Below are 288358 nucleotides of genomic sequence, written 5' to 3' on the forward strand. Positions count from 1 at the left end.
GTCTATTGCTAGCCCTCGACCTGGGAATCTATGCTATTTAACTTTGTTGTGTTATACAATATAGAAGGTGAGTGGAAAAATAAAAAGGAGCCTCGTGGTAAATGAGATTTGGACTCCCCCAGACATCTTTATCTAGCAGTGCAAACCAACCTGCTAATGGAAACACCCAAAGTCCCGTGCCCGTATCTTAGCTTCCAGATATACTGTGGCTGTGAAGTGGCAGAGGTAGGGAAAAGTACAGTTCATTTATGGAAACCTTTCTTGCTATTTTGATATGTGAAAACTGAAAGCTGAAATTTTAACCACTGGCAATGAGACTGCTGTCATGATGCTAATGTTCCAGCAGGTTCCATTCTATCAGTCATGTTCTCATAGAGCTATACCCCTTCCTCCCCTGAAGACCAGACAAACATAAGATGATGCTATCACTTTCTGGAAAATAACTTCTCCCAGATTGAATACTTAGGTGACAAAGTGATGATATATTCATTCATGGACAAGGTAACCTTGTAGGCCTTTTTGATAACTGAATTGAGAAAGTACATTACTACTCTAATTTGGTTGCTCCTTAAGTAGGTTAATAGTTTACCTTAAGGTTAAAATCAGTTTAAGTAAACATGAGAAAAGTTGCTGAAATGCCTTCCCACTCCTAACAATGACTTAAACTTACTAAGGTAGCTGAGCCCCAGGTGTTTGCACCCTGCCTCATTTTTCTTATCAACCAGCCTACAGGCTTTAAACACATGACAGTTGAAACACTGTAATATTGAGGTCAGAGGAAAACTGGTCCCCAGCTAAAGCTGAGTATCACTGGCCGGCTGCTGATACCATCCTGAGGCACCAACTGACTGACCTCAGCTTTACAAAACACTGAATAATTTTCAGGCCTAAGGACAGGCCACATGGCTTGGGCTTTTGAACTTGATGTTTTTATGTCAAAATTAGCTTTGGGATATGTACGAACTGCCATAACTAATTGTCTTAGATTCTGAAAATGTGGCTTTAAAGCAGGGGAATATCAATTACTAGTTAAGTAAAATTATATCACAAATGCTTTGCATTTACAAAATGCTTTCACATGCACTGTCTTCTCTGATTCTCCTAACAATCCAGCGGGGCAGGCCAAGAAGATATTTTTATTCTGTTTTACAGATAAAAAAAACGGAGAGTTATAAAGGCTGAGCGATTTTCCCAGGGACACTATAGAACTGATATCTGATCTTCTGGCTCCTAGTGCAGTGCCTTTCCATTGTGCTACATGGGCTGTCTGAGAGAGATAGACCTGCATTCAGCCAGCCAGCTGATCAGCTAAAATGGACTGACCATGTACTAGTAATTGTATCCAAGGTATATATAGTTTTTTTCTTTGTAAATCTAAAATGACTAGGTAAATAATTTCACTTATTTGGTATTCATGTTGATTAAAGAGTATGCAATATAGCAAATTCATAAATTATCTCAAAAAATGTGGATAAGAAATCACATTCCATATGTACAGAGGCAATAATTTAAAAGTATCTTTGTTGGGATTTTCACTTTGGTTTCCCTGAAAGTCTATACTCAATATCGTGTGGTCCAGGTTTCTGCATTTATACAAAAAAAGTTTCCATTTAGTGTTCAGAAAGGCAATCCATTTTGGGGGCCCATAGAGTCAAGGAAAGGGAAACATGAACAAACCTAGAAAGATTAAAATCAACAAATTAGTATCTAATCCTATATCATAGAAAAGAAGGAGGAGAAAGGAAGGAGGGAAGGAAGGGAAAGAAAACTGGACAAATAGTAAAAGTCTGAAACAAAAGGTTTTGTCAAATATTATTCTGTAATTTTACATGTCTGCTAACATACAGACATTTTAACTCTGCTATTCCTAGACATCTGAAGCATATTCTAGCTCTGTCTTCTGTGGTTTCTATATTCTGGTGCATTTTTGCTCCCTGAAAGCTTCCCTTTTCTTTTCCATAAACGTGGTTTCACATCTAGTATGGCATTTGCTTTACCCGTGCTTCACTCATCCTACCAGACATTCCACAATATTTATGAATAATCTTAGTCTTACTCTGTCCTCTTGCTTCCTCCGACAAAAACTCTCACTTCAAAAATCAGAGAGCAGAGTCTCAGAGTTGAAAAAGTAAGCACAGACATCCCCTGATTCAGGTGGGTCCAATTAATATATAACTTTCATGCTTATGTCACCAAGATATGAATACTGGAGAATGAACACCCTAAAAATGGCAAATCTTCTGGTGATCATACCCATCTCCCCCACTTCTTTTTTGCCGTCATACCTTTTTGGTGTTCTTAGAAAACTTAAAGAAACACAGAGATCATTTAGCAGGAAAAATCTTAGGAGATTTTACTTAGCACATGGTGTTTACTACACAATGGAGTCAGACACTAACCTAGATTAAACCTGATTCTAAGGCAAATTTTTATATAGATTTGGAATTTATGCTTCCACTGTAGCCAAAGAAGATGTGTGATTGGCACCTCCAACTAAAACTCTGCATGTGGAGATCTGCTGGTATTACTACCACAGTTCAGGGATAGTATCAATTAAGTAGATTTTTGTGGGATGCTACAAGGACCCAACCATCATGTAAAACACCGATACATCACAAAAAGGCAACATTGGCAGCTCCTCATGGACCGCATGCTGACAGAAGGACAGAGACTAAACTGTCGGGGGGGTGAAACACTGTTGTGGTAATGGTCTGGAATTTAAATCAAAGGCCAATCAGAGGGGGAGGAAGTAGAGATGAACATTATGCCTGAATCCTAAATTTCAGAACGCGACAGGGGCTGGGGCAAACTCACTTGGATTCCAGGCCCAGTTGTGGAGTGTTCAAGAAAAATGTGTCTTTTCATGCAAGCAACCTAAGTGCCCACCAACAGAGGGAATGGATAAAGAAGATGTACGTATCTGTACACACACACACACACACACACACACACACACACACACACACACTGGAATATTACTCAACCATAAAAAGGAATGAAATAATGCCATTTGCAGCAACATGGATGGACCCAGAGATTATCACACTAAGTGAAGTAAGTCAGACAGAGAAGGACAAATATTATATGATATCACTTATATGTGGAATCTAAAAAATAATAACAAATGAATTTATTTACAAAACAGAAACAGGCTCAGATATAGAGAACAAACTTATGGTTACCAAAGGAGAAGGGGGGGGGGATAAATTAGGAGTATAGGATTAACAGCTACACACTACTGTATAAAAAGTAGATAAACCACAAGGATTTATTATATAGCACCGGGAACTATATTCAGTATCTTGTAATAACTTATAATGGAAAAGAATCTGAAAAAAAAAACCCAAAACTGAATCACTTTGCTGTACACCAGAAACTAACACAACAATGTAAATCAACTATACTTCAATTAAAATAAAATAAGGGCTTCCCTGGTGGCGCAGTGGTTGAGAGTCCGCCTGCCAATGCAGGAGACCACGGGTTCGTGCCCTGGTCCGGGAGGATCCCACATGCCGCAGAGCGGCTGGGCCCGTGAGCCATGGCCGCTGAGCCTGCGTGTCCGGAGCCTGTGCTCCGCAACGGGAGAGGCCACAACAGTGAGAGACCCCGCGTACCACAATAAATAAATAAATAAATAAATAAATAAAATAAAATAAAACAAAATATAGTCAGGGATAGATCTGACTTGGGGGAAATAGAGAAGCTAGTAAAGGGATACAAACTTGCAGTTATAATATGAATAAGATCTGAGGATCTAATGTGCAACATGGTGAATATACGTTGAATTATACAATTAAAACTTGCTAAGAGAGTAGAACTTAAATGTTCTCACCAAAAAATAAAATAATTGATAAAAAATTGTATCTTTTGTCCATACTTTCAGAAATAACACGACAGGAATTCCGATCAACTGGGCGGAGCACATTGGAGGATACTATGGTTGATTAAAACTCTTCCTCTATTTATTTGCTTGTTTGCTTATTTAAGTTTTGTAGCTTTAGATCATAGGATTCTTGCCTTACTTCCAGGAACATGGAAACTCTGTCTAGAATGAGATTTTGTTAGCCACATGACATTCATCATGTCACGGGATTCAGATAAGGCCCTAGTTCAAGCTAACATAAAACTTTTACAAGTATTTTAAAGGTCTGATATTGTACTCTTATCCAACCTTCTAAGTCTACCCCTCCCCTGCTTATCAGGGTAGCCCATTTAACAAGGGGAACAATTTTGTCCAAGAGCTTTGAATTATTCTTTGTTATTTACAGACTCTCAATGTCATGGGATCCTGAATTATTGGAAGTTTATGTATTGGTTTCATCAGAGACAGCTGGAGCTAGCAGAAATGTTCAAAAGTGACTAGTTGGGGCAAAAGAAACAATCAAAAGAACACAATAAAAGTTACTATCTGTCCATTCTTGGTTCCCTGCCTTGGTGTCACAGAAAACTCCTAGCAGAAAGCTTTCTCTGCATCTATTGAGATGATCATATGGCTTTTCTCTTCAATTTGTTAATATGGTGTATCACGTTGATTGATTTGCATATATTGAAGAATCCTTGCATTCCTGGAATAAACCCCATTTGATCATGGTGTATGATCCTTTTAATGTGCTGTTGGATTCTGTTTGCTAGTATTTTGTTGAGGATTTTTGCATCTATGTTCATCACTGATATTGGCCTGTAGTTTTCTTTCTTTGTCTGGTTTTGGTATCAGGGTGATGGTGGCCTCGTAGAATGAGTTTGGGAGTGTTCCTCCCTCTGCTATCTTTTGGAAGAGTTTGAGAAGGATAGGTGTTAGCTGTTCTCTAAATGTTTGATAGAATTCGCCTGTGAAGCCATCTGGTCCTGGGCTTTTGTTTGTTGGAAGATTTTTAATCACAGTTTCAATTTCAGTGCTTGTGATTGGTCTGTTCATATTTTCTATTTCTTCCTGATTCAGTCTTGGCAGGTTGTGTATTTCTAAGAATTTGTCCATTTCTTCCAAGTTTTCCATTTTATTGGCATAGAGTTGCTTGTAGTAATCTCTCATGATCTTTTGTATTTCTGCAGTGTCAGTTGTTACTTCTCCTTTTTCATTTCTAATTCTATTGATTTGAGTCTTTTCCCTTTTTTTCTTGATGAGTCTGGCTAATGGTTTATCAATTTTGTTTATCTTCTCAAAGAACCAGCTTTTAGTTTTATTGATTTTTGCTATCATTTCCTTCATTTCTTTTTCATTTATTTCTGATCTGATCTTTATGGAGACGCAGACCTATTAGAGAATGGACTTGAGGATGTGGGGAGGGGGAAGGGTAGGCTGTGACAAAGTGAGAGAGTGGAATGGACATATATACACTACCAAACGCAGAATAGATAGCTAGTGGGAAGCAGCCGCATAGCACAGGGAGATCAGCTGGGTGCTTTGTGACCACCTAGAGGGGTGGGATAGGGAGGATGGGAGGGAGGGAGACGCAAGAAGGAAGAGATATGGGAACATGTGTATATGTATAACCGGTTCACTTTGCTATAAAGCAGAAACTCACACACCATTGTAAAGCAATTATACTCCAATAAAGATGTTTAAAAAAAAAGAAAAGAAAAGAAAACTCCTAGCAGAGAATTGGAGGAGCACAGTAGGTTCTATAACACTTTTGAATATTAGAAGTTCAACCTCTGTAAACTCAGATGTATGAAATCTTAATTTAACAGTATCACTCAATACTGAGAAGGTCTTAAATCAATCTATGGGCAGTGAGTCCTGGACAACTGCTCTGAATTTTAGCCTCAAAATATGTGGGTTCAACTCAAGACTCATCTGGAGGTTTGTAGGCAATCATACATGTAATTGCATAGAAATGTATAGTTTTGGGATTGATAAAGTTACAGACATTGCCTAAAAGCTAATGAGAATTCACTTTTCTACAATTACTGAAGTGCATTTGTGGTGGCAGAAAGCAAGAATGTCTGATGGGCCCTGCGAGTCTAAGGAACCCTGCTTGTATCTCACCTCTCAGGGTTATCTGTGTGACCTCTCTGGTTCCTGTCAAGTGAGGAGGTGTATCACTGTTTCCCAGCTTTTTTTTTTGACTCGATCACCTTTCAATGAAATAAATAATCTATCCAAGGTCCCTAGGAGTTAAAAATTATTATTATTATCTGTGTGAAATATAAGTGGTTTGAAAGGCAAGTAAAATTTTCAAATCAGTATGTCTTCAAAGATTACTATACATATTTTTATTCTTTTTCTTAATATTGTTTTATATACATTGAGCATTAGTCACTATATATTTAAATATATCACTCAGATTTAGAAAATACTTAATTTTCTTTTTCTTTTTTAAATTGAGGTATAACTGACATATATTATATTAGTTTCAGATGTACAACATCATGATTTAATATTTGTATATATTGCAAAGTGATCACCACAACAAGAGTAGTTAACATCCATAACCATACACAGTTAACAGAATGTTTTTTCTTGTGATGTGAACTTTTAAGATCAATTCAGCAACTTTCAAATGTGCAATACAGTATTATTAACTATAGTTGCCATGCTCTACATTACATCCCTATGAGTTATTAAGAAAAAGCTTAATTTTCTTTAATTTTCCTGAATTTTATTTTATGAGAAAAAGCATAATTTGTTGATGAATCAATTAAAAATAATATTACATCATGTTTCTTTTGGGATTAAATACGTATTAAAATATATACTAAAATTTAACTGCCTATTATGCATCAAACCTTGAAAAGCCACTTTTGTAGCTATACTTAGAATTTTAACATTTAAAACAATTGTGCTTTAAAAAGGAGTTAGCTTATTTTTATACTTTGTCTTTTGTTTCTAAATTGTAAGATAAAAGAGAAGGCTTCAAGCTGCTATTCCCAAGCACTTATCCACAAATAACACATTGAGAGTTTAGAAGGTTTTTATTCCTAACAAATTATAAGTAAAATTGGAAAAAATCTTATTATATTTTCCCTATTCAACAGTGATTTTTAAAGTACTAGACATACATTGATATACTATATAAAAAATTTTTGAATTTATGAATTCAATGTTGATCATCTTGAAAGAAATGTGCAGAATTGTCATTTTTATGCTTCTTATCAGGATTGTATGTTGCAAACCATAGAACCTATTCTTGAAAACTCAAGCAAAAAGTGAATTGACTGGAAGGCCATGGGTGACTCACACAACACATCAAAGGAAACTGAAGGGCCACGTTAGAAACAGCAAGAACCTGGAAAGCTCTTGGGTGTTGTGAGCAGTAGGTAATTGAATAGTCCTCTTAAAGTGTCATCACAGAGATGAATCAGCTCTGTCATTCTTTCCTGTCCCAGGAAAAGGAATTGGGTTGGCCTGCTCTAGGTCACATGCTCACTGTGTGGCTATGGGAGAGAGGGACATCTTGACTGACAGTTCCACTTATATGGTACTCACCAAGAAAAAGGTGCTGATGCTTTCCCGTAAGAAAATTGTGGCCGTGTCATCAGAAGGTGCTGGATGAACATGAAAAACACATGTCAATATGTCTCCAAACAGTGGTCCCTTATAGGTGTTAAATTATACAATATATAACTAAGAATAAAAATTATTTTAAGCTGAAGAGCAAATAAAACACTAAACTAGTAGTATTAACCTGGATAGTAAACTGACTAAATGATTGTCTTGAGAATATCCCTCTCATCTCCACTGGATGCCATGAATGGTCATTTGATAAATTCTTGGAGGCTCTAAGATGCATCTAATTTAAAGGAAAACATCTGAACAATTATTTTACTTATCAATTTTAAAACACTTCCCCTCCCCTATGCGTAGCAGAAATTTGCTGTTTTAGGCTTCTTGGTATTCATTGCACTTTCCTGTAGCAATAGTATCTTAGTTTTCCATTTTTTTCATGAGTAAACAACTTAATCCTTAGTTCTAGTAATGGGCGCTGATTGACTGAAGCCCAGTTCATTCTCTTGACCACAAGGATTAGGTCCCGTAAACCAACCTGGGCTAAAGAAAAACCAGAATATATTTTCCAGGGATTTCTGGAAAAAGAGAATCCTTGTTTTTCTTCAGTATTTATCTGGAGAGACACTTTCTCTTTCTCTGGATGATATGGGATGCAGATGTGAGGCATGATATTGCTGCAGCCATTTTGCTACGATGAGGAATATCAAAGTCAAAGTTGATATAAGGAAGAGAGCAAAACCAAGAGAATTGTAGAGAAATGGAGTTGGGGCAAACTCCAACAGAAATTGTCATTAGTTGTGGACTGAAAATGAGGGAGCCTAAAATGTATTTGATCATTTATGCTAGTTGGAGTTGGAGTTAACTTTTATTTTCACGTGAAACAATTTAAACTGCTACATTGCCAGAAAACTTCTGTAAGCCCTCAGGTCCATGAATTACTGGTTGCAAAATGCTGGATTACATGATATCTAAAGTCATCTCTAGCAAAGATGTAATTAAAGACAAGTTGGAGAAATGTATGTTAGTTAATTGGACATGCATTCTGCAGTGGATCTCAGCCTTATCGTTGAAGCACATTTACTATCTAGTTAGCTATTTTTAATTCAGAAAGAAGAAATTTCATAATACATTTTTCTTTTTGTGTTCTGTGTGATTGAATAATTGTGGCTCTTACAACTTTTTCTTTTAATGCATCATCTTTCTGCAGTTTCAAATTTTATTAATAATCTCATTTTCAGTCTTTTGTTGGGCAACAGGAAATTCCAAAGCATGGTAGGTATTAAATAATTGCATGTTTAATTAAAGTTATGATTTTATAGATAGTTTATTCCTAAACCAGTGGTTCTTAAACTTCGCTGCACATCAGAGTCACCTGGGTAGTTTTAAAATAGTGGTTCTTAAAGTTCAGTGTACATCAAATCACCTGGTAGGCTTGTTAAAACACAGATTTCTTGTGCTAACCTCAAAAAGTTTCTGATTCAGTAGTTCTAGGGTTGGGGGCGACCCACATTTTGCATTTTTAACTAGTTCTTAGGTAATACTGATGGTCTGGGGACTGATGGTCTGGGGACCACTACTCTAAAAATTATTCATCTTAGGCTATTTAAATCAGAATCTCCTTGGTGGGGGTGATTTTTAAGACTCCCTGTACTATTCTGATGGATAACCAGGTTGACAACCATTGTCCCAAACAGAGGAGGATGGCTGGCTTTTGCCTCCTAGTTAAGCACTTACAGAGTCCTTTTATTATCCCAATAAAAAATTCTCTATCATATGTCAAATGAAATCCTTGATTCACACACAGTATCTCACTAGGAAAAGTTAATAAACTTAGATTAAAAAAAAAAAGACAATCACTAAAGTTGATTACTTAGAAGAATCACAGACCAAGTACAAACTATCTCTTGTCCCAAGAAAAAAAACTGTAGATCAACTGAAAAGAATTACTGCAATAATTTTATCAGTCAGAGTCCAATCAGGAAAACAGAAATCATCATGCATGAGATTAGCAATTGCTGGAGAAACTGAGGGAGGAGGTGATCTTATAGAGCCTAGTGGTTGGGGTTACAGAAAGGAAGCTGGAACCAGGATGGGCTTTTTTAGTGGTAGCTGGGGTCAAAGAGGAGATATATCTGCTGCCAGAAATGATCCCCAAGGCAGAGAGGGAGAAATAACCTCCCTTTTCTCTTCCTTTACCATCCTCTGATCAGCACTTCTCATTGGACATCTCATTGACTACATCCTGCAGAAGAGCCGTTGACAAAGGAGTCTGGGAGAAACAGCCTGTGGGTTATAGCCCCTCTGCACACAGAGCAGAGCAGAAGGGCTGAAGAGGGGAAGGGTGATGGATGAATGTGAGGGCAAACATGCTAAGGACCAACACGCTGTTCTTATTTCTGGGATAATAATCTCTTATTGATGAAATCGATAGAATGTGCATATCGCTTCACTTCTAATAACATTTGGAATCTTTGGCTAATTATATTGGAATTTTAACCTAGCCTTAAAAATGTATTTTTAGCATGGCCTTGAGGATATGGGGAGGGGGAAGGGTGGGCTGTGACGAAGTGGGAGAGTGGCATGGACATGTATACATTACCAAATGTAGGGTGGATAGCTAGTGGGAAGCAGCTGAATGGCACAGGGAAATCAGCTAGGTGGTTTGTGACCACCTAGAGGGCTGGGATAGGGAGGGTGGGAGGGAGATGCAGGAGGGAGGAGATATGGGGATATATGTATATGTATAGCTGGTTCACTTTGTTATAAAGCAGAAACTAACACACCATTGTAAAGCAATTATACTCCAATAAAGATGTTAAAAAATGTGTTTTTATGTATGTGATATATATATTTGTTGTGTATCTGTATAGTCTCCTTTGGCCAACTGGCAACCTACTCCAAACACTATAGTCACCTTTTAAAGTAAAAATCTCAGAAGGATACTCCTAGTGTCTGGTATATCAGTCTTCCTAACCCCTCCCTTTATCATGGAAAGTAAGGAGTTGTCTAGGATTGGGATAATCACTACCATGGGCTTTAGGGTATAAAAAAATTTTTGAATCTTTTTTTTTGAACATGGAGTGAGCCCATGTGCTTCTCTGATGGCCAGGATTTAAACTCTTAAACTTCCCCTAACCAGGACCCTTCCTTCACTTTTTACAAACAAAGCTCTCATTTTGCATAAGAAAGAGCCTCAAGTATGCTAAAATCCAGTTAAAGAAGATCTCTTGAATTCCATTGCATGTGTCCTTAAAAGTTATTGTGAGTTGGCCTGAATCTATCATTTGAATGGTATACAGGGTTAAAATTTCCACTTAATTTGCCTTTCTGCCCTGTCTCCATAATCTCATCAATGGATTTTTCCTGTCCAGATTGTCTGATACTCTTTTGTCCATGAATACTTAATTATCATGTCATTCAATCTCCAGAAAAAGTCATAATATGATACATAGTTATATATAAATGTATAGTTTTATTAGCTATTACTAATCACTGACTTCTCATTAAATGCTAGGCCTTCTGAGAGGATCAGTTTTAGGAGTTCTTCTAATGGAATTAACAACTGTCCTAGCTTTAGTTCAGACCTGAGTGGGTGGCTGATCCCATCCGGGGCCTGTTAGTGAATTAGCAGCTATAGCATTATATATTCCTTGTAAAATTACTGTTCTTTGGCTCACCCAACTCCATTCCAACCTTTGGGTCATGCATTATTGAAAAAAAGAGGCTGGAAAGTCAAATCCTACACTTCCCAGTTTCCCTTATATTTGGGATTTCCCCAGATGTCCATGTGTGACATTTTGGAAGTCAGAAATGAGGTAGCTGTGCTTCGGTTGTTGCTTTGCGCAAGTTTGGCTGTAGAGTGTTTGGTTATGAAGCATTTTTTTTTCTGCAGTAAGTATGCCTGTTCCTAACTTCTTGGACATTGAGAAGTAGGGCATAAAACATCCATTTTGCTGGTGTGGATTGTGGCTAGGATGGTGTATTCCTGGAATGAGCAATTGCATTTTTCCTATTTTCTAAATTTCTGATGGAGAAACAGCAGTTCCCACATAGGTTCATTGTTGTACCTGGGAATCATTCCTGGAAGCTAAGACTAGATCTTGCTCCTTGAACTTTGTGTGTACCCGTTTCTCTGTATTATGTTTCTGACTAGATAAGCTGGAGAGGTCCTGCATCTTCACTAAAATCTAATTAACTACTAAATGTTAAAAATACAAATGGCAATATATCCCCTGATTTCCCGAAACATACTTCATACTAATTAAAAACCCTATGCTAGAAGGTGGTAAGAAAATGAACTAGGTTACAAGATTGACCTGCTAAATTTGCTCATGGGTTTTATGTTATTTTAAGATTTTAATTGTTTATTTTTTATCAGGGTTATACACATATATATGGTTTAAAAAGCCATTTTTTTAAACTAGGTTTATAACACAAAAACAGCTGTTACCTGTGTCTACCCTTCTGCACCCCACATTCTTACTCCTCATAGATATTTTAGCAATTTCTTCTATTTATTTATTTCTAAATAGCATGCCTATGTTGTTATTTCTTGAGATTTTGCACTTTTATTTATTATTTTTGACTTCCTTCTATGAAAGATGAAAATTTATCTCTTCTCCATTCTTCCCTCACTAATAAATACCTTCACACATTTCCTTTCTCATCATTTTCTGATACAGATATTGAAGTTTTAATAAAGGCTTTTGTGTCTATATTATTATGTCTATGTCAACATTATTTACAGCTGAACAATGTAGTATATAAGGCTCATATTTCCTTTCTCATACATTAAAAAAAATTTCCTCCCTGTGATAATTATCTTACTTTTCTTTTTCCTTAGTTTTCTATGCACCTCTTCACTAATTTACCTAAAAATTCTCTGCCAGGGCTTCCCTGGTGGCGCAGTGGTTGAGAGTCCGCCTGCCGATGCAGGGGAGGCAGGTTCGTGCCCCGGTCCGGGAAGATCCCACATGCCACAGAGCGGCTGGGCCCGTGAGCCATGGCCGCTGAGCCTGCGCGTCCGGAGCCTGTGCTCCGCAACCGGAGAGGCCACAGCAGTGAGAGGCCCGTGTACCGCTAAAAAAAAAAAAAAAAAAAAAAAAAAAATCTCTGCCAGAAGCAATGGGAATATAAATTTTCCTCAAGATATTAAAACAGATTACTTTTAAATTTCTTTGTCTCTTTTATTTCCCATCCTTCTCCCCTGAGGCATCCTTTTTTGATCCCACATACCTTGTGCTCCAGTCTAGAACAGGCCTGCTGCACAGCTGTGGAATCTATAGCTCTCATCTATGTTGGATCCTTAGTTTCCCGGATCTTACATTTTCAGTTTTCTTGGTTTCTTTCCCCATTTTGGTGGAACACTTTCTCTAATAGCTTTCTGAGATCAACGTATTTGGGGGTGACCTCACATTTCTTTGCTCTATACTTTCATTTGAGTGATAATTTAGCTGGGTGTCAAACTCTAATTTCACATTTGGTTAATAGATTTTTACTTAATTCCTTGTATTCAGTGTGATATCCTAGTCCTCAGAGGTACCTGGTGTCTCCCCAAAAACTAGAGGTCTTCTGATTATGCTCTCTGGAGAGTAAAACTCTAGTCCTCTTTTGGACTCAGAGAGGGGTGGTTTTGTGGATGCTTGGAGTTGGGGAGAAAATAAGGTATTTATGTAGATTTTCAATCAATTCTTTTTTCAGCCCCACCTATATCCTCTCAGAGAGACCAGGACACAGTTTCTGAGTCCTTCTGGGGTCCTACAATATGTAGCAATATAGCTACATATCTAGCATATATCTAGCATATAGTAGCATATCTAGCAATATGTATTGCCAAATTTTTCTGGCCTCCTAATCAATAACTACTTGTCCATTGCTTCAGCTATTAAAATTTTATTGTTGCGATCCTGCTCTCTTTGTTTTTATGGGTTTATGCCCTTTTAATACCTTCACTTTTATTTTTAGAAATGTTTGGGGAGTGGGAAAGAGGTAAATACATGCATATAACTTGCCATATTTAATTGGAAGTTCTTTGACCATTGGTTTTAACATCCTCTATTTACAATACACCTGGACTGTAAATAATTGACTCCTTCAGACTTAAGGATTTTGGCCCTTTTAGCAAATGGAGAAACATAATAACACAGATGTAAAGACAGACCAGTTTCACAGATTTTAGTTAATTTCAGGAGGATTTTTTTTAAAAAGAGTTGCCTGATCATCCTATAATAATTTGTTCCTCTTAATTTTAATTCAGCTAACTAGTAAAGACTAGCCTATGCTATAATGTGCTTATTTGCCCTCTTCTCTATTTAATATGGGCATTCATAGTTTTTAGATGACTGTTCCGATTTTCTCAGTCTCTCTTGATATTTGTACTTTTAGGTACTTGTTAGTTCAAACAGGCATCACAGGACATTTCTATGCTAGAATTAGTAATACTTTCATTAAACTCTCATCTACGAAACATCTGAACTTGGAAGATGGTTTTCCTCTGGGGCATTATTTCAAAGATGCTGAATGAATCTAAGAAGAAAAATATAACTCCTCATAATGTAATATCATCAAATGCCAGACAAAGGGACACCTGGGTGAGGAGGAGGGACTTAACCAACATTTTAAATCAAGAGGCCAGCATTTATTTTTTTTAAGTGCCTACTTCTTGTGCTTATTGAAGTAACTTGTGATATTTGTAGAAAATTAAATTGAAGAAAAGTATAAAGAACAAAGCAAAATTTATCACTAATTCCACAATCCAGATATATCATCTATTGTTAATCACTATTAATAGTTTTATTTTACTCAGTCTTGTTTCATGTATTAATGTACATTAAAAAACATTTTATTATAGAAAATTTCAAACATACATAAAAGTAGATAGAAGAATTTAATGAATCTCTATGTACCTATTGTTTATCTTCCATAATTTTTAGCATTTTGCCAGTCACGGTTCACTTATTCCTCACTCAGACTATTCCACATTTGTTTTTGCTACAGTATTTTAAAACAAATCTCAAACAACATATAGTTTTACCATAAATATGCTGGTATACACCTTTAAAATATAAAATGTTTCCTTTTGTTTTCAACGCATCACATTGCTATTATAAGCCTTATTAAAATTAAAACAGCAATTCTTTATTACCATCTAGTATTAATCCATATTGAAATATTCCTAATTATTTCAGATTACTTTTATGATGAAGTTTGTTAATCAGGATCCAAGCAAAGTCCATACATTGCAATTAGTTGATATGTCATTTGTCTTTTTATTCCATAATAATTTCCCCCTCCTCTCTTTTAAAAAATGCCATTTGTTTGAGGGAAAACCTGTTATTTGTTTTGTAGACTATTTCACCATCTGAATTTGTCTGATTGTTTCCTTGTGATGTCATTTAACATGTTCCTTTGTCTCCATATTTTCTTATAATTGGTAGTTGGATCTAGATTCTTGACTGGATTTAGGTCTAATTTTGTTCATTGTTATTATTTATTTTTTGTCAGGAATATTATTGTATATTTCATGAGGTACATGTCTGACTGTCCCACTGTTAATGATGCTGGGCTTGATCTGTTGTTTGGTTGTGGTGTTAGCCTGACCCACCCATTTTTAAAGTTCCCTGAAGGGTTTCAACATCCATTCATTATGATCTCTTTTTCTCTTTTCTTTTCTTTGCTTTTTTCTTTCTTTTCCTTTTTCTTTTCTTCTCTTTTCTTTTCTTCCTTCCTTCCCTCCCTCACTTCCTCCCTTCTCTTTGTTTGTTTGTTTCTTTTTTCTTTCTTTCTGTTGCAAAATGGGGATTTTCTGTTTCTAATGTTCCTTTTGCATTTGTTAGCTAGAATTCTTCTACGAAGAACTTTACTTCATCAATATTCAGTTATTGAAAAATACATCTTGTATAGCAAATGCAGGAAAATGGGAAAAATGCATTTTCCTTTACTAATTATCAGACTCATGAACTGGTTAACCAACAACCTCCATACATAACTTTTTTTACACTGTTTTGTGAAAACGTTCTCATTTCACGTAAAATTTCCAGGCAATTATTAAATGTAATTGGTATATAATACTTACTGGTAGGAATATATCACAATACTTAACCATTTCCTTATTTAGGTTGCTGATATATTTTTTGTTACATATAATGCCAAAATGGACAACTTTACATACATTTATGGCCAAATTTCTGATGATGTACTTAGAAGAAATTCTGAAAAGTAGAATTATAAAGTCAATGAACTTTAAGACCTTTGGTATATATTGACAGGGTCAATACTATTATTTAATAAATAATTCTTTAATTATCTTCAGTTTTGAGAGAGAAAACTTATCTAAAGTTAGTGGCCATTTCCCTTTATTTTTCTTTCTGTACTAGAACTATTGCTAACTATATATCTACTCATAATTTGCATGATAAGATCTGGGGGATTGAGAAAGCAGAGATGGCAAGAGGGTCTTGTGATTAGTAAATTTTTGTAGAAAGAAGTAATAACCTACTTATAGTAATTTGGGGTAGAGTATTCTCTGCTAAGCAAGTACTATGAAATAATAGTCAGGAGTCCTGGCTGCCTCATGGTTTACTGGGATTGTCCATCATAACTCTCAAAAGATATGATGTGAGAAAATAAAGTTCTGTGGTATAAGCCACCAGTCTGTGGTATTTGGTTATGGCAGTCCAAGCAGACTAACACACATAGGCACTTGAATATTTTTATTTTTAAAGAAAGCAGATTGTTTATTTAGTTTGATTCTCTTAGGCAGACTATGTATTGAGATGTAATTTACATATCTTAAAACTCATTCATTTTAAGTGTAGCATTCAATGAGTTTTAGTAAGTGTTTACAGCTTTGAAACCATCACCAAAATCCTGTTTTAGAACAAATACATCATTTATCTATTTTTTAAAAAGGAATATAGTAAATATTAATGATGACCTCAGGTTTGATACAGCTGTTAATGAATATTAATGAATATAAATTTTGGGTCTTAAGAAACCAGAGTATGAGGTAACAGTAATTACGGGGGCACACATATTTATTGATGACTCACAGTAATTGCTCACAAACTGACAGTTGTACTATGAAAGTTATGCTAGCATCATAAAATGAAGTGGGTCTAGAGTTTTCTATGATTTGAAACAGCTGACACAGCATGGGGATAGCTTTTTCTTAAAAAAAAAAAAGCAAAACTCAATGGAAAAATCAATTGTACCTCAAGCATTTTCTTTCTTTTCCTTCTAGCTGAGATTACTGCATGAACTTGGGTTGATCTTGGAATTGATATTTTTCAAGAAAATAATTCACTTTGTCAAGATTTTACAAACAGCTAGTACAGAGTTGTACACTGTATACCATAGTTTGAAACTTCTCTATGATTATAATAATATCTCCTTTGCATTCTAATTTTGTCCATTTGTGTACCTCTTTTATTATATTCATGAGAAATTAGTCTATATTGTTTTTCAAAGAATGTTGAATTTATCATTGATTTTTCTTATTTCTATGTTCTAATATCTTGAATTTAATGATATTTTTAATTCTTTTACTAAATAATAAATTACAGTAATATATTTGCCTCTATGTGTCATCTTGAGAAGCATTTTATAAGTTTGAATATGATCTTTTCATTATTTACTAAGTGTCTATTTTTTAAATCATGGGTTATTTCTTGGTTTAATCTTTTTTAATTTTTAAATAAGAGGGCTTTAAAACTTAATCTAAATGGTGATAGTTTAGAAAAAGTAGATTTTATAAAATACATGACATAGTAAATAAAGTCAGAGAAATCCTGAGCGAGATTTTCTGGATTCTCTCACAAATTTTGTCTATGTAGCTTTGTTATGTATTATAAAAAGTTCTGATAAAGCAGAGAATGACTAAGCAAACAAAGAACATTCTGCATAAATACTATTAACACTTAGGGGTACATATGTTAAGATATTTTTCTATGTACTCACATACACATATATATTTTTAAATGAAGGTATGAAATCATATATGTATAATATTTTATGTACATATTTATACTTGAATAAATATAGATTTATATATTCTTTTAAAGAATTTAATATATGAATATATTATAATTTATTTAACTACATCTTTCTTGATGAATATTTAGGTTGACTTAGGTATTTTGGTTTTATAAACAATAATACTAGATCTTTGGATATATATTTGTAACTTGTCCAATATTTTTAGGATAAACACATGGATAATTGGAAGCCAGTACAGTTTCTATTAATAATTATTGATATTTGCTTTTACTTTTATGCAATGGTGATTATAATTATCTCAATAATTCCATTTTTAATTGGTTTTGATGCTCATTGCTACCCCTCACCCTCTGTTTCTTTAATGTGGTTTCTCTATTTTCTTATTTTCCTCAGTATTACTTCAGTCCTTGGCTGATGCAAGCTTTGGTTCTTAAAATTTTAGAAATACCACACTGTTGTCTTAAGATACTTGATATTGCAGAGAACTCTGAAGCCAGAATTCTTTTATTCCACATAAAACTGATTTTTTTTTACATGAATACTTATAGGGATTTATTCATCTTTTTAATAAAAATTTGCTACAATGTGTTTTTTTATGGCTCTCTTTTCATTATTTTTATAGAACAAAGCAAATCCTTTAATTTGAAGACTTAGGTCTTCATTTCAGTCAGTAAAGTTTTCTTCTATTATATTTTCAATTTTAATTTTGCTATTTTGGTTCAGGGTTCTTCAATAATACTAATTTATCTATTTATTAAATCTCTATTCTCTGGACTTTATTATCTTCACTTTTGTAAATTTTTCTTTTCATTTTTGGAGAAGACTTCTAAATTTTGACCTTAGTCACTAATCCAATATTTTTTTGTCTCAGTTTTGCTAATGATTAAGTTTTACTACAGCCTTCTATTTTAATTCAGCCTTTTCATTTCTAATATCATTTAAATTTTACCTGATTCCAATTGTGTTTTTACATTTTTTATTATGTCACCCTTTTTGAATTATTTCTTAATTCAAATGTTTCTTATCTTCTGTTTTCTTACTGAAAACATTGAGAAGTTTTCTCTTTCTTTTATTGTGGTAAGAATTTCCCTTGTGCCAAAGAATTTGTAATAAGCTACTTCCAGTTGGGGAGCAGATTAATGTTCACAAGTCCTAGACTATTTAAATGCTACAGGTTGGTTGGATTGAGATGGATTCTATGCCACTAAAAATATCTGCTGATACTTTGAACCAAGGGAGTAAAATTAAAACTAGAGTCCCCATGGTTAACTAACAGATTGTCCTTATTTTCATTTTTGCTCATAGTATCTTACTTGTTGAATCTATGATTCCAAGCGTGCAGTATATCTATTGTCACCACCACCTCTTCCTCCTCTTCCTACACACACACACACACACACACACACACACACACACACTCCACAATTGCTTTTTGCTTTTTGTGTTTTGGGAGTCTCATTTTTCAAAGAAAGGAAGGTAGTAATGAGGGCCAAATTGGGGTATAGTAAGCTCTCTCCCTCCAAAGGTTATTTTTGTCCTGGAAGGGCTCCCTTGCTTGGTGTTCTGGCTAGTACTGATCTTGCATCTTTGATCTGCATGATATACAGTGAAGGATAAATGAAAGCTCTTTCTTCTTTCATGTTGTCAATTTTCTCTATTTAAAGTGACTGCTATTATAATTTACAATTCACCTCCCTAGTTCCTGCAGTTAATGGAATTTTCTGTTTCTGGTGGTAGGATGATTGTCAGTTTTAGTTTTTGTTGTCATCAATTTTTGTCTTTCCTTTGCCTTCATAGATATTTTTGCAAGCTGTTGGGATCATCTGCAGCTTGGACTGCTAATCACGTGCCAATTTTTGAAATATATTCTTGAACTACAATTTTAAACATTGGTATATAGGTCACATCCTGGCATCTCTTAGTCATTTATCTGAATATCACCCTGATAAACTGAGTTCCTGTCTTAGCAGACAGGAAGACCATATCCTCCTGTATTCTGGTGGCATAGTTTTATTCTTATTTAGGACTAAGAATAAGAACTAACTGAAATTAGTGGCTAATTACTGTCAGAAAGTGCAATTTGATATCAACTGTGACAAAATTGAATCAAGTTTTTTCAATAGCTCTTCTTCAGGATTTAGATTGACCAGACTAATTAACTATTCAACAGGTCAGTTCTTATAGTTATCATATTACAGTTATCAGTTCTTATAGTATATTTGTAACTAATTCATCTTTACTGGGCAGAAAGGATTTAATGTCACTCAAAATTGTATTTGGCTGGAAACAAGGTATTTAATGTTTAGATCAGCTATGTACTTATACCTACCTTGAAATTCTAGTTCTGTATTATCTATACTGTGATATATGATGAGCAGTTGGCCTTAGCCAAGTATTCATGGAGATATTCAACATGATGAGATGCTGCTTCTGTAGAAAAGTTTAGCTCAATAGAGTTCCAGTAGGAAATGGAATAATTGGCATTGTCCCCAAATGAGACTACAAACTGTTCTTCTTTTGGCAGACTCCTTCTCTGAATTTGTATGGAAGAGTTAAGCACATGTAGAAGGAATTTGCTTTATGGGAGAATATCAGTTATTTATTGCTGCATAACAAACTACCCCAACAGTTAGTAGTTTTAAACAACAATGATTTATTGAGCTCATAATTCTATAGGCTAGCAGTCTGGGCTAGGCTCAGCTAGGCAGTTATTTTGATCTCTGTGGCAATTGCTCATTTGTCTGCAGTCAGCTGCTGGCAGGTCAATTGAGAGTTGGCTGGACTAAGACGACTTAACTCACAGGTCCAGCTGATGGTTCACTGTCAGGTTGGACAATGGAGGACACCTGGGTCCATTGTCTCTTGCATCCAGTAGGCTAGACCAGGCTTATTCACATGGAAATACAGAGAGTTCCAGGTGAGAGGAAGAAAGCATGCAAGCTCTCCTGAGACCTAGACTAGGAGTTGACAGAATGTTGCTTCCACAGCATTCTACTGGCCAAAGCAACAGATAGTGTAGAGAAACCAACTATACCTCTTAAAGAGAGCATCTGCTAATTCACATGGCAAAGCGATAGGGATACAGAGAGGAGTGGATATTGTGACTAATTTTGCAAGCTATCAGAGAATTATAATGGAGGTGCCTTGATAAATCAGTAACTGTATTAGTTTCCTAAGGCTGCTATAACATATTACCACAACTCAGTTACTTAAATACGACACACATTTACTCTTGTACAGTTCTGGAAGCCAGATATCTGAAATCAATTTCATTGGCTGAATCAATGTGTCAGCATTCACCTAAAATTATATAAGAAAATGTCATCTTTGTCATGTGCAAATTTGGCACTAACAGAATATGGGTCTTCTTTCAATCTAAGACATGGAACACTTATAGTCCGCACATTCAACATTCACTCATTCATTCCATTCATTTATGAGCACCCAAAGAGCCAGGCATTATTATGCTAATCTAGGTTCTAGAGATATAGCAGTGAACTAGAGTTTACATTTTTTTCTTTTAAAATCTTTTCTTTTTTAAAAAAAAAATTATTTATTTATTTTTGGCTGTGTTGGGTCTTCGTCACTGCACGTGGGCTTTCTCAGGTTGTGGCGAGTGGGGGCTACTCTTTATTGTGGTGCACAGGCTTCTCACTGGGGTGGCTTCTCTTGTTGTGGAGCACTGACTCTAGGCACACGGGCTTCAGTAGTTGTGGTACGTAGGCTCAGTAGTTGTGGTTCGCAGGCTCTAGAGTGCAGGCTCAGGAGTTGTGGTACATGGCCTTAGTTGCTCCACGGCATGTGGGATCTTCCTGGACCAGGGCTTGAAACCGTGTCCCCTGCAATGGCAGGTGTATTCTTAACCTCTGCATCACCAGGGAAGCCTTAGAGTTTACATTTTAAGTTGTACTGTCCAAGATGGTAGCCAACAGACACATGAAGCTATTGAACATCTGAATGTGGCTATTGGGTACCTGAAATGTGGCTCATTTGAATTTCAGTGTGTTGCCAGTATAAAATAAACCCTGGATTTTGAATACTTAGAATGAAAAAAGGAATGTTAAATATCTCATTAAATTTTTAAATTGGTATCTATTGAAAGGGTAATATTTGAGATATATTGAGTTAAATAAAACATATTACTAAAATTAATTTTTAAAATTTCTTTTTACATTTTTTTAGTGAGGCAACTAGACAGTTTAAAATTACAAGTGTGAACTAATAAGAAACTGCTATATGAAAAAATAAATACAGGGGCTTCCCTGGTGGTGCAGTGGTTGAGAATCTGCCTGCTAATGCAGGGGACACGGGTTCGAGCTCTGGTCTGGGAAGATCCCACATGCCGCGGAGTAACTAGGCCCGTGAGCCACAATTACTGAGCCTGCACATCTGGAGCGTGTGCTCCGCAACACGAGAGGCCGCGATAGTGAGAGGCCTGCACACCGCGATGAAGAGTGGCCCCCGCTTGCCACAACTAGAGAAAGCCCTTGCACAGAAACGAAGACCCAACACAGCAAAAATAAATAAAATAAATAAACTCCTACCCCCAACAAAACAAAAAAACACCAAACAACAAAAAAAACCTTGATTCCACACCTCTCCAACTTTGGTATTAAAAAAATAAAAATAAAAAAATAAAAAAATAAATACAATAAAATTCAAAAATTCAAAAAAAAATTACAAGTGTGGCTTGCATTTATGATTCACATTATATTTCTACTAGCACAATTCTAGAGGCTGGGAGAAGAGAATAAATGAAATAACAATAAACAGACTGAAAATAAAATCTAGTGATGCATGAGAGAGTATCTAAGTAGGCTTCTCTAGATTGGGTGGCCAAGGAGGAACTTGTTTGACTCTTCTGCTGAGACGTGAATTATATGAAAACATCAGTCACATAAAGGTTTTTGGGAAACATTCTCTAGGTAGAGGTAATAGAAAAAATATTTTCTAGGTAGAGGGTTTTTTCAAGTGTAGAACCCTAATGTGGCGAACAAGTTTGGTTGGTTAGAGGCATTTTATTTCTTTATGAAAATTCAGTGAGCAAGAAGACTAGTAGAGTAGGATAACATTGGAAAGGTAGGAGTGGCCCAACTCATTTTAAAGTCAATAGAAAGCTCAAACTCAAAAATTTTGTTATTCAGATGCTTTTAAAATTCAGAATGAGATCATTAATATTTGAGAGAGAAAAAATGTAAAGGGAGTGTTACCAATGTAGCTGTGTGAACTGGGCAAGTTATTCACTTCTTTGCCTCAGTTTTCTCATCTGTAAAATGGGAATGGTAATAATTGTACTAACCACATAAAGTTTTTGTGAAGATTAAATGAGACAGTGCATGTACACACATTCTAAGTGATACATGCTGGCTGTGACCAGATTTGATTCCATATCAAGTTAGAGCATCAGAGAGACAGGTATATATTATTTGAATTACTTACAGAAATGCCTTCATAGGAATATAATGAAATACGCTCTCAGTTTCATCAGTGGTAGCTCTATGTATAATATTTCTGTGTTTTCTATTAAACCATCTTTGCCTAATAGTCTATTAAACATTCCTTGTATAAGAGTCCATGTAAAAAATTTCTTCTGATAATTTAGTATAAAGAAAATGTGTCTCCTGATGAATTAGTATATATCATTTTATTAGACATTAAGAAGTAAAAAAGAGGTTAAGAAAGTAAAAAAGAAAAAAAAAATCCTCATTATTTTCTCCCTTTCATATTGTATTGGCTGACAAGATTCTCATAGTTATTTCTACTTGGTTTTGGGTTAGTGTAGGTTTATGAGATTTATGATATAATTACTTTCCATAGGCCAAATATATTGCTATAGACCTTCTTTCATTACTCTAATAGCTTATGACATGTGTATTTTATTATATACTACTTTAAATCATTCTAAAATAATTTAAGTCTAAATTTAATAAAATATATAAAACATTGTTTCTATGAGAAAATGCATTCCAAGTTTCACAGAACCAAGTTATAAAAGAATGTTTGGAACATAGCCCATTTACAAGTTCAGGAGTTCTTCATATATTTGGGGGGTATTCTAAAATATCTTATTAGATGTTTTCTCTAGAAGATGTAGTTCCTAAAAAAAGAAGCAAAATTTAAGATCCTGTTTTTTGGATGATACATGGTAAGCTTCAAAACAAAGAAGCTATGTGAATTTATCTTTGTATAAAAATTATTATTTGTTGAAGATAAACAAAAGCCACATAAGAGTTTTTTAAATCTAAGGACATCTTTCCCAGAATTCATTCATTCATTCATTCATTCATTCAATAGGTGCCTGTCAAAGGCCTATTTTGTACTAGGGTTGTAAATACAGAGATGAACTAATGTGTCTGTGAGATGCCAGATAATGAAGAGCCTTGTATGGCAGACATGTTATAGAGTTAAAATTTCATCCTGGAGGCAATGGGGAGCCATTGAAGCATTTTAGGCACAAAACTGACATGATCAGATTTGGTTTTTAGAATGGCCTTTGACAGCTATTTTAGAGATGAATTAAGTGGTGATGGGGAAATGGGGGCAGGCGAGTAGTTGGATCCTACACAGGTGGACCAAATAAGGAGATTTTTCATAACAACCAGGAGAAATATTTTGAGAGTGGCAGTGAGCATGGGAAAAAAATGGGCCAAACAGAAGAAACATTTAGAAAGCAGAACTGAAAGGATTTGGTAGAATTGTCTGGAATGACTAAAGTTTCCAACTTTGGCAACGGAACAGATATTACTGGTATTCATGGCGACAGGGAGTCAATGATGTGAACCTTGGTGGGATTTAATACGATGCAATTGATTTGGGACATGTTGAAATTGCAGGACTGCTGAAGCATTTGTGGATTTATTGATGGAGACAAAGATTTGGGAGATATTAAATCATTGATAGTCAATGAAGGCACAGGAGTAGATAAGATTTCTTAAAAGAGTGTGTAGATAGAAAAGCTTGTTGACAATGGAACCTTGGGGAATAATAGCATTTAAGAGGGAGTTGTTCTAAGTGAGAACGAGTAAATGGGGAAATCCAGGGAATGTGGCCTTCCAAGGAGAGAATTTTAAGGAAGGAGTTTATAATGTCAAATGCCAGAGAGAGGTCAAGTAAGATAAGGAATAAAAAGAATACTTTTGAAATTGAAATTAGTATATGGTATTGGAAACTGGCAGGAACAAGCTTAGCAGAATAGAGGGCATGAAAACCGAGTCACAGTATGAAAAATGAATGAGGAATGAAGAATTGGAGACAACGAGTATAGACCTTAGGTTCTGAAAGGAAGGAAAGAGAGCAGTAGTTACAGGGCGATACAGGGAGGAGCCAGGATTGTTTTAATATTGGGACTGATGACCGTAATTTTATGTTGAGTAAACATACAAGTGAAGGGGGGGTATTTGATGGCAAAAAGCCCCCGATGTGGGAGGACGGATGGGATTCAGAGTGCAGCTGGAGGAACGGTACTTTTCCATTTTAATTCCATTGAAACTTTATACAGCTCCACAACAATAGGGTAACTTATATGTGTCCTTCATCAATTAGTAATCTTCATTTATAACAAATGGGAACTTCAAGAAATGATTAATTTTCATTACACTCTCAAAAAGAATAATATCTACAGTCACAGCCCTCATAAAGTCTCCAGAGTTCTGTTTTTCCTCTACTCCTTCTTCAGATTTTATGTCTCATTAGGACTTGTTCTCCATTAATTCAACCAAAATTACGTTTGGTGTCAGAAATATGATGAATGAATGCAGTGCTGGCTTTTGAGACCCTCCAGATGCACACAGGTACCAGCTAGGAGTTACTCTCAAGGTGCTTGTGATTGCTGCTGGCAATAGCAACATGATGGTGATATACTGATGATAATGATATGGTCCTTGGTCCATTTGTCCATTTAGTATGATTGTGACAAAATAAAGTGTCCACTTCTACTTTGCACATGCTGTTAGTAGAAGTTCCACAAAATAGTCCTATAGAATTCCTCTTAGGAAGAGAAAATGAAATAGTTCTAATAAAGCACAAATCAAATCTTCACACAAAAATGCTTTCAAGGGCATCAGTTTCTTTCTTTCTTTCTTTTTTTTCACTATAATTGGATATCTTGAGGGTAAGGATGTTGTCTAAGACTTTCCTTTCAAGATATGCTACACTGGGAAATGCAGTGCTTAGGATTCATGGCACCTGGGGTCAACTAGTAATCAGCTGTGCAATTTACTAGCTGAGAGACCTTGAGTACATCATTTAATGGCATCTCAAAAATGAAGATAAGACCTGTCCTGCCTATCTCTTTATGTATGTATGTATGTATGTATGTATGTATGTATGTATGTATGTATGTATCTATCTATCTATCTATCTCTTATCCATCTAACAATCCAATAAATGTGAAGATCCTTTGTAACTTAAAAGTACTGTGCAGATAGTTTGGGAGGGTTCATGCCTAAAGTTTTTCATTTAGGAAAGATAATAACTTCCCAGTTTTGCCTAAACAAATTTGAGTTGGGTTTCTATCCTTTGTAACAGAAAGAATCCAGAATTATGCAGTTGTTTCCTTCAGAATTCAGGCACCTGTATCATCGGACAGTTCATCTGAACCATTGTGCAAGGGGCACAATGAAACCAATGCAAAGAGAACACCTTCTGGGAGCAAGCACAGAGCCAGGTGCTTCCCCCAGGACTGTCTCTCCAAGTGCAAGGGTGGCAGTGTGTACCACACGTGATACTGGCTGTGGAAGCTGAGAAAAAAATTGTAGCCACACCCTGCATGCATATGCTCAAACTGAATCTCTGATCTGATCGGGGAAGGACCAGATCTTCTGCCCCCTGCAGTAACACTGATGTGTTCTTGTTATTGGTAGAAAGAAATGCTCCTCACATTTATAAGGTTCAAGATTATTATTTGAGGAAATAAGTATGTATATTAACTTGTAAAGTCAGGAATTTTGGTTGGTTTGGGGGAGCAGAATAGAAGTCAGAAGGAAATGCAATCAGGTTTCGTTGTAGTAAATTAGCAGTTACAATCTTGTCCATGGTCAGTTGAGAAGGAATCATCCACAAGGGATGGCTCTCTTAAGAAACGAAATACCTTTGCTACTCAAGCCACTCTTTCAGCAGGCATTAATGATTGACAGTACATGTAGAATGATCTGAGTTATACATCCTTCTGTAATTAAAGTTTTCTTTTGCCCTCTCTTGGCTTCTGTGACTTGATACATATTGCTCAACCTTACCTTGTCTGCATTTTTGGGTCCAGGAATTGGGAATAATATCAACAGCTTCTGTATTTTGAAAGAGCCTAGATCCTAGATATTAAGTCATCGGGCATTAACTTTTGTTAAGCACCTGGCAAAACATACCAACATAGATGCTTAACGAACAACAGCATTTGCCCTGAGCTTCTTGATCCCACAGGAAGGCTTTTGGCGTTCATATACACCAAGTAATATGTACTTCAATTGACCTACCCTTACCTATGTTGCTTCCTACTTTGGAAGCTTCATCTCTTTCCATATCACTTAAATAAGAAAATATAAATATTTACAAAGAAAATATAATCTCCTCACAAAAAACGGTTCCTATGGAATTAAACGATGATTATGCATCAATACGTTAGGACTTGGCTGCCTGTCTTTCTTCAGACATGCCTGTTTTTTAATGCCCTGCCTAGTTTCATGGTTCATATAAATATTTACCAAGCAGCTACAGCTCTTAGATGGCTGTGTGCTTTTGTCGTTCTGTCAAAGTCAAGTTCACCTCGGCATGTGTTGTCTTATGTTCAACAGAGAGTGGGGCTGTTTTGATCATCTTATCTCCGTGAGCACGTACAGCAGGGATGGTTAAGAGTGAAGACTCTGGAATCCTACAGAGCAGGATCCAGACACCAGCTCTGCTTTATTCTGACTTTGAACCTGGGCAAGTCGCTTCAACCCTTTTAGCCTCAATTTCTTCATCTGTAAAACACTTGAACCTCTTCACTGTTGTAGGATTAAAGAAATTAATATAGGCAAATAGTTTAGCAGAGTGCCTTCTACGGAGTAATCACAGATAACTACTGCCGGTTATCATTTGTGCTTCAGGGATACAAAACGCTATGGCTTTTTTGGAATATAGTGGGATTTTGTCTCGAAGTTAAATCAATGGTTCTCAACTGGAGGACAATTTTGCCCCCCCAAACCCCATCCCCACCCGGGGACGTTTGGCAATGTCTGCGGACGTTTTTGGTCATCTCACCTCCTGGGGGTGTCGTGGGGAGGCTGCTACTGGTATCCGTGGGTAGACTAGAGGGATGTTTGGTTTCTAAACATTCTTCAGTGCATAGGCAGACCCCGCCCCTCACCCTCCACCTTTCAGCAAGGAATCATCTGGTTCAAAATGTCAACAGTACTGAGGTTGAGAAGCCCTGAAGTAAACGGAAAGGAATCCTTCCATAGGTGAGTCATGAACAAATCCTAATCTCGAAACCAGTCTATCAACAAGTGTTTTTTGCTCTTCTGCTCCAGGTATAATATCATCGCCTTCCAGCAATGGAGATTTTTACAGTTTATGTAACATCTTCACATATATTAATCTACTAATTCTGACAAAAGTCCTAAAAACACCCAAGCAGGACTGGCATTAACCACCCGCGCCCTTATTTATTTATTTATTTTTCTTTTGCAGATGAGGAGTCAGGCTGAGAGGTTGACTTTCTCACCAAAACACAGATGGTAAGTAAACCCAGAGTTTCAAATACAGTGCTTCTGACACTCTCACATGCCCAGCATTGCATTTCGGTGGGGAAGGCAGGAGGCATTTTAGACATGGGTCCTCCCCTAAGATTCTTACTCAATCGTTAAGAGATTTATACCCGTGAACACTTATTTATTTATACCTATTGGGCTATAATAAATGCACGTTCCCACCCCTATCCCCACCCCCTCAGTGTTAGAGAACACTGCAAAGCAGCTAACCTGAAAGCAGTGTTTTCTTCCTCCCGAATCTTAGAGGGTTCTTTTGCAACATAAATGTAGTTACTTGTCTGCAAAATCAGGGTGCTACCCTTCTTTACAATCTGTACTTTTATAGCATATGCCATCATGTTCCTTTTTCCCCAGCAGTCCTCCTACATAGCCCAGATGGTGCCTGGCCTGCTCCTGCAAACTTCTGATTGCCTCTATTTCTTTTTCATGCTCATCCTCTTCTGAGTGTGAGAAGCTGAGGTTTACCCATATGCATCCAACTTGATGCCCAGATGTTAGAATATTCCAAAATGCAACCAGTTTTGACATGTTAACTTTGTTCTTCTCAGCTCAGCGGCTATCAGCATGTCAGCACCTGCAGATTATTTCATGAAGTTTTGGAAAGCACTGATTTTTAATTCAGATTTTATGAAAGTTACAGGGATTTGTTTTTGAAAAATGAGATAGGTAATGCCTAGTCCTTGAATAGCTGCCTGATATCTCTAAAGAACAATGTACCTTCTTCTTTGCACACGTTGGGTTTATGCTGTCTAATTAGCTTCAGATTATTTTGACAAATGAGTAAAATTGATTCTAGCTGACAGTCAGCCACAGAGAAGTTTTAATACCTAAGCTATTAAAAAAAGGAGCTCAAACACCAGGTAATAATCCTTACCACAGAGGGAATAAACAATTCATGATTAATTTAGTGCATATTTACTACCAAAAGTTATCAAAAGATGCTGAGAAAACTTTTTATGAGAAGTTCTTTGATGATGATAATAAAATTTGTCCTTGCATTTCTTATTCAAATATGTGTAGCCATTATCAACCGAACATTAGCAAATATTATATCAGTATATGACACTTCAACAGATAATATAAAGTTCAGAACTACCTGTACTGAAACAGGGAGGTTTTTGTTTGTTTGTTCCTATGTTTATTTTACTTTGGAAAATATACTTTAATGAAAATCATCGAAAGTTCAATGGTGCTTCAGACATATCCAAGATAAGTGACTTGGAAAGATATAGACCCCCCAAGCTGGCTTTCTTCCTGCCTAAGGACATGCAGGGAAGTAAAGTGTAAACACAATCCTCCTTGATTTATTTTTACTTGGGTGGCTTTGGAGGTTACTCAAAACTTATGTGTTCCATAAAAGACAGAACTGAAAGTGTACAAGATGCAACTCAAGTGGAAACTACTGACTAGAAATATTTTCCAGACTCCGCCCCTGACCCTCGTGCTGGGCTGTTAAGTCACTCTTAGAGCTGATCACATAAAGACATGCTAAGTTATGCCAATGCTGGAAGAATGCACATGATACTTTTCTCTGAGCGGTCCTTCCTTATGTCATCCCCTGCTCAGAGCCCTTCCATAGCTTCCCATCGCCTTAAAGGCTTTAAGCCCTAACATGTCATACAGAGCTCTTTCTAGATCTAGTCTCTGAGTAGCTCTCCAGTCTCAGTTGACACCACCAAAACAGGCAGGTGTGTGCAGGAAGCTGCTAGCAGTTGATTTATCAAATATTTGTGAAGTGCCTACTTGGTCCCAGGCATGGGGTTTGTCACAGCTTGCCATCGTTAGAACATGAAGAAGGAAGCAGGGGACGGAGGCAAGCAGCACTGGGCAGGGCTCCAGAGGCCAGTTCTAGAGGCCTTGTGTATCAGGCTAAGGATCTTGAACTTAATTTTATTGGTGATAGGCAGGCCCTAAAACATTTTAAAGTAATTTTATAGAGTGAATTGCTTTGCAAGGAAGTAGCATTAGAGTTTAAAAAAAAAAATGACATGTCTACATAAAGACATCTTCCTTTATGCCCTCTTTTTGGGCACCAATTAATTTACAGAACCAATGTTTATTGAGAATTTACCAAAGGTCATAATACGGTATAGAACTAGACATTTTGATTCCTTTCCCATGGAGGTCAAATAAATAGGCAAATGACAAATTATGGTATGTGTTAAGAAAGACAAAACAAGATGCTCAAATAAGAACTAACAAGGAGGGTTTACACTTGTGATAAATTACTGGGAAAGTCCTGACTGGGGAGATGACATTTAAGCCGAGTCCTGAGAGATAAGCAAGCAACCACTCAAGGAGAGGAAATATGAGCATTCCAGGAAGAGGGAACAGCTAAGGGAGGGTTAGATATGGTTGCAGAGCTGAGAGATCAGTGTGGCTGGATTCTATAGGGTGAGGAGGAGTAAAGCATGAAATGAAATTGCAAAGACAAAAGCCAAAACATGCAGGGAGTTGCAAACTCTGCTAAAATTTTGGATCTTGTTCTCATTTTGTCCTTCGGGACAGGATGCAGTGTCTTTTAAACATGGTTACATAGGCAATTTTACATGAATTATCATATATATATATATTTATATTTCCATGAGTACTAAATCTTAAAAACATTTAAAATAGATTGAGAATGATTGTAATTATTTTTTCTGTGAAAAAGAGTCTAAAATGTTTATAATTTTTCAATGATCTATTTTATCTTTTGGCTCATTGGATAGAAAAGGATAAATAACCACCATTTTAATTGGTCTTCTAGGAAAAACCTATTAACATCTTAATCTTCCAGCTAATCATTTGTTGCTGAGACTATAAAAGGGGATTTTGCCTTCCAGAAGAGAATTTCTGAGAAAGGTTTTTGGTTATGTGATCTGAAGGTTACATCTTTCTCCTGTAAACTACCAATCAATTTCACTCTCCAGTGTATGTCATACTTGACAGAGAAGACAATTCAGTGGAGCTGATTCCTAAGTCAGGGCGGCTGATATCATTTACAACCCAGCCTCTTAGATAAGGTTTCATTCCCTTTGGTGCAGGAAGATGTTATGTCTAATGATGCTGCCTGGACCATTGTGATTTTGACCATGGCAGGGTTCTAAATACAAGTTGTGGGTAGACTGTAGATTTCAAAGTGACTTGAGAAATATCTGTACAAGTCTTATTTCCTTAAATGTCACCCCTCCCCACACACACATTAAAAATTGTGTGTTGGGACTTCCCTGGTGGCACAGTGGTTGAGAGTCTGCCTGCCGATGCAGGGGACACGGGTTCCTGCCCTGGTCCGGGAAGATCCCACATGCCGCGGAGCGGCTGTGCCCATGAGCCGTGGCCGCTGAGCCTGCGCGTCCAGAGCCTGTGCCCCGCAACGGGAGAGGCCGCAACAGTGAGAGGCCCGTGTACCGCAAAAAAAAATAATAATAAAAAAAATTATGTATTGCCTTTTCTATTAACTGGATAACACTTATAATGTAATGATTCTAATATTAAATAGTAACTGGAGCAAATCCTAAGGTTGTTTGAAAGCTAAAAGGCCACTTAGACAAATTAAAAACTCATTAACCTATGTCTGGCATGTATTTAATAGAGAGTGAAGAAAAAAAGACTAATGATTCCAGCTTATCATCTAAGAGCTGAGTAAAAATTACCTGCCATCGCATATAAAGCTGTGTTAGTGTCCAGCTAAATTTATAACCAGGCTATTAAGTCACATGAAAAATGATAACATGTTTGATGCTCTTTTATTCCGAACTTTCTCCCAGGATTCTTTTATTTCTCTTTGTTTCAAAAATGTTCTATCTTACACCGAGAGATCTTTATTCCATTGTAATTTCTCTATTAATGAGATTACAATTTAACAATATAATCAAATTTTAATAAAGAGTTGAGTTATTATAAGCTGTCCTGTATGTGAGTTACATAATATGCTGAGTAGATCCCTACAAAGCCATACTTATCTAATTATAATGAGACCAACTCCTTGAAGAACACATGTTTGTGTCTCATATAACTAATTAATGAAGACTGAAATAATTGATGGTGAATGTAACAGAAGCATACCAGTAGATACTGAAGTTTATCTCCTTTTTCACCATGGTTCTTTATTGGTAGTGCTAATATTAATTAATTTGACAAAACTATAGCTTTGTTTACTTTCTATCCAAGTGGTGCAACATTCCTATAGGACACAATATATAATTAAAATTTTAAAAATAAATTATGAATGGTGGATTACTGTAGAAAATTAACATCAAATAGTCAGTTTTGAATCAGTTTCCTAAATTTCCAGATCATAGTGGTCTGTTTTCATTGGTAAGTAAGTGGTCTAAGATTCCAAGCTCAGTTTATTCATTTTTAAATGATTGGGGCTTTCACTTTCATTAAATATGGCACATAAAGACTGCACTGATTGATCCTTCCAGAAGGCAAACAACCTTCATCTCCATGTTTGAAATCTAAATAGCTTCTAAAACCTCCCTTCTGGAGCAACACAATAGCATCAGTTGGTTAGCCAGGCCTATGGGTACCTTTGTAAATACAATGTTAGATGAATGAATTTTTAATAAAGTTAAGTGTAGGAGATAAAGATAAAAATAAGAAAAAATGATAAAGAATGATATGTTTCATGAGTAATGGACCCACCTATGGTAAATAATAAAGCTGAGTTAGCTGAGAGGCAAAATAGGATGGAGACCTCCATAGCTATATGGAAATTTTATAAGAATGACATTACAGTTTATGTTTTGAAAAGCAGTGAGAGATAAATGATGACAAATACCAGTACCCAGATCCCACATGGAACAGGTCAAGGGTTTTTGAATGAAATGAGCCTTTTTCTCTCTAAATTTTAAATCTTTCCTTTCCCGTTCAGTATTGGGATTCCTTTCCAAATACTTAGCTAATTGAGGTCAAAAACTTTTAGGCAAAACAATTCTGTTACTGGAAAAATCTAAGAACTTGTCCTCAAATAGTTACATATATGTCAAGGTTTTATCTCTTTAAATTATTGTGTTACATTGAGTTTTCCAAATTTGCCCAATTCTTAGAAAAATCTTATTGGATTTATGCAGATATTTTTCCAAAAAAATGATAGTCCACTGTCCTTTTGTAGTGTAGTGTGTTGTTGGAAGTAATAGGAATTTACCTTTTTCTCATTTTGAGCTACTGTGTATTTTTCCTTCTGAGGAAAATGAAACAGGCTATAGATATCAATCTTCTTGGTGTTTTTTTGTCTCTTTTTTGATGGGTGAAGGGAGAGCTATGTGAGTTTCTATATATGTCTTTGGATTACAGTACAAAGATAATCCTTTTCTGAGGGCCTGACTTCCACTTTTCAAAAGTGGCAGCAAAAAGGAGTCAAGGAAGTTTTACATCAGTTATTCATTAAGATACATATGGCTGCATCAATACCTGCTTTACTGAATGGGAGACCTTAATTCATCTCTTAAACTCTTATCAGAATGGCTGTGGCACTGGAGAAGACGATTATTGCCAAATACTCAATGTTTAAACAGAAATACTTTCACAATAATATCAGGTAGAAATGAAAAACTTGAATGGTATATAGTTCTTAAAGGGAAACTAGTTTGTAAGCAATGCAAATTTTTAACTTAAATTTTCAGATTTTAATAAAAAAGTTTAATAGGAAAATTTCAAAGTCACAAGGCATTGCAAATTTTTTTCTCTTATTGACAGGTTAAAAAAATGCAACACCGAAAACCTGACCTATTTACTCTACAATCTGAGAATTAGATAACAAGCTTCATGAACTTTTGATTCTCTGTTCTCAAATAAACTCCAATTTAATTACAAGTGTAATTACAATATTCACACATTCATGCTGAGTATGAATTATATAAGATTTCAAGAACTAAGTAAATGAACACAAGTACTGTGTACGATGTCATGGTAGGTAAACTGCCTGTTAATTTTTTTTTTTTTTCCAGATCCGTTTACATAGGGTAACTATAGCTTTGTTTTATCTACCTTTAAACTCAATTCACCCAACAGTAAAGGATCTGAACTGGTAACACAGTCTAGACAGCAGATAAGATCATGTCACGTGGTACAAATGGAGGCTTCCATTCTCTCTTTTTAAAGAAACCTCTTAGGACAGGCACTTGACTAAAAGACATTTTTGCACACCACAAACCTAAGGCACAGTTTGTGACCCACGGTGACAAAATCAAATTATTTCAGGCTGAGAAACATTTTCTCCTATAGGATAAAGACAATTTTACTTGTGGATAAAATGTCCTGTGGAGGGGATCTTATAATCACATCACCCATTATCACAATCATCAAATGCATGCAACATCTAAGTCCAATTAGTGGAAGATGGGACCATATGGACGTCTGTTACAATGTCGTGGTAAGAAGATAATGCTTTGTGTCTTCAGTTCAAGTGCTTTAGAAGCATTAAGCTTCTCAGTACCTTTGTGAACTAGGTAAGCAATTTTCTATGCTCTCCTTTCCCTTTGTGCCTCAATATATCCAAGGTAAGGCTGCAGCTGCTGATTATCTTTGAATGTGTAATGTTAACTACAAATTTAAAATGTCTACTTAAGTTTCCTCAGGAGGGACCATAGCTAATTCTACGTTTTACATGATGTCTTAATCAGGAAAAGAACCACATCTCCTCATCATATCACTTTCACTGTGTTTGTTAAAATGACCTCATTCATGAAGGAAATGCTCAGGCAAAGACAGCTTTTAGCACAAACATCCATGAGGATGGTTTCTGTGTGCTCTCTGCTGAATGTGGGGGAGGGGAAGCACTTTCAACACAATAGGTCAACTCAGGTGGCTTTGCCCTTGCACTTTCTTTACAGCTGCCTGTCTGAGGTTACTGCCTAGGGAGGAGCTGGGAGCTGGCAAGAACCAGTGGACATGTAGCCATAATGATTTTGTACTCGCATGCTCAGGGGTGCCAGCTATATGAAGGGACGATGTTGTAGGGCAACAAAGGAATGCTTTGTTTAGATGAGTAAATAGCTGAAAAGGTTTGTGACGTCAAAGGGAGGATCTGTGTAATTCTGTGCAGTATCATACAAGTCAAAGAAATGCTGAGCCAATTTGGACAGCAGGCATGATGGAATACTTCCGGATGACTATATTATTTTATGGCTTGACAGCGCTGTTGTGATATTTTTACCTCTTATACATATAGTGTAACTGGTAGCTAAATGAATGTTTGATTCCTATAGAACATCTGTAGGTATTGACTGTGGTAATTTGCAAAAATTATTATTGTTGAATTACGCTCTACTATTGCATTATTGGCTTTCACAGAGGCATGACCCAGAAGTCAGGCACATAATATCACTTCTTTTTTGTTGTTGTGAAAGTGCTATTTAAGACATTATTGATTATGTTTCTTCATAAATTCAATATAATATATTGATTTTAGAGTTTGATGTCAAAAGAAACATTTTTCTCAAAGTCCTGATATAAGAATTATGCAGCCCATCTTATTTGCCTTGTTGCCTTGGTTCTCAGGAAACTCAAAGATAAATAATAATAGTGCTGATACAGTCTTTACATAATGAAGTAATTTGTTTTCTCATTTATATAAAAAGAGTCAAGTCAGGCAGACTAGAAAGACCTACAATTTCTCTTGATTCTAGCAAACTGGCTGGCAAATCTTTTGGCATTAATTTGGTCAACCCCTACTTGAAGAAAAATGTAATGACAAAAATAAAGAAATTATAGTCCCCTTGTTATTAATAGAAGGCAGCAAAGTGTGTTCACTGGTGGAAAGACCCTGAAGTCGGAGTCACACTGAGTTGGATTTGAGTCATAGTTCTACCTTTTATTGGTAGGATTGGGGCATATTGCTATCATTTTTGAGTTTCAGTATTCCATTTGTGGAACATGTGAAGCCCTTAAAACGGTGCCTAGCACATAGTAAATATTCAACGAATATTGACTACTGTTATTTTTAATGATAATTATTGATTAAAGCTTAGATTAGATAATATTGATGAAAACTTGAAAAGACATGTTTCTAGATGATTCTGTAAGAGATGCAAAAGACATATCAATGAACATTTTCTGTTTGAATGTTGAAGTTTCATCAGTACAGCTGTCCCTTGAACAACACAAGTTTGAACTGTGCAGGTCCACTTATATGCCGATGTTTTTCAATAAATGCAGTACTTGGATTTTTATTTTATAGATTTTTTTTTTTTTTTTTTGTACGCGGGCCTCTCACTGTTGTGGCCTCTCCCGTTGCGGAGCACAGGCTCCGGACGCGCAGGCTCAGCGGCCACGGCTCACGGGCCCAGCCGCTCTGTGGCATGTGGGATCCTCCCGGACCGGGGCACGAACCCGTGTCTCCTGCATCGGCCGGCGGACTCTCAACCACTGCGCCACCAGGGAAGCCCTATTTTATAGATCTTTAAATTAACTAAGTGTGAGGAAAAGTTTGTGTTTGATTAGAGATCATAATATGTGGAATCAAAAGAACTGGGGTTTGAGTTCTGACTCTATCCAAACTGTTTCAGCTTCCTGCCCTTGGGTGAGTCATTTATCGGTTCCTCTGTTTTTGAGGCAGAGGTAGCAGTATGCAGATTTTCCACTGGTCTGGTTGGTGCCCCTAACCCCTGTGTTGTTCAAGGGTCAGCTATATTCCATTACATATATTTAAACATTATATTAAAAGACTTAATAATAGTTTTTCTTTTACCTGTACAATATAGTACACAGATTCACAGATATAGAGAACAAAACTAGTGGTTACCAGTGGGGAGGTGAAAGACAGGGGCAGGGGATTAAGAGGTACAAACCACTACATATAAAAATAAGCTCCAAGGAGATATTGTACAGCACAGGGAATATAGCCAGTATTTTATAATAACAATAAATGGAGTATAACCTTTAAAAACTGTGAATCACTATGTTGGACACCTGAAACTTATATAATATTGTAAATCAACTATACCTCAATATAAAAAAAGAGCAAAAAAACCAAATGCTAAAACTATGGTCATTGTTTTAACAGGATGAAATCTCACTAATTAAAATTGATAAAAGTCAAACAATTAATAAGTTATGATTAAAGAATATCCTAAGATTTCATAGTTCCCAAATCCAGAAACTCTAGCACTGATTTTTGGAGTTTACATGTCTATATGTAGCCCTACTCACCAATTTACAAATACGTTATCTTCTAAAAGCTTCCTTGTAACTTGCTAGTTTGAAACTCAGAATGGATTGTCTTCACAGAACATGTATTGTAAATGCTGACTTGTTTTCAGTTTAGTTTTTCTTTCCAAAGCTGTTTTAATCCCGAATAATAAAGCTAAAATTTTGTGTTTTCAATAAAAGGCAGAAAACTCTACTTTGGTCACACCTTCTATTCTAAAGCTAATAAAATATATTTAAGCATATGGAATATTCATAAAGCATTTTAATTAAATATTTTCCAATTATGCAACCTATAATCAAGAAAGACTGAAAAGAAACAATTATGAAATTTATTTGGAATGAGTTTAACTAGATGTAGACAAGAAGGCCAGGAGGAACTTTGGTGTATATCTTAAGGGAGAATTCTGGGCCCTTTCAGTGGTTTTTGAGATTCAATTCAATATGTATATTTTTCAGCTGAACCTGCCCTATTGAGACTGTGCTGCATATTTCAATGAAGGGTGAATAAAACATCATCTCTGTATTTGTACACCACTGAAGATCAAGTCCAGCTGCATATCACAGAAAAATCCAAAATAATCTCAGGTTAAATGAGAGAGCAGTATATTTCCTTCCCATTAATAAAGGAGTTTGGAGTGAGGTAGTCGGGGCTGGTGAAGAACTTCACTTCTTTTCCCTTGCTTTTCTGCTGAATGTGGTTTCTGTTCCCAAGGCCACCTCATGGTCCATGATGGGTTTAGGAATTTAGCCATCCCATCTGTGTTTACAGCAGTAGGAAGGAGGGATGAGGAAGGGACAGGCACAGCCCTCATTAGAAAAAAAAGATTATTAGACTTTTTTTTAAAGAGCAGCTTTAGGTTCACAGCAAAACTGAGTGGAAGGTACAGAGATTTAGCATATATCGCCCGCCCCCCTCCCCTGCAATGCATTACCAACATGCTCCACAGTATCCTCATTTTTAAGGACATTTTCTATAAGTCTCAGTCAACATTTCTGCTTAACTCTCATTTGGCCAGAACTTAGTCATATGGGACATTCATCTATGCACGGGAGACTGGGACATGTAGTCTTTTAGCTTCCTGGTAATGCAACTAGTTAAAATGGAAGGTTCTATCATAAAAGAAGGGGAAAGTAGATAATGAGGCCAACCAGCAAGTCTACAGAGAACTTTCAAGGCAGTTCCAACATACAAGTTGGTTGGTTAATATAAAGAGAATGGTAATAGTGGTCATCAGGAGTGAAGGATGATAAGAGAGGTACACACAAAGGCCAATGGGCTGTCAGAGAGCAAAAGCAGTTGGGAGTCCTGAGATGTTTTCATGCCAGGAACCACATCTGAAGACAGCCCTGTGTGTGGGTAGTAGACCCTGTTGCCTACCTCACTCCCTTGTACTCCCTCATTTCTGGCTGGCAGACCCTGAATCTGAGGTCCCTGCTAACATGAAGCCCCTCTTAACACGCAGCTTTTCCAAAGAACAGGAAAACTATGTCAGTTATTGCTTAAGCCTCACTTGAACTGAGAACTAAACGTAAAATTAAAAAGCTCTTGAAGAGAACCCGAAAGCCTCTTTAAAAAGATTTGAGGGACCCAGGGGATCTTGAACTCGAGGTTGAGAAACACTGATCTAAGCCCCTAAAAAGGAACAAAATATTTTCCTAACTATCAGGGGCAGTATATTATGGTGCTTAAGTACTCAGTCTAAGGCCAAACTGCCTTGGTTTAAATCTTAATTTTGCCCCTTACTGACAGCAGGTTTCTGGGCAAGTAAGTTAACATTTTTATATTTCAGTTTCCTCATCTTTGAAATGAGAAAAATAATCATACCCATTTCATAGGTAACTATAAGGACTGAATGAGCTAATATTTATGAAGTTCATAGAACAGTGTTTGACAGTTGGTGCTATGTTAGTGTTAATTAAATACATTTAAAAAATTGCAAATTGTTTCTCCCTCCACAGAATCAGTAATTCTCAACATTTTGTAAAGTCTGGTCTCTTTAATTCATTTCTCATCCTCTTCTCCCTTTGGGTTTTCTGAGAATAGAAGACGGGACCTCTTGTGGCTCATTTTCCCTTAAGGCCTCCCTTCATTAGTCACACAAATAGAACCTTAGAGACCTCGAGTTTAGCAAAGATTCAACTCAATGCTGAACCACTGTCTCTTGTTCTTCTTAGATTCTATCTTGGGGAAAAGAGGGAGTGGTTCATTCTTTCTTGTTTAAAAGTGAGCAGACCTAGATTTGTATCTGGGCTCTGCACCTTCTACCTGCATGTTCCCTGAAACTTCTAAACTTCAGTTTCTTCATATGTCAAAGGGAATAGCAATAACTCATAGTACTTGTGATGAGAATTAAATTAAATGATGGATATGGAGTGCTTATCATAGTGACCAGCATGAGGTTAAAGGCTCAGTAAATTCCATCCATGGTTATTCTTAGAATTGATAACATCATAGTCTAGGTTCTGTGAGTGAACCCCAAAGGTCAGTCACATGATGAACTGTCATGTCAATTAATTTTTTTTTTTACATTGTAGCAAAGTGGGATTTACTTCAAGTATGCAAAGATGGTTCAACATTCAAACATCAAATAATGTAATCCATCATGTCAATAGGATAAAGAAGAAAAATCATATGATCATATCAATTGATGTAGAAAAGGCATTTGACAAAATGCAACAACCATTTATTACACAAAATGTTAGCAAACTAGGAATAGAGGGTAACTTTCTCAATTTGATATAGAACATCTGCGAACACTGACAACACCAAATGCTGGTGAGGAAGTGAAGCAACGGGAACTCTCATTTATTGCTGGTGGGAATGCAAAACTATTCAGCCACTTTTAAAGACATTTTGATGGCTTTTTAAAAAACTAAACATACTCTTACCATATAATCCAACAATCGTGCTCTGAAGTATTTACTCAAATGAGCTGAAAACATGTCCACACAAAAACCCTCACACAAATGTTCATAGCACCTTTACTCAGAATTGCCAAAAGTTAGAAGAAACTAAGATGTCCTTCAAAGGGTGAATACATAAATAAATTGTGGCACATCCATAGCATGGAATATTAATAGGTACTAAAAAGAAACAAGCTATCAATATACAAAAGACTCGGAGGAACCTTAAAAGCATATTGATTAGTGAAAGAACCCAGTCTGTAAAGGCTACATACTGTATAATTCCATCTATATGACATTCTGAAAAAGACAAAACTATGGAGTCATGTCAGTTAATTTGTCCTTCCAAATGCTAAGCATACAGAATTGGTGGGAGCTGGGAAATCACTGAGATATCAAAGAGAAATCACTGTAGCTGAGGTGATGAGAAGTTAAGGGGAAGTTCTGATGATGGGGAGGTAAGTTCTTGGCCAGAGTCTTTCCTGCAAATTGTACACTCTTAACTTGAATACTAAACATAAAAGAAAACCGTCAATTGCTGTTTGTTTGTTTTTTTTCTGAAGAGAAGTTTTGACATTATGCAAAGATGAAAACTGAGATTTGGGCAAAGTGAATTTCTGATCATTTCACTAAGTGAAACAATTGCCATGATGCATAATATGAAACCTCAATGCAGAAATAATGGACTTTAATAGCATATGCAAGTAACATTTCAACTCATCTTGAAATTTCTGGGCAGAAGTAAGAATATCCTCAAACAACAGCACATGTTAACATGGCCATAATCAATTATTTATGGCAATTAAAAGGGTCCCTTGAGAGCCATTTATCAAAACTGTCCTCTGTATAGCTAAAGAATTCCTATAATGGACTGATAACTCCATAATATGCTTTAGCTTTCTTTCATTGTTTTGGATTCACAGATCCTTGTGATAAACAAGCAGATACCATTCTCCTTAGTTGAAACCAAATATTGGTCTGATATTAGATTCAAGTTTTCTCATAGGATAGGATAATTAAAAGTGACACATTACATCATACTACCTAATTAATATTTTCTTTCTTAAGTTCAGAGGGACTTTTATAGAACCGTATTTTCGGAAATATCTATCGCCGTCATGAAAGGCTGTCACCATGGGATTTCCATCATCCAGGGAAACTGCATACATAGTAGCCTGAGGCAGAGGCCCATTATTTTCTTTTCTGCTTTTTGATCTACACCAGAAATTTCTTGGGGAAGTTTAAATAATATTCAAGTTCATTTTGTTGGCAAAGGCAAGATGTTATTGATTGTCTGACACAGATATGTACTGTATAATTTCTAAATTTTTTTCCATATCTTCTTGAGTTATTTTTGACAAAGTTAAATTAATACAAAAATTTATTCTCTTATTATTTTATAAAGAGGTGACTCCTAAAATATTACATATTTTTGGTACAAAAACCATGCGAATTTGCTCTGAGTAGTACGTCTGAACTTATGATGGCCTTTGGACTACAGAAGACAAAATGCCTAACCTATTCTTGGATCTCTTATTATGCAGTAGACAGGACAATGTTAGTATAAAACACATTGTTAAAACTGGACAGAAACAGTCAGAATAAACAGTTGTAAACCTTCAATGAAGTGAAGAAGTAACAATTTCTACCAAGGGATTGCTCTGTTTGGGGCCAAAATTACCGTTTTGTTAGGGAGAAAAAGTTTACTAGATGGGAGGTTGCTTGAATTCGCAACCATATATATCTTTTTCTTCTGAAAGAAAGGCATTTGTTTCCCGACATGTTATCAGAAAAATTGTTCATTTTTATGCTTCATCTGTCACTCAAAGTTGTCACTACATTTAGTGGCTATTTATTCTGCACATCATTCCTACCTCTAATAGTGCTGTCAGCCTGTTTGGTATTCATATGCCAGTAACACGTTTCTTTTTACTTCAAACACAACTTCTGGGAAGTAACTTCCTCCTTTTGTTATAAATCTCAAACGAGTCACTGCCAGAAGTTCCAGTCTGCTCACCCTCCTTTCTGTTCCTCATTTTTAATGAGAATAGGAACTGGTGACACTTTCATTGATTAGTGGGGCCTTGTTTTAAATTGTTCCTTGAGTTGAAGTGTTTGATTCAAACTGATCTCTCCATGCATTTCCACTGAGCCTTCTTTGGGACAAATGACACAAATTCAAATTTGAATGGTGGAGGGTAAAGGCGCAAATTGATCTCTAAGATTCATATCATAAATATTTAAATAAACCTAGCTCAATAGTAAACATTAAGAAATGGTGATATCAGTTTTAATTACTCATTTCTTTCACATTGCTTGAGAGCTCAGAAGCTCACACCCCTAGGATGGATATAGGCTGAACAACAAACTGGGAATTCCATCTAATGCATAATTTAAAAGCATTTGTTTTACAAAACAAAACCAACAAAACCAAAAAACCAAACCCAAACAAAACAAAAAGCTGAGTACTGGAATCCTTTCTTTACCATTAATATACCGCATGATTATAAATAAGTTAATTAACCTCTCCATTCCAGTCATTTCTTTGGCAATGAACTGAAAACCAAAGTTACCACATAGAACAAAAATACTTAAGATTGTTCTTGAAAGGTTTTCATTAAGATCTTCTCATCTAAGTGCTTATTATAATAATTTATTTACCAAGAAAATGTTAACCAATATCTAACAAAGATAAAGTCTTAACACAAAATTATTTGAAGAACCATGATAATATCCTGAAAAGTATTACCTAAATGAGCTTAAAAGTGAAAAATGCCAGATGGCTTTAGAATTTCCATTTCCAAAATGGAATTTTAGCGTTTGATCTTGCTTCTTCAGAGGACAAGTGTTTCATCATGTATTACTGAAGCAATTATTTTCTACCTTATGATTTAGTGAAACTAGTTAGCACAGTCACTAGGTCTGTCCTTAGAAAGAAATAATCTCCCATAGAAGAATTTACTCCTCATTTACATAGTGGTTGCATTGTGCGACACTGCAAAGAGCACTGGAATACGGGTTAGGAGATTTAGGATCCAGTCCTGCTTCTGTCATTAAAAAGTCCTCAGACCACTTTGGGTCTCAGTTTCTTCACGTGTAAAATGAAAAGTTTGGGTCAGATAATTCCTAAGGTCTCCAAAGATTTTATTTAAGAATTTGGAAACTGATTTATATTGCATACAAAAGTGGAAAAGTTAATAAAAGTAATTTTAAAAAGTTGAGATGGTAACTTTGAACGTAAAGGTGAAACAAGCTGTGTCACAGTGTATTTAGCTAAAATGACTGACATGCAAATGGTGGTATTCTCAATCTTAAAAATAAAATCTATATTCTCTGCATTGGACAATGAACTGCCAAAACAACAAACAAACAAACAAGCCCAGGCAATGCTGACAACCTGACCGCAGAATAACTTACTTTCTGAACCAGGGTTTCTCAACCTCAGTGCTACTGACATTTTGAGATGGGTATTTCCTTGCAGTGGGGGGCCTCCTGCGCAATGTAGGATATTTGGTAGCCTTCCTAGCCTCTATCCACTAGATGCCCGTAACATCCCTGACCCCCAAGTCGTGATAACCAAAAAGGTCTCCAGATATTTGTCCCCAGCTGAGAATCACTGCTATAAAGTGAACCAGCCTTCTCTGGCTTCCTGTCTTGAGCTGTGCCCAAGGTACCAGAGTTGTCAGGATATCTTAACACCTTTTAAATATGTATATATATTTCTATGAACCAAAGCACCAAAAACAAGAATTATTATTAGTATGTGAGTTATAATACATGGATGCTTACTTGTGCCAGGCACCAAATAATCTTCTTTCCTTAAGCCAGTATCCATTCAGTTAACTCCTCTATTCTATGAAAAATAGAATCTTTATCCCCAAAGACCTTGCTTTACGGCTAGAGAGACACACAGCCCATGAATATAAAATGAGCTTCAGACCGTTTACAAAGTAGGGCACTGATGAAGTGAGTATGACTGAAGAGGTTGCTGAGTGAAGGTCTGATAAGAGTGGACAGGGAGAGGGGTGGCAGAGAGGAGTGAAATGGCCCTTACAGGGAGGTACTGCGGGGCAGAGGCAGGAGACAAGCCAAGCGTGTGGGACGGCAGGCCAAGCGCCCCAGGAGCAGTGAGAACTCTGAATTAGAAAGAAAGGCAATGAAGGCTGTGGGAGGAGTTTGTGGAGTCCTGAGGTCCAGCCCAAGGGCTTGGCTTCAATTTCAGCTGTAAGTGACAAGAAAGCTGATCTTGAGAAGGGCAGTGAAGTGAAAGGAGCTTTCTGATGGAAGCAACACCTTTCATTCCTACTACAGGGGCTTTGAAAGAAATTGAAAGACTATTCAAAAATGCCATTTTACTTCCCAGGATGGCAGTCCAAGGATGATTTTGCAGTTTTTTCTTTCCACTCCCACTTCAAAAGGTGATCAGTATGGAAATTTAGAGTCTAGCAAGCCTCACATACAACCATTTTCAGGGCAGCTAAATGATTCTGTGACCAAGATTGTACAGTAGCTATATCTTCATTGTAGGATATTGAAAAGTGCCATCCTCCTTGCCAAATAAATGCCAAAGACAGCAATGCCAGAGTTATTCAGAGCAAGAAACCATGCAGAATACTGACCAGAGGATGAATGTTGCCGTCATATGGGTTTGGTCTTCAGTCCTGAATCCATCATGTACTATTTGTGATCTTCAATTTTCTCTTCTGTTAAATGGAAATAAGAGGTGTATTGAAAGCAATAATGGTATGTTGAAAATATTGGGATAAATAATTATATAATACAGAATATATAATTTAAAATATAAAGCACTTAGCAGAATCTCTGGTGGTTAGTTAGGAATCAATAATATACATTACTGTATACACATTATATACAATAAGCTACATTATTATTCATTTTAAAATGTAAATACTTCTCTTCAAGAGTTTTACAAATGTACCAGAATCCCCTTGAGGCTGCCTTTCACATGTAAATATGTTTTGTGAATCCACAAAATGAGAAATTTTTAAGTAAGATAAACGGTATGAGGAGGAAGGCTTCAACTATGTCTGGAAAATAGAAAGTGCTCAAGAGGACTTTTTGTTTTAACTAAAAGGTTGGTGAAAGAATGAGCATATCAGGTTCAGAGTTCCTGAGAAGGATTATGGAGAGAGCAGAGGCTGAGGCAAAGCTGATGCACTGCGTGTGGCCCCATGGGTGCACGGGGATCTGTGCAATCCTGCCCAGGGCAAGAGGCATCTCTTAGAGGGAGTGTTACTGAATGCAGGTCAGCTGCTCATTGCTTGAAAGCCACTCTAGAGACAAATGTTGGTAGGAAAGGAAAGGTTGCTTTATTCAGGAGGCCAGCAATCTGGGGAGAAGGTGGACTCATGTCCAAGAGTCAACTCCCAACTGCCGATCAGGAGGCAAAAGATTTTAAAGGAGAGTTTCAGGGGTGTACAGGGGGGGCTACGTGCAGAACAGCACAGGCAGCTCCTACAATCATCTTGAAATTGGTCATGTGGTGGTCTGATAAGCCTCATCTTGATTGTTTTAAGTACAGTTAACCTTTAGCTCTAGGGTTGGTTTGTTCCTGTTTCTTTGAGGCCAGTTCTTGGAATTGTGCAAGATGGAGCAGCTTATGTCATGGCTATAGTCTGGTCATCACGTAGTTAACTTCTCCTACCTGGTGGAGGTTTCAGTATCTGTAAAACAGCTCAAAAGATATGACTCAGAATATCATCTATAGCCCTTGAGGAGGAAGTAAAAGTCCTTGGCTTTGTTTAATGGCTAAACTACTATTATTTTTTCTTGCTTGACTATTTTCCTTCATTTCTGCATTTTCTGACTTCTCTGATTAAATTTATTCTTTGGCTAAAGTTTTTCTACAGACAAGAGGCAGGCAGAGGACATGGGGTCTGTCCTGAGAAGGGCCCAGAGGGTCCTGCTCCATTACAGGAGCTTTTAGTGCTTTTGGATGTCCCTGGGTGTACTGTTCTCTTCATATTGTTTCTTGTATCCCCTTCTTCCTCAACTCCAAAGAAAATAGGGTTTTGAGCAGCTCAAACACATCCTGCCACTCTCAACCCTGGGAAGGAATGGAAAGGGGCATCTGTCTTTGTCTGAAATGAGTTGGGGACATATAGGACAGAAAGGATGTCTCTTGCACGAGTGAGGAGGTGGCCTTGCATATAGTAGTTTCAACCAGAAACCAAAGGATCCTATGAAGATTTTGGCTTAAGCCAAAGCTATTAATCAAAAGGGGGTCTGACCTGCTGTGAAACTGGAGAATAGGAGGTAAGGCAGATAAAAGAGAAAGACCCAGTCCCAAAGCCAGATAAGTTACTGGGCCTCAGGGAGTTGAATGAGGTGCTAGTTTACCAAACCCAATGCATTCATCTTAATCTCTTGGTTCTATGTCCAGGATGCCAATCTGTGGATCTTGATTTTTCAGGAGGAGTAAACAATGTCCTTCCATTTGAGGCTGGTCTAATTTCAGTTTAAGACACTCTGTCTCTGAAGCAGTGACCTCTGGTCCTCCCAAGTGTTGACTTCTTTCTGCACTGGTGCCTTCTCCTGACCTGATCTCTCTGGTTTCTGATTCTTTGTCTGACTTCACCTCTCCAGTTCCTTCTATCTTTTGGTTTTTTATCTATCTCTGTCTCCAGGCTATCTGTTCAACGTGTTCTTATAATCGGGTTCTAACTTCTACCTTAGTTCATTTTCTGCTGTAGTTCTCCTGGCTCTGGTTTATAATCCTTCATTTCACAATCTACAGTTGCTCAAGTTTCAGTGTAACAAAGGAGGAGGGTCTATGGAACCTCAGAAGAGACTATTCAGTGCTGTACGAAAGAGGAACAGAGGATGACCATCATGAACATTGAATTTGTTCTATGTGTCCTTACACTGTTAGAACTTAGTTGAGTCCATGAACTGATGGCATGCGCCTACAGTGTGAGAGCTTGTGATGAGGGGAGGCGCTGGAGAAGGAGATCATCAGGAAAGACTTGATGAAATGGAATTGCGTGGTTTTGAATGGAAGAAATCTTCGCTTCTGTCCTTGCCCTCTCTGCCCACGCTGCTTGCACTCTTTGATGGTTATGCCAGAGTCCACTTGAGCTCAACCTGTGTATGAGATGAGCTCCTTATCTGTCTTATTAGCCAGATGTCATTCTGCCATTTAATGTTTATTAAATATGGCATCTTCTTACGATACAGAACACTTTCCAGAGACCAAATGTGACTGCAAAAACTAGTTCAGGTCTCACACTCATCAGTGTTTTGGAAAGAACATAACCTTTTTTCACTGTTTAATTCCTGTCCATTCCTTGGTGTAAGTAAATGCTCTCTGACTCCCTTAAGATGTTTTTAACTTACTTAGAAGTACAATTGCATTGTTATATTATCTTATAGTATATAGAGTTAACATAATTCCATGTTGGCTATCTATTCTGAGCTGTTCCCCTTCATCTCTTTCTCTTCATTATCCAGTCAGTAAAGTTTATGTCATGTTGGTCAAAATGTTAGTTTTAACTAAAACGCATCATTCTCATCATCTAAAGTTCTGCTAAAAGTGAAAAACTGGGAGCAATATAAAGTAGTCATTGGTAAGTGGTGAAATTCAGAGTTATTGTGCATGTATCTTATGTATAACAGGCAGCCGTGAAAAATTATTAAAAAGCATGATTTCAGAAAATGTTGAATAGCATGGAAAATGCTTATTATACAATCTAAGAAAAAAAATGAGATGCAAAGACACATAAATTATATAATTTAAAATAGGTAAAAAACGTGGATCACATATGAAGAAAAACATTGGAAGGAAAACACCAAATGTTACCAGAGTTTATATCTGGTATGAGTTTATGGCTGATTTTATGATATTAAAAAAAAATTTATATGCTTTCCAAGTTGTTTTGTTTTTTAAAAAATTAATTAATTAAATTATTTATTTTTGGCTGTGTTGGGTCTTCGTTTCTGTGTGAGGGCATTCTCTAGTTGTGGGAAGCGGGGGCCACTCTTCATCGCGGTGCGCGGGCCTCTCACTATCTGGGCCTCTCTCGTTGTGGAGCACAGGCTCCAGATGCGCAGGCTCAGTAGTTATTGCTCACAGGACTAGTTGCTCCGCGGCATGTGGGATCTTCCCAGACCAGGGCTCGAACCCGTGTCCCCTGCATCGGCAGGCAGATTCTCAACCACTGCGCCACCAGGGAAGCCCCAGGGAAGCCCCCCTTTTTTTTTAAAGTGCGCATTATATCATAAAAGAATAAACACGATAAAAATTTCCTTAATCATACCTTACTTATAATACCCTTTCAAGGGACAGCTTCTTGTTCTACAATCTTCCCAGAAACCTCCTCTCCTTTATATTAATTGCCTTTTGTATCTTTTAAGTAGCCAAGCATTTATATGTACATCGGAACAACTCTCATCAGTAACATATTTAATGCTACTTCTTTGTGACTTGTGTAAATAGTTTTATTTTTTTGTAGTCATCAGAAGGGGGCTTTTTGTTTGTTTGTTTAATCTTGGTGTCTAAGAAGCAGAACTGCCAAGAAGGTGCAGGCTTTACCGTGAGTTAGCAGTCAGAAATCAAAGTAAAATGCAATGTGGAGAGAGGACGGTTGGTTGTGGGGTGTTCTATGCTAGGCACTTCCACGGTGACCTCATTTCCTCTTTAGACCCCACTCAAGAAGGAGGTGTTCACTCCTCCTCACATATGAAGAACCGGAGGCTCAGTGAAGCTCTAAGACTTACATAGGGCACACAGCTGGTAAGTGCTGCCTCTTCCAGGCCTGTTTCCTCAACTGGACTCTTCTACTTTACCTACACACCTATCTGGCAATGTGTGTACACTGAGAGAGGAACAACATAACTGAAAATGTAAGTTTATGAATGCATGACAGAAAAGTGTGTGTATGTATATGTTTTAATGCTTCTCATTTCACATCACAGCAACTTATTTTGTGTATGTTGTATATAAGTTCCTTGTCAGAGAACAAATGTTTTCATTCCTTTTTAACTTGCTACGGTTCAGTCCAGATTCTCGATGGGTGCTCTTACCTAGCCTTTAAATCTTAGTCTTATATACTACCATGGCACACTGCAATTCTGGATCCAGAGAAGGTTTGGTGCATTTCATTATGTTAGGACTTCTGCAGAAGGATAATAGCTAATGAAACAACAAAGACTTCCAGACAATCAAAACAATTCGTGTGGGAGTTGTAGCTACGATCTCATGCATACCTTCATAAACTTTAGAGAATTAAAACTGGCCAATTTTGTAGCTAATTTTTAGACAAGAATGGTAGAAAATGCAAGTGTTATTAATGCTACTTATATAACTACTTTAGTCTCTTAAGTTAGTGATATTTTCTGAAGTGTTAAAATGTAGCAATAACAATTGAGTTCCAAATATATTGCTGAAATTAGAACATTTTGGTAAGGTTGGTAAGCAAAGTTGTAGTAATTAAATCACCAGTGACTAATGTATCTGATAGTTCTTGGATTCCAATATATTGCTGAATCAGAATATTGAAAAGGTCAATAAGAAAGTGATAATAATTAAAATACCACCAACAGAACCAAAGCTACTTGGCTTTTTCTTCATGCATTTTTACTCATTTTATTTTGCAAAACTTTATATGTATCCTAGAGTTAATTAATTGATTAGTTAACTAACTGAATATCTAATCACATCCTGGGTGTTCTGCCAGATATAACTCGAAATACAAAAATAAGAAAAGACACAGTTCCTGGCATCAAGGATGTTAAAGTCTAGTATGTTATTTGTATTTCAACAAGGACACAAAGAACAGTAAATGAAGATGGGGAGAGGAAAAGAGGCAGTGTGGTCCAAGTAGAGAATGAGTCAATCTAAAGGGGTTTTATCAGTTCATCCAGAGGCAACAAATCCTGCTGGCCAGATGACAGTGAAGGTGGTTTTCATAACATTTCACTGCAAGACATGTAATGTTTATAAAGCCATGAACCATGTAGTTCTGTTCCAGGGCAGTACTGTATGCAAAGGAACTCAGCTACCAAAAGTAATTTCAGAACATCTCAAATACTGCACTCATGTTTCTCAAATACTAGGAAGGGTACACATAGCTCTCAGAAAATTTCCTCTTTTCTCTTTCCCACAAGTTGCCGTCACAACCCATAGCTATTCGCACTCCTAGCCTCTTTTCTGAGCCACTTCCTCCGTCACCAGTTTGGGCTGTTTCTATTTTTCTCTTCCCACCCTCTCTGGCTCTTTATCCTAATTGACTCTGTTACATCTTCCTCGTTTCCTACCATGTCGCAGGCACTGCTCTCTGTTCATTCTCTGACGATTCTCCATTACTAATGCCCAAAGCATTACTTTCTTTTGACATCTCTTCTCTTCTCAGAAGATAAACAAGAGGGGGAAGCAGCACAAAGCCAGAATCTTCTTTAGCAGCCTGGAAAGACTCTTAAATAAGTAGTTTTTGCACTCTTATAGAGGTTCAAAATCTTTCCTAAAACCTACCACATCTGAGGTCCTGCACATTAGTCCTTTAATCTCTTGCCTATAGAATTGCTCTGTCAGAGTGCTGTTGCCTGTGTATTTTCATACCTCTATTGCTGCACATTTCCTCGCAGCTATGATTCACTCAGGAAACAGCCTTCAACTGTAGAAATGTAGGTCAGGATCATACATATGTAGGATGTCATTCATATGGAAGATAAAAGACAAGGATTCCTATTGTAAACTTCCTCTTTCCTTAATTCATTCTAGTATTTTCCAGTATTGTAGGTCTTGGTACTTTGATTTTTCTTGGTTTCATATGGAAAAAAGTGGATCCTTTCATATTAATATTCATAGACATGTGTACATGTGATACAACCCATAAACTATCATTAAATAGATTATTTACCAAAATATATTATTTTCCAAAATCGATCCAATAGTTATGACTATCAGCATGCATATTATAGGAATGAATTTGATAAAGTATTCATGGGTTATGGGCTGAGAGCTAAATTTTTGAGTAGTTAGAAGGCTCTACTACTGTGGTGGTGGACAGATTACTTACATTTATATGTATAATGTATTGTACACACACACAATTATTTTAATAATGACATGAGATATAGAAAAATAATTGCACAAGTATTATAAAAAGTCTCATCCAAGTCCTTTCCCACTAAATTCCTCTCCAAACCCGAAATGCTAAAAGGCTGAAAACTGGTAGATGTGAGCTTTCCCCAGCTATTTGCTTCCTCTCATACTTGCAGGAAGTGTTAATGAACTGAGGGTTTACACAAAATCGAGCACACGGTTGTTACTCAAATTTTTACTGAATGGAAAATGAAACCCCCAAAATCAGAGCACAGAAGGATACAAGGTAGGAAGGAGCTGAGTGCATCCTGTTCATTTATATACTGAGTAACTGTTCCCTGCATAATCACAGAGTGGCTGAAGATGATTCATCTGAAAGACCTATTTAAGGAAGGAAGTGAAAGTCAGAGGCTAAAAAATGACCCATAATCAGGTGCTGACAGTTGTGTGTTGAAAGGTTCTATGTAAAGCCAAACTTTCCAACCACAAAAAGGGACCTGTTTTGTTCAACATTTTGGAGTGAAGAAATTAAGGGGAAAGCTGAGCTAAGATGAAAGGTCTAGAAATAGTTTTAACTTTCATGCTTGACACAGAGAAATAAAAGAAATCTACTGAGTAGATTAAACAAATAAATGTCCAATCATGCGTTTAATCTGAATTCCCATGAACATTTGTAGAATTTGTAAGAAGACTCCAAAGTTTATTTTCATACAAGATAGGCCATCTCATATGCCCCAAATTGAAAAGCCTTATGAAATTGTGTACAGATGACTTGACGATTCAGGGGCAGAATATTCAGATTGTCTGTTGTTGATGTTCCCTGCAGCTCCCTTATAAGTTTACTCACTCATTCATTTATTCCTTTTTAAAAAATTCAACGGATAGGGCTTCCCTGGTGGCGCAGTGGTTGAGAGTCTGCCTGCCGATGCAGGGGACACGGGTTCATGCCCCGGTCTGGGAAGGTCCCACATGCAGCGGAGCGGCTAGGACCGTGAGCCATGGCCGCTGAGCCTGCACATTCAGAGCCTGTGCTCCGCAACGGGAGAGACCACAGCAGTGAGAGGCCTGCGTGCCACAAAAAAAAAAAAAAAAAAAAAAATTCAACGGATAGTTAGTATTGTGCTAGGTTTTGGGGATACAAAAAAATGTGTTTCCTTCTGTTAAGGAACTTACAGTCTGGTTTGTAAGACAAGAAAAGAGACTTTAATGGTACAGCGTTATGAGTGCTGTGACAAAAAATAAGCCCAGAATGCTAATTCAGACTGGGGGATTGAAGAAGCCTTCCAGGAAGTATTAATGCATGAGATGTGCTTTGAATAAAAACGAGTATAACCAGATGAAGGCAAGGCACTAGAGCATGGGTGCTAAATGCATAGATTCTACAGCCAGGCTGTCTGGGATCAAGTCATGGTTTTTGCCAGCGACTATGCATGACTCCAGGCAAATGTCTCTCCCTTTTCTCCATGAGTGGGGATAACAATGGTATCCACCATCTACTTACCCATCCCAGGGTTGTAAGGATGAATATGTGAGTTAATACTTCCAAAGCACTCAGAACAGTGCCTGTCTCACTGAAGTATTATATGTGTGTGATGAATAAAGGGGTTGAGTGTCCTAAGTAGCAGGTAGAGCTGGTGCAGTGGCCTGAAAGGGTATGCATGCTGCATTTAGGAAAGAGTTAAGAATAGAGCGTAGAGTCCATAGTGAAAAGGATTGAAATGATAAGGCCAGAGAAATATGAAGGGTCTGTTAAAGAATGTGGCTATTATCTTAGACACCATGAAGAACCATGAAAATATTTTAAGCAAAGGAGAGATAAGATTAGATTCGTATTTTAAACAGGTCACTGGCAATGCTGTGGAGAGTAGATTATGGGGTGGGTGGCAACTCTGGCATCTGGGAGGAAAAAAAAATATTTTCCCTGATAGCAAGAATCATCTGGGGTGCTTTTTAAACATACATGTTTCCAGGCTCCTTTCTGGGAGATTATGATGCAGAAGATTTGGGGCATGTCTGGTAATCTATGTTTTTAACAAGCATAAAAACATATGCTTCCGGTCTTCAGATGATTTTTGTCTTCAGAGTGATTTTGCAAACACTGAGTTGGGGGGTAGTTGCAGGCATTTAGATAAAGACTAATGAGGACCCAAACAAAAGTGGTAGAAACAACGTGGTTGGAAATAAGGGGGCTGATTTCAAAAGGAAGATGTAACAGGACTTAGCTGACTGATAGGATGGAGCCAAGGATAACACTCAGAGTTCTGACTTGGGTGACTAGGTAGATTGTGGAAGAATCTGGAAGAAAAGTAGGTCTGGCAGTGAGATTAATGAGATCAGACTCGGACAGGTTGAGTTTGGAGTGTCAGTGGGGAGAAAGTCCAGTCAGAGGTTGCATATACATGCCTGAAGTAAGGAAAGGGATTTAGGCTCTGGAGACATAAAATTGGAAATCATCAGTGTACACGTAGTAACCAAAGATTGGCAAACTCTAACATTTAATTGGTGGGTAGGGGAACATAATCCTTTTTTATTTGTTTTTGCATTCATTCACTCATTCAATAATTCATTCAACAAACCATTTAAAATGCTTATTTTATGCTAGGCACCATGCTACACACTTTTTCCATAAAGGAGACTGTGAAGAAATAGCTAAGAGGCCTATAAGGAAAAGAATAGTGTTATCAAAGCCAAGGGAGAAGATTGTATCAAATGATGCCAAGATGCCAAATGAGATGATGAGGGAAATGGATTCCCTGGATTTAGCAAGAAACAAGAAGTTCACTGGTAACTTATGAGAGAATGGATTCTGCTGAGTGATGGTTAAGGAAATTGAACTTGAGGCATGGCTTGAGGTGTGAATGGGTAGTGAGGGAGTGTAGTTAATGAAGGAAGAAGAGAAGTAGATGAGCGAGACTGCAGAAACATGGTTTCAAAATCTTCCCCTACCTGAATGCATGTCCTTTGCAGTGTTTCTTTGTAGTTACTCTCATCAAGAGGTGGAGTCTGTTTCTTCACCCTTTAATCTGAGCTTAGTCATGTGACTTGCTATGGCCAATAAAACATTAGCAAATATGATGTAAACAGAAGCTTGAAAAGTCCTTGAGCATTGGGTCTTGCCTCTCTTGCTGCTCTTGGGAATCCTGTGGCTGCCACCAGGTAAATGTAAACCTGGAGTAATTTGCTGGAGACCTGTGGCCAGTCATCTTCATCACCCCACTGGCAGCCAGCATCAACTGACAGCCAGCACCAGCCACCAGACATTGAGCGAGACATTGAATCAGCCCTTACCCAATCTACCCACTGACTTTAGCCCCAGAGTGAGCCTAGCAAGCCCTAGCAGAATGACCCAGCAAATACCAGCTTAAATCACTGATTCACAGAGAAGTGATATTGTTTAAGCCACTTAGTTTCAGGGATAGTTTCTTACACAGCAAAAACTAATGGAGAGAACAGAATATTGTCTTGAGTGTCGAAGATTTCATATGTCTAAGTTAGCTCGGGGTTCATATCTGAGCTGGACTGGAGGTCGGAAAAGCTCAGGTTGTTCTTAGTCTCTTTTCTCTTCTTAACACATTGTCCCAGCCAGAAACAATAAAAGTAGTATATAGGAGGGACTTCCCTGGTGGCACAGTGGTTAAGAAGCTGCCTGCCAATGCAGGGGACACGGGTTTGATCCCTAGTCTGGAAAGATCCCACATGCTGTGAAGCAACTAAGCCCGTGCACCACAACTACTGAGCCTGTGCTCTAGAGCCCGTGAGCCACAACTACTGAAACCTGTGCACCTAGGGCCCGGGCTCTGCAACAAGAGAAGCCACTGAAACAAGAGAAGCCACAGCAAGAGAAGCACGCGCACAGCAATGAAGAGCAGCCCCCGCCCGCCGCAACTAGAGAAAGCCCACACACAGCAACAAAGACCCAACGCAGCCAAAAATAAATAAATAAATAAGTAGCACATAGGCGTGGAATGGCTAGGTCATGTAGTACTATTGATTGAAAAAAGGCAGACCTCCCCCCACAGTACATACTGTGTAATTCCATTTATATAAAATTCTAGAAAATACAAACTCATCTATAATAACAGAAAGCAGATCAATGGTTGCCTGGGAATGACACGAAGGAGGGAGGGATGGGTTAAAAAGGGTCACAAGGAAACCTTTAGGAATAATGGGTATATTCATTGTATTGACTGTGGTGACAGATTTATGGGTGTATACTGTATACAAATGTCAAAACTCATAAAATTGTACATTTTAAACATGTGCAGTTCAATGTACATCAATTGCACCTCAAAAAGCTGTTAAAGAGAAAAAGAGGAACAAACAAAACCTTCTAACTGTGCTTCCTATTCATAAATGAAGTTGCAGAATAATGTCCTCCAAAGATGTTCCTGGCTTTATCTATGGACCTGGAGATGTGAGCTGTGGAACTGGGTAGGACTGTATATATTTTACCTTACATGGCAAAGGATCTTTGCAGGTATAATCGAAGGTATGGACCCTGAAGTCAGGAGATTATCCTGGGTTAAATGCATGGGCACAATATAATCATGTGAGTCCTAAAAAGGGAAGAAACTTTCCTGGTTGGGTCAGAGAGATGAGACAGAAGAGGAAGGAGGAGAGATTTGAAGAACTCAACTTGCCATTGCTGGCTTTGAAGGTGAGCGAGAGGGCCATGAGCCAAGGAATGTGGCAGCTAAATGAGTAAGAAACAGATTCTCCCTTAAAATCTCCAGAAAGAAATGCAGCCTGCAGATACCTCGTTTGTAGTCCGGTAAGACCCATACTAGATTGCTGACCTACTAAACTATAAGACACTTAATTTGTGTTGTTTTATGCTACTATATTTGTGGTAATTTGTTACAGCAGTAATAAAAACTGAATGCACAAGGTTTTCATGGGCAGAAGGTTGAACTTATCGGCTAAAGTAGCTGTTTGAATGACCTGTATTTCCCAGCCATAAATCACAAATAATCAAGAGTTGATTGTATTTTTGCCTCCATTTGCTTCTATCTTACTAACTTTAGACTTATTCACCTTTTAAAATGCTGCTCTGGACACTAAGGTTTGCTGCCATAGGCTGGTTGTGGGAGCCTAGCTCTCCGAATCCCCTAGTCAGAACCATACCCAGGTGACATTTTCCAACTATAGGTATATCTTCTCATTAAATGCCGGTCCCATCAAACATCACTATTGTAAATTATGGTTTTTGTTTTTGTGTGCAGACTTTGAAAGGCAACAGACTCCAAGGGGAAATATTATAGACTTTTCCAGACACCTATTCTCTCTTCAGGGTTTAAAACCTGAAAACAGATTGCCTGGGTTTAAATACTGGCTCCACTCTACACCTTATGACTTGCTTAGCAGTTGGAGACGGCAGTGGTACACTGAAAGCAAGGCTGAAATGAGCCTATTCATGTAAAACACTTTTAACAATGCCTGGTATGTGTAAGTACTCAGGGAGCGTTGGGTTGCTAATTATGATGATGATGATGACGACGATGTTTTTGCTGCTGATAGGAAAATTTCTATCTCAATAGTGAATTCGTATATCCCAATTTCCTATGTCCTAGCAGAAGAGATCTCCATTTGCCTTTCTTGTCTGCCTGTCCTTCTAAGATGCACATCATTTCCTCTGTCTTTCTTGTCCTAAAATTTCCTGTTTCTTGTTTCTACTGAAGTAGAAGCAGGAAGAGAAAATCACATAGTGACATTTGCTGAGCATGGCAGAATTCTCTCCAATGACTTTTTTTTTTTTTTTTCCCAATTAGAAGGGTGTGTTGCCAGGACAGAGGATTATTTACACTTTCCTTGTCTTTTCAGCCTTTCCAAATGGCTTTGATGTCCATATTGAGACTTTCCTCATCAGCACATGATAATGAGCCAAAAGATTCCTGAAATTCTGTTGTCTCTGAAAACAAAACAGAACATTCTGACCAAACCATTTACAATTTCATTACACATCAGCTTTCCTGTGTGATATTTATTTGAGGAAAGGCCCTCTCTGACGTGAGGGACTTGGTTTTAGATAATTAAATCAGACAGATTAAAATGACGATCTGAGTCAGGAGAAGAAACAGATACACTATGTGATGGAAGCTATTTTTAAGGAACTTATTTTCATGGCACTGAGTACACAGAGGAGAAAACATATGGATGATATTGCTAATTTAGTACCGTGTGTACTTCAGGCTTTATGTGCAGTTTTCTAGATGGGCAGCCAACTTTTTGGTCTTCATTTTTTAATGGAGTGCTGCAAGAGATGCTCCCTGATGTATGGAACAGTCAAGTGAAAATCAAGTAGCAGGGTTAACGTAGGCAGTTTTTTTCATTGTGGTTACAAGATGACAGGGGCTTCCAAATTTGCACATATACATTGAAGTGGAAATGGATGTCAAATCTAAGAGCTCTGTGTGGGCAGCCCGGACTATTTCAATTTGAAAATTTTGTTAGTTGCCATAGTAATTGTCACAGTCATGTGGTTTCTGTGGTCTTTGTGATACTGAACTCCTATTAGAAGCAGCCAGTAAGCAGAAGTGTTTTATTTATTTTTTCCCTTGTGCATACTTATAGGTAAAAATAATGTGTAGTCAGATTTTAAGTTGAATTAAAAATAAAAAAAGATCACTTACATATCTTTATGTAAAACATGTTCATTTCCCAATTATTCTTTTAATTAGTTTTTTTCTTCAACAGAGAAATGATCAGGAAGTGATTTTTCTTTTTTTTTTTCCAAAACAAGGAGTCCCAGAAACCAAGGTTACAAAGCTTCATAAAAAGAACAGGAAACTCCTCTCTTGTTATGAATGTGTTGTGTCAGCACGATGCTGCTCAAATTCAGACTGAAATTTAAGCTGAATTGAAAGTGACTGTGTATGTTACTAATCCCTTTGCAAATGGTGCCCACCATGGCCACGGATTACTTAGTCCCTGGATGCTATTCTCAAAGCCAGGTTTTGCAGGTGGTTTTTGAAACAATGGCAGGCATTATTTGGCTAAACAAATTATTTATATTGCAATAGTTATAAAAATGTGAATGTTTATGGCTAAATATTCACAGCCCTCCTCATCTTTGCCATAGAATTATTATTTTATCTATTTGAATATTGGTTTTGAAGTTAATTTAAGATACAGATATAATAATGATAAAAATAGGAATGTCTTCTTTGGGTTCTTTTATTTTTTTATTTTTTCTTCCAGTTTTGAGATATAACTGACATAGAGCACTGTATAAGTTTAAGGTGTACAGCATAATGATTTGACTGACATACATAATGAAATGATAATCACAATAAGTTTAGTGAACATCCATTATCACATATATCACGTCCATCATCAAAATTAAAGAAATAGAAAATCTTTTTCCTTGCGATGAGAACGCTTAGGATTGACTCTCTTAACAACTTTCATATATGAAGTACAGCAGTGCTAATTACATTTATCATGTTATGCATTACGTCCTAGTACTTATTTATCTTATAACTGGAAGTTTGTATCTTTTGACTGCCTTCATCCACTTCCTTCTCATTCCACCCCCTGCCTCTGGTAACTACAAATCTGATCTCTTTTTCTACGAATTTACTTGTTTTTGAAGCATTGACCTACAACACTATCTTTGTACAGTACAGATGGAAACTAGATTTATCCTGGTGATCATTTTGAAACATATAGAAATATCAAATCACTATTGTTGTGATTTGACCATATTTTCTTATTTTAATCAGAAGGGGATAGGGCTGGTCCCAATCTTTGGTTGAGCTATAGGATGTGGGAACTGAAGTTTCTCCGTTGGCTTGCAGACCTCATGAGAGGAGAAGGTGGCACCAGTGGCTTGTCTGGAGCCAGGATGGCTGTGCATGCTTGGATGGGGCAGTAGGAATTGACCACCTCTTACTATTGCCAATGAAATTCCCTGAACAAATTTGGGGTGAGTGACAAATGTCATTTCTTACATTTAATACACTAGATATATACACTGATTAATTAAAAATTGGTAGCATGTCACAACACGGGAATCTTTGTACAGCTATGGATTTCACTGCCTTTGAAGTTTATTGTCAGTAGATGTGTTCTAAGTGAGCTTTATGTATTATTAAAGATACTTTGATCATAAGAATTCTGCCAACCAGAAAAAGTGACAAGGAAACTACACACTCGGCAAACTACTGGGGATGAAACCATTTGCAGTTGAAAAGTTATCAATTTTATAGCCTGGCTCTTCTATGTCCTTTCCTGCTGGAAATATTTAGGATTATGGAAATGCTAAAGTTTTATTAAAAAGTAAATAGTGTGCAATGAGATTGACTCAACTAATGCCTTCAAAATTTTATTAGATATGATAAATAATGCAAAAAATTAAAAAATGAATTAAATTTAAAAATTAAGAAAATTAGAATTACATTTTTAAAAATTAAGAAAAACACAAGACAGTATTACCTTCATAACAAATTGTTCTTTCTTTTTTTATTTATATCTTTTAAATTTAATTTTGAATACATAAAGCTTTCTTGTTCAAAAAAACATAAGAAGTGAAAAGCGTCTTTTATATCCATGTCTTGCATTTTTCTGTTTGCCCCTAGGTCCAACCCTCTGGATAACAGCTATTATTTTGTTTTATTTATTATTTTTTATTATTTTGTGTCCCTCATGACTTTTAAAGAGGGCTCTTTAAAAAAAATTTTAATTTAATTTAATTTATTTATTTTTGGCTGCGTTGGGTCTTCATTGCTGTGTGCGGGCTTTCTCTAGTTGCGGTGAGGGGCAGCTACTCTTTGTTGCGGTATGCGGGCTTCTCATTGGAGTGGTTTCTCTTGTTGTGGAGCACGGGCTCTAGGCGCGGGGGCTTCAGTAGTTGTGGCACGTGGGCTTAGTTGCTCTGCGGCATGTGGGATCTCCCCGGACCAGGGCTCAAACCCGTGCCCCCTGCATTGGCAGGCAGATTCTTAACCACTGGGCCACCAGGGAAGCCCATAACAGCTATTATTAATCTTGGAGTATTCATTTAGAATTCCTTTATGCATATACAAGAAAATATAGCTACATTATTTTTCTCCTTTTTACCCCAAAGATGACATACTACACACTCTGTTCTCTTTTCACTTAACAAACACTATTCTACTTTTGTGTAATCACACTATTTTCACTTAATATACCTTGGATACCACTTGATATCAGTGCAGGGAGAGTTTCTGCTTTCACTTTTTAACAACTACCTGTAATTCCATTATATGGACATATTACTAATTATTTAGCTAGTTACATATTGATGAAAGTTAGTATATTTTCAAATTTTTTCGTTGCAATGACTAATCTTGTACTAATGTACAGGCAGCATTCCACACATCACTAGTGGATATCTGGGTTTTCCTAGCAGTGGAATTGCTAGGGTAAAGGGTATATACACTTGTAAGATGTATAGATATTAGCACACGGCCAACTTATACTCCCATCAGCAATGCATGAGAAAATGCTATTTTTCCCGCAGAGTCCTATCAACCAAATGTGTTAGCTAACTTTGGATTTTTGCCGACTGAGAGGTAGAAAATGATATCCTGTGTGGTTTCTGTTTATATTTCTTTTTTTATAAGGGAGGTTGATTATCTTGTCATTTACTTAAGAGCAAATTTCATTTCCTTTTTCTGTATTTGAAAATGGTAATGGTCTTACCAATTTATATCAGCATATTAGAGAATCTAGCCCTGTGTGGTGAGTTTTAAAAATTTCTCACAGTTTGTCTTTTTTAAAACTTTGTTCATGACTTTCTTTCTTCAATTAAAAAAAATTCTCCTATGTCCAAATTTACCAATAAAATAATTTATGACTTGGGGATTCTGAGTCATAAAAGTTTAGACAGACCTTCCTAACTCCAAATTTATAAAGTAATTGCTCCAGCTTTCCTTCTTACTGTTTTTTGGTCGTATTTCAAAAAATTTAAATTTTTGGTACCTTTGGAATTTATTTTGGCATATGAAGTAAGATATGGATATTACTTTACTTATCCCTAAAGTATTTATCGACCAGTCCCTTTTCTTCCTAATGACTTGAGATGGCATCTTTTATATACACTCAATTCCTGTATGTATCTGATACACTTACTTCTGGAGTTTCTATTTTGCTAATGGACCACTATGCTACTCTTAATTATTTAAGCTTTTAAAATTGTTTTAATGTCTTTTAGGGCTGGTCCCCTTCTATGTTTATTTTTCTTACTAAGTTTAGCATCTGGTGATATAGCTTAGAACTGTTGGGCTTTCACTGAGATCATGTTAAATTTACAAATTAATTTAGAGAGAATTGACACATATATAACGTTGAGTCTTCCTACCCAATAACATGGACTTTCCATTTGTAGAAAGGCTATTTTGTGGCCATCAGTATTATTTTAAATTTTATTTTTAACAGGTCTCACATTTTTCTTGACATTAAGTTTATGTACTTTATCTTTTCTGTTGCTGTTATATATGAACTCTTTTCTCCTATTAAATCTTCTAACTGGTTGTTTGAATATTTAAAAACAACTGAGTTTTGCACATTGATTTTGTACTTCATTATTAGTGAATTCTCTTATTGTTTGTAGTAGTTTTTAATAAAACCTCTTGAATCTTCTAATTATACTACCATGTTATCTATAATTAGTGGTATTTTTACTCATCTCTTCCAATTTTTATATTTATAATCATTTTCTATTGGGTAATGGTATTGACTAATAGCTCCAGCACAATGTTACATAGTAGTAGTGTTAGTGGATACTAGCCAACACAATGAAGACACTTCCATAAAAGTCAGAAGCATTATAATGGCTTTGTTTTGAATTAGATACATTTTATTGAGACAAGATAGCCTCCTATTTCTATTTCAATGTTTTCTTGGTTGTTTTCTTTGTTTGTTGTATCAGGAAAGGCAGATGAATTTTGTCCAACACTTTTTCAGCATCTATGGAGAGATCCTATACTTTTTTTCTTTAGATTTGTCAATATGATGAACTGCATTAATAGAGTTTCTAGTAGTGGACCATTATGATCTCAGTTGGTAACAATGGTTTTTTTGTCTTGTTTTTGTTTTTTTAAATGAGCTCCTGGATTCTTTTTGTTAATATATTATTTAGAATATTTGCACCATTATTAATAGTGTGATTAATAGTCTCTAGGTAGTGTGATCAAAGAATGTTATTTCTATGGTTCTTTTTTTTAGATTTTGTAAAGTTTTCTATTGGTCATTTTTGGGAAAATAAGTGTATTCTCTCATTTCAGGTTATGGTGTTTATAATATATTAATCATTTGCATTATATCAATTATGATATTTAGGTCATTGTGTATCCTTATTTTTTCCTACCTGATTGATCATGCACTGGAGAGATGAATTGGAGTCTCCCAAGATTAGCATGTTTGTGTTTATTTCTCTTTATGTCTCCTGTAATTTCTGCTCAATGAATGCTGCTATTTGTTGCATAGATAGACTTAATTGTAATATCTTCACTGGGAATTGAACCCTTTGGCATTATTAAGTTCTCTTCTTTGTTTTATTTAAATCTGCTTGTTTTGACTTCTGCCTTGCTTGATATGAAGATTATGACTTCTTTATATTATTTATTTTTGCTTGGTAGACCTTTGATTTCTCTTCTGTTTTAAGATGATCTTAGGTTTTGCCTTGTATTTGGCATGGAGTAGGGTTTTACTTTGTGATTTAATCTGTAAAAATTTTCTTTTGTATACATGAATCAAGACAATTTATTTATTGATTTGACAGAAGTGTTGGGTCTTAGTTATTATTTTATATCATGTTTTTCTTTTATAACTTTAAAAAAAATCTATTACTAGATGGTGTGTTTTCTTTGTCTGCTGATTGTTTTCAGTGTGAAATTTTGCTGAGATTTAAGGAGGTTTTTATTTTATTTTTATTTTAATATTATCGTAATTATATCTTTATGTAATGTCACTGGTCGTAATCTTCTTCAAACAGAATCTATTAGTTTCCTTTTATGATGATAAAAGTAGTTCGTTTACTATTATTTCCTCATTTCTCCCTCTCTTTCACTCTCCAGTTGTAGTCAATTATCTTTCTTAATGTTCTATTTTATAGGGTTATATATGCTTATAAGTCAGTTTTAAATTATAACATTTGACTCTTGACTACTGCAGATGGAATTACTTACTATTCTACTCCATTCTTTCCCTTTTCCCTCCCAGTTAAAAAAATCTGAGCTCTTATTCTATTGTCAGGCATATATAATTTGCACTATGTTCCTTCACCATAAACTGTGGTTTGTGTTAGTCTTAATTGCAGAGTTAAATACATTCAGTGGTCACTACAAGTCCTTTTGCTGTAGTTCTCCAGTTATGTCTTGGTTGACGGACGCTTTTCCTCTAGTAGTTTCCCTGAGAAATGTCCATGAGAACAATATTCCATGAATTTGTGCATATTTAAAACATCTGTAATTTTTATTCTTGAGGGCCAGTTTGGCTGGATATAAAATCTTTGATTCACCCTTTCTTTGTAGAGTATTTTGCAGGCATTGCTCCATTGCTTCTAACACTGGTAATTCATAGGAAGAAATCTGATTCCAATATAATTTCCTTTCTTTATAAATAACTTGATATTTTTGCCTGGATGTCTGATTCTCTCATTTCAAGCATTCAATAATTTTATTACTATAAGACTAGTTATTGACCATTGTGGGTCAATTTTTTCTGTCATGGCACAGTGTGCTTTTGTAATACAGGGATCCAAATCCACATTTAAAGAAAATTTTCTTAAATTGTAACTTTAAATATTTGTTTTGTTAAAAATTTTAATTTTTCTTCTTGGGTATGCCCTCTATGCAAATGTTGGATCTCCTTTGGAAGTTCTTTTTCTCCTGTTTTCTCTCTACTACTTTTCAGTTCTTTAGTTTCATTCATTTTGTTTGCTTTCTTACCTCTATGTCCCTTACTGTGTTTTTTGCTATGTCTGTTCTTTTTGATTATTCTAATTTTATATTAATTTCTAAATTTAAAAATTCTACTTTCCTGACTGGAACGGCATGAATGAGGCTGGTGGGGAAAAAGTCAGACATTTAGTGGTACCAGGGAACAGAGTGGTAGAAGATGAATTTGAAGAATCAGGCAGCAGCCAGATCACGTAAGCCTTCAGCTATGGCAAGGAGTTTAGACTTTATTGCAGGTGTGATGGGAAACTATTGGAGGATTTTAAGCACAAGAGTGACATAATCTGATGTGTGTGTTAATAGGATCACTTGACTTCTGTGAGGAGAATAGATTGTAGGGAGGTGAGAGTAGAAGAAAGGAGAGCAATTATGAGGCTACTAGAATAATCCCAGTGGCTTGGCTAGGGTAGTGTTGGTAGACCTGGTGAGAAGTTGTCAAATAGCAATTTCTCTCTTCTTTTTTACATTATGTAGTTGTTGCAGCAAATTAACTTATGCATATTTAAACATGCATGTGTATTTACAAGAAGCTCTTTAGCTGAAATGTATGTGGCCTGTTTAGGTAGCATTTATTCATTTAGCAAACAAACATTTACTGGTGACTTAGTGCCAGCACAGTTCTAGGAGCTAGCAATGCAGTGATGAAAAAAAAACAGATGCAGTCCCTGACCTCAAGGAACCTGTAGTTTTGCAGGTGAACATAATAATAAAAATTATAGAAATAACTAATATTAAGTGAGCAAGTGCATGTTCTAGGTAATGTTCAGAGCTTTTCTCACATAGTATCTCATTTATTCTTCACAACTCTGTGAGATTGGTATTATTATTACCCTTATCTTATAGGTGAAGATACCAAGGTTAAGAGTGGTTAAGTATGTTGCCTAAGTTCTCACAGCCAGTAAATGGTGGTGCCAATTTTAGCCTAGGTTAAATCAGTGAGCAAATAAATAAGAAATATGAAGAAACATGGTAGGGAAAACCTGGTAAACATGGAAAGCCTCTCTGAAGAGGTGTGTTTGAGCAGGTGAATGTGCAGGAAGCTCACACACAAGAGCCAGAGTAAGAGCATTCCTAGGCAGAGTGAATAGCAAGTACAAAGGTTTGAGACTAGAAAGAGCTTGATATGTGAGGAACAGAAATGAAGTCTGGATGGTTGTAGCATGGGTAAGAGAGAAGAAAATGGTACATGATGAGACTGGAGATCCAGCTATGGATTGTAAGGGCATAGCAAAATGGGAAACACCAGTTAAGAGGTTATTGCAAGAATGCATTTGGGGATTGTGGCCTAGATTAGATAGTGATAGGGGAAGTGGACAGAAGTGGATGGATCTGAGATGTATTCTGGAGGTTGAATTAATAGTCCTGCTAATTAATTTAATAAAGGAAATAATAGAAAAGAAATACTCAAAGATAATTCTTAGTGTAAATGTCTAAGAATATCTGAACATAAATCTACTATATGAATTGAGTCAAAATAATTCAGCCTTAAACATTTGAAATAGTATGGTAGGAATGAAGATGGAGTCAGGTGATGGTTAATGAAGGAAAAAACATTTATTAATTAAATAGGGGATAGACATTTCACATATGTAATCTCTTTTTTTGTATAATATTCATTCATTTATTCAACAAATATTTGAGTGTTGGGCAATGTCTTAGGTATTGAAGGTTATAGCAGTGGGGGAGGGAAATCCCATAAACCTCAGATTATTTGCTCTCTTGAAGTGTACAAACTGGTGGGAACTTACATTCTCTATTACCTGTATTACGTAGATATTATTCTTCCTCATTTTTTAGATGAGGACCCATGGCTTTGAGTACATAAGTGATTCATCCAATGACACTTGAAGTGCTTTAATGTTGTAGGGTCTAGATTTGACTTTGATCTTTATTATTTTTATTTAAAAAAATATTTATTTATTTATTTTTGGCTGCGTTGGGTCTTTGTTGCTGCATGAGGGCTTTCTCTAGTTGCGGCGAGTAGGGGCTACTTTTTGTTGCGGTGCACGGGCTTCTCACTGTGGTGGCTTCTCTTGTTGCGGAGCACTGGCTCTAGGCACGCTGGCTTCAGTAGTTGTGGCTCACAGACTGTAGAGTGCAGGCTTAGTTGCTCCGTGGCATGTGGGATCTTCCTGGACCAGGGCTTGAACCCATGTCCCCTGCACCGGAAGGAGGATTCTTAACCACTGCGCCACCAGGGAAGCCTGACTTTGATCTTTATGATTCTAATGTTCATATTTATTCCTTTACCGCATGTTGAAAATGCAGTATCCACATACGGACCTAGATAACTACCCATGTAAATCAATGCAGGGAATTCCCTGGCTGTCCAGTGGTTAGGACTCGGCGCTCACTGCCAGGGCCCAGGGTTGATCCCTGGTCCGGAACTAAGATCCCGCAAGCAGTGCGGCATGGCCACCAAAAAAAAAAAAAAAACTCAATGCAGATAATCTAGGAAATTGAAGCTTTTCTATAGAGTGTGTTTGTATTTCTCTTTGTTCATTCCTGTTTAATTTAAATTGATGTTTAAATTCAGCATTTGCAATTACAAGATGCTGATAACAACCCTCTCAATTAGGGCTGAAGAAGTGTGTCTAACACTCTGGAAAACACATCTCCCAAACCCCAAAGTGCCTGAGTTTATGTAAAACAGAGAGAGTTTTTTCACTGTCACGTTTCCTGCCTCTCACTTCACTCCCACAGCTGTGTGTTTGAATATTCAGAAGCAAGGCTGGAGGTAGGAGTCAATAACTGGGGGCCGGTTACTGTATCTGAGCTGCTCACCTTTCAGTAGAGGCAAAACACAGTGTAAGTAAAAAGAGAAATTTCTGAAATGTTTGAGTTACTATTCTGAAACTTTGAATTTAAAATATATTTATAATGAATTAAATTTTAAGGGCCCCTAAATAGTATATAAAGTACCAGAAGCAGTCTCTGCAGATAAACATCATCAGTGTGTAAGTAGGAAAACTTCTTTAGCTTCTATCTCCCTCGGGTTTTCTAACAGCTCCGTGGATCCTTTTCTGGCTAATGTGAATGCCCACGTGCTTTCCTTTTTGACTTCCCTAGTGAGCCTCTGGTGTTAAGGGCTGCATTTTGACTTGCCACTCCTGAAACAAACAAAAGTGCTCCATCTTTGCTGACGTGAAACCTTCACTACCATCTATCTGCACATGCTCATTCTGGCAGCTCCTCATGACCCTTCAATTCCCAGGAAATCCTCAGAGGAATGAAAAGGACAGCCCCGCCCCCGCAGCAGAGTGAATTCCCAGCTGAGTCACACCTGCGGGAGGAACGCTGAGCTGATACGTACATTGACAGGCCTGCTTGGGACAGTCCCAAGCGCTGCTGGGACTCAGCACACGGCTGCTTGGAAGGCTGGCACATCCCCACACTGTGGTGGAATGTTGCCTCCCCACCTTGTTCTTCTAGTTGGAGTGGAAACCTCCCTCCATCCAATCAACTTTTCTGGATTAACTGGGGTATGTTGAAGGGGTGGGAGAGAATCCCTTTGGCCCCCCGGATTCTGAGAGAACCGTTACAGGAACCTGGCTGGCCCTGCGGTCTGCTAACTGCTGCCACCCACACCAGTCTTAACGGCCACATCCTGAGGGGCCTAGTCCCAAAGCAGCTCTTTGGACTGCTTGTGTGGTCATAGCAGCCCTCAAGACCGGACAGCCTGCCAAACCCCGGGAAACTTGGAGTTTAGGTCAACTTAATGCTTTCCCATTAGGTGCTGGGAAGAAAGAAAGTGTAGAGTGACATGAATGCATGAAAACCAGTGTAATTCTGCCTCAGACATACTCTGTTTTTGCCAGATTGGTTTCCTGACCAACTGCTTTTTTTTGTTTTTAACTTTAAAAAAAAATAAATTTATTAATTTTATTTATTTATATTTGGCTGCACTGGGTCTTTGTTGTTGTGCGTGGGCTTTCTCTAGTTGCGGCGAGCAGGGGCTACTCTTCGTTGCGGTGCGCGGGCTTCTCTTGTTGCAGAGCATGGGCTCTAGGCACGCAGGCTCAGTAGTTGTGGCTCGCGGGCTCTAGAGCGCAGGCTCAGTAGCTGCGGCGCATGGGCTACAATTTTCTCCTGCCCTCGGACATCTGCACGGGCTTGCTTAGTCGCTCTGTGGCATCTTCCCGGACCAGAGCTTGAACCCGTGTCCCCTGCATTGGCAGGTGGATTCTTTTTTTTTTTTTTTTTTTTTTTGGGGGGGGGGATCAGAAGGGCACAAGCAACTGATGGTTGCAAGGCAAGTTTTGGCAGGTGGATTCTTAATCACTGTGCCACCAGGGAATCCCTGCAATTGCTTTTTATGAAGATTTTTTTTTGGTATTAAATCTTAGTTTTATCTCTATGACAAAATAGGGTATAAATAATAAGTAAATAAAAGAAAGCTCCCAACTGGAGAAAGTCCACAAATTATGTTGTTTACTTAACCAATAACATCAATATCACTTGACTTTCACATACATTTTACAGGTATAGGATGTTGTAAAATAACCAAGCACCTGTTTTCAAGTTGGACATGGGCAGTTAGAGGATGAGGGGTTTGGATGTGGTCTTTAGATGTCAGACAGACCTGTGTGTTTAACACCTGTTCTGCCTCTTTTACCCTGTGATCTTGGACAAGTTACTGTATTTCTCTAGGCCTCAATTTCCTAATCTAAAGAATGGAGATAATTATTATGTAGCACTTTCCACGTTGGATTGTTGAGAGGACTGAGATCATGCAAATAAAATGCTTACTTAGCACGGTGCCAGCCACATAAAAGGCTCTGAGTGTCAGAAGTGATGTTGCTAATGAAGCTGATAACACCACCTGTAATGGGTAATTTTAATGTGTCCACTTGACTAGGCTAAGGAATGCCCAGATAGCTGGTAAAATATTACTACTGGTGTATCTGTGAGGGTGTTTTCAGAAGAGATTAGCATTTGAATTGGTAGGCTGAGTAAAGAAGATTGCTCTCACCAATGTGGGTTGGTATCAGCCAATCTACTGAAGGCCTGAATAGAACAAAAAGGTGAAGGAAGGGAGGATCTGTCCTCTGCTTGAGCTGGGACATCAATTTTCTCCTGCCCTCAGACATCTGCACTCCTGGTTCTTGGACCTTTGAACTTAGACCAAATTACACCACAGGTTTTTCTGAGTCTCTAGCTTGCAGATGGCAGACTGTGGGGCTTCTAAGGCTCCACAACTGCATGAGCCAACTTATATGTGTATGTTTATATCTGTCTATCTATCTATCTATCTATCTATCTATCTATCTATCTATCTATCTATCTATCTATCTATCTATCTCTCCTGTTGGTTCTGTTTCTCTGGAGAACCCTAATACACCACCACCACTACGCTGAGTTTTTCCCTTCTTATATAGATTGATAACCATTGAGAGAGCATAGACTATTCAATGATTGGGAATATGAGATTCTGGTCATTAGACAAATTTAAAAAAAACCCACACAACTAGATCAAGGAATATATAAAGTCCTTCATAGATGCATTTATAATGTAGCAAATGGATTTTACCAAGGGTTTGATTAGTGTGCAGGTATTTATTAGTGAAATACTCAAAGGTATGAAAATTACTTTTTTTGTCAGGATCAACTTAAGATCAATAAATCAAGTGTGTGTGTGTGTGGGGGGGGTGGGCGTGGGTGTGGGTGTGTGTATTTGCTTTACTCATATTGTGAATATGTTTTATTGAAGCTGATTTGAACGAATGACTCTAAAGAAGAGATATGCTGCAAGTAAGAATGTCATTTTCAGCCATGGGTAAAATAGTGTAAGGATATCACATTATTGCAATTTTTAGGATGATTTTAATGTCAACAACAAGGAGTGCTCTCTCATTATTGCCGAAATAAACACTGTTTGGAATTCAAGAGGGATTTATGGAATAATAATTTCTATATTGATCAGGGGAAAATCTACTTAGTGCTTGAAAACTTAAGGTCATTGTAATTTATTGCATCTTGTGATATCAAATCAACTATTTTTTAAAATTGAGGTACTGTTGATGTACAATATTACATAAGTTTTGGGGATAGAACATAGTGATTCACAATTTTTAAAGGTTATACTCTATTTATAGTTATTATAGACTATTGTCTATATTCCGTGTGTTGTATAATGTATCCTTGTAACTTATTATTTTATACATAGTGGTTTGTAGCTCTTAATCTCCTAGCCTTATCTTGCCCCTCCCTCCTTCTCTCTCCCCACTGGTAATCACTAGTTCTCTATATCTGTGAGTCTGCTCCTTTTTTGCTATATTCACTAGTTGGTTGTATTTTTTTTTAGATTCCACATTAGGCGATATCATACAGTATTTGTCTTTCTTTGTCTGACTTATTTCACTCAGCATAATACCCTCTAAGTCCATCCATGTTGTTGCAAATGGCAAAATTTCATTCTTTATTTTATAGGTGAGTGGTATTCCACTGAATATATATACCACGTCTTCTTTATCCATTCATCTGTTGATGGACACTGAGGTTGCTTTCGTAACTTGGCAATTGTAAATAATACTGCTATGAACATTTGGGTCCATTTATATTTTCGAATTAGTGTTTTTATTTTTCAGATATATATATACCCAGGAGTGGAACTGCTAGCTCATATGGTAGTTCTATTGTTAGTTTTTTTTTTTTTTGCGGTACGCGGGCCTCTCACTGCTGCGGCCTCTCCCGCCGTGGAGCACAGGCTCCGGACGCGCAGGCCCAGCGGCCATGGCTCACGGGCCCAGCCGCTCCGCGGCATGTGGGATCCCCCCGGACCGGGGCACAAATCCCGGTCCCCTGCATCGGCAGGCGGACTCCCAACCACCGCGCCACCAGGGAAGCCCTATTGTTAGGTTTTTGAGAAAACTTCATACTGTTTTTCCATAGTGGCTGCACCAATCTACCTTCCCTCAAATTAACTACTTATTAAACTTTTTACTAGACAAAATTCTCCTAGTCTTTTTTTTGGTCCTTGTGTAGATAATATGTTTTTGAATCTTTTGTGTACATTCAGAATTAGGAACTCAGACAAAAGATTCAAAAACTTGCATCTGAAGGAAGGAAAGCTTCTTTGGAAAACGAATGAAATTAAAGTTACCCAGCATCAACCTTGGTACCACAATTTTCAAGAGCTGATAAAATTCTCTTTCCTTTGGTTGAAATTCATCTCTTACTAGGTGTGCAATACCCGATTGGTATCTATGCTCTATACAAAACCCTATCTTACTTCCCAGTGCTTTATTGGTATCAATCCACTCTGACTTTGGCATGTTGCCCCAGAGTTTGACACATGCACAAGTCTGAGTGAAAATACTCCAAGAACATTGGGACATGTTTAAATTGCCTACCATACACCAGTGGATATTTCAGAATGTCTCCCAACTTTTGATTACTCAAGTATTACTGGCCAAGTCAGGATTAATCATCTGTCACTTTTCACATGTTCACTTACAAATTGAGAATTGTCATTTTATGCTAATATATTCCTGGTAAACTTTGCCAATCACTTTTCTCTCTAATAAATCAAAACTACCTTTTCAATTAAATGATTACTTGTAGATGGGAATTACCAATCCACAGGCCCCCCCCCCCAGAGCTAGTGCTTTATCTCTGTCACCGATATTCAGAGCCCCCCCCCCAAAAAAAAGAAACTTGTTGGGGTGTTTGTTGAGAAGGGTGTACCTATGACATTTCTGGCCCAGTCCACAAGTACTAGAGTTCTAGTCAGAATTTCCAGGTTTGGAAAACATTAGCCATCAGGCAACTGGGCAAGGGGACCTTAAAGTGGGAGGGCAGTATTGAGGGTGTAAGAATGATCCAGAGAAAGTTATATTTTATGACTTTCCTTGCTGCCCTGCATTAACTAAAATTTTATACAGATGACATCAGATTAGACTATACCTTAAGGCAGCCTGAAAGGGGGGAGGGGGAATAAATCACATATATGAATGGACGGGATTACTCTATTCTCCATAGTCTCACAACCTTTTAAAAAGCTTATAGCCTACTATAACTCATTTCCCTTTATAATTGGGTATGTCTGCATGCCTAACTCTTCTGTTGGACAGCATTTCAAAATTCAAAAAGGTAGAATGTGGCCTCCTTTGCTTTTGCATTCAGTATATGGTTCAGCACAGTATCTGGTCAATGGTGCTCAGTAGGGGTTTGCTGACTATGTAGGGGATGAGGGGGCAGTACCACCCCTTTGCCCTTTGCCTTGGTCATGGTAGAAGTTAGATGTTCCTTGTCAGAGTCTCTATATAAAAGCCACTACACACATCTATGACATCTCTGTGTTCATCAGATGTCTCTTCTCTCACTACCCTCTCAAAGTTACTGTCAAGCTACCATGCATGTCAGGGCATTTTGAACCATCAGACCAAATGTATTCACCCAAATCTGCCATATTTTAGTGAAGCAGAATCCAAGATTCAGGACAAGGGGGAAACCTACAGCTCGTACAAGGTAAATTGGTAATGACCAATTCAGAAATACAGGGCAAGAGAAGGGAACATTAACTTTGTCAAGGATTGCTTGATGAAGTGATTGAGAGTGGGAAACCAAGTAGAGAGGCACAGAACAGTGAAATCCTGAAACTGAGAGATGTAAAGACAGAAATGGACATTCAAATACACGTACATACGCACCCTAGCATTCTAGTTCCAGGGTTGAATCTGTAAGCCTGTTCCTTGACCTGGCCTCTTCATGTTCTTTCCACCACCCCACACCCCCAGCCTTTAAAAACAGATAACTCACTTATGCTTTCTTTGCAGGAATATTTAAAAAGTTATTTATTAAAACAATAAAACCCCTGTCAAATATGATGAGCTCCTCAGAGAAAAAGAACACCTCTCACCTGTAAGGTGCTTCCTTAAAATTATTTTAAGTGTTAGATAGTGGTAAAGAGATAGATAATCTGGATAGAGTCTGGTCACGAATATGCCAAATAAGCAACCATCAGCGGCCAGATGAACTGCTTTTTAATTTTTTTAAGATCCTCCCCACAGCTGTTTCCTGTGATCCTTTGTCCCTAAAACTTTCTTTATGAAGGAAGTGAGGGTGGGAAGAGACCAGGTCAAGAAAGAAAAAGATTTCTTTTATGATACAGATTTACAAGTAATACATCTTTTGATAAAGCTGTTTAAGGATAAAAAAGTCTATGAACATCTGTGACATGTGCGTCTTACAAAAATGAATAAATAATGACATGGCTGCTCTGACTAGGAAATGAAATGGAAAAAGAAATCCTATTATTTGAAAGTAGATTCTTATATGTGATTTAAAAAAATTTGTTACTAAGTGTTTTTTTTTCATAGGAAGAATATGTTAGGATTCATTTTAGAAATTTTCTTTTGATCAATTTTATAATTGGTTAATTTTGTTATATTTAATGCACATATTTTATTGGAATAAAAAGAAAAGAAGATGTGAGCATATACACATAAAGCAGTAAATTTTGTAATGCAAACAATACTGAAAATATTACCACCTAGTTGTCTTTTTTAGATGATTTCCAAATAATTTTCATCTTAAATGCTTTAAGACTATAATTCTTTCCAAGTAAATGAGACACTCTTTATTCTAATTTTAAGTGATCCTTTTACCCCTATCAGAAGTAAAAAACATCTTCTAAACATCCTCTTCAAACATTTGGTGATGTAATTCAAATGATTTGGGAAGGGGAGAAGCAAGTTGTTAACTTGTGTCATTTAGACATACAGAATCTCAACTGGAATACAGGAACTCACAATTTGTAATTGATTATGATTTTTTTAATGAATGGGAAAAGTCGAATTAGGATTTTACCATCATCAATAGACGTGTGGAACACTTCCTATTTATTTGAAAAGCAATTACGGATATCAGAATATGTTTCCAGAAATTCATTTTCAGCGTGACTTTTGCTATATCAACATTTTTGTTACTAATCCATTAATTCATGATAATGATCCTGGCACAGAGGCACTGAAATGTTCTCAAACACACACACCCTTACACTTACACACACACACACACACACATACACACACACACACACACACACACATGCCAAAAGTCATAGGTTCAAGTATTTCCTAATCCAGCACCCTTCCATTTAGGGTCCAGAATTTCTTATGTTTGAAAATACTGCATTATTCTCAGACTATACTAAATGTATTAAAGAATAGTAGTTCTTATAACTTAGAAAGACTTTACAAACAAGGGTATTTAAATTAAAAAAAATCCAGATATCCCTCAGTCAATCATAAATACACAAATATACCGCGACATACCATTTTGCAAGAATTGAGGTTTTATTTGACTTCAATTCAATCTTCTAGTTTAGTTACAAAATAATACACAGACGTAGTAGCAGTATTGAGAGCTACAACTTTTTGGGTGTCAGGTCCTCCTTGCATGACATCCCATGTAATTTGCACAATAGGTCTGTGAAGTTGGGGGTATTATTCTGATTCTAAAGATGGAGTCAGAGATTCAAGAAGGTGCAAAGCTGAATTTGAACTGAGTTCATTTCACTTTAAGCTTGTGCTTTGTGGTTTCAGAACTGTGGTTCTAAAACATCAGAGGCAGTCATGCCCTATTTACTGGGATATTTGCATTTTAGCCAAGTTTGTTATAAAGTGCATTTTTCTGAAGGAAACTCTACTTTGCCAGTAATTTATATTACACAATTTGAGACTGTTTACCAGTATACAAGTTTTATGAGGGCTGAGACCATGTCTGCCTGTTTTTTTGTCTTGTTTTGTTTTGTTTTTTGTTTTTCTTATTGCAGACACAGTGCCTGGCAGATACGAGGTATTCAATAAATATTTGTTAAATGAATTAACCATGGGAAAAATGTTTCTTATATATAATAAAAACATAGTTATGGATTCAGAAAAAAAATTTAGTGTGCATTTTAGGTTTAAGACATAAATAAAAGGAATGTTACTCAAATATGGTTACATATTCAAAGCAGTAGTAAAATTCTTTGCTATACTTTAAATAATAAAGTATTTCTGATAATCTAATATAATGTATATCGGGAATTTGGATATTATGAATACCTGCTTTATGATTTTCTCTCATCATAACGTAGTCAAGCCTTAGAAATTGAGCAATTTCAGTAAATTTTCAACAGCCTCAAATTTATTTGAACATATATAATTTCAACTTCAGAATAAATTTCTTTACTTTTTTTGCTACCACTGAAACTTGCTGAATTTTTTCTACTCTGATAATATTTTTATAACCTGCTTTAATCTGCCTAGGTAATCAGTGACTTACACTCTGAATTCCATCTCTTTTTATGTTGTGTTTAAGATGTTCTGTAAGCATCTTAAATTTAGGGACACTATAGTGTTCATCATTGGATCTTTAAGATTTAACATGGATCTGGCCTATTGTAGAGACTCAAGAAATTCCTGTGGAAAGGAGAGAAGGAAGGGTGTGAGAGATGGTTGGGGGAGGAGAAGGGAACGGAGAGGAGAGAGAAAGGGAAGGACTGAGGGAAGGAAGGGGGAAAACAGGAGAGAGAGGAGGAAGAAGGAAACTAAATTTGTTCTTGGATTAGAAGAGATGAGGCCAAGAATCAACAATGCTGAATCCTTGCTTAGGGGTGGGATGTGGGGGGGAGTAGTGGGAGGGAGGTCCAAGAGGGAGGGGATATATATATATACATATAGCTGATTCTCTTCATTGTACAGCAGAAACTAGCACAACATTGTAAAGCAACTATACTCCAATAAAAAAAAAACAATAGAAATAGAGATCTACTGCAACATCTGCCAAGATGTTTGCGTGTTAACCACCTAGAGACTAACAAAGTCCATTAATAACTGCCACTTTTGACTAAGACTTGTGTGCTTACAGATACTTCATATCAGATTTTTTATTGAGCCTAAGGAAGTGCTAATCATTGTCTGACATTTCACTACAACCCATGAATTGCAGGATTAGTAAAATCATTCAGATGACTGTTGCCATAGAATACATTTATTAATTAGTAGCTATATCCTCTAGATTCTCCAGGTTCTAGGGGATGTAGTGAATTTCTGACTAGTACTGTTACAATAACTTTGACTCTGTATCATATATTCATACTGCATGCAGTTTGGTAATACCTTTTTTCATGTGCATCTTAAGTACTCTTATCTTTCCAAATCTGAACTTCTGTGTTGCTTACATTGCTGGTACTAGCAAATATAAGGAGGTTTTTCAGAAAAAAAGGTAAGGGAATACAAGCAGAACACAGGTTCTGTGACAACATTCTAAAATTTCTCACTAGTAAGAGAATCTTTCTACTCCTCAAAATCAATCAGGCAATAAGCATTTATTGAAAACCCAAAGAATGAACTGTGTAAGGCCCTTAAATAAGAATAATCTCCAGGACTATGAGTGCCAGCCAAGTACTTATTTTCTATGTCCCTCAGAAAGGGAGCCATATGATGCCTTTCTGAACAGCTGATTAAAACACTTAGCACTGATTCACCTTTTATCTAAAGATAAAATAAACTGAATGGGGAATTACTCAAGAGTTCTCAAATTTAGATTATGCAAATGTCTAGTATTCTTATTCTTACTCTCAGGATGCACACAAACAAACAAGAAATTATTGAAGGCTCTCTTCCTTGAAAAAATACAAGTACTAAGTAAATTATATATCATTTTTGAATTCAAGAGTCATTTATTTAATGCCTATTATGTTGAATAGGAATGTGGGACAGGGACATTGCAAATTTCATAAAAATGTCTGATGCCCCTGTGAGTATGATCATGTTTTTGAATATCTCTGTCGAACAAGGGCTATGGGTCTTCCTAATGGAGTGGAAAACTGCCTTATCTCCTGCTTCTCTCCATGTTTAGTCAGCTAGTTGAACCTATTAACCTATTATTGACCGATCACCAAGAACAAGATGCACGTCTTTCCTGAATCTTTAATCCATTCCAATCAGGGGGCATCTGAAATTCCTAAACTAACCATGAAGTGTGATGTGGTGGGAAAACTATGGTGTTTGGAATCAAAGGGATTGCAGTTTAAATCCCAGCTCTTTTAACTAATTTCTTGGGAAAATTACTTAACTCCTCAAAGGTTTTTCATCTATAAAATAGACCTCTTTTTTTTGGTCACAAAGTTGGCTAGAGAATTAAAATGAAATAATATATGTAAAGTACATAGTGCAATTCCTGCCATGTACTAGTAACTCAACAAATGGCTCTATCTTCCTGGTTTCCCCCTAAACTGGCAAAGGGGAAGTTCTGGAGGAGGGCAAAAGTCAGGTGGAATGAGAGGGAGGGACTTAAATCATTGGATACCTATTACATCCCTGCCCTGGCTTTTGGGGTCACTGCATCCAGGGACTCTGTACTTTATAACGTAGTTAAAGCATTGTTTCCTCGTGAGGTTGATTATTAAAATTCCTTGGAAATGGGCCTGGGCTCATATTCTGATGTAAGATGGGTCTAAAATTCAGAATGTTGTAATGGGAGTCCCCAAATCCATGTTTTTATAACACTATAGATTTTTGATGTCAAGCAAGGCTGAGAACTGCTGAACTAAGAGAGGTGATATCATAGGCCATGATGACAGGGGGGGACTATGAATTTTCAAAGAGCCCATGCTTCTGGGACAAATCCTCGGGACTCAGTGAAGCAGAAGGATATGTGATTTTGTAATTGTGTGGTTAATTGTATGTGTCAACCTGACTGGGACACTGGGCGCTCAGATATTTGGTTAAACGTTATTCTAGGTGTGTCTGTGAGGCTGTTTCTGGATGAAATTAACATTTGAATGGATATACTGAGCAAAGCAGATTGTGTGCTCCTCAGTGTAGATGGGCCTCTTCCAATCCCTCATGGAGGCCTGAGTAGAACAAGAGGCAGGGGATGGGAGAATTCTCTTTCTGCTTTCAAGCTGAAACATTGGTTTTCTCCTTTACTTAGACTGGATCTTACATCATCAGCTCTTCTGGTTCTCAGGTCTTCAGACTTGAATGGAGTTGTGGGAAAGATGGTCATTACCTGGCAGAAGTTAAGACAGCTGAGACTCATCTCAGAAGCTGAAGCTTGCAAGTGCAGGGTTGGGAAATGTGACAGGAGCCTGGAAAATGAGGTTCACTGCCACTTTAAATAAAGAAGCTCCAAATGGCCTGGCATGACTTCATTTTACAGGTAGTGAAGATCCTTGTGGAGGGGAATGAAGTCAGGAAAAACAACGAAAATATTGGTGCATGGCAGAGGGAGAACCAGCAGTTATAGTGAGCACCTCATAATCTGCCATTTAAAGAGATGATGGAGGTCCTGACGGTCCATACCCTGGTGCTACCCACTTAGACTTGCTCATCTAATAAGAGGCTACCTCACTTAATGGCTTCCTTTTCAGTGCCTCTCTGGAGTACCGCTGAGGTCAAACATAGTGGTCCCTATACAATTTTGACAACTCTTTCCCCCTTGCCCTTAAGAATATAATCTCCCAAAGTGTGCTCAGTGGAATAGATGTTCATAGGTGTTGGGTAAAAAGAGGTTCTACCATCAATAAAGTTTGGGAAACAGTGGGTTAACAAAGATCAACAAGTTTCTTTACAGCAGGTTTTCTCAGATCTTTTAATAAATTAGTGTACATTGGGAATGTGCAAGAAAGAGATATAGTTTGAAGCATTCCCCCAAAACTTTTGACCACTGTATTAGTCAGGATTCTCTTGGTTTCTAAGTTACAGAAATCCAGCTTCAATAGGCATAAGCCATACAGGGAACTTGCTGGCTCACAGAAACAAGGTTGAATCACAGGCATGGTTGAATCTGGAGGCGTCAAATGTCACCAGGGTCTGTCTCTTTCCATCTCTTGGCTCAGTTCTCCTCTGAGTTGGCTTTGTTCTAATGAAAGCTTTCTCTATGCAGCTCCAGGCTTACATTATACTTATAGTTACAAGTTTCACTTTGGAAAAATCTCCATAGAGAACAGAACTTATTTAAGTGAATTGTTTTTGAATTTAGAAGTATATACATTATGAGCAATTAAGTTATAATAATGAGATATAAAACGTAATTTCTGAAGACCTTGTTTTTGTATAAAAATCTTATTGATGACAGCCTATGGTACTGGTGTGTGCTGGTTTAAGATACTATGAAAGTGCCTAATGGAAGCTGTCCCTCAGAAGAATTAATGTGCTTGAGAACATTAGAACATTAGAACAAACATTAGAACTCATTTTGCTTCCCATTTCCCTGACATTTCCGCATCCCCCAAATAGTGCTTAATAATTTACACAGTGCTTTCTTACTGCTTCCAACGTCATTAGGACCCACCTTGGTTTAAGGAAGTAGGTTATCAACACATTAAGGTGATCATACAATTTTATAAACTACATACTATAGTATTTATAGTGGAAACTTTGAAAAAAATCTTAAGCTATTACTCTTACAGTATTACCCTACCACCTCTGGACCAGGAGCCTATTTTAATTGTGCTACAATTAAAACTAGATATACCCATTTGAAAACTTTTATTAGTTGTCAAATTTATTGTAAATTTCTGACTAGACCACAGATATATTCGACTGTGAATCACAGGAGTCTTCATTAGTGTCCCAAATTGGCTCTAAATCATCAAGATCACATCTCGACACTGGCAGGAATTGCTGAATAGTCAATATGAAAAAGGCTTCTCTTTAATTGGTCAACTAGTAATCATTTTAATTTTGAAATGCATAATGGTAATGACTCTATTTTTACATATGGGATATTTTGAGGGATTTTGATATTTCTAACCTAAGGAAATTATTCCAGCAAGTTAGAAATTAAATTCCTTGGAGATGCTAATTTCTCTTCCTATATATTTACAGTGTCTTTACGGCTAGCTAAGAAGAGAACTATAATGAAGGCAAATCATCTGGAATTTTTATAACTGGAATCACAACCTCTGGTCAGTCTATTCCATGATACTGTTCGATGTTCACCGATGACAATATCTTGAGAAATTTCAAGATTCTTCAGCAGTTTCAGAATCATCAAGAGATCATATTATGCCTAACAATAAACTAACAACTGAATATTATTTATATTATTGCTTGAAAGCTAGTTATCCACATAGTATACATATGTGTATCTTCTTTGAATTGTTTGATCAAACAGATAACTCTGCAAGATAATAGTTTCCAACAGAATTTTTTGTCTCAAACCTTTTGAATAAAATGCTTAGGTGTTCTCCCACATCAAAAGATCTTTTAGGTAACAGCTAACATTAATTGATAAGTGCTCTATTCATATAATGTCATTTAATCCTCACAAAGACTTTATGAAAGAGGTGGCTTTTTTTTAAACCTAATTTTACGGAGGAGGAAACTGAGGCACGTGGAGGAGGTTGGTTAAGTGCTTAATGTTACACACTTGTCAATGGCAGAGTAGGACTAGGCAATTCAACTCCAGAATCAGTGATAGTGACCATGGTTAATACAACTGTTAATTGTTTTACCTATGAGCAGATTACTTCACAACATGACCCAAGGCCCAACACTGGGAACACTGAGATTTATCTCCAGCGTAGGAGAATCCTACATTAAGCACACCCACACACGTGGTAAGGCCAGCCCGATGGTTCAGCACATTTTGGTTATTGCAATGGCTTTTGTTTTCTTGACTTCAGTTAAAAAGACTTTAACAAAGCTCCCATAAATAAGAGACCAAGTAAATAAAAATCTCATATTTGTACTGTTACACTAATAAGCTTAATAACAATAATCCACAAACATCTGCAATCATAAAATAAAAACTTCATTACCATTTCAGTGCAGTTACTACAAATCCTCAGGTTAGCCAGTACACACCAGCTGTGTCTTGGTGCTTCACAACATAAAACAGCAAATCATTCCAAATTACCACTCTCTGTTAGTGACTCTTGCTCCCTGGCTCCCATCCCAAACACTCCTGCTGTTCAGGTCTATTGTTTCTTCTCACTAGAAGCCTTTTATTTCCTGGGAAAGCTTGAAGGATTGTCTCCATGAAAAATTAGGCTAATCTAACTTCTGATTTCCCACTATATGTCCTTCCAATGTTCTGGGCATACTTAGCCCTCCTTCCCCTCTATCCACTGGCATCTAATACACATTTCTAGGAGATGAATAGAATACATCACCCAAAAAATGAAATTGAAGGAGTTAACATAGTTCATGCTCTTTTGTGGTTTTGTAAAATGAACTAGTCCAAGATTCTGATAATGAGCTTTAGTCTCTCTATAGGAGCTGTGGAGTTGAGAAAACTCCCTCTCCATAATTCCTGCCATGGGCCTCTAAGTCATCAAATTCCATATAAAATTACAGAGGACTTCCCTCTGAGAGTTTATGGCCTCAGAACAGCAGGTTAAAAACCAGATTGGTCGAAAATGAAGGATCATCTTTGAACCACATGTAACACATATGCCAGCTTATAGAAATTTTATACTGCTTACGACATCATACTTAACAGGCACTTTATTTTTATACTGCAAAATACTTATCTATTCTCTTTCATGTGGAGCTTAAACTTTTTTTGCAATCCTGAATACAATTGAAGAGAGGGAATGAGAGGGTATTTGATCTTAGCCTTACTGGTGATATATAAAATTTCAGGAAAACATTGTCTTTTGGATTAACTCTTCCAGTACATAAACATAACTAAGAAATTTGTTTCTTCTAGGATATGGAAACCCAAGTCTATTAACTATTGAAAATAGGGGTCATTTAAATACTTTCTCTTTTATGATTTCTAATCAGATGCTAGAAAACACTGGGAAAATACTTTTTTTGCATTATCTTTTCTTTTGTTGTCATAACCTAGTATCTTGTAGAGATGATCTCACTTTGTTTTTCTAGGGACTTGGGGATCTGTTTACAAGGTCTCTTCAGATCTTCATCTGGGAGCCTTTTATGGGGCAGGTGGATATCCTACTGGAGCCGTGAGCTGCGTTCAGAGACCATCTTCCCCTTGGAATATGGCAGCTGACTGAAAATGAGATTAACCCTAAAGGCATGTACCACAGATATTTTAACTCTTTGGTGATGTGTCTATTTTGACTCCAATAAAAGAGGACTGCTCTGCCTGCTAACACAGAGTGGAACTCTGCTGAGAAGAAATGAGGCAGCCATTCATGACACCACACATCCTTTCCCAAGCAATCTGTTATACAAATGAAACATTGCTTGTACACGGCAAATTCACAAAGGCAGAAGGTAAGAGGTTAGAAGAGTCTGTCTGCATGGTTCCATTGTATGTAATAGGGAGAAAAATTGGTAATAAACATGGTAATGGGCTCATTTTCATAGATGGAGCTCATTAATCTTCTACAGGGCTGCCTTTAAATCTTGACAAGAAATTTGCCACAAAGAAGTAGAGGCATTGTGATATGAAGAATGTAGTAAATGGAACACCCAGAAAAGCTGATCCATTTTAAATGTCAAGCTAAGGGTAAGCTAACCTATTTCTTATTGCTTCTATGTAATCTTCTCTTTGGTAGCTAGCGCACAGTACTTGACATATTTTTCAAGATAGAAAAATAAAGTGATATCTGTTTATAGAGTTCACTGGCAGATCCACACATTGTGGGCTGTTTTGACAATTGGTTTCTAAAAATAGATTTAGGACAAATGTAGACATTCTTTGTCATGGTTAGAGTCATCACAGACACTAGTAGCCTGTGTGAGCTACTCCTGACACCTGAACACCTATTTTTAGGAGGCCTCAGGAGTGAGTTGTAGTCGCTGTGGAGATATCTGTGAGGCTCCCAGTAATTCTTAGATGATGGATTTCCATTCTGAACATGAACTCTCACAAACAAGATTCAACTTAAAGGACTGAAAACATTTATTCTGAAAGCACTACCTTGAACCTTGTTTCACCATTCCAAGATATTGTAATATAACACACCATTGCAAATTTACTAGACTCACAAGTATGGTTTGTACAGACTGGGTTCAAAGTGCACCATTCTTCAAAGGGACTAGGAAAGTTACTGACTTTGAACACTAACAGTCAGGTGGCTGTGCATGTACCAGTGTCAGCATATGATAGGAGAGGTCAGATTCTGGGAGGCAGGACAACTCTGAACAGGGATTCAGTCACAATATTTGATGGCCCCAAATTGTTACAGGGTATGACATTCAGTATCTTGTGTAGACATAGAATAGAGATAGTGGGTAGTTGGATAACTTTTTCTGGGATATTTAGAATACTGAATTAAAAACTGGCAGCCCCTTAAAGGAGACAGAGACCTCAATCAAATTCTTCAACAGGATATATATATATATATATATATATATATATATATACAAATACATATGTATATATACATGTATGTGTGTATATATATATATATACACAGTGTACAATATTTCTGCTTAGAAAACATCTGTGTATTTGAAATACATTAAATATCTTCATGCTCATGGCAATCATCTAGGAATAACACATAAATTAACCTACCAAATAAAATCCATATTATTTAGAAATACACGGTTTAATTCAGAGGACAGGATACTGTTAAACAGAAGGATAGTGTTAAACACTTAAGTAATTGAGGGCTTCCCTGGTGGCACAGTGGTTAAGAATCCACCTGCCAATGCAGGGGACATGGGTTCGAGCCCTGGTCCGGGAAGATCCCACAAGCCACAGAGCAACTAAGCCTGTGCTCCACAACTACTGAGCCCACGCACCTAGAGCCCGTGCTCCACAACAAGAGAAGCCACTGCAATGAGAAGCCCGCACACCGCAATGAAGAGTAGCCTCCGCTCGCCGCAACTAGAGAAAGCCTGTGTGCATCAAGGAAGACCCAACACAGCCAAAAATAAATAAATAAAGGTAAATAAATTTTTAAAAAGTAACTGAGACAACAGAACTCTTTATGAAGAAAATATTGATTAAGCAAATAATGTTAATGTGTTTTCCAAGATAGGATTAGATTCAAATTTCTTGTTTTCGTGGTAGCCTCTAACAAGACTGTCTATAGTTTGATAGTTTCTTTATCATTTCTTTCTATAGTTTGATACTTTCTTTATCCTTCTCTCTCTTCCCATGTTATCTTGACTAATATCCTTGATGTTGGTGATAAATAAAGACCCTTTGAACATTTTCACTCTGTCTTCTCGATCAGTAGATTTCTTTATTGTGATCTCGTTTTCCAAAGGCCTTGTAAGTTGTCCTGTCATTAAAATGCCTTTTGATTTCTACAGATGACTTATTCTAATTTGAAAATCTTTCTCAACTTCTCAGAAATTCAAGGGTAGACTAAATTGGCAGTAATTGAAGAAAGAAAAATGTGTGGATATTAAACTCTGCTAAAGAAAATCTAGGAGTTAGGGGTGAAGGCAGAACTGGAAATGGGGGCAGAGGAAGGGGATAATTAAAACCACTCTGATTAAATTTAGCGTATTGAAACATTTCAACAAAATGAGAATGATCATTCACGCCCTGAGGGAAAATTGCCATTCCATTCTGGATGGAATTCCTATTTTTGAGAACTGCAAATTTGCTAAAGTAGTAGAATCATCCAAAATTAGCTTGTAAAATGCTTGCAGTAAGCAACATCTCCAAATCATGGTCAAATGGCATTTTGTACAGATATTTCATGATAAAATATCTTACATAGGTTAAAGTACAATTATGAAAGTGTCTTCTATTTCTTCAGGGTTTTATTACCATGTTTTGCAAATTTAATATCATATACTGAGCTGATATAAGCTGAAAATAATATATTTCTAGGCCTGGCAAGGATATCCAGCTTCTGTACTTGAGAACCAAGGGAGGCTGCTGTCCTTAAAGATGTGTGAGATTTTTCACCCGGTGAAACATTGCTAATGCCATGGTTGGTCACCAGCCTCATAACTTATCTCAGCAACTCAAATGAGAACTATTTATTAAATGTCAGTAGTGTGCAAAACTCTGTATGATAATGACTGAATGACACAATACTGGTTTAACAAAAAAGAAAACAATCCTAGTACAGTGGTGACAAATAATAAGAGCTCAATAATTATTAACTTTTTTCCTGATTTTTAATGGAGAAGGAGTTTGGGGTAAAGAGAAGTAGGAAGAAGTTAAGTGACATTCAAGAGAAGGCCCCATGGTTTGAGGTGTTCTCAGGGTCAAGAAAGGAGCAACACTGATCTGCACCCTCTCTTTCAGATCCATTGGTGAATCAAGGTACAAGTTTATAACACAGCCAGTTTGGTTTAGAGGTATAGTGAAAGCAAAGCTTGACCTTTCTCATGGGAACTGAATCCACAATCTTGTCCTCTCTAGTCTTATATTCTACTAGAATATAAGTACAATACAAATGAGTGGTGGTTTTAGAAATCATATTCAAATTTAAACCTTTGATAGAGAAATCAGTATAGTCCTCTCCCCTTCAACAGTTATACCTAAGTGGCCCACTATTCTTTCATTTGGCAGAATCTGTTAGAAAATTATTTGGGTTGTTTTGACATTTATACAGTTCAAGGTTAATCCCAAACAGGGTTATAAACCACAGGGATTTTCAAACCTACATAGCCCCCTAATCCTTTAAATAGCCCCAAGGGGCCCTAGGCCCCCTTGAAGTCAGAATCCAACCTGAGTAGTTTGAGAAGTTCTCACTCTGTTCCTGCCTTGAAGAAGATCCAAAAGCAGTGAGTCAGTTCCTCTGGTCTTTGTTGGGATTGAGTCTACTGAGGAACGGTGCTTTATAAACAACAATGGAATTAGAGCTCCAACAATAAAACTTTGGTTTATTTTTGCTCCATGGATATGGTGAATTTGGATACTGTGATGGATCATAGGGAGACAGTCTTTTCCCCCCTCTCCTTGAATTGAGTTGATCCTGATATATTTTGGTATTAGAATGTGGTAGAAGTGATGTTGTGTAATGATACCTCTTGGAATCCTGTAAGAAGCCCAAGCAACGTGGAGAGACCATGTGGAGGAGAACCCAGGTGCTCAGCCAACAGCCCCCAGCTGAGCTTCCAGAAACATGTGAGTGAGCCACCTTGGATTCTAGTCCCGTCTGGCCTCTGGAGGAGTGCAGCCCCAGCTGACAGCATGTGGAGAAGAGGAACTGCCTAGCTGAGCCAGTTAACTCACAGTGTCTTTAGGGATAAAATGATGATTGAGGTTATTCTAAACACTAAATTTTGGAGTGCTTTGTTATGTATCAAAATCCGTACAGACACGAATACTCTCTCCAAGTTTGCTCTGAGTCCAATGGCACTTATTTGTAAGATGGCTAGTTGGGGGATAGCTATATTTTTGAAATAATTTTTTCTTAAATGCAGTTGTTTAGAGTGGATAAAAATCAAAGTTGGGGCCATGGTAGAAAAAACTCCATGCATACTTAAGTCACTGGAAAAGGGGTGAAGCCAATGTTATGAAGACAATGAGTGGTGCTGGGGGAGAGGTGTCTGTGTCGGGGAGAGCTGCATCAGTATCATCTGGTCACTGTAATGGCTGGTACACCATAGGGGATGTTCTTGGACTTCAAAATTCTGCCCAGAGTTTTTGAGTTGCCTGAGTAGGTCTTCATTGTTTTATTATTTTCATATTGAATTAGAAGCTCTGTTATATAAATATAATTTTCTTCAGCATCTGCTGATTTTTTTTGGATCATAAAATTTAGCAGGAAATTAAAAGCATGAAGATTTGCATGGCATAATGCTGAGTTATGCAACTTTGAAATAAAACTTTATCTAATTCTATCACAGAAATCTGTGTTTTAGAAGCATAAGGCCTGACAAACTCACATTACTCACATTCACATTTGTGAATGCCACCTCACTCTCCTCCCAAGATGATTCTGTTGCTTACCAGTTTGATGGGCCAGTAGAAAATGCAGTTGCCAAGAGCCTGGGTTAGGTGCCAGCTGCTTTTGGGCTCCTTTGATTGCCATGTCCCTTCTGGAGAGGACAGGTTGCCAAGGAAGTAGCAGGAGTCAGAATTGAGTCAAGGTCAGGAGACAACAGACATGGCCCTAGTGGAAATTAGCAGAGTTCACCATGGGATGTAAGTATTAGGAACAGGGCCAAGAATTTGACCAGAACCATTCAGTATGGTACTGAATTTTAGGGCCCTGAGTTTTCTATTTATCCTATGATGAAGCAGTTAAATTCTGGGAGAAGAATCAGGCTAGAAAGTTTATGAGGCTATTTTTGTGCCTAGTTAGAAGTAAGAGTAAAAGGCCACATCTCAATTAAGGGTGCTGGCCTTTGGTGCAGGGCATTGAGCCAAGAGTACTGATGCTAAAGTACTAGGTGAATAAAAAAGGTAATAAAGGGAGGTGTGAGGTGTCAGGCCAAAGAAAGCAGGTAGAGAGCAAGAATGCAACCAGCCATGAAGGGATATCAATAGAGAGACAGAGAGTTCAGGTTTGGGAAGCAGAGCTTAGAAAGATTCCTGGATGCAAATTGATACAAATGGTGGGAGATTTTAAAATGTTATCTGTAGTCAAACCATGTGGGAAAGCAGGGAACAACAATAAGCATCAGAAAGATCACTGTATTAAGAATCAAAAGGCCTGTAATGTAAACCTAGTTTAGAAGCTGACAAGCTGAGTGACCTTTAGTAAGTCATTTTGTACCAAGAAATCAATGGCAAAATGAAAAGATTGGTACCATCAAGTAGTTGTAAAACAACTGACTTTGAGTGTCCACTTACTACTAGAATTTGTGCTGTGCTACACAGGGACGAGCTTCTGACATGAGTAGGCTGTAGATTATGTATTAAAATTCTAAAGAGTCCCATCTTTGTTGTCATTGGAATTTTCCTATATCTAAAATCCCATTTAGCTGTGACTCTGTACACTTACTATTTCTAGTCTTGAACTTAGAACTCAGAGTTTATTTTCATGGTTGAATTGGCTCTCAACCTTCAGTCTATAGGAAACTGTTAGGAAACCAGCAATCTGTGGTTACAGACATTAGAAATGTGGGAACAACTCTTGTTCTCCCTCTGGACTAAGATTCTTAAGTCTGGGGAAGAACCTGGGCATAGAGCCCTTGAACCATCCTTTAAGAACCAAAATGAGAGAGGGCTGCCATGAGTGTGGGCCAGAGGTGTGGGGTCTACTGAGACCAGGGGATCAGAGCGTATGGGCCTCAACTCTGTCTCTTGACACTCAGTGAAGGGACTTGTTTGATGGTGAAGGATTGTGGATCTTTTGCTAAAAGGCAAAAACATCTATAGGACAGAGGCCCTGATACTCAGAGTTCTTTAGTAGTTCCCTGAGACAGACAGACAGGTAACACAGGGAGCAACTGCTTTACATAGACTAAGAAATATATTGTCTATGTGTTGGCCATCATTTGTCTTCTGAAAGGCAAAAAGTATTCTACTTTATTCTCCCTACTTCTGCTTGAGGGTGTTCTGGAATGTGTATCATAATAGTGGAGTCCCAGTTTCTTCTTTTTTTTAAATTAAAAAACATTTTATTTAATTAATTAATTTATTTTAGGCTGCGTTGGTGCTTCATTGCTGCGCGTGGGCTTTCTCTAGTTGTGGGGAGCGGGGGCTACTCTTCGTTGAGGTGAGTGGGCCTCTCATTGCGGTGGCTTCTCTTTTTGCAGAGCACGGGCTCTAGGCATGCAGGCTTCAGTAGTTGTGGTGCTCGGGCTTAGCTGCTCCATGGCATGTGGGATCTTCCCCGACCAGGGATCAAACCCGTGTCCCCTGCATTGGCAGATGGATTCTTAACCACTGCGCCACGAGGGAAGCCCCCCAGTTTCCTCTTATCATTCATGGAGAAGATGGAAAAATAGGCCCCGGACACAGACTGAACTTTGCTTTTACAGTTAACAACTATACCATCAGTTTTATCAATATTATACTTCTAACTAAATCACTAAGGATCATCCTAATCATCACCACCATGACTGCAATTCCCATTAAAGGTGCTTACTCCATACCAGGCACTGTACCAAGTACCAGCTAGTGTAACTCATTGAATACTCCCAAGAATGCGATGCAGTTGGTGTTATAGTCCCTATTCCCATATATGAGGATTCTTTCAGCGGACGGGAAAATGCAAAATATTTAACAACCAGTCTCACCAGGTAAGTGACAGATGTGAAGTGGTGCACAGATATCCTAGTGTTAACAGGTTGAAAAGTAGCCCTCATCTTCCTCACTACTCTCTTCCTGGTTAAGATAAAATTCTTTCTTTGAGTCTCAGTTTAAGTATTACTTCTTCAAAAGGTGCCTGCCCACTAAGGGCCTGGCTAGTGTGCTCTCTGCTATGTCCTCATAACACTGTCCCCATGAGTGAAGCCCATCATATCCCTAATAGCTTAGAGTCTCTCATCCTCACCAGAGCAGTGTTCTTCTAATCACATTTCTCATCCTATCTCTCCTTGTAAAAGGGATAAACAGATGTATTCTTGGGGGAACAGGGTCTCTCAGTTATCATCGAGATTAAATTTTGTATTTTTGTTATGATTATAACCATACATACACACATACATACATATATATATTTTTTCAATTATGTTGGCACCAAATAGTGGCTATTGAATTGTCATGGGTTAATGACAGTAGAACAGAAGTGATCCTAACATGTAAATTCCAATATTTGTGCCAAGTAATGATCAAATAGTTTCAGTTATGCCACCTAAACAAAGACTTATAGGTGTTCATATAGAGAACACATGTAGGAAATAGTACACTTTTTTTTTTTTTTTTTTTGTGCGGTACGCAGGCCTCTCACTGTTGTGGCCTCTCCCGTTGCGGAGCACAGGCTCCAGACGCACAGGCTCAGCGGCCATGGCTCACGGGCCCAGCCGTTCCGCGGCATGTGGGATCTTCCCGGACCGGGGCGCAAACCCGTGTCCCCTGCATCGGCAGGCGGACTCTCAACCACTGAGCCACCAGGGAGGCCCGTGAAATAGTACACTTTTTTATGGTACTGGCACACACACTTGAGTCACTAGTGGCTTCAAAAAAAACAACATTTAGGATGCTCTATGATGCTAATTTGAATTTTACTGGTGTTGAAGTTCTGTTTGCAACAATGTTGTGATTTTGCTATATTTTTGTAAATGCATGACCTAAATGCATAATGTATTCATATTTAGTTTTATATTTATATATATTTTTATGTAACATTGTAATATAATTAATTTAAATCAACACTAGGTGTCTGGGAGGATTTGTTTTTGCCCATAAAAAGGAGACCTTTATGTTTTCCAAGTCTGAGAAACACTGGATGAGACAGTAATTTCCATGAAGTCAGGACCTGTGTTTCTCTTGTGCACAGCTTTATTTCTCCATCTAGAGTGTGCCCACTGCTAAAAACATAGTATGTTCTTAATAATTGCTTGGTGAATAAACAGGATGCTAGATATTTCATCTTATTGATGGATTCTTTCTTTTCCTCATCTGTGCTCCTGTATGAGTTCCATTCTCTGGGCTTTACAAGGAATAAGCATTGGCTTATCTGACTTTCTCTTCCTGCTAACTTAATGCTGTGCCCTGTATTTTATGTTTCTGACTGTACCCTTGGTAATCCCACACTGCTGTCAGTCTCGCAGAACCCCTCACAAAAAAGGGACACATTGCTTTATAAAATGAGTGATCATCAGCCTCCTTTTCATATCAAACATGGAAAGTTTCAAGAGAACACCTTTGCATTAACATACTTAGAACATTACAGCTTATGAAAACAAAATGTAATAACACAGGAGATTTCTTTGACACTAAGTCACTGAAACCCCAAAGTAAGAGATAAAATAGGCTTACTGTCTATTAAATGTATTAACAGTGAGACACATATCAAAACTATTTTACCAGGAAACAAAATATTAGTATAGACATAATAAAAAATGTTTTTAAATGAAAAATGTTTTCTTCTCCACTAAATTGCTAAAATAATCTGCATTGAAATAATCAGGTATCTTGTGTCTAGAGATAAAAGAATGTAGAGACAGAAGTTCAGTGAACTTGGATTAAATATTGCTTTACCACTTATTTCTAGAAACTGAGTTTCCCTGAGTCTCTTTAACTTTCACAGGGTTGTTGTGAGATAATTCATACATGGAAGGTTTTTTCCTACTGGAAAAGACTATATTTACTATAAATGTTTTGAAAATTATTGGTTAAAGTCATTTGATTAGCTAGCTGGTAACTAGACCTGCTACTAAGTGGTTTCTTTAAAACTAACCATTTAAATTACTCTCCTACCACCTTCAAATGGATTTAGAAATTATACCCAGCCTGCATGACTGTCACAGAGGTGGCCAGAAGGCGAAGGGCATTATGGTGCCCATTTCATTGGGCTTTATCATTTAGTTGGAGTATGGCATGTACAGTTGTGTCCTTGTCTATTTGGCATCGGTTAAAATTGTTTTGGAGTTAATATTATTGTATGACATTACCTGATTATGAAGATATTAAACATACAGATTAAAGTACCTGTGAAATAATGCAACAGAACATAATATCACATATAAGGATTTTTTTTTCTAAAATGTGTTATTTCTCCTTCTCTATGAATGAAGTCTGTGACAGATGGGAGATAATATGGGTCATCTGGTGGTAGGAGGCTGCCATTATGACAAACACCTGTTCCGGGGTGTTATTCTCTCCCCTCCTCTTCATAGTAGTAGAGAAATCAGTTCAAAGGAAATACTTCAAAAGAAAAAAATAACAAACAACCACTACAAAAGAAATTCAGAAACAATGGAACTCACCATTGCATTGTTATGTGGTTCTTCTTGTACTAACTGAATCACAGCTGTGGGGCAATGAGACCAAGGGGATCATCTGACAAGGGGAGAGTCAAAAGAATTGTGTTCTGGGTCACTGCCATTTACTACTGGAGATCTTAGGTAATCACCTAATTTTTCTATGTCTCAGCGTTCTTACTGTGCTTCAAAGGTTCTCTGAGAAACTGTATATAAATTTTTTAAAGCAATGTACAAAACCATCAAAATTAAAGAATTTTATTGAAGCAGGATTCCCTAGAATGTGTCCTATGCTGGTAATGTGTATTATGAAAATCAAAGAGAACTAGGATTGAGCACTTCTCAAACTTGTTTTTCTAGGGAACTTTTTCATCTATTAAAATTCAGTATAATTGTGTTCATGGGACTTCCCTGGTGGCACAGTGGTTAAGATTCCACCTGCCAATGCAGGGGACACGGGTTTGATTCCTGGTCTGGGAACATCCCACATGCCGCAGAGCAACTAAGCTTGTGCACCACAACTACTGAGCCTGTGCTCTAGAGCCCGCAAGCCACAACTACTGTGCCCACATGCCACAACTACTGAAGCCCGCACGCCCTAGAGCCCATGTGCTGCAATTACTGAAGCCCGCGCCTGGAGCCTATGCTCCACAATAAGAGAAGCCACTGCAATGAGAAGCCCGCACACCACAACGAAGAGTAGCCCCTGCTCGCTACAACTAGAGAAACCTTGTGCAGCAACAAAGACCCAACGCAGCTAAAAATAAATAAAATTAAATAAAAAATTCAGTATACTTGTGTTCAATGAGACCACGTAACAGGATCACCTGAGAGGGCATGGCAGGGCTTATCCGGACCCTTTTCACATCAATTAAGGCAATACAGCTAGTGCAGAGGTTAGAGGAGGCAAGCTTCTTCTCTTTGTTTCTGGTATGTGCCCTAATTATAAACATCTGCTGCAAGCAGAGGGTTGTTTTTCAGAACTTTGGGTAAGAAAGTATTACCCGGGAGTTTGTTAAATACTCAGATGCCTAGATTCCAGCCTCAAAGATTCTCATTAAATAGATCTGAGGTAGGGGTCCAGGAATCTGCATTTTTACAGGGCACTCCAGGTGATTCTGATGCAGAAGTTTTTGGACCAAATACTGAGAAACATGAATCCGTAGTTCTCATCTCTGGTTGCCCAATAGATTCATCCAGTAAGCTTGTACAATCTACTGATACTCCAGCATGACCCACACAGATTCTGATGTGATTGGTCCAGTGTAATGCCTGAGCATCACCAGGTGAATGGACTATTTAGTCAGGCTGAGAACCATGATCCAGGGGTGCTCAAACTGGCAGGATGATATCAGGTTCACCTGGGCAGGCTTGACTAAATTACAGATTGGTAGGGCTGGCTCCTAGAGAGTCTGATTTAGAAGGTCAGGGTTAGGTCCAAGAATTCATGTTTTTAATTAGCCAGTGAGCTGATTCTCATCACTAGGCACATTTTGGATAAAAGTTATTAGATATCATGGCTAAGTTTATCAGATGATTTTCTATCACAGTATAAAGTGGAACAGAGGTTCCTGGGGTGCTAAGACCTGGGTTACAGAAGATTTGATAAGAAAGAAAGGAAGACTAGAGCATTGACAGGGAAGGCAAGCTTGCAAGCCTTGGATGCAGAAAGTGTTTCAGAGGTTGGAAGGTATTAAGAGCCACAAAGGGAAGACAAAACAAGAATTAAGAGAAAGTCCTACACAGATTTTTCTTTTTTTTTTAACATCTTTAAAAAAATTTTTTAATTTTTATTAAAAAAAATTTTTTTTTAAACATCTTTATTGGAGTATAACTGTTTTACAATAGTGTGTTAGTTTCTCCTTTACAACAAAGTGAATCAGTTATACATAACATATACATATGTTCCCATATCTCTTCCCTCTTGCACAGCCTGGGTCCTCAATAATTCTAATGGGAAGAGTTTTGAATAATGTCGAATTTACAAAATAATCAAACAGTTTTTAAAAGTATATATGCTTTTTAAATTTTGAAAAAAATTTAAAATAAAACCGTTTAAAATGCTGAGGTGTTCTGTGCAGTGCCTTTTTCCTGAGAATACTTCTTTTTCTTCAGGTTTTAAATGATTAACATTTATGGAGGCGGGTTTAAGACAGAACTCTGTGGCTCTCTTTACTACCTTTCAAGGTAGTGAGAATTAAAACTTACTTCTGTGTATGTGCATATCACATTGATTCTTTATCCATTTTCCAGGTTTCGTTATAGTTTAAAATTTTTTAGGTTTTTAAACATAAGTTACTATAAATTAGGTCCAATAATCAGAGTGCCACGTGCCTCTGAGTGTGTATAGTTCCAAAACGTTATGGAAATGCCCACAGTTTCCATCTTGGTATATTTAGAATCAAATATCTAATTTTCAGAAACATTTAACAAGATTGAAACTAAACACATTTGCTTAAGGATATTTTAAGTACTCAGCATTCTCAGAGGTATTAATAAAGCTACATTTACTTGATATGGGATTGTTTATAATGAATTTTCAGAGTTTGCCGAGTAACAAAATGGGTGAAAAAGCATCAAATGGTTAAATCAGTGATTCAGTTGTGAAGATGTTTCAAATTTTCACTTTTAGCTTCGAGTGACTCCATTGATCTAGCCATTTAAATCTACTGCAGGAGAGAACCTCCAGTTTAAGCAGCCCTTCCCAGGCTTCTCCTTCCCCTTACTCTTTACCCCCAGACTGCCAACACCTCCTCCCTTTTCCCTCACCTTCCTTTGGCTCCTAGGTTTATTCTCTGATCAGTGAGTGGCTAGAAATGATAAAGAGTGTCGGCAAGAAAATGCTGTGCCAGTTCCATCAGGAGATGTGCCTAATAAACAGAGTTGACGGCTAAGTAACTACTGGATGTTTTAATAAATGCTATGTGTTTCATGTCAAGTATTTACGGAGGATCCGGGGAGAAGAGACCATTGAATTGAGTGTTTTCAGTGGTAGAAGGATTCACCCACAAAAACTGTCTTGTTCCTGACCATGATTTAGTCTTTGGAACTTAGACAGAGGCTTCCTCTTGGGCATTCTCTAGTCCTCGTCCCTTCCCCCGCTTCTAATTCTGCGGCCCCTCCTACCCGGAAAAAGTGTGTTATCCAATCCCTCCAAAAGGGGTTGGAGCAAAATGGGTGAATCTGTGATTCCCTGAAGTCACAGGCTCATTAGGAAAGGATCATCTCACAGATGGCCTCTGCAGGAGCCCTGAGTGCTATTTTCATAAGTTGTTTAGACCTAGTTCTATTTATATCAGTTATGTGGTCTGTGTAGTGTTTGGAAAACATTAGTGGAAACTGCCCGGCCCACCATTATTAGAAATGTGAAGGACTGGAAAAATTAGGCTATTTTTTAAAACTGTTTTTTCATTTCTAAGGATTCCCCATGTGAATATTTTCCAATTTGGGCCTAGAGGAAAAGGAAAAATGTAGAAAGAAATTTTCCTGCCATATTTTTACCCAGTCTTTGGGACACTAATCATAATGTGGATCATGTAGCAGTAACACCCCCCAAAATTTCCAGGGTAAATGTGCTCAGTGTGTTTGCCTTTTTTGTTTAAGGATGGCAATGTTAGCTTAGGTAAGCAGTTTCAGGGCAAAAGCTCTTTTTAGAAAATACCAGATTCAGCCTTTATATTGGTTGATAGGAAATATGCTTGGAGATTCTGTTACTTCTGACAAAACAGCTGGCTACAGCTGTAGGCTAATTTATATAGATATGACAGGTCCAGCTGAGAAACTGCCAAATGTAATAGATTGAGGCTTGTTGAAAAATAAGGCAACAAGACACTGCAGGAAACATTCTCTGTTTGCTGGATGACCTTGTTCAAGTCACTTTTTAGAGGACACAGTGGTTTTCTCTCTGGTTACTGATCTTCCATTGTTATTGATAAATATCAATTAAGGTCCATAAATTCCTTCTTGACCTTTTACGCCACTTTCTAATTTCTCTGTCTTTACTTATTTGTGTTACATCAATTATTTAAAGGCATAAATCCTTAAGACTGAGAGGAGGCTTACAGAATCTCTACTTTAGTACTTGCACTTTAACAGAAGAGAAAACCAGGGCTAAGAATGTTCAGTGACTTGCCCAATGTCACAGAGTTAGTTTGTGGAAGGAGCAGGACTTCTCCCTGAAATGGACCTTTGTCTCATATAGAAAAGCCCTCCGCAAACTGAGACGCTGCCACAGCCCAGCTCTGCACCCTCCAGTTCTGTGCTCACTCATGTCCTGTGCCAGGGAGGCAGGCACCAGAAAGAGCACACAGAGCGAACGTGAAAGGAGGGAGGAAGATAAGGAACAAGGCGATTGCTGTTTACCCAGCAGTAACAAGGGCTACCTTTTCTTATCAGCCTTAAAGAAAGAACAAAGGTTTCTTTCAGTGGAAGTTATTTATGGCGCTCTGAAGGCTTTGCCAGTTAGAAGGGGATTTCAGAATTGAGTCTCCTTCCCCCTCCTCCCCCTCCCCTGAATTCTAAAACTGGGTTCTATGTGCATGATATGTTAATTCATATGGCTCCAATATGGGTGTGGAGCTGATATAAAGGTGGGAATTTCAGGCCACTGAAGCAAAGGTACTAAGAGAAATTTAGATCATACACATAGGGTACACAGCTCTCTCCAGGGAATTTCTGCTAGGATGTAAGGTCCTTGGGAATAGAGACTTTGTTTGCTGCTATATCCCCTGGGCTTAGAATAAGCCCCTGGTACACAGTTAATAAATATTTGTTGAGTGAATGAATTAACGAAATGGCCTAGGGGTAAGGATACTCATATATACATCCCTAAACAAACCGCAAACACACCCAGAACATACACTTCTCCCCCACTGCACTCATTTTCCTCTTTCCCTCAACTACTCAGGCAATAACATGATGACAGCAATGATTAAGAGCATGCATTCTTTGGTCACTGAGATGCCTTCAGTTCTTCTGCAGTCATGCTTCTCTGCTTACATTTTAATTAAAAAAATTATAATTCCTCTACAGTGGAATTGCAGTGACACCAAATGAAGTCCTGCCTTTCATCCATAAGGTCTTACATTCTTTTTTTTTTTTTTGCGGTACGCAGGCCTCTCACTGTTGTGGCCTCTCCCGTTGCGGAGCACAGGCTACGGACGCGCAGGCTCAGCGGCCATGGCTCACGGGCCCAGCCGTTCCGCGGCATGTGGGATCTTTCCGGACCGGGGAACGAACCGGTGTCCCCTGCATCGGCAGGCGGACTCTCAACCACTGCGCCACCAGGGAAGCCCAAGTTCTTATATTCTATCTTCCACTGATGTTCTTTCCTGTGGATCATTGTTCCATGGTTTTTCTAGGAAGCTTATTTTCACTTCTATGTCCAAGAGAAAAATGGAGAAGTGATTGGCTTTCCATTTTAGTTTTGATTAAGAAATGAGTTAATGCTCTGGGGATGTATGATGTGAATATGAAGTGCAAATAGCTCCTGGAGCAATTTTGAAAGTAGCCACCAGAAAACATGTTTGCTTCAGCTGACATTTAACAAAGTTCTAGTAAAATAAGAAAGAAACTTTACTTTCATTACTATCACATCAGCATTTGGGTTATTAATTGTGCATATATAGAGCAACACAAAGGTACTTTTCTATTGTGAATTAGAAATAACTTTAAACCTACAAGGACATAGACATTATAGGAATTGCCAGAAGCTAAGAAAGGGTATAAACACTTCTGATTAGTGAGCAAATGATCTCAGCGATGGGGTGTAGTCCTGGGGTGAGCTGGCAAGCTTAGTTGACTTTCACAGTATCACCTCTGCCTCTTTACCAGCCTTCTTGAAAATGTAGCATTGGTACCCACAAGTATGTTACAGCATAAATCCTCCACTCTCTCTTGTAGGAGAGTCAGAAAAGCTATCTGAAGTGCCCTTTTGCAGAGTGTTCCTGGCACCAAGGCCCATGGAAATGTTTTTAGATACATGAGAAGTTGGGAGTCCTTTTCTAGATCAATAGAAGTAGAAATATAATGTGAGCCAAATATATAATTTAAAATTTTCTAATAGCCACATAAAAAAGTAAAAAGAAACTGGAAATTATTTTAATAATATATTTTATTTAATCTATGATATCCAACATATTCTCATCATAAAAATTATTAATGAGATATTTTGCAATCCTTTTTTCATACTAAGTCTTTGAGATCTGGTGTGCATTTTATGCATACAGCAACTCTTGAGTTTCTGCAAAGAGATGTATCAGTTTGGATGCTTCTTATTGAATGTGTCAGCAGATCTGATTTAAATGGGCTCATGAAATTGAAATGTTCAGAGGCAGACTAGCTTTAGGAAAGGCTTGATCTAGTGGACTATCAAGGTGACCAATGACCCAGCTTCTTTTTGGCTTTCTGTCTTGAGATGACCACCAGCAGCTCCCAAGGCCATTTGCTTTCTTGTTCACATCTGGAGCCTCCATGTCCCAGAATTTCCAATAAAATCTTAAAAGTTCAATGAACCTTCTTTTTGTGCCCATCTCTGAACCCATCATGGTAGCAGGAAGATGCAGTCCTCTGGAACTAGATCTGAGGTCAATCCCACACAATTCATATGGCTGAGAATGGGTGAAACAAGGGATTGATTTCTCAGAGGAAATTTGGAATTCTCTTCCCAGAAGGTAGAAGAATAAAAACCGGGCAACAAACAGCAAGTGTCCACTAATCCAAATGATGTCTTTTTATCACCATCTTACTTTGTCTCTCTACAATGTGTGAGCCCGTCTCCTCTTCTTTGAAAGAATCTCTTTCCTTGATTTAACTACACCCATCATGCCCATTCCTTGCTACCTCTATGACTGTTGTGCTCATTCTTCAGAAGATTATCTTCTGTTTGCCTCTTAAATATTGATATTCCCCCAGGCTCTTTTCTTAGCCTTGCTATCCTACCCTCTCTCTGAGTGGGGAGACCTGACCCAAGACTCAACCATGACTGGTATGGAGATTCTTGATCTGGGCTCTGGAAACTCTTAAAGGATTCAAGTAAGACTTTAGGTTAATTGTATGCACATATTGTGTATACATATATACTGGGAAAAACTGATAGCTTTCATTAGTTTTTCAAAAATGGTTCATGAGCAGAAGTTTAAAAAACACTTTTACTTTTGCCATTATCACTGTAAAGTACTGTCTTGGTCCAGACCTCTCTCCACAGCTCTAACTCTACCTTTCCTACTCTGTATCTCCTCCTTGATGTCCAGCAGGCATCCTAGTTCACATCAACACACATTTTTTATTAAAAATGTTTTAAACGTATGGGCCAGTCACTTACTATTTTAGGTTATTCAGGGCTAAGAAATGGTCCCTGCTGTCCAGTGGTTTTTAGTTTAGCAAATCATATTGATTCACTTTAAACTCAATATTCACTTCCTTAAACTTATTTTCTTGTATTCTCTATATTAAGGACCACAATTGACCTTTCTGCTCAAATCTGGAAACCCAGGAGCCATTTAAGCACACTGACTCTAGTGGGGACAGTGGGAGATTAGTCTCTCTAGGTTATTCTGTAGATTTAATATTTCTATTTTACAATAAAATGTAAATTTATATTTGAAACAATCCTATTGTTTTGTAATACAAACCATATAAATAAAGTTTGACAAAATATTTCCTGGTCAGTAGGAATAAACCAAAGAGAAGTGATTTTTAAGTGCTGGGGGGTGTGTATTCCACTAGAGGGTACATAAGAATTTTGTTGCAGGGGAGACAATATGAGGTTTTTCCATTTATTAAAAAGGGATCATGGATTAAAAATGGAGAAACGCTCCCTTAGAATATCCCTCTACCCCTTAAAGCACATGTGTAATCTAAAACTTGTCCTTCCTACATTCCAGATCTTTCTTGTTCATTGCTGCTGCTTGAGTCCTGGGTCCCTCTGCAGCATCATTTCCCTGGTCTGTTGTGTTATTTGCAAATAGCACCCTACCCTTTTTGTGGCATCCAGTCTAACTCTTTTCCTTCCCCTCTCTTCACCCTACACAGGAATTCAGAAAGATCATTTTTTAAAATTAATTAATTATTTATTTATTTATGGCTGCGTTGGGTCTTCGTTGCTGCCTGCGGGCTTTCTCTAGTTGCGGTAAGCGGGGGCTACTCTTCGTTGCGGTGCGCGGGCTTCTTGTTGCGGTGGCTTCTCTTGTTGCGGAGCACGGGCTCTAGGTGCGCGGGCTCAGTAGTTGTGGCACACGGGCTTAGTTGCTCCGCAGCATATGGGATCTTCCCGGATCAGGGCTAGAACCAGCGTCCCCTGCATGGGCAGGCAGATTCTTAACCACTGTGCCACCGGGGAAGTCCCAGAAAGATCATTTTTAACCAGAAATCTAATTTGATGTTATGCTGGTTACTCCAGAATAAAATCATTTAGTGGCTTCCCATTCTCTAGAGGAAAATATTCACATTCTTTAGCACATTGGATTACTCTATGAACCTCTTGTAATCTGGCCTCTCCTCACCTTTCCAGCTTCATGCTCTCTCCTCTTTCCTTCCCCATTTAACATGTATTCTTGAACTTTTGAGGTGCTCTCTTCAAAGGTAGCCATGGCCTCCAAAACTTGTCTCCATTGTTTTGTCTCTACCTACAACAGCATTTCCTCCTTTTTCACATTATCAGTATGAAAAATCAAACACAACATAGTCCTTGCCAGTGGTGATCTAGCAGCAATACACTCATAGTAGAGAGAATATTATCAATTCCCTCATTCAAAGAGGTCCTCCCTGGGCACTCATCTTCTAACTATACAGATGTTTCCTTACTGTTTCTGATCTGCACAATGAGCACAGGACATAGCATTTTTTTTCTTTCTTTAGAAACAAACTTCTGCATCCCGAAATTTGAAACGGAACTACAGAACATTATCATTTAACTGACATCAGACATTTTTCTCTTCTCATTAATCTTGAACTCTGAAGGATTTACTGAAGTCTCATATCCCTTGATCTGACACTTTAAGAGTTAGGAACAGCCACAAAGACTACAGCTGGGAGATAAGATGTAGATTAAAAGAACCATTAACTCACAATGGCATTAGAAAATTGTAAGTGTTGAATTCAATTTGGACGTGGTTCAAAGCACCCAGTAAAGTGGGCCGTAAAGGCTGTAAATAGCTTTTAGTGCCCTGGAACTCAACTTTTTCCCTTGGAGCAGCAACAGAGGAATCACATTGCTAAAAATTAGGTAATGTGTTAGCCACTCTCTCCTTCTTCATGAACCACATTTCTGCTGCTTTATTCATAAAGGCCATATGTCTAGCAGTTAGGAGTGCATCCTTGGAACTATATTGATAAATTTGAATTCCTGTATCTTCACCTCAGTGTAAGATCTCAGGCAGATCTTGAGCACGGGCTCAAGGCGCGCGGGCTTTAGTAGTTGTGGCATGCAGGCTCAGTAGTTGTGGCGCACGGGCTTAGTTGCTCCGTGGCATGTGGGATCTTCCTGGGCCACGGCTCGAACCCATGTCCCCTGTATTGGCGGGTGGATTCTGAATCATTGCGCCACCAAGGAAGTCCTGCAAAATGTGAATTTAATTGGGGTTGTGAATGATTTTTTCTTATGCTGATCTCAGCTTTTATTAGTACATGCATACCTTGTTCTATTGCACTCCGCTTTATTGCACTTTGCAGATATTGCGTTTTTTTACAAATTGGTTTGTGGCAACCTGCCTCGAGCAAGTCTATCAGTGCCATTTTTCCAACAGCATTTGCCCACTTCATGTCTCTGTATTGCATTTTGGTTATTCTTGCAATATTTCAGATTTTTTCATTATTATGATATTTGTTATGGTGATCTGTGATCAGTGATCTTTGATGTTATTATTGTAATTGTTTTGGGGCACCACGAACTGTGCCCATATACAACGGCAAACTTAATCAATAAATGTGTGTTTCAAGTGCTCCACCAACCAGGCCGTTTCCCATCTCTCTCCCTCTCTTCAGGCATTCCTAATCCCTGAGACAAACCAACAGTGAAATTAGGCCAATTAATAACCCTACAATGGCTTTGAAGTGTTCAAGTGAAAAGAAGAGTTGCACATCTCTCACTTTAAATCAAAAGTTAGAAATGATTAAACTTAGTAAGGATGGTATGTCAAAAGCAAGCTCAGACAGGCTGAAAGCTAGGCCTCTTGTACCCAAGAGTTAGCCAAGTTGTAAATGCAAAGAAAAAGTTCTTGAAGGAAATTAAAAGTGCTACTCCAGTGAACACATGAATGATAAAAAAGCAAAACAGCCTTATTACTGATATGGAGAAAGTTTTAGTGGTCTGGATAGAAGAGCGAACCAGCCACAACATTCCCTTAAGCCAAAGCCTAATCCAGAGCAACGCACTAACTCTCTTCAGTTCTATGGAGGCTGAGAGATGTAACAGGCTGAAGAGGAAAAGTTTGAAGCTAGCAGAGGTTGCTTCAGGAGGTTTAAGGAAAGAAGCCATCTCCATAACATCAAAATGCAAGGTGAAGCAGCAAGTGCTGATGTAGCAGCTGCAGCAAGTTATCCAGAAAATCTAGCTAAGATCATTAATGAAGGTGGCTACACTAAACAGCAGATTTTCAATGTAGACAAAATAACATTCTGTTGATAGAAGATACCATCTAGGACTTTCATAGCTAGACAGGAGAAGTCAATGACTGGCTTCAAAGCTTTAAAGTAAAGACTGACTCTCTTGTTAGGGGCTATTACAGCTGGTGACTTTAGGTTGAAGCCAATGTTCATTTACCATTCCAAAAATCCTAAGGTCCTTAAGAATTATGCTAAATCTACTTTACCTGTATTCTATAAATGGAACACTTGGATGACAACATAGCTGTTTACAACATGGTTGACTGAATATTTTAAGCTCACTGTTGAGATCTACTACTCAGAAAATAAAGATTCCTTTCAAAATATTACTGCTCATTGACCATGCAGTTCATAACCCAAGAGCTCTCACGGAGATGCATAATGAGATTAACATTGTTTTCATGGCTGCTAACACAACATTCATTCTGCAGCTCATAGATCAAGGAGTAATTTTGACTTTCAAGTCTTATTATTTAAGAAATACATTTCATAAGGCTGTGGTTTCCATAGATAATGATTCCTCCAATCGATCTGGGCAAAGTAAGTTGGAAACCTTCTTAAAAGGATTCACTATCTTTTCACCTATCCTATTCTGTTCACCTATTACCAACCTATTATAGATGCCATTAAGAACATTTGTGATTCACAGGAAAAGGCCAAATATCAACATTAACAGGAGTTTAGAAGAAGTTGATTCCAATCCTCATGGGTGACTTTGAGGGATTCAAGACTTCAGTGGAGGAAGGAACTGCAGATGTGGACATAGCAAGAGAACTAGAATTAGAAGGGAAGCCTGAAGATGTGACTGAATTGCTGCAACCTCACAATAAAACTTTAACAGATGAGGAGTTGTTTCTTATGAATGAACAAAGAAAATGGTTTCTTGAGATGGAATCTGCTCCTGGTGAATATGATGTGAAGATTGTTGAAATGACAGCACAGAATTTAGAACATTGCTTAAACTTAGTTGATAAAGCAGCAGCAGGGTTTGAGAGGATAGACTCCAATTTTGAAAGATGATTTACTGTGGGTAAAATGTTATCAAACAGCATTACATACTATAGGAAATAGTGCTTGTAAGGAAGTCTCATTCAATTCTGCAAACATCATTTGTTATCGTATTTTAAGAAGTTGCCACAGCTACCCTAACCTTCAACAACCTCCGCCCTGATGATCAGCAGCCATCAACACTGAGGCAAGACCCTCCACCAGCAAAAAGATTATGACTCACTGAAGGCTCAGGTGATTGTTAGCATTTTTCAGCACTAAAGTATTTTTAAATTAAAGTATGTACATTTTTTTAGACATAATGCTATTGCATACTTAAGAGACTAGAGTATAGTTTAAAAGTAACTTTTATAGGTACTGGGAAACCAAAAAAGTCATGTCACTTGCTTTACTGTGATGTTTGCTTTATTGCAATGGTATGGAACTGAACCTGCAATATCTCTGAGGTATGCTTGTGTAAAACAGGGAAGGATTAGGTAGAATTCCAAGTAGAATGTAGAACAAGGTAGGAGCACAAGAATAAAAGTGTAAGTGGAGTGTAGGGTAACGTAAACTTAGCATGTTACAAACTGAACTCTACTTTCCCCTAAATTCTTCCTTCTTGCTAGGGAAAGACATCATCATTCATCTACTCACCTAAGATGCAAACCTGGGAATCATCCTAGACACTTTCATTGAATATCTACATCCATTCAGACACCTAACGATGATTCTACTCTGAAACTGCCTGGAAATCAGTCCTTTTGTCTCTTTGCTCACAGCTACTGCCCTAGGTCAGGCCCACATCAACTCTTGTCTACATATACTTTTTTTCTCTGCCACCAACACTCCTCAACTCTTACCCAGTCTCCCAAATGTTGGCAGCTGAGACTTTCCAAATGGAACAGTTTCTATTATGTCACTTTCTTGAGGTCCTAAGTCACTCCCTGGGCTAGTAGGAAAATGAACAACTCTTCAGCTAAAGGCCTCACCTGGTATGCCTCGGCCTTCCCCCTCCAGTTATTAAATCTATAACAAGCCATGATGATGTCATGCCTCACCACTCCCTCTGATTAGAATGTAGTCCCCATCCTTTCCATGGCTTCATTCACCACTCACTCTTGATCAACAGTTTGTCTGACTATTTCCCCCTTAAAAACATTGGACATTTCCCCCTTAAAACTTTGAAGGCACTGCTCCAGAGTCTTCTCCCTTTTAGAGATACAGTTGAGAAGTCTAATGCCATTTTGATTTCTGATTCTTTGTATATGACTTGATTTTTTTCCCTCCTCTCTCTCTGAAAGCTTTTAAGGTCTTTGTCCCTAGTGATCCAAAATATCACAGTGATATATCCTTGTGTGGGTCTTTTTCATTCATTTTGCTGGAGATAAATGGTGGATGTTTTCAATCAAGACACTCATTTCTTTTAGATATGAGGAATTTTCTTTTATGATTTCTCTGCTAATTTCTTCCCCTCCATTTTCTTTCTTTTTTTTTTTTAACATCTGTTTTGGAGTATAATTGCTTTACAGTGGTGTGTTACTATCTGCTGTATAACAAAGTGAATCAGCTATACATATACATACACACTCATATCTCCTCCCTCTTGTGTCTCCCTCCCACCCTCCCTTATCCCACCACTCTAGGTGGACACAAAGCACCAAGCTGATCTCCCTGTGCTATGCAGCTGCTTACACTAGCGATCTATTTTACATTTGGTAGTATATGTAAGTCCATGCCACTCTCTCACTTAGTCCCAGCTTACCCTTTCCCCTCCCCATGTCTTCAAGTCCATTCTCTATGTGTGTCTTTTCACCTGTTCTGCCCCTAGGTTCTACAGAACCATTTTTTTTTAAGATTCCATATATATGTTAGCATACAGTATTTGTTTTTCTCTTTCTGACTTACTTCACTCTATATGACAGTCTCTAGGGCCATCCACCTCGCTACAAATAACTCATTTTTGTTTCTTTTTACGGCTGAGTAATATTCCATTGTATATAGGTGCCACAGCTTCTTTATCCATTCATCTGTCAATGAACACTTAGGTTGCTTCCATGTCCTGGGTATTGTAAATAGAGCTGCAGTGAACACTGTGCTACATGACTCTTTTTGAATTATGGTTTTCTCAGGGTATATGCCCAGTAGTGAAATTGCTGGGTCGTATGGTAGTTCTATTTTTAGTTTTTTAAGGAACCTCCATACTGTTCTCCATAGTGGCTGTATCAAGTTATATTCCCACCAACAGTGCAAGAGGGTTCCCTTTTCTCCATACCCTCTCCAGCATTTATTGTTTGTAGATTTTTTGATGATGACCATTCTGACCTGTGTGAGTGGATACCTCACTGTAGTTTTGATTTGCATTTCTCTAATGATTAGTGATGTTGAGCATCCTTTCATGTGTTTGTTGGCAATCTGTATATCTTCTTTGGAGAAATGTCTATTTAGGTCTTCTGCCCATTTTTGGATTGGGCTGTCTGATTTTTTGATATTGAGCTGCATGAGCTGCTTGTATATTTTGGAGATTAATCCTTTGTCAGTTGCTTCATTTGCAAATATTTTCTCCCATTCTGAGGGTTGTCTTTTCATCTTATTTATGGTTTGCTTTGCTGTGCAAAAGCTTTTAAGTTTCATTTGTTTATTTTTGTTTTTATTTCCATTTCTCTAGGAGGTGGGTCAAAAAGGATCTTGCTGTGATTTATGTCATGGAGTGTTCTGCCTATGTTTTCCTCGGAGAGTTTTATAGTGTCTGGCCTTACATTTAGGTCATTAATCCATTTTGAGTTTATTTTGTGTATGGCGTTAGGAAGTGTTCTAATTTCATTATTTTACATGTAGCTGTCCAGTTTTCCCAGCACCACTTATTGAAGAGGCTGCCTTTTCTCCACTGTATATTCTTGCCTCCTTTATCAAAGATAAGGTGACCATATGTGCATGGGTTTATCAATGGGCTTTCTATCCTGTTCCATTGATCTATATTTCTATTTTTGTGCCAGTAGCATACTGCCTTGATTATTGTAGCTTTGTAGCATGGTCTGAAGTCAGAGAGCCTGATTCCTCCAGCTCCATTTTTCTTTCTCAAGATTGCTTTGGCTATTCGGGGTATTTTGTGTTTCCATACAAATTGTGAAACTTTTTGTTCTAGTTCTGTGAAAAATGACATTGGTAGTTTGATAGGGGTTGCATTGAATCTGTAGATTGCTTTGGGTAGTAAGGTCATTTTCACAATGTTGATTCTTCCAATCCAAGAACATGGTATATCTCTCCATCTGTTTGTATCATCTTTAATTTCTTTCATCAGTGTCTTATAGTTTTCTGCATATGGGTCTTTTGTCTCCTTAGGTAGGTTTATTCCTAGGTATTTATTCTTTTTGTTGCAATGGTAAATGGGAGTGTATCCTTACTTTCTCTTTCATATTTTTCATCATTAGTGAATAGGAACGCAACAGATTTCTGTGCATTAATTTTGTATCCTGCTACTTCACCAAATTCATTGATTAGCTCTAGTAGTTTTCTGGTAGCATCTTCAGGATTCTCTATGTATAGTATCATGTCATCGGCAAACAGTGACAGTTATACTTCATCTTTTCCAATTTGTATTCCTTTTATTTCTTTTTATTCTCTGATTGCTGTGGCTAAAACTTCCAAAACTATGTTGAATAATAGTGGTGAGAGTGGACAACCTTGTCTTGTTCCTGATCTTAGTGGAAATGGTTTCAGTTTTTCATCATTGAGAACAATGTTGGCTGTGGGTTTGTCATATATGACCTTTATTGTTGAGGTAAGTTCCCTCTATGCCTGTTTTCTGGAGGGTTTTTTTTTTATCATAGATGGGTGTTGAATATTGTCAAAAGCTTTTTCTGCATCTACTGAGACGATCATATAGTTTTTCTCCTTCAGTTTGTTAATATGGTTTATCACATTGATTGATTTGTGTATATTGAAGAAACCTTGCATTCCTGGGAGAAACCCCATTTGATCATGGGGTATGATCCTTTCAATGTGCTGTTGGATTCTGTTTGCTAGTATTTTGTTGAGGATTTTTGCATCTACGTTCATCAGTGATATTGGCCTGTAGTTTTCTTTTTGTGTGGTGTCTGTCTGGTTTTGGTATCAGGGTGATGGTGGCCTCAGAGAATGAGTTTGGGAGTGTTCCTCCCTCTGCTATCTGTTGGAAGAGTTTGAGAAGAATAGGTGTTAGCTCTTCTCTAAATGTTTGAAAGAATTCGCCTGTGAAGCCATCTGGTCCAGGGCTTTTGTTTGTTGGAAGATTTTTAATCACAGTGTCAATTTCAGTGCTTGTGATTGATCTGTTTATATTTTCTATTTCTTCCTGGGTCAGTCTTGGAAGGTTGTGCTTTTCTAAGAATTTGTCCATTTCTTCCAGGTTGTCCATTTTATTGGCATAGAGTTGCTTGTAGTAATCTCTCATGATCCTTTGTATTTCTGCCGTGTCAGTTGTTACCTCTCCTTATTCATTTCTAATTCTGTTGATTTGAGTCTTCTCCCTTTTTTTCTTGATGAGTCAGGATAATGGTTTATCAATTTTGTTTATCTTGTTAAAGAACCAGCTTTTGGTTTTATTGATCTTTGCTACTGTTTCCTTCATTTCTTTTTCATTTATTTCTGATTTGATCTTTATGATTTCTTTCCTTCTGCTAACTTTGGCTTTATTTTTTGTTGTTCTTCTTCTTTCTCTAATTGTTTTAGGTATAAGGTTAGGTTGTTTATTTGAGATATTTCTTGTTTCTTGAGGTAGGATTGTATTGCTATAAACTTCCCTCTTAGAACTGCTTTTGCTGCATCCCATAGGTTTTGGGTCGTTGTGTTTTCATTGTCATTTGTTTCTAGGTATTTTTTGATTTCCTCTTTGATTTCTTCAGTGATCTCTTGGTTATTTAGTGGTGTATTGTTTAGCCTCCATGTGTTTGTATTTTTTACACATTTTTTCCTGTAATTGATATCTAGTCTCATAGCATTGTGGTCAGAAAAGATACTTGATATGATTTCAATTTTCTTAAATTTACCAAGGCTTGAATTGTGACCAAAGATATGATCTATCCTGGAGAACGTTCCATGAGCACTTGAGAAGAAAGTGTAAACTGCTTGTTTTGGATGGAATGTCCTACAAATATCAATTAAGTCCATCTTGCTTAATGTATTTTTTAAAGCTTGTGTTTCCTTATTTATTTTCATTTTGGATGATATGTCCATTGGTGAAAGTGGGGTGGTTAAAGTCCCCTACTATGATTGTGTTACTGTTGATTTCCCCTTTTATGGCTGTTAGCATTTGCCTTATGTATTGAGGTGCTCCTATGTTAGGTGCATAAATATTTAAAATTGTAATATCTTCTTGGATTGATCCCTTGATCATTATGTAGTGTCCTTCTTTGTCTCTTGTAATAGTCTTTATTTTAAAGTCTATTTTGTCTGATATGAGAATTGCTACTCCAGCTTTCTTTTGATTTCTACGTGCATGGAATATCTTTTTCTATCCCCTGACTTTCAGTCTGTGTGTGTCCCTAGGTCTGAAGTGGGTCTCTTGTAGACAGCATATGTATGGGTCTTATTTTTGTATCTATTCAGCTAGTCTATGTCTTTTGGTTGGAGCATTTAATCCATTTATATTTAAGGTAGTTATCGATATGTATGTTCTTATTACCATTTTCTTAATTGCTTTGGGTTTGTTATTGCAAGTCTTTTCTTTCTCTTATGTTTCTTGCCTAGAGAAGTTCCTTTACCATTTGTTGTAGAGCTGGTTTGGTGGTGCTGAATTCTCTTAGATTTTGCTTATCTATAAAGGTTTTAAGTTCTCCATTGAATCTGAATGAGATCCTTGCTGGGTAGAGTAATCTTGGCTGTAGGTTTTTCCCTTTCATCACTTTAAATATGTCCTGCCACTCCCTTCTGGCTTGCAGAGTTTCTGCTGAAAGATCAGCTGTTAACCTTATGGGGATTCCCTTGTATGTTATTTGTTGTTTTTCCCTTGCTGCTTTTAATATGTTTTCTGTGTATTTAATTTTTGATAGTTTGCTTAATATGTGCCTTGGCACTTTTCTCCTTGGATTTATCCTGTATGTGACTCTCTGTGCTTCCTGGACTTGATTAACTATTTCCTTTCCCATATTAGGGAAGTTTTCAAGTATAATCTCTTCAAATATTTTTTCAGTCCCTTTCTTTTTCTCTTCTTTTTCTGGGACCCCTATAATTCGAATGTTGGTGCATTTAATGTTGTCCCAGATATCTCTAAGACTGTCCTGAATTCTTTTCATTCTTTTTTCTTTATGCAGTAGTTATTTCCACTATTTTATCTTCCAGGTCACTTATCCATTCTTCTGCCTCAGTTATTCTGCTATTGATTCCTTCTAGAGAATTTTAAATTTCATTTACTGTGTTGTTCATCATTGTTTGTTTGCTCTTTAGTTCTTCTAGGTCCTTGTTAAACCTTTCTTGTATTTTCTCCATTCTATTTCCAAGATTTTGGATCATGTTTACTATCCTTACTCTGAATTCTTTTTGAAGTAGACTGCCTATTTCCTTTTCATTTGTTTGGTCTAGTAGGTTTTTACCTTGCTCCTTCATCTGCTGTGTGTTTCTCTGTCTTCTCATTTTGCTTAACTTACTGTGTTTGGGCTCTCCTCTTCTCAGGCTGCAGGTTCATAGTTCCTGTTGTTTTTGGTGTCTGCTGCCAGTGGGTAAGGTTGGTTCAGTGAGTTGTGTAGGCTTCCTGGTGGAGGGGACTGGTGCCTGTGTTCTTGTGGATGAGGCTAGATCTTGGCTTTTGCATGGGCAGGACCACGTGTGGTGGTGTGTTTTGGGGTGTCTGTGAACTTATTATGATTTTAGGCAGCCTATCTGCTAATGGGTGGGGTTGTGTTCCTGTCTTGCTTGTTGTTTGGCCTAGGGTGTCCAGCACGGTAGCTTGCTGGTTGTTGAGTGGAGCTGGGTCTTCGTGTTGAGATGGAGATCTCTGGGAGAGGTTTCGCCATTTGATATTATGTGGGGCTGGGAGGTCTGTGGTGGACCAATGTCTTGAACTCGGCTCTCCCACCTCAGAGGCTCAGGCCTGACACCTGGCCAGAGCACCAAGACCCTGTCAGCCATGCAGCTCAGAAGAAAATGTAGGAAAATAAATAAATAAATAAATAGATAAAGAAAGAAAGAAAGATAGATAGATAGAAAGAAAGGAAGGAAAGAAGAAAAATAAGGTTATTAACAGAAAAAAATTATTAAACATAAAAAAGTAATATTAAAAAAAGAAAGAGAGAAAGAAAGAAGAGCACAACCAAACCAAAAAACAAAGCCACCAATGATAACAAGTGCTAAAAACTATACTAAAAAAACCCCCAAACCAAAAAATGGACAATTAGAACCCTAGGACAAATGGCACAAGCAAAGCTATACAGACAAAATCACACAAAGAAGCATACACATACACACTCACAAAAAGAGAAAAAGGAAGAAAAAATTATCTAAAAAAATAAAAAAAGGAAGAGAGCAACCAAATCAATAAACAAATCTACCAATGACAATAAACTCTAAATACTAAATCAAGATAAACATAAAACCAGAAACAAATTAGATGCAGAAAGGAAACCCAAGTCTACAGCTGCTCCCAAAGTCCACCGCCTCAATTTTGGGATGATTCATTGTCTATTCAGGTATTCCACAGATGCATGGTAAGAGCTGATTTTGGAGATTGAATCTGCTCCTCCAGAGGCTGCTAGGAGAGATTTCCCTTTCTCTTCTTTGCTTGCACAGATCCTGGGATTCAGCTTTGGATTTGGCCCTGCCTCTGCGTGTAGGTCGCCTGAGGGCATCTTTTGGGAAGTCTGAGGTCTTCTGCCAGCATTCAGCAGGTGTTTCATAGGAGTTGTTCTACATGTAGATGTAGTTTTGATGTATTTGTGGGGAGGAAGGTGATCTCTACTTCTTACTCCTCCGCCATCTTGAAGGTGCCACCCGGTGCCCCCTCTATTTTCTGCAGTCATGTTTTCTTGAACTCCTACTCTTTGGATGTCAGATTCCCTGGACTGCTATCCTAATCTTGTCCTTATTTTCCTATTTCCCTGCTCTTTGGTATTTATTTTTCAGATTTGCTCAAAGTATCTTCCAAACCTCTATTGACTTTAAAATATTTTTAAATTATATTTTTAATTTCCAAGAGTGGTTTATAATTCTCTTCATGCTTCGTTAAAAAAAAATCCATCTGCTTTCAATTTATGAGTGGAATATCTCTCTGAGAATATTAAGGCTAGTTGTATTTGTTATTATTTATTTTAGTTTTTCCTCATGTTCACTGCATTATCTCTGTTTCCTCCAGGTCCTTTTTTTTTTTTTTTTCTGTTTGTCTATTTTGGTTTCTATGTTCCAGGTTAGAGGTTTTGAGCCTTGAATGTATAGTCCTATCTTAGAGTGAGGTAGTATAAAGAGCTGATTAGAGGCTCTGTGACTATGTGTTTGTTGGTGTGTGTGTTTTGGGGGAGGGTTGTGTTTGTTAAATGGGGAGCTTTGCTGCAGGATGATTGGACCTGTCCAATATCAGTGTCCTTAGGTTTTTTTTTTTCTCTTTGCAGAGAGGAATACTCCAGTCTTATATTCTGGAGACAAAATATGATACCCTGACAGTACAATCCTGGCTGCCAGCAAACTGGTAGGTGATAAAAGGAAGGGGGTTAGAGAATCTCATCTTTCCTAATATGAAATTTCCTTGGATTCCCTTGGGTTCTGTATGATGCGTCATCCTCACTCTCAGCTTACTGATTCCTGAGTGGTAATTGATACCTCCTTTCCTGAGCTTTTCTGGGGTTTGACCTACTCATTACTATTTTCCTGCAAAAGCACTTCTACTTACACTTTCCTTTGATGTGCAGTGTCAGCTAACTCATATCTATTTTCACTCCATTTTCCAAAATTTTGCTGATAAGCCTTAACTACTGTCTTTACTTCCTTCTCTTTGTCCTTGTTTTTTTGTTTTTAACTGAAAAAAAAATTACTGTCATTCTAGATGTGTTTGGGTGGTGATGGTGATAAGTACATGTATTCAACTTGCAATGTTCCATCAACCGTTTATTGGCCTCTGTTGTAGGCCATGGTCAAGTCTGATGTATGCCTGATGATGCAGTTAGAATGTACATAATTGTGGTCCATCAAGAATTTATTGTATGATAAATGGGTAGACTCATGGGAGATGTTACAGTCCCTTCTGCATCCTAAAAGTTTGAACATCTAAGAAACTGGGGTTTTGGCTCCTCTGGCCCTGCAATTTCTTCTTACCAAGCACAGTGAACTTTAGAACTTCTTAAGAAATAAACGATGCATTTGAAGCAGCCTCTACTAGTCTGTCCCCTTGATTTTGTGCATATCATTGCACTGCTAGCTGGAAGTTTTGGTAGCTGACCCAAGGGAAGGCAACCTTAAACTTTTTGGTAGCTGACCCAAGGGAAGGCAACCTTAAACTAAGTCTCCATTATCTTCATAATTAGCTTTACGTCTCTGACCTAACTTAACCTCCAGTTCCTAGGAAAATAATTGGCTGCTATATTTTTTTGTTCCCTTTCTGTCTTGGTATGTTCTCTTCCAAAACTTCTAATATTTGTCAGATTTATTACTTTTCATGTATTGTCTCTGTCCACCAGAGTGTAATCTCCTTGAGGCCAGGACTAATTCACATTCAATGTTGTTCCCAGCGACATTCTTGGCACATAAAGATGTTCGGTATTTATTTGTTAAATGAATGAATATGGAGATTAATGACACATCAGATGAAACACATAAAAATTAGCTCATTTGTTCTGGTCATCTGCAAAGACTTACAGAAAAATCAATATTTATGGTTCTTATTAGGAAAGCAAGTAATCCTCAAAGATTAAACAGCCTTTTTTGATTCCTTACATTAAGAATTAAAGTCTCCATTTCCATTTTTTGGCAGCATATTGTTTCTATATTTGTGTTAAAATTTATTTTATTCTGTTTGGTGTTACAGTTGGCTAGTCATCTGCTTTTATAAGATTATAAGCTACTTGAGGGCAGAGGTCATACCAATGGTCTCTGCCTTCTCATAGCACAAAGAACAATGAACAGATACAATGAGCTTAATTCATGTTTGCAGCATTCCATTGAAATGCCTTGAATGTGTCACGCATGCAAAGGTGGTATATGTGTTGATGAGACTGTGAGGCTATCAGTGAAGAAGGGAAGAAAATTAGCAGAGATTTGCTGCTTACTCTGAACCACTTTTCTATGGGAAATTGATCAACTGAAGTTTTAACTTACAGAGCAGACTCTTATACTATATATTCCACTCTATTCCTTACCTTATCTTCCACAAAGAACCTTCTTGATGGCTCCAAATTACAAAGGTTTGACACATAAGTCACTGATATATCAATATGCCCTATAAAAATTAATAGATGGTCCCCACCAAAGCAGTCAATAATTTGAATGATTTTATGATTATTATCCTATTACATATTCTCAGATTTACACAGAATTAATTCTATTTATTTTAGGACAATACCAGGGGAAAATCCCACTCTTCTTCCCACTTTCTTCTTAAAAGAAAGGAATACATGTGTGAAGCTATTTGTGCTGATTCCTTGAAAATGCTGAATGCCAAGGAAAATGTATTGACTCTAGAGTGAAGTGATGATCATCTGCAATGCTCAGTCCATGAGTCCAAAAAGTCAGCCAAGTGGGTGGCATGATTCAACATTCAAGTATATTGTAGCCCACTCCATGTGGCATAAATACAGAGTCTAGTGCATGGACAGTTGTTTCTGGAACAATGTTATTAAGTTTCTTCAAACATTGAGAAAGTGTATTTATTTTAATCACTGAAATCATAACAGGATTGTGTGTAGGTGCTTAAAATAATACAAATGCTACCTATATGATACAAGTCACTGAGCAGTGAAAATGGTTTACCAAACTGCAAATAGCCAGGGTGAAAAAAATATATTTCATGTTGAAAATCTGGGTCATTTTATACCAAGGAACAATTTAATGGTGACAGTAAAAAAATTAAATTTTAAATATAAGGTCTAAGGTTTAATCGGATTTCTGAAAATAGTTTATAGCGCTATCTTTAAAGTGTGAGTGTGTGTGTGCATGTGGGTGTGTATAAATATAAATATTGGATCAGGGTATAAGCTGCTCTGAAAAAGCATGAAATAGGAACAAATATTAGTAGTCTGAGGATAATTCATAAATTGAATACTTAAATTTAAAGGCTCCTGAAAGTTGTAATTACTAAAGATTTAGGACAATCCAGGTCAAGACTCTGTGGGGAAGTAAGTAAGCCCCTGGGCTAGGAGTAGAGCAAGTGAAAGCACCAGAGTGCCATGGTCCCAAGGCCATGAAGGTCATTCAGGTGCTAGATTAAGCATGTGTGCTCTCACCTGTGAAACTTTTCCTACTTTCTCGAGGCTGTGTTCCCTCCTGTACCTAACCATGGCTTGTTAAATGGTGCACACTGCCTGGATCCTCCCCTAACTTCTTGTATATGCTCTCCTCAGTTGTGTTTTCGATGTCTGCTTAGTTACCTGACCCAAATCATGATTGCTTGCTTTATTTGGTGGCTTTACTTTGGATTATACTTTAAGCCCATGAAATCTTTAGTGATGACTCAAGAGGACAGGTTAATTCCTTCCCTGGGTGGTCCAAAGATTGCAGAATTTTTTATTTTGTCATTGAGGATAAAAGGGGTAATTTGAATAAATATGGAATAAGGACCGAGTTATATTCTCTGGGGAAAATTTAGCCAGATAAAATGCAACACTTCTTTTTGAGTTACTTAAATTCTCAGTTATATGGAATTTGATTTCTTCTAGGGCTCTGATTGTTGAGCTGTGAAAATGGATGGAAATAAGGTTGTTTTATAACTTTCAATTTCCTAACAGTGAAAAACAACAGAATATTCTGCCTTCATATTCCTGACACTTGCCAGAATTGGCCTCCTTTCTTGCTTTCCATGATACTTCATGTTCTTAATCTCCCTTTCCCACTCTTCCCTGTCTCTTTCAGGATCCTACTGCCTTCCAAATCTGGTCATTACCCATGGTTCCATTTCCTGTTCTTTCTCTCTGGTTTGTTACCCTTGCTCTCCTTAACTACTCTTTTAGCTTCTACCATCACCCCACTAGTGATGGCTCAAATTTATATTTCCAACTCCTCCATAACTCCAGGCACTTATTTCCACTGCCTGGTGAATATCCTTATGTCTAGATCCATCTGTATTTAAAATTCAGCATTTCTTTACAAACTCAACATTGTCTCGCTAAAATAGTCACTATCTTTCCAAGTCATCTTTGACCACACTCTCTCCTTTAGCCCTTCTATCTAAGTAGTTTCTACTAATTTTCATCTCTATAGTAATTCATGTATATCTTCTAATTTTTAAAATCATCATTGTCCTCATTTACTATTTGGTTACTAGCAGTCCAGTTCATATAGGGCACACATGATAAATGCTTGCTCCTTTACCATTATTTATCACCTTCATTGCCTATTACCTGGATTATTCTAGTAGAATTCTAACTGACCTTCCTGCTACCATTCTTTTGCTCCTCTAATTTACACTATATATAGCTGCCAGATTATTCTTCTTCTTCTTTTTATTTTGTTTTTGTTTTTAGCCTTGCTGCGCGGCTTGTGGCACCTTAGTTCCCTGGCCAGGTACTAAACCCAGGTCCTTGGCAGTGAGAGCGCAAAGTTCTAACCACTGGACCACCAGGGAATTCCCCAGATTACTCTTCTTAATGCACAGGTCTGACCAATTGCTATTACCCAATTATACCAAAGCAGGCAAGGCTTTAACCAAATGTGATCCTACCTTTCAGCTAAAATTCCAGAGTACTTTTAAAATACATTTTTAAAGGCAATTTAAAATTTTTTCCTTCAATTATTTTTGATATAAATGATGATAAATAGATGAGTGGACCATATCTTACAATTAGAGCCAAACTCCTAGTGCCCACAGATTGCAAAACCAGTTAACTCCCCTTCTAGAATTAAACCTTAACAAGGCTTCTTTCTTTCTGGGCATACCATAGATAACATTTATACTGGGTAAGAATGCAAGTTGTTAATTACTGAATGGACTTAAGCATTTTAACAGTCTAGGTAATCAATTTTTATTCAGATGGTATTACTTTGCTAGAGTTACTAGCAACAAAAACAACAGTAACGTGATTAAATCAAACAAAATACATCATTGAGTTTTTGGTAGAAAAACTTGTTTTGCTAATAGCTTTTTCTTTTTTCTCTTACAGAAGTAATGCTTATTGTAAAAGTTCTAATAATATAGAAGTGTGGAAAGTAAAATGTGAAAGTTTCCTTTCTTCAACATCACAGCCCGCAGTTAATAACTGGACTTATATCTGTTAACATTTTTTTTCTATGTACATAAAAACATTTGAAATAAGCATTTATATTATTTCTGTAACAGAACTAAGAACACCCTAGTAAACATACTGCCTGTGCTCCACCCAGATCCCTTTGGAGCCTGTTTACCAGTTCTGGCCATCCTCTTGCCCTGTGTGTTTGCTGGAGGCTGCCCTTGGGCTACTGGAGGGGCTTTGTGGCACACAGGGATGGAAGTGCTTGGAGTTGATGACCCACTAGATCAGGGTGTAGCCAAGGACTGACTGGTGAATGAATACTTTACCTCCAGAGCTCCTTCTGGGATCAGACTGAGGTTGAGACTTTGCCTAAAATAATACCCTATTTACCCATTCCAGGACTTGCTTGCTCTACTCCCTGTAAGTTTCTTCTGGAGCCCTGCCTTAATATGTCATTTGCGTGTAAATCCTTGTCTCAGGCACTGCTGTTGAGAACCCAGCCAAAGACAATCAGATACATCAAACCAATCTTTCTCCTTTGTCAATCATGAGTACTAAGCCCTTTTTCTTTCAGTAATCTTTCCTAGGCTCTCTGCTAAATGTCTTCATGTAGTTTATGTACTCACTTTCAGATGGGAGAAAAATGCTACTGACCTAGCACCGCTTTCCTTTGTTTTTAGAAAAGCGGTGATAAAATTGCAAATCTGCATCAGCATTCTCTCACACACATTAACTAAATACTGAGCCAGGAACAGGGGTAAAGTAAACAGAGAACTGAACAAAACTGACCTATGTGGGGGAGAATTTGTGACTCTGTCTCCATGTGCTTCTCTAACCAAACGATCTTAAGCCTTATGTGGGGCAATGAAATTTCATGCTCAGAAATGAGGTTAAAGACTTCTTAAGACCCTTAACATTTAAAAAAGATTTTAAGTTATGATAATTAAGACAACATCAAACCTAATGTATAGTCTTGTAACTGTTTCGTTCTCTGACTTTTACTAGAGAAACAACTAAACAAACAAAACCACTTCTTCTCAAGGTTCTTCAACTGCTTGCAATCCAGAAGGAGGCAAGTTTATAAAATAAGGCAGCTAAAAAAACAACACATGGTGGCCTATAATCAGATTCACATGGTCCACGTTGTAGACATTTAGAGAAGCACATAACTGTTCTGTAGAGAAGTTATCAGGAAAAGCTTTACTAAAAAGTTGACATTGGAATTGAGTCTTGAAAGTTGTAACACTTAGGTAATGAAAGGTCACGCATTCCAAGTAGAAGTTCACGGTAAGTGCTAAGCTTAGAATGAGCATACTTGGTGTGCTTTGAGGAGAGAAGGAAGCATTAAGGGGAACTATGACCAAAGCAGAAGGTATAGACTCAGGAATCATGTTCAAATGGGGTTTTATATAGTTGGATAGGCAAGGTGAGGTCAGATAATGGAAAATCTCAAATGCTGGGCTGAGGAGTTTCGATTTGATTAGAAAGGCCACAATGACGGAGTACAGATTTTTAAGCAAGTAAATGGCATGATATTAGAGGTTTTATAAAGATTAACTTAGCTTTCATATATCAGAGAGTTTATTGTAGGGTTTAGTATATCAGAAAGTTTATTACTAAAAATTTGTTGGAGACTGCAATTTTGTATGAAGATAAAGGCCTAGATTTGAAGAAATGACAAGGTAGGGATAAACGCTAGAGACCATAAAAGAAAAAGATGCCAGAACTTGGTAACTGACTATTAGGGGTGGGGTATAGAAAAGATTAGAAGATGAGTTTAAGGTTCAAGCTTTTGAGTACTTTAGGAAAACGTGTGTGTGTGTGTGTGGCGGGGCAGGGTGGGGGAGAATGGAGCTGCACATAAAGAAAGCTTATTCAGGTGGGAGTGTGCCTTAATTTGATTTTTAGACACTTGGGGTTAAAGCAGAATGTTCTGGCAGAAGTGTCCTGTTGGCATTTTATCCTGGAAATAAATATGAAACTAAAGCTTGACTGAAAAATTAGTGTTGGAGATATAAAATTTGTGTTCATTAGGGTAAAGATGAGAATTTAAGCTTTGGATAGAACTGGATACATTCCTAACAATGGGAATACATAGAGAAAATAGCTGAAGATGGAAAACTGAGGCCTATTAACCACCCACTTAAGTTCTGCTTAGAGATATCATTACATCTGAATGGTCATTGGAGGTTATATGCTAATTTAGCAAAAGACATAGCCCATTTTGTTAGTTAAACACTACATGAAGCCAGTAAATACAACCTCCTTCTCCACAGTTCCCTCGTTCTGCTTTGGCTCTTTAGAATTCCCTCATTCCTCCTTTGGGGAATATGGACTAGGGAAGGCAGAGGGGAGAAGGGTAGGGGACATCTGTATTTACTCCTTCTCCCACGTTATTGTCATACTCTGTTCTCTACACTATTGGATCTAGAATGAATTCTCATTGTAGTCTTATATTAAGAACTGAGCTCCGGGCTTCCCTGGTGGCGCAGTGGTTGAGAATCCGCCTGCCGATGCAGGAGACACGGGTTCGTGCCCTGGTCCGGGAAGATCCCACATGCCGCGGAGCAACTAAGCCCGTGAGCCATGGCCGCTGGGCCTGTGCGTCCAGAGCCTGTGCTCCGCAACGGGAGAGGCCACAACAGTGAGAGGCCCGCATACCGCAAAAAAAAAAAAAAAAAAAAAAAAGAACTGAGCTCCCTCTATATTGGGTTAATACATGACTTCAGTGCACATACTCGCCAACTTTTGTTTTTTGCTTTTGATTTGATGACCGAAGATAGTGCCCCTGCTTCTCTGCTTCACAGGGACCTAGTAAGGATTAAGGAGAAAAACTCGGGAGCGCCCAGGGGATGCATATCTATGGATATTTCACAGTATACTCAGTTTATTGTCTTTAGTTCCAGTAAAAATAGCCTATTGGGGATAAGTTCAAAGTCTATAGAATCTGGTGTTACTACAACGTGACTCAATGTTTCAAAGGAATATGCTTTTGAAAACCTCTCTAGAACTCAGATGTTTTATGAATATGGTAATGATAATAAAGCTAATAATTATAAATAATAATTCTGTGTTAAAAATGTATCTCCAGGACTTCCCTGGTGGCGTAGTGGTTAAGAATCCGCCTGCCAATTCAGGGAACACAGGTTCGATCCCTGGTGCAGGAAGATCCCACATGCTGCAGAGCAACTAAGACGTGCACCACAACCACTGAGCCTGCGCTCTAGAGCCCGCAAGTTACAATTACTGAAGCCCGCACACCTAGAGCCTGTGCTGCGCAGCAAGAGAAGCCACCACAGTGAGAAGCTCATGCATTGCAACGAAGAGTAGGCCCCGCTCGCCTCAACTAGTGAAAGCCCACGTGCAGCAATGAAGATCCGACACAGCCAAAAATAAATAAATAAATTAATTTTAAAAAAAGTATCTCCCTGATGATACAATTGTTCCCACGTTATTCCCCTGAATTTTAATTAGAACATGCCACTTCTTTAAATTGGAGAGAGGCAATAGTGTGATAAGACAACATGTATCTAAACTGTCTTCATTTCACACTTTTTTGGTCACAACCACTATGTCATTGACTTTCTTCTGTTCTTAGTCCAAACCAGATTGATTTTCAAGGGAGAAATTTCCCATGTACCTCTTGGACCCAAAGAGAAACTGACAACTGATCAGACTCCTGTTGGCAACTTCCATTGTAATTTCAACACAACCCTCTGAGAAAGGTTTTACCATATGTGAGAATACAGTGACCCACAGGGAAATTTCAAAAAATTAGACCACTCTGATATAACAAGCCTTTTCAATCCTGTAATCAGTGGCTATTTAAAAAGAACAAGTGCACAATTTAGACTGTCACTCAAGGACTAAAATACCAAGAAGGTGATTTTAGATCTGTAATGTTTCCCCATAAATTATATAATAATAATTTTTAAAAATCTGATGCAGAATATATTTTTTACTTCTCTAGAGCAAGAATACAGTGAATCAAGAATTACAGTTGTTAATAAGGTACAGATAAAAACACCATATAGAGTAACATTTGTGCTTTGGCTTTTTTATTCAAATATTCTCTATTGACAAAAGTATTTTTCATTATGAAGGAGGCACTATGGGAAAGTAGAAAGAACCTGAGCTTACAAGTTAGTCCTGGACTCAAATTCCCACTTGGTCACTTTCTGGTTTTGTGGCCTTAAATGAAATATTTAATCTTATTTTCATTCTTGTTATTTCTTAATCTATAAAATGAGGAATAATAATGACTACTTAACAAGACTTATTCCAACTAACTAAATGTGCTTGGCACATAGTAGGTGCTTAGTAAAAAAGAAAGTATTCCTTTGGTTGGATATATGAAAGTTCATACAATATTGTTGTGTGATTTCTTCTCTTAATAACTCCTCATTTTAGAAGGTCAACTAGTAAAAGCAACCAAGGATAAAAGAGCTAGGTAGAAAGTCAGTGTTTGTTTTATTTGAATAGCTGTAACATCACACAGCAAATACACTTTTAGTGATTTTTGGTGAGCTGATCTTTAAAAAAATATAATGGAAAAATATGAACTGCCAAAAAGTCTCACCATATTATGGCTATTTAGTTTCCAAGCTGGGTTCTGAGTTATCTAAGTTATAATAAGAAACATTCTGACATTCAGGATTTTTGTAAGAGCCACACAAATCTCTGGTCAATTTATAGGTAGATACCTGCCCACACTGAGCATACTCAACAGAAAGTTTTCTTCCTCCATAGCCCCTTGCCCCTCCTTTGCATCCTCTCAAATTAACTACAGTTTATGTTCAGGAAAGAACATTCCTCTTTGCAACCCTTCCTCTCTGTTATTACTTAGATCATATACAGCAAGACATCCAGATGCTCTGTTACTAGTTAAGTAACTGAACTTTACCTCTTTGGGCCTAAATTGCCTCATTGGTATTAGGTCAGTGACTCTCAAGTTCTGGTCCCGGAACTTAGACTTCGTTAGAATCACCTGAGATATATGTTCAAAATATACATTCCTGAACGTAGCCTCAGACTTCTGAATTTCTGGGGGTGGGGTCAAGAGTTAACAAGTTCCACAGGTCATTCTATGTATAGCTGGGTTTAGGAACCAGTATAGTCTTTCCCGCTTGCAGACTCCAAGTCCATCCAATTCTTGATTTTCCAACTAGGCTTTAAGTATTACGGGTGTGTTTATTCTCCTCACCTCTGAGAGAGGCTGAGAGGCCTGGTGGACCTCTTCTAGGGGCTGTTCAGGACAATCTGGGCCACAGGAGAAAACTTTGTGAATCAAGCTAGCATTGTATTCTCTCTGGGTGCCCTCCAACTTTTTCATATATCAATTTTTTCCTCTGTTCTTAAGAGAGACGAATTAGCTTTAAAGAATTATGGCTTGAGATTTTCCTGAATACATAAGTATTGACAGTACATGGAAGTCTTCACACTGACTGCATCATTTCTATTAATGATATAGGAACTTTACTTGACTTAGTCCTTGTTCCAGCTATATATACATGTGAAAATTGCTTTTCAACTGCAATTGGTTGGAAATAAAAGTGTTTATTTGGGGAATAGATTCTGCCCTGTGAACCTTTGATATGCTATGGTATTAATTTTTTCAGTTCTCAAAATGAAAGGAACACAGATGCATCGTAGGATATTCAGAAAGTATAGAAAATTATAAGGAGAAAGATTGAAATTACTCAAAATCCTACTATACAGAAACAACACTCAAGACTTTGATGCAATTTTTCCAGTTGTGTTTGCACACAGACTATGCAAAAATAAATATTTAGGATTTTTGCCAAATACATAATTTTAATCCTTCTCTTCCTGCTTAATATTTTATATTGAACATTTCCTCCTATTTAATGTTCTTCAAAAACAAACATAATTTAATGGCTATATACTATTTCAACAATATGAAAAGCCATAATTTATGCAATAACCTCATTTTTATGTGTAGATTGTTTCTAACTTACTGTTCTTATAATCATTCTACAATGAACATTTTTTAGCCATACTTATTTGAATTGCTTACTATTTCCTTAGCATTTCCTCCTAGACAAGAATTACTAAAACAGTTTAAATTTTTAAAGGTTCTAGACATGTATTACAAACTACTTTTCAGAAAAATTCAAAAATCAACACCAGGACTATATAAGAGTGTCCATTTTTCACAATATCCTTAAGTAGAGTTATTATCATTAAAAAAAATTTGCTAATTGAAATCCTTGTTGTTTTAACTTGTTTTTCTTTAAATATTAGAGAATTTGAATTTTTCCATAGGTGTTTTGCGCCAGTTGTTTTTCTTGTACTACAAATTGTCTTATGTTCTTCTCCCTTCTTTTTTTATTAGTGTTAATGATTTTCTGAAATAATTTCTCTATATTAATTATATTGACTTTCAATGTCTTATTGTTTGCAAATAGTTCCTGGTTGGCTGGTAGATTTTTAATCTATTTGTGATGATGACACAGTTTTTAATGGTGTTAGTAATGATGGGTTACCATACCATAAAATGAGAACTTATCCATGGTAAAAATCTAGGTGGAAAATCTAGGTAGTGCAGATCTTTGGTACAATTAAGAAATGTCTGTGTGATGCACGTGGCCTGGATTTTTACAAACATGCATCACAGAGCTAGAAGAGTCTTCAGGAACTATCTCTCCTCCTCCTCCCCATTTGTCTGGTGAGGAGATATCCTTCCATGTTAAACATTATGTTGTTTCATTTTCCAGAGGATAAAAAAAAGAGACATTATGTCCTTCCTCTGATTATGAGTCTAATAAAATTTCTGATACTTAGATCCCCTCATAGACCTATTGAACCAGAATCTCTGGAGCTGGAGCTTGAAATCCTCATTTTAACAAGTTCTGCTGGTGATTTGTAAGCATTCCAGAGTCTTAAAACTACTCGTGTTAGGGAGCTCAGATGATCAGTGGCGAATTTTCTCTCATGCTAATAGCGTCTTCAATTTTCTTCCCCTCAGTGTTCAGGTACTCAATTTGCATTATGTTAGATTGTACTCGTTACATGTTGGTTTACAAAAGTTTTTAAGTGTGTGCCAGGAATCTGAAGCTAGGATTGAAACTCATACAAGGCAGGAGATGTAACTCCCCCCCGCCACTTTTTTCTCTTTTTGGACCACTTTGCATAATGCTGCAAAAAGTTATTGACTCATAGAGATTCAAAGTGCCAAGGAAATGGAGACATTCCCATATATATATATTTTTTTAATCTCTTCTTTATATTAGGAAATGGAGGCAGAGGGTTTTAAATGTCTTCCAACATGTGTCAGGTTTCATGGTTTTTGATTTACTGTTGTGTGTGTGTGTTTTAGCTTGTGGATGATAAATCTTATACTACTCCAGTGATATTTTTAAAAGTGTTTTTATAAGACATTTTAGAGGCATCCTTTTGTAGCAAAGAGAGATATGAGATAATAAATTAGAATCTTGATTCTGTTTAGTTAAGCAAGACTTTACTGAGAACAGTATTTAATCACAGAAAATTTAAAAAATATATTTTGCTTTATTCTACAGTGTTCCCAGCTCTTTTCTTTGAACTATGTATTGCTGTGGGATGGAGCACAGCCCTGTCCTCGAAGGACTTGCACTTAAGTTTTGGTATTGTTTTATTGTATATAATTTCATATAATTTTATTCTCTATAATTATATATAACATAATTATATTATATTAACATAACAATTATATTTTGGAAGCACTTGCATTGCTCTTGTTTTTTTTTTTTTTTCCGTATGCGGGCCTCTCACTGCTGTGGCCTCTCCGTTGCGGAGCGCAGGCTCCGGACGCACAGGCTCAGCGGCCATGGCTCACGGGCCCAGCCGCTCCACGGCACGTGGGATCCTCCCGGACCGGGGCACGAACCCGCGTCCCCCGCATCGTCAGGCGGACTCTCAACCACTGCGCCACCAGGGAAGCCCTCTTGTTTGTTTTAATAATACCATTGCTGATTTACATTTGTATGTAATTTCATGGTCTTTTCAAAGAATATTTACACACATGGTCTTAGGAGAGCTTTAAGAATTTAGTATAATATAACAGGTAATTTTTATTGCGTGTATACATTTATTGAGTGTATACTACATGCCTGACTCCAAGTTTCCTATGGATTCCTTCACTGGATTGTTACAAGAATGCTATGAAGTGCACTGCGTTATCTCCCATTTATCAGGCATGAAAATGGAGCTGAACAAAGTTAAGTAATTTATGTGACAGGACCAGATTTTAGAAACCAGGCAGTCTGACTTAAGAGCCCACAGTGTTAACCATTAAACACACTGATTCACCAGAGCATAGGTAACTGTAAAATAATCTGATAGATAAGGACATTCTTGTCAAACTTCTTATATTGCTCTGATAGAAGGGAGTATACGGCTGAACTTGCTTGCAATGCTTAGTAGAATATTTTCTGTGGGTGAACATAAGCCCTGGATATTGGTCAAACAGTGACCAGAACCTCTTTTGAAATCTCCAAAACCAGAAAATGTATTTTTATTCAGTTGCATTTTTTTTTTTTTACTTGAAGGCACCAAACAGCATAGCTACTAAATAAAGCAAAAACTATCAAGTAAAAGCGTGGGAGGTTTTAACATACATATTCAAAATTAAATCAAGTAAACAAAAGCAATAATGTAGAAGAAATGAGTAATATAAGTAACAAGATCTATTAATAGTCCAATACAGAATCTTACATCCTTTAAATATTGTATAATTTTTTTAAATGTCCCTGGAATATTTACAGAAATTGATCATGTGGCTGGCCAGAAAGAAAGCTTAAAACCCAAGGTGCAGACTTTACAATTCATGTTCCCTGATAGCTATACAATAAATTTGGACATTAAGAAACATTTCTTAATAACTCTTGGATCAAAAAAAAAAATAAGAACAGAAATTACAAACTATCTCCAAGGCAGTAAAAATGGGACACAGAACTCAAAATTTATGGAACATAGAAGTTATACTCAGATGAAATTTATAGCTTTAAGTGGCATCATTATTAACCAATGATTAAAAATGAAGGTACCTTGTAGTTATTCTAAGAAATTAAAATTTACACAAAATAAACCAGAATATATTAATAAATATAAAGTCTAAAATTTATGAAATAGAAAATAAACAAAAAAGCTAGAAAGGTTAAATAAATATACATGGAATGCAGCTATTTAAACAGATTAATAAAACAGATAAATCTCTCGTAAGCCTGATTAAAGAAAAACAGAGAAGGAGCAAAATATGAAAGATTAGAAAGGAGAAAGGAGTCATAACTACAGCTGTGGAAGAGACTAAAAGACCTAAGAAAATGTGTGGTAACACATTTGATAACTCAGAGGAAATTGATTTTATAACAAATGTAAATCACTAAAATTGATCTGAAAGTATACAAACTTTAGTATATTAAATGCTTTAGAAAATACTGGAAAGATGAATAAAAAGAAGCCATTAAAGAAGTTAATAGGACTAGATGCCTTTGTGGTTAAGTTTAATCAAATCCTTAGAAATCATCCATCCAAGTATTTAAACTATTCTAGATCATAGGAAAAGATGTAAATCTTCCCACAGTTCACAAAACCAGCTTAATCTTAACACCTGCTAAAGACAGTACAGATAAAACAATGCAATCTAACCATCTTACAAATACAATAGCAAAAAAACTCAAATGAAAATATAATCAAACTGAACATAGCATTGTAACAAAAAAATACAAACAATAATACACTATTACTGAGTAGAATTAATCCCCCAAATGCAAGAATGGTTCAAAATCATGAAAATTTGTAGTGTAATTATATATGCCGAAGGAGAAAAATCATGTGATTTTTACTAATAAAGGTAAACTTTATTAGAAGGCAGTTGTTAATATTTGTCAGACATACCCAGTAAAAACTCTATGTGAAATAGGAAAAGAAATTACTTACCTATAATTAAGACCTCTAAAAAGCCAACAGCAAGAAAGTAAAATTGTTCATGTTAACCATTCCAAAAAATAAAAACAACACAGCAATATTTACCCTCAGCAAAAAAATGAAATAATTGGTATAAATTTGTAATAAAAGAGATAAAATTATATCTTTTTGGAGATATTATTATGTATTTAGAAAACTTAAGAAATTCCAGTAATATCAAATAGAAGTAAGAAGAAAATGTGGTAAATTGATTGCTATATCATATTTCAAAAAATCTAAAATGCCATGGATTTTAAGATATCCCATTACTTTATATACTCCCAAGAAGGAAAAAAGTTGCCAATTATAATTAAGATATTATTATAGGGTACATCTCATTTTCAGAGATGTTAAAATGTGTGTTTCAGAATTGATGAGATAAGACAGATATGAAAAAAGCAATAGTTTCAGAATTTCACTTACCAAGCAATGAAATTTAAAAATATTACCTTTACTATAGTGACAATCTATGAAATACTTAGGAATGAATTCATCAAAAAAGATATAGGACCTATATGGTAGAAAAAACCATATTGTTATGTAAAGAGATAAAATTCTCTGAACAAATGGATCAATATGCCATATTTTTGGATGAGAAGAGTTAAAATGGTAAAAACACTCATGCTCCCCAAATTAATATGTAAATTCAGTACAATGCCAATAAGGGTATTTTGGGGGGAGAATTTGACAAGATGATTTAAAATTCATATTAAATAATAAATATTTAGAATAGCTAATAAAATTAAGAAAACAAGAATAGTAAGGGGGGATTAAGCATAAGAGATGATAAAGCATTCTATAAAGCTACCATAATCTAAATAAGCAGTTACTAGCATAGAAATTACAAACTGATCAGGGCAGGAAAAAAAGACATTGTATTTTAATTCAATGGGAAAAGAAATAGTTTAGTTCATAAATGGTGTTGGTAAAACTGACTCTCCACCTGAGAGAAAATAAAATTTGACCCTCATTTTATATCATATAAATTCTAGATAAATTAAATCACAACATGTAAAAAATAGAAAGAAAATGTATGTGGTGATATGTAAAAATCAATAGTTGAAAAAAATATTTGCAACACAGATGACAGTTAAAGTGCTATTATCTGAAATATAAACCAAGAGTTTGTACATTGATAACCATAAGACAAAACACACCCAAGGAAAATGGACAAAGGATTTGAATGGATAGTTCATAGAGGAACAAGTCCAGATGGGCAATAAACAAAATTTATTTTTTTTTACTAGTCAGGAAAATGCTAGTAAACATTTAAAAGAAACAAAATTTTACACATCAGTTTGAAAAGTTTTAAAGGAAGATTACACCTACGATAGGTGGGAATCTGGGGAAGAGGATATTCTCATGTATGATTGGTAGAATGCACTTTTTGGAAAGCACTCTGGCAATACTTTTTAAGTAAAAAATACACATACCGTTAGACTCAGCAATTTCATTCATGTGATTCTGTGCCATAGAAGTAAAATTCTTGGTCTAAGGATGTTTATTGAAGCTCTGTTTGGAGAGGCACAATACTGAAAAACAAAGTGAATAACTATTAATAGAGGAATGAGTAAATAAACTGTGGTATATTCAAAACATAGAGTATTATAAATCTACTAAAAGAGTAAGGTAGACCTATATCACCTAATTCAAATGGATATTATGCACTGTTAAGCAAGAAAAGGAAGATGTAATTCTTGCATACAATATAATACCATTTTGGTAAAACAAACAGTGATTCACCTCTCCCCTGTATGTGTCCAAGATATGAACATGGAGAAAGGTGAAAGGAGATGTTTAACACTGGCTATCTAGGTGGGAGGTGGAAAGAGGGAGAAGGAAAGTGGGGGAGGAAAGAGGGGAAAAAAAAGATGCAATATAGTATATAAAGAATCGACTTTGAGCAAGAATATGAGAAAAGAGAGAGAGGGAAGAAAAACCCCAAACAACAAGTGAACAACTCTAATAGCTCAGAATTAAATGCCCTGATAGAAGAGTGGATCATTATCTTGGCACAAATAGGGTTGGAATAAGTCTAGAGAGGGACACACAGGTGAGAATTTTGAAAACTAACAGAGCCTTCATTTAGAGATGCTAGTTAAGAGTGAAATCTCCTTGCAGATGGAATTAGGGACTGATTTCAGAACCCACAACTATGACCTGTACTTTTAGTTATATGTGTAACTTTGAGTGGATGATAAAATGTTTTGGAAGTCTCAAAGATTTAACTTTACAATGTGATGATTCCTTTGTTTACCTATACACTCAATATCTGTCTTCCTCTGGTAAAATTAAATAAATGAAAAACATTTTTCTCTCACCATTTTCATATTTAGATCATGGTGTGTATCATTTTATTTTGGAAACTTCCTGGTGCTCTCCAGAAATAAGAGTAAATATAATCTGTTACTGGTTTTCACGAATGCCTTGCACATAGTAGGAATTCAACACATAATTTGTTCAACAGGATTATATTCCACTTTTTCTGAGTGCTTTACAGCTGAGATAAATCACCAGTGGCTAATAAACAAGAACTCCTAATCCCAGTGTACCCAGCATTCCTTCCTTTTTCCTTCTCTTGTAGGAGATAAGGCTTTTTATTTTATTTAAGTGCCAAAGATCTGAAAATGCAGGACATCAGTCACAATGAATAATACCAATTCCACCTTCACTCAAGTGTGTATTTGGACAGTAACAGGTGATTAAAGCTATCACTGTATTACCTTGCTAACTGGAGGCACTTACCACATTCTCCTGGTTTCTACGGCAACTGATTAAAGAATTTAAGAACTGAGGCCTCATTTAGGCTGATGCCCTTGGAAAGGTAGAATTTCTTTTCCAGAGGCTGTACTGGGAGACAAGGCTTATTTGTTTTAATGTTTTCCATTTCCCTGAATTTCACAACACAAGGTGCTCAGATACCTTTTGGTAGAACCTACTGGAAAATGTTACCAATATAAATATGTAAAGCTCAGTTTTGCCAATCCAAAAAAACACTCAGTGGGATTACTGGTAAATAGGATGAAACTCAATGAAGACTCTGTTTTTTTTTTTTTTTTTTTTTTTTAGCTTCACTTTTTATTTACCTCTTTGCAGCACAAGCTGTAAACAGTGATATTGATAATGTCAGGCCAAGGCCTCAGTGAAGGGCTCTCCCTTACAAAACTCATGGATTTGGATTGGTCCAATACAGACAGGCACTTCATGCAATTATGCTATTCAGCCTTGACACCCTCTATGATAAACTGCCATTGGGATAAATTCAGTGGTTCTCTTGAATGAGTTCATTTGAGTTACAAAATGGTCTCCAGGGAGAGTCAGGGCTTGCTTCCAATGGAAGGTTAAGGGTTTTTTTTTTTCCTGTTTAATCAGGAGGCATAGTGAGTCTGAGATCTAAACAGCAAATCGTTCATGTACTTCCAGAGTACTCCCAGCCTCGGCTACAGCCTTGCTTTCTCTTTGTGGATTAATTACCCAAATCTCTGAAACGAAGTGATTTTTTTCATTAACTCACTGAGGTATAATATGAGCACTTCATTGCCACATAAAAGTTACTACTTTTGTTCTTTTCTCTTGCAAAAGAAATATTAAATCTTAGCTATCAGATGTAAAAGGCAGTGCTTGATGTTCTTTGATGCAAGAATAATGTTGATCACATTTCCATACATTTTGGGGGTAATGTTATTATGACTCAAAGTCTTGAGATAACTTCAAAACTGCAATAAATCAACATATCTTATGGAATGACTCTAGCACGTAAGGAAGGATCACACTAGTACGTAAACTGTGAGATCTTACCTGTTGGGCTCACCACTATATCCTTACGCCTTTTACAGGTGCCTGGCCTGTGATCCCCTCTACTCAGCAATGGAGAACTTCCCTCATATTAAATCCCTCTAACCCTTTGAATCTCTCTTGCTTCTTCTGCTACCAACTGGATAGAACTCTCCGCTTTGAAAGGGCCCACGTGATTGGAATAGGACCATTGGAACAATCTCCCTATTTCAAGGTAACTTCCCTAACTTAATTGCACTGCGAAGTCGCCCCCCCCCCTTTTTTTTCCATGTAAAGCAACATAAGCATGGACATGATATCCCATCATATTCACAGTCCTGGGGAACAGAGAAGGAAATCCTGGGGGGCCATATTAGAATTCAGCCCAGCATGCGAGGGAACCATTAAGATCAGAATAAATGCAACAGTGGGGATGCCAAGATCCAGTGTGTTGAACTCTTGAATTTCTCTGAATTTAGGTCAATTAGAGAAAAATGTGGAGCTAGGGTGGATGTGACCACACCAAATCACCAATCCTGACCCATTCTGAGCCTCTTTCAGCAGGCTCACCAGCAAGGTGGCTTCGGGGAGTTAGGGAGAAAGCGGCCCCAGCATTTACACATGTGGAGCTCATAAGAGTCTGACATCCTTTAGGAATGGTATAAGAGGCGTGTGAGTACTCTTGACACTGAGAATTTTGCTGGTGGAAGGGAGGTGTATGATAATGATGAGCAAGTCTATGTCATCTCTGACCTTCTCTGAAACTTGTACCTGTTCATGGAAAAATGTTTTTGCCCCAAGGCCTCTTCATCTGTTCCCAGTTATCATTTTAGTGTAAGGAAATAGGCAGGGGAATCTTGCCTTCAGAGTGATTTTGTAACAGCCCTCACCTAACAATCGGCTCCAGAACTAGACATCCCGACACTGAGGAATGATAATTTACGAGGCCATTGCTATTTTTATTTCTTTATGTGGCAGAAAAGAAAACTCGGATTTTTTAGAATAAATTCCCTCCATCTTGGCAGAGAACTTTTGCCAAAGGCAACAACTAAAAATGAAATCTTCTTTTCATGCCTGTATTCCTAGGCTTCCTCACTTAATCAGGAGATTCTACAGGGACAGTGAAATACACCACGAGCCTAGAATGTTTCAGAATCATTGAATTCCCTGGCTAGTACAGAAGCTGCATTGTATTGAGTGCCTAGCTCACCGATTTGTAATATATGGCTTTAAAAAGCAGTTTGAATGAGACAATTTAATATTCTTGACAGTATTAAATGTCAGCATCAAGCGTTGGGCAGAATTCAGATTTCCTTCCCCCCACCCTCAAAACATGCTTTTTTTTTTGTTTTCAGAGAAGAGTTAAGCTCTGTATTTTCACTCATAATCAACTGAAATAGATTTGGCTAGTCAGTTCCTCAGAATAATTGCTAGGCTCTTTAAACAAGCAGCCTCCCCAATTAACCTGTAGGGGATGGATGTCAGACGAAAGGTCGGGTTCTCTGGGCAGACAGCAAGTTAATGGAGATAGTTCTTCATATGCTCTATTTGCATATCTGACAGTGACAATATATATTGCTTTTCTTGGCCCTATTATTTAATTTCCACCAGTGAACTAATGGGAATAAAAAACCTTTTTATTATGCAAGACTATGTCGATAAGAAACCATCAGCAATACTATGTTGAGGTAATGATTTTGGTTTACAAACCCACTATTTTAATAGTTCATCTTCACGACAGCACTGCAGGGCAATATTTTGGGAAGGTGTTCTGGCACAAATTCCTTCACGAGGCCCTGGTTTTCCCAAGCAAATGCTACTTTGTAATGAACTTTTATTCACCAAACTGTCCCATAAAGTATGAGAAGCTTATGGGCCTTAAATACAAAGCTGAGTGCCTTTTAGGTACTAATACCAAATTTGAAATGAATGGGTGCTACAGGTTTTAACACCGTGTTTCATTAGTTTTGCTTTTAATAGATTGGAGAGCTATGCTGTCGCTGTCAGCCCATCTTTGGCTTGCCTGGTTACCCTCATTGTGATGCCACTCCAGGTGCTGGGACTATACTCAGGGAAGTGTTGATGGTTGATGGGTATTCCTCTCAGCATCAGGACATGCCCCCAAAGTGTATCACTGCTATTGTGTCTGCCAAGATGGATGGAAGTTCTCTTTCTCCTCTGATAGGTTGAGAAGAGACATGGCTGTGTGGAGGATATAGGGCACTTCACTCACTGAATTAGTTTCCTAGGGCTGCCAATACAAAGTGCTGGGAGGCTCAAAACAACAGAAATAGCTAAAAGACTGATATCAAGGTGTCATCAGGGCCATGCTTGCTTGAGAGTCTGGGTGGAATTCAGTCCTTGCTTCTTCCTAGTGTCTGGTTGTGGCTGTCAATCCTTGGTGCTCCCAGGCTTGCAGCTGCAACATTCCAATCTCTGCTTCTGTCATCACATGGTTTTCTCCTTCCATGTCAATGTCTTGAAAGGACATTCTCCTCTCTGTGCATGTCTGTGTCCAAATCCAAAGTTCTCTCTTCTTATAAGGACACCAGTCATATTGGGTTATGGCCCACCCGACTGACCTCATCCTAACTTGATTAAATCAAATGCCCCATTTTCAAATTAGGTCACATTCACAGGTACTGGAAGTTAGGGCTTCAGCATATATTTTGGGGGAACACAATTCAACCCATAACATTCACTCATTTCCCACTTTAATGTAAAATGAGGTGAGCCAGAATGGTGAGAAAATGTAACACAAACCCTCCCTCTAAATAGAGAGCCTCCACTTTCTTCCCCATAGCATCTCTGGAAGACAGGAGCAAGACAAAGTTGCTTGTTTTTATTTTTTCTTTTTTAATTAAGAGGAAAAAGAACTTCTTTCAATTCTACTTTTGCAGTGAGAAAATTAGCCTTTTGGGGATTCATATGAGTGCTCCCATTTTATAGATGAGAAAACTAAGACTCAGACAACTTTAAATATGTTGGTTATGCCTATGTTTAGACATGGTGTTTCTATTTAGTTTATTTAAGTAGTTAGCTAGTAGCCATGTGACTTCCCTGAGTTCATATACCTAGGAGAGAGAAGAATGCAGGTCTCTGGACTTCTCATCTGGTGGTTTGGGCCTACACATTGTTACTTCTGACCCTGTAATAGGAATATATTTCTGAGGCTAAAATCTCTGTTATACCCTTCTCTGAGTTGACTTCTTCAACCTGTCATGGAGTTCTTTCTTTCTGAAAAGCCCTACTTTATGGTAAAATAAATACTCACAATTTGACATTTGTCATTGTTTATCATCTTTTATCTTCATAATCACCTAGGGGGCTTGATGGAGCAGATTCCCAGATCCTTCCTACCCATTGGAAAATCTAGGCATGTGGTTGGGACTCAGCCATAAAAAAGAATGAAACAATGCCATTTGGAGCAACATGGTTGGACCTGGGGATTATCATGATAAGTAAATCAGGCAGAGACAGACAAATAGCATATGATATCAATTGTATGTGGAATCTAAAAACAAAAAAATAGGGACTTCCCTGTTGGCACAGTGGTTAAGAATCTGCCTGCCAATGCAGGGGACTCAGGTTCAAGCCCTGGTCCGGGAAGATCCCACATGCAGCAGAGCAACTAGGCCTGTGCGCCACAACCGCTAAGCCCGCGCTCTAGAGCCTGCATGCCACAACTACTGAAGCCCACATGTATATACTGCTATATTTAAAATAGATAACCAACAAGGACCAACTGTAAAGCACAGGGAAATCTGCTCAATATTCTGTAATAACCTAAATGGGAAAAGAATTTGAAAAAGAATAGAAAAAAATTAAAAACAAACAAACAAAAAAACCCAAAATAAATGTTTCAGGTGTTTTTTAATATAATTTGTATATATATATTTTTTATTGGAGTATAGTTGCTTTACAATGTTGTGTTAGTTTCTGCTGTACAGCAAAATGAATCAGCCATACATGTACATATATCCCCTCTTCCTTGGATTTCCTTCCCATTTAGGTCACCACAGAGCATTGAGTAGAGTTCCCTGTGCTATACATTTGGTCAGGTGTTTTTGATGGCAACAGGATTTAGGAACCACTGAACCAGTTGCCTATACTATATCCTCCATCTCTAAGCATTTATAATGTCCTCTCTTTGGATCCTGCTTCTGTTCCCTGGCTAAGGTATAAAGTACTCTAATTTCCAGTGACCACCAGGAAAATGGCGAGCTCCTTCTAGCTCCACAGCCCTGTAAAAATCCTAGTTTAAGCACATCATAGGCACCAGATTAACATAGCCTTGGCTCCCTTCAAACTTCTCCAAATACCACAATTTTCTTCTTTTTTCATATGACTTCTTTAGTTTTGAATTTTCCTGGGACTCATCTTGTTCTACAATATTTAAAAATCAATACACACAAATGCACACATACACACTCCAGACAGAAGCTTTTTGTCCTCATTGAGACTTTTTGAAGGAGCAGGAGGCTTTCCCTTCCAGAGATGGACCGTACATAGCATCTTTCCCACCAAGAACCAGAATTCAGACACACTATTATCTATGCAGGAAAATGAGTTTTTTACAATGCTTCTTTGGAAGTGTTTAGTCAAGAATGACATGATAGTTGCAGTAACCAAGATGGCTTTTTTTTTCTCTCTGTAGAAGGTCTTTGGAATTTTTAGGCAAACGAAATGACATTTTAAGGCTTAGTCATTTCAGTTGTATACATCTGGATGTTTGGATGTTTCCGTGCATAATGCCTACTCATTGCCTTGCTTATAGTAAGTGCTTAATAAATATTTGTGAATATAAGATCCAGTATTTAAACAGTTCATTGATAGAAATCCAACTTGTTCCTTGAAAGTCAAACACAGAACTTTGGCTTATTGGCAATCAGCACTTTTTCAAACATTATCTTAGGTCAGAGAGTTTAATGAGATCTTTACAGGCATTAAAATGCCTTCTACTGATAAGCCCCACTGTACCTACCACACCTTCCCCCTGACCTCAACTACACTCTATTTGAAAGGTGGGGGAAAGTAGGGAGTTATTAATGTTATGATACTTAGTCAACATCTTATCAATAAGTAGTCAATTCATATCAATTCATAAGTCTTCATTAAGTTTCCATTCGTTCCTTGCCCTGTCCTACGCAGCGTGAGAGATAAAGTAAAATAACTGGACCCTTCCTTGACAGAATTTACAATGTAGCCAGATATCCTTATAATTAAGGAATTTATGAGTTCTATGCTTTTTCCTTCTCCTTTCCTGTTTACTCTCTTTCCCATGTGTTTCTCTCATTAGTTTCCCTCCCTGTTCCCCATGACTCATCACTTCAGGCTTGCCCAGCAGTATGGCCAGTTTTCACTGAGCTGAAAGACAGTGTGGAGTAGTAGAGAAGATTTTTTTCTTTTGGCCACGCCCCACGGCATGTGGGATCTTGACCAGATCAAACCTGAGCCCCCTGAATTGGAAGTGCAGGGTCTTAACCACTGGACTGCCAGGGAAGTCCCAAGTAGAGAAGAAGGTTTTGAAGATGAAGAGGACTGGGTTCAAATCCTATTTCTGCCACTTGTTGAATCTGTGACCTTGGGGAAAATCCATCAAACTCTATAAGCCTCAGTTTCCTCATCTTTAAGACTGAGATAACAGTACCCACCTTATGTTTATTTCAAGGATTATAAATAATTTACACAGTGTATAGAAAGTGTTACGTGCATGGCAGATGTTTAACGATGTTAACTAGAGGTACAACTACTGTGAATGTTAAATGCTAGCTAAAGAAGCAACTCGTAGAAAATGGCTCAAATGCCAGGAAATTTTTTTTTTTTTTTTTTTTTGCGGTACACGGGCCTCTCACTGTTGTGGCCTCTCCCGTTGCGAAGCACAGGCTCCGGACGCGCAGGCTCAGCGGCCATGGCTCACGGGACCAGCCGCTCCGTGGCATGTGGGATCCTCCCGGACCGGGGCACGAACCCGTGTCCCCTGCATCGGCAGGCGGACTCTCAACCACTGCACCACCAGGGAAGACCAGGAAATATTTTTGAAATGTCATTAGGGTAATGGAACATTTGTGTTTGGTCATAACATTTAGTTTGCTCCTGTCCATACCATTATTTTCATTCACTAATACTATTAGTTATAGTCATTGCTACCTCTCCCTCCCATCCATCATAATTATTCTCAAAAGGAGAATGATAAGAAATAACGGGAATCTGCTCAGAGAAGACACCTATCAGGTCTCCCTTAATAGTCCAGAAAGTTAGTAAGTTAGATTTTGTTTATTCAGTCAACAAATATTTACTGAGTCCAACTTCAAGACTAAACATGAAAGACAGCAGGACATGGAGGAACCAGAAGGCTTTTGTTATGGCTGAGTTGGGGGCAGAAGATGATGAGAAATAAGGCTGAGGATTTAGACAGGGGCTGGATCATCTGGGCAATTCCAGGCCATGTTCTAAATTTAGACTTTATGCTAGAAGCAAAACATGACATGAAAGGGCTTTAGTAAGGGAGAAGATTTGCATTTTTTAAAAAAATAATGATTATTTTGGCTTTAGGTGGAAAATGGATTTGAGGAGGCAAGAGTGAGAATGGGGGTAATAGCTGGGGAGCTGTTACTGCAATCCAGCAACAGCTGATAGTTGCTTTATCCAAGGGGGACAGAGATGGAGAGAATGAGAGGAGATTAGAGTTCTTTGGGAAGTACAAGTTCATAATCCCCGGGATTTGCTGAAACCAAAAATGGTTTTTGGATTTAAGAAGTTTTTGGATATTTCTTGAAAGGTAATATGATATATACAAAATATACTACATAGTACACTCAGGTAGGTCTGGGCACTAATCAAGACATCAATATCTCCACAGTAAATCATACAAATATTCACAATAAATGAGATGAATTAATAACTCTCCATCAAGTTAATAACTCTCCATCAAGTCAGAGCAGGTTTTGCTGCCAAGTAAGTTATGGAAAAATCTGCGTTTTTAGAGTTTTTTGTTTTGAAATGTGGGTAATTGGTGATTTTGTATAAAGTGGATGGAATAAGCAAAAGGGTGAATTAAGGTAAATACTTGGGAACAAGGTGGATGGTGGTATCATTCAGATAGAGAGGGGACAAAGCAGGAAGTATACATTTGTGGCCATGAGGCTGGGCTCAGTTTGGGGTATGAACAAGCAGTATCTGTGGGTATTTAGGAGGATAGCAATTAGCAGCATTTCAAGGAGAGGAAATGGTTATCAATGTGAAAAGTTAGAGAGAGAACACAAAAAATGAGTACTTATGTGTCACTTGGATTTAACAACCAAAGGGCTGTTGATGACCTTTGAAAAAACAGTGGTGTGGCAGAAGAAAGAAACCTAAATGTAATGGATTGCAAAATATAAGGAAGGTAAGAAAACAGAATGAGCAAATGAAAATACATTTTTAAGTTTACTGGATATTTATTTGTCTTGCTGATTAAAATGGGATCCATCTTGTGTGTCAATGGGCATTAGAACTGGTAACTACTTATAAAGAGTATGAAAAGATAAATAAGCCATATTCTTAAATAAGCCTTTAAGAATATGGTGCAAAAAACAAGCCAAGAAAAAAATGTTATACCACACAATTAAGTCTTTCAAAAGAAGCATTTTTTGTTTTTGTTTTGTTTTGTTTCCTTTTAAACAGGAGTTCCATCTGAATTCCTGTGGACTTTTCAGAATACACTCAGGCTCTATCCTTGAGCGTTTTGATTAATTCGGTTTCTGGTGGAGCTAGAGATCTACATACTTAATAAATTCCAAGGTGATTCTGATAAGGGGACCTGGATCAGATGTAGGAATATACATTTAGAAAATAGCCATAAAGAGGAAAATTTAAATCATAAAAGAGAGTGAGAACATGGAGAACAGACTGAGGAAAGCTGACAGCAGAACCTATATTTGTCCTGTTTTAGTTAAAAGGGGAACAGGGAGGGGCATATGAGATAAAGACCTTATAAGGCATTGGGAACCATCAAGTGCCATCAAATAGGAGGTGACACGTTTGTTACGACAAAAGAAGGACTTTGAAAAATATTGAACTATTTAAAAATATCTTTTTGTTGTTTTTGTTCTGATTACAAAAATGTGACAGAAAAGTACGACTAAGAAAACAAAAATCCCTTGTAGTCCTGCATCCTGTGATATTCACTGTTTATTTTTTAATGACTATCCTCCATGTCTTTTGGCAAACACTTTTAAGACCTTTGATGAAAAGAGTAGGTATTTATTTAGGTTGATTTTAGTTTTAGGCCATAAAAGATACTTTCTAAATAAAAGTTTAGGGTGGATTGGTTGTTTTTGACTATTGCATGTGTTGAGATGGATTTGGAACCTTTCTAGGTGGAGCTATAGCTATTCTGAAAGGTTTTAGTGGAAGGTATAGACCACGGGTTGGCAAACTAGGGCCCTTGCGCCAAATCCGTTCCTCTGCTTATTTTGTAAGCTGTGTTGGAATACAGAGCCACCCATTTGTTTATGTAATGTCTATAGCTACTTTCCTGAACAGTTAAGTACTTTTGACAGAGACTATCTGGCCCATAAAACCTAAAATATTTATGATATTGCCCTTTACATAAAAGGGTTGCCAATGCCTGGTATAGACCAGTATTTCTCAAATTATGTTCCAAGGCACATTAGTTTCCCATGAAATGTTAATAAACATTCTTGAAAAAGGGCTCTGTGTTCAAATAAATTTGGAAAATGCTGGATTTAACAAAGTTAACCAACCAGGTTTCTTTACAGTTGGGAATCTGGTAACATTTAATATGCTCATTGATGCTCAACAAGATCAGGGTATGTTATATATAGCAGTCCCCCAAATTATTTGGTAATAGACCCCTTTATTTTCCAGGAACATCTATGATCATCATACAGTTTGGAAAATCTTAAATTAGTCTGTTTTAGAGGCTTTGTCAAGGTCATAAAATGGCATAAATTTAAGGTCATGGTGTTTTAATTCTAGAATACATGTACAGAAAGCCTACTTGGTTCCAGAGGTCAGAAAACCACCCTCTACTAGTCAATCACCAGAGCTACCTTTGGGGCTGAATCTCTGCAAAGGGCATATTAACCTGAAGCAAAATTCCCAAAAGTGCTATACAGAAATGGAGACCAAAGGTAGATGTATAATGCTTCTGAGGTGGTAACTGGGACAGAGGAAGCATTCAGCTTTCTGTGTGTGGGGTAGTATTTCCAGAACCATACTATGACTCTCATGGGTGTTGGGCACTTTTGTCTTTGCTGGACTCTTTCTCCATTAAAAAATGGTAAAAATGATATTTTATGACTATGTGGTATAAAGACAAACGTAATCCAGACTGGATGTATTCATTTTTTCTTCTGATTTGAAAAGATGTTGAAATTAAAACATTTCATGACCCCTAAAATTATCACGGGCTCTAGACAGCGCCTACCGTGTCCAGTGTGTAAGTCAGCCCTAAGGTATATTATCTCCCTGCCACACTACAACCTTCTTGAAGGTGAGACCACAGCTTATGTACTGTACTCCCCTCCTCCTTAGCTACTTAGAATCTCTTGGTGGAATAGCATGAGTTGAATGAATAAATGGGCAATTAATTTCAAGGTTGTCAAATATCTCATTAGAGGATAAAAGTAATAGCTTCACTGAAAGACCTTTCGCTTGTCTCCAAAGAGCTAATCAAATTAATACAAATTACTAAAATATATCTAAATATCACCATGTGATGGAAAGAACTCTTGAAGTTGTCTCTTGTTGCTAAGTAGCAGTGTAGCTAGTCATTTCATAACTTTGAGCCTCAATTTCTTAATGAGTAAGAGAAAATATTTATCAAAATGAGGGGGTTCTATACACAGTTCTAATCAGAAGCCAGAACAATAGCTAAAATTTTTGTAAGTCAGGTCATGAAACACCAAACTCTTTAAAAAAGAGTCCCAGTGGTAAGCTCCCCAGTCCATTTGAAAATTAAACTATCTCAAAAATGTTAATCATGGAGGATATGGTTACAGACTATATAATATACTTTCAAAGGACAGTGGATGGGCCCTTCCTAAGAGCAAAACAAATCAGAAAGTTCTCAAAATTCAATAAAAATCCTAATAAGCCTACTAACTCAATTTTCTTCCAATATGGCCCTCTTCTTAGAGAATATTCTTACCTGTTTTTTTGTCATATCCCACTTGAAAACTGCAATACTCTGGGCTACAGCATTTTGTTTTTACCAGGAATTTTGCCCAATTCAACTTATAATCAGTAGAAAAGAGGTGGCACAGTTAATATATCACACAATCAGCAACACCCACACAAGACTGTAAATTAGAAAGATTTAAAAAACAACTCACTAGATATGTAGACTGCTATCAGTTTGCTATTAAATCAGGGATGAAAAGTACTATTTTATCTGATACTTGTTTCCAAGTGAAAAAGAAAAAAACCTCACTCCCATGAGAAAGGGAAGTTGAACAAGTCACCTCTAAATTCTAGAAATTTCTTAGCAATGCCAGGAAGTCTGCTGATGAGAGACACTTGGGAGACCTGACTCCCACAAAGGCCCTGTGTATCTTCCTGGCAGAGGGCCATAAGAGGGACTGGCTCAAATGACCTTCTCCACTCTGCATCAGGAGTGCAGTAGGGGTAACCGCTGGCCCTAGAAAGATGGCCTGATGCACTGAGCTGACACCGGTCTGCACAGGCCTGGAGTTCCTGGATGTCTGAATGCAGGTGCGGGGTTGGGGTGGGGGGCGCAAACTGCGCATGCGTTTATCATACTGCTTTGGCCCCCAGGCTCCCTGGGTCAGTATCCGGGGTCTGGGCCCTGCAGGGATAGGTTGGGCCACAGGTGGGGATTTCTGGGGGACACCTGTGGGCATTCCTCTCCTGAACAGAGTTGCGAGTTTCCCTAAAGCCATATCTCCCAGGATCTCAGATACTGTTCCTTGGCCCATCAGGGATACATGGGATGGAGACACCTAGGAATCACATCAGTCAGACAGGCCCCAAGTCCAATAAGGTCAGCAAGACCATACTGACCATACTGACACACTGACCATAAGGTCAGTAAGACAGTAAAAGAAAAATATAGAAGAAATTTCTATTAGTTTCTCCTATGGTCTAATACATAACTCTGGAAAAGGCCAGGCAGCACACTTCTGAAACATAGAAATGGATATGTGTACTAGGACCTTCATCCAAGAGTAGGCAGAAGAAATAGAAATAACTGAAATTTGTTTAGTTACTTTCACAAATAACCTTTCTTTGCAGTGAGTACTCCTAAAAAAAGAGAAGAGCTTTGTGGGCTGGCAAAGTCCCTTGCCAATACCCTCATCCCTTCTCTGCCATTTCCCTCTATCCTGGATAAAGGAAGAAGGCAGATTTATCAGTGGAAAACGAATATAACTATGGAGATCATTTTATCCTCTATACCCCCAAAATCATTTCCTAGAGCCACCCTCTCTGGGATGGAGATCATATGTTTTAGATATTTCAGGCAAGTATGGATTTTACATATTTTATTCCACTGTCAGGCATGCCTTCTGGTTGTCGGTCAGGGAAAGAAGATCCATTTACCTTGGAACATCTCTAAGCACCTAGGGCATCTCTGGGTGCTAACAAGCCTTGGCCAGGGAAGATTTGGGAAGAGTGTCGCATTTACCAGAGGTCTAGGACACTTTAAGGAGAAATTTCTCATATATATGATTCTAAACTGCATATTCCTGAACAGATTTGCTTTTCAGTTATCAATGGACTCTGTTGACTTGGTTCATTTCATGAAGGCTCAGGGTGATTTTGTTTTGAAGCGCTCAAGGAGAGCTTTAGTGAAATACATTCTTGATGTCTAAAACAACACTGAATAAGAGCTGCTGTCCTAAATGAATCATTTACCCTGTAATCAAGATTATCTGGGATTTTTTTCCCCTCTCTTGAGGCAACAGCTAGTATTTTGTCATGGAAAAAAAATGAGAACAATTAGAATGTTTTCTAGATTAGATACCAGGTGTCGGAGTACAGAAGATCTCTGTTCTGGCAGACTGATTTTTTTCAAAAGCCAAGTACAGTCCAAAGTTTCGGGTTTACAATCCCTGCCTTCCCAGGTGCCAGGCTGCTTTCCCTGAAAGCTCCCATCCTTAGAACCTGAAGCAAACACCATTTCAATACAGCCACAGCATATGGGCAAGGCTCTATTGCAAAGGTCAGACTATAGTGACACAGGAAGAACCAACTTCTAGGAAGGTATAAAGTCCTAAGGCCATATTTGAATGGTTCTCAAGCTGATGTTCTGAAGGGAAACTTTCATTTACTTCTGTTTCTTCTCCAGAATTTGATTATCCAGGAGGTTAGGGGCCCTGACCTCAAATTGAAACCCAGCCTGATGGCTTTGGTAACTCCAGAGTAAGTCAGGTACGGGAGATGTAGCTGGCCTGTGAGGTATCTGGAGGAGGCATCACGACTGGGCCATTACTTTGTGGCCCAGTTCTGATGACCTGGTGTATTTTCAGAAGAATGTTGAATATAGGATGAATCATGGAGATATTAATTCACTGGACACCAGAGGTGTGAAATATTTAAAAAGCTGATGAAATGTTAAGATCTGAAAGTAGAAATTATAGGTGACAAAATAAGAGAAAGAAACCTCAAAATAAGACAATTTCAAAAATAAGATGATAAACATCCTCTTGCACTTTAAAGAAAGATGATGTATTCAGGATGAGATGTCAATGCATATTAATGTGTTTGATATGATGTAGGACATGATGTCCAGAGTAACGGGATTTGGGGCCTATGGATCTCTTAGTATGACCCTGAGCCTGGAGAATATTGAGGGTAGGCAATAGATGTTTCTTGGGTTTAAATAAACACTATTTTTTTCCTGCTTAAAAGTTTATTGTTTCTGGTTTTGCCTCCTAGCAAGAGATGCTGGTAATACTAGATAAAAGATAGAAAACTTCAATTTCATATGATAGCAACTTAACAGTGCCTTCAAATTTCCACCATTGTTAGTCTGGGTATGACAATTCCAGCTGAACCTGCCTCTTTTATTAAAAGGATTGGCCTGTGTGACTTCAAGAGGAATTTTGGCAAGACAAAAGTAGTGATTCTAATCCTGGTAGCAGTTTCTGGGCTGTCAACAATCCTTTGTGTGGGTTCTCCCCTTCCCCCTTTTAAAACTTGCAATTAACCCTGGTTAAGGAGTCTTTTTATTGAAATTTACTTGAGGGACCCATAATTTAAATGTACATTGGGAAACAACAGAGACAGACACTAGGAGTTTTGCCAGGCACCTGGGAACAGCTCTATATTGTCACAGAATCTTCAAGTTCGAAGGGACTTTAGAAATCTTCCTGCTCAGCCCCTACACTCTACAGATGAAGGAAGGCAGGCTTAGATGAGAAATGACTTACTCATGGTCTTGGAGGTAATTTGAAGCAGAGGAGGGATTAGCAAGGAGGCTTCCCACTTTGTCTCTTACTCCATGCTGCCTGAGAGTGGAAGGAAAAATAAAGTCCACTTTGGTATGGAAATGTTTTCTACTAAGATTAGAGGAGAACGAATCACTGGGATTTTTTTTTTTTTTTTTTTTTTTTTTTTTTTAAACAGTGATACAGAGCAAACTGCAAAGAGTATGCAAGATACAGGGAAACAACAGAATTCTGGGGCCGACTGTTTATATCGTGGCTGTTTACCATGTATGTATATGCACGGAGCCTTTCGGTTCTGCCTGTTTAATAATTGTACTTGATCTTAAGATCTCCCCAGCCATATTCTGCTAGGTTGTGCACCTTATGATTTGTGAAATCTCCATTTATTAGTGTGGGTGGAATCCTATTGTATCTAGAGAAGGGCTGGTAAATATTTTGCTAGGGGAATCTGCAGTCATTTATACTCATTGCTAATATGAATAGTGATAGCTGATACCATAATGCAAATTCTAAAAATGAAAAGCATTTTGTAGTATGAAATATTATTGATGATGAATGGATAAAGATAATGAGGTATATATACGTATGATAGAATGATATATGTATTTAAACAATAGAATGTCATTCAGCCTCAAAAAAGAAGGAAATCCTGCCAAATGTGACAACACAGATGAATCTAAAGGGCATTATGCTAAGTGAAATAAACCAGACACAGAACGACAAATATTCCATGCTCCCACTTAAATGTGGTATATGTTAAAACAAAACAAAACAAACTCATGGTAACGGAGACTAGAATTGTGGGTACCAAGGGCTGGGACATGAGGGAAAAGGAGAGAAACAAAAAAGAAAGAAAGAAAATAGAATGGTGGTTGCTAGAGGCTGGGGAGACGGGGTCATGGGGAATTATTGTTTAATGGGTACTGAGTTTCAGTTTTGTTAAAAGGAAAGTATTCTGGAGATGGATGGTAGAAATGGTTGTACAACAATATGAATATACATAATACAACTGAACTGTATACTTAAAAATGACTGATAGTTTTATGTTATGTGTATTTTAACACAATAAAAAAGAAATATTATCATATGCAGTTCCCCTATATTTAATTTTTTACTTCAACTTTGTAATAGCAAAACCCAAGAGCTGGTAAACCCTTAAAATTTTTCTCTTGAGGATAAAATACTAATGGAGTAAACTTTAATTTTAGGAGTGAAGGATTTTAATATGTGGCTTTCAGGCTCACCCGTCTTGAGGCCATTTCACTGTGCAGAAAGTTTATAATCTAGTGCTTTACGGGCTGTTTTGTTACCTGTTTCTGCAATTTTCCCATTAAGTGTTAAATTGATTTGGATGCCTCAGTTCTGTCTTTTCCTAAAGCATATCTTTATTTATTTATTTATTTATTTATTTATTTTAAACATCTTTATTGGAGTATAATTGTTTTACAATAGTGTGTTAGTTTTTCCTTTACAACAAAGTGAATCAGTTATACATATATATATGTTCCCATATCTCTTCCCTCTTGCATCACCCTCTCTCCCACCCTCCCTATCCCACTAAAGCATATCTTTAGATTTCAGTGATGGAAAGCCCAGAAGTTCTCTGCAGGGACATACTCTTGCTTTCAAACCCTACCTGCTGTTTAGGCGAGGAAAATACAATTCAACAGAGGGAGATGTTACTCAGGGCTAACAGTCTGCTTTTCAGAGATGTTCTTCTCAAGATATTGGCAGAATGCCTGCAAACTCCCGAGCAAAGCTTGGGGAGATGGATTTCATAAGAGGCAGAGTGTTTTCTTAAAAAAAGCTCTACAGCAAACCCAAATTATCTTTTACAGACTGGGAGATAACAGTTTAACTAAGATAAAAAGCTATAAACGGTTATTTATCTACAATGGCTATTACTTTTGTACCAGGACATGATTTTCCACTAAGCACAAACCTGTTCCAGAGAACTTTCAGATTTCTTTCCATTGAATGAAAGTGCAGGGCTGTTTTTGCCAATGTAACCGTGCTTCCTTTGCAACAAATGAGAGAACAGAAGCCCCAGTTTTTTATACTCTTGTCTCTATGTAATTTGCTTTTATGGAACAATGGATGACACTGTTGTCCTCTTCTATGTGTCTTTAAAAGTCACACTTTTTCTAGTTTGCTAAAAACTATCTAAATTTTAATTTACTGCATAAACTCAACTGAAATAATAAAATTACTGTTTTTCTGTTCTTGAGGGATTTAGGATTTTTGTAATAAGCAGTTACTGCCTCTGTGACCTACAATTTCTTCATTCAAAAAATGGAAGGGCTTCCCTGGTGGCGCAGTGGTTGAGAATCCGCCTGCCGATGCAGGAGACACGGGTTCGTGCCCTGGTCCGGGAAGATCCCACATGCCGCGGAGCGGCTGGGCCCGTGAGCCATGGCCGCTGAGCCTGCGCGTCCGGAGCCTGTGCTCCGCAACGGGAGAGGCCACAACAGTGAGAGGCCCGCATACCGCAAAAAAAAAAAAAAAAAAAAAAAATGGAAATAACAATAATATGACTTCAGGGCTTCCCTGGTGGCGCAGTGGTTGCGAGTCTGCCTGCCGATGCAGGGGACACGGGTTCGTGCCCCAGTCCAGGAAGATCCCACATGCCGTGGAGCGGCTGGGCCCGTGAGCCATGGCCGCTGAGCCTGCGCGTACGGAGCCTGTGCTCCACAACGGGAGACGCCACAACAGTGAGAGGCCCGCGTACCGCCAAAAAAAAAAAAAAAAAAAAAAAAAAATATGACTTCAAAGGGTTATTGAGAGTTTTAAATAAAATAATATGTGCTTGACATAGTATATATTAGCTTCCCATCTCTATAAATGAAAAACAATGGATTTCAGTTGAAATCCATGTTGGCTTAAGTTTAGCCCTTGATTGTGCATTTATGAAAGTCTCATGGATACAGATGTTCAATATCTTTCTCCCTGTACATGCCCACTACCAAGCAGGTCTATGTTTTTAGTCCTGTTCTGTATGTCATTTACAACTATCATCATCAAACACACTTTCAAAATTCCTTTTCACTCCCCATGCAATGGGAACTAAGCTAAAAACTTCAAGAAGTTCGTTTATGAAGCAATAAAAGAATGTCAGTCTTCAAGTAGAATAAAGTGGTAAAATCAAGAGACATTTATTTAAACCATTTACAGCCATGCAAATAAAGATTAAAATAATTTGATAGAACACCTATATTGAAGCAATAAAACCTTTAAGCTGCCATCTGCACCCCAGACCCCACCTAGAAGTAATTTGGAATAAAGTGAAGCAAATTTACCTGTTGACTCATAATCTGGGCAAGAGACTTTCAGTCTTTCCTTTCCTGTAGTTTGCTGATTTCCCTAGAACACTTACTGCCCTTCAGAGTAAGCAGGCTCCTATGGTAACCAGTAAACTAAATGGACCCCATTGCCAGGAAAGGTACATGAAACAAAACCAAAACAAGGCAGACAGGAAGACAGGGGTTTCCCCAGGGGTTGAATTGAAAGATGTCAGGGGAAACACAAAAATAAGATTATGAAACAGCTCAGTGCAATGTTTTAATATTGATAGTGACAATGATAGTAATAAAATATGTATTAATATGTGGTAGAGGCTGCAACCTTTTTTTCCCCATTAGTACTTTGCTTTTGAACATGTAAACACTGGTTTCTATGACACTGTCCAATAACTAGCATCTATTGAGAACCAACTATTTTCCAGGAATTTTACATTGAAAAAATTAGTATAACCACCTTCAAGGTAAATAATGTCATGCTGGTTTTACAGATTCTTTCAAACTCGGTAATTATCAGCTATCCCAGATGACTCTCCACTTAGGTCCCTCAACCACATGATCCAATAAAATCCCCTTTTTATAGCTCTTAATAAGTTTGTAATTATGCAATTAATAATCTTAAAATTAATGATACTTAAAGTTTAAAGTTCATACCCCACTGGCTTGTAGAGGGGGACAGTTACCATGCCTCGTTCCCTGGCTCTAGGTTCCCTAGGGCCTAGTGTGATACCTGGCACACAGTGAATGCTCAGTGGACAACCATGGAATGACTGACATGAGAAGACCAAGGCTTAGAGAAGTGGCTCAATTGTACACAACTACTGAAACCACAGCCAGAGGCCTTTCCACTAGGTACTCTGCCTGGGATGTTCTTCTTGCCCCAAGAACTTAGAACTTGCCAGAAGAGTACATAGATGTTCTCTCCTATTAAGTATTAATCACATTTCAGTAATCTAAAAGGAGGGAATAATGCCTTTTCTCCATTTTAAGACAGTATCTTGCCACATGTTCCATAGTAATAAATAGGTTGATGATAATAACAGTAATGAATTACAAACACATGAGAGGGCTTCACTCCTAACTTCCAGTTGCATATTCTTCAGACAAAGATTTCTCCAAACTTTTCCTCACCATATCTGACTGATTAAAAAAAAAAAAAAGAGGTTTTCCAGTCAACTTCTATCATAATTGGATATCTGTCAACTATTTTTTTTTTCATTAGACAACAAGCATTTTGAGGGCAGCGAGTTTATTGTCTTTTCTCTATATTCCCAGCATAGATTCTGGTGCTTACATAGCAGCAACTCAATAAATACTTGTTAAATGAGTGAATTATGTTGCCAACATTCTTATGACTATGTGTGCTGGTTATAATCGCTTTTCTCTTCTATCTATATCTGTCAGAAAATCCAAGTTATGCTGTGATAACAACCCTCAAGTTTCAAGTGATTTCTCATTCACAGTGTCAGGGGGAGCTTTGCTTATCATGTCACATAAGGACTAAAGCTAAAGGAAACTCCACCGTCTATGACACTGTCATTTAATCACCAAGCTTCAGGGGTTACCACAGTAGGAGATGAGAAAGAGCTGTTGAGTCAAACACAAGCCATACAAAGCCTAATTCAGAGTGTAATTCACATTCCTTTGGCCGGAACTATCACATGGCCATGTTTATCTTCGGGAGGGAGCATGGAAATGACTAACCAAAAATAGAGAAGAATTTGACATTGGTGAACATTAATAACTCCCATCACACAACCACATGCTATGGCCTCAGGATTTGTGAAAGAAGGGAAGAAGATAGCAGATAAGAGGTCAAAGGAAAGAGAACAGAATGTCCAGAAAAGAAAAAAGATGGATGGATGGTAAAGAAGAGAGAAAAATCTCAGCTGCTATTCTGGCAAGGTCAGTTCCTGTTCTGAAGTAGAATTTTAGCCCTCAAAAAAACCCAAAGCCTTATCTTCACACTCATCCACATGATTCATTAGCAAGTTGAATGGTTTTTTTTTTTAATGCACATTTTAATTTATTTAATTTATTTTTATTTTTGGCTGCGTTGGGTCTTTGTTGCGCGGGCTTTCTCTAGTTGCGGCGATAGGGGGCTGCTCTTCACTGCGGTGCGTGAGCTTCTCATTGTGGTGGCTTCTCTTGTTGTGGAGCATGGGCTCTAAGGAGTGCAGTCCTCAGTAGTTGTGGGAGGCGGGCTCAGTAGTTGTGGCTCATGGGCTTAGTTGCTCTGCGGCATGTGTGATCTTCCCTGACCAGGGCTCGAACCCATGTCCCCTGCATTGGCAGGCAGATTCTTAACCACTGCGCCACCAGGGAAGCCCAAGTTGATTGTTCTTATACCATTACGGATCATGTTTCATTGGGAAAGATAATCACTAAGGTTTCCTGGATTATCTCTCATGCACAAAGCATAGAAGTATAAAGATGTTTGCCTTCAACTTAAGGGAAGTGTGACAAATAGAAAATAAGAAACAGAGCTGTTTCTGACACTGAAATAAATTATTATTCTCCTCTTCATCTTTCTCTGTCACTATTTAAAGTTTCTTACTATTTTCCTTCCTTGCTGGGGTAAATACCACAAAGGAAAGAATTATGGGTGTCTTATTTACGGTTGCATTCCCACAGTCTACAAACACAAGGCACATAGTTAGTGCTCAATAAATAGTTGTTCATTGATGGTTTGAAAGGGACAACTTAGGGGGGCAAATTACAACATTTAAACTAAAGGTTAATTTCCTGAACTGGGCCCTTTGAAAAATTACAGAAATACTGAAGTTGCCATTCATCTGATTAGTTGTGTTGTAGGCAAGTTAAGTAGGAAAATTGTTTTTAATCTTTGGGTTGGTCGTTGGCAAGATCTGCTCAGTCATTTTTTTCCAGTTGGTAGTTTGGAAGTCCCAGCAGGATAGCTTATGGCTGGCAGTCAATTAGTTGTGAATTTATTTTTAATCTTTAGCAAATGTCCCTTGTGAACAAGCACAGGATGCATCATAATTACCATCAACTATTATCTCTTCAGCTCCCCTGTGTGCCTGGCAAAGTACTGTGCAAAACAGAGACAAAAATATAGTACTAGTCTAAAGAAGCTGACAGAGCAAATAAAGATCATTAATTTTTTGCTATATTAAAAATAATTATTTTGTGCAGGGCAGTGATTTTCATATTCTCTGATAAAATGCTTCATGGAGGGCTAGAGTTTTAAAGAAGATTATAAAAGAAAGAGGAATGATGATAGAGCATCCAAATGACAAAAGGGATTCTTTGATAACTGTACAAATTGAATAATGAGTAAATAATCTGATTACCAGGTTGGTGATGATAGTTTGTTGAGGAGAAGATGAGAGGAACATTTTTGGTAACATACTAGTATTTCTGTATGATCATTTAACTGTCTAATTGCTTTAGAATTGATCTCAAAAATGTATTTGATAGTCAATATATAGTTCATTATGCAGCTCTTTGATGAAAAGAATTAGAAAAATAATAGTATGTATGTTTGTTATATACAGAAACCGTTTCCTCATTCCCCAATCAGGAACAAACCTCCACCTGGACTGTAAATAAACTTTTGAAAATATACCTCTACCTGATACAAAATAACATCTTGGTGGCATTGACCTCTATCTATGAATAGACATTTTCCAATTTAAAATTTTAGTGAAACTCATTTACTTGAGAGCAAATGGGTATTTGATTTTTAACTAATTTCTAATCTTTGAATAGAGGATTATTTTTGCTTCCTTCAGGGTACTTGTTTGGTTTTTCTTGTGTGTGTGTAGATATCAACTAATTTACTGGTTGATGAGAATGATAAACTCTGGGTATCATTATGATACTGTATCTTCCTTCATAGTCCAAAAAATATTTCTTGGTTAAAAATATCTGGGAAACATTAATAATTAGTAAAAAGCAAGTGTTTAAAAATACTCAGTAATAAAGGACTATCATCATTTATTTCCTTTTTTAAAAACCCCTTGAAAATAAAAGCTCACTTCTGCTAAGTGCATGGGAAATACCTATACTTTTTTTTCTGCCCCTGAAAAAGAATCAAATTGAACCTAACTGTATGTATCCTATGAAGAACTGGCAATCCTAAAGCTGACTCCATGTACAATTTGAAACTTCAGAAAAGCAATGAAGGTAAGAATAAAGTTACCATGTTTAACAGCCCTAGGAAAAGAAAGAGATGAATAAATTGTTTCTCCCAATCTGAGGACATAATAAAGAAATATTTAGACTCACTGGAATATTGTATTTCCATATCTTTTTAAATAAGAAACTTTGAGATGTACTTTTTTATGTGCAGCTGTGATGAGATTTAATACAGAACACAACATTCTGTTATTTCAGAAATGTGACTAAAAGGAGAAAAAGATCTGTTTAGAATGAAATAAAGAACACAGCCCAAAGCCACACAATGGAAAATGTGCGTGAACGTGAGCACATTTTAACTTTTTCCTTAAAAGTAGACTAGTGATGGCTGGAGAGACAGCTTCTCTGCTCGAGGTGGGTAGTGCCCTTGCTCTGGTATGTGACTCTGAGGTTACCATCTCCAGTTTATAAAGGGAGGATCTTCCCACAAGCTTACATTTTTCTTCACTCTTAGGCAGACAGTGTAATGCACAGAGGCAGGAGGCTGGGGTGGTAGAAAGACAGAGTTTTGGAATCTGATAGGTTGAGGTTGAATTCCTAACTCTACCATTTCCTCACCATGTCATCTTGGGTCTGTCCCTTAGGCTCTCTGAGCTCCAATTTCCTTATCTGTAAAATAATATCTTCCTTGTAGGAGTTTTGTGAGAATGAAATGAGACAAACTATGGACTGTTTTTAGTAGAATGACTTGACATTGTGTCTTGGTATGATGTGATCATTTGTGAGTTATATTTCCTCATTTATTCATTCACGTATTTATTAACTCATTTGACAAATATGAACTGAGCCCCTGCTATGTGCAAGGTTCAGTCTACATGGGTACATTAGATAGACATTGTCCCTGTTCTTACTTAGTAGCAGGATTATGGAGGCCAATGACATATAGGTAAACAGTAATTACAATACAGAGAGATGCACTAGGTTTCAAGTAACTTGTAAGAAGTATGGTACTGAAGTTTGAGAACAATTTACTTTTTATCTAAATTGGAATGTATTGAAGGTAATACTTATTTTACTTTTACTTTGATTTATTTACAGTCCACTATGCTTTTTTTTCTCCTCAAAAGAAGGAGAGGCAGAAACACTGTGCAAAAATATATTTCCCCAGGAACACCATATGGTGACCTAGCATATAGTTAGTGTTAAGGGAATAGTGATTATGATGATGAAGATGACGATGATGGTGATGATGATCAAGTGACCTGAAACAATGCTACTGAGAATGCAATTAAGTGTTTTATTGAGACTGAATGTTACAAAAGTTAATTATAGGACAACCCAAATATTCTGTGTTTTTCTGGTCTATAAACTCTAATTACAGAAACACAAAGATTTATGTCCCCTTAAGAATATCATTTTATGTATTATAAAAGAAACTTTGGAAACAGAAACAAAATCCTTTTTAAAGAGATCATTCTGATAAATATTTTATAAAGATGAATACATGTTTTGGGGACCTCAGGAAGGAATTTCTGGGCTCTCAGCATACCTGTCTGAGAGGGGCAGGCCAGGTGATACTGTTGGACTTCCTGTCTGCAGCTCTATATTGGGGCATTTGGTACATCACTGACCTCCAGATCATGGCAGACAAGCAGCAGAGATACCATGAGGCTTACTGAGAGCACCCATCTAGCCTGGCATGAACACCACCCACTTACCCACAGTAAGGAAGCACTGGACTTAAACTACATGTTAGACCATATGGACCTAACAGACATACAGAAATTCTATCCAACAGCACCAGAATACACATTCTTCTCATATGAACATGGACCATTCTCTAAGATAGATTATGCCACAAAACAAGTATGAATAAATTTAAGAAAATTGAAAATGTGGTCAGCATTTTTTTCTGACCACAATGGCATGAAACTAAAACTCAATTATAAGAAGAAAACTGGAAAATTCACAAACATGTGGAGATTAAACCACATGCTCCTGAACAATCAATGGATCAAAGAAAAAATCAAAAGAGCAATTTAAAAAAATCTTAAGACAAATGAAAATGGAAATATCCTAAAATCTATGAGATATAGCAAAAGCAGTTTTAAGAGGAAAGTTTATAGTGATAACTGCCTACATTAAGAAAAAAGAAAGATCACAAATAAACAACTTAAATTTACATCTCAAGAAATTAGAAAAAGAAGAGACAAAGCTAAGCCTATGACAAGCCCACAGCTAACATCATACTCAATGGTGAAAAGCTAAAAGCTTTTCCTTTAAGATCAGTAACAAGACAAGGATGGCCACTCTCACCACTTTTATTCAACTCAGTACTAGAAGTCCTAGCCAGAGCAATTAGGCAAGAAAAAGCAATAAAATACATTCAAATCAGAAAGAAAGAAATAAAACCGTTTCTATTTGCATATGGCATGATATATAAAGAAAACCCCCAGGGCCCCACCAAAAAACTATTAGAACTAATCAATGAATTCAGAATTCAGTGAACTTGCAGGATTCAAAATCAAAATACAAAAATTAGTTGCATTTATATATACTAACAATGAAAATAAGAAAGAGAAATTAAGAAAACAATCCTATTTACAAAGTGTCAAAAAGAATAAAATACTTAGAAACAAATTTAACCAAGGAGATGATACATCTGTATATGGAACACTATAAGACATTGATAAAATAAACTGAAGAAGATGCAGATGAATGGAAAGATGTACTGTGTTTATGGATTGAGAGAATTAATGTTGCCAAAATGTTCTTAGTATGCAAAGTGGTCTACAGATTCAATGCAATCCCTATAAAAATTTCAATAGCCTTTTTTCACAGAGGTACAATAGAGTATTTAATCCTAAAATTTGTATGGAACCACAAAAGACCCTGGTTGGCCAAAGTAATCTTGAGAAAGAAAAACAAAGCTGGAGGTGTCACACTTTTGGATTTTAAACTATATTACAAAGCTACAGTAATCAAAACAGCATGGGACTGGGATAAAAACAGACCCATAGATCAAAGGAATAAATAGAGAGCCTCAAAACAAACTCACACATATATGGTCCATTAATTTTTGACAAAAGAGCCAAGAATATATGACTGGGAAAGGATTTTTTTTCAATAAAGGTGTTAGGAAAACTAAACAGCCTCATGCTAAAGAATAAAGCTGGATTCCTATCTTACAACATATACAATAATCAACTCAAAGTGGATTAAAGACTTGAATGTAAGACCTGAAACCATAAAACTCCTACAAGAAAACGTGAAGTATAAGCTCCTTGACATTGGTTTTGACACTGATTTTTTTGAATTTGACACCAAAAACAAAGACAATAAAAGCATAAATAACCAAATGGTACCACATCAAACTGAAAAACTTCTACACAGCAAAGGAAACCATCAAACAAAACAAAAATCAACCTATGGAATGAGAGAAAATATCTGCAAACCACACAGCTGATAAGGGGTTAATATCCAAAATATACAAGGAACTCATACAACTCAATAGCAAACAAAGCAAAACTAAGACAACCCAATTAAAAAATAGGCAAAGGACTTGAACAGACATTTTTCCAAAGAAGACATACAATAGCCAATAGGTACATGAAAAGATGCTCAATGTCACTAATCATCAGGTAAATGCAAATCAAAAATCACAATGAGATATTGCCTCACATCTGTTAGGATGGCCATTATAAAAAAAGACAAGACATAATAAATGCTGTTGAGGGTGTGGAGAATAGGAACTCCTGTACACTGTTAGTGGTAATGTAATCTGGTACAGCTACTATGGAAAACAGCATGGAGGTTCCTCAAGAAATGAAAAGTAAAGCTACCTTATGATCCAGCAATCTGACTTCAGAGTATATATCCAAAGGAAATGAAATCGTTATCTCAAAGAGATATTTGTACTCTCACATTTATTGCAGCATTAATCACAACAGCCAAAGTATGGAAAAATCCTAAATGTTTGTTGATGGATGAATGAAGAAAATATGATTGTCTATCTATCTACCAATAAACATAATGGAATATTATTCAACCTTTAGAAAGTTGGAAATTCTGCCATTTAGGACAACAAGAATGAACCTGGACAGCATTACGCTAAGTAAAATAAGCCAGACAAAAAAAGACAAACACTGCATGGTATCACTTATATGTGGAATTTTAAAAAAAGTCAAACTCATAGAAACAGAGAGTAGAAATGTGGTTGCTAAGGGCTGGGGGTTGGGGGGAAATAGGGAGAGGCTGGTATTGATAAAATGTACAAACTTTCAGTTATAAGATGAATAAGGTCTAAGGGACTAATGTATAGCATGGTGACTACTGTTGATGACAGTGTATTGTATAATTGAAATTTGCTGACAGGGTAGAACTTAAATGTTCTATTCCTCCCACCCCATCCAAAAAAAGTAAGTACGTGAGGTGAGGTGATGGATGTGTTAATTAAATCAATGTGCAGGGGACAGGGGGGAGTCCTTCTACAATGTATATCAAATCATAACGTTGTACACTTTACATCTCTTATAGTTTTGTCAATTATACCTCAATAAAACTGAAAAAAATATCCATTTCTCTCCTCCTCCCCCCACTTAGACTGTCTGTCTAGTACCTACTGTGACATGTATCAATATCAGCTAGTATTGTGCATCCTCCAATAGCATTAGATTTGATTTAATCTTTTGCTCCCAATTAATAATTATAAGATACTTAGCAAGCTTATCCTAATTTTCAGATATCTCCCGAATTCCCCCCTTGTTTTTTGATGTTGTATTGTGTCTATATTACCTCGATTCTGTGCTATGTTTTCTCTCTTAGAGCCTTTATTTTATCATAGGACTACAAATATATAGGGTGGTTTGTCCTCTTCTTGGATTTCAGGTTTCAGGGGATACTTTGTCACTTAGTTTTGTTGTAGATGTTTTGGTATCATAGTTGCTATGTCTATTTTTAAGGAAGAGATTCAAAAACCAAGCCACTACCACCATCTTCTCAGAATTCTCAATATCGCTTGAGTATTTAGTGGTTTTCCCTTAAATGTTTATTTTACATATACTCTATGTAAAAAAGTTCATGCTTTTTAGTTCATGCTTTTACAGAGTGTGTTGTTTTTTTAGGAATGCATATATGACATGACACCAGAAATGCCTATCATAACAGTATCTTATACTCAGATTTGAACAGAGAATTTTGGAAGAAATAATATTATAAAGTACTTTGAGCACTTATCACTAAATAAAGTATTATTTCTGTATTGTTTCCAATTTGCATTTCCAGAAAATGATATATTCTTTGGGTATATAAGTGTTAAATATGTAATTAGATATAAGAAGAAAGAGGATGAAGAGAAGGAAAAGGAAAAAATGTAATATTATACCAATAACCTGTGTTTTACTCATGACTTAAACTTTGCTCAGATAATTTATCAGTTCTCAGTGGAGCAACAAAGCACTGGATTTAGGCTCATTGGTACTTAGAATGAAATTTCTTCCTTTAAGCAAATCCCTTATTTTAGAAGAAAAGTAAAATGTTAACTCTTAGGAATCATTATGCAATAACAAAGAGAGTAGTAAAATTTTATAGGAGTTGGACCAAGTCCAGTGACTTTCTGGTTGTGAAAAGTTCAGTGAAAATTGGGTAAATGGCTCATGTAATAGGTAGTTTAAGTAATAAAATGGGGGCGGTGGAGAGAAGATTTCCCCAGTCCCAACCCACTCCAAGCACATAGAGTTTTTGGTGATTGTTGCCTTATAATGTGCTCATTATAGTCATAGGCAGAATATCATAATAAGGATGTACTTTTGGTGTTAAAAAAATAATCCACGGTGGTAGGGTCTTGGGGCTTAAATGGAACTTGGGAGATATTATTATAAATATTGTTTTCCAATTATCCTCATCTTTGCTCCCTTGGTGCTTAGAAAGAAAACTTCAAATAGAGTAATGTGAACTACTATGTGTTAGGTTCTTACCATATAGCTAAGAGCCAGGGATGTTACACACATGGGTCTTATTTGGTCCTCCCACCTATGAGAGACATAGGTGAGGAAAGAGATACACAGAGAAGTTAGGTGACTTGCTTAAGGTCACAGAGCTAGTAAATTGTGGAGGCTGGGTTTTAACTCAAATTAGTCTGACTGTTGACCTGTGCTCTTAGCCCACTGTGTTGAGTGTGTTTAAAAAGCCACATAGTTTAATGTGGGAAGGTGAATCTTTTAAAGGGTTTCTATTACTATCCAAGCTAAGTTTCACTTAGAGAGCCTGGGGGTGCATCCACTGTGCAGAAAATATAGTTCTTGACTGAGGATATCATAGTCCCCCTTCAGTACATATTCAGCAGAGGATCAATTCAGTTGCTCAGCTGACTCAGTTCTTCTCAGTGCTACACAATGTACCAGCCTTCAGGAACATGAAAATGGATGAGACACAGTCTCAGCCCTTGGGTTCTTTGGAGGGGCAGCTTTCATAAAAAGGTATATATGTATATAAAACAAAGTAGAAGCTCAGTTCTAGAGAATTGCTGAGGCAGTCTTCAAGCTGCAAGTCTGAGGGAGGCAAGTAGGGGAGTGATGAGTGGTGGTTATCTAAGGGTAACCAACTCCTCTTGGTTTTCCTAGGACTTTCCCACTTTTAATACTGAAGGTCCCACATTCCAAGAAACGTCTCAGTTGGGCAGACGGAAATGGCTGGTCACATAGGTTTCTGCTGCTTTGGAACATTACCAATTTCCCATCAGGGAACTAGTGAATCCCTAGTCAGTACTATGAGGGAAATCAACATTCATGATCATCACCCTAAAAATCATGGTCTAATTTTCTATGAGCAAGATATTAATAAAGCAAACTTGATTTGCTGCCTTATTCAAATTGTAAGTTCAGTGAGTTTCCTTTGCTCTTATCTGGTAGGAATCCGTATTGTCATCAAAGACTTTACAACCTAACTGTGAAGACAGAGGCAATCTTATGTGGGCCCAGACAAGATAACAGGTACACATAGACTGCTTATGAGGGAGCCGACTGTTTAGTGAATAAGGAACTAGGTTAGAGAGGCTCTGAGTTCCAAAGTCAACTGGCAGTCTTTCAGCAACATCATCTCTAGAACCGCCCTGGGTGTGCAATCACATACTGCGTCAGCAGGATCATCACCAAGTTTATTATACCCGTTTACAGCTCACAGGGCATGGGGCTTGTTATATGATTCACCAAAGGCATTCTTTTATTGTTTTGAACTTATGGTGTTATTTTACTGTTTTACAACAAGGCTTGTCTTGTCATATTCCCACTATAAAGATGCCCAGAAACCTGGAGAATTGCGTTTTAAGGTATTATATCACATAATTAAAATTTTGTTTTTCTCTCTCCTTTTTTCCTTTCTCCCCTCCCCTGAGACCACTTCTCATTCCATCTTTTCCTTTTTTCCTTCTTTTTCTCTCCTCTCATCTTCTTTTCTACCCCTCTCTCTTCTCTCTTTTGCCGTCCGTTTCTCCCTCGCCCCATGCCTTCTCTCCTCCCTCCTGTATCTCCTTTTCCATCCATCCTCTGAAGGAACAGGGGATTTTGGTTCTCTTCAGATGCAGGACTCATTTCCTCTCAGGTGCTTCTTATCACAGAACAACTAGGAGGGTGACTTGCTGAGAACATAACTAGAATTTTGTTTTCATCGCTGTAGCAGGAAGTCTCCCTGAATATTTCACAGCACAGAATGTATGAGGCTGACTTTCTAATGCCTGAGTGCTCTCTGCAAGTTCCTTAAGTTCTAATACTGGTGAAAAGAAATAGCGTGAACTCTTTTGGGTTAGAGTAAAAAGAGAAGAAGGTAGATGCTGAGGGGAAATGAAATGTTTTGTTTATTGGTTTTTTTGAGGAAGTGAGAGAGTTGCGGGAAAAGGAAAAGAAGAAGAAGAGCAAAGCTCAGGAACTGGGACAATTCTAATACTTGAGGCCCATTCTTAAGTTAATTCTCAAATTGTTGGTGGTTCCAGAAGTGCTAGGGCCATTGACCCAGGAATAGGACAGCACTGAGGGTCCTCTTATGAATTCTCTAGTGCAATCTGATTAGAAAACCCATGCCAGGACCACATCTTGGAGACCAGCTAGCATCTTTGGCTACCCAATACAGCAGCAGATGCCTTGTCTGACTGTTCCCAGAAGCCCCCTGTGAATCATCCTGCCACCTCATGAAGACAAACTCTAGCAATATCTCAGAGAGAGCATTCAGTGGCAACTGGAAAACAAAAAGCCTAAAGAAGGTGCTTGGTTACCTGTAATCCAGGGAAACAAATGGTGCACCTTCCTGCATCTTGAGAGAGCTGTGGAGAGAGGGATGTGTCCACCTCTGTTACACACCAAACACTCACAAGATCAAGACAGATGAGCCTTTATACAGATTGTCTATCTTAGGAGTATATGTGAGAGTGGAACCTAGTAATGGAAAGGAAGAGTTGACATTTTAATTTTAGCTCTACTGTCCTCCAGTGGCTATTTACTTGCTCTGTGACGTTGGCAATTAAATAAAACTCTCTAGTCTTTTTTTCATTTGTGACATGATCTCTTTGAGTCTCTTATAGTCATTCTTTCATTAATTTAGGAGGCTGGTACACTTCCGGTGAGGAGAAATATTCTTTAAAATAAAAATTATATTGAATTTTAACCTATTTGATTTTTAAAACAAAATTTTAAACCTCCCACTTCATGTATATCTCTAACCAACTCTTGCAATCTGAACTGATTGAATTCAGATGACTCAGTGTGTCCCTTGGATAATGCACTGAGCTTGGGAGAGCAAGTCTGAGCAAGAAGAGCTTTTCTCTACTCGATATATCACATGAGCCACGATACTTTGCTATCTTCTCAACTAATTTGACTTCATAAAAAATATATTGCCTAACTTGTTTAATCAGGCAGGCCTCCAGGAAGTGACTTATTTTCTGTTTTAAACCATAGATTCTTGACTAAATTTTAAAAGAGAAAACCAGTTCCTTGCCAAGGGACTTTATGACTGTGTTACTAGCCAATAAACCAAGGAGCTATGAAAAATAGTTGCTCCATACCTTTACTGGGAGAGTAACGGAATGCCCAGCCAACACAGTCATTATTGTACACTCACAATTTTAATTCTAGCAACAATGGAAAAGTTTCTCCTCTGCCACAGGAACATTATTACATTTTATTTAATTTCTCTGTAGGATGCTCGAGAAAAATACCATCTCAAACTACTGTATAGCACAGGGAACTCTATTCAATACTCTGTAATGACTTATATGGGAATAGAATCTAAAAAAGAGTGGATATATGTATATGTATAACTGACTCACTTTGCTGTACAGCAGAAACTAACCCAACTTTGTAAATCAAACTAAAAAACATTTAGAATAAACATTTCGAATAAATTGAACATCTCTTTATAAGGTTGTATATTTCACCTTTTGGAAAATAGCCAGACACAGCATGTTGGGTAGCTCTATCACTGGAGTATTGGTTTAGGAAAGAAGAAAATTGTAGACAGACAACAGAGAAAGAGAAAACCATTTTCCCTAACAGAGGAAAACAACTTAATGTTCATAATGCGGTAGTAAGGGGTCTCAGTCCTGTGTTTTGGTTTATCAGAGGTATTAAAAGTTGCAACAATAAAATAAGCTATATTAAAATTAGGAACAATGGGAGCATACTGACTTTAATTTAAGCCTTAAACTATGTTTTAGGCCAAGAATGCTTATTTTTATGAGTTATAGTATAAGAAATACTGGGTAAAGAAGATTTAAAAAAGGCATGATGGCATGATACTAATTTCCTTCAACTAATTTCTAGGATGTTTTTGAGTATTGTGAACAGACCCAAATTTCCTTATTTTGTGTCTGTTTCAGGTAGTAAACTAGAAACAAATGTCTTCTCACTTGTGGGAGAAGAAATGAATAAAACATTGAAATGCCTCCCTTGTTTTCCACACATTGAGGCATTTTCTTCTTGGGAACATGAAATACCCAACTAAAAAAGAATCAAAAACCAAAATCAAGGCTTAGGTCTGAAATCCTATGGGAAAAATACAGTAACATAAACTTTTCACTGATATTCTCAGTCCAAATATTTAAAAATTCAAATGGACATTAAAATTTTTCTATCAGATAGTCTATCTAGAAACACAAAACAAATTAAACATACAAATATGCTGTTAAAAATTGTAAAAAATATTGAATATTCACCCATCTTATTTAAAAAGCTCTGACATTCTTTGCTGATAACATACTTATTCTATATATCAAATGCTATTTTTTTTTTTTTTTTTTTTTTTTTTTAATGCGGGCCTCTCACTGTTGTGGCCTCTCCCGTTGCGGAGCACAGGCTCCGGACGCGCAGGCCTAGCGGCCATGGCTCACGGGCTTAGTTGCTCCGCGGCATGTGGGATCTTCCCGGACCAGGGCACGAACCCGTGTCTCCTACATCAGCAGGCGGATTCTCAACCACTGCGCCACCAGGGAAGCCCATCAAATGCTATTTAAAGAGCAGGGATTAGGCTACGGAAAGCTAAATAATGATTAAAAGTTCAGAAATTGTTTTCTTAAAGAATGTAATCAAAATCAGTTTTTGAAGGGATACAAATTCTAAAAACATAAGAAGAAGTAGGTAAATTACAGTGTTCAGGATTTTTATCCTTTCTTCCTTGTTTTTCAGCACTGGACAGCACAGTGACCCTCACTTTTGCAGGGAGAGGGAATGCAATTCTTTCCAAGACTTGAAAACTTTTGAAAATGCTTTGAGTGGCACCACTTCTGTTTATGCACATATACCAAGAATAGCAATTAAATTCATTCAATGGCATCTCATTATGTTGCAATATATACAAAATATCTTGCAAAATAATCAAAGGTAGTTTATGATGGAAAAATAAAAGTCTTTATAGTGGCAATATACAGATAAGCAGAAGTAATTTGGAAAAGGCAAGTCAAACTAAGTGCAAAATAAAAGGTCTTGGCTTTGCTGACTCCACAAAAGCTTATCCTACTTTATACTCCTTGAGGAAAACGCAAACCCTGTAATGTCTTTTTTGAAGGGAGTGGGGAATGAAAGTGGAGAAAGGTGAAATAGCATGTCTTCTTTGCTTTCTTCCTCCCTCCTTCCCTCCTCCTTTTCCTCCTTCTTTCCTTCTTTTTTCCCTTCCTTCCTCCCTCTCTCCCTCCCTCCTTTCCTATCTTTCTTCTTTCCTTCTTTTCTCCCAGCCTGCCTTCTTTTCATCATTTATTTTTAACAACCATTTATCAAGCATCTGTACATTTTATGCATCATGTTAGGTCCACTGTGAATGAAGATGGCTGGAAAACAAGATGTGTGCAGAGTTAGAAAGGAGAGCTGTCTGGAAAGATAGATTGAGTTTACTCTGTTGAGGAAACTGAATGTCAGATTAAATTATGGTAATAGCTAATATTCATTTAGTGCATGGCTCTTCTAAATGTTTTACATATTTTGACAATGAATTATTTCAAGTACCTTATGAGGTAAGTGCTATTATTATTCTCTTTTTAAAGGTAAGGAAACTAACGCACAAAGAGTTTAAATAACTTGCTCAAGGTCACACAGAGGTACATGGCAGAGCTAGAATCTGAATTTTAGGCAGTCTGGTTTTACAGTTTGTGCTTTTAACCATGATGCTACCCTGTGGGTTGATTTCAACTTTATTTTGCAGGCAATCAGGAGCCATTTTGTTCTTGGGCTTAGTTTTATTCAGTTAGTCCTGTCACCTGTAAAGTGAGGATAATAACAAAAATACCTACCTCAGAGGGTTGTAGTGAGGATTAAATAATATATCAGAAATTGTTTTGAAAAGTTATGTGCCATATACCATTATTGATATTCTAGTAGTAAACATAAAACAAGTATTCAAATAAATAAAATCTTGAAGAGTTGCTATTTACCAATGGGCACACTTACTGATATTATCAACTAAGTATTGACCATGATTAAATGAATGAAAAAAAAATCCTAGAAGGAAGGGCAAATTGAGAGGGGATAATGATGGTCATCATAGTGACACTGCTGGCGAAACTATGATCCATGTAACAAATATTGTTGTGTGCTTACTGATAACAGGGCACTTGACCAGATTCTAAACAAGGTCCCAGCCATGTGCTTGCAGTGATCATTAAGATGTGCACTACACTTCATGGCTTGTGAAAGGTTCTCAAAACCTCTACTGCATTTGATCCTATCATCTCTTGAAAAACCTGCGTGAGAGATGAAACTATTCCCATTTTCTAGATCAGGAGTTGAGGCTCAGAGAACTTGAGTGACTCTTCCAATGTCACACAGGGAGAATGCAGAAGATTCAGGACTCAAACTTAGGTCTCTTGCTTTCCAGAACACCATTCTTTCTGCAAGACCAGGCTGTCTTATGCCATAATAATAATACTTGAGCACTCACTGTATGCCAGGCATTGTTCTAAGGGCTTCACATAAATTAGCTCATTCAACCCTGACAACAACCCCTTGCAGGATATATCCTATATTGCTTCTGGGAAATACCAGACTGTTTGTTAAGGTAAAGTAATGTCTTTTGACATGTTAAGGTAAAGTAATGTCTTTTGACACACATTGATAGACTTCTCTTAGCCTGACCGTGTCTCTGTGAGGGCATTCAATTCTATGATTAATGAGTCTGCACACTTGAGATGAGGGAGCTAGCCTCGAGCAGGAAATTCTCTCCAAGCTGGTCTGAAAGTAACAGTGGGAGAAAATGTTCCTTCTTGTTAAGGGAGAAGAAAGATTAGTGCTGTTGGAATCTTCTTCTGAAAACCATAGTTCTGTGTTTCTTCCATGGCAGTAGTAACCTGTCTAGAGTCCTACAGAATGAATCTCATGACTAAGTCTGCCTCTTTAGTCTGCCTCTTTCACAACTGAGATGTGAGAAAGTTGAGATGACTCCCTCCCCTGATATACTAGCCTGGGTCAAGGCTAGAACATAAATAGCAGAAAATGGAATGAGTGAGTGATAGCACCCAGCTGGAAACCAGAAACCTGGCACCCTTTGACCTTGTTATTACTAAATGTTCTTTTTTAGAAACAGAAAGACTGTTCAAGGGGAACAGCGAGAACTGATCATTGATAACAATTCAACAGTCATAAGGAGAATAAAACTTTAAAAAATAAAGTCTAGAGCATTTATATGAGGTCTTCATGGGGGTGAAGGTCACGGCCTGTATATAATAGCAATGATTTTCCAAAGGCATTTAATAGGAAAGAGAAATCATGGCGATATTTGATCTCTTCCTCACTCTAACTCCCCAACCTTGTAACCCTAGGACTTCAACTGTGGAATTGCACACCTCAAATCAGGTGGCTCTAACTGGCCTGATGTTTCACTCATCTTTTTCTGCCAATGAAACACTGAGAATTGTATACTCATACACCCAGCAAAATGCCATGTTTTGAGTTTAGAGAATCAATACTTTGTTTGTTTCTAATAGAATATTCTATTCTTATTCCTAGAGGTTTTGTGTGTGCATGCACATGTGCATGTGTGTGTGAATGCACACATATGTGCTTTTTTGGTGGTGGGGAAGGTGAGGAGGGGTTTGAATTGGGGTAGGGAAAAGGCTAGTTCTCCACATCAGGGGTAAATTTTCATTTTTTGATTCTATCGTTTAATTTATTTAATTTCTCCAAGGGTAGTTTTCCTTCTCACTAGCAGTGTTCCTGAGAAATCAAAGCAACAGATTAATCACATTTTAAAAATGTTCAAATTTATTGACATGAGAGAAGAGAAGGATGAAAAAGAAGGAGAGCACTTTCCTCACTAAATAGAAAACTTTTTAAAAAAGTTTTTGGTAAAGCACTTCTAGTGAATAAGCTGTAACAGCTGGGTGGGACATTGAGATATTTATTTATTTTTTAAATTAAGATAGCTAATGCAGACATTTGACAATTAATAAAGAGATAACTCTGGAGCCAAAATGATGTTGGGCACTCAAAGTGGATTTTAGTTTAAAAAAGGAAAAAGAAAAACTCCATATACTCTGAAAATGTATTTTATGGGAAGGAAGGAAACCTGAGCAAATTAATCAAGTGAAAGAACTTATAAATGCACTTCAGTTTCCTCTGTAATAAATAACCAATAATAAATTGTTAAAATACAGTCATCTTCCTCTATGTATGCTAAAGATTCACCAGTCTTTTCTCTTCTCTCCTTGATTGTAATGTAGTAGGTGGATGTTGCCTTTGACACCTTTTCCATTCTCTCCCAATATGTGGCATTAGTGCAATTTGAATTTAGTTCCAAGGTGGACTCTGATTGGCTGAATTCCATGCCCTTTGCTAGTGATTGCTTTGAAAGCCCAGAGCTAAGCCAATCTTTTCATAACTTTCATCTGGTGCCATTAGTGAACTCCTTTGAACAATCAGATTGAGGAAGGACTTTTGTTCCATGACTGGGAAAGAGGCACACTTTATTTCCCTCTGCATGTGAAAAAGGGAGTATGTAGCCTTGTTTATCACTGGCAATTCCCTTGCAATCATGAGGTTGGGGAGAAGAAAAGAATCGAGGTCCTTGATGACATGGTTGACTTGTTTGATTAACCTACTGTGATGTCTGCTCTTCACTGGACATCCATATACTTGAACCAGTAAGTGTCCTTACTGGCTTTCAGGCACTTGTTTCTAAAACCGTTTTGATCTATATATATAGTGCAAGTCTTTCCTCTTGGTGATGAACATAGGGGATATAAAGAGAAACTTAAAATTCATGAAACATTTACACTACTTTCTGTGAAAAAACAAATAAGTACAAATGAAAATTTTATTTTAATTTAAAGTTTAAATCTTTGCCCATTTAAGATTTCACTCTCAAAATCAGAGAATAGGGACAATATCTAAGTTATCTTTGTGTTCCCAGTACCTAAAATGGAAATTGTATAAATGAATAGTCCCATCTAAATAGTGTCTTACCACATGTAGTTTAACTAATATACTATTTATATTTATTTATTTATATAGCCTGTATTAGCTCAGTGGATTGCAATCTCTTTACAATTATGACATTTGATTGCTTGATTTTGAGTACATGAACACTCGGTGAGCTCACTGCGTAGTGGGGGAGACAGACTGTAAATAACCATTTATGGTATAAAGTAATAGACTTAGGAATAAAATGCTCCCAAGGCCTGTAGGAAGGAGCACCTGTATCTGACTGCAGTGTGGTCTTATCGAGAAAATGTTTCCAGATAACTACATTCTTAAGAGTTGTGTAATAGTTTGCCTGGCAAGCATGAGGACTGGGGTGGTGAAGAGGGTGCATTCTAGGCCAAAGGAATAGCATCTGCAAAAACAGTTATTTGGAAAATAAATCGTGGCATGTTTAAGAAAATCTAAATAATGGAACATTTCTGGAGAGGAACAGAAAGGAATCAATATTTGTTAAGCAACTAAGTTGTGCTAGGGCCTAAGCTAGGTTAATGTATATGATCTTATTTAATTCTCACAACAAACACTTCATAGATTAGGAACAGGAGGCTCAAATAGCTTTGGTGACTTGGTTGTTTCCACACATCTAGTAAACAGTGGAGCTAGGATTTGAATCTGGATTAGTATGGAGCTGATATTCAGGCTTTTGTCACTAAAATGTGATGCCTATCTGAGTCTTAGGGCACATAGAGACCACAGCAGTAGATAAAGCTTCAAATTTAGGGAAGTCAGATATGAGGAGACCTGTGTTCCTTACTGAGAAGTTTGGATCTTATACAGTATGGAGATGTCCAATAGGTTGTTGGAAGCACAAGGCTGAGACGATTTAGTTGGTGACAAAAAAAAATTGTCAGTTACCATCCTATTGGTTGTATTCATCACATATGCATAGTCAGAATCATTCAGTGATAACTTTAGGGTGTGAAGGGAGATGGTCAAAACAGAGCTTTGGGATATAATATTTAAGGGGTATTTATGAAAAAAGAGCCAGAGAAGGAGACTAAAAAGAGTGTCCTAAGAGTTAGGAAGTAAACCAGGAAAGGGCAGTGAGGTGGAAGCCAAAAGAGTTTAGAATTTCAACCCAGAGGTGGTAGTTAAGGGTATCAAATATTTCAGAAGAAAGTAACAGTTAATTAAGCTTCAATAATGTAGATTACCCCATCCCTATCCCTGTTGTAATCTAGTAAATGATGGGTGGGTATAATTAAAAAGCAGCTTCTTGGGACTTCCCTGGCGGTCCAGTGGTTAGGATGCCATGCTTCCACTGCAGGGGGCATGGGTCCATCTCTGGCCGCAGAACTAAGATCCCGCATGCTGTACAGCACGGCTGAGGGAAAAAAAAAAAAGCACCTTCTCACTCATGTTCATAAAAACATTCTTACAAGAGTGGTCCCACAATGGGAACAATATATTTCGGGAAACACTGATACTGGAATCTGAGTTGGGAAAGATGTCAGAATTCACCTAGTCTCTATCTTATATAATGGATGATGAACTAGTTGTATCCTTATGTCAACACTTGCCCATCCAAGTACACAAGAGGCTTATTCCTGATATCACTGAGGTTAGAGGTCTATAAGACACCTGACTTTCTTGTTTATGTCAATCATTTCCTCTTTATAATGTATCACTTAAAATAACAACGATGATAATTTACGTGTTTGTATCATCTTTATGATATCTTACAGGTTTCAAAGCACTTTCACACTATTTATGATCTTTGTCTCCACGAGCCTGTGAATTAGGCAGAGAAATAAGTAGATGAATTATAGATGGGCAAACAGAGGCTTACTGTGGTTAATGGAAATTAACCCAAGTTTCCTTAGAGATAGATTAATGAGGTCAGAGGAAAAAGATCAGCTGATCGTCTTCCTTTAGTCACAGTACCATTAGTGGATGATTATATAATCTTGGATTCTAGTATCTCCCTCTTTTAATTTTTTCCTGTAAATCTTGTTTCTTCAACTCTGCAGTAATCTTCAAATAATGCATTCCAGATTTACATTTCTTCTGGCTGAATCTTCTAGTAAAGATGGTCCATGGGGCTGAATCTTCTAGTAGAGATGGCCCATGAGCAATGGTTCTTCCCATGTCAGTTACCTGGCATTTAGACCACATTCCCAGACTTGCAGTGAAGATTAAGAAACAAGTGCTGCTTATTTAAGTGAGTGAGCTCCCCTTTATAGCTGGATAAAATGGTGCCATGGTTCTATTTTCATAGCATTTAGACGAAGGATTAGAGAGTCATCTGGGTAATTGAACCACTATAGAAAGTCAGTCTGGTTATTTCAGACCTGTTGAATAGGTTTTCCTTTTGCTTGAGTTCTCCATACAGTTCTCTGTCCTGGTTAATTGTTGGGAAAGCTGCTGAGCTGGCTCTTTACTGTGTGCAGAGAAGGTGCTGCAGAGCATGGACCTTTCATGCCCTACAAATCAAAAAATTCATACCGAAAGATAGACATGACTTTTAGTTTTTCTGACTTTTTTCCTATAATCTAAGAGCAGTGTTGGAGTTAGCTTTCAAGTTTTGACATTTAGAGGCCTAGAGATACACAGAATTCATAACTTAGAAAAGTGTGCAGAAATGTAACTTCTATGGATAGGAGTCTTCTAATGAACCTATCTCAACTGATGTACTTGTGGTTTACAAGTTGTTTCTGGTGGTTTTCGCTGTGGATCCTCTGCTGCTGCTCTGTCTATGCCTTTTCTCCTTAGAGGCATTGTTCAGAGGAAAAAGGAATACGTCTGAGACGCATTTGTGATGTATATATCCTATACCTAAAGACATTTGATCTCTCTCCCAAGGTCATGCTATCATGCTCTTATCCAATTGATCTACCACACACACACACACACACACACACACACACAGACTGAATGAGATTCCCATGTAAACTATTAATAAAAGAAAGGAATTGCTAAGACCTCTTCTAATTCTCATTGCCTCTACCTTGTCCTTTAATGGATATGCATGACAAAAGTCACAGCCTTTAGATAGGAACAAACTGCTTTCCTCCCATTCTATTTTATCTTGGATTAACTCATTGTCCTTTCCTGGACTCCCCTCTTCTCTCTTGTAAACTCAGCATCAACAAATGTGATCTGCATAAGATCCCATTGAAGTTAACCTCTTTTAGTGCCTACCCAACAATTTGGTTTCTCGGAGTAGTTAACCTGAAGGAGGAAATATCTACAAGGCCACTTGGCAAGACATGAGATTTTCCATTCTTTTTGAAAACTAATGAAAAGGCAATTATTGCCTCACACTATTCTGAGTATTCCACAAAGAACTGCTCTCCACTTCCTGAACAGAATCCCCAGCTACTGCCTTTTATCCTCAGCCACTCCCTCACTTCTTGGCTTGATGTTATCTGACCAACACTGAGACAAACATATCGTTGGGTCTGGGGAAGTGAATGCATTTTACAGTCAGCAACAGTTATTGTAGAAGCAGAGAACACTTGTTGAGTGTGTACTATGTACCAGGAATGGAAGGATATGCAGGTAGATGAGACAATCATGCTCTTTGCAAAGAGCTCCCTGTCTAGTAGGCAAGACCACCACATAAACAAATTTGGTAATTTCAATTTGTGAGATTTTCATATCCAAAGAAGCTCATGCTATATATAGAGACAGAGGAGAAGAATCTGTAACTAGCTTTGGCAGTGGTGGATAGGGAAGACTTTCTGGAAGAATTAAGCTCTGAGCTAGATTTTGAAAGATGAGTAGGAATTGTGAGATGGATAATAGGGAAAGTGGAGGTGGGGTGGTAGGGAAGGGCTTGTAAAAAAATGAGATTAGTAATAAAGATAAGGGTCAGTTCATTATAAGTATTTGGGGAACATGATCAGATTTGCAGTTACAAACATCATTTTGACTCTACCTAGATGATGGATTTGAATGCAAGTGCTGGGAACAATTATGTATCTATTTAAACTTGGGGTTGCCAAACTACTGCCTGGCAATTCAGGCCTAGAAACTGTCTGTTTTTGTAAATAAAGTTTTACTGGAACACAGACACACCCATTTGTTTACCTATTTATTTGTCTATAGCTGCTTTCATACAAGGGCAGAGTTGAATAGTTGCTACACAGACTGTAGCACAGAGCCCAAACTGTCTACCATCTGGCTATTGACCGTAAAAGTTTGCTGATTTAAGTAGTGCCAGAGTTAAGGTAATAGAGGATAATGGGTTGAACTAAAGCTGGAGTAGTGGGAATAGAAAGGAGTGGGTGGTACAAGAGCTCTTCAGGAGGAAGCGAGGATAGGATTCCATGAGTGACTGTACTGGAGGGAAGGGCAGAGACATGAGAGACAGAGGAGTCTGGGAAGATTCTGGGTCTCCATTTAGCACAGTTTTAGCAATGTGTCTTTCATAAAGATGCACAAGAAGCTGTCGTTTTTCCTCAAGGAGCTGCAAATCCAGTAGAAGAGATAATATGTGTACATGAAAATCTTTAATACAAAAGTGAAAGAAATGAGGCCATGGAATTTCAGAAGAGAGAGATGATGTTTAGATGAAAATTTAATGAAGGCTTAAAAGAAGAGTAACAGTTTGAATTTTGAAAATGAAGGAGGATTTGGACACATGGATGAATAGGAGCAAGGGCCTCCTGGAGAAAGAGGATGCAGGAGCACAGGCAAGGATCTGGACACCAGGTTAGGAAAAGACAGCAAAGCCAATTTGAGGAGTGTGGACTTTATTGGATAGGCAATGAAAATCTGAGAGTTTTAAGCAGGAGAATAATATCAGAGCTGCACTTTGTTTTTTCTGGCAATGAGATTAGTTATTGAATAGGGAAAGACCCAAAAAAGGAAAGGAAACTAACATTTGTCTTTCAAAGCTTAGCTTTGCTGACCTCTCAGCAAATATTTGTCCTTCCTTCATGTTCCCATTACACCCCAGGACTCCTAGAATTAGAGCATTTAATATGCTATGTTGTAATTGTTTACTTGCCTATAGAACGTGAGAGGCCAGGCACTGCAACATTCTTAGAGAAAGTACGTGTAGTGGTTAAGACTTGTCTGGGCTTGGCTTTGACTTGTCCTTACCCTCTCCATACCTTGATATCCTCATCTGAACATAATAATAGCTGTAACTGCCTCTACAGTTAATAATAATTGTAATGATTTCTTGTGATTATTAAATGAGTTAATATGTGAAAAGCACTCAGAACACTGGCTGGCTAGTAGGGAGGGCTAATAAATGCTATTGATTATTAGTCCTGGTGCCCAGCTCAGTGTTTGGAAACTAATAAGGATTTTGTTTTATGAGCAAATGTAAGTGCCTACAGTAAGCCAGATGCTTTGTATTGGTTGTTTGTGTTTATCCTCACCACACCCCTATGAGGAAGATATTATTTCTAATTTTAGGCAAGATGAAAGAGCTCAGATGGTAAATGACAGAGCCAGGATGCAGACAGACGTACCAAGCCCAATTTAATAGGGAGCTGGTAGGAAAGAGAGAATTTAAAGAGATGAGGGTAATGGATGGACTCAAGCCCTGGAGGAGGTGGGAGAGGAGCTGGGTCAAAAGCACAGGTGAAGGTCCTCGAGAGCTTTCCTGAGACAACACAGAGGAGATGCTCTGGATGGTAAGGAGAGGGAAGCAAAATCATTAGCTGAGAGTGGAGGTGGGCAGGGCTGGGAAGTCTGCTAAAGGGGGAATCAAAGAATATTCCACATTCTTGAGCTTAGGTGACCAGAGGAATGATGTTACCATTTGTAGAGATAGAAATACACAGATTTGTTTTTTGGGGTATGAATTTGAGGGTTTAGTTTAGATATAAAGAGCTTGATGCTCACACAACATTGAGCCATAGTTGAAAACGTGGCCCCAGAGCTTGAGTGAGAGGCAGGAACAGGAGAGAAACTTGTGGATGTCATCTGCCTGGAGGTGAGGGCTAAGTCAGATGCATGGCACCTATGAGCATATTCACAGGGCAAGTCAGCCCCACAGGCTAGTTCTTGATTCAGCCTGGATTCCACACCCATCCCTGGTACATGTTCTGAAGCTGATTTGTGATACTGGGTGTCCTCACTGGCCGATAGAGACATAGCAAGTGACCAGTGTGCAAAGAGTCCTTTTTCAGGTTCTTCCTGCAGGAATCAGAAGCCGTGGCTGGGAGTGGCTGAGAGACAGATAAACTCTCTAACAAGGGGAAGAGGAGATGGGAGGGGCGAAGGTGGGCCTTAAAGTGTCAACTTCATCTTAGTCTTTGGCTGGCAACAGAGCCCAACCTCTCCGGATGTAATCAGGCACAGAGTTTCAGAAACGAATTGACTCCGCTTAAAACTATTCCCTCTCCCCAATCCAATGCAAATGAACTTATTTGGCCAGAGAGGGTCATAAACACATCATAAAATCTGACCTTTCCAAGAGGGAATTATCTGTAAATAACTGTGGTTATCCCCCCGGGGTACTAGGCATAAGCCTGGTGGAGGGGCTGAGAGGAGAGCGATTTCCTCCTCTCCCTGGGCATCACACTGAGAGGCAAATGGCAGAAGGGCTTTGCAGAGGCTCAAGTATAAGCCCCTACAGGCCTACACCCAGTTCCCTCTGGCATGGCTGCTGCTGCTTTGACGGGGGCCCCTCTGCTTTACTGAGCAATGGAATGTGGCTACCGGGAAAAGAATATTAAGATTTCTGTTTCTAAATATGTCACTGGTGAAGCTCCTTTTAAAATATTAATTGTGGCAACGTTGGAAATGCATAAAAGAACTGACAATGATGCTTGTGCAGACCACAGAAGGTTCAATTTCAAAATGTGGTTTTGAATTTTTTTTATCTCGCCTGTAAGCAATGGATTCATCAAAATCCTTTCTTCTGAATAAAAGAAGGGTCCTTAATGGTACCCATTCAGTGTCATTAATGTGGAGGAGGTGAGTGATATGAGAGGGGTCTATGTTATTTATGATAAGCCAATTTGTGAGCCAAATGATTTCAACAAGACCTTCCAGCTGATAGTGAGGATATAAAAGATACAGGGAAGAGGCAGTGGAAACCCACTGGAGTGGTTGCTAACAGATCCAGTCCCTTCGATTTCCAAGATAAGAAAGCATGTATGCTGTTTGTTTAAAATTTGGATGCAGTGATCATCACAGTTATTCAGTAACCAATGCCAATGAAACCTTTTGTTGTTTGCTAAATTGGTAGTTTATTTCCTCTTAATAATTTCCATCTAGTAATACTAAATATATCAAAAATCGGAATCCTGGGATCTTGTGGCTGGGAGTTTCATAAACCTAATGGTGTGAGCGAGACTGTAATTTCATTAAGAGTAGGGACCATGTCCCATGGTTTTTTCCCAGTAATTGATTTCTAATCTCAGAGCATTTTTTTTTTTTTCCAACTACAGTACTCATAGGGCCTGGAAAAGCTTTGGTGCCTATAAAGATATAAAGAATGTGGTGTAGAACATTCATTCAACAGGAGGAATATCACACTCAACTGGGTGAAAATTAGTTTTTGTGGGTACCGGTGAAAATATCTTAGATATTAACAATCTAAACTCTCCAAGGTTCAGACCAATGTGACAAATTAGTATTTATTTCATGGGTGTGGGGGAAGCAATTAGGGGTAAAATGTCTAGAAAAGCTCTGTGGGGAAGGGAGATTTTCATCACAATTTTAAAAAGGTTGAGAAGCACTGGTGGCTGGAGAGGAAGGAGCCCTGTTTTTTGAATCAGAAGCAGTTTTTTGGAGTCTCCACCTACTAACTACCAGCATAGCTCCTCATGTCCCTAAGCTTCAAGTCTTCATCTGTGAAATCGTGAGCAGGTACAAAGAAGGGACAAACCTGCTCTCTTCGCTAACATATACCCTCCACCTAACAGCGACTAGCATGAAACAAGCTCTTAATAAGAACTTATTGAATGAATGCTAAGGGAATGAATGATCCTCCCCCAAAAGGTTGTTTGATGATTAATTGATTGAGATGATGACTGCAAACTCTTAACTTAGTACTGGGCACATTTTAGGTGCCTAGTCATTGCGAGTTGCCTTTCTTCATCCCCTCCTCCCTGACTGCCCTGCACACACAGATTTCACAGATACAGACATGAGACGTAGACAGGGCAAATAAATTTCCTGATGTCACAGAGCAAGTCTGTAATCCTGCTGAGAATTGAAGCTGCTTCTCTCAGCTCCAATTGAGCCTTATTTGATTAATTATTATTATAATTATTTTCCTAGAACATTCAATGAGTTCTCTATATTCTTGGAAAGACAGTTCTTGTACCACTGAAGTATAATCAAACCATATCTAAATTGATTTCAGTGGGGCGCCATCTGGATGCACGAAGCACAAATTTACACGCCTGGAGCAATAACATAAGTGCTTTGCTCTGCCAATAAGAGCGTCTTGAAAGGGCTTTGGGGAAGCATTGTGTGGGGCAAACTGACACATGGCACTCTCTCCAGTGTAACATGCAGACAATTTGAGAGGAGGGCTGGTAGGTACAACGTAAGGGTTCGGAAAAGCTAGGCATTCAGGTGGCAAGGAGCTGGGTAAATGAAGATGCACCAGCCATACTCCAAGTGTTGAGTTTATAAACCCTGCATCGTACAGCAACATATTCTTCCAACTATCATAAACTCACAACATTAGGGAAGGTGGAATCTCCTCTAAGAATTTTCGAGCCATCAACTTCAGCAACAATTCAAGTAGTAAGATGTGAGTGCTCCTTTACCCTCCTGAAGATCCTGCTTCCTTCTCATTCCATTTTAGTATTTAGTAGTGCTTTATGCTTTTATATTTTTTAGTAAAGCAATTTGAAGGGGAGAGGCTATAACTTAGGGCCTTCACATACTCACCCTGTTTTCCTACATTTGCATATAGAAGATCTTCAAAAATGCATGTTGAACCAATGAATGTATTTATGGTTAAAGGGAAAAGAGGGCAGGTCTAACACTGATCACCTGTTATGTTTTAGGCACTGTATGATGCATACTACAGGTGTTATTTCATTTAACCTTTACAACTAACTAATAAGTAATTTGCCCAATGTCACAAAATTATTAAGGGGCTGAGACTGGAGTCAACTAAGATTATTTCAGACTCCGAGGACTATGCTCATTAAGAAAAAAGAAATCTTTCAGCAGCCATGAGAATGCCCCCTAAAAGACCTTCCACTACAGGGAGTATAATAGACCAAAGAGCCCAGCAGCAGTGACCAAAGACCCAGCTGCTGTTGTCAGTTGTACTCTGACAACTATCTCCACTTTTACACAGAGGCCATGTTTCCCATCAGCTGCTCTCCAGCCAGTAGCTGTGGGCAGCAGGGATGATAATACAGGCCAATTTGGCTTAAGGACAAAAATTCCTTAGACTGCATGGTTCCACCCAACCCACCATCCAGTCCATCTTTCTTCCACTGGGGTCACACTTGCATCATGATCTGATGGTTCTTCCAGTCTCCTCCCACTTCCTTCCAGTTTTCACCTCATCGGCATTTGCCTCAATAAAGTGCTTGCACATCAAATATATTCTTGACGACTGTTTTTTAGAGGACCTGATTAACACAGTTCTAAATACTTTCTCCATCCCAAGCTACAGAGTTTCATAGCTTAAGTTAGTTTTCTTTTTTTTGCTTTTAGTTTTATTGATCTTTGGTATTGTTTTCTTTGTTTCTATTTCATTAATTTCTGCTCTGATTTTTATGATTTCTTTCCTTCTACTAACTTTGGATTTTGTTTGTTCTTCTTTCTCTAGTTCCTTTAGGTGTAAGGTTAGATTGTTTGAGATTTTTCTTGTTTCTTGAGGTAGGATTGTATTGCTATAAACTTCCCTCTTAGAACTGTTTTTGCTGCATCCCATAGGCTTTGGATTGTCATGTTTTCTTTGTCATCTGTCTCTAGGTATTTGTTGATTTCCTGTTTGGTTTCTTCAGTGATCTCTTGGTTATTTAGTAACGTATTGTTTAGCCTCCAAGTGTTTGTGTCTTTAAAGTTTTTTTCCCTGTAATTGACTTCTAATCTCATAGCGTTGTGGTCAGAAAAGATGCTTGACATTATTTCAATTTTATTAAATTTACTGAGGCTTGATTTGTGACCCAAGATGTGATCTATCCTGGAGAATGTTCTGTGTACACTTGAGAAGAAAGTGTAATCTGTTGTTTTTGGATGGACTGTCCTATAAATATCAATTAAATCTATCTGGTCTATTGTGTCATTTAAAGCTTTTGTTTCCTTATTAATTTTCTGTCTGGATGATCTGTCCATTGGTGCAACTGAGGTGTTATGTTAAAGTTCCCCACTATTATTGTGTTACTGTCAATTTCCTCTTTTTTTTTAATTATTAATTTTTTAATTTATTTGGTGACCAATGAATTTGGAGTTTTTTCATGTGCTTCTTGATAATTTGTATTTCTTTTTTAAAATAACAGCTTTATTGAGATATAATTTGCATACAGTACAATTTAAAGTATATAATTCAATGATTTTAACTATCTTCACATGGTTGTACAATCATCACCACAGTTTTAAAACATTTTCATCACTCCAAAAAGAAACCTCTGATTTCCTCTTTTATAGCTGTTAGCAGTTGCCTTATGTATTGAGGTGCTCCTATGTTGGTTGCATAAATATTTATAATTGTTATATCTTCTTCTTGGATTGATCCCTTGATCATTATGTAGTGTCCTTCCTTGTCTCTTGTAACATTCTTTATTTTAAAGTCTATTTTATCTTATGTGAGTATTGCTACTCCAGCTTTCTTTTGATTTCCATTTGCATGGAATATCTTTTTCCATCCCCTCAATTTAAGTCTGTATGTGTCCCTAGGTCTGAAGTGTGTCCCTTGTAGACAGCATATATATGGGACTTGTTTTTGTATCCATTCAGCGAGCCTGTGTCTTTTGGTTGGAGCATTTAATCCATTTACATTTTTTGTAATTATTGATATGTATGTTCCTTTACCATTTTCTTAATTGTTTTGGGTTTGTTATTGTAGGTCCTTTTCTTCTCTTGTTTTTCCCACTTAGAGAAGTTCCTTTAGCATTTGTTGTAAAGCTGGTTTGGTGGTGCTGAATTCTCTTAGCTTTTGCTTGTCTGTAAAGTTTTTAATTTCTCTGTCAAATATGAATGAGATCCTTGCTGGTTAGAGTAATCTTGGTTGTAGGTTCTTCCCTTTCATCACTTTAAATATGTCATGCCACTCGCTTCTGGCTTGCAGAGTTTCTGCTGAGAAATTAGCTGTTTACCTTATGGGAGTTCCCTTGTATGTTATTTGTCATTTTTCCCTTGTTGCTTTTAATAATTTTTCCTTATCTTTAATTTTTGTTAATTTGATTACTATGTGTCTCAGCATGTTTCTCCTTGGGTTTATCCTGCCTGGGACTCTCTGCACTTCTTGGACTTGGGTGGCTATTTTCCTTCCCATGTTAGGGAGGTTTTTGACTCTAATCTCTTCAAATATTTTCTAAGGTCCTTTCTCTATCTCTTCTCCTTCTGGGACTCCTATAATGCAAATGTTGATGTGTTTAATGTTGTCCCAGAGGTCTCTTAGGCTGTCTCCATTATTTTCTCATTCTTTTTTCTTTATTCTGTTCCATGGCAGTGAATTCCACGACTCTGTCTTCCAGGTCACTTATCCATTCTTCTGCCTCAGTTATTCTGCTATTGATTCCTTCTAGTGTATCTTTCATTTCAGTTATTGTATTGTTCATCTGTTTGTTTGTTCTTTAATTCTTCTAGGTCTTTGTTAAACATTTCTTGCATCTTCTTGATCTTTGCCTCCATTGTTTTTCCAAGGTCCTGGATCATCTTCACTATCATAATTTTGAGTTCTTTTTCTGGAAGGTTGCCTATCTTCACTCCATTTAGTTGTTTTTCTGAGGTTTTATCTTGTTCCTCCTTCATCTGGTACATAGTCCTCTGCTTTTTCATTTTGTCTGTCATTCTGTGAATATGGTTTTTGTTCCATAGGCTGCAGGACTGTAGTTCTTCCTGCTTCTGCTCCATAGCTTAAGTTAGTTTTCATCAAACATTTCCCCAATACACTCCTAATTTAGAAGAGAATCAACATGTGATTTTCATCCCTGATGGTTTGTGGGGCCTGCCACAAGTATGAGATTTATGGGAAGCTTATGCTTCATTCTGTAATTACTTGTCCAATTTCTGTCTTCACTATAAGATAACAAGCCCTGTGAAGTCAGGGTCTGCAACTGTCTTGTTAACTGCTATACCTATTGCCTAGAATAGTGACTGATGCATAGTAGGTGCTCAATAAATAAAGCCTGAATAAATGGGAAAAACACTTATTTATTTTTATACTCCATTAAGTAATCATATTTGTTTGATTTTTTAAAAGGAAAATTATCCTTAGCCAAATTGAGGTTTAAATGACATTTTAAATATAATATTTAGCCTTTACTCTTAGCACATTAGCACATATCCTGGGGGTAAAAAAAATCCTTGTTTGAAAGTTATGGGAGAACTAATTTGCCCAAAGGTCAACATTAGGAAGACAACCCAGAGCCTTCTAACTACTAGTTCAAGGTGATTTCCTTTCTAGGCACAATGTTCTTTTGTATTTATACCTCGCTATTACATTCCAGTTTGAGAAGTTTTTCTCCCACTTTGCCATTGTAGGCATTCCTATTGTAATTAACTTTACCCAATTTGTTATTTTTCTTTGTATACATTCTGTTCCCTACTACCTTTATTTAAGCTATGCTTATTCTGATTCTTACTTTTTAGTTTGGAGTATTTGGAAATTTGGGCAGGGAGGATTAGTGCAATCCTTGACATCATTGGGCATTTTCTCTTGTTTGTCTCTGAATCACTGAGCATAGATCTTTCACTCTGTCTTTGCTGAGGATGGAGTTTTGTTCTCATTAAATTGTGGAGAAATGCCTCTTTGTGGTGCAAGTGGGTCATGCTGAACAGTGGTGTTTAATTACCCTCCCTCTTCCACACAGACCCTAACACGTAGAGATGCTCAAAATGTTCTTGTCCTCTTTTAGCTGAGGTGAGCTGGACAGTGCCAACTCTATCCTTCTAGTTCTGGCTAAAATTATCCTCAGAGACATACCTGACTCCCTTCCTCTCATAAAACTTATCCAATCTATCAATAACTCCTGTTGGTTCTATCTTGAAAATGTATCCAGAAACTGATCAGTTCTCACCACCTTCATGCTGCCTTCCTGGAACTAGACCCATCTCCAGCTCAGGTTATTGCAGTAGCCTCCCAGCTGGTCCACCTACTTTCATCCATGTCCCCTTATAGTCTGTTTTCAATACTTCCAGGATGGAAGGCAATGGTACCACTCTGTTGCAATCCTCCAGTGGCTTCCTAAAGAATCCAGAGCAAAAGCCTGAGTCCTTAGAGTAACCTCCAAGGTGCTGCTTGACTCTCAGATCTCACTTTACTCTTCTCCAGCCACACTGGCTTCCTTTATATTTCTAAAAAATGGCAGCCATGTCCAGCCTCAGGGATTTTTTTCACATACAGTTCTCTGCTTGAAAGGCTCTTTCCCCAGATATTTGCATGGCTCATTCCTTTACTTCCTTCAGGGTTCTGTTCAGATGTCGTTGTCTCAGGGAAGGTTTCTTTGGCCATGCGATTTAAAATAGTAACCTCTCCTACTCGTGACACTCTTGATACCTTCCCTTTGTTTGTTTTCATAACTATAAGCCTTACAATCACCTGAAAAACCACATATTTTACCTATTTATTATTATTTTTAAATTACTCTCCTCTCACTATAATAAAAGATATATGAGGGCAGGAATTTTTTTTTTTTTTTTTTTTTTTTTTTAATTTTTGTGGTACGTGGGCCTCTCACCGCTGTGGCCTCTCCCGTTGCAGAGCACAGGCTCCGGACGCGCAGGCTCAGCGGCCATGGCTCACGGGCCCAGCCGCTCCACGGCATGTGGGATCCTCCCGGACCGGGGCACGAACCCGTGTCTCCTGCATCAGCAGGCGGACTCCCAACCACTGCGCCACCAGGGAAGCCCGGGCAGGAATTTTTTGATTGACCACTGCTGTATCCCCAGCACCTGGCATGCAGTAGTCATTCAGTAAATATTTGTTGAATGAAACAATGAATGTTCTGCCTCCTCATTTATCCTTCCATTCCCACCTCAAATATGAAACTGTTAACTGCTCTGTGAAGCCTTCCCAGAAATCATGACCAACTGCTTGTCCCCTCCTTTTAAATGGAGCACTTTGGATACACATTTTATAGCATTGATCTATGCTATAAATGTCCATGGCATTATTTTTTGTCCTAAGCTATGAGCAACTCAAAGGAAGGGATGGTAATTTATTAATCTCTGTGCCCCTAGCATTTAGAACAATACCTGGCACATAACAGTCATTCAAGAAATATTTGTTGGTTGAATAAATTAATGAATGGCTGGTCCAAGAGAAGCACAGCTATCAGCAAACATGTTTACTATTTCAAAGTGGTACCTGGTGCACAATTATCATTATTGTTAGTGATAACAGCAATGATGATACCAGAGTCTTCCTTGAGACTGAAATGGGACATCTGCAAAATTTTCTTGAAATAAAATTTCCTTGATTGGGTTTTAGTTTCTTGGCTTCCATCTCATTATGGCAAATGATTAGAGGTCTGAAAATCAGTTCCACTGTCTAAGACAGTTTCCCATTAAATTGGAGAGCATGTCCTGTGAGGCAAGACTAGGAACCTTGATAAAATAGTCAAGATAAATCAGCATTATCAAGATTGAGCAAACATAAAGGCATTAACAATATTCCTAAGATTACTCAAATCTTACAAGAAAGGCAATTAGGTTAGTATGATCAGATTATTCTAGCAAGATTTTTCTCTTTTATTTTGTTATTTTATTTTAAAGAGAGGCATTTCTCTGAAGAAACAAAGCTTTGGAGAACTTTTTCTGGTATTTTTCTATTCATAAAACAAATCTATAAGACTAGAAAACATATGCAGTGACATATATATTTAATGAGTGTTCACAGTTGCTACTGTATAATAAAGGCCGGGGAGATGAAGTGTCATGTCACGAAATGTTATGATACCACCAAGAACCTTAGAAGATTTGGTAGAGTTGCTACTGTCTATGTGGCAATGGAAATGTCACATGTTTATCTGCCAAAGGTTGGCAAATGGCTGGTGCAGTATTTTAGCAGAAGTGAGCTTTTATTTTTAATTTTTTCACAGTACTGTACTGTATTTATTGATACCTCAAGTTTACATCATCTGTTTTCAAGATGAATCATCTAGCTATCAGTACAGAAGTGAGCTTTTTAAGATTTTGATTTTTGTGTTTCAACAGGATCACATATTTATTTGGCTTTTGCAACTCTGGTAGTTGCTAAATTTCCCCCAAGAGAAACCAAAATCTTTTCCTTTGCAAAAGACGATTCCTAAGATGGGGTGAGGAAACACCAGAGCGCAATCAGGAAAAGAATTCTGTATTTTTTAATAGTGCTCTACTTTTCCAATTTCTCTTTATTAAAAATTCAGCTTCTGTTGAGTACAGAAAGTAAAAACATGCCACCTCACTGATGTATGTAATGAAGTGGTCCTGAAAACCAAAGAATACACTGTGATCTGAAAATATTCCACCAAGTTATGAAAGCAAATGAGTCCTTGACAGGGGAATCAGCTATAAATTCAAGAAAAAATGCTTTGCAGACTTCAGTGGAGGCATTAAATCTGTATTTTGCAAAGCACCATTTGTGGTGTGTGTGTGTTTATATATCTATATCTAGACTATATATAGATCTTTGCTTCTCATATTAAAAAAAAAAAGCCAAAGCAATACAGTGACAGTAAAAATGCCACCACAGATGGTGTGTCCATTCATGTGGATAAGTGTCACTGAGAAGACTGAAGCACACCCTGTGCTCTGTGTCACCCCTGCTGAGTGCCCAGCCCTTGAGTGACTCTCTGCTGTTCCTGGTTGTACCTCCTGCATGTGACACTGCCTGTTCACCTCATGGTCTTCAGGCTTCATTTGCTCCAAAGATGCTCTTCTTTTTCTGCTTGCTGCAAACAAGGTTGGATGGTACGGCTGTTGCTTCTCAGCAGGGATGTCCTATACCTTGGGTAGCTGCACGCCCTTGTCACAGTTCCTTGGCCCCTTCTGCTTCCCATTTGGCCACTCTTTAACACCGGAGCGGGTTAGTTCCCTGACTAATGAGAAGTATGGCACATAGGGAGGCTAATGAAGTGGCTCAGTACGTTGCATGTGAATTCTGAATGAAATTCTGGCACCACAGTCACAAGCTGCACTAAGGGCTGGCTTCTCTAGAGAAATAAAAGAAGAGATTCTTTTAAAAGCTTCTTTTCTGACGTCTCAGACTTCATGCCCCTTCTCTATTCTCACCATTCCTATCTTTCTGCCTACTATTGCTAATCTTGCTAAAAACTCAGTCAAAAGAATATAATCCTCTGTTAAAAACAAGCAAAACAAGACAAAAAACTATCTATTATGATTGGACAAAATCTAAGCCCCTAAACGTGGCATTCAAGGTTCTGTACTAATGTGAATTATACGAATAGATCCAGCAGCTTTTAATCTCTTTGTCAATAAATGATGACAATGAGAACAACACTAATATGTGGTTTTATTGGGCCCTATTTATTATAAAGAGCATTCACTTTGATGGTAATAAGTTCATTATTCTCATCTATCACATGAGGAAACTAAGCTTTCAGATGCTTACAAACAGAGCACTTTGCCTGAACATTTCTGGGGAGCACCATTTTGGCAATCATTTGCAACATTTAAGGATTTTGAATAGTAACCCAGAGACATGAATTATTATTATACTAAGCCAAGTTTCTCTATTCTTTGTCCATTCTTGCTGAGTAGATCGGATACTCTCAACTGATTACTTGGGCTTGTCTCACTCCCATGGAAATGCAGACAGACTCCGGGATATTCTCTAAGGAATGTCCTCATGTAGACATCTGAAGAAGATCATATCTATTGCACATTGAGGTCCCTGGAGGCCGTGGCATGGCTCTTATGATTTGACGTTTATAGCCAAAAGTAATTGTTTCAATATAATCCCAACCAGGAAGCGGTATTATTATTTTTATCATTATCTTGCTAGAGCCATAAAAGGAGAAAGAGATGCTGTTGAAATGGATACAGATGCTGTTGTCACCTTTTCTTGAGAAGAAAACAAGCAGTGATACTATTCTTAAAACTATGGCATAATTCCGAGCCCATCATATGCACTCAATAATTATCTGTGGAAGCATGGGAACATTTTCTCTATGTATTTAATGGTGATGAGCAGGTATCACTGCTGTCTGGAAAATTCTCATTTTGTCAGTTTCCCTGAACTGCTCAGTGTCACATGAACAAAAGAGAATGAAATAACCTGGGGGCAGCTGAAGTGCCGCCTTCATGACTTCAGAATTTCTATCCCAACCGAGTGGCAAATGGAATCATGTTACTGGCCATAAAGAGGTTACTTTCATTGAGCATCTTCTACATGGCAGGCAGAGGGTAAGCTTCTTACTTCTTTAGCCCTGATTCTCCCACAAACCCAACTGGGTAGGAACGATTATCCCCAACCTACAGACAAGAATACCAAGGTCCAGGGAGGTTAGGTAAATTTTTCAAGTTTATAGAAATAGTAAGTGACAGAACTAGGATTCTAATCAGCTCTTCCTGACCACAGTGCCTGTGAGTTCTCTAACACATCACTCTGTTTCACTCTGTTTTGCAGTACTGGTGTGAAGAGGTGGAGATGAATTGAGTGTCATGTGCTACACACACTTGATCTTCTTGACTTCTCTCAACAGCTCTAAGAGGTTAGTGTTACTATACCCATTTATAGATACATAAACTGAGGCTTAGAAATCATGAATAAGTTGTATCCTAACTTTCTATACTAAGGTTTTTACTTGGTAATAGTTTCTAAATAGCTGCAGATCTCCACAGCATCCTGCCTGTGTTTTCACAACTTGGTTTGTGTGCATACATGTGGATGTTTTTGATTCTTTGAATCCCACAGAAAGGCGATCTTCCCAGGATGGATAAAGAGTTTATGAAATAGGAGAAAATATGTAATTGGAGGGTAGTTGGCAGGGCCCCTTCTAAAGTATTCCTTGGGGGCTCAAAATTTGAATGTGCATTACTGAATATAAATCAAGTAGTCCTTTAGTTTTTGCTTACTTATTTTTAATATGCCTTAGGTCTTCTGTATGAGGGAAAAAAGAATGAGACAATAAATGCATGTTTCTTTGGAAATAGATTGTCAGCATCTAGGTTTGAATAAAGAATAAGCTGGTTCCTGAAAGATTGTTTTCCATAGAATGGAGTCTACCCTCCTCAAATCGGTACTTGAAAAAGGGACCTTCTCATCTGAGAGGCTGGTTTGTACTGTTGTTGTCAATCAGCTTTTTACAGATGTTTGCACCCAATAGGAACTTCACCCTGAGTCATTAAGTTAATAGCTTGGCGGTCACATTGTGATTTATCAGTGATATTGCTCCTCTGAGTGCAGAGCATATAAAAGGATGCTGTTGCATAGCGGCAATGATCATGGATAAGACGGACCCTTCAGTAACCAAGATTGTTAGTAAAATAATAAGGCTTTCTCTTCTGTACATGCCATGATGCAGTCTCATGGATAGTGTGGCGTAAACTATTTGAATACAGTTTAGCCTTTGTAAACAGCAAATGTGATAGTGGAAATCTTGAGAGATTTTTGGGGATGTTGGATTTTGTTTTATAGCATCTCACGGTCCTTATGCTCTGCATGAATTATTAGGTTGGGGGTTTAGTTTGGGGTTTAAAAAGATCAGGCCTTTTCTCTTTGCAGTGACATTGGATTATAGGCTGCCCTCTGAATGTGCCTGAATAAAAGCAACTCCAAATTTGGGAGGATGATTGGATTATGATAAAGCTTTCAGGATAACTCCAAGCACCTCTACAGCAGCCAAAGGATTTTCAGGGCCACACTGACACACAGTAACTGGCTCTAATTCTTTTCTCTCTGGCTTAAAGCCTCTGAAGAAACTTAATAATTAAAGAGCTACACCATCAGAGAGTTTTTAAGGACTTGCACGTAACTGCTTGTTTTGGCCCCATCTAAATACCTGACGGGTTCCAGACAGAATGAAAAGGAGCAATGATCTAAAACGATTTTAAGACTAGGGTGTATATAATAATATCCTGGTTGCTTGTTTGGAATGCAGGAATTAGATTACAGAGCTGTAGATGGATCCATTAGCATGTACTTGCTGGTCAAGATTGTGGCACACCCAATCCCTTGAAAGAGACCCACCCATTTTTAAGCCACCCACAAATAGTTTTCTTGGTTTATTCAGGACTTCTGCCTACATCTACATGTTTTTCTCTTACAGACCACACAGCACGTCCTGTGGGTCAGGAGAAATGTGGAGGATGTAACACACTTGCTTCCTACTGGGATGTGTGTCTTCTGTCCAGATTTCCTTCAGTTACCAAAGTTTGACCATTTCAATTTCTCAGATGTAGTAGAAAAGCTTTGCTTGAGATACAAGTCAGATTTGTTATAACCACTTCCAAAGGATACCTTTAAGTCAGGTGGCATTTGAGTGTATAATAATTGCTTTAACATACATTTGCCAAATAGATTTATTATTGCCATATTGAGTAATCTTCCCTATTGTGGAGAGGGATACAATAGTCTGAATTAGCCCAATTCTATTGAACAGGAGATTTTTTGGCTAACTCTTCTTATTTGGATTCCTTGCTTACGTGTGCTAAGTAGCTTTCTAAGATGGTCCTCAATTATTCCCAAGTCCTGGTATGCACGTCCTTATGTACCCTCTTCTCTAGTATGGGCTGGGCTTAATGACTGGCTTCTAACAAATAGAATATAGCAACAGTAATGGGATATCAATTCTTAGACTAGGTTATAAACCTGTGACTTCTGTCTAACTGCTGCTCTCTGGCTATCTAATTCACTCTGATGAAGCCAGCTGCCATGTTGTGAGCTGCCCCATGGAGAGGCCCATGTGGCAAGGAGGTAAGGATGGGCAGCCTCTGGCCAACAGCCAACTAGTCATAGAGGCCCTTAGTCAAACAACCTGCAAGGAACCAATCCTGCCAACAAGCACTGAGTAAGCTTGGAGGTAGATCCAGCCCCTTTGAACTGTGATATGACTGATACTTTGACAGTAGTCTTGTGAGAGACCCTGAGCAGGAGGGCTTAGCCATATCCAGATTTGTAACTCATAGAAACCATGAGATAATAAATGTGTGTTGTTTTAAGCTGCTAATTTTGGGGTGATTTGTTATATAGCTACAAAAAACTAATATATGAGGCAAAGAATCAACCTTTACCCTCTCTCTTCTTTTCTCCCCTCCCCACTACCTCTGCTTTTTCCAATGTTGATTAAACATCTTCTATGTGCCAGGCACCATGGTAGGCGTTCTGAATGCAGTATTAGACACGACAAATGCGATGGCTGCTTTCACGGGGCTCATCTCTTGTTGAGGAGATAAACCCTGAACAAATGATCTAGTGAGTGACTTGATAATAAAAGTAGAGTACTTTGGAAACATGGCAGGGGGTCTTGAATTATTCTGGGAGAGATTGGTCATCAGTGAAGACTTTTAAGCCAGGAAGTGTGAATGGGGTGATTTTAATTTGATTTCCCATGGAGTATGCTCACTGGAAGAGAATTCTCTTCCCAGAAGGCATCCAGCCACACAGACACACCTATATTTCCATAATGTGATAATATGGCATTTGAAAATAGAAATACAGTTGGCCCTCAGTACCCAAAAGGAATTGGTTCCAGGATCCCCTGCAGATACTAAAATTTGCGGATGCTCAAGCTCCTTATATAAAAAGGCATAGTATTTGCATATAAGCTACGCACATTCTCCTGTATACTTTAAATCATCTCTAGGTTACTTATAATACATGATATAATGTAAATACTTGTCAATACAATGTAAATGCTACATTAAAGTTTTGCTTTAGGGAACTTTCTGGAATTCTTTTTTTCTGAATATTTTTGATTTGTTGTTGGTTGAATCCATGGATGTGGAAGCCATGGATATGGAGGTCGACTGTATGTGTATATATGAAAAATACATGGGACATCTGCTGATGCTCACAAGTTTTTCTTGGTTAAATAAATAATTCTTGTTTGTATGTCACCTGACTATTTTTTAAATTAAATTTATTGCTTGAGGGCTGGTCCCCTTGCACTGCCCCCACCACCTCCAGGTAGTATGTCTCTGCATTTTAGTAGGAAATTTCTATAACTATTTGTTAAATTACAAATAGCTAGGAACTTGAGAGTGTTGCTTGAGAGTGTTGCAAGAGCAGACATGATTGTTGATTATTTCTATGCTTTTTTTTTTAAAGGAAAAAGAAATCGCCAAAGTTCAACTGATAGTGATTATGAAGTCCACTTCTATCAAAACACACAGTTGAATGATATGAGGATGGCAACTTGTATGTGTTTATTTTCATAGCGTCAAACTCAATCTATAATACCCTTATTGGCTCTCCCAACATTCCTAGGCCCTGGAACTCCATAAAAGGGTCAGTGTAAAAGGACACCAAAATTTAACTTAAATTTGATAATCCTTAGGATTGTTATGATAAAAGGGCTTAGAGTAATGTAGATGGATATATCCAAAGCTATAGATGATAAATGACTGTGATGAAGGTGATAAAAAAATGAAAAAGATGGGAGTTTATTAAACTGGGGAACAAAGGATGCTTTTTTTTTTTTTGTGTGTGTGTGATATGTGGGCCTCTCACTGTTGTGGCCTCTCCCGTTGCGAAGCACAGGCTCTGGACGCGCAGGCTCAGCGGCCATGGATCACGGGCCCACCCGCTCCACAGCATGTGGGATCTTCCCGGACCAGGGCACGAACCCGTGTCTCCTGCATCGGCAGGCGGATTCTCAACCACTGCGCCACCAGGGAAGCCCAAGGATGCTTTTTATAATGAGGGAAAAGGACAGAAATTAGTTGGTATTGTAGAAATCATTGCTGAAGACCAAGGCTGTGAGTGTTCAGAGTAGGATATAATAATAAAAGTTGCAATGCTTCCTCAAAGTGATCTGGGAGGCAAGTGTGGAGGAGACACTAGGGCTGGTTCTTACAGTCATCTCTGGGTTAAGCAAATAAAAAAACAAGATGGGATCCACAGTTTCAGATTAGGATGGTTTCCTTGGCAGACTTGTGTGCAGTGTTTCTGACAGTAGAGAAAAAGGGTGTGAAAGAGGAGAGGGAAAGTAGAATCAGTAAAGACATAGATGCCAGTATAGGCGGACCTCCTCCCCACGTTTCTGCCTAGTAGCTGATAAAATCTCCTCTGAATGTCGGCAGGTTATTGCTCATAGACAGGACTGAAATATGAATATAATTAGCCTATAACCATATGAGGACAATAGAAAGCAAGATGGTGTTTTTAGAATACCGAAAATTCTAAAGTTCCTTAATAAGCTTCTTAGTATAGTTCATTTTATTTATTTCTGGAACCCAGGGAAGAACAAGCAAAAGTTTATGATTATGGGATTATATATGATACATACCGAATATATGATTTATATGAATCATAAAATGTACGATTTTTTATACTTAGCATGATTTAATTTAGTTGCTGCTTAAATCCTGAATTATCTTAAGTTAAAAAACCCAAAAGTTATAATTAACTATTAACGTTAATGAATTTAAACCTTCCAGAAAGCATGAATCCAAAAGGAAATGTCCAACAGATGATATGAGTCAGATATTTTATGGCCTTTCTTATTTTAGTTTCAAATAGTCTAAACATCAATGGAAAAAAAATCTCTAGAGTTTTTCTGTTTTATCCTTCTAGAGCACAATTTTCTGGCCTGATACTGAGTATGGTCTTCCAACAGGTACACAATTATCTCACATTGGCAGTATTTGGCATCTGCCAGATGAGCTGGGCGAAGAATCCTCTATAAAAGACAAGGAGAATTCAACAGATGAGGAAAGTACATAGTGAGATTTCTTTCTTTTTCTTTTTCTTAAAGTAAATTTATTTATTTATTTTTGGCTGTGTTGGGTCTTTGTTGCTGCTTGTGGGCTTTCTCTAGCTGTGGCAAGCGGGGCCTACTTTTCGATGAAATGCATGGGCTTCTCATTGCGGTGTCTTCTCTTTCTTGCCGAGCATAGGCTCTAGGTGGGTGGGCTTCAATAGGTGTGGTATGCAGGCTCAGCAGTTGTGGCTTGCGGGCTGTAGAGCGCAGGCTCTAGATGTGGTGCACAGGCTTAGTTGCTCCATAGCATGTGGAATCTTCCTGGACCAGGGCTCGAACCTGTGTCCCCTGTATTGGCAGGCAGATTCTTAACCACTGCACCACCAGGGAAGTCCCCATAGTGAGATTTCATAATGCAGCATGGTGGCATGGTTATTGCTTAATTGTGGTCAAGGTTATGGATGTATCTTTTCATTGTAAATGACAGAGAACATGACTCAACAGCTAAGGTAACAAAGCATTACTGGCTTCTGGGACTGTAAAGTCACAAATACTGAATAGATAAGGCTGGATCTAGCAGTTCAACCATAGCTGGCTTCTCTCAATGCCAGATGGCTGTCAGAGCTTCTGGAGGTCATAAGTGTCCTTATTTCTATCCATCAAGAAAAGTGTGTCAGTGCATGAGCAAGGGATCTTTTTTTAGAGGCCTCCATCAAACATCTCCTTACATGTTATTGATCTGCACTGAGTCACAGCTTCATGCCTAATCAATCAGTATGGACATGGGAATAGGATCTCTTGATTGGCTGAAGCCATTCTAGGCCTATCTCTGAAGCAAGGGAGGGATCAATTTCCTCTTGAAGTACATTGATTGAATGAGAGAGGATCTTACACTTGAACAAAGCTCAGAATACCATTGTCAAATGGAAAGAAAGTGGATGTAGGGCATCAAACCCCAGCAAAATCCTCTGAAATGGGCAAAAAGCTCTTTCACATTGGGATGGGAAGGTGTCTACAGTTCCCTCAGTTTATTATATTAGATGCAACTAGAGTGAAACGTATGGCCTTTTGCTATAGGCTAATAAAGGAAATGGCTGTTTCTCCTGTGGAAAAGCCAACAGGTTTAGTGTAGAAAGGGGGAGGCAGTGTGAGGCCATTGGAATGGTATTTAGGAAGGCTCTGGTTCCCAAACAAATACAACCACAAGTTGGATATGTGACTCTGAGTCCTTTAACTCTTCTGGGCCTCTGATGTCAGGTAGCTTGTGACTTTAAACACTGTGCCTTCCTCTGAGATTAGTAGGTGTACACAGCATAGGTACAGATTATCTATTTACAAGAATATGTAAGAACTTAGAATTTTTGTATCATTTTCTTAAGCTGTGAATAAGGCAATGGCTGGTAAAAGGAACCATGGGCTATTATTTCTTCCATGAATGATTGAGACAGGGCCATAATTAATCAACAGTCATACAAATGCCAAAAACTGGTAAGTAGTTTAAATAGGAGGAAAGAAATCCTCCATACCAACACACAGGTGACCTTCAACAGAAAAAATGGGTTTTATGCCATAAATAAACATAATAAGTTAATGAATAGGAAGTGGCTCATTGTTTAAAAAAAAAAAATCATCTGATTATCTCTTGCTGATTATATAAATGCCAGAGAGCAATTTTAAGTTTTCTAAAGATAACTAGCATAATTTACAAATACCTTTATACAGAGTAGCAAAGGAAGAGTGTGCATGTTAAAAAAGTATGCTGACCTTGCCAAAAGACCTTTATAAATTAAGGTGTGAAAGAGAACACAGATTCTGTTATACCATTCTGTCACTGACCAACACTTTAAGCAAGAGTTGGTAGCTAATTCTTGATTTCTGAATAAAAAGATAAAGAATCCTTTTAGAGGAAATAGATGCAATTAAAACAGACAAATCTCATCAGAGTATTACAACCAGTCTTGGGTTTTTCACCAGGAGTTCAGACTCTGGAATTAGGTATTCTGAGATCAGATCCCAGTTCCAGGATTTGCGGCTTTGACAAGTCACTGAATGTCTCTAAGCCATGGTTTACACATCTATAAAATAGGGAGTGAACAGTACCTACTTGATAGACTTGTTGTGGGTATTAAATGAGGGAATGGACATAGAGCCCTGAGGATAATGCCTGCACATAATAAATGCTCAAACCCTGTCATCTCTTAAAGAGGGAGTATCCTTCCTAGCTTCTGTGTAAGAAACTGCATGAATGTCATACTTCAGGGATCAATGTCATAGGTTAACCAGTTTTTCATGACTCACCTCTACCCACTCAATGAACAGAAACTCATATCCCAGGCCTATTCGGCCTGGTTTGGTTCACCATGATTTTGCATTGTCCAGCACAGTGCCTGACCTAGTAGCAGGCATGCAATGAATATACATTAGTGCTGTAGCCCGGGTAAACAGGTAGCTGCTCTGGCCTGCTGGGTGGTGCTGATGAGGGAGCTGTTCCCACTCTGGCCAAGGGGGGGAATGTGTTGTTTTAACTTGTTGCACATTTTCCTTTTCACTGTCCAGAGCACTGACCAGGCCTGCCCGTTCCCCTCAGTCTTCTCGCCTAAGCCAACCCCACCCATCTAACTCCCTTATCCATTAACACACTCTCTTACTGCTTTCAACATGATGTTTCAATACAGTCTCAGCATATCTGAAAACAAGTGTCCTTCTTCAACCATTGCTAGAAAATATTTTTATGACTATAGAAAAGATTTCCTGATCTTTCATTTCTTTCTCACCTTTCAAACCAGAGATCTTTACTTGCAAGTGACAATATTGGACAACTACATTCTTTTGCCAGTTTCTGCAGTGAAGGAAAAAAGCTGACATTTCTGAGTACCAAAAATGAAGCAGCATTGTGCTAAGTGCTTTTACATAAATTACATAATTTAGTAACCTAATAACCTGAGAGATGTAGCAAGTGTTAATATTTTTATTTTATAATCCAGGAAACTGTGGCTCAGAGAGCCTAAATAAATGGTTCACAGACTAGCAAGAGCCAAAACTGGGATTTAAATAGAATTTAAAAGTCATGCTATTTCTATTTGATTCCCTGCCTCCTCTATATTATATGCTTTTGATAATTTTCATCACATACTCTAGTCATCTTAAAGCACAGGTCAAATGTTGCATATTCTTTTATGCCCAACAATGACTTTGTTATAAATGTTTCTCTTTTTTTTTTGAGTGAAGATTTAACCAGTATTCTAGAAGTAAAATGAATCTCACAAGTCCTTAGAGAGAAACTGTAGCACAGAATGTAAGAGCATAGAATTTGGAATCAGATAGACATGATTCCTGGGAAACATAATTAATCATCTTTCTGGGCTTTAGTTTCTTCATCTGTAAAATGGGGATTTTAATACCTAACACAAAGGGGTTTTGAAATGAAGTGAGGTAATACCTATAAAGCACTTAGCACCAGACCTTAAACAGCACACTCCCTTCAAGAACAATGGTTCTTTCCAAGAGGTACCCAACTAGGTTGAGAATTCTCTGAACCCACATGATCCTCATGTCTCAACTCTGAGAAATAAGAAAATAGGTACAGTAAGGTGTGAAAAGAGGAGAAAAAGTACTCATTTCCAAAAGGGTGGGTTTTGGTACCTAAGTTTTTCAGTAGCTTCTGGATTGCAGCTACCTTCAAAAACTTGGACATTGCAGTTGCAAATACACAAAGAATTAATACGAAGTGGAAACAAATGTCTGTAAACATTCTAGCAACCTATGAGGCCAACTAGTTTTTCCCAGTTCTAGTTTTATCTTCATCTGCCAGTTTACCTACTACTGAATATGAGCTATAAACTAGCTTACCTACTTTAGTAAAAGATGTTTTGTATGTTTGACCTTTAAAATCACAAATGTCAGTAGAAAAATTTTTCCCCTTCCATAATAAACAGCAAAATGCTTCTATACCTCCAAGTAAGAATACTGGGAATTGTTTTTGAACAAAGATAAATCAAGCAATCTCCTTTATTTAACAATTGTTTAGAGCAAGATAAGAGAGAGAGAAAGAGAGCATGCACATTTTTGTTTTTTAACAGTCTGTCCAGTTGTCACATGGATTTCTTTCTCTTAACCACTTATAGGTCACAAAGTTGGAGGCAGAGTGAGAGTTTACGCAACCAACAAACAAGTTTTTACCACAAAGAAGAATATATTTTCTTTTATCTGTCTAACTCTGGAAAATGATGAATCTCTTAGCAGGTGACACTCACAGACCCAATACATGTAGTTCAGGCTTTAAGAAGCTTAAACTTCCTGCCCAAATGAAACTGATTCCCTGGAATGTACCTCCCTTCTCAGCCACACATCCTGGCTTGGGAAACTCCTACTCAGCTTTCAAAACAGCACTGAAATATCACCTCCTCTTTGGCTCTTCCCTGGAGGGTAACTGTTTGGTATGTCCATAGCACCAGGAGTGTGCCTCTAATGCAGCTCTTCTCACTCTCTGCCAGTGGTTTGTTTAGGTGAGTGTCACTGCCACTGGATGTGGGGACTTTGAAGGCAGGCATTCTATTCAGTCCTTTGTTCCCAGCCAACATTCCAAGGATTGGGATATAGTTGTTTACTACACTTCACTGAATGAACAACTGGAATATTGACCAACTTTTTAATCTACTGTTTTAGCTTTTTATTTCTTTGTTTTAGTTATTGGTTATTTCAATTATTTGCTCATGATTCTGCTATTTGAGCAGGGCTTCGTGGGGCAGCTCTTTCTGTTTCATGTGATTTGGCTGGGACGGCTCTGCTGGGGCTGGAAGATCCCACGTGGCTTTAGCTCAAGTAGAGGAAAAGGCTGAGGTCTAGATGGTCCTCTTTCCCTTACATCCTCCAGGGCCTCTCTACATGAGGCCTCTTTCTAGTGGGATAATTGACTTCTTACTTGGTGGCTCAGGATTCAAGAGGGGGAAAGTGGAAGGTGTCAGGCTTCTTAAGGCCAGAACTCTCACTTTTATCCCATTCTATTGTTCAGACAAGTTGCAAGCCACCTCAGATTTAAAGAGAGGGGGAAATCAACAGAAGGAATGGAAGGAATTGTTGCTAGCCATCTTTGCAGACAATCTACCATGTTCTATGCTTGACACCTCAGACCTAAGAGCTCTGCTGAAGACTGGAAACTACTCTCTTGTCGTAAATTATTTCCCTGTTATATACCGAGTTATTTTTTAAAAATTAATTTATTAATTTATTTTGGCTGTGTTGGGTCTTCATTTCTGTGCGAGGGCTTTCTCTAGTTGTGGCAAGCAGGGGCCACTCTTCATCGCAGTGCGTGGGCCTCTCACTGTCGCAGCCTCTCTTGTTGCGGAGCACAGGCTCCAGACGCGCAGGCTCAGTAGTTGTGGCGCACGGGCCTAGCTGCTCCACGGCATGTGGGATCCTCCCAGACCAGGGCTCAAACCCGTGTCCCCTGCATTAGCAGGCAGATTCTCAACCACTGTGCCACCAGGGAAGCCTTATATACTGAGTTTTTGTGGAAGATTTTAGAAATACTATTTTGCATTAGATTTTTAAATTTTTTTGTGGGGGGTGAGTGTGGGTGGGTATAATTGTGGTTATTTGACTTTTGTCTGAAAATCTTCTATGACAAGATTTCTGGGTTAAGCTTGTTTCTGAAAAGAGGAAATAATAACTGCCTTAATTTTATGACTATTCTCTTACATGTGTATCTTTGGACTTTGGGGAGTAGTCAAATTGAGAGAAGTCATATGAAATAAAGTATCCTTTAAATTGAGGTCCAAAGAGAAGGTTCTCTTTAATAATAGATAACGGGGAGTATCTATAATACTAATTATAGGTATGGCATTATATTCACCTATATTTCATTTTTGCCATTATGTACAACTATCTCCCCTCCATCCAAAGTAGTTACAATAACCTTTTCTTTTAAAGAAAATCTGTTTTGTAGTTTTCTCTTCTTTTTTTTTAAACAAAATGAAAGCTACATAAAATTAAGATGAAAGATAGAAAACAATTGCACACTTACTCAAGTGCCTACTTAAGCTGTTTGCTCTCCAGAGCCTTTTAAAAATATGATTTTTTTTAAAGTAGATACATACAGTAGATACAGGATACATACAATATTGGAGTTGGGAGAGAGAGGCCCCTATTATCATCTTGCCCAACACCTCCATTCTGTAGATGAGAGTGACTCTGGAAGTTACATAATGCAATATATGAAAAGTCAAGAAAAACTATTACTTAGAGAAATGTGTTAAGAATGAAAAGTCACAGAAATTCATTTTTGAAATGTTATTTAACTTTGTATATAACCAGAACTCTGGAAAAAATGGGAAGAGATATATATGAAGAAAATTAAAATACTCATCGTTCAGTAAATACCTTTCTTTAGCAAGAGAGATTTAAAATTCTAGTTCTCTTTACCCTTGAATTATAGCTAGATAAGGATTCACTGTTTTAATTACAAATCCTAATTTGGAAATGTTCATAATTTGTCAAAGTTAGTCCATGTTTGGAACCTGGAATGCCATGTATTGTCTTCAAATATACTGTTCACATACAGAACAGAACATGTATGCATGTGTAACTGGCCAGTCATTAGCTTCATACAGAACCAATTCTTTCATTCATTCATGAGACAAATACTTATTGAGCTCCACTGATGTACCAGGTAACATTCTAGTCATTGGGGACACAGTAATGAACAAAACAGACAATCCCTTTGCTTATAATGAGAGTTTACAATCTAATGGGAGACAGTATTTTTTTTACTTTGGAATGAAGCCTGAGCGAATGCTAAACATGCACTGACGTCGACATCTCTGAGTGTAGGGAAATGGGAAAATACTTCTCAACCACTCTGAATTTGTCTTACCCTTTCCTCATCAAACTGTAACACTTCCCACTTACTAGCACATTTTTTCCCCCAACAATAATAATACAAAAATAATGATACTAATAATACATAAGTTTTGTTGGATTAATTCAAAATGTTGTTGTTATTATCATCAATATTTATCATTATTCCAGCAGAATTAATCTGAATATTAGCATGGTATAGAGAACTGTAATGTAATACCAGAAAGAACTTGCAAATTCATGATGGGCACCTCTGACCTCCTTTTTAAAATGTGTTCATCCTTCAGGGTTCCTTCAGTAGCTTACTTCTATTTTAGCAAAATGTACATTCATTTAATTGTTGTCTGTATATTTGCATTCATCATTAGACAGTGGTCTCCTTGAAAGTAGGACTATACCCTATTCATTCCTTTATATCTATAGCATCAACCTGATTCATTCAGCAAGTGTTTATGCAATCGGTACCTTATTTAAGACTTGATTGGATCCAGGATCATTGGACCTTGCAAATGCCTTGTGAGGCAGATAGTACAGGTGTTAGCTGCATTTTATAGGGAAGAACCTGAAATCTCTGGAGGTTATTTATGCTCAAAGCCACAGTTCTTATGAAGACTGGACAAAGAATTTGAATTTACATCCTATGACTCCAAGTCCAGTACTCTTTCTCTGAAACCTCAGCCCCTCCTTGCATTTATCTGTCTATCTCATTGTCAGGGGCATGTCTTCATCACCACTCTCTGTATTCCTGTTTTGTTTTGTTTCATTTACATCTCTTCTACTTGCTTAACCTTGAATTGAACATTTAACATTTACACTGATTCAGTAGCCATAGGGGAAGGGAGGCTAGAACAAATAAACTGTTCTATTATTCTTTAAAAGATTAGTCACCACTTTTTCTTTGGCTCCCATCCCTTTGATAAGTCTTAAGCAACAGAGTCAACTAAAAGAGTTCTAAGGCTATGAGTATCTTATTCTGACTTGAGCTTTGTAGTATTTTTCACTATATAAAGATTGAGAAAATTTGAGTAAGGGGATGATACACTTAGAAGACCACAAGGCTGGCAACATGGAGGAAGAGAAAAATAGTCATAGAGAGATTAATTAGGGGACAATTATAAGAGAGTAACAAATAAACACCAAGTTCTGACATGCTAGATTGCCTTACATTAAAAAGTGAAGAGGAAAAGATAATCCAGAAGGAAGTAGACTGAGAAAAAACAGTACAGGGTGAGATAATGAGATCTTTAGTTTTCACATACTAAGATCAAAGTGTGGTCCTTAGACCATCTGAGCTTTTGGTTATCAAACCATAGTAGAAGCCAAATATCTGACTTACTGATTCAGACTCTTGAAGTAAGGCCCAAGAATATGCACCTCAATAGCATCTTTAGGTAATTCTTATATACACACTAAAGTGTGAGAACCAATAGACAAAAGCAATGTTTTTTGAAGTACTGTGTGCATATAAACCACCTAGGGTCTCGTTAATATACAGATTCTGATTCAATAGGTCTGAAGTGGGTTTTTAAACAAGAGTGTGTGTTTTTAAACAAGCTCCCAAGTGATGCCAATGCTGCTGGTGTGCCAATGCACACTCTGAGTAGCAAGTTATTAGATAGTGGGGTAGCTGCAGTGACGTGTGCTGTGGAAGATTAGATAGAAAAAGATTTTAAGAAGCTTCACTGTGATTTATGACAGAATTCTTCTTTGGCAACTCATCAGGAAAATTTGCTAGAGATTTCAAATTACTTTGCAGTGTTTTTATGGGTGGGACTCTCATTTGGACTGGCCAAGAGGCAGCTTGGCTCTATGCAATTTCAGTTGTAAAATTCTGGATGGGAGACCAAAGAACTCCCTGTATCTCTGATGGAGGCTCCTGCCCTGACTTTTCTACTTTCAAATAGTTGGAAAAAAATGTAAATGGATTCTTTGTGTAGCATATCACTCAGGCTAGTTTATTATTGTTCATCTGTTTTATTCCTGCCAATTAAGAGCAACAGCTGTCTTGCAGGGATGGTGGTGGTTAGGAAGTGACACAGCTGTGGGATTTAGATGAGATAACAGTTGTACAGCCAAGACAAGGCATCACTGGAATGCAAAATGCCATAAGCCTGATTTATAGCACATATCCAAGGGGGAAAAACTTAAACCAAAATCAACTAAAATAACAACTCACCCAATAGGGAAAACAAAACAAAATATCAACTCAGAGATGTTTAGCCCCAAAGTCAAGTTTTCTCAGACTATTTTAAAAACAAGATTTGGACTAAAAATTGACCTAGAGAGATTTCAATTACCTCAGTTGCCTACAGTGCCCAGAGTTATGAATTTGTGTCTGAGATTTAAATATTTATGCAAAATTCATCCTCTTGTTGCTCAATACAATTTGACATTTCCACATCCCTAGGCCTTAGTGTGTGACAAAGAGGGTGGACTTACTGAACACAAAAACAATGATCAGTGATTAATATTTAGAAAGTGGTATTATCTAAGTAAAAATATCTCTTCACCAATGTAGTGATTCACAACCCAGTGGACTCTAGATACATAATTATTTTCTTCTTTTTAAAAGTGAAGGGACTTCCCTGGTGGCACAGTGGTTAAGAATCCGCCTGCCAATGCAGGGGACGCGGGTTCGAGCCCTGGTCCGGGAAGATCCCACATGCTGTGGAGCAACTAAGCCTGTGCACCACAACTACTGAGCCTGTGCTCTAGAGCCCACGAGCCACAACTACTGTGCGCCCACGTGCCACAACTACTGAAGCTTGCGCACCTACAGCCCATGCTCTGCACCAAGAGAAGCCACCACAATGAGAAGTCCACACACCACAACGAAGAGTAGCCCCCGCTTGCCACAACTAGAGAAAGCCCACGCAGCAACAAAGACCCAACGCAGCCAAAAATAAATAAATTTATTTTTTTTAAAAAAAGTGAGAATACAACCATCATTATAATTGCATATTTCAAAAGAAATGTAGCATGAATAATACAATTAGTTATTACAATTAAATTCTGCTACCTAATGTTCCTTACATACATCCCAAGGTTTTTCAGATGTCCACATCTTTGTCTTCCTCTTGGAATACATCCTATTTCTCATCCCTGAACACCAAAATCTTACTCATCTTTCAGAAACCATATCATATACAAATCCTCTGTAAAGTCTTCTGGGATCCTCTCAACTGAAATTAATGTATTCCTACCTTGAATTTGTATCACCATTTAGCTGTCCATGTCTTATGTCACCTATACCTTTCTCCTTGGAATTACAGTTACCTAAGCATTAGCTTTATCATCTTTAATCTTTAAGTCCTTTGATGCCAAGATTTGTGTCTGATTCATGTTGGGAGCTATATATTGCTCTATTGAATAAGTGTTGAATTAAAAAAGAAACGTTGGTTGAACAAGCTCCCTTCAAGGTTCTGGGAAGGGAGCACACTTATTAATTCAGCTTTGGTCAAGGAAGAGGGACTAGAATTTGAGAGATGAACAAGGGAGGGGACAGAGGATGGGAAACTTTCCCAGTCAGGAAGATCAGATAAATTAACCTAGACAATGAATGGGCTTGCTGTTGTAACCTGGTCATATGCTTGGATTGAATTGTTAAGGTTATTACTTCAGAGTTGCTTAAGTTTCTTGAGGGAGGGCATCAGGAGAAAGATTTCCACAAAATACTGGGTTTATATATGGAGGCACAGTATTTGTATTGTTACTGTTCCTGTGGCACTGCATAGTACCATATTCCTAGTGTCCAATTTTGCCAGGTTTGTTTGTGCTGAACCTGAAATCTTCCAGCACAGATCCTTAGTAGGAACAGAAGTCATCTAGCTAGAATTGATTTGTTGCCATTCATCACATTTAACATAGGGATAGTAATTATAATATATAATATGCTAAGGGACATGAGGAATTGGTATGTGATTTCAGAGAAAAAAAGAGTACTTTCTTGGCTGTGATGGTCAAAGAGGGCTTCATTCATTCATTCATTCAGTTAGTAGATAGTACTTGAGTGCCTGTTATTCAAGTCCGTGTCCTTATGGAGTTTATGGTCTGGTTGGAGAGATATATTGTCAATACAATCACACAAACAACTGTAAAATCACATCTATGATAATAGTTAATGAGATAATTGGTGTATAGTGTTTGACATATTACCTTGGACCTATTAAGTAAATGTTTAATAAATACTAGCTATTCTAGTGATTAGTTCTTAATCTAAAAGAAATGGTGTTATAAAAGGTGTTTGAGCAAGGAAATGAAAATGATCAGAGATATGTTTTCTGTGTAATTTAGGTCTATTTGTCAGAGAACTTCAAGTGGAAAGCAACTAGAATTGGGGACTTTTGTCCTCTTTCAAATTTATATTGCACGTGTCATGAAATAGGGCATCTGTAGTGGGAAGAGAGAGGTGGAAACATATTAGAAAGGTATGGAGAATTGACATAGAATAACTCACTTGAACGACAGCAGGTGGATGCAGAGATTTGAATCATGGGTGACCACAAAGGTGGGGGTGATATTGAAAGAACTTGGGGGACATAGTATTAGGAACAGGCTCATGAGGGGGATAATGAATTACAATTGTACTCAGGCTGAGATTCACGGATAGAGGATTTCAGAGAGTGGGTAGGGATAGAGATTCAGATTTGGGAGTCACTTGCATGGACTTATTGTTAAAACTGCTGGGATATATAAAATTATTTTTGAAGGATCACAGAAGACTAAGGAAAATTTAGGAACTCCCTAAGTTTGGGGGGTTGAGAGGAAAAAAATTCTGAGAAAGAGAAGGGAGGCCAGGAAGACAGAAGAACCATGATTGTGCAGGGTTAATGCAGCTGTGGAGGGCAGGGATTCTAGACGACAGGAGCTTCAAATTCCTGGGAAAGCTTGAAGTAAATGGCAGCTGAAAAGGGCTGCTGGGTTTGGCCATAGGAGATCACTGATGATCATCCTAGGACAAATTTAGAAAAGCTGTATGGGGCGGCCAGATTATTTGAGGAACACCCAGGAACTGAAAGCTGTGAGCACAGACTGCTTTGAAGAGAAGTTGGGTGGCAAAATTAAAGAGCAAGGTAATAAAATCATTTAGGCTGAGGGAGTAGCAAAGGTGAAGAAAGTTTTCTTAGAATTTTCATAGACCTGAGCCAGGATCTATCTATATTTGAAATATGCAGGTATCTTCCATCCTATGGCCTATATTTGGCTAGATCAAACAATCTGGGTGAGCTAATGAGATGAAACTGGAGCAGATGCATTCTAATCTACACCGAACCTGGTGCTATTCTGATTTGTTATAGAAAAATGATATAATTCCATTTCAAATTATTGGAACTGGCTATGGAATGGCAGACTAGACCTCCATTCTACCTGCTAGAGATAGTACACCTTGGTCAGACAGATAATGTTCATGCTAGGCTCTTGGTAGTGGTAATGAACAGGATAATAAACAATTTTAATGTTACACAGGTTTACTAGTCAACCTGATCATACCACTATGAATGGAACCACAGCTACATGCATTTCTTATTTTGATTTAATGACATGAGAATTACTGAGTCCCATTTCTGGTTAGAGCTGGAGACAATATTCTACAAGGCTGGTAGAGTGTGCATTACATATGAGTGCATGTATATGTGTGTGTATATATGTATATATATATATACATATATACACACACATATAATAACTACAAGTTATTGAATGCTACTAGATTGAAGGAATGATGAATGATGGATTAGAAATACTAACTATAATCATCATTCCTACCCTACAAGATAGAGAATATTATCCTGCTTTTAAAAATGAAGAAACTGGAATTTTAGAAGTTGTCCAAGGTCACACAGCTAGCAGAGAATTGCAGTTAGAATATATGAACCCAGCTCTTCCTTTCAAACTCTTTCTCCTTTTTGGATGTATAAACAGGGGAGAAACATAGGGGTGAGGCATATTTTATAAGGGTTAGGAGGAAACTATTATTGGAACTTGTGTCTTGAATTGCATTGAATTCATGAAGTGACCTAGTTTTTCTTCATCTTTTATGGAACTTGTTGTTGTAGAAATTTGGAGTCACAAGAGACCTTAGGGAACGTCATTTTTGGAAACTGAGGCTAGAGATTTTCTTAGCATCATCCAGCCATCATCATCTCTTCATGGCTGAGCCAGGACCACAACCAGACCTTCTGCTTCCAAGTCCTCAGTCTACTCATCTAGGTCTTAAAATATATGAAGAAAGGTGAGTTTATGGACTTCTCAGTGACTTGCTTCTATCATTTAAAGGCTTTTCAGTATTCTGGGCAGACTCTCCTTGTAAATCTTGGGTGCCTTGAACTCATGTGGATATTGTTATGTTAAAAACTTTTCTCAGTAGAGTTCTGTCTACTATGTTTTGACGGATATTTAATTTTTCTTTTACAAGTTGAATGATATAAGGGCTCTAAGATGTATGGTGTAAAATTTGTTGTTAAAATAAGGAATAATGGCATGTCAAAGCGATTTATATTGACAATTTAATTGGAAATGCTGCCATTAGCATAAAACATTCCACTTGGTATGGGTTTTACATTCCTATTAAATAAGAAAGAGTGAACCTCTGCACATTATTATCATTATTATACAAATGATGATTGATACTGCAACTTTTTATGCTGTGATATTTCATTAAAATAGCATGAGTGTGATGATCCTTAAGGTTTATGTTTATCCAGAATAAAGCTTCAAAGCTTCTTAAAGAAGTTTTGGCTTCTTTGAAAAATGGCATTGGTCTATTATATAAGGCACTATTGCTTCTTTCATTGTGGCTAAACTTTAGAAATATATGCTACAGAGATAAAATACCACCTGGGATATTTCTCCCTTAAAGCAGGACAGTAATTGTAACAGGCTTGGTGCTTTGTGGGTTTATTTTAAACATTCCTAAAAAAGTAGAGTTTGTAATTTTCCTTCAGATTACAAGCTGACATTTTGGAAAAAAAAAAAAGAGTAGCAGGGAATGCAGCACTTCTGTGTGGTGGCAGCTGATAATTACCATAGTGTGAGTGGGGCTAGATATAACCCAGGAGTTTTAAGAAGCATGGCTGATCACAGTGCTTTAAGAGTAACTCAATTTGGGAATTTTGCATTTTTAGGCAAATTGAACTGTCTTGCTTCATGGATCTCATCTCACTTTCTTCTTTTGCTTTCCAACCAAGAACTACCTTTCTGTCTTCAATTCCAAGGTTGTTGCCAGGAAGAACTACATGCAAAACTCAAAATGAAATGTAGAAAATCTTCTAAAGGGAACAGTATGAGAACAGTTCTCACCACATGTAATGGCTCTGGAAAGGTCCACTGGGCAGTAGCATTTTGCATCATTTAAGATGTTTACACTTTTTTTTTCAGAGAAAGTAAATAAATTGTTTTATCGCTAATGTCAAAATAAGGAAATGTCACATGGGCTGGGCTTTGATATGTGCCCACCTGGGGAACTTACAGGGAATTGCTAATCCAATTGTATGAGAAGAAATGAGAGAAGGATGGCTCCCCGTGAAAGGAAAATGGAAAGACTTCAAACATATATTTTCAATTGCAGTTATTAGACATACACGATTTACTTTTAAAATTAATTATGCAGTATAGTTGCCCAAATTGGGTTGCTGACACTAAAACAAATGCGTGTATGGTGTGTGTGTGTGCATGTTAGAGAGAGAGAGAGAGACAGAGAGAGTGAGACAGAGACAGAGACAGAGATACAGAGAGACAGATGAGTACATGACCAGGACATTTCTGAGTATCTGTGATCTAAAAGTCAGTTGAAGGTTCAAACTCCCAAGAATGCAGATTGTAGTAACTGCTATTGCAATGAAATACTATTACTCAAGAGTCATATTCTATATAATACGAGTTATTATTTGTTCTAAGTAAATACCCATTTCTAAGCGTTTAACCCAGGAAACACCCCAAATGTCTCCCTCTGAAAATGCTGAAAGTATTTGCAATCAGGAACAGATCCAGATTATTTGGAGTCCAAGATCCTCTTAAAGAAAATAATATAGTTGTGAATATAAAATTAGATTCATGGCCCTGGAAAGAGCCTTGAGGGGCACTGAAGTTGAACTTCATTAGTTCTGTGGTAATTCCATTTGTACTTGGGAAATGGTCTAGTTTATATATAACAAAGGTGGAAACCTATCCACATTTGGTGATCCAGTGTTCCTTCAGAGAACACTGTGGTATTTAAGGCAGAGCTAACTTTGCCCTTATTGGTCACTTTCTTCCAACACTCATCTTTCATCCTACCATGTCTGCCTTCATCGATTTCTATTCTCTCTCCTACCTAAATCATGCAGATATGACTCTGCTTTGTACCTCTATCACTGCTTCTCCAAGCTTACATCTTCAATAAATACTTTATATCATCCTGTGTTAATACAGCATCATGTTAGTGTTATGAGCTGAATTGTGACCCTCCCGGCTCCACAATTCATATGTTGAAGCCCTAACACCCAGTACCTCAGAAGGTGACTGTATTTGGAGATAGGGCTTTAAAAGGGGTGATTACATTAAAATGAGGCTATTAAGGTGGGCCCTAATCCAATTTGACTGGTAAACTTATAAGAAGAGGAAATTTGGACACATAAAAGAGACACGAGGGATACAATTGTACACAGGGATGACCACTGAAGAGGCAGCAAGTGGGTGGCCATTTGCAAGCCAAAAAGAGAGGCCTCAGAGGAAACCAACCCTGCTGGCACCTTGATCTTGGACTTCCAGCCTCCAGAGCTGTGAGACAAAAATGTTCTGTTTGTTTAAGCCCCCATGTCTGTGGTATTTTGTTACGATAGCCTTAGCAAACTAATACAGTTAGCTAGAATTGATCAAATAAACTGTCATTAACCAACATTCTCCTCACCTCAGTATGCTTAATAATATAACAGAAGCTAACTAAGTGTCCATAGGCCATCAAACATAGTGGCTGAATGAAAGAATAAATGTTTGCATGCATGCATGCATGTATACAATTAGGGTAGATTTCAACAGGAATTTATAATGAAAAAAAAAACCAACATTCTCCTATTTTTTCCCCTAGGACAATGTCAACTTCAAGGAAACATTTTAGTGATGAAGACTGTAGTAAAATCCATGTTTTAACAGGTCTTACTGATGATCAAATGTATATTCACTGAGTCCTTGTATGGTGGAAATTTAGGAAAATAAGAGTTGACTAAAGTTCCCTAAATGTATCAGGACACTGAATTATGACAGACATTCTTTTTCTGATGAAAGTAGTGTCCACAAGGTACAAATGACATTTTTTTATGATATTGTACAGTGGGCTGGCTATTTACTTTAGGGCTTACAGGTTGCTGCCTGAAACTGTGAAATTTCCTTGAGTGTAAAAACCTACATGGTCAGCTTTCTGAAGAAACCCTAGGAAGACCTGTTCACACAACCTACAGCTCATGGGATATGGAACTAATCTATGTCAGAAAGCCAATTTATTAACTTGTAATCAGTTATAAACTACTATCCCTTTGAGCATGGTAATTCAGGAGAACTAATGACAGTCTACATGGTTCCTTGGTGAAAACATATTAAGAGCAAAAGGAAATATTTGCTCTTAAAGGAGAGTTTCACCTCGCTAGAAGTGCCTTCTGACAAACTGGTCTTCTGTTTTCTGGGGATATTTTATTTGGATTTGGACGACTGTTTCTTCATCTATTATTCTATTGAATTATTTTATAAACATTATTTATTGAGCCTCTACAATGGGCCAAACATTGTTCTTGGCATTAGAAATACAATAATGAACAATACTGACATTATCTCTGTCTGCATGGAACTTATATTTTAATTGTCATAGCTTAGCTACTAAATTGCATTTACTTTTCCCATTGATTCACAACATTTCTTTTTACTTTAGCTCAGGAGTGCTGCTATTTACATTCTGTAATGTTTATTTCCATAAATGTTTATCAAAATCTTGTATATATCTAATAAAATCCTTTTTCAAAGAATGGCTCAAGTTTTCCATAGAGGCTTAAGGCATCCAGATTCAAGGCCTCCCATGGCCCATACTTTAAAGCCCTAGGCATCGTAACACAAGTCAAAGTGACAGGAAAATGAATCTTCAAATAAACACTTTTATTTCATAGTTGTTCAAGGCAAGGTTAAATATTTTGATCTATGTATTTCCCCCCCTGTGTTGGAAGGACTCTACTGGGCTAATTCTCTAAAAGCAGAAAAAATTTCTAGGGGTTTATAGGTCAATACTTGATTTTATGTTTCTCTTTCTGTTGACAACAAATCAAGTGAAATTTTACTTTCCTGGATTTTCTGCGTGCATGTCAGTACCACTTGTTCCTCTTCTTATGACTTTCTTGCCTACCAAGCAATGCAGATTACATTGTCAGACCTTGATGATCCATGTCATAGTTCTTGATGTTCATACACATATAAAATCATTGTCTGGTTTATGATGTTAGAAGAAAAGAAAAGAAGAAAACTTCTAATTTCAAGGCATTTTATATTTTCTGAGTTGCTTCTGTAGGTTTTTATCCAAGGAGTGAGCTTGTAAAAGAACTGCCTGACGTGGAAATGTAGGAAGGCAAAGATCTACAGAAGCGGCCCGTTATCTAACCACATCACCTCTCCGAAGCCATGATCCCTGTGAATTGGATAAAGTGAGCTGAATGGCACAACAGCCTGAAGGGTACAAAAACTAGACATCTGAAGAGACTTTCTTGTTTCAAGGATATACCTAACCTACTTTAAAAATATTCCTTTAATGGGGAGTTGAAAGGAAGTTCCTTCCTATTATGAGGTCGATGACTCCCTAGTTAGATTTTCCCTTTGTCATTTTGGGTGACTTTAAATGGAATATTGTGATACTGTCTCTAAAGAGAAGCTTTTTCCTTTGGCTTGCAAATAAATTAGATATTTCAAGAAGACCAATTCTCTGCTTTTAAACACTACTTATTTATAATTTCTTATTAGAGTCTCAACTAACATTTAAAAAATGTTATCATGATGCACATAAATACTACTGGCAAAGCTTTTATGGCTACTGATGACACTGTAAAAATATGCCTTCATTTTAAGAACTCTAGAGGATTTGTACATCTGCATAGCTCTAGAGTCCCCTGCTTTGTGGGGGAAGAACTGATGGGGAGGATGAGATCATTACCTACTCCTATCCTGTTTTCAATTTGTGAGAAGCCTGAATAAAAAGTACTTTCCCTCACTGTAGGTCTGCTATACTTAGTTTTATTACCCTCATATGTTTATTAGACACATAAGTGTCCTTATAAAGGAATTTTAAAATTAGTCTTTGTTTAATCATATATATGTGGTGCAATGTTCCTATCTTCACATACTTATGGGGATAAACATTTTGTTTTGGTTCTAAATCTTTCCATGCTAGTTTAGTATAGACTAAAGACATGCTCAAGTAGAATCGTTGCAAGGGTCTTTGGTCTCTTGATTTTTAAAGCTTTTTAATCATGCAGTTGGAAGAGCCTGGCCCAGGGAGGCGGGGGCCTTGGTCCTACACCTCACTCCAGCCACTTGCTGGCTGTGCCCTCTGATTATGACCAAGACACTGGACTTCTGAGAACCTTAGTCTTCTTGTCTGCAAAGTGGTAGTATTGCACTTATCTCTATGCTCTTTAAAGTTCTTCCAACTCTACAAGTCTACGGGTTTCTTTGAGAGGTTACCAAGACATACAATTACATACTGTATGTATGATTTTATTTGTCCTTCAACACAATTAAGCACCTCCTGGACAGTGACTTCACTGTATTCTTTTCTGATGATTCTTAGTATTTTCAAAGGGTATAACCAAAGTTTCATATGGTTCCATCCACCTTTGCTGAAAGAGATCAGACTCAAGAGAACATAGTCTTTGGCTCACCATCATTTACTGAATTAGTTTAATGAAATGTAAACGAATGAGCTTCCACTCAGGTACAGTTTTGTGTGAAACTACCTATAGAGGGACAGAAATTCATTCAACATTTGGTCAGACTTACTCTCAATCAACATCAAGATTTAACCTTAATCTATCTCTTGAGGGTGGAAAAGGGAGCAGGACTGTTTGGTTTTAATATAGCTATTTACTTCTGCCTGTCTTTATAAACAAAATTCAACATGCTATTTATGAGAGGATTTGAATACTGCACTTAAGATGATTATTTCCCTCTATTTGTTTATGCGTTTTGTCTTGTGCTATTTCTAGGCACTAGAATGTACCAAAAACAAATCACATAGGGCATTAGCTGAACATTTTCCACTTGCTTCTCCAGATCCATTCTTTTCTCTTTTACACCTGTTCTGTGCCCTGAAAGGCAGACATGTATGGACTATATCAACAAACTCCTTGGCCTATCACCTCACTGTGGGGTTTAGCCAATGTGAGTTACAAATAGAAGATGTGAAGGCTGGAGAATACTGAGGTCAGGAAATTACCCCCCTGGCTTCTTCCCTGCTGGGTTGCTGCTTAGTGACTTTACCCTTTTACCAAAGGCCACAGCTCCTGTCAGGCAGCCCTCTCCATGAAGCTACTCTCCTGGGCTCATGTAATTGGTAACTGCTTTCTCCTCTTGCCCCATTAGGACTACAGATGGTTATAGCTCTCCACTGCTCCTAGCGTCAGGGTAGTGCACCATCTATAACTGATCTTTTTAAATCTCACCCTCAGCTTTGTAAGTAGTCCCTTTATTAAACTCCCTTCAATCACCAGTTTAATTTTGCTACCTATTTTCCTTACAGGCCCCTGACTGACAAAGGTGTTAGAAACTATTGTAAGGATATTGGCATTTATTCTGAGAGAGATGGGGAGAGATGCAAAAGAGTGACTTATATTCTAAAAGAACCTGTCCAGCTGCTGTGTTGAAAATTTTAACAGGGCAAGATGGAAGAAAGGAGAATAGTTGGGAGGCTACAGCTGTAATCCAGGTGAGACACATTTCATTTGTATCCAGCTATAGAGACCAGTAATTTTGAGTCAATACCCAATCAATCTCAAATGCATCTCACAAGCCCTGATACAAAACCATAAACTTTTACCACAGCCTAAAGTCCTAGATGGCTTGTAAGAAGCATTTCTCTGTGGCAGTTCTGGTACTATTGAGACAAGTTCTATGTATTACTAGTAGGGTAATTAGTGATTATAAATAGAATTTAAAAAATTGAATTAAGTGCTCATCACTTATTAAATATCATTCTATTTTTCTTCATAGGTCATTTGCTCTCTGTTTCAAGAATGAGATGTATTTTTAAGCACAATTTTATTGTTGTTTTTTAAATTTTTTATTTTATTGTGGTAAAAACACTTAATATGGGACCTATACTTTTAACAAAATTTTAAGTGTGAAATACATTATTATTGAATATAGGTACAATGTTGTACAGCAGACCTCTAGAGTTTATTCTAATCTTGCTAACTGAAACTTTATGCCTGTTGATTAGTAACTCTCCATTTCCTTTTCTCCAAGCCCCTGGCAACCACCATTCCACTCTTAGAGTCTATGAATTTGACTATTTTAGATAACTCATATGAGTGGAATCAAGTAATATTTGTCTTTCTGTGACTAGTTTGTTTCACTTAGCATAATGTCCTCAAGTTTCATCCATGTTGCTGTATATTACAGCTTACTTTTTTTTAAAGGCTGAATAGTATTCCATTGCATATATATACCACATTTTCTTCATCCATTCATCTGTTTCTAGATATTTAGTTTTTGTTTCTACTTCTTGGCTATTATGAATACTGCTGCAATAAACATGGGAGTGCTAATTCATTTTTCCAATGTATATTTTTGAATGCTTACTATATTTTTTTCTAGGCAAATGTTTCAAAGTTAAGAAGGGTGGGATGGCAGTTGGGGGTACAAATATGAATCGAATATATACATACAAAATTTCAAACCGACAAGAGCTGTGCTGGAAAGATACATGAGTGTTGAGAGGCTGTAATAAGGTGAGCTGACCTAGCTTGAGGGAGGTCCATGGAAGACTTCTCTTGCATAGCAATATTTGAGTTTTATAATAAATATAACTGTGTTCTACTTACAGTAGTAACAGACAATTTCACCAAGAATAGGAGTTCCCTCATACTTGGTAAAACCAGAATTCCTTTAGTAATTCTTCAACTTGGTTTATTTGAACCCAGATAGAGGCTAATAACTAGTTTGATCAAAGCAACTGAGGTAGAATACCGTCTACTTGCTCATGGTTGGGTTGTGGCCATGAGGTTAGACTAATGTTGGGGCTCCTCTTAGGGACTCTGTGTGTGATTAGTTACGTACGTGACTTGTTTCCCCTAAGTAAGGAGCAGGTTTTCTGTTGTACTGAGTACAAACTCTGTCCCAGGCACTGTTCCAGGGATTTAAGTGCATTCACTCTTCCCTTTTCCTCACAGTCCACATCTAATCTAGTCTGTCAGCACTACCATGAAAAATATTAGGTTTGTATGATCTTCTCATTGGACTTCCTGTTTCTACTCATTTGTCTCCATAATCAGTTCTCCACAGAGAGGCCAGAATGAGGTTAAAAAGTTAATCAGAATATGACACCACCACCCCCACTCACAGTTCTCCAGTGGTTTTCCTTTCCCTGGCTATGAAAATGGGAACTTTGTACACTGCTGCCAAAGTCCTAGATAATCTGTCCTTTGACTTCCCACCCATCTCCTAATGCTCTGTCTTGCTCATTGTGATCTGGCCCATTGCCATTCCTGGTACCCTCTAAATATGTTCCTGCCTTGGAGCCTTTGCACTCACTGTTGCTTCTGCCTAGCCATACATACTCTTCACACAGATGATCACATAGCTCATTTCTTCTCCTTATTCAGGTTTCTTCTCCAATTCTCAGAGAAGCTTTACTGATCAGTTAATTCAAAATGTCAAGTTTTCCCCTCAGTCACTCACCTTGCCCTCAGCCCCTTGCTCAACTTGACTTTTCTTCATAGCCCTCACCACCTTCAATACAATGTGTGTTTACTTGCATATTTTCCAGAATATAAATTCCAGGAGGACAGAGACACTTTCTTTTTTTAAAGATCACTCCATATTCTCAGAATCATGCATGGTGCCTGGTTCAAAACAGTATTCTGCAAATATTTCCAGAATATTCAGATTGACTGCATGATCTCATTCAAAACTCTTTGCCTATGATGATCTTCAAAGGCAAGTACCAGAGGTCCAGAACCACCCCATATTACTGTTTTGTTCCTTTTAGTACCTTGAACATAGTAGAAATTTAGCAAATGTTTCTTGAATAATAAAGGAATATAATCATGAACATTAAACTCTGCAAATTGCTGTTGAGAGGCAATACAATTTTATAAGTAAGTGCATGGTCTTTGTGGTTAAACTGGGCTGTTTGAATTTTATGTCTGCCACTTGCTTTGTCAGATTGAGCAAGCCACTTAACCTCTCTGAGCCTGGGTTTCCCGATCTGAAAAATTAGTTTAGTAGTAGGACTAGCCTCATGGGGAGGGTTTTTATGAGGATTAAATAAAGTGAGGAATGTACACAGCACTGGGTTTGCACATGTTATTAATAAAGTAATCCTCCAGCTTGGGTTAAGTGACCTCCTCAGCTCCTTGTGTTTTTTCTGTGGCAGAGCAGTTATCTCAGATAATATTTTCTGTTTGCCTGTTCCCCTACTAGGTTTTAAGCCTTTGGAGGGCAAGGACTGAATTTTATTAATCTTTAAATTCCCAGAACGAGTACACTGAAGGTCCTCAGTGAATCTGCTTTGAACTGGATAGGACTGAATTAGAAGTGACAGCCCTCATTCCAGAAAAAGAAGGGCACTGAGATATTGATCAGTGTCAATTTCAATGAGTCCTTAATAAGCATTGATAAGGCACAGGCACCTACCTATAGGCATGTTTGCAAAAAGTTAGTGGTAATATCCACTGACAAGCTGTAGACATGGGGTCTTAGTTGTGGTGGCGCAGGAGAATGAACGACGAGGAGGAGAGCAGTGCCCGCTGGAGGAGAAATTCCCTTCGTGACAACTTTGTCCCCTTCCTTGCCACTACTGCCTTTTGCCAAAGCTAGCTTTCTAAAGGCTCCAATTGAATCTCTCTTATCAGTTGCTAGGTAGAGCCAGTTGTGTCAGCTGAAGTAGTGGAAATTTCTATTCAACTTATAAATAGTTGAAGAGCCTGTCTTGGCGAAACATGAACTGAGCAAGTATTCCATTTTCTCCTGGGAGGAGGATCAGGATTCAGTGTATGATGCTGTCACGTCAGCCCTGTGAGGGCCTCTGTTCATGAGCCCACACAGCTATAAGTTATTCATGGGAACATAACAAGACTTAGCCCTAGTGAATAATGAGCATTCTTCTCCTGAAGCTTGCTCTCCAGCTAGAAGTCGAGGCATGCAGTGTCACCCTGTCAGAAAGAGAAATGGACCTCACATCCTTTTAGGGTTGGCATACTTTGCAAATATACACAGTGATGCCCTGAGCAACTCAAAGAAGCTCCAGGGAACTTTGTGCTCTCCCTGGGGACATGGGGGTGGGGATTATTCTTCCTTTTTCAGGGGAAGCAGAGAAGATACTTTCAGTGGTGATGAAGTTTCTATCCTGGCTGGATATCAGGTGTTTTTGTTATTGTTGTTGCTGTTTCTTCTTTTGCTTATTATTTTCAGGTCTTTATTCTCTGATGCTTGTAATTAAAAGATCTGAAATTTCTCAGAGTGATACTTAGTTCTTTTATGTACAACTATTATTTTTCTTTAAAGAGGATATCATATCACAGGATGAATATGGGTTTATGGGAAGGAACCCTTTCTCTTTTTGGGTCTTTGGCTTGTAGAATCTCTGGGGGGCTTCATAATGGATAGTGAGGAAAAAAGGTATTGGTTTTGAAATCAGATATATTTCAAATTCTAGGTCTTTCCACAGGTTACCTAACTTTTCGGAACTCTATAACGGGGGAAATTAAACCTTGAAAAGTCCTTACTGAATGACAAATCAACGTCCAAAGCATCAGGCTCCTTCGTACATTAGGTGTTCAACAAATGTTAATTCCCTTTCTCCTCCAAGTTTTCTCAGAAACAACACTTTCTTCCTCATAATTGACCTATTTGAATGTTGTTATCTACGTTTTCTGATTACCTTTCAGGTTATACGCACTACTCTTAGGATAAAGTTTAAACTCTTTAGTATGGCCCTTCTTTGGTCTCTTGTACCCTGCTATATCCCTCACTCACTGGCCACGGTTACTTCCTTTTGGTACTATCTTCTTCTTTCTACCTACCTAACTCATTCTTTAAAATGTACCTTAGCTGTTACTTATCTACGTGCCTTTCCTGATCCCCACGATCGACTTCTGTGCTCCAGTGGCACCTGTCACCTCCTCTGTTATAGCTCTTACTACATTGTGTTGGATTTTTTTCTGTATCTCCCACTAGACTGTAAGCTTTGGGCACCCACCCCAGTGACTAGCACATGTGAGGGATCAATGAATAAGTGTTTAATGAACAGATAAATGAATGACTAAAAGTGAATGAGGGATCCCTTGATTTACAAAGAGTTAAAAATGGAGAAATTTTGACAGTGCCTAAGGTATGTCTGAATCAATCACTAAAGTTTTACTTCTAGTTTGGTGAAGAAAGTTGACAGCTTATGTGTAATTCTGTGATGTTATAAGTAAGAATATAGACTCTGGAACGTGAGTGTCTAGATTCAAATCCCAGCTCTGTCACTGACTGCTGTGTGATCTTGGGTTAGTTACTCAATCTCTCTGTGGCTCAGTTTTCTCACCTGTAAAGTTAGAATAATATAATTCCTATTTCAGGGGTTGTTATGAAAATTAAATGAGCTTTTGCCTGTAATGAGCTTATAACACCTGTAATGAGCTTATAGCAGCACATGTCATATGGTAAACATTAAAAATTTAAAAATCAAAAAGACAACCTTACAATTAAGTGCAAAGGACCAGGTATGGACTCAGAATGGGGCAGGGTGCCCACAGCTAAGAGGCATAAGATTGAAAGCATCTTATTACCCTTCAAAAGATGACAAAACTGAAGAATTAATGTCTCTATAAAAAGTAAAATCACTGCAACTTGTCCTTCTTCTCCCCCTCCTATGTAGAGTGGGTGAGTTTAGTGACAGACTGTTTTGGAAGGAGCTAGAAATATCAGTTTAAAAAATGCTTGGCAACCACTTTAGAATGATTATCTGACTTTGGGAGAAAGGGAGAATACTGAGGTATTCCTCTTACCCAAATTTAGAAATGTCACAGAGGCATAATGAATCATTTCTCAGAGGCTTTAAAAATATTTTTCCCATACTAAGTGTTGCGTATTGCCTATACTGCTGGCAGTTCTGAACTTCAAAGATAACCCACCAAACCCCAAGGAACCTACAGGAGTTTTGGGAATGACAGGATCTGCTTCGGGTCTAATTCCTTTGCTGCACCTCGGTGCCTATGGCCTCTGGCTCCCCATCCTCTCTTCTACCCTAAGGATTAGCCTAAGTCAATCAAGGTAACCCTATCCCTCTTATCAGGCCTGAGCTCAAACACGAGCCAATACAATACTAGGAAAGGGATTCTGGAGAAAGAACTCAGCCTTTCTCTCTTGCTGGATGTGAAAAAAGAAGCATGTTGCTCTGACTGCTGCTGGCAGTCATTTTCCAGCAAGGCCACCAGCCTTAGGATGAACCACTGCTGTGACTGGCACTTTGAGAGAGATGGGAGGAAGTGCATCCCGGATGACACAGTTGAACCCCTGCAGTCTGCCCGAACTCTGTACTTTGTCTTTTGCGTTACACCAAATTTCCTTCTCGTTAAGCTAGTTTAATTTAGCTTTCTGTTATTTGCAGTCAAAAACCATTCTAACAAAATGCACTCGTGACTCTTCCTCCACTCTGCCTTGTAAGGCAGTTATTTATGTCAGTGTGGGTGTCCTGATTAGGTTGTACATTACTTGAGGGCAGTTGCCATGTCCCACTCATTTTTTACTTCTTTCAGAACTCTTAACATAGTGTCCTACAAATAGTCACAAATTCACTACTTGTTGATATATAACAATGTTGAAAGCAATACACACTGACAGCCTTTGGCCCCGTTTAACAGCAGTGAAGCCCCTATTAAACAAAAGAGTTTGCTTTTTTGATTCACAATCATAAAAGCCAATGCTTGGTAAAAGTTAACAAAAGCATGGTCGTTCAGTATTTTTTTTCTGTTTCCTGTGCAATAGTTGGATGTAAAAATCTTATTACAAATTAAACCACTGGGAGATCTTTAAGATGGCGGAGGAGTAAGATGTGGAGATCACCTTCCTCCCCACAAATACATCAGAAATACATCTACAAGTGGAATAACTCCTACAGAACACCCACTAAATGCTGGCAGAAGACCTCAGACTTCCCCAAAGGCAAGAAACTCCCCATGTACCTGGGTAGGACAAAAGAATAAAGAAAAAACAGAGACAAAAGAATAGGGATGGGATCTGCACCTCTGGGAGGGAGCTTTGAAGGAGGAAAAGTTTCCACACACTAAGAAGCCCCTCCACCGGTGGAGACGGGGGGATGTTGGGGGAGAAGCTTCGGAGCCATGGAGAAGAGAGCAGCAACAGGGGTGCGGAGGGCAAAGCGGAGAGATTCCCACACAGCATATCGGTGCCAACCAGCACTCACCAGCCCGAGAGGCTTGTCTGCTCACCTGCTGGGACACGTGGGGGCTGGGAGCTGAGGCTCAGGCTTCGGAGGTCAGATCCCAGGGAGAGGACTGGGGTTGGCTGCATGAACACAGCCTGAAGGGGGCTACTGTGCCACAGCTAGCCAGGAGGAAGTCCCGGAAAAAGTCTGGACCTACCTAAGAGGCAAGAGACTATTGTTTAGGGGTGTGCAAGGAGAGGGGATTCAGAGCACTGCCTAAACGAGCTCTAGAGATGGGCGCAAGCCGTGGCTATCAGGGGTGACACCAGAGATGGGCATGAAATGCTAAGGCTGCTGCTGCAGCCACCAAGAAGCCTGTGTGCAAGCACAGGTGACTATCCACATCTCCCTTCCTGGAAGACTGTGCAGCCTGCCACTGCCATTCCCGTGATCCAGGGACAACTTTCCCAGGAGAACACATGGTGCACCTCAGGCTGTTACAACATTACGCTGGCCTCTGAAACCACAGGCTTGCCCCACATTCTGTACCCCTCCCTCCCCCTGGCCTCAGTGAGACACAGCCCCCTAATCAGCTGCTCCTTTAACCAGGTCCTGTCTGGGCGAAGAACAGATGCCCTCAGGCGACCTACATGCAGAGGCATAGCCACATCCAAAGCTGAACCCCAGGAGTTGTGCTAACAAAGAAGAGAAAGGGAAATTTCTTTCAGCAGCCTCAGGAGCAGCGGATTAAATCTCTACAATCAACTTGATGTACCCTGCAACTGTGGAATACCTGAATGGACAACAAATCATCCCAAAATTGAGGTGGTGGACTTTGGGAGCAACTGTAGACTTGGGGTTTGCTTTCTGCATCTAATTTGTTTCTGATTTTATGTTTATCTTAGTCTAGTTTTTAGTGCTTGTTATCATTGGTGGATTTATTTATTGATTTCGTTGCTCTCTTCCTTTTTTTTTTAAAAAATATATTTTTCCTTTATCTCTTTTTGTTAGTGGGTATGTGTATGCTTCTTTGTGTGATTTTGTCTGTATAGCTTTGCTTTTACCATTTGTCCTAGGGTTCTGTTTGTCCAGTTATTTTTTTTTGTATAGTTTTTAGTGCTTGTTCTCATTGGTGGATTTATGTTTTGGTTTGGTTGCTCTCTTCTTTCTTTCTTTCTTTTTAAAAATTACTTTTTAATTTATGTTTCTTTTTAATAATTATTTTTTATTTTAATAACTTTATTTTATTTTACTTTTTTCTTTCTTTCTTTCATTTTTTTCTCCTTTTTCTTCTGAGCCACGTGGCTGACAGGGTCTTGGTGCACAGGGCTGGAGTCAAGACTGTGCTCCTGAGGTGGGAGAGCTGAGTTCAGGAAATTGGTCTACCAGAGACCTCCCAGCTCCATGTAATATCAAACGGCAAATGCTCTTCCAGATATCGCCATCTCAACGCTAAGACCCAGCTCCACTCAATGACCAGCAAGCTACAGTGCTGGACACCCTATGCCAAACAACTAGCAAGACAGGAACACAATGCCACCCATTAGCAGAGAGGCTGCCTAAAATCATAAGGTCACAGACACCCTAAAACACACCACCTGACGTGGTCCTGCCCACCTGAAAGACAAGATCCAGCCTCATCCACAAGAACACAGGCACTAGTCCCCTCCACCAGGAAGCCTACACAACCCACTGAACCAACCATACCCACTGGGGGCAGACACTGAAAACAATGGGAACTATAAACCTGCAGCCTGCAAAAAGGAGACCCCAAACACATAAGTTAATCAAAAGGAGAAGACAGAGAAACACAGCAGATGAAGGAGCAAGGTAAAAACCACCAGACCAAACTAATGAAGAGGAAATAGGCAGCCTATCTGAAAAAGAATTCAGAGTAATGACAGTAAACATGATCCAAAATCTTGAAAATAGAATGGAGAAAATACAAGAAATGTTTAACAAGTACCTAGAAGAACTAAAGAGCAAACAAACAATGATGAAGAACACAATAAATGAAATAACAAATTCTCTAGAAGGAATCAACAGCAGAATAACTGAGGCAGAAGAATGGATAAGTGACCTGGAAGATAAAATAGTGGAAATATCTACTGCAGAGCAGAATAAAGAAAAAAGAATGAAAAGAATTGAGGACAGTCTCAGAGACCTCTGGGACAACATTAAATGCACCAACATTCGAATTATAGGGGTCCCAGGAGAGAAAGAGAAAAAGAAAGGGACTGAGAAAGTATTTGAAGAAATTATAGCTGAAAACTTCCCTAATATGGGAAAGGAAATAGTCAATCAAGTCCAGAAAGCTCAGAGAGTCAAATACAGGATAAATCCAAGGAGAAACATGCCAAGACACATATTAATCAAACTATCAAAAATTAAATACAATGAAATAATTAAAAGCAGCAAGGGAAAAACAATAAATAACATACAAGGGAATCCCCATAACGTTAACAGCTGATCTTTCAGAAGAAACTCTGCAAGCCAGAAGGGAGTGTCAATATATATTTAAAGTGATGAAAGGGAAGAACCTACAACTATCATTGCTCTCCCCAGGAAGAATCTCATTCAGATTCGATGGAGAAATTAAAACTTTTACAGTCAAGCAAAAGTTAAGAGAATTCAGCACCACCAAACCAGCTTTACAACAAATGCTAAAGGAACTTCTCTAGGCAGGAAAAACAAGAGAAGGAAAAGACCAACAATAACAAACCCAAAACAATTAAGAAAATGGTAATAGGAACATACATATTAATAATTACCTTAAATGAAAATGGATTAAATGCTCCAACCAGAAGACATAGACTGGCTGAATGGATACAAAAACAAGACCCAATATATGCTGACTACAAGGACCCACTTCAGAACTAGGGACACACACAGAATGAAAGTGGGGGGATGGAAAAAGATATTCCATGCAAATAGAAATGAAAAGAAAGCTGGAGTAGCAATTCGCATATCAGACAAAATAGACTTTAAAATAAAGACTATTAGAAGAGACAAAGAAGGACACTACATAATCATCCAGGGATCAATCCAAGAAGAAGATATAAAAATTGTAAATATTTATGCACCCAACATAGGAGCACCTCAATATATAAGGCAAAAGCTAACAGCCATAAAAGGGGAAATGGACAGTAACACAATCATAGTACTGGATTTTAATACCATACTTTCACCAATGGACAGATCATCCAAAATTAAAAATAAGGAAACAAAAGCTTTAAATAATACATTAAACAAGATGGACTTATTTGATATTTATAAGATATTCCATTCTAAAACAACAGAATACACTTTTTTCTCAAGTGCTCATGGAACATTCTCCAGGATAGATCATATCCTGGTTCACAAATCAAGCCTCAGTAAATTTAAGAAAATTGAAATCGTATCAAGTATCTTTTCCGACTACAACCCTATGAGACTAGATATCAGTTACAGGAAAAAATTTGTAAAAATTACAAAAACATGGAGACTAAACAATATGCTACAAAAAAACCAAGAGATCACTGAAGAAATCAAAGAGGAAATAAAAAAATACCTAGAAACAAATGACAATGAAAACACAACAACCCAAAACCTACGGGATGCAGCAAAAGCAGTTCTAAGGGGAAGTTTATAGCAATACAGTCCTACCTCAAGAAACAAGAAACATCTCCAATAAACAACCTAAACTTATACCTAAAGCAATTAGAGAAATAAGAAAATAAAAACCCCAAAGTTAGCAGAAGGAAAGAAATAATAAAGATCAGATCAGATATAAATGAAAAAGAAATGAAGGAAATGACAGCAAAGATCAATAAAACTAAAAGCTGGTTCTTCGAGAAGATAAACAAAATTGATAAACCATTAGCCAGACTCATGAAGGAAAAAAGGGAGAAGACTCAAATCAATAGAATTAGAAATGAAAAAGGAGAAATAAGAACTGACACTGCAGGAATACAAAGGATCTTGAGAAATTACTACAGTCAACTATATGCCAATGAAATGGACAACCTGGAAGAAATGGACAAATTCTTAGAAAAGCACAGCCTTCTGAGACTGAACCAGGAAGAAACAGAAAATATAAACAGACCAATTACAAGCACTGAAATCGATATGGTGATTAAAAATCTTCCAATAAACAAAAGCCCAGGACCAGATGGATTCACAGGTGAATTCTATCAAACATTTAGAGAAGAGCTAACACCTATCCTTCTCAAACTCTTCCAAAATATTGCAAAGGGAGGAACACTCCCAAACTCATTCTATGTGGCCACCATCACCCTGATACCAAAACCAGACAAAGACATCACAAAAAAAGAAAACTATAGGCCAATATCACTGATGAACATAGATGCAAAAATCCTCAACAAAATACTAGCAAACAGAATCCAACAGCACATTAAAAGGATCATACACCATAATCAAGTGGGGTTTATCCCAGGAATGCAAGGATTCTTCAATATATGCAAATCAATCAATGTGATACACCATATTAACAAATTGAAGGATAAAAACCATATGAAAATCTCAATAGATGCAGAAAAAGCTTATGACAAAATTCAACACCCATTTATGATAAAAACTCTACAGAAACTGGGTATAGACGGAACCTACCTCAACATAATAAAGGCTATATATGACAAACCCACAGCTAGCATCATCCTTAATGGTGAAAAACAGAAACCATTTCCTCTAAGATCAGGAACAAGACAAGGTTGTCCACTCTCACCACTATTATTCAACATAGTTTTGGAAATTTTAGCCATGGCAATCAGAGAAGAAAAAGAAACAAAAGGAATCCAAATTAGAAAAGAGGAAGTAAAACTGTCACTGTTTGCAGATGACATGATACTATACATAGAGAATCCTAAAAATGCTACCAGAAAACTACTAGAGCTAATCAATGAATTTGGTAGAGTAGCAGGATACAAAATTAATGCACAGAAATCTCTTGCATTCCTATACACTAATGATGAAAAATCTGAACGAGAATTCAGGAAACACACCCATTTACCAGTGCAACAAAAAGAATAAAATACCTAAGAATAAACCTACCTAAGGAGACAAAAGACCTGTATGCAGAAAACTATAAGACACTGATGAAAGAAATTAAAGATGATACAAACAGATAGAGAGATATACCATGTTCTTGGGTTGGAAGAATCAACATTGTGAAAATGACTATTCTACCCAAAGCAATCTATAGATTCAATGCAATCTCTATCAAACTACCAATGTCATTTTTCACAGAACTAGAACAAAAAATTTCACAATTTGTATGGAAATGACCCCAAATAGTCAAGGCAATATTGAGAAAGAAAAACAGAGTTGGAGGAACCAGGCTCCTGGACTTCAGACTATGCTACAAAGCTACAGTAATCAAGACAGTATGGTAATGGCAAAAAGCAGAAATATAGATCAGTGGAAGAGGGTAGAAAGCCCAGAGATAAACCCACGCACCTATGGTCACCTTATTTTTGATAAAGGAGGCAAGAATATACAAAGGAGAAAAGACAGCCTCTTCAATAAGTGGTGCTGGGAAAACTGGACAGCTACATGTAAAAGAATGAAGTTACAACACTCCCTAACACCATACACAAAAATAAACTCAAAATGGATTAAAGACCTAAATGTAAGGCCAGACACTATAAAACTCTTAGAGGAAAACATAGGAAGAACACTCCATGACATAAATCACAACAAGATCCTTTTTGACCCACCTCCTAGAGAAATGGCAATAAAAACAAAAATAAACAAATGGGACCTAATGAAACCCAAAAGCTTTTACAGAGCAAAGGAAACCATAAAAAAGATGAAAAGAACCCTCATAATGGGAGAAAATATTTGCAAATGAAGCAACTGACAAAGGATTAATCTCCAAAATTTACAAACAGCTCATGTATATCAATATCAAAAAAAACAAACAACCCAATCCAAAAATGGGCAGAAGACCTAAACAGACATTTCTCCAAGGAAGATATACAGATTACCAACAAACACATGAAAGAATGCTCAATGTCACTAATCATTAGAAAATGCAAATCAAAACTACATTGAGGTATCACCAGTCAGAATGGTCATCATCAAAAAATCTACAAATAATAAATGCTCGAGAGCGCGTGGAGAAAAGGGAACCCTCTTGCACTGCTGGTGGGAATGTAAATTGATACAGCCCCTATGGAGAACAGTAGGGAGGTTCCTTAAAAAACTAAAAAGAGAACTACCATACGACCCAGCAATCCCACTACTGGGCATATACCCTGAGAAAACCATAATTCAAAGAGAGTCATGAACCACAATGTTCACTGCAGCTCTATTTACAATAGGAAGGACATGGAAGCACCTAAGTGTCTATCAACAGATCAGTGGATAAAGAAGATGTGGCACATATATACAATGGAATATAACTCAGCCATAAATGGAAACGAAATGGAGTTATTTGTAGTGAGGTGGATGGACCTAGAGTCTGTCCTACAGAGTGAAGTAAGTCAGAAAGAGAAAAGCAAATACTGTATGCTAACACATATATATGGAATCTAAAAAAAAAAAAAAAAAGGTTCTGAAGAACCTAGGCGCAGGACAGGAATAAAGACGCAGATGTAGAGAATGGACTTGAGGACATGGGGAGGGGGAAAGGTAAGCTGGGATGAAGTGAGAGAGTGGCATGGACATATATACACTACCAAATGTAGGGTGGATAGCTAGTGGGAAGCAGCCCCGTAGCACAGGGAGATCAGCTCTGTGCTTTGTGACCACCTACAGGGGTGGGATATGGAGGGTGGGAGAGAGATGCAAGAGGGAGGAGATATGGCGATATATGTATATGTATAGCTGATTCACTTTGTTATAAAGCAGAAACTAACACACCATTGTAAAGAAATTATACTCCAATTAAGATGTAAAAACAGAAACAAAAACAAATTAAACCACTGTATTAAGTTTTCATAACATGCAACCAAATATACTCCCCCTAGCTTTCCCTCTATCAGGACTAATTTCAGGCAGTCTGTTTATAGAGTGAAGATGAATTTTTTTTGGTGACAAATGCACTCCTACATTAACAAATTAAGTACAATCTCAAAGGAGAAAAAAGAGAAAATTGGATTGTCTGTTTTTGAAGTCAAAAAAAGGACTTCTTTCCTCAGGGGATATTCAGTATTTTTGTAATCACATGGAAAGGAAAACATGTGCCTCTGGGGTATAACATTAAAATAAATTAATTTTATTGCCTTATTCTTAATGGCTAATGGCAAACTGGGAGTACTTATTCGTTGACTCCTCTTCTTCATAAAACTATGTTTTTCTATGACCTTCATTTCACTAAAGATGAACAGCTGTGTCAACTTATAGCAGATGAAGAGTGCAGCCTCTGTTTCTCTATTTTTGGTATTTTATTAATAGATGAGTGGTCATGGGGCATAACAGGACCCTCAAGCATTAGGATCTTCACTTCATGTCACTAAAATATTATGTTTTGGCTTTTTCTCTGTTCTTCTTGGGATGTACAATGTCTTCTATTCCTTGGAAATATGATGCCTTATGATCAGACCCTGCTAACAGCTATTATCATTCTCCTCTGTTCAGCCCAAATTATGGTTAGTTTTTCCCCTGCTTTCTTATAACACACACCAGATTTTCCTTCATCTGTTCTTCCACAATTAGCCTCTGTCTGTATACCTATTCTCCTGAAATACTAGATAATTTATTCAATCATGTATATTTCTTTGGCATTCTCCAAGTCTAGTGTGGAGAACAAACAATTCATTGCAGATATAGGTTACTATAAACAATAGCTTCTAGTAAGATGAGATTCCCATTTTTTTTTTTACTGCAGAGTATTATAATTTTAAATGCTTGACTTTCATGATGTTTAAAGTGTTGGTGAGGTATGAATGAGGTCTGCAATTGACACAGGAGCCACTGAAAGATTCAGAAAAACAGCAGACCTTCCAGGAGTTTCACCAGCTGACAATGTTGTAGTCATTAATGGGAACCCTAATATTCCCTCGGAAAATAGATAAGCTTTTGTAAATCAACAGTTGCCATGTCATCACAAGTAGATTTGCAGGGACTTCTCTGGTTGCACAATGGTTAAGACTCTTCACTCCCAACGCAGGGGCCTGGGTTTGATCCCTGGTCAGGAAACTAGATCCCACATGCATGCTGCAACTAGGAGTTTGCATGCCGCAACTAATGGGCCCATGAGCCGCAACTAAGGAGATCACTGGCCAGAACTAAGGAGCACATGTGCTGCAACCAAGGAGCAGATAGCCAAAACTAAGGAGCCCGCCAGCCGCAACTAAGCCCTGGGGTGACTAAATAAATAAATAAAATATTTAAAAAGTCAACAACAACAAAAACAAGTAGATTCACACAAGTCTGGGAATATTTTGAGGGTCCATAAATGTGACCATTAGTTTTGTGCCCTCTTTGATTTTTTTTTCTAAAGTTATTAACAGTGATGACATTTAGCTAAAAAGCAATACTATCCAAGCCTGTTTTATAAATAGCTACATGCCCACTTACTCAGGGTAAATATATCTTCCTAATAGGTTGATTGCAGAATACACTTTTTTTTTTAAGTACTTAATTTCATTGGACTTATTTGAAGGAACAGTTCTTATTCACAAGGCAGAGTTAAGCCTGGGCAAAACCAGAATAATTACCCTTTACTGGAGAGACTGGGAACAAAATGCTAAGCTGAGCTTCCTTTAGGAAATGAATCTCCCTAATTTCTTGTCAGCTAGAAATTGGCTGAGCTGCAGCACAAATGTTGGATTCTTTTGCCTTGTCCTACCAAGGGGCAGAGGTAAGTGGCCAAATATGGGAGATGAGAAACATAGGGAAGAGACTGCTATCTGCAGGGATACCCAAGCAAGCGTAGGGGGAAGTTTTATCTAATCCAAAAGAATTCTTCATGTTAAAAGAGAACCTATTCTTCGGTAAAAATGCTAACATGTTTTTTGAAGCCATTTTTCTGACCTTCAGATTATGTTTTAAATCAAGATTAAGGGGAAGTTGTCTTTTCACAGTATATTCCTGGCCTCTAACCTGTTACTGTTAGTTTTAAACATGATTAACTATTTGACATGACTACTCAAACGATAGACTGTTTGTATGAAACACATATTACAATTTATTTTCCCATATATAATTAGGAATAATCATTGCTGCCAGAACGTAAAACGACACATCAACAATAAGTAGGAATAATAGCAGCTACATGGAAGAAAAGGCATACAAAACACTTGAAGCTTATAATTACCTTTCCCTCCCCACCTCATGTGTTTGCGTCATGATGCATCTTAGGTAGCATGGACCTTAGGTAGTCATCAAGATCACGCGAATATTCTACTGGGATTATTGCAAATAACATATCCCATGGGTACATGGATATTTAATATTAAAAAAGGTTAATAATTTGGAGTGTATTTTACCAAAACAAGATTTCTTTTCAGGAAGCTTGAATTTATACACTTAAATACCCACTCTGTGCTAGTCACTTTGAAGGATACACAGAACAAAGAGACACTGACTCTCTTCAAGAAACTTATGATCTGCGCCCTGCCCCCCCCGCAAGTGTGGAGCAAGACAGAACAGATGAAGCAAGAAATAATATCATACCCATCGATTTTTTCTTAGTTGTATAGTCTGGAGGGCAAAAGCATTGTAGGAATTTTGAGAGAGATCAGGAGAGATGTGTAGAAGACGTAGTTGGAGCTAAATTTTGATGGTGAAGAATACTTATATAGATGTAGATAAAGTTAGGTGTCAGAGATGTTGTCCACGATTCATAGGTGTTTCCTGACTTAGTCTTTTCTTTTTAAAATTTTATTTATTTATGTATTTATTTATTTTTGGCTGTGTTGGGTCTTCATTGCTGCATGCGGGCTTTCTCTAGTTGTGGTGAGCGGGGGCTACTCTTCATTGCAGTGTATGGGTTTCTCATTGCAGAGCACCAGCTGTAGGTTTGCGGGCTTCAGGAGTTGCAGCACGTGGGCTCAGTAGTTGTGGCACACGGGCTCTAGAGCACAGGCTCAGTAGTTGTGGTGCATGGGCTTAGCTGCTCCACGGTATGTGGGATCTTCCCAGACCAGGGATCGAACCCGTGTTCCCTGCAGTGGCAGGTGGATTCTTAACCACTGCACCACCAGGGAAGTCCCCTGACTTAGTCTTAATTAGATTCTCTTCCTATTATCTGAGCTTTATTACATTCTCTCATTTAACCAGCATTATCTAACATACACAGATAATTGCATTTAGTTTGAGAGACAGAGATTCCAAAGCAATAAGAGACTCCTCAATCTGATCTAACTGAGCAACAAAATACAGATTCATCAAGCTACTAGACAAAAAATACAAAGTAAAGGTCTTTGGTTTTATCTCTGTTTTAACTCCATGGGTATGTGAACCACATGGCTCTAACCTTCCTAACATTTTCTCTATTAATAAGTCAGGAAGTCCTGCACAGTAGGCCAAACAAGTTCTGGACAACCCCAAAACGTTCACTACTTTCATTTTTGGGGCAGTTTGGCAGGTATGTTTGTCAGAGTTTTGCTTCCATTTGACTTGTTGAAAGTGAAACTTAAACATAAAAAAACATATAACCAAAGTGGTTTAAATAAGACCTTATAAAGCCATAGTTGACTCACTTAAAATGTTCTGTAGGTTATGTTTTAATCTATGTAAAGACAGAGATTTTTGCAAAGATCTGTGAAAATTACATTTTATATTTGATATTAAATATTATTTTGTTCTTCTTGGCTGATTATATACTTCTATGTGCAAAACATGGATATGGCATTTTAAGTCAATGACTTCATTGAGTTATTTATGCAAAATATCTTAATCCAATCTTGCCTAACATTATAGCTAAAGGCAGGCTTAATTTTAGCAACTTAAAATGCTTTATAACTGATGTATGCTGACTTATGTAAGAATAACAAACTCCCTGGAGAGGTGCGATTAGAAAACTGTGACCCTGATTTTATCTTTAAGCTATCTGTGGTCTTAAAGGTCTTTTTCAGGCTTTTCACAAAAAGTTGCCTCCAAAGTCCCTGCTCATCCAGATGTGACAGAGTAGTAATGCCTAAGAAAGGTAGACTCTACAGTTCAGGGTAGACACAATTGTTTCTGTGAGAGCAGCAAATGCAGGCATATGCTTTTTTAAGCAATGAGGTATCACCTCACTGGTCAGAATGGCCATCATCACAAAATCTACAAAAAACAAATGCCGGAGAGGGTGCACTGTTGGTGGGAATGTAAATTGATACAGCCACTATGGAGAACAGTATGGAGGTTCCTTAAAAAACTAAAAATAGAATTACCATATGACCCAGCAATTCCATACTGGGCATATACCCAGAGAAAACCATAACTCAAAAAGATACATGCACCCCAATGTTCAGTGCAGTACTATTTACAATAGTCAGGTCATGGAAGCAACCTAGCTGCCCATCGACAGAAGAATGGATAAAGAAGATGTGGCACATATATACAATGGAATATTACTCAGCCATAAAAAGGAACAAAATTGAGTCATTTGTAGAGATGTGTATGAACCTAGAGTCTGTCATACATACAGAGTGAAGTAAGTCAGAAAGAGAAAAACAAATATCGTATATTAACCCATATATGTGGAATCTAGAAAAATGGTACAGATTAACCTGTTTGCAAGGCATAAATAGAGACACAGATGTACAGAATAAATGTATGGACACCAAGGCAGGGGAAGGGGGGATGGGATGAATTGTGAGAGTGGGATTGACATATATACACTAACTAATATGTATAAAATAGATAACTAATGAGAACCTGCTAGCCCCAGGGAACTCTACTTCACTTTGCTGTACAGTAGGAGCTAACACAACGTTGTAAAACAACTATACCCCAATTAAAAAATATACATATATACATGAAAAATAAAGTACTGCAGTGATACAAGTTAAATAGAATAAATTATGGAAGTAATCTCATTTTACAATTTTACTATCTATTTTAAGGTCTACTTATTCTCATTTAGTGTTTTACCTACATGAAAGGACACATGTAAAACTTGTCTTACTTTGCAGTTTGACTCATATTATGTGGCAATAAGTTAATTTGAACTCTGAAACTGTTAGAAAAAATGATTGTAGATAGCATGGGTTACTGGGTTTAAACCCATTCAACTTCTGAGGCTGTTTTATAATATATTGTGTAAACAGAAAAAAAAAGTAGAAGGTCACTTTCTTGTAAAAAAAAAAGTAATGCCTTCTTTTATAAAAACTTTTTTTTATTGCAGTTATCTTAGCTTCATAAAAAAGCTCAGAGGCAGTATTACAGGGCACTGAGTTTAGCAAGGGAAGGCACAGGGATAACCTCTGTATCTTGTGGAGACACATTAATTGGAGCCAATTCTACCCTTTGACTCAATAATCAAAAACTTGGTATTTGATCACAAATAAGTAATCTAATAAAGAAAACATATGTATGCAAAGTTATTCATTATGTCATCATCCATAGCCAGGCATAATTAGAAAAACCACTGGTTTAGTTTAGTTAACTTACAGCACACCCCTTAGCCACATAAGATGGTGAAGCTAACAGTGACTCTAATTTTTTTTATTAAATATTGCTATTATACTATTTCAACAAGAAATGTGACAAAATGTAAAAATAATGAAGTAATCTGCAAAATACACATCTTTTTTGAACAGTATTATTAGTTGTGATATTCTACATTACAGCAGACTTTAAATGTTTGACTCTGAAATAAAAATGAATAAATAAGTGTATTATTTTGATTTCAAAACTAAACAAAGTAAAGAAATTTAAGCACTATCTTTTTCAAGAAATGTCCAAATAGCACCATTATAATAATGGTATTATATAAAGTTATAAACCATATCATAAGCCTAGATTACAATATTTACATAATGTTGCAAAACACAGTGTCTTTAAAATGCTAACTTATGCTTCTTTCATTTCTAGTAGTTCCTAATTATGGTTCAAGGCCCCCGTCCACTGAAATAGAGGCATTTGTTTCTTCTGAAGGAAGGTGACACAACTACTGGGGACAAAGTTGTCCTCACTTGGCTCCAGATTTTGTCTCTTTTTTGAAGTCCACAGCAGACAGAATACTCTAAAAGCCACAATACCTTTATGAGCCACTTTGGAGAAAAAAATATTTCATTGAAATTCAAAAATTTGACTTAGTAAACTAAGAGCAAAACCTAGCGATGGAGAAGGTGAGTTTATACCCTGAATCAGTGACTGTGGAGGAATCATAATGCCTTAGGGGCAGCTTTCCTTCCCCACTTGGACATGGAGGACCTTTGGACCCTTTTTAGTCTTAATGAAGGGAGGAACTTAGGGAGGATTTTCAAGAAAGAACATGAGTGTGGATGTTGCTTATCTCACTATATTGTGAGGTAAGAAGGTCTTGCTCTTGTTTCCCTGAAGTGAAAGCCTGGAGTAGGAGACTGAGACCCCTAGATGGCTGAAGTTTCTGAAAGGAGGAGGGGCTGGTGTCTCACTTCCTATCTGGAATTCTGGAAGGGACACCTCTCAGGCTCCATATCTGTGTGTGGGTTGCCTTAGTAGATAGAGATGGTAGTACCATGCTTCAAACAGAGAATGTCTGAGTCACCCCCTTCCACTGCCCCACCTTCAAATCCCCTCCTCCTTGGGTGCATTTAAGAATTCCAAAGCATTGTCCATGTTTGCGGGAATATAAAATGTAGTTGAGAACTGTGAACATTCTGTCTGATGGGGTCAGCATGGTACTAAGAGGGTGGGCCCCATAGTAGAGGCTCAGGTGAGAGAGCTTCAGAGAATCAACAGCTGTAGCAAGTGCTGAGGGGGCAGCAAGACAGCAGAGCTCCCTGAACAGAGCTCGACAGATGCTCGATCTGGAGACAGAGACCCATCACCATCTGGAAACACCAATGCTGGATGTGGCAGAAAGAGGCTAAAACCTAAGACAGTAAGATGAGGTATACAGACTAGGACAGAGGAGGGGTCTCAGACCAGAAGTCCCTGCCCTACAAGCCAGGATCATATCAATACATAACCCCTGAGAACTTCCATCTCTCCTAGAAGATGAGAACTGGGGATGAGGGCAGGCAGAAATTGCTAAGAGACTAAGTTTGAAAATAGAAGAATGCCTTTTCCACCATTAGCAGAAATGAAGGCTTAAGGCCTAGGTTACTTTTTTTTTTTCAGTACGCAGGCCTCTCAATGTTGTGGCCTCTCCCTTTGCGGAGCATAGGCTCCAGACACGCAGGCTCAGCAGCCATGGCTCACAGGCCCAGCCTCTCTGCGGCATGTGGGATCTTCCCAGACTGGGGCACGAACCTGTATCCCCTGCATTGGCAGGTGGACTCTCAACCACTGTGCCACCAGGGAAGCCCTAGGTTACTTTTAACTATAAGAAATAAAGAAGTTTCTATTTCTGAACACCTGTGTTTTTGTGCCTCAAGAAATATTCAATAAATACTTGTAAAAGTCTGTGTGTGTGTGCATATATAAATCTTACAGAGAATAAGATTTTGTTAGGGATCCCTGACCTCAGGAAACACACTGAGACCTAAGTTACAGTGGATCAAATCTGGACAGACCAGTGGTAAAGATGCAGCAGAAGATGCAGAGGTGGGAGAGAGAGCTTTGTAGGATGAATAAGACATGGTCAATAATGTCAGATTCATTTTTCACCTGGATGAGGTTGTAGCTCTGGAAACCAGGGAATTGTTGGAAATTTGTCTGATCTGAAGTAAATCATGGTTAGTTTGGTGTGGAGGAGAAACCAACCTGTTTTGATAGCTTTGGGCTAGGATCTAGGAATTCAGAAGAATAAAAAAAGATCACACACTATGGTATTTGAGGCATATTGCCTTATGGATTATTTTTATGATTACTTGCTACAGAAGCCAGGAACACAACTGGTTGGCCCCTGGGTATATGGAGGGAAATTTTGCACCTGGTTAAGAGCAAAAAAAAAAAAAAAAATGGCTACAACATGCTCTGCAATTGGATGGGGAGGCTAGAGGGCGAAGTACAGGTGGCAGTAGAGTCTTGCATGTGGAAAATTTGGAGATGAATGCATCTAGGTTTAAATCCTGGGAATTCTGTTTACTTACACTGTTATGACCTTGGGTAAGTCAGTTTCTTCATCTGCAAAATGGAGACAATCACATTTCCATTGTATAGGTTTTTGGAAGTGTTAGGATGATGTACATAAAGCATGTAACTCCTTTTCTGGCAACTATCTGGTGGTGCTTAGGGAATGGTACATATCAATAGGAAGAGATATAGCCAGCACTCTGTATTCGTGGGTTCCGCATCCATGGATTCAACCAACCACGGATCAAAAATATTAGGAAAATAATTCCAGAACGTTCCAAAAAGCAGAAATTGAAATTTCTGTGCACCAGCAACTATCTTAATAGCGTTTACATTGCATTTACAACTATTTACATAGTGTTTATATTGTATTAGGTATTATAAGTAATCTAGAGATGATTTAAAGCATATGGGAGGATATGGGCAGGTTACTTTCAAATACTACACCATTTTGTATAGGGACTTGAGTATCTATGGATTTTGATATCTGTGGTATGGTCCTGGAGCCAAACCCCTGTGGATACCAGTGGAGGACAATATTCATTCTGGGGGGAATTTTTTTTTTTTAATCACATATATATTTTTTTGTTTCCTATGTTTTCACTCATTGTATAGGTACCTGTGACTGCTGTAACAAATCACCACAAATTTGGTGGCTTAAAAAATCAAATTTATTCTCTCACAATTCTAAAATCAAGATGTAGGCTCCCTGAAGAGGCTCCAGGGGGAGAATCCACTCCTTACCCTTTTCAGTTTCCAGTGGTTGTTGGGATTTCTTGGTTTTCGGCTGCACTTCTCTCTGCTCCATCTTCACATAACTTTTCCAGTGTCTAATCTCCCTCTGTTTCTCTGTTATAAGGGTCCAGGTGGTTGAATTTGCAGCTAACTCAGATAATCATGGATAAACTCCTCCTCTGAAGATTCTTAATTTAATCACATCTATTGCCATATAAAGTAATGTTAACAGGTTCCCAGGATTAGAGAGTGAATGCACATTTATGGAGCTATTTTTTTCTGCAACCACACCTACCTGTCTAAATCTTGTGCTATTGTCTGAATGTCTGTATCTCTGTTGAAATTCTAATGCCTAATGTGTTGGTATTGGGAGGTGGGGCCTTTGGGAGGTGCTTAGGTCATGAGGGTGGAGCTCTCATGGATGGCATTAGTGTTCTTATAAAAGAGACCTCATTGAGATCCCTCTCATCTTCTGCAATGTGCAGTATGAGAAGCCTGTGACCTGGAAGACTGCCTTCACCTGACCATCCTAGCACTCTGATCTAAAACTTCCAGACTCCAGAAATGTGAGAAAAAAAATTCTCTTGTTTCTAAGCCATCCAGTCTATGGTATTTTGCTATAGCAACTGGTATGGACTAATACATCTTGTAAGAAATTTTTATGAAAGCTAAAGCTTAACAACTGTGACTTCAGAAATGATTTTGACTCTGCTTTAAAGTGGGCTGAAGGAAGAGTATGAATGGGAACAGGGGACCTAGTTGCCGTAATTAGATAGAAAACCCCAAAGATGAGTGAGTACCTGAAATAAAATACCACCATTTAGAAAAGTGAGAAGATTTGGAATAAAGATAATATCTTAAAAAATGCAATATCACTTATTTTCTAAGTTATTCCAACACATTTAGCTCTAAAGTAAATCCCTAGAAATCAAATCCTATTTTGCTACTGATTTCTGCTATATAATTGGAACTACGCATCTGTGGAAAAATCTCTGTCATCTGAACTGAAACTTTTTTCAAAGAAATTTACAGCCATGCCCATTCTCATAGCATTGTGTCTGTTTATATGCTGGCATTCTAATGTTGCAGTGCTTTCCTTACTCTCTGCCTCCAAAATTTCCCCTGAATTATGAGTATTTCTTGACTGGGGAATCACTAAACTCTGTATTTGTAGCTTCTTTGATAATCATCTATATCTAATATTTAAATATGACCTTGGAACTTAAGTGACTTAAAAATATATATCCCCCCTGTTTATTACTCTGTTTTGTAATTCTATATTTAAAGCTATATTTAAAGTGAAGGACATTGATGCAACTAGTATCAAACTAGTATCAAAATAAAACTAATATTTTATTTTGTGTATTGTTAGATTTTTACCTGTAAAGAAATACAGGCATACTTTGGAGGTATCGCAGGTTTGGTTCCAGATCATCGCAAATAAGTGAATGCCACAATAAAACGAGTCACATGAATTTGGGGGGATAAAAACAAAGTACTTACACCTAATTAAAAAATACTTTGTTGCTAAAAAATGCTAACGTTCATCTGAGCCTGCAGTGAGTTGCAGTAGTAACATCAAAGATCACTGATCACAGATCACCATAACAAATATAATAATAATGCAAAAGCTTGAAGTATTGCAAGAATTACCAAAATGTGACACAGAGACACAGAGAGCAAATGCTTCTGGAAAAATAGTGCAGATAGACTTAATGTTGAGTTGCCAAAAACCTTCAATTTATAAAAAAAAAAAAAAGTGCAATATCTGCGAAAAGCAATAAAGTGAAGCACAATAAACCAGGTATGTTTGTAATCTTACACATATTCTTTAATTAGAGATTTATTTCTTTCTGGTCTTGGTATTAGCAATACTTGTGCTTTTCCACAGCACTAATTTTTTTTTTTAATCTCATGGACACCATGGATTGTGTAAATGATCAGATGTCCTTTTTTACATTGATAATTAAGTTTACTGCCTATCTATAAGAGTAGAAGAAAATTTTGACATATTTTTTGCAATAATTTTCTTTGGCTGCATATTATATCACTATCCTCATTTTTCGTTTGTGTTTGTCTGCTGTAGGTTGAATTAATTCCCCTCAAAAGATATGTTAAAGTCCCAATCCCTGATACCTATGAATATGACCTTGTTTAGAAATAGGGTCTTTGCAGATATAATCAAGTTAAGAAGTCATGTTGGATTCGGGTGGGCCCTAATCCAATGACTAGTGTCCTTATAAGTAAAGGAAAATTTGGACATACAGACATAAATGCAGACAGAATGCCACGTGATGATGGAAGCAGAGATTGGAGTGCTGTTTACAAGACAGGGAACCCATGGAGAGTGGGACAGCCATTCTGGAGAGTCCAAAGGATAGAGCACTGAGCCACACAGGGTCATTCCCAAGCCTTGAAAACCTAATGGAATTTGCCTTGCTGTGTCTGGAACTTGTTTTAGACCAGAAATCCCTTTATTCCTTCCACTTATTTCCCCTCTCAGAATGAGAATATCTATCCAATACCTGTCCTATCATTGTATTTTTAAAAACAAATATTTATTTATTTCTTTGGCTGTGTCAGGTCTTAGTTGCAGCATGCACGATCTTTGTTGCAGCCCGCAGGTTTCTCTCTAGTTGTGGCACGCAGGCTCTAGAGCGCACGGGCTTAGTTGTCCCATGGCATGTGGGATCTTATCTTAGAACCCACGTCCCCTGCATTGGAAGGTGGGTTCTGAACCACTGGACAACCAGGGAAGTCCCCTATCATTGTATTTTGGAAACAGATAACTTCTGTTCTAGTTTCATGGGTTTGTGGACAGAGAGAGACTTTGCCCCAGGATGGACCATACCCAGAGTCTCACCCATACCTGATTTAGATAATGAGATTGGAAACTTCTGACTTGGTGGCATTTAGATGAGATTTTGGGATTTAGAGTTAATGTGAGAATGGACTAAGGCTTTGGGGGATGTTGGGATGGACTGAATCTATTTTGCACATGGAAAAGACATGAATTTTGAGGGAAAGAGGCAGACTGTACTGGTGTGAATAGCGTCTCTCAAAAATTCATGTCCACTTGTAACCTATGATCTTATTTAGAAACCAGCTCTTTGCAGATATAATCAAGTTAAGATAAGCTTACACTGGATTAGAATAGCCCCTAAATTCAATATGACTGGTGTTCTTATAAGAAGAGGAAAGGACAGATAGACACAGAGACACATGGAGGAAAGACCACCGTGTGAAGATGGAGGCAGAGATTGTAGTGATGCAGCTATATGCCAAAGATTGCAGTCGACTATCAGAAGGTAGGAAGGATCAAGGAAGGATTATTTCCTAGCGTCTTCAGAGGAATCATGACTCTAAGACAGTTCTTTTTTTTTTTCTTGCGTTACGCAGGCCTCTCACTGCTGTGGCCTCTCCCGTGGTGGAGCACAGGCTCCAGACGCACAGGCCCAGCGGCCATGGCTCACGGGCCCAGCCGCTCCGCGGCATGTGAAATCCTCCCGGACCGGGGCACGAACCCGTGTCCCCTGCATCGGCAGGCAGACTCTCAACCACTGCACCACCAGGGAAGCCCTAAGACAGTTTGATTTTGAACTTCCAACTTCTCATATCTGTGAGAGAATAAATGTGTTTTTTTTTAAGCTACCTGGTCTGTAGTATGTTGCTACTGCAACCCTATGAAATAGTTTCCATGTATTTGAGTATGTGTGTGTAAAACGTGCATGTATGTGTGGTTAAACATGTGAGAGAAGTTCTCATTTACTTCAGAAGAGATCAGGCACATTCAGGGTGGTATGGCCATAGACTGTCATTTACTTAAAATACTTCAAATTCTTGATATCTAATTTAATTTTTTAAAGTGAAATTACTGAATAAATAAATATTCTTCTCATTTACTAAGTTTATACCTCCTTGTTCAAGGTAGTTATTAGAATATATCCTCTTTGGATAAAAATGTAAGTAGTTATATTGCTTCTAGGAAAATGACCCAGAATAGATTGTCTTAACCTGTGCATTTTCCTGACTCTAACACCAAACTTGATGGCATTTTGCAGGAACCTGCCGCAAAATTCCCAAGAAGACAACATGATTAGGGAGCAGGAGAGTTCTGGGCTTGAAAAACCCAAGATTCCCTTTGTGTGGGTGTTTCATTAAGCTAAAATGTATCTGGAATTTGCTAAGAGATGGGTCAAGCTAGCAAACATCCAGGTTGGTCCCTCCGTGGCATCTGCCCTGTTGAATGTGGTAACATAAAGACTTTGGGTAACAGAGCAAGCAGAAGCACTGGAGATATTTCCGAAGACAGAAACAGAGATGTGGCAAAGGCATTTCCCTTCTCATTTCCGTTTTATGCATTTCAGGGTTTGGCAGGGATGAGGCTCTGTATTCATGGGGATGATAATGCAATGCCCGTAAAGGAATCGAATCAAGCAAGATTCTCTCTGAGCTGTTGACTGGCTTCCTGTTATTTGCTTGAATGTTTTCTTTTACCTTTGAAAATAGACAAACAGCCGGGCTTAGAAGCAAGGAAGCAGCTTTTTTTTTTTTTTTTTTTTTTTTTTTTGCGGTACGCGGGCCTCTCACTGCTGTGGCCTCTCCCGTTGCAGAGCACAGGCTCCGGACGCACAGGCTCTATTGGCCACGGCTCACGGGCCCAGCCGCTCCGCGGCATGTGGGATCTTCCCAGACCGGGGCATGAACCCGTGTTCCTTGCATTGGCAGGCGGACTCTCAACCACTGCGCCACCAGGGAAGCCCAAGGAAGCAGCTTTTAAGCTTGTTATCTTCTTCAGGTCGATGTGGAACCAAGTCCCACTTCCTATCTCTCTAGTTCTGATGCACGTTCCCCACTGGCCAGAGCAGAATTCAGGAAATGCTAAATACTTATTCCCAGACTCAGCAGTTTGTGCTGAGATAGGAGACATTTACAGTCATTAAACCTATTGTATTGTGTGTGTGTGTGTGTGTGTGTGTGTGTGTGTGTGTGTGTGTGTCTATTAATATCAGCTGGGGTTAATCTTGGGGTAATCTGCATTAGGGATGGTTAACTTTGGCTAGCTTTGGAAACAGGTTTGTCATTCTTTTGGCTTGCCTGCTCCATAGTTCACACTTGCTTTCTTCAACCTTTAGCAACGATTTATAATATGAATGTCAAATTAAGTGTAACTCATGTGGTTTAACATCAAATGGGCAGGTATTACACAGCTGAGATATCAGAGAAACCTAGTAAATCCTAAAGAAAATAACTTTGGAAAAGGAGAAAACCTTGTTTGTTCTAGTGGTCAGGAAAGAAGTGTCTCTGATTCTTAAAATTCTGAATGTCTCTTGACAAACAGGCCAATTAAATAGCACAGTGCTATTTTTTCCTTTTTTAAAAAAAGGTAATGACAACTCAACATTTCTTTCTTAGCCTATCACTGGACAATTGAGTTGGCCATCAAATTGAAGTTGGTGGAAGAAATACAAACCTCAGAGTTCTCAATATCTATGTTTTGGTACATCTGATACTCTGAACTGGCCTCAACCAGATATCACATAGCTTAGAAACACATTCTTGTATTTGACAAGCACCGAGAGCATCCGAGGCAGTGAGTTGGCACAAATATTGCATGCCTAGGCAAAAGCATGGCCAGACTAGATATGGTGTCCACGTATACAGCACCTGCCCCTGAAATCAGGCCCACCACTCTTCAAAGGACAGCTCCTCCCCCACAAATATGTCCTCTTATTTGTTAGTTTTTAAATTGACGACTGACTAAAGAAAAGAGAAAGCACAATTACTTTGGTTTGAACAAACATGCAGCCATGCAATTTAACCTGAAACTACACAGGTAAAAAGCACACTGACTAAATTATCATTTAATGGCTTATAATGAAGAGAGATGCTTGCTTGCTTTCAAAACAGAATCAAGAAACGGGAATGCAAGGTATGTGAGCGTGACATGAAAGCACAGAGTGATATTTTGCTGGATTAAGCAAGACAAAGCACTTGAAAAATTAGAGAGGTGATTCCAAGTAATGTGTAAATATACACCTTATACATTGAAACCACTCCCTGTACCTGGAAACATAAAACATCTTTAAACTAGCAAATTTGTGTTTACTAAAAAGAAGATTGAATCCTGTTTCCCCACCATATTTTTTCCCTTCTGAAAATTATGCAGACTTTGTTTTTTATTCTTTCATGTACTGTAAGCTCAGTGACACTATTAATAAGAGGAGATATTCATCTAAATCCGAAGAATGGAAAGAATCAAACCTTTATGTAGTAATGAAGGAAACAGAAAAAGAAGATACTTCATGGTCAAATTATTGTAAACTATGCCTTGTACTTTTTTTTTCTTTTAGACAGTTGCTTATTACAGTATTTCCAAATAGCATCAGATGATTGCTAAGATACAGCATAGTCCTAAAAATACTTCAGAATGTTGATTCTAAGACATACTAGATGCTTTCAGGCATCTGATACCAAGCATGGTACTCAGAAGCAGAAACAATGCATAAAATATTGTATGTTTTTAAGGTAGAATATTTTAGTGAGGTAACTGCAGCAGCTTTGGAGTCAGACTACTTGAGTTTGAAACATGCTGCTATTCAATAGCTGTGATCTGGGGCGTTTTACTTAGCTATATAAACTGTTTCCTCATCTGTGAAATTAGGATAATAGTAAACCTATCACATGAAATTGTTGGGAAGACTAAATGAAGTAATGCATGTAAAGGTTAAAACAATACTTAGCACATTATAATGGCTTGATAAATATTAGCCAAAGTTAGTGTTGGTGTGCTTGCTTAAACACTAGTTTTCAAATGAGCCACGCAAAGCTTGAACATCATTTGGGAACTGAGCCATGATGCTGATGAAAACACCGAGCATTTGTTTTTGTTATTTGCAAGAAAAGGAAAAATGGCATCTAACATTAGTGTGTCCGTATTGTGAGCAAGACAGAATCTGTGTTGGCCCTTGACACACTTGACACCTCCTCCTTTGCTTTACCCCGTATTACAAGGGCTGGAAGTCTAAGAATCATACATTTCTTTCTCTTCTTTGCCAACAGGTTCTGAATTTGTATTAAGTTCCATCAATGAGATACATTTTGTAATATTTGTAAGTCAGAAAAAAGGCAGAGGTGTGCTGACCTGGCTCATAAAGCTCAAAGAAGCCAGTCGTGTGCATCTCTACCCAACTCTGCATTTGGTAGCTTTAAATCAGCCATAGTGGGAGTATTTACACCAGGGAAGTTGGTTAGTACTACAAATTAGCACTTTATTCCTATCCAGTGAGCCAGTTGTTAGATATTTTTAGCATACCACTGGGTAGATATCATACTATTATTTTACTATTACTGGCAGGCAAATAACTAGGCAATGATAGAAGTGAGGTTTTGCAGTGATTTCTGGATGTTCCATTGTATCATCACCTGTCTCTGTGCTGCAGACATGTGTGACCACTGAGAGCAGTTAAGTGGAAATCCTAACCTGGGTCACAGAAGCAATTTTCTGATTGAATCCAGTGGTAAAACTGTGCAACTTGAGCCTTCTCTGGCCTTTGCCCTTCCATCAGCTTTGTAAGCACCAAATTCTGGTTAAGTTTCTTCCTGCCTAAAATACCTAGAATACTTTCTGTTTTCCTGATGAAACTCTGATAATACATTATGATGTAAATATGTCAACACAGACATAGTTATCTTAGCAGGACTTACGTCTACATGAAAAAAAATTAATAAAGGTTTTGAAAAAATTAGTGATAACGAACATTGAGTATATATATATTTATGAGGATGACATCGCTGAATTTACTTGAAAGTGAAGACAGATTCAATGGAACAAAGGAAACAAGTGAACCTATAAAAAGTACTTGTAGGACATTTAAACTTGAAGATTTTGGCACTTATAGGCTTTAGAAAATTTTAAATCATAGAAATACCTGTTAGTACTTTGAGTAAGAAAGTTTTCTTTTTGCTTTTCTGAAGTAAAATAGAATAAAGCTAACTCTTTTGAAGTTGAATAAACCTAACTCTTTCTAATAGAGTGGAACATATAAATCAGTAAATAATCCAGATTTACACATTAAATGAATATTTAATGAAAATCTATGTTGAGTTTTGTGGTTGCCTTCTAGGGGGATATAAAGGTAAAAAGATATAATTCTTGTTCTTAAAGAAATTATAAAAGAAATAGTCAAGCATAATATAAGCTAGAAAGATACAAATTTCTTACTAAAAATCAGGTAAAGAGCTATGTGAGTAGTAATATAAGAAGGGATTTCTTCCAGATGAGTGATTCAATATTCCTTATTTAGTTTTCAGGCTGAAGCATGAATCAATTTTCAAGGACTAAGTGGAAGTGAGCATGGAGGTTGTTGGATGAAATGATAATGAGATAGAAAATCTTGGTAAAAATTGAGAGGAAGGAAAGTATTCATTCCAAAATTATTTCTTAAGTGTATACTATGTGCCAAGCTGACTCTGCAGTGATGGCCAATGTGGATATAATTCCTGCCTTCACAGAGATTATAATCCAGTGACTAAAACTGAAAAGTTATTTGGGTTGAATAGTATCCACCCAAAATTCATGTCCACCAGGAACCTCAGAATGTGACCTTATTTGGGAATAGTGTCCTTGCAGATATAATTTTTTAAGGATCTTGAGTTTAAATCCTCCTGGGGTTAGAATGTCTTTATAAGAAGAGGAGAAAACACAGAAAAAAAGGCCACGTGAAGACTGAGACAGAGATTAGAGTTATGCTGCTATAAACCAAGGAACACCAAGAATCACTAGAAGCTGACACCAAGAATCACCAGAAGCTGAAAGAGGCAAGAAAGGATACTCCCCCAGAGAGTTTGGAGGGAGTGTGGCCCTGCTGAAACCTTGATTTTGGTCTTTGGCGTCCAGAACTGTGACAGAATAAATTTCTGTGTTTTAAAGTCACTAGGTTTGTGGTACTTTGTTGCAGCAGTCCTAGAAACTAATACTATCAAATAAATAAATATGTAGAATGCTGTATCATAAATGCTATGATAGAAGATTAAGTTACTCTATAAGAATGGGTAGGAAAGTTGCTAACCTAAAGTAGGTAGGGTAAAACTTAACTGAAGTTTCCTCAAAAAAAGACAGATAAAATGAGATCTGAAATATGATTCAGAGTTAATAAGGCCAAGTGAGTACACAAAGTATTCCAGGTAGAAAAATGGCTTGTGTGTAGCTGAACTGGTGGTGTCATTTGATAAGACAAGGAATAAAGATGAAGGAACAGGTTTGTGAGGGAAAATCATGCATTTGGTTTTAACATGTTGATTCTGAGGTACAGAGAAAGAGAGAGAAAGAGTGTATGTATGTGCATGTGAGAGAGAGAGAATGAGCAGGGCTGGGAATATAGACTTGGGAGTCATCAGTATGAAAATATGAATGCAAAACCATGAGATTCAATGAGATGGTTCAGGGAAATGGGAAAAATGAATTATCCAGGACAGATTCCCAGGAATGTTGAAGTTTAACAGCTTGGCAAAGGCAAAGGAGACAAGAAAGGGACTAATGAGGAGCTGTTAGACTATGAAGATGCCTGAATATATTTAAATGCTTATGGGAAGATGACAGTGGGAACAGCAATGGTGAAAATTTGAGAAAGAGGGAAAACAATAGAACATACACCTTGGGAGTCCTAGAGATGATGTAATCCAAACATGAACATAAGGATTAGACTTAAATAGGAAATACCTCATCCATTTTAATAGGAGGTGCTAAAAACAGCAGAGGAGTAAGTTTGAAGGTTTGATGGCTAGATGTTGGATTACTTGTATTTTTCTCTGGGAAATAAGATGCTAGGTTGCCCAGCAAGTAGGAGGTTTGAGAAGAGTGAAGAAAGTTTGGAATTGCTGCTGTGCTGAACATGAGTGCTTACTATGAAAGGTCAGCACTCATGGCAATAAGGAACTTTGGAACTCTGGAATGACGTCTGGGCAGCATCAATATGCCAGATAAAGGAGATGCACTAAAATTAAAGTGGCAGCAATTTTCCCAACTGAATTATTTTTTCCAACAATACTCAGCAGACTAGTCATATGGATTAACCACAACTCCGGTGGTTTGCTAGGTAATTACAACGAAAGGACAAGGAAACAGACAAGAGAGCTGGGAATGCTGGCAAGGGAGTGAGCGAAGTAAAAGCCAGAGTAATGGGGAAATGAATGGAGAAGTGAGTAAACAGAATAGATGATTCAAATCTTAGGTTCTGTCCCAGGTTTTCCATTAACTAATTGGGTCATAGTGGGAACATCTCTTAAACTTTGTGGGCTTCAGCTCTCCTTTTCTGTAAAGTGAAGAACTGGACTCCATGACCAATTTCTAAGGTTTATTTCAGCTTGAAAATTGTGTGAATCAGTGACCACTACAGGAAGGAGTGAAGGCAGAAAGAAGGGAGGTGAAGGGTCAAAGTGGGCTGTGAATTCACACAAAGGATTTGAGACTCTCAACTGAATGAATTTATTCCAACAGATGTCCATAAGCCAAAATACATTTTTTTGCTAAGTTTCAGTAAAAACTCAGTATTTTAATCAGAATTTTACTTGAAAATAAAGAAACCTTGGCAACTCTTTGTTCCCTTTAGTAAAATAATCTTTATGTTCAGGAGTTTAAAGTGAGATTTATGAAGACAGTGGGATAAGGACATGTCCATGATGGGGGCAGGTATTAAATAAAGGATAAAACTGAAACTGTGAAACCCCTCTCTAACTCAGCTGCATCCGCACAGGAAATGATACCACCCATCAACTCACTTTACAAGTGGATAGTGAATAATTTGGTAGAATGCTAGTAACACCATACTGGCTACGTAATTTACAATTCCTTTTTTTTTTTTAAGCTGCTCAGATCCTAATTTAAACTGGTTAAGATGAGAGAAAAGGCTTTTAAAAGCTAATTCTGGAGGTTTAGACCACTTTTCTGTGACTACCACTTACCATTATTAAATTAAGTGAATTCTTATAAAGAGTAGAGATAAGGATCAGAGCCTAAGATTATAAGCAATTGTCCATCTCCTTTTGTCCTAAATGGGAGCAGCATTTTGGAGAAGACTCTGAGCCCAGTCATTCTTCAGTTTGGATTTTTAGTGACCCCATTTCAATACTGATACACATATCTGGGGGTGCATTTTGGAATGAAACATCCTTCTGTGTAACCTCAATATGTTATGACTCACTCCATGAAGAATCTATAAGGAAATAAAATGAAAAAGAAATAAAATTCTCAAGTTGCAGTTAAAGAAATATTCTTTTCTCTGTGAAAGACAGATGATTGTATTATTAATAGTGGGTAAGATCTGAAACATTTGAATATTCAGCTAAACATCCCTAAATTTCTCATCTAAGTGTGGATAGAAATAACCACTCTTGAGGTATTTCTGTAATCTCAGTTTCAACTCCAGCCAGGAATCAAGAGGAAAAAAATCCCTTCTCAAGCAGTTTATAAACTAAAAATAAAGATGACAAAAAGTCAGATTCAGATTAAATTGGAAAAGCTGGTGGTTCAGAGCAGTAGTTTTATCTCCCTAAGACAGAAATATATAGGCTACAGTAAGAACCATAAGTATTTACTGATATATATATAGAGAAATAACTAGTGCCCAGCTTTATTCAATACACACTGACACATGATCAATTAAACTTTGGCAATCGACACTGATTATTAATGAGTCCAAAATGGCCACATTTTCTGATAACTGATAGCTAGAATCTAAAGGAAATGATGTATGCCACTTGTTATATAATCTATTCTTGAATATCTTCCAGGGCTTTGGTGAGCTAAGACAGAAAAATATAGCTCCAGTTCTGCTGAGTTGTTACCAAGGACTATAATTATATTTTATAGTATTTAGCTCAACCAAATCATTTTTTCATTTTAAGTATAATGTAGCAACAATAGCTTGAAACCTTTAAATTTTTCCTCAAATATTACTGTTTTGTCATATATGTCCTAAAGCCCCACCCATGCCACAAAAGAACCCCAATAATATGCTCTTCCCATAATGTAACTCTGAGAAGGGGCTGTCCTGGTAGAATTCCAAACTTAGAAATTATATTTTTGTCTTTACTAAGGAAGGCAACATTTTGGACTAGAAAGAACATTGAATCTTTAAATTATCTGGCTTCCAGTTTTGGTTTTATCTATATCTGCTGTGTGATCTTGGGGAACTCATACAACTTCTCTGGACCTTACTGGCTCCTATGTAAAATGAAGAGCATATGTAATATGCTCTTCCCATAATGTAACTCTGAGAAGGGGCTGTCCTGGTAGAATTCCAAACTTAGAAATTATATTTTTGTCTTTACTAAGGAAGGCAACATTTTGGACTAGAAAGAACATTGAATCTTTAAGTTATCTGGCTTCCAGTTTTGGTTTTATCTATATCTGCTGTGTGATCTTGGGGAACTCATACAACTTCTCTGGACCTTCCTGGCTCCTATGTAAAATGAAGGATTTTCTATGATTCCCTGAATATATAGGCAACTCACGAATGTAGACAATATTTACCAGCATACAATGTACTTTCCTGTTAAACAGATCTATGAGAAGTGGTAGAAATCAGAACTATTGGCTTCTGCTTTTGATTTGATTTGATTATTAAAAAGAATCTCTGAGAGAGTTTTGGGTGATTTATTTCAACAAAGTGTAGAGAGTTAAGAGCAAATAACTCTGAATAGAGGAATGAGAGTCATTAAAAACAAAATTTAGACTTGGGGAAAAGCATTTATGTGATCAAGATAAACTTTGAAATGCTACAAAAAAATTATAAAGAAAGATGTAGGGCTTACAAATTTGGTGAAAGTAGTAAGAAGATTAAAAATATCATTTCGGAAGATGCTATTTTCAACTTTGAGTGTGTGTGTGTGTGTGTGTGTGTGTGTGTGTGTGTGTGTGTATACATATATATCAACATGTGTATATATACATTAATAATATATGTATCTATACATAAATATATAAATACAGTCTCTTTAATGTATACACATACTGTAACCATGGAAAATAAAGAGAGGGAATCAAAAACTCCTTTGTTCCCTGTCACTTGAAGTTGAATTGCCCAAGGTAGGCGATAACTGGCTTCTTCAGTCTAACCTACAGTTGACATCAGAGATAGGGCATAGGGTTGGATGCTAAGTTATGATCATACTAATTATGCTCATTTGCGTTCCACTGTCCTAGACTTATTGAGAAGGTGTGCCATCTTACATAGCAAGAAACAAATCTTACTGGCAGAATTTCAGTGACTCAGGTGAGTATGGCCTATTTAGCAGAAGAGAAGTGTGAATTGGAGATCCTTAGGAGCTTGTGATGCATTACTATTTGTTCTGGAGCAAAAGAAGAGAGCGATCAGACCTGGTGATCCCTGGACCTGGTGACCACCAGTCACAGCAGTAAGAATATAATGAATGCCTTAAATGTACAGAGTACATTTTACAACCTGTACGATATGGCTGTATTTTAAGCTTCGTGATAGCAAGATTAAAAGAACTTGAGATGCAGTAGTGATACTGGAAGAATGATAATTCCAGACAGCAATATGGTGGGCCAAGGGTGACATGGTTGACCAGGCATCCAGATTAAGACAGACTCAAAACCATAAATGACTTTGACCGGTTTGATTTTTAGGTGAGGACCCAGGGTTTCTGGACAACTGTATTTTGTATTGTTCAGATGAGACTTATAGCTTCCACTGGGGACTTTGCTGATGGTGTCTGCAAGGAGTAGTACAAAAACATTCTATTCATTCATTCATTCACTTATTCACTAACTCATTTATCTAACTTTGTACCAGTCATGACACTAAGGCACTTGATGGCCTAAAAATTTAGGTCATTAAGAGTTTATAATTTAACAATGTATGTAACCTAATAATGTCAATTGAATGAGATAAATGCTAATATATACATACACACACTATATATAATGTACTATTTATAATATGTATATGTTACATATTGTATTTATAGATTACATATACATGCCCACATATACAAAAAGAGTATATCCTCTTTTTTAAAAATATCTTTATTGGAGTATAACTGCTTTACAATGGTGTGTTAGTTTCTGCTTTATAACAAAGTGAAACAGTTATACATATACATATGTCCCCATATAAGAGTATATTCTTAAATGAATTCTCTGATTCTCAGTCTCTCTTCTCTCAGACCCCAGAGAACAAGGGCAGCAATCAATTAAATATTCCTTGAAGTGTTCTCTTATGAGGAAAAAATGAAATAGTCGACTAAAATGAAGTTGTTAAAGGAAACAAGTAGATGTGGCAAATAGGTCTTGGGTGAATTGGTTTTCAGTGAAGTGGCCAGTTGGTGGATTGGTCACTGGGCAAACTGGCTTAAAACAAATGGGTCTTTGGTAATTTGACCTAGAACTAAATGATTAATAGACACTCTGTATAAGAACCATGACAAATGTCATCCAGCCTCAGCTGGAACAACCAATAATAAGAAACATATTGCTATACAAGACAATCCAAAACAACTAAAGACACTTGTTTTTAAATACTTGCATTATATATGTCTCCTTATTTTGCAGTAGATTTTGTCCTCCTGGCCTTATCTGGCCTTCAGGAACAACATAGAATTTTTTCTAGTCTGTTCTCCATATACAAGTCTATTTACAGAGGTTAAATGAGCTATTGTGTCTTGCCTAAATTTTCTCCAGCCCAAACAGCTTCAGTTCCTTGAGTTGTCCCTTCTGTGATTTGATTTTTGTACCTTCATCATCTTGGTCACTCTGTCAACATGGCTCTTAGGGAACAACATCAGAATAGAACCTAATCCTGGTCTGAGTGCTGCTAAAAACATTATCATGACTTTTATTCTAAAAAGTACTGTTCCTGGTATTTTGAACAGGCAAACCTTTGGGATAATCAAAGTACAAGGTTTTCTTTTTTTTTTTTTAAATTTCCTAATGTCCCTTTAAACTGTTTAAGTAGTGGAAGTTCTTTTCTCCCCTCTAAATGAAAAGTCTCTCAGGTTCCTGAATTTTCTATTCACTCTTGGGTACTATAGAGTTCTTTAGCCACTGTAATTCACCAAATACTATCTTTTTTTTTTTTGCGGTACGCGGGCCTCTCACTGTTGTGGCCTCTCCCGTTACGGAGCATAGGCTCCGGACGCGCAGGCTCAGCGGCCACGGCTCAAGGGCCCAGCAGCTCTGCGGCATGTGGGATCTTCCGGGACCGGGGCACGAACCCGTGTCCCCTGAATCGGCAGGCGGACTCTCAACCACTGCACCACCAGGGAAGCCCCACCAAATACTATCTTAATTCAGTAATTAAAATATCAACCTTTAGATCTTCATTCAAAGTTAAGACTTGTTTCTCTTCCTCCCCTGAACTAGGGCTTGACTATAGGCAAGCAGGCTGCTTTCTGGGAAGTAGTATGGTTGGCTATTTGTCTCCAGCTCACCTCCTTCTCCCTCAACCCACTAGCTGATGTTTTTGATTTCTTCAGGGTCTACTAGATGGGGGCAGGTGGGGAGGGAGGAGATAAATAGGTAAGATGTTAGGATATTTCTTACTTGATAGTTACTCCCATAATGGATGCTTTCTGGGTACAAAAGATGATGAAACTTTCTTTTTCCCTCCTGGACACTTTGGTGGGGTCTTCAGAGACCTCCCTGCTGGCCCATTAGAATAGTCATGATTAAAGTGATGCAATAAGTTTTTTCAGCTGCTGCCCCAGACTCCAACTTCAGGCTTTGGTTTTCCTAGAGTTCATTCTATACAAACACTCAGTGGAGGTCTCTTACCCTCTGAGTGATACCCTCTTGGGCAAAATCTCATTTAAAATGGCTCACATTTGGTCCCCAAGAGACTTTTATTCTTTATCATTTATTTTTTATCTTGACGAAACTCAAGGTGTGCGGGCAAACCCCAATGCAGCAGCATCTCTTTCCTGGCTCTGCCCTCAGACCTCTCACCTCTAGATCCCCAGGCTCCTCTGGCACCAGCACAGTGTGCTTCCCAACTCTACGGAACACACATGAAGCTGCCTGTAGGACCCACTGATGCCCTGCTCCCTTGGCTTGTGGCTAAGAGGGAAGGAAGTACCCCACTTCCTGCCATGCAGGTGAGAGGGGGACACTCATAATGCTAAAGCAGCTATCCCTTAAATATTCCTCCACAAATCTATTTACTACTACTATACCTTTTTATATATCTTCCTTGCAGAGGTTAGTCTTCAAACCTGTCCTAGGTCACTAAGTTAGAAACATCCACTCAGTGGTCTAACAGCTGATTTTGGAATCTAACATCTTTCCTATGGGGTCAAAACTTCCAGTTTAACCTCCTCTCTGGGCTTTTAAATGCAGTCCAAGATCAAATTACATTTTGTTAGCATCCTTATGACTCTATACTTCCTTGAAGAAATTGCTTCACTTTTTAGTCTTGTTGTAACTGAGGGTATTCAGAAGAAATGATAATTTAAAAAAATTGGAAATAACAATATGAGTTTAGCATGTGCTATATATTTATTAACTATATCCTAAAATCTCTTTTGAAGGGTTTGTGGGCTTACATATCATATACAATCTTAAAAATCATGGCTTTTTGTACAGCTTGCCAGCTTTGCAGAGGTAAAAAGAGAAGGAAGAGAGGGAACTAAACGAAATGAAGAGAATGACTACTGCAGCCCATGCACCAAGAGAATAAACAATCCAAGAAAGCATCACCTCCAGTACTGAGAACACAATTTCAAAGACTATATTTATATTCCTGGGACACCAGTCGTTTTCCAAATAAGGTCTATGCACGATGAAGGACAGAGTGGCACTAGTTCTTAGGAAGTTCGTTCAAATGGAAAATGAATTCTTGGATTTAATCCCATATAAATTATCTTTCTAATCACATGAGAGTATATTCCTATATCCATATACAATAAAAAAAAATCCTGAACTGAAATAACTCATACCCAGAAGAGAACAAATCCTAAGGAGCCATTTTCCACCAACCTGTTTTTATCTCCTGGAATTCATTCCCCTCCTTTACTAAGAGATTCCTGTGAAAGTATGACTCAATTCCTCCTGCAGCTCTTGACACATATCTCTGAGACAAATTTCAAAACTGATTTTACACATTTAAAGACCACTTATTCACACAGCATTTTCTGACATACTTTTCAGTGTTCTGGAAAGTCAACAGCTTCTTCATCCCATTCCCCACTCCTCAGATCCTTTTCCTTTTTTTTTAGCCCCTCATTATAAAAGCATTACATATTCATTAAAAAATAAAATACAGACAAGAAATATAACATAAAGTACACTCATGATTCAGTCAGAGATATCCATTATGAATGTTTTTCAGAATATTTTTCTAATGTTCTTTTTAAATGCATATGTTATTAATCTATACATAGGAAACACATTTGAAATGCTATTTTAACCAACTATAACAGTTTTTGGCCATTTGGATTGTTGCAGATTTCCTTACCATGAATATGGAAGAAAGGAATAATTAGATTTAAATGAATTAAATATAAATAGCAAATACATATGAACCTTTGAATACTCATTTTGAACAAATTTTCATTTTCACCAGATTATTTTGTTCTCTCCCATACTTCTAGCCCCTGTCCTACGTTCAGTTTGGTTTGTATTTTTCCACATTTATGCTCATTCTTATATACACATGCACACACAATTTTTTTTTTCTAAACACACATGTGTAATACCTCAGGAACTTGCTTTTTTCACTTAACAATATCTCTTGGACATTATTTCAGGTCAATAAATATAGACCTAAGAAATCTTTTGAATAGCGGATTATAAGCTTTGATTTTATCCTATAAACAATGAAGAACTTAATATTTATTTGTTAAGCCAGTATACCGGTGGACAAATAGACTCATTGATTGTGTATGGTAAGTAGTCTCAAAGGAATAACACTTGTAGATAGAGACATTGCAGATTAACTCACTGTGGCTGATAATTATTCAAAGGCAAGATGTGCAACATCATTTTATATATCAATGTTGCTTTCTACTTCACAAATACCCAAGACATAAAAATGACAAATACTTATATAAATTATTTTTATAAATTAAATTCTGAAGAGTATATTAATAAGAAATAGTTTAAAAAAATATATGTACCATTCTTTTTGTAATGAGACAAAGAATAAAATTAAATTAATCATAGGATTTAAATAACTCTAAACTCAAAAATTTTTTAGCTTGGATATTGTGTGTGTGTGTGTGTGTGTGTGTGTGTGTGTGTGCGCGATTTGGGATTTTTTTTGTGGGTAGAGAGGCAAAATTGCTGTAGTAATTTACCATTGTTTTTTACAAATCAAAAAGTGAAAACTAAAGGGATATTTTGTACTGTTAGACTTTTCCTTCCTTGAGGCTTTATCCAAAAAAGCTGATAATAAAACCCCTGTAATCTACTCAAGCAAGATGGCAGAATGTCTTGTAAATTAGCATGTGGCATAGGAAAAAAAGAACGCCAAGAAACTTTTGAGCAACACAGGCTTTTCAAAATAGTCACAACCAGCAATTTGCTTAAATCAATGGTTCTTATCCTGGGGTGATTTTGCGTACCCAAAAAACATTTGGCAATGTCTGGAGACATTTAAAAGTACCCTAAAAAGTATTATTTCCCCATCTTATAGATTGGGAAACTGAGACTTAATGAAACTACAGTAGTAATAGATACAGCAGATAGTGTGGTATGCATATGGTTGTATATACTCCAGGAGAGAGTATAGATAAGTCCAGTCATAGCAATGCTGTAGGGTGAATCAATTTGGAAAAATTGAAGGTGGAGGTTGCAAAGGCTTAATTTAACTTTGGCATCATATCCCTCTTCTTGTACTTGCATAAATTATTCTTAAATAAAAATAAATTCAAGTTAATTGTTCTATATCTGCTGAAGAAAAAATAAACTACATTGACACCATGCAGTCTTCTATAACCCTCCATAAGAAAGACTTGTAACACATACAAATTATGAAAGTATTATAGAAGTCACTGCTTCATGATTAATTTCATCTATGGCAATTCGATATGTCTCTAGTAGATTTACTCCTTTGTCTTGAGACATGTGCATTGACTTCCCCATTTTATGACTGCTAAAATCAAAAGTTAAAAACCTCAATTTTTTGCTGCTAAAACAAGAATAGATTAGTTTCATCAGAATATGACAGTAATAATAAAAAGATTGTGTTTTATTTGTAGATAGAATAGTAATAAGAAGAATACCAAATTTTATTTGTAGACAGAGCATTTCCAAGCAACTATTTTGACCTTGCTAGGCATTCATGCTCTGTGGCTATTGATACTGAGTTACCTGTGTTATCCCTAGACAAGGGGTTAATGATTGGCTTGCACTGGTCAGGGAACGAGTAGAATTTTTTTCTTACATACAGGTGACCACAATGTAAAAACCTTGCATGTTTTATAGTTTCTGTGCCTGCCAGTTAAAATGTCTCCAACTTTCAGACTTGGGTTGGTCTGAGTATGGGATATAGAAACTACAGTTTCGAATAAGCAAGTTGGGCCATAGAAAGGAATAGGTACTACTGGCTAGTCTTTTGGCATCATCATAAAGTGAAAAAAATATGGGGTTGGCTACTGCCTGAAGTTGGCAGAAACAGAAATGAGAAACATGTTAAAGAGGCAGATGTTTTTAGGAAACTGTACTAAATTAAAGGTTTTTCTTCATGTAGCTTTTGTGACTTGTATCACCAAGTTAGGTTTCAAGTAAGGCCACTTCCTCTTTATTTCCCTTATGAGCTTCTTGAGCACTGGTAAGGGAGATGTGGAGGAAATTCTCCCATAAGGGCCTGAACCCCTTGATGCTTTGCCAAACAATGATTTTAAGTTTGGGGGCAGGAATAGAAAATATTAAAACTGTTCCCCAAACCAGGTAAGCCAAAGATTATTGTCATCTTCCTATAGGATGTTAGTAGAACCACACTGAAGGGGAGATTTTCTTTAAAGTAATACTGTTTGTTCTCTGTACCACTTCCCTTCTTGAAGTTTGGGAGGTCTGTGTCTGTTTAAGGATTTCTCTGAAACTTTTTCCTCTGCAAGATCTAATGGATTAAGCTTGTGGATATTGCATCAATAAACTAAAACCTCTGTCCTCTCAGCTTTGACAGAGGTTAAAAAACAAGAAAACAGAACATTCCTTCTAGCTGCTTAAGTAATAGCTCAGAATTCCTGCTAAAGTTGTCACAGGCTGCTGTGGAAGGTGAAATCATGGCCCAAGAGGTGTCTATGTCCTAGTCCCTGGAAACTGTGACTATGTTATACAGCAAAAAGATTTTTCAGATGTGATTAAGCTAAATATCTTGAAATGGGGAGATTATCCTGAATTACTCTGGTGGACCCAATGTAATCAAAAGGGTCTTTATAAGGGAGAGAGGGAGACATGAGAGTGAGAGAAGATGTGACAATGGAAGCAGAGGTTGGAGTGATGAGACTGTTCAAAGGTGGCCACAAGCCAAGGAGAGTGGGTAGCCTATAAAAGCTGGAAAAGGCAAGGAAATGAATTCTCTCACAGAGAATCCAGAAGGAAAGCAGCTCTGCTGACATTTTGACTGTCTCCTCCTGAGACCGGCTTCCGACATCTGACCTCCAGAACTATAAGACAATAAAGTTGTGTTGTTTTAGGCCACCAAGTTTATGGTAATTTGTTACAGCAGCAATGGGAAACTAATTCAGCTGCAGATGCCCTTTCCTGTTCTTCTGCCCCTAAAAGCAAGATACAGAGGCTTGGGACTCATGACTTTTAGAACACTGAAAGTTTTCCAATTTCAGGCACAGGTTTCAAAGCAGTGTAGGTAATATTAAATATGATTGGGCATTGCCTTAATAAAAAAATCACATGTGTGTGAAATTGCTTAACTGATCTCTGCTTCTTTCTGTTGGTTAGAGAGGGAAGCCTCCTCTAATGTTGGACAGACAAGCACCTACCTATCCTTTATAACAGAACCACAGTATCTCTCCATTGATCATCACCCAATTCCAATTGTCCAGGAATCCCAGAGACTAAACAGTGAAAGAAGGCATGGCAATCATTTGTACTACTGAAGGTAGAGATGACAAAAAATAGAGAGGAGGATCATTGCCTTCTGCTTTTGCTGCTTGCAGTCTGCCACATGATGTCCTGTTGAAGACTCAACCGCACAGATGAATTGATGTTCCCTTCATCTTGGTTACGCCCTTGTTGGTCCATATCCCTGCACATGTCAAATTGGTATGCCCTGCTTGGATGCCAAGGTGGTTGCACGCATGTTCATTAATTATTCTTTAAACATAACCTCCAGTAAACTACAGCTCAAGCAGCTCTCAGCCTCAGCCACATGTTGTGCTACAACTAGCTGTTCCCCACGAACATCCTATGTGCTGAGCTTAATGCAATAAATGGTTCCCTCCTGTCCTCCTGATAAGCTCTCCCTTTGGGGGTCAAAGTCACCTCAGCCTTCACTTAAAGTTTTCTCTAAATTCAAATCTTGGGACACACAGACCAGGATCTGAGTTCCTCCTTTCCCAGAGAAACTTCTGGGAAGCTTCTTGTGCTAGCAGATCAATTTCCTTCCATAGGGATTGTTTAGTGGGTTTTGTTTGGGGGACTGTTAGGGCAATTGGGTAGTGGATGCCCACCCTACCCACATTTCATAGGAGCAAAAAGATGTCTTCCATGGTCGTCTGACTTCCTTTATGTCAGGAAAGCATCATCTTACTAAAATGTTTGATCACTGCTTTCCATGGCACTGCATTTAATCTCTGCAATACCAGGAATTCTTATGTTTACATTGCGTTGACATCTGACTCACAGAAGTTTTCTATTAATTCCCATTTTTCCCTTTAAAACTCTCTGGATGATAGACGGATATGTAATGAATTCTTCTCACACACCCATGGTGAACATCTTTACTTCTCTCATCAAACATAGTGGTCATCTTTCTCTAATGTAGCTATTACAAGATTAAATTCCTCATTATCATGGCCAGTCTCCTCTGCATCTGTGTCACTGTGCTAATTTAGTCCATATAGGGTTAAAAATGATAATTTCCTGAACTTCATACTGCTGTTAATGCAGCCCAGGGATGAGTTTATTCTTTTAGAAGCAACTTCTCACTGTTAATTCCTTGAGCTCACAATCAAGTGAAATTCTCCTTAAGGTGCCAGTGCTGTGTGCAGCCTGTGTCTGAGAATTCATTTTATTGCTAATATATTTCTTCTTGTTGTCTTCAGTATAGATTCCAATTCTTTCAACAACATATTACATATATTTCTGAAATACTTTCAGATTTGATTGTAACGTTCTCTATTGTCATTCAAATTTTTGAAAGTTGAAGAGGTCAAAGATATTTCAGACCTTTTCCTCAGCTTCCTCTTTCAGTAGCTTTTCTACGGTGCACATAGATACCCATTGTTGACAAAGAATATTAGTTTAAGGATCAGAAAATTTTAGATTCATATACATATTTTGCTGTTACTAGTGTGTGACCTTGGACAAATTGCTTCACTCCAATTTTCACCAATAGGGATTTTTCTTGCCCACATTAGATTTTTATACTGGTGTGTGTGCATGTGTGTATATACATGTGTGTATGTTCATATACATGTGTATGTATTTATATGTGTAAATGTGTTTTTGTATGTGTGTAAATGTGCATGTATTGTGTGTATATGTGACATATTTATGTGCATGTGTCTGTGTATGCCCGTGCATGTGCATTTGTACACATGCATATGTGTTTATATATATATATATATGCATGTCTGTGCATATTATGTGTGCATGCATGTGTGTATATGTACTGTGCAGTATGTATGTGTGTGTATTTTGGAACATGTTAGGTTGTCAACACACAGTAGACATTATTATACTTAAGTAGGCAAACCAATTATGACTACAACCATCACACATAATACTCTACTATATCAGCACAGTGCCTCACACAGTACCTGGCATAATGAATAATCCCTTCAACATCTCTGGGATATGCAGTTCAAAAAGGAAATAATATAATCCCAGCAGGAATTGAACTTCATGAACCTGTACTGGTCTCTAATGATTACCTCTCTGCTTTATAAGTATTTACCCACATTTTATATTCTAACATTTTGCTAGAGATCTAGCTAATCTCTTTGGCATGTAGTTTAAAGAATTTAACTTCTTTCACCTTTTTGAAAATGGAAACATTTATTTGCCCTTTTTCCACCTGCCAGCAAGACTTCTGTTCCCATAATTCTTCAAAGATGACTATTTACAGTTCACTGATGTCATCTGAGCCTTCTTTTGGTTTTATGGAATGGAACCAAAGTCCTTTGAAAGGTGTATTTTTCAACCCCTTTTCTTGCTTGGGCTTTAATTTCTTCCTCCCAGTATTTGCTTTCTTCTTTTTAATCTGACAGTTAACCTTCTCAACCAATGTATTAGTCAGGCCTCTTTTGATTACAAGAAGCCCAACTTAAACTCTTATGATAAAAAGGAACACCTTAGCTCACATAGCTGGGGCATTCAGGGGTAAGGCTTGCTTCAATCATGGCTGGATTCAGAGATTCATAAGTTGTCATCAGAAGCCTAGATTTCTTGCCATATTTGAGTTCTGATTCCTTTTGTAGATGGGCTCTCTACATGGTAGGGAAGATAGCACAAGCACTTGGTTCAAATCCAAAAGGAAGAGAAACACATTCTCAGTATCCATGTATCAGATCTCATAGGGAGACATCCTGTTTGAGCATGTGTTCATGACCATGGCCAGGGCAGGATGGGCACTGTAGCCAACAGGCACATTACAACCTCATGAGATGTGGGACAAAGAAACAAAGGTCTTCTACAACAGAGAAAAGACCTGAAACGTTTTGCTTTTTGACTCTTTTCTGTAGATTTCACGGTATTTTCCCATATCTGTTTCTTGCTCCCTTTAGGAAACCTATTTTCATCTTTGGCAATTTTCACAAGCTTTACTTTATTCCCTCGGTATTAGTTTTCATTTTTTGTGGTTACTTGTTGGTCCTTCCATTCTGTATAAATGATGTCTTTAAAATGTCTCCGTTTATCTGAGAGCTGGTTGAGCAGTTTCCTTAGCTACCTCTCCCTCACCTTCATAACTAGATTCTCAGAACTGGGTGTTTAAAAGCATAGAGTCCTTCTTTGTGTTCCCAGTCTCTGGCTGTGAGATCATTCCTATCTTTTTTTTGAACCTTTGGAAATCTGTCTTCTTTTAGTTTAGGCCAAATATCTAGTTTTGCTCAGGGTTCAAAGCTTTGCTATCACAGACCATAAGTTGCTATTACTGGTCTTCCCTTCCTGCTCAAGGATTCTATCATTTCCACTCTTCCAACCAGGACGTTCTCTGCTTGTCAGGATTAGGTTCTATGCGGAAATCCCCTTCATTACCTTTCCTGCCTTCTAAAAGATGAAGTTGTCAGTGAGATGAATCCAATGCTATACTTTTAGCTGACTGACTTCTTGGAGATGTCTAGATAAGCACAATTCTTTATCACTTCTGTTCTTGCCTCTATATCTGTGCCAGATGTGTGATCAGTGTCAGGAAGTGATCATCCATTCTCTCCTTCTGCCTGGAATGGCTATTTTACCAACCATCACTCCTATCCTATCCTCTCCAACAGTTATATCATTTGGCAGTTCCTTCTTTTTATCTCTACCCAGATGTTGTTTATCATTCTGCCATCCCTGATTTTGGGATTTTTCACAAAGGTATATATATTCCTGACACAGAGCAATACTCCCTTTAAACAATGTGGCGCTTTCCATAAGAGTTGCCACTTCTGAATCTTATTTTGCCAAGATGCAATAATGTCTATGGGGGGGTGTTGGTTTTCTTGCATGAACATCACATTATATGTTTGGTAATTGGTATTCAGGCAACTAGGAACCCAAGTGCTATGTCCTACTGACTCTTTAATTATTTTCTCGTGTGGATTACTAGGTACATTCAACACTGGTTTCATACTTAGAGTTTTACCCTGACCCCTCCCCTTCCTTTTTTTTTAAATTTTAAGTCCTCTAGAACAGACTGACAAATTCAACAGTGAGCATTTTCTTCTCTTTATAAAAACGGATCAAATCTTATTAAAACAGATGCAAAGGAAAAATTCTTATTTTTTTCTTGTTCTATTGGGAATGTGTGCTATCAAATAAAACTTTAAAGGGTGGACCCATAGATTTGGTTTGCAAAATTCCTTCTTTGATAATGATTCCTGTAAAGAAGACCCACAGTATGTTTGAGTTGTGGCTGGTGTTTGGTTTGACTTGAAACACTACAACACACTCAAAGCTATTCACAGCTATAGAACATACTCCATGTGGAGCTTTTAAGGATTCTCCCATCCCCCAGGGATAAAGCAGGATAATTAGAGAAGTGAGAACTGGCTCATCAGTAAAAAGGGAAGATCTTTTTGAAGCATGTCCAGTAGCTACTAGGTCCGAGGGCTCACAGATAGAGCAGCTGCAAAAACCCAGGAAGGAAGGCCTCTATCTCTGCCTTATTTTGCCTCTGTCTCTGTCGTTTCTCCTGTCTTTTCCCTGCCTTTACTTTTACTCCAGTCCTAGACATTTCCCTTGCTCTTACCCCATTTTCTGTCCTTTTTTGTGAATCCTGGATTTACCCTGGTTTATGCCTGCTTTTGGCCTTGCCCCAGACACTTCTATCTCAATATCAGCCCTTTCCTTGCAGACAAGGGGCCTGGGGCCAAGGGCATTCTGAATTTGATGCAAGAGTTTTAGAGCAGCATGCCTGAGGACAGTCAGTGTTAACTGTATACCAGTTTCCATTGCACTTCTTGAGGTGAAGGTGGAGAAAAGGAATATCTGGCACCAAACAGTTGGAAAATAATTAAAGGGACTTCAAGTTGCTTTAGTTGAAAGCATCTTCTACAGATAAAATCCATTCCAAGGATCTGACAGGCCAGAGAGATCAAAGTCTCATGGTAGAGGAACTAAGATTTATAATAAGTAGGACTCAGCTCATGACTTGGCGAAGCTGCCTAAGCTAGGGCAAGTCACTCTCCTTTGTTTCCTTATCTATAAGACAAAGATGACGGTGCCTATTGTGCCAGGCTGGGGAGACTTTTGGGATCAACTCCTATGAAAACAAGGGGTATAAGATCAGAATTAGGTAGAGGGCAAAATCAAGCCTGAGCTTGTCCTGCACTGATCTGAAGTGCCTGGACCTTTAAACTTGTCTTAGTCAGTCTGGGCTGCCATAACAAAAATACCATAGACTTGGTGACTTAAAAAACAAAGATTTATTTCTCACAGTTCTGGAGGCTAGGAAGTCCAAGATCAAGGTGCCAGCTGATTCAGTGTCTGGTGAGGGCTCGTTTCCTGGTTCAAAGACAGCTGTCTTCTTGCTGTGTCCTCACATGACAGAAGGGCTAGGGAGTTCCGTGGGGTCTCTTTTATGAGGGTACTAATCCCACTAATGAGGGCTCCAACTTCATGACCTAAGTACCTTCCAAAGGCCCCACTGCCAAATATGATCACACTGAGGGTTAGGTTTTACCATAGGAATTTTGGGGGATAAAAACATTTAGTCTGTAGCAATACCTCTGCTTCCATGTGTCACTGAATGTGGGCCATTTTTCAAAAGGCATCACTGATGTGATTCCTGAAGGGGTTGCTGACAGCACTCCCAGCAGTGGGGATAAAAATTTCATTCCTCGAAGAGGGATCTGGGCCATGTCTCTCTGTGTGTTTCTCACCTATTTAACAGGGTTCTGTGAGTGAAATTATTTTATTAGCTGTAAAACTTTCTACAAATGTTAATTTATAATTAATACCATGATCAACAAACATCTATTAAAGGCCTGCTTTGTGATAGGTACTTGATATGAATCAAGTACTCCATTTTTTTAATGTACACATTTCCTTCCTTTAAAATTGAAAGTCCAGAGCCATTGCAGCAGTTCTTGCTCAGCCATCGAAGGATCAGGCTACAGTTCATACATAAATATTTATTAGATGCTAACTATGTGCAGGACTTTGAGAAAATAAATCTTTTTTTGCCATAAAGTTATTTCTTGGCATTTTAACACTATAAATGGCAGAATATTTATGGAAATCATTAAGCGGGATAATTGCTAATTCATAATTCTTAATACACTATGACATCATTACAATAACAAAATTTACATATTTTAGTACTTCTTGAAGAACAAAATTAAAAATACTTTTAAGCAGAAACACTGCCCTTGAAGAATATGTAAATAGTAGTACAATAACCAAACCTCAGGAAAAAAATAAAGGGAAATGCCATTTGATACATTTTATTATCAGTTGGAGAGGGAAAAATAAGTCATACGTAATGGAATTTCATTGTATGGCAGTGGAATTTCCCCCAGAGCTTTATTAAAAGATTTAACAGTTTGAACTCCTCAGTGAAGTCAAGGAACCTGTCCAAGGGCTGAGCCAGCATTTTAAGTAATATGTTAATTTCTGAGCTCAACAAAGAAAAATGTTACTTTCAGTGAATTTCTAATTTAAATTGATCTTTTTACACTATTATTTGTAAACTATTCAATGAAACCTAATTGAATATTTTGATTGGTTACATTTAAATTTGTATTTTCTCAACAATCTGAGAGCTGTTTACTTGTTGATGGATCACAGGAGGAAGATTAAATTAGTAGTCCACGAATTAATAAGAGGTGCATTAGATGTTGATGCAAAGCTTAGTATAAATCATAATAGTGCTTATTTTGCATTTGCGTTGTGTTTTGTATTTTCAAAAGGATAAAACATGTACTCCCTGTTTGCTTTTTTAAAAATGATAGACATATCTATGCATGCAAATGAAAGCAAAGAATGAGAAAATCCAGAAAATCCATTTTCATATCTATCCTCCCTTCAGGCCCCATCCCAAACCTGCTGAATCAGAACATGTTTTTTAACAAGGTCTCCAAGTGATTTATGTACATATTAAAGTTTGAGAAGCATTACTCTACAAATCTTTTCTCTAACAAAATAAAATTAAAATTCTGTTTAAAAATATTATCCAAATGACTGCTCCATCCCTTCGGTTGTAGGAATAAGTATGAATATAAAGTATTCTGAGGCATAAAACTCAATACAGAAATATGAATTGTTGAATTTAATTTCTGTTTTAGATTCTGAGTAAATAAGGTATAAGATAGAGTTAGGAAGCTTCTCTTTGAATAAAACTGTTCAAGTTTTCTGATTACAGAGTGATTAATAAGCCTAATTTTATTTTTGCATATCTTTGACTTTTTCCCATCAGAATGGTTTTCTAGAATGTTAAATAGTGGATTCAGGAAGCAAGCAGAGAAAAAAACTCCCATCAAACACCATTATCTGACCACTGCTTATATTGAACAATCATCTTATGAACTATTTTCTAATTTCTTTGCATTAGTGAAATTTTGAAACAATGCTTTCCCCCACTTGCTTGATTTCCAGCAGGTAGGATAAGAGGATTTGCAATCCTGCTCAGTTTATGATTCTCATATTATTGACTTTACTCTGCAGGGAGATAAAATAGGGCCTCAAATGCAGCAGTTGTTAAGGTTAAAGCCCTTCTTATGTCTTTTAGAGACTGTTTTTAGATTAAGGATCATTTGACCTTGAGTTACAGTGGTTGCTTTACTATCTGATCATGGTGCCTCCAATAAGAGGTTGTGCAATGCTTTCAGCACATTACCTGCCTATGTCATTCTAAAACTTGCTTCAGAAGATCTTTCAGCAGGGTTAGAAAAAGGTAAAGAGCCTAAATAAGCAAGCTATATTTATCAGCAATAAACAGCAGTCCCTGAAATATTCTGCCCAGAAAATGAATCTATAAAGTGATGGCTCTAACTGTATGATAATGGAACTGATTTTATATTTAGAAAAATGTTTATTAGTATTATTATGAGCAGGTAATACTACTACTGATAAGACTGCAGTCTTATCAGTGAGACTTATCAGTGAGACTGCAGTCTCACTGCAGTCTATATATATAGGTCAGAAAAGATGATAGTTCTACACTAAAACAATTTAGCTGGGCTAAAACTCATCATGGTATATATATTCTGAAGTGGGAAAACCACAGATAAAAGGGCACACATAGAGTAGCTTGAACAAGATTATACAGATGAAGTTATATACGATTTGAGACTAAAATAGGAAAAGTTTGGTAAGACTGTGAGGTCTTATTCGAGTGGTTCAAGTTAGAGGTAAATTCAATCCCAAACACTGCAACTCTGCAATCAATCAAGGACACCAGGATTGGTGGCCTGTGATAAGCAGGCAAGAGATAGTGGAAGACTTGAATAATCAAGATTTCTTGCAGCTGCAGTTACTTTAATAGGTAGGACAATGTTTAGATTACACATTCACAGTTAACCCTAAAATTCAGGTTACTAAAATAATAGAGCTTTTATTTTCTCTGTAGGTGTCTTCTCCATATCCACTGCCACTGAGTTACCTAACATAATGCCTTACATATCAGAGGTGATTATTACATATTTGTTAATGGGGATGAATTTTTAATAACGTTTTTGTGAATGATGACCATAACATGGCTTTGGAAAGGAGTATATTAAAAGATATAACAGATCTGTTACTGAGTTCTGCAATAAATAAAGCAGTACCAGAGCTTTGGCTGTGCCACTTAAGAGCATGTGTACAGATTACAGATTCTCTCTTTCTCTTCCTCTCTCTCAAACACAACTGAGAAATGCAGCTCTGGCAAGAAGACATAAGGCAAATGTAGATCAAAGAAACATCTAGGTATTGCATTTTCTTAGCCACTAGTTCGGAATGGGGGATCATATTAGAGAACAGTTGGCTGTCTTACAAAAATAGAAAAATATTTTATAGTTTTTTTGGTCACCATTCAAAGACAATATTTTTAGATATTTTCCATACTGCCAAAGGATTCCTATCTTAACAACATTGTATGATAATGGACTTAGACAACAGTGTTCACATTATTATAATAAAGTTACACCAGATTCATCTGGGCTATAAAAGTAAGGGCACAAAAATAGACTGGTCTTAATATGTGACTCACCCTCAGGAGGGCATGTGCTTTTACAGTAACAGTAATGGGTCTGCCCAGATTCATTTCTATTCTCTTGCCTAGCAGCAGTCCCTGGGGGCATGTTCATGTTCATTGGGAATTTGTGACAGGCAGCATCTGACTTACGGGCAGTAGTGGGGAAGGAAGGAACAGCTATAAGGCCTATTTTTACAGGTATGAAATGACTGGTGAGATTATTAGAATTAAGGAGAATCTTAAATACAGATGTTACCTTTATTAAAATACAGGGAATGTGAGTCACCATACTAGGATAATAATTCCACAAAGCGAGATATATAGTTGCCACTTCAGAACTTCAGAAACTAAGTAAATGGCTTGTCTGTTAACCATATATCATTTATTGCAAAATATTAGCTAAATGTAACAACTAGCCCAGGTGACAAGAGTCTGCCATGAAACAGATAAAAAAATGTAGAGTTTTCAACAAAAATTGGTGGGAAGGGGAGCAAAATACTAAAAGAAGTGAGAGTTGAGTCAAAAACAAAAGATGAAATGAAGAGGATAAGACATAAATGACAATGAGAAGAATCTAAATTAAAGTTAATATTCGCTTACCTTAAAACTAGGTTGGTTTATTACTTAGGAGCTATTTGTCTGTTTGTTTTACAAAGTGAAAGTTCCCTAGCCATTCATTCAGAGCCTATGGGTGAAAATGAAAGGAAACAGAAGCTGTTCCATGTCTCTCACACTGGGGTGAAGATGGAAATTAAGAGAGTTTATCCAGAGTCAACATTAGTTGAGCATAATTGTTGCTCTTTCAGAACTCTGGGTAGGAAGGAATTTTATAAAAATTTGAGAAAAGATTGTCCCTGCTCTGACAGGCCAGTTGGGAACTAAAAGCATGCATATATGTTCTACCTACAGAACAATCATAAGCCAGTGCAATTAGGTACAACTGGAATTATATTTAGGTTAGGCCGTTGAGAACTGAACCTCTGACAAGACTATCACTGATATTTGAAATAGTAGTTGTGGTCCAGATGACTCGCCTCACTGTCCTTCAAAGATTTGTGCTTCCCTTCCCTTCTTTAACAAGGCAATGTTGCTAGGATGTGCCTGCCCAGGAGGGAGCTACATCTAGATGAAGACTTGTGTTATTTTTGCTAATGGAATGTAAGCAGAAGTGATGTCTTTCTCTTCTCTACCTACTCTCTCACCCTCTACTGACGGGAAGTAAAAGATTTCTAGGCCCCAGAAGATGATTTGGCTGTGAGATGATAGGAGTCTGGGGCCCTGAATCACTGCCTGGAGGGCCATCCCTCTAACACCGGCATTGAATCTGTGCTGAACCTATTCATGAACAAGGAAATCATTTCTATGGTGTTAAGCCACTAACATTTTCTGGGTTGTTTAATTATAGCAGCCACTATATCAGTAGAGTGTGCCTTCTATATTTAACTATTTTTAAATATTTGTATTCATGGGAATTCCCTGGCAGTCCAGTGGTTAGGACCCAGCACTTTCACTGCTGTGGCCTGGGTTCGATCCCTGGTCGGGAAACTAAGATTGGTAACGCAAGCCACACGACATGGCACCCCCAACTTAAAAAAATAGCATTATTTGCATTTACATCATTAGGAAAAATAAGGATTACTTAGGAACACAGGATTCAGTGATCAACTTTCTTGGGATTTCTAGTTGAGCAAAAATGGCATGGCACATGAAGCCAGTTTAGTCCCTGAAAGATCCATCTGCTTTTTGATTTAATATTCTTTTCTCTAACACCTTGTTTGTTTATATTTTCTCACCTAACCTAATTTTTATCCTACGTAACTTACAGTAATTTCCAGCCCTCTGCTACAGACTGGTGGGTTTGACTCCTTGTCTAATTTTATCGCTTCCTCCTTTTCAAGTTTTAAGTAAACCTGCAAACAAACTAAAGGGCTGGTACCTCCTCAAACCAAGCCTGTTGAAAGGCTTCAAAATCAAGTATCTTTGATAGAAGTTATACCAATAAGCTCTTACTAAATTCCTTTACTAAAGTTTCTAGACATTCTTTTGCCCAACTTCTCTGATTTCACCCTCTTGTTTGCTGCTCTCCTTCATTTACCCCACTTAAATCACATACAGATTACTGTCCATTTGGTTTCCTTGTTAAACAATTATGGTATAATTTACACTTCACTTTTTTTGGTGGGTGCCTGTGTTAGTTATGATTTTCCCCCATGTGAAGAATCTTTAAGCTTCAGCTGTGGGAATATCTAGATGATCTGAAATGTTCTTATATCTCTTCAGTTAGAACTTTCCTCTTTTTTAAATTGCAAAACATACAGGTTAACTGCTCTGTAAAAGGCACCTTTGACATAGACAGTAAGCAAGGTCTGAATAGTGTTTTCTAAAGTGCTGTAAACTCATTAGTGTAAAAAACTAAATGAGGGCTTCCCTGGTGGCGCAGTGGTTGAGAATCCGCCTGCCGATGCAGGGGATACGGGTTCGTGCCCCGGTCCGGGAAGATCCCACATGCCGCAGAGCGGCTGGGTCCGTGAGCCAGGGCTGCTGAGCCTGCGCGTCCGGAGCCTGTGCTCCGCAAAGGGAGAGACCACAACAGTGAGAGGCCCGCCTACCACAAAAAAAAAAAAAAAAAAAAAAACCTAAATGAGATACAAATATTATTCCTGGCCTGTCTAGCAAGGTGAGAATGCATATGCAATGTGAATTAATCCTTTCAAATTTGAGGATCAATTTATCTAATAATATACTCTTAGGTTCAACAATTAAAATTTTTCTAATTATAATAGATGTTTAGTAAAAAACTGGGAAAAAAAACCCTAAAAAGTATAACAAAGGAAAAAAAATACACACATGGCTAAATCAGATATATTTACATTTTGGTGAGCTTTTTTCTCCATATATATGAGTATTTACTTTTCTGGTTTAATTCTGTTTATTTAAAAATTTTAATGATATACATTGTAACACTGTAAAAACACAAACAATAAAAAAGGACATGCAATAAAAAGAGAAAGTCTTCCTTCACTTCACCCAGCCCTACTACCCTGTCCAGAGTAAACACTGTTTCCAATTTAAAATGTAACCTTCCAGACCTGTCTTTTTGCATTTAGGCATATTTGTCCATGTATATACTTTCAAATATTTTATATACACACACATGCACACATGTATATATACATATATGCACATATATCTGATGTATGTATGTATACATAGGATATTTTTATGTATGGATATATACGTCTCTGTTGAACTTTTATACTTAACATATTGAGATTTTCTTGTTTAACTAAAAATACTCACTGAAAACATAATGTTCTTCATACAGTTGTTTCACAATTCATTAAGCTATGACATCTTGGTAGAAATAGTTATTTAAATATTTTAAAATTATAATTAACACTGCTATGGACATCTATGCACACATATCTGCATATTTTATCTTTAAAATATTCATAAATTAAAATAGGTATATCTAAGGATATAAACAGTTTCATGGCTCACAATGTAAATATGAATTTTCCTCTATTTTAATAAACATCCTGCAAATACATATATCTTTAAAATTTCTTGACTTTATAAAAGTAGAAGTCAGAAAAGAGAAGGAAGTTCCATACTTATTCTCGGTTCTGAGACTTTATCTACTGGAAAGAAACATGAATCAGAAATGTCATGGAACAGTGGTTCCCAAACTTTGCTGCTCATTGCAATCATCTAAGGACTCATTAAAAATACTAATGGGATGGACTGGGAGGTTGTGGTTAGCAGATGCAAACTATTACATTTAGAATGGATAAACAACAAGGTCCTAATGAATAGCACAGGGAACTGTATTCAATATCCTGGGATAAACCATAATGGAAAAGAATATTAAAAAAGAATATATATCTGAATCATATTGCTGTATAACAGAAATTAACACAACATTGTAAATCAGCTATACTTCAATAAAAAATAAATTAAAAAAAAAAGACAAAAAATACTAATGCTTGGCTTCCATTCACCAGATATTCTGATTTCATTGAGATGGGTGCAACTTGGGCATTTGGATTTTTAAAAGCTCTTCAGGAGATTCTAATGTGCAACAAAGTTTAGGGACCACTGTCATGGAGCATCTAGCCATTGGAAGATGCCCAGACACATGTAGCCAACAGGTCAAATGAAGGTCACTGGAACAACTTCTATGCTTATTATTCAGAAGGAAAAGATTTCTTCTCATAGTGAAAACAATGCCGATAGTATTCAATGCTATCAATCACCTTGACTCTCAGGTAAAATAAATCCAACTAGAAAAACAGGATCAACCTAATCTAATACTGTAATACTCTCAAGTATTAGATTTGTAAAAGCATCATTCCTTGGTGACTGCTGGAGTGTGTGGGAAAAAAGCTTCCCTTTTTTTGCAAATTGATTTTTGTCTTAGCTGCATGGTTTGCTTGTTTAAGCATTAATGACTTGATTTGGAAAGAAATAGCTTCCTGTATGTCCTGGATTAAGACGAGCTATCTTTACTCCTGCCAGAAATTGTGTACTAATGCTAGTATGTAAACAGTGCATTCCATGACATTTTTTTATACCCAAACAAGTAAGGTGACACACATGGCTTAAGGGCTAAAAGAAACATGAGAGCTGTAATGCAGAGTTACAGTCAAAGTGCTAAATTTCACCTGGGACTGCGAGGAAAGCTTCCTGTTCTTTGTAAATTAGCCTATTATTGGAATACATTTGCCCACAGTTAATCCTCAAAGTAATTAAATGGAAGGATGCGGTCAAATCACCAAGAAAAAGTGACTGATGTATATGAGGGATTCAGGCATGGTAAGATTTTCATTACTATACATTAGGCATACACATTAGTTAAGTAGGCATCTTCCAGTTAAGCTAGGCTATTGAATGTATGTATGTGTGTGTGTGTGTGTGTGTGTGTGTGTGTGTGTGTGTGTGTGTGTGTGCGTGTGTATAAGCAAACTGTGTTGCAATATAAAATAAAACTCTAATTAGGCTGATCAAGAACAGGAACTTTAAAAGTCACAGATTCTGTGGTAGAATTATGGTACATGTGTATTGTATGGTACTCTATCAGTTTAGAAAAAAGCAGGATTATATTTTCTCTCCAATATCTTACAAATGAAAAAAATGTTTAATTGCTCTGAGCTGAGAGTGGAACCCAGAGATCTTATAACCTCCTTGGAAAATGTTAGTTATTTTTGTTTTTTTGAAATTTATTTAATTTATTTTTTTATACAGCAGGTTCTTATTAGTTATCCATTTTATATGTATTAGTGTATACATGTCAATCCCAATCTCCCAATTCATCACACACACACACACACACACACACACACACACACACACACACACACACCACTTTCCCCCCATGGTGTCCATACGTTTGTCCTCTGCACCTGTGTCTCAATTTCTGCCCTGCAAACTGGTTCATCTGTACCATTTTTCTAGGTTCCACATATATGCGTTAACATACGATAATTGTTTTTCTCTTTCCGACTTACTGCACTCTGTATGACAGTCTCTAGATTCATCCATGTCTCAACAAATGACCCAATTTCATTCCTTTTTATGGCTGAGTAATATTCCATTGTATATATGTACCACATCTTGTTTATCCATTCATCTGTCTATGGGCATTTAGGTTGCGTCCATGTCCTGGCAATTGTAAATAGTGCTGCAATGAACACTGGGGTGCATGTGTCTTTTTTATTTTATTTATTTATTTTTTTGTGGTACGCGGGCCTCTCACTATTGTGGCCTCTCCCGTTGTGAAGCGCAGGCTCCGGACGCACAGGCTCAGCGGCCATGGCTCACGGGCCCAGCCGCTCCGTTGCATGTGGGATCTTCCCAGACCAGGGCACCAACCCATATCCCCTGCATCGGCAGGCGGATTCTCAACCACTGTGCCACCAGGGAAGCCCTGTCTTTTTGAATTATTGTTTTCTCTGGGTATATGCCCAGTAGTGGGATTGCTGGGTCATATGGTAATTCTATTTTTAGTTTTTTAAGGAACCTCCATACTGTTCTCCATAGTGGCTGTATCAATTTACATTCCCACCAACAGTGCAAGAGGGTTCCCTTTTCTCCACACCTCCAGCATTTGTTGTTTGTAGATTTTCTGATGATGCCCATTCTAACTGGAGTGAGGTGATACCTCATTGTAGTTTTGATTTGCATTGCTCTAATAATTAGTGATGTGGAGCAGCTTTTCATGGGCTTCTTGGCCATCTATATGTCTTCTTTGGAGAACTGTCTATTTAGGTCTTCTGCCCATTTTTGGATTGGGTTGTTTGTTTTTTTAATATTTAGCTGCATGAACTGTTTATATAGTTTGGAGATTAATCCTTTGTCTGTTGATTCATTTGCAAATATTTTCTCCCATTCTGAGGGTTGCATTTTGGTCTTGTTTGTAGTTTCTTTTGCTGTGCAAAAATTTTAAAGTTTCATTAGGTCCTATTTGTTTATTTTTGTTTTTATTTCCATTACTCTAGGAGGTGGATCACAAAAGATCTTGTTGTGATTTATGTCAAAGAGTGCTCTTCCTATGTTTTCCTCTAAGAGTTTTATAGTGTCTGGTCTTACACTTAGGTCTCTAATCCATTTTGAGTTTATTTTTGTGTATGGTGTTAGGGAGTGTTCTAAGTTCATTCTTTTACATGTAGCTGTCCAGTTCTCCCAGAAGCACTTATTGAAGAGACTGTCTTTTCTCCATTGTATATCCTTGCCTCCTATGTCATAGATTAGTTGACCATAGGTGTGTGGGTTTACCTCTGTGCTTTCTATCCTGTTCCATTGATCTATATTTCTGTTTTTGTGCCAGTATCATATTGTCTTGATTACTGTAGCTTTGTAGTATAGTCTGAAGTCCAGGAACCTGATTCCTCCAACTCCATTAGTTTCCCTCAAGACCACTTTGGCTATTTGGGGTCTTTTGTATCTCCATACAAATTTTAAGAGTTTTTGTTCTAGTTCCCTAAAAAATGCCATTGGTAATTTGATACAGATTACACTGAATCTCTAGATTGCTTTGGGTAGTATAGTCATTTTCACAATATTGATTCTTCCAATCCAAGAATATGGTATATCTCTCCATCTGTTTATATCATCTTTAATTTCTTTCTTCAGTGTCTTACAGTTTTCTGCATACAGGTCTTTTATCTCTCTAGGTAGGTTTATTCCTTAATTTCTAGCTCAGATTTTTCATCATTAGTGTATAGGAATGCAAGATATTTCTGTGCATTAATTTTGTATACTGTAACTTTACCAAATTCATTGATTAGCTCTAGTAGTTTTCTGGTAGCGTCTTTACGATTTTCTATGTATAGTATCATGTTATCTGCAAACAGTGACAATTTTACTTATAATCTCCTTGGTAAATGTTAGTTTTACTATACCACTTCCATTTTTTTTTTTTTTTTTTTTTTTTTTTTGCGATACGCGGGCCTCTCACTGTTGTGGCCTCTCCCGTTGCGGAGCACAGGCTCCGGACGTGCAGGCTCAGCGGCCATGGCTCACGGGCCCAGCCGCTCCGCGGCATGTGGGATCTTCCCGGACCGGGGCACGAACCCGTGTCCCCTGCATCGGCAGGCGGATTCTCAACCACTGCGCCACCAGGGAAGCCCTACCACTTCCATTTTTAGTGGGCTCAGGAAACCTTGTTTTTAACCTTACTATTTTCTTATTCTATAAACTTGTGTAAGTCACTTGACCTTTCTGAATTTCAGTAAAATAAAGGGATTGGGCTGTATGATCTTTAGGTTCCTTCTAGATTTAACAAGCTACAAAGCTAAGAAAAAAATATAAAAACACAACCAGAAAGCATATATGAAATGCTTAAGATTTGAAATATAAAAATAAATATGAGTGGAAAATAAAAGATACATAATACAATATTTTACATACATATCTGTAACCTTCACAAAATAAGATTATATGTTTCTCAAGAGCTTTGTGCTATGAGCAGGAATAAAAAGCAATGTGAACTAAAATCTTCTAAAAAGATATTCATTTTTCTATGCTTCTCTGCATTTTTCAATGATTTCATGCATTGAAAATGCATTACATTTTCAGGATTTCATGCATTTAAATGAGGTAGTTCTAAACAGCTACCAAAAATTGTCCTTTTAAAGTAATGGTCTGTATTTATAAATAACTTTAAGGTAGAGGCACAAAATTAGATAATGAGTCTTGTCTTGGTGGCAAGAAGAAATAAAGTGCCTGCTCTTTGGAGATAGAGTTCATTAGATCTTTTTTGCCATCTGTGTATTGTTAAGAACTTCTCCCTTTTAATGCTCTGAACAAATTAGAATGGTACTCTCGGTGTAAAATGATCTGATTGCCCCATGGCTGGCTTGGTCATTTTGGCTGAGTTAATATCACAGTAGATTGTTGCATACTTAATTTGGTAGTGATGATTGGTGAGATGTGGGTGGGCAGAATTATTCAATTGACTAGAATCCTGTTAGCTTTGTATACATATATTGAATTTAATAAACATCAACTAACCTTCCATTATGTTCCACATTACACACAAGGAACACAGAGATCTGTGATCCCAAATTCCCATTCTTTGGTAACTAAAGCTCAAGATACAGATTGGGGGCAAAAAATGTATATAAACTTTTACTACAAAACAATGTTATATTTTACTAGGATTTAAAGAATTGCTCTGGGACAACAGAGGAAGAAGAGACTCATTTTGACAGAAGTTTTTTGATGGGATGAGGTTGTAGACAACTTCACAAAAGATATATTTAAGCAGAACCTTGAAAAATACATCAGGAGTTTTAATCATCAATGAGGAACAAAGGCAAGGGCATGGTGTGAACATAACAGGGCATATCTGGGAAATGGTGAGCAATCCAGAGGCCTGGACCATACATAGGAGTGATGAATGTGATTAACAGTGGAGTAGATTGATACAGAAAAGCAGGTTGGAGTCAGACTTTGAAGAGTCAAAGTGAGAGTGTGCACTGGCTACTATTGGCTACTATAAGCATTACATGAAAGAGATGAGATCTGGCAACAATTGGCTGATTTCAAGCAGAGACAGAAGGAAATGCACAAAGACCAGAGGGGCATCCTCAGGTGGGTGCCTTCAGTTGGCGGGTTGGCTGGTGGCCAGGCTGAGCTGTGATGGCTGAGCTGATTGGGTGCCTCTATCCTTGTTGTCTTTCATCCTCAAAGAGACTAGATTAGGGCTTTTCAGAGCATGATGGTCTCAGGGTTCCAGGAAGGTGAGAAGAAGCTGCAGGGACTCTTGAGACCTCGTTTGAAAGTAGTGCAACATTATTTCTGCTGTATTCTAGTCACCAAAGCAAATCAGATAGCTAGATGGGGTAGGAAAATCGACCTCATCTTTTAGATGAGAGAAGCTTCAATGAATTTGTGACTATTTTTTATCTTCCACAGGCCCATAAAAAGTGTTTGGATTATAGTAAGTGCTCAATAAATGGTTGCTGAATGCATGCATGAATGGAGAGAGTGGATTGGAGCCCTGAAAAAGAATGATAAAATATTGGCACAGCTGCTATTGGGAATGGGAAAGAGAACCAATCACGGGTAAGTAAAAGAAGTGCTGAGCAGCACTGACAGTCCAGCTGAGCTTGAAAATTATAAATCTGTTTTAGAGCCAATTTCCTTCAATTGCATTTGGTAGCTTGGGAGCAAGCCCACAGAAACAGATGGTTGTGTTGGTCCAGGTTAGGGATTGGCACTCATCAAACTAGCAGTAGTGGGAGTTCAAGGCTGCCCATCTTGGTTCTGTGCCTCCACAGCTCTCTGCTCACTCAAGGGCTGGTTAGTAGCATTCATAGAATTCTCTGCATCTTAAATGTCCTTGCTTAGTTGGTCCACTGTCTGATATCAACCCTTCACATTGGATTCCAAAGTAATTCAATTGAGGCTGTAACTTACATGATTCGGACAGAGTAAAGTGCACGCATGCATGTATACATACACACTGAGGAATTCCATTTGTATTTCTTGGAAGGTAAATTGGGATCCATTTTTTGAATTTTTTTTTTTCATTTGCAATTATATACCGTTGGAGCCTCCTATTTCCAACTCCCACTCCTCCCTCCATTACTCCAGTCCTCAGGGGGACCTGTCCTGTTCATATTCCTCCTATTACTTTCCCTCAGCTCCTGACTGGGTCAATTAATTCCTTTCCTTCTCTAATCTCCCCAAACCTTTCCTTTCATTCTGCATTATACAAATCTGGGAACAGATCTAGCAGAGTCAGGCTTGTTTCTAACGGTGGAGATGAGGATGAGATGGAGAAATGTGAGGGGAAGGTAAAGGCAGGTTCTTTTAGGCAGCTAGAGAGTTCTAAACACTGTGACTACTCTATTAACATTTTTCTAGATTTTTACCTGTCAGACTAATTTTACCTTCCTTCATTGTACTTTATATTTTGAACTCATCCTTACTTTTTTGTTCTTCCTTGTCCAAGATGTGTTACCATGTTACATGGCTCACCATTTCTCTTTTGCTCAGGGATCCTAGCCTAAGCCAAACCCCTGTCTCCATCCATCCTCCCCCTTTCCTAATCAGCACCCTACACAGGAGAAAACAGCCAGGAGGGGGCAAGTCAACTGAAGAATTGAGATTCTGATGCTTAGATACAAAATACTGGATCAGAGAAGCTCAAGTTAGAAGCGAAAATGATTTTTTATTGTGGGTAGTGGAGTTGCCTCAGATGATGGGTGGAGACTATAGGAAGAGGAAAACTATAAGCCAAGTTCCAATATCCTCAATCAATAAAGGGTGGAGCACTGGATATTGGTAGATGACAGACAGAGTGGGTAAGAGAGCAAGCTCAATAGATGGAGGGTTTCAAGGAAGCAATAAAGATGGTGGAACAAGGCAGGGAAACACTGTGGGGAAGAAGAGCACATTCTCCATCTCCTTGATATAAGAAGCTGAGTGGTTACAGGGGAGCAGGACTTCCCATGGCAGGATTAGAGGGAAGTGATAGAATCCCCAAAAAGTTAAGTTGAAGTGGGGCCAGGATTCTGGATACAAGATTTTCCTCTTAATTTCTAAGTTGTCACTGCATGTAGCCAACTGTGGTACTCCTCAGGCACTGTGCTATCTCTGAGGGCAGTTCTGGAAATCTCAGAGTTGGTACTTTTAGGCTGTGTAGTTTAGAATAATAGTAAGAAGATATATATTCCTTGGTTCCAAGAAAGTTGCCTTGTCATGCATTTTGTGACTCCACAGGGAATCTTTTAGTATAATTCCTAATTCATTCTTTTTATCAAATAATTATTGGCCAGGAACAGAACTGGGTGCTGGGAATATAGGGAGAAATAAAATAAGATTCTTGTCATTAAGCAGCTCATGGGTCTTATTAAGGTAAAAGACAACCAAATAAGTAATTAAAAATAGTCAATCATTTGGTAGAGGTTAGCATGGGGTACTATGGAAACACAGAGGACGAGGGGCTAACCAGAGTGGAGGGCATGAGATGGGGTGACAGAGGACTGCAAAGAAAGGAGATGTTCAAGTTTGAAGGGTGTGTGTGTGTGTGTGTGTGTGTGTGTGTGTGTGTGTGTGTGTGTGTGTGTGTGAGGGGGAGACGACTGAGGTCCAGGGTGAACATATTAGTCAAATTAACTATATTTCAACTCCACTTCATCCTGGGTAGTCACAGCCTAAATATTTGAATCAAGTTTAACTGAATCTCCAGTGTGACAAGACTTTCCATTCTTTACTTTTGTAAGGGAAGTGGAGCCAGGTCCAAGTTCACATTTTGGCAGCTGATCCTGTGTAAACTTGCTGCTCCCTGAGCTAATGCTCTCCAAGGCCTGGAAGCCTACTTGTGCTGTAGACTTCATTTGATCACAGGATAGCTCAAAAGAAACCAGTATTCACCTTCTTCTCTTTGGATAGTCAGAGATAGCTTTTCTGTTTTCTTTATTTGAAGGGTCTTGTGTCTTAAATGTCAGGACAGGCCAGTTTAAGAATTATATAATTATTGTGTGAATTATTAAAAAGTCTCAGAAACACAAACAGAAATGTTGGTTCATCTCTCTGTTTTAGTGATAACCACACATGAATAGCAAATAATAGCAGCATTGTAAAGTAAGACGTTTTTGGGGGAAATGCAGAGCACAAGATGGGGCTTGGCTGGTCATGATGCTCTGGTCAATTTGGATTGCTAAGTTGATAATTTACGTGACTTCCACTTATATTACTGAAACTGTAAGATTGTTCTCCCTCTATTCTAACTTCCAGCGTGTATTGTGTTATTTGCAGAGGGGAGCTCTGCTTGTGCTGGGCTATTTATGGCTCCTGAAAATAGAGAACAGGAGATAGCAAACCTTTTATCTGATGTTCACTATAATTTGGACAATTGCAGAGTAGGTTTGGTTCTTGGTCTACAGCATTTGGTGGGATACTAGAGTTGATCTGTGACATCACACTACGTAAAAAGAATGAAAGAGGGAAAATGGTAAGAATTTGATAAAGAATTGTTTTTAATTGTTAGGATTTCCCTTTTTAAATATAAAGATATAACCATAATGATTCAAAAGGAAGTATATTATCTACCACAGGCTTGGTTAGGAGAGAATTCTAGTTGAAATTAACAGACAGAAAGGCAAGGAATTTTAATGAAAAGACTAGGTACCTTCATTTTAGGCAGATATGAGTCAAGGCAGTTCTGCCCACTAAAAACTGTTGAACTAATCACTTCCTTCAGGACTTAAAAAAATGACTATTGACACTAACTGCTCTCTGAGTAGTTTTTTAGAACCTACAGATGACTGCCAGCTTCCCAGAAGAACTATAACATTGTTAGTTAAGCTAGGAAGAAGTGTTGTAATATGATAACTTTAAAAGTTTCTCTAAAATCTGTAGTATTTATTCCAACAGCCAGCCAATTTTTTTGTGAACACCTACTGTGTGCTTTCTTATTAGGAGCAGATAGAGCTATGAAAAAGAAGGATAAAGTGTCTATTCTCATGGAAATCAAGTCCAGCAGGGAAAGAGATAGTACTCCAATAATGAATTAATTACAATTATGAACATGTACTATGAAGGATAAGTACAGAGAGGTAGGAGCATGTGCAATAGAGTAAAGGAAAAGTGGTGGGGGTGTGTGAGGAATAAGAGCATACAAGTAAAGATGGTTGACACATGCGAAGGGCCCATGCTAGGAAGGGATTTAGCTCTTTGAAAGACTGAATGAAGGCTTTTGTGGTTAGAGAAAGGAAAACAGGGAGAGAAGGGCACAAGATAAATTTGGAGAGATAGGAAGATGGTAAATCATGCTGGGCATCATGGACTCAACAGAAAGTAAAGGGAGTCTTTGAGAAATTTCATGGAAGGAAGTGATAAACAAACAATGCAATTTAATGGAGTTTTAATAAAACATACTATTGTTGATTACAGGAGTAATTTTCCTTTAGGATTTTTTTCCCTACTGAAGACATACTTTTTCAATTTAATTTTTATTCTAATTTGATTTTTAGATAGTAAAGAAGATAATTTGTATGTAATTGAAGGACCACATTCTCCTTAACTTGAACCCTTAACGTAACCCATTGTGATGGATAAGAATTTATAAATAGCAAATCTTCTGCTGGATTTAGTTATCTGTCACTTTGGGACTTAGAGGTGGTAGATCTTTTATCAGTGACCAAACATCAAATACCAGAAATGGAACCCAAGAAATTTTTAATTAAAAAAGTAATATGTAGCTGGGATGAAAAAAACTGCGGTGTTTCAAAATACGTCTGGAAATACCTACAAAACCCAAAAAACATGTATCACAGATTTTTCAGTTGTAAGGGAGAAGTGAAATTTCCAAAGGCTGATAATGCTACCTGGACACCTTGTTCAGTTCAGTATGGACGGGGACTCAAAGCTATTAGACAGGGAGGCCCCATAGAAAGGCACTTCATACTAGATTAAACACAAACAATCCAAATTCTAATACATATGAAGGGTTCTCCAAGATTTGTTGTCCTAGCTGGTAGTAACCACTAAGCCCAGATTTTCCAGGACAGTTTTGTTATATATATTCTCTTGCATGTTAGGTACACTGACATGCTTTTTAGACAACGACATGACTCACTCGTTTTATGAAATTTTGCCGATATGTCTAGTGGCATCAGGAATTCTCCTTTCTTCCCTGCTGTTGCCAGCTAGTTTCTTCTCTTCTATCTCATTCTGAAAAACTGAACTCAGATCCCTAGAACTGATTCATGAATTCAATGTCCAACACAACTTGCTTCTGTTTTTCTTCTCTTTGAAGATGCCTCTTTCCTTAGTCTTTTAGTCTTTCTAAGCCCAGCTATACACATTCATGAATGGCTATGATTGTGTTTAAGGGAACCAAAAATACCAAAAACATGAAAACCAACTCAATATGTCGAAGGCATTTCATTTGTGGTTTTCTTGATATTACTACTGGTTAAATATCTTAGAAAATGTCAATCAGGCCATGAATCTAATGTGGGGTTACAAAAGAAGGGGGAAAACTATTAATTTTGTTTCACTTTGTGATGGTCTAGAGAAGAAATGTCACTCATGAAGAGCAATAGGCTGGACAATCCCTAAAGCAGTAGGAAGAAAATGATGATGATAGTGATCAAATAGCTACCATGTTAGAAGGCTTATTTTCTACCATCCCTGTGCTAAATGCTTTACAGATATTGTCTGATTTAACAACTGTGTAAGGTTGTATTAATATTTATATTTATATTAGAGATGAGGAAATTGAGATTTAAAGAGGTTAAAGCAACTTTTCTAAAGTCATTCCATTAGTAAACAGTACTAGAATTCTATGTCTGCCAAACCTGACTCCGGAGTCTACATAGTCCTCACTCAATATCCATGGATTGGTTTCCGGATGCCCCTCGGATACCCAAATCCATGATATGCTCAATTCCCTTATATAAAATGGCATAGTATTTGCTTATAACCTACATATATCCTCCCATATACTTTAAAGCATCTATAGATTACTTTAATACCTAATACAATGTAAACGCTATGTAAAGAGTTGCTGGGGTGCAGCAAATAAAAGTTTTGCTTTTTGAAGTTTTCTGAAATTAAAAAAAAAAAATTCTGGTCTGCAGTTGGTTGAATCCATGGATGTGACATGGCTGGCTGACTGTACTGTGAATCACTATCAAGGGCTAAGAAATGTCCCTGAAGGTTGCATGAGTATCCTTACTCCTTGCGGCATCTTATCTATTGTACTCTATTTCATCACTCTCTGTCCCTTTTCACTAAAGCTGAGCTTGCTGTGGTCTGAAAAACACAATGGCTTACAATAGTTTCTTTGGCAGGGCCTACGGTTTTAGAACTGCAGTGAGCAGAATATGCAAAATAAACATGGAACACACTACTGAGACACAAGTACAAGCAATGCTATTGCAGAGAGCCAAGAAAGCAAAATGGTTCCTGGCCCTGGCAGGAAATAGCCTGGACATGTAGAGAAGTAGCTTTTCAACAAAGCTCTTGGGCAGACATCAGATGGGGGAGCTCTGGGCTAGCACCCAGATGGCAGGCATCAATCAGCCCTGAGGTAGAGTGTATAAAGGACTCAAGTCCTTCAGATGTCATAGCCAGGAAACAGTATTGTGTGCAACATGAACAACACAGATCTCAAATGTGATTTCTACAAGGACCAGGAACTTTACTATGGTTTTGATGTCAGAATCTGTTGTTAGATAAACTGATGTCCGTGAAGTGCCTTTCAGTGCTTGAACAGTCAGGATCTGTAAAATCAAGAGTCCCTCTTTCCACCAATCAATGATGGTAAAAGGAAGTTTCTTAAGACACAAAAGCTCCTGATTTCAAATTAAGACTACATTTGTGTATGCATGCCGTAGAATACAAGATCACCAAAATATTAGTTTCTTCCCCTCTCACTATTTCCTGAAGCCTGCCTGTTATGCCATAAGCAGCAATTCCAGGGCTTTGGGAGGGCTCCTGGCTGATCTTTTAGTTCTGTTGGCCTCTACCCTGCCTCCTACTACCAGAGAATTTAAACCAAACAAACTGCTTTTGCCTGAATGACCCAAGTAACAGACTACTTTAGCTTGAACTGCTTAGATACTTCAGCTAAAAATGGCTTATTTCCATGAGTCACCTGGATAATTGCCTTACTCTCCTGGCCCACGTAGTGGGGTGGGCCTGCAGGTGTTAAGTACAACTGTCACTAAAACCTCATTGTTTTTGACTCTATAGAGAGCGTTGTGACATGAAGAAGTATATCTTAGATTCGTTTTTATCCTTTGAACGTTTTTCTTTGAATGGATCATCTATGTCATGTGACAAAAAAAGCCCCCCTTTCTGTCTTTCTGGAATTTTCAATTTTCTTGTGTGTGTGTGTAGCTGTGTGGTTTTGAAGAAGTAATAAATCAGCCAGGGCTTCTTAAATATTTACCGGCCTAGCACTGTGGAGGATGCAAAGGGATAGAAAGACAAGATTTCTTCCTTAAGATGTGGCTGCTTAGGGAGATGGTACATATGAACCATTATGAAGCATTAGAAAATGCTTATGTGTCTACTGTTGACCTGTTTGGAAGTGTAATCAGAGTTAAAGAAGGACAAATCAGAGTTGGAGAAGGACAAAATAGTTGGAGAAATTTCCTGGAGGCTTTAGTTTAATTACTTGAGGAATAGGTAAATTTGTCTTTTTCTTTCCTTTTCTTTCTTTTTTTTTTTCTGTAAATGTATTACATTGCTTACTTTTACAAAATGTAGCCTATTATTACAGGATGGCACCACTTAAGAGAAAGCTGTCTGTCTTATTTAGAGGCTAACTCAGAGTCCATGGTTCTGCAAAGGAAAGAAACAGACAGCTTTGGCTAAAATAACATGAGGTATTTAGAAAAGACATCACTATATACTTTACTTTTATGACTGAGTTTTTCACATGCTTTTAAGAACACAATATAAATGGAAAACACAAGAAAAAAAAAACCTGCCCCATGTGGAATGGTCAATGTTGAAAAACTAAATCTTATATAATTTTTCTTGAAAAAGATAAATTTATTTTAGTAATTTAGTGCCCTAGCTTCAATTTTAAATTTAACTTTTCATTTAAATGTAAATTATATAAATTTTTCATTTTATAATTTGATGTCATGAAATAACAAAGCAAAACAAACAAAACATTTTCTGTCCTCCCCCTCCCCCCAGCCAGGATTTTAAAAACTGACCTTGTTTTTTTTTTTTTTTTTTTTTAAATAGAATTTGAACTTTGACGTAAGAGCTTGCTATTTCTATGCTTACTCAGTTTAAATTCTCTGGCATGAAACTTTTAGGCTTGAGATAAATGTCATGAACATGATTTTGAAGGTCAGGCTGGTGAACCACCAAAAATGTCTGACAGCTCCAAGAGGGAATATTTACATCTGGTGAATGGCATTGTGCTATCTGCTGTGATGAAGTCAGGTTGAATAAATGGAACAGTGGGAATTGAACCTTGATAGAATGTGGCATTTGACCCCAGAAGCCTTTATGCCTCCTTTTATCCTCCATCCCCTTCTGCCTCCCACCATGTGGGAAGAACAACCATAAAAATCCACTGACTTTCTGCAGGAATACTTGGCCTGGTTTTCCTGTAATACCTGTTTATACATGAATCAACCCAAAATTAACTTTGGGGACAGCAGGATATTCCTGACCTTGTAAATTCAAGTACAAAATGCACTAGAATATATAATTAACCAGACTTCTTGGTAAATGAGTTGTTCAATTAGTTGGATTTCTGGATAAGAGTGAGTTCTATGACTATATTTTATTTCAGTCTTTGCTATTAAATAGGCATTCTAAAATATACTATTTAGTTTTCTTGTCATTGGAAGTATGGTTTTCAAATGCTACCTGAACTTTCTTGATGATTCTGATCTTGCAGTGTCCTTGGATCATCATTCCAAACATCAATAATCTAAATATAGTTGCTGAAGGCTAAGGCTGAGGCAACTGGGATGGGATGACCTGAACAAGGAACAGTTTTGTTTTAGTTAAGTAGGGTTATACTTTGGGGTAATTTCCTGATACCTGACCACAAAGCTTTCAGTAATGAATGCTGTTATCATTTAAGCTAGGTTTTAATAGAAAACCTTAAAGAATTTGTCATAGTTTTGCATGCGATCACCTCTTTAATGAAGTAGAATAAGTTCCTTTCTGTTACTAAAGTCATTTTGATAAAAGGAAAATATACAAACTAGGTGAACAGAGTCTGGAAAATGATGATGAATTCACCTTAATGTTATATCTGGGGCATATAAATCCCTTTCCTAAAAGTAGAAAAAAATGCCACCATTCTTTTAAAGCCACATTTTGTTGGGTGCAGGCAGAAAAGATTAAGGAATTTGCAGTCTGAGTTACCCTCTTGTCACTAACCTTTGGTTTGTAGGTTGAAAGACGCATTAAAATAAATAAAGTTGCTGAACTGGGCTCTTTCAGCAGACAGAAATGCGTAGCTTCAGAGAACAGCAAGATGGATGCAGGGTACTCTTAAGAGATTACTTGTAAATCCAGATATATGTCAGACTATTAGAATAATTAAACTTTCAGAAAACCAGGGAGAGAAAAAGGGAAGGCTCTGTTTGCATTTCTTGAAACATGGTGTACAACTCTTTGCAGAGTTTTAAATTTCATTCAGCAAGGGAGCCCAAAGTGTCTACCAGGAATGAACATTGGGAAGGAATTTTTTAAAAAATTGAGATACCTATCTGTGTCCCCTGTAACACAACCATTCCTTTGGTCTGTTAATTATAGGAAACAGCCCCTACCTCTTCTGAATGGCATGCTTTCTTTAAAGACACTGAAAAGCATCCAAAGTTACTAAAATTTAGGGTATTCTTTACTTAAATCAGGTGCAGATTGGCAAGATGGAGTTTATACAGAGATAAAGAATTAGAAAAATAAAGAGAAGTAGTGTGATAGAGGGGTCAGAGCATTGATACTGGAGACACACACACCTGAGATTAAAAATCAGTTCTGCCACTTTCTTACTGTGTGACTTTCGGCCAGTTATTGTACATAGTTTTAGTGAATTTCAGTTTTTCTTCCCATGTAAAATGGGGTTAATGGGGGTTGTTGTAATGACTAAACTGTATCTATTCATTATCTGTATATTTGCAGCTCTATATCTATTTAAAAATACCTGGTATTGTATAAGTACCCACTATTTCTCTTCCTTTTTTAAAACGTGTTCCTTTTTTTTTTTTTTTTTTTTTCCGGTACGCGGGCCTCTCACTGGTGTGGCCTCTCCCGTTGCGGAGCACAGGCTCCAGACGTGCAGGCTCAGCGGCCATGGCTCACGTGCCTAGCTGCTCCGCGGCATGTGGGATCTTCCCAGACCGGGGCACGAACCCGTGTCCCCTGCATCGGCAGGCGGACTCTCGACCACTGCGCCACCGGGGAAGCCCCATGTTCCTTTTTTTAATTGAGGGATAATTGACAAATACAATTGTAAGATATTTAAAGTGTACAATGTGATGATTTGATATACGTAAACATTATGAAAAGATTACCCCCATTGGATTATTTAACACATCTATTACCTCATATATTTACTTGTTTGTTGTTATTGAGTATATTTAAGTTCTAATTTTTAAGCAAATATCTATTATACAATACAGTGTCATCAACTACAGTCACCACATTATACATTAGATCCTCAGACCTTATTCATCTTATAACTGAAAGTCTGTATCTCTGCCTATTTTCCCCACCCCACAGCCCCTGGCAACTACTTTCCTACTGTCTGTTCAACTTTTTTTTCTTTTTTTTTGATTCTACATATAAGTCTTATCATGCAGTATTTTGTCTGGTTTATTTCACTTAGCATAGTGCCCCCCAGGTTCATCCATGTTGTTGCAAATGGCAGGATTTCCTTCTTTTTTAAGGCCGAATAATATTCCCTTGTGTATATGTACCACATTTTCTTTATCCATTCATCTGTTGGCAGATGCTTAGAGTGTTTCTATACTTTGTCTATTGTGAATAATGCTGTGATGAACACAGCATACAGATCTCTCTCTGAGATAATGATTTCATTTCTTTTGGATTATTTCTCCTAATTTTAAGATTATAGATTACAACACTCCTGCTATATAGATGAGGGAACCAAGTTTCCAAAATACTGTGTGATCTGTCCTAGGTAGATTAATAAATTTTGACATTCACTCATCAGACTATGAATATGGCACATGCTGAGATTGTTAGAGCATCAAGAAGACAGAAGCAAGACCTAACTGCCATCTTCTTGCTCCTAGTCCAATGTTTCTTCACTGTATTATCAAATAGTAAAATTTTTCTAAGGCTGGGGATAAAAGAAAAATAAATTTAGGATTGTATTTAGAGTATAATTAGGAATAAAATGTGAAGATTATTCTGATTGCACATTCTGATAAGAGTGGAACCAATCAGAACAGCTATTTGCTGAGACAGCAGACTTTGGATAAAAATCTCTGAGGCTATAAGACATAAAGTCAAGAAAATGTGAATATAACATTAGGGAACAGGTTGTGGTCACAAAAGTTTAGGACAATTTGGCCTCATATATATGCTACACCAGAGAAGATGCTACAGCTTTGCTTCATGCCATGTTCTACATGCTGTGACTATGAGTGGTGGTGGGTGGGGTGGGTGGGAGAAAGGGACAAAGTAGGAACAAGAAGTAGTAGCAAATGCAGAGCAGATATAGACTATGACTTGGGGGAGCTCATCATCTAGTTGAGATAGTAAAACATTTGCAAAAGTAAGTCAAGAACATTTCCAAAACTACTGGTTAATTATAAATGGATAAAGCATTAGATATAAAGGAGGCTGATAATCTGGGAGGCAATAAGCATTAACTCTCATCCGTTCATTTGTGCATTTTGTGCTGGGAAAGTCATTGAGGTTTCTGGACTTCATTCAACCCATTTAGAAATGGGTAGAGGTGGCCAAGTTTTATCACTGTTATGGTTTGAGACACATCTTTCAAGACACTACTTCTAATTTCTACCATTACTACCTCTCTATTTTCTTTCCATCACCTTCAGTTCCCAACACACACACACACACACACACACACACACACACACACACACACACACACACACACACACACCCCGTATGGGAAAAATGAACAATATTAACCAACAGGTAAATTATTGCAACCTTCATGTTGATTCCCAATGGAACTGAGATTCCTGTTTCCCTTTGAATCTCCCCTCTGCCATCACACATAGAATAAGCTAGGGTCTATTCTACTGACTTGCTAATATGTAGCAAAACAAGAGGGAAGGCACACTGACAAGGAATTTTCTAATGTCAATGTTAAAGAGCTGGTGTGATTAGAGGCAATGATTAGACTCTTATAGATAAACTATAGTATTCTGAGCCATATTTAGCCATTCTTTTAAACATTCAACCAAGATAAACATGCCCAAATCCCATTTTGCATTATGAAGTGGTGGTTAGTATTAGCAAAACAATGGGTGGAGATGTGAATTGCTGAGGCAATTTTCTTTTGAGAGTGCCATTTCTACTTTGAGACTAGACTTATTAACACAAACATCCAAGCTGTGCCTTGGAGGCCCCTTGAGGTTTACCTGTCTGCAGCTATTTATTAGTTATTTAGTCACGAACCGGTAACATGTCAGGCATATAGAAGAAATTGGGTTGCTTTCTTGTTAAGATAGAAAAGCAAAACTGTTAAATTCAAAGCCATAGGCATAAGAGTTATTTCCTATGAACTATTTCCTTTACAATATTAAAGGAACAGGTGGGTTATGGATGTTGAAAACTAATTGTGTGTGTGTGGCTAATTAGTTCTCCCATCATCTGTTAATTTTTTCCTTAGAAAACCCTCTTCTACTCCTCCTTCAGTATCACCACTCCTTTTCCTCCATGAACAGAAACATAGGCAGACCCATAAAATCTCTCTGTTTTTTACCCCCTGTCAAAACCTGATCATTCTTTTGCCTGAGTTGAGTAGCCACTTACGTAAGATGCTTTATTAATGAGTTCTGTAATTTGGGAATATCATTTGACATTTTTTCCCTTGGTTTTCTTGTGTGTTAATGAAGGAGTTGGGTTAGATAACAGGTTCAGCACTCTATGCCTCCACAAAATGACAAATTCACTCATTCTGAATTCACTCATTTCAATGTGCCATAAATAGTGTGGGAGTAGACAGCTATGAAAGTGACCATTAAGGTACTGTGTTCAGCCTAATCATGTCCCTTGGCCTGTCGTCACTGCAGTTGATGGGCAGAGAGCAGGTATTTAATTTCTTTCACATATTCTTTTGGTCTTAAACCCTGGTTATCTAGAAATGTGATCAGCACAGACTGTCTTAATTGCAGACTTTCTTAAACTTGGAAAAATCTGATTGAGTCACCCTGTGGGCAGTGGAGTGAGAAGGATTGTTTTTCCAATGGTTTTAATCTGTGAATGTGGATGTGCACGCACTATTATTAGAATTGTCATAGGATAAAAAGAAATCTGTTTCTTCTAACAATATTGTAGAGGGTGATGGTGATTTTGGAACTTGTTCAAAGTCACACAGCTGGTAAGTGTAAGACCCAGCACTGGCCCCCAGGCCTGTGATGCTGACACGTCTGAAGCCTTCAATGACCTCGTCAAGGAAGTCATCATTCTTTTCTCTGTGTTCCTACGGTATTTTATTCTTACTGCTAGTACAGCACTTCTGAGACTACATTGATTTTTGCATGCTAAGTTCCTAGGATGATGGCTGGTATATAGTACTTACTTAAAAAAATAGCTTGTCAGTTGAATATTTGAAAAAAAAAAATATATATATATACATACACACAAACATGTGTGTGACTACCTACCCCAAGGGGCTACGAGCTCTTTAAAGAATGAATTGGATCTTGTATATTGTTATCTCTAGATCTTCCAACAGAGTCTACTACTTGATTAGTACTCAACAAATATTTGTTGAATTGAACTAGATTCTTACCAAATGTAGTTCAGGGCTGTTTGCATCTCATCACCCCTTACTACATCCTTCCTTTTACTTCTATGTCCTTTATACTTCTTCTCCCTTTTCCTTCCATTTCTTCTCTATCTTCCTTTTCCTTTTTCTTTCCTATTCACTTTAGTGACTTTTATATATTTTCTTTCCCATGCCTTTTCTATTTGCTTGTTATCCTGAGGGGTTGGTGAAAATGTATAGAGACAAATCTCATGGCGGCAATTATAAAGTTGCTATGAGGTGAGGTAAGCTAAGCTTTATGCCAGACTCACCCATTTTGCATATGTATGTATAGTGTTTAGGAAGCAAGGGGATATAATGGCTTACAACCTTGGGCTCAAGTGATGAGGAACGTGGTTGATTCCTTAATGCCTTTCAACATTTGATTCCTGGATGAGAAAGCAACATTCACAGGAAACATTCAAAACACCAGATGCTGTTTATTAGTGACTCAACATTAATGCCCATGACTAAGGTACATGCATTCCAAAGTCCAGGTCGACTTCAGACCCATTTTGTATGAATAAGCCTCATGGACGGTTGTGGCTATTTTTTAACTGGTGAGATGGTATTTAATTATGCCTAAAGGCCCAATTATTGTTTTATTGGGACTAAAGGATGCTGAATATTTTTTTTTTTTTTTTTTTTTTTTTCCAGTACGCGGGCCTCTCACTGTTGTGGCCTCTCCCGTTGCGGAGCACAGGCTCCGGACGCGCAGGCTCAGCAGCCATGGCTCACGGGCCTAGCCGCTCCATGGCATGTGGGATCTTCCCAGACCGAGGCACGAACCCCTGTCCCCTGCATCGGCAGGCGGACTTTCAACCGCTGCACCACCAGGGAAGCCCGGATGCTGAATATTTTTATGAACAGTTCTGCCCCATCATTAAGCAACTTAACATGGTGCCATGGCATGGCTCTTAAGCTTGCAGTAAATTTGAAAATACAAAAATTGCATAGTGCTGTACTCCTCTCAGCACATCTGGTCTCCTCTTCAGTTCTTAAAACTAGAATTTTTATTTTTCCTTTTCTCTCTCATGGGCTCAATCAGTTCCCCTGGAGGTATTAATTTATTATTTCCCAAATTATAAATCCACATGGAGTTCTGTCTCACTTATCTTTAGCTTATCTGCTCTTTTTTCCATTCTCTTCTTCTTTGGGCTGCTCTACTGAATATGCAAAAATGTTCTATTCATCTTAGAAGACCTTTCTTATTACTAGGTCCCAGCTTCTGTTTCTCTTTCCTTAAACATTCAGCTCTGTTTCATAGCTGTATCAATTTAGCAGCTCTCTGAAACTGTATGTTAGAGGGATCTTTTGGGAAGAAAAAGCATATAGGCTGCATACTAGTTTTAAAAATAATAAGCATCATAATTTTACATAATTTGTACTACAGTGGCTTATATATTGTCTAAGATCACTAACTGGAATTGACTTTCAGTTCTTCCTGTCTTCTCTAATTCATCACATAAGATAGTGCTGGAGTGATAAGCTCACTCACTCACTGGATTCCAATAGTGGAAGTATCATAATATTGGAAGACTTTGCATTTTGATGATTCATAAATATACATCAAGTTTCTAACTACTGACAAGATGAGATCTATGTAATTAATTACCTAGTTAGGTCATAAATTCCCTTACCCATTTTCAAACCTTCTGGAAACATTTGTTTTAATAGAAATTTCTTTGCATAGAAGTGAAGAATGACTGAAGGGACCTCAGGAATAACCTAGTCTTAGTTCTTTCATTTACTGATAAGAGCCTGAGTAGAAAAAATTTATATATTTTAAAAGTCATTTAATGGCTTAGAAGCAGAGGCCACAGTGGTTCTCAATTTGGTTGCACATTAGAGTCATCTGGCAAGCTTAAAACAATGCTCATTTCTGAGTCCTACCCCAGAGAATTTTATTTAGTTGGTCTGGGGTGGGCCTGGACACTGGCATTTAAAAAAAACCTTTGTATGTGAATCTAACTTGAATGGGCAGTGGGTTGGTGGTTCAGAGCTCAGGACTGGAAGGCAGAAATATCTAACTTATTACCCTATCTAAGCCTCATTTTGCTCATCTTTAAGATGGAATACTATGATATCCACCTTAATGCTTTATAGTGATAGATGAATGACTTAATGCTTCTAGAAGACTAATCACAGGGGCGAGCATGTTGGCAGTGCTATAGTTTACAGTTGTAACACCCAGTGCCTAGCTCACCTGACTCCTAGGTGAGTGCATTTTTATGTTGCTTCCACAATTCTTTCTGATCCTTTCCTTTCTGACTTGATGGTCCTCTGCTTCCTTCTCTCCATTCCTTGACTTCATTTCCTGTGCTTTTAGAGCTGTGGAGCCAAAAAATGGGACAGGGCTTTTCTTGTGCACAGTGTAGGCCCACTTGAGTTTTCTAAAAATTCTGGTCAGAATCTTGCGCTCAAGGGTACTTTCTCTAGCTCCCAACACCCTGAGATATGCTCGCATGTTTTTGCACAGCTGATTCCATTTCTGGTGGTGATAAGTTAGAAGTCTTCTGCATTCCCCTCTGCTCTCCTTTTTGGACAAGACTAGGTGCTTAAGCTACATGTTCTTGTTACTCTGGAATATCTCTATTACCATACTTTATATTGTTGCTGATTTGATTGTCTGTCTTTCTCACTACAATGTATGTTCCCCCAGGACAGAGCCAATGTAGATTCTACTCATCATTAGATTATTGAAGACTAGTACATTGACAATCACATAGGAGACATGCATTTAATATTAAAAACATGTGAAAAGAAGTAGTAAAATGCTAAGAATTGTGATCGTACCTCTTTTGGGTAGCAATTTTAGCTGGAATAAAACAAGTGGAAGCTCTTGCTAGTTGTCTTTGGACCCACAAACAGAGAAGTCCCCATTATTGTAAAAATGTTTGACTAATATGCTCCACAGAGACTAGGGAACTGGTGTACAGGAGGCATACAGAGTAACACACACTCCAATTTTGTTTTTACTGTTGCAAAATAGCTGGCTCTAGTCTATGTCACTAAGGAGTCTCCAGTCTTTACCTTTCTCTGTGCATTTCTAAGTGAATCTCTAACCTAAGTAATATGTGGAAAGTTCTGCTACATTGAAGATAATATCTATTACTCTTGGCCCTATTGCTAGGGAGAACTTGATTAGGTAAAGAGTTGTTATTCTTAGCTTACTAACATAAATGGAGTCCAAATGCTGTGGAGTTAAGTCATGCAACTTTAAAGGGGCTTTTGAAATTACTCTTTTGTTTCTGGAGAAACAGACATATTTAACATTTACCAATCTCAAGTTCTAATTCATAGCTGGCAGATGAACAGATGACATTTTGTTTTACTTTATTAAAACTTTGAGAAGGAAATTGCAAAATGATGAATTTGAAAATAAAACAGACCCAGGAAAAAAGGTGCCAATGGATAAAAAATATTTCAATTAATGACAAGGGAAATGATTACAGTAATAATCCCACTGGGATTAAAAGAAAAGTTGTTATATATTAATAAGATGTTATTATATTAGAATGCTTTGGAGTGTTGAATTGTTTTGGTGTAGCCTCATTAAGGTGGAGATGGAAATCTTTATGTATTTACCTTTTCTGTTTTCAAAAACATTTGTTTATTTATCTCAGTTTAATAATATTCTTTAGACTACTGTTGATGAACTAAGAATAAGCTTTATTTTCTAATACTTGGAGTATACTGAATTTACTTTTGCCCTAGTGAAGATCTGGAGGGAAGAATATGCTTAATTTTGTAGGCAAAGCCTTTTTCTTATGAAAATATTCATATGATAGAAGCTAGAGGACAGCTTGGACTTTGAGTTCTGTTTATTACTCTGCCAGGATTTCATTAGGTTTAGACTTAACTTTCATTCCCTTGACTGCTTTT

The 288358-nt window shown here is 37.7% G+C and overlaps 1 long non-coding RNA gene across 1 annotated transcript; it reads left to right on the forward strand.

Annotated features, from left to right (window-relative positions):
* Window positions 1–48938: 48938 nt before the first annotated feature.
* Window positions 48939–187764, forward strand: LOC136792214 (uncharacterized). Its single transcript, XR_010835681.1, has 6 exons — window positions 48939–48976; window positions 59083–59210; window positions 112022–112098; window positions 130588–130760; window positions 183963–184047; window positions 187605–187764. It is a non-coding gene; the product is annotated as an uncharacterized lncRNA (long non-coding RNA).
* Window positions 187765–288358: the final 100594 nt, after the last annotated feature.

This window comes from Kogia breviceps, chromosome 12, assembly GCF_026419965.1.
Source record: "Kogia breviceps isolate mKogBre1 chromosome 12, mKogBre1 haplotype 1, whole genome shotgun sequence".
In the NCBI taxonomy this organism is placed as follows: Eukaryota; Metazoa; Chordata; class Mammalia; order Artiodactyla; family Physeteridae; genus Kogia; species Kogia breviceps.